Source organism: Ascidiella aspersa, chromosome 4 (genome assembly GCF_963924565.1).
Source record: "Ascidiella aspersa chromosome 4, kaAscAspe10.2, whole genome shotgun sequence".
Taxonomy (NCBI): domain Eukaryota; kingdom Metazoa; phylum Chordata; class Ascidiacea; order Phlebobranchia; family Ascidiidae; genus Ascidiella; species Ascidiella aspersa.
This window is the reverse complement of record NC_139450.1, coordinates 18,999,988-19,222,414: the sequence shown is the minus strand read 5'-3', so window position 1 is coordinate 19,222,414 and position 222,427 is coordinate 18,999,988. Positions and strand designations below refer to the sequence as shown.

General features: G+C 35.8%; 9 protein-coding genes and 1 pseudogene across 16 annotated transcripts; 4 read left to right on the top strand and 6 right to left on the bottom strand.

The window, feature by feature from the left end:
* Nucleotides 1-14,538: 14,538 nt before the first annotated feature.
* Nucleotides 14,539-17,028, bottom strand: LOC146148568 (uncharacterized). Its single transcript, XM_083387432.1, has one exon. The coding sequence runs from the start codon at nt 16,962-16,964 to the stop codon at nt 15,381-15,383; it is 1,584 nt and encodes a 527-aa protein (XP_083243558.1). The 5' UTR covers nt 16,965-17,028; the 3' UTR covers nt 14,539-15,380.
* A 9,846-nt stretch (nt 17,029-26,874) lies between these two features.
* LOC146148567 (signal peptidase complex subunit 1-like) lies at nt 26,875-31,455 on the top strand. The gene is made up of 4 exons (XM_083388597.1): nt 26,875-26,978; nt 28,962-29,021; nt 30,870-30,956; nt 31,248-31,455. Exons 1-4 carry the CDS (start codon nt 26,952-26,954, stop codon nt 31,368-31,370), a joined length of 297 nt encoding a protein of 98 aa, XP_083244723.1. The 5' UTR covers nt 26,875-26,951; the 3' UTR covers nt 31,371-31,455.
* On the bottom strand, nt 30,783-44,610 carry LOC146148564 (actin-related protein 8-like). 2 transcript variants are annotated; one of them, XM_083388595.1, is made up of 12 exons: nt 44,293-44,610; nt 42,861-43,034; nt 42,616-42,798; nt 42,279-42,451; nt 42,107-42,209; nt 41,934-42,049; nt 41,733-41,862; nt 40,199-40,318; nt 37,807-37,950; nt 35,927-36,021; nt 31,702-31,963; nt 30,783-31,639 (listed from the first exon to the last, which is right to left on the bottom strand). In XM_083388595.1, exons 1-12 carry the CDS (start codon nt 44,341-44,343, stop codon nt 31,496-31,498), a joined length of 1,695 nt encoding a protein of 564 aa, XP_083244721.1. In that variant the 5' UTR covers nt 44,344-44,610; the 3' UTR covers nt 30,783-31,495. The 2 variants fall into 2 exon arrangements, with proteins under 2 accessions (XP_083244721.1, XP_083244722.1); XM_083388596.1 differs by lacking the exon at nt 42,861-43,034.
* On the top strand, nt 38,246-39,259 carry LOC146148566 (zinc finger BED domain-containing protein 5-like; annotated as a pseudogene).
* Nucleotides 39,262-40,008, top strand: LOC146148565 (zinc finger BED domain-containing protein 5-like). The gene has a single exon (XM_083388598.1). The coding sequence runs from the start codon at nt 39,370-39,372 to the stop codon at nt 40,006-40,008; it is 639 nt and encodes a 212-aa protein (XP_083244724.1). The 5' UTR covers nt 39,262-39,369.
* Nucleotides 44,611-55,156: 10,546 nt separating the features above from the next.
* On the bottom strand, nt 55,157-73,263 carry LOC146148563 (laminin subunit beta-2-like). Of its 4 annotated transcripts, XM_083388493.1 has the most exons (35): nt 73,149-73,263; nt 72,497-72,638; nt 72,291-72,426; nt 71,811-71,987; nt 71,569-71,732; nt 71,300-71,492; nt 71,179-71,202; nt 70,970-70,996; nt 70,133-70,253; nt 67,589-67,777; nt 67,233-67,412; nt 66,451-66,563; nt 65,386-65,601; nt 65,088-65,240; nt 64,858-65,008; nt 64,583-64,692; nt 63,889-64,078; nt 63,662-63,805; nt 63,345-63,576; nt 63,040-63,203; nt 62,520-62,744; nt 62,126-62,340; nt 61,742-61,838; nt 59,903-60,094; nt 59,572-59,731; nt 59,211-59,395; nt 58,964-59,136; nt 58,349-58,417; nt 57,179-57,364; nt 56,907-57,045; nt 56,574-56,781; nt 56,090-56,231; nt 55,709-55,885; nt 55,442-55,586; nt 55,157-55,353 (listed from the first exon to the last, which is right to left on the bottom strand). In XM_083388493.1, the coding sequence occupies exons 1-35, from the start codon at nt 73,192-73,194 to the stop codon at nt 55,220-55,222; spliced, it is 5,319 nt and encodes a 1,772-aa protein (XP_083244619.1). In that variant the 5' UTR covers nt 73,195-73,263; the 3' UTR covers nt 55,157-55,219. The 4 variants fall into 4 exon arrangements, with proteins under 4 accessions (XP_083244619.1, XP_083244621.1, XP_083244620.1 ...); XM_083388495.1 differs by lacking the exon at nt 70,970-70,996; XM_083388494.1 differs by lacking the exon at nt 71,179-71,202.
* A 351-nt stretch (nt 73,264-73,614) lies between these two features.
* On the bottom strand, nt 73,615-133,570 carry LOC146148562 (multiple epidermal growth factor-like domains protein 8). The gene is made up of 45 exons (XM_083388068.1): nt 133,330-133,570; nt 129,146-129,355; nt 126,220-126,315; nt 125,993-126,088; nt 119,081-119,369; nt 117,271-118,253; nt 114,766-114,863; nt 112,967-113,127; nt 112,100-112,226; nt 110,988-111,108; nt 110,848-110,922; nt 110,571-110,770; nt 108,688-108,834; nt 107,646-107,847; nt 107,454-107,535; nt 106,332-106,467; nt 105,190-105,346; nt 104,909-105,027; nt 103,634-103,871; nt 103,112-103,304; nt 102,882-103,002; nt 100,423-100,613; nt 99,259-99,494; nt 98,150-98,343; nt 97,840-97,961; nt 95,790-96,081; nt 93,001-93,135; nt 92,361-92,500; nt 88,359-88,448; nt 85,920-86,116; nt 85,699-85,835; nt 84,269-84,762; nt 83,908-84,118; nt 81,974-82,103; nt 81,090-81,201; nt 80,816-80,986; nt 80,435-80,677; nt 79,847-80,058; nt 79,703-79,762; nt 78,429-78,489; nt 77,646-77,897; nt 77,416-77,573; nt 76,707-76,916; nt 76,246-76,452; nt 73,615-75,984 (listed from the first exon to the last, which is right to left on the bottom strand). The coding sequence occupies exons 1-45, from the start codon at nt 133,494-133,496 to the stop codon at nt 75,276-75,278; spliced, it is 8,982 nt and encodes a 2,993-aa protein (XP_083244194.1). The 5' UTR covers nt 133,497-133,570; the 3' UTR covers nt 73,615-75,275.
* Nucleotides 133,571-146,168: 12,598 nt separating this feature from the next.
* Nucleotides 146,169-166,808, top strand: LOC146148561 (leucine-rich repeats and immunoglobulin-like domains protein 1). The gene is made up of 20 exons (XM_083386572.1): nt 146,169-146,917; nt 147,230-147,307; nt 152,315-152,386; nt 152,904-152,981; nt 154,523-154,657; nt 155,131-155,301; nt 155,518-155,661; nt 156,169-156,240; nt 158,994-159,065; nt 160,821-160,964; nt 161,942-162,178; nt 162,384-162,547; nt 162,696-162,868; nt 163,084-163,223; nt 163,459-163,633; nt 163,792-164,110; nt 164,290-164,559; nt 164,961-165,107; nt 165,335-165,442; nt 165,541-166,808. The coding sequence occupies exons 1-20, from the start codon at nt 146,625-146,627 to the stop codon at nt 166,185-166,187; spliced, it is 3,639 nt and encodes a 1,212-aa protein (XP_083242698.1). The 5' UTR covers nt 146,169-146,624; the 3' UTR covers nt 166,188-166,808.
* Nucleotides 166,809-184,984: 18,176 nt separating this feature from the next.
* Nucleotides 184,985-199,983, bottom strand: LOC146148560 (podocan-like). 4 transcript variants are annotated; one of them, XM_083386923.1, is made up of 9 exons: nt 198,939-199,983; nt 193,417-193,541; nt 193,035-193,178; nt 192,487-192,629; nt 191,962-192,164; nt 190,814-191,810; nt 189,534-189,780; nt 188,395-188,622; nt 184,985-188,251 (listed from the first exon to the last, which is right to left on the bottom strand). In XM_083386923.1, exons 2-9 carry the CDS (start codon nt 193,531-193,533, stop codon nt 187,400-187,402), a joined length of 2,931 nt encoding a protein of 976 aa, XP_083243049.1. In that variant the 5' UTR covers nt 193,534-193,541; nt 198,939-199,983; the 3' UTR covers nt 184,985-187,399. The 4 variants fall into 4 exon arrangements, with proteins under 4 accessions (XP_083243049.1, XP_083243051.1, XP_083243050.1 ...); XM_083386925.1 differs by having other exon boundaries at nt 199,074-199,121; XM_083386924.1 differs by lacking the exon at nt 198,939-199,983 and adding an exon at nt 195,766-197,578.
* An 8,310-nt stretch (nt 199,984-208,293) lies between these two features.
* Nucleotides 208,294-219,149, bottom strand: LOC146148559 (solute carrier organic anion transporter family member 2A1-like). The gene is made up of 11 exons (XM_083387482.1): nt 217,593-219,149; nt 217,270-217,410; nt 216,471-217,195; nt 215,710-215,923; nt 215,087-215,616; nt 214,489-214,653; nt 212,542-212,737; nt 212,186-212,321; nt 211,179-211,403; nt 210,725-210,877; nt 208,294-209,325 (listed from the first exon to the last, which is right to left on the bottom strand). The coding sequence occupies exons 1-11, from the start codon at nt 217,865-217,867 to the stop codon at nt 209,167-209,169; spliced, it is 2,919 nt and encodes a 972-aa protein (XP_083243608.1). The 5' UTR covers nt 217,868-219,149; the 3' UTR covers nt 208,294-209,166.
* Nucleotides 219,150-222,427: the final 3,278 nt, after the last annotated feature.

The window sequence follows — 222,427 nt, the reverse complement described above, 5'->3', positions numbered from 1 at the left end:
TAAGCAATGTTTGCGCCAATTTCTGGGCTTGGCAAAAGAAAAACAATGGAAAAACATCAACAAAATTGGATATGTTTGGACCAACAACAACAACTGCGAATCACTGAACCATGTTCTAAAAAATAAGGCTGGGTGGAGGCAAAACAAAATACCTGAATTAATTACAATGATTTACGATATAGTCTTATCGCAGTATGTCGATTTAGAGAAAGCCTTGATGAAACTTGGGCCTTTTCATCTTGTCCCTGGCTATGAAAAATTTGGTATGGGAGTTAATGATTGGCTAGCTAAATCCCAGAAGGAGCAGTCGCAGCATTTAAAGAACTTTATGACATTTCGCCACACTCAAAGGGCTAAGCAGCACTCAACGGATAACACCCTTCTCACACAGCAACCTCCATCAACAGCAGTAAAGAAACGAGGCCAAATGGAAGGAATGAGAAGCCAACGAACAAAGAAAATGAAGCAATGAGCTCGACTCAATTGTAAAAAGAATGTAAGTGATTAATGTTTAATTGCAAGTCACCCGTGTATCTCAAATATATTTGTTTGTCCTCGGTTCGAAGTTATAATATTGTGGTTTATTTGGCTTCCGTTTAGTTTAGGTTTTTGTGTCGTTTTTGTAAATTCCTGTTTTTTGTTATGACACTCTTTTGCAACACTTTAAAATACTGGATATTCTGGTAAAGTTTTGTTTTCAATAACTGTTATTTGTCACAGTAATATTGTATATTTTACAGCCTTTACCTTAATGCAGACATTTTGTTAAACCCTGGTACAACGTTAATGTTTTTTTTTCCGGCGCGGTTACATCAGGTGATAAGTTTTAAAATAAACAATGTTCTTTGGCAGTTTGTTTTTTACTCAACACGAGTCCAAATCCGGCCAATAAAATAGGGCCACCATATTTTCAGCATCAAAGAAGAGGACATTTTTTTCCCCAATTTACCTACAACTATTGTGCAGCTATGATAGTATTGAATCAGGTATGACGCAGTCCAACATGGTAAACAAAAATGAATACAATTTTTGTTATGGTTATGAGATTTTGTGCACATAAGTTTGTCTAAAAAGTTCTACAGCGTGCTTTGGGAAATGGTTGATTTACTACAATTTTTTACTTGTGGTTCAGTGTACTGGCTAGCCACGGGCGATTTTCTTAGAAATGGTGGTTAGAGGACCTTTCGAATAGTCTGTTCCATTAGTCCCTAGATCATGTAATGAACATATTCCTAGATTTTAAGGATACTAGCATGTCGACTTTTAAAACCAGAGAGTATCTAATAAGGGATTGTTTACTGAGGACTAGGACTGCGGAGTCAGAGTCGGACTCGGGACTCGAGAAGATCACGTAAAACTAGCCGAGTCCCGAGACCGACGTGCGCAGTACCAAATTGTGAAACTGATATGGCCGCCAACTGTAAATTGTAAAGATGGAATGGCATATGGTGCATATTTTCCAACCATGTATTGTGAGTGGATGGATTGTGGCTACACCCCTATTAGTGAATTGCCGAAAATCCAACGTATTTATTTCCGTAAATTGGCGGAATACAGGCTGTCGAGTAGGGGTCGGGAACTTTTTAGCTAAGTGAGCCATAAAAGTCAAATATTCATATTTTTTTTTCCAGGAGAGCCATATAATACTTTTTACATAGGCTATATATATGGTTGGAAAAAATAGTAAATTGAGCAGGGCCGTTTATTTAGTTCTCATTTAAAGGACAGGACATAATATGCACCTAAAATGAATTAGCTAAGTTTGCCCAACTTTGATTACGGAGTTTCATTGAAAGAATAGCGCCTTTTAAATATAAAGAAATTCGCGCGAAGCGATGAAAATTTGCTAATATGTGTCAATAAAAGGGAAATACAGAGCGGTTGTGGCCGCTTGCAGTTTTACACAAAGCAGTCGTAGCCGCTTGCAGTTTTGTTTAGACTTTAGATCATGTTCAGAAATGATAGCTCAAAGATATATCTGCAAGCAAGATTATTTCATAACGAGCCATATATGGCTCGCGAGGCAACAGGGGACGTGGCGTTATTTTGCACAATGTGCGATCCTTGCGATCCTAGAGATCCGAGCGATCGTAGCGATCCTTGCGATCCTAGCGATCCTTGCGATCCTTGCGATCCTTGCGATCCTTGCGATCCTTGCGATCCTAGCGATCCTAGCGATCCTAGCTATCAATTTTTGTGTAGTAGCGGCCATTAGAAGGCTGCAGCCGGTTATCACGTTTTTACGTTATTCGCGCCTTGTTCTTTCGTCGTTTTTCTTCACTGTATATATACCTCTGCAAGGTTACAAGTTCATATGCCCTGATGAAGATTACCTGGATAGGTTATCGAAACGTCGGTACAGAATAAATAATTGTTGAAGAACCCTCTTTATAATTGCACCCTTAATATTAATTTGTTTTGTAGCATTTATGAGCAGCAGCCTGCCACAACAGTCGATCACAGGCGTGTCACACCTTCAATTGTTTACGTCATAAACGATGTAGTTATTATTACCTTTGTTATATTAATGTAGTTTTACTACTTTTTAGTCATTTTCATTTTGCTCTCTGAATAGAACAGTGTTTCTTAACCTTTTTTTTACTGGGGGGCGCACCTAGAGATATTTTAAAACATTGCGGCGCACCTTGCGAGCGAAGCGAGCGCGAAATTTTAGAGGTGTACCTCTATTTCTCTGAAATTGCTTGCCATTTTTTATTATATAGGTTTATAGTTGCATATCTTTGAAGAGACCCCAAGCCTTGAGACCAAAATAAGAACAACGTCAACTTCGAAATAAAAGACAGTTAGGGAGTAGGCGAAAAAATGAAGAAATCAGAAGACCTAAACGGCCAAGAAAAGGACAATACAACCTTTTATCCAACCCCAAACACCGCCCATAACTAACACCCACTCCCCGAATATTTTTAACCCTAGCCCAATTGCTAACACCACCAACTAACGCCTATAAGCCCAAACAGAGGAAAAAATCCGGGGCCAAAACAGCGGTGCCCAAATGTCGACAGCAAACGGCCAATGCCAAACATGTATCCCCCAATCATCCCATACCCCGTTCGCTACAGTCCTGGGCGTAAATTTGACTTATTCCGATTAATTCGGAGCTTAATTCGACATGTTTAGGTCTTATCTAGACTATTTTAGATCGTATTCTGTCGTGGTCATTGATGCGAATTTGGTGTTATTATCTCGGTGGCTTAGTACTATCGTATTATGGAAATTCTGACTTAGATATTGTTGCTTTGTAGGTATTCTTGTATTTTCTACTTGAAAGTACTGTGGAATCAATGAGCTAAGGCTAATAGAAAAGTAAAAATACATGTTTTATGTATTAAATTATTTTTTTCCTTATGCTCGCGGCGCACCTGGCAGACTTCCATGGCGCACCAGTACGCCGCGGCGCACCGGTTGAGAAACGCTGGAATAGAGTATTGCGCTAAAACTCAGTCAGTTGCTTCTCGAAACGGTTTGCTATCATATTTATTTGTGTTCGATGCGCAGTTCATAACGGCAAAAGCTAAACAACAAAAGTTCAAACTTTTTGAATTTTTATTAGTACTATACCGTGTTTGTGTTGTGGTTGTTAAAGAAAAACGTGACTCGAAAAAAATTGTGCCTCACCATATAGGAACCTCACCGCACGTCACTGCTGACCTATTATAAAAAAACTATCAACGATTACATAATAACCAACCCGGCAAATCACATCCTTATTCCTCATGTTAGGTGGGATGCTCAGCTGTCCTTCGCGGCGTTTCGATTGAATTTAGTGCTAGATTGAAAAAAGAAAACACTGCTCGCCAGAATGAACTGGAGAGAAATATGGAAGTGCTCGAACACGAAATAAGTCGTGCCAACAGTCCTGCTGACCCGAGGCTTGCGGTTGAATTAACACAATATAAATGCAGATTGGATCAACTAGTAGAAAACCAAACGAAGGGTGCAATAATTAGAAGCAGGGTGCCCAAAAAGGGTAAAAAAAAAACATAAAATATTTTCTTAAGTTACAAAAGCATCATGCGGTTAAAAAATCGACCAACCGTCTTAAAAATGGTGACCACGTCTATACAGATCAAAGTACAATTTTAACAAAGTTATCACGTTTTTTTGGAGACCTATACAAAAGAGGCAATACGAAATGCGTCCAATCACAAATCGACCTTAACCTGGCAAACCTGAACCTTCGGAAATTAAACGCTTCCCAGCTAGAAAGGACCGAAGAGCCTATCTATCTCAACCGCCGAAATTAAGTCCGCAATTAACACGATGCCTAAAAATAAATCACCGCGGGTCTCGACGGATTGCCGGTTGAATTTTAGGAAACGGTTTGGCCCGATGTAAAATCTCTGTTTTGCGAAGCTTGGGACTACACTGAGAATATCGGTCAATGTTACATCGTATTTTCCAATAATTACCGATTTCTATGAGACATTGGTGCTGTAACCTTTCTGATACATGTGGTCTTTTTTTTTGCCTGACTGACGTGGTGTAAGTTGTATTGCTGTTTTTTGTGTAAAAGGATGTATTGTTACTCGTAAAATTATTCTTGGTGAGTTGCGTTGTGTGAAATATGGATTTGCAGCCCTGATAATATCTCAATATGTAAAGTAATCTTTGCTAAATTTGCTACGACGACACAAGTAGTCAGTTCGCCCAGCATTATGGCTCTTTTATGTAGTATTTACCAGGGCTTTGGAGCAGGAGCCGGAGCTGGAGCCCGGAGCCCGGAGCTAAGCATTTTCTCTGGAGCCAGAGCCGGAGCCATTGTTATTATTTTTGTGGAGCTGGAGCCGGAGCCGGAGCCATTTTTATTATTTTTGTGGAGCTGGAGCTGGAGCCGGAGCCGGAGCCCTTTTTATTATTTTTGTGGAGCTGGAGCCATTTTTCAATTTGTGGTGCTAAAGCTAAGAAATTATATTTTGTTCCATCTCCAACGTTAGTTAACTAAAAGCAATTTTTAAAACCTGCCATTAAATAAGTGACTGGTGGCACCGGAGCTGGAGCCGGAGTCATTGGGTGTGTGTTTGATGGCTCCAGGGCTGGAGCCGGAGCCAAAGGATATGAGTTTTACTACTCTGGAGCTGGAGCCGGAGCCAAAGGATTGAGTTTTACGACTCCGGAGCTGGAGCCGGAGCCATTTAATAATTGCCTGATGGCTCCGGAGCTGGAGCCGGAGCTAATGCTATTTTACGGTGGCTCCCAAGCCCTGGTATTTACACTGCTCTTGTTTTTCAGTGGCTTTTCTTGTGAACCTTTAAAAGAGTGTAAATCTCGCTCTTTCTTGACTACATTTGGACTCCAGCCATAAGACCTCAATTGGAATAGATTCAAAGTCGGATTTAAAACTAATTAGGAATAAGATCGAAAACCGATTAACGTCAACTTCGGAATAATTCAAACGTTACAACTTCACCAACGCAACTATAGGTCCTATATTTTAATAAAATCTACACTGGAATAACACCCAGAGCGGATTAATATCATCAATGCAAATGACAATAAAACGGAATAGGATATACACCATAAGAAAAAGACCTAAAGCTGTCGTTAAACTATCTAAATATGTTGGATGAACACCCAATTCGTCAGACTACCATCCAAAATTATGGGAATAACACCAAAATACTCCAGAATAAGGTCCAAAACTGTCGGAACATGACCGAAAGCCATCAGAAAAAAACCTAAATTGGTTGGAATAGGACCTATGTAGTCTCAATTGAATCTTATACTGACGGATTATGACCTAAAGCTGTCGGAATAAGGTCTAAAGCTGTCGGAATAAGCCGTTAAGCCGTCAGAATAAGGTATAAAGCTTTCGGAATCCGGTATAAAGCTGTCAGAATAAGGCATAAAGCTGTCGGAAAAAGCCTAAAGCCGTTGGAATAAGGCCTGGAGCTGTTGAAATAAAACCTAAAGCTTTCGGAATAGGACCTAAAGCTTTCGGAATAGGACCTAAAGCTGTCGGAATAGGACCTAAAGCTGTCGGAAAAAGCCGTTAAGCCGTCAGAATAAGGCCTAATGCTGTAGAAATAAACCTAAATTTGTCTGAATAAGGTATACAGCAGTGTTTCCCAACCTTTTTTACACTAGTGCCCCCTTGGGCTCAATATTATTTCATATCGCCCCCTTCATCTTGTTTTACAGTAAAGTATTATATTGATCGTTGTCTAACATCGTAGTGTCTTCACTTTCGTTTCGATAAGCTGTCAGTGATATTTTACGTTGTCTAACATACATTCACTATGGGAACTTATAGATACATTATTTCACCAGGTTATGTCATTACCAGGAAAATTTGAGCTTTCTGCACCAAGAATTTAAATCAGGGGTCGGCAACCTTTTCTAGTCGCCAACCAAACTCAGAAAGGTCTCCGTTTTTTCATCCATACTTCTAATGAAAAGTGTAAAACGCGTTAACCTTAATAGATAATGTAGTGTTTGTTTTTCTTTTTAAGTCCGGGCGCACCTGGCGAGCGAAGCGAGCGCGATTTTTTGGGGGTATACAGGCATTTCTTTTAAATTTCCTGCTAGTTTTTATTATTACATTGCCAAAAAAAATGTTAAAGAATATATGTGTAATATTTTTTAATACGTTTTCCGTTTTTCCGTGAAACAACGGTGTAAACAAACTGGACGTAGAAAGATCATTCGAAAAATTTTTCGACGTACTAAAGGTAAAATAGTCAAAAAGTATTTTAAATGAACTCCATGTCTAGTTGTCAAAGGGGCGCGGCTGGCCGAATCGGGCGGCGACCCCTGCTTTAAATATACAAACATTTTGCCGCGTATAAAACGGTGAAACGCAACAACTTAACATAAGAAAGCCAATTATTACGTAACAATGGTCGGGAAACTACTACAATTCGCAGTACGGAAGTTGCCATAAGGTTAAAAGTTACCTACAATGCTGTTTGTTACTATTTTTATGTGAACCTTTTACAAAATTTTGCCATCAGTACTTTCTTGTAACGTTCCCTTATGTGCGTTCAGCGCCCCCCAAATTAGAAAAAGACCCAAAACGCCCCCTTGTAAGTCGCCAACGCCCACAAGGGGGCGGTACCGCCCACGTTGGGAACCTGATTTAGACCGTATTGCGACTATCAGGTTTTAGTCCAAATTTTGGCACTCTTTAGAAGCCGTGACCCCGGTATATGGACTCCCAACAACTTGTTCCCCTGCTCACATTTTACAAAAAAAACTCACACAACGAGAGAAGTCTCCAAAGTCACAACAAAAACACAATTAATTTTCTTGAAGAAACAATTTAAATATTCTATGCTCGTGGCCGCCTGAAAACTGGTCTAACGTTTACGAATGCATTGTGCACTTACAATAGTGTCCTGCAAACCATGGTTTCTACAAGTTACAACTACATTTTACAGTTATGCACGTCGTTACGAGGTTAAGTGCCATGCTTGTATGCTATAGGTCAGAGGTTCCCAATTTGGGCGGTACCGCCCCCTGTGGGCGTTGGCGAGTTCCAAGGGGGCGTTTTGAGTCTTTTCATGATTTGGGGGGCGCTGAACGCACATAAGGGGGCGTTACATGAAAGTACTTATATCAAAATTTTATAAAAAGTTCACATACAAATAGTAACAAACAGACTGTAGGACGTAGGTAACTTTTAACCTTAAATGGCAACTTCCGTACTGCGAACTTGTAGTAGTTTCCCGACCATTGTTACGTAATAATTGGCTTTCTTATGTAAAGCTGTTGGTTGTTGTTGCGTTTCACCGTTTTATACGCGGCAAAATGTTTGTATATTTAAAGCAGGGGTCGCCAATCTACGGCCCTCTACCCGCCGACTCTTTGACAAACTAGACACGAGTCCATTTTAAATACTTTTTGACTATTTTAACTTATTACGGGCGAAAAATTTTCGCGCTGCGCGAATGATCTTTCTACGTCCAGTTTGTTTACGTTTTGATGCTGTCTTGAGACTAGATCAGCGCTTCTTTACTGTTGGGACGTGGAAGGCAGCAAAGTGTGTCGCGGACAAACGGAAAACGTATTCAAAAATATTAGACATATATTTTTTAACATTTTTTTATTTTTTCGCCAATGTAATAAAAACTAGCAGAAAATTTAAAAGAAATGCCGTTATACCCCAAAAAAATCGCGCTCGCTTCGCTCGCCAGGTGCGCCCGGACTTCAAAACATTAACATTAAAAAACACTATTACACTTTTCATTATTAGCATGGATAAAAAAAATCCGAGGCCCGCCTGATTCACAGTTGTTTTAACATTTTTCTTAGTTAACATTTTGCGCGCCCACAGAGACATTTATGAGTTTGGTTGCGGCCCGCGACTAAAAAAGGATTTAAAGTCTTGGTGCAGAAAGATATGAATTTTTCCTGGTAATGACATAACCTGGTGAAATAATGTATGTATAAATTCCAATAGTGAATGTATGTTAGGCAACCTAAAATATCACTGACAGCTTATCGAAACGAAAGTGAAGACAATATGATGTTAGACAACGATTAATATAATACTTAACTGTAAAGCAAGATGAGGGGGGCGATATGAAATAATACTGAGCCCAAGGGGGCACTAGTGTAAAAAAGGTTGGGAAACACTGCTATAGGTGGTCTTAACAGCATCCTCGCAGCGTTGCAATGTACCAATGTTATCGCGCACTTGATAAAAGTCGCTATTTATAACTCTTTTAGGCGTGAGCTCTACTGCAATAAGAAATTTTTTTTATATGTAGTATTATTAATAATCCCGTACTGTCCGTTTGTCGTTTAGTCTGCATTAAAAGCTACCTTATGCTTAACCCTCGAAGCATGCCTGTGAAGTTAGGTAAATTTGGACTTATTTTATTTAATTTTAGGCTATGTTATAATGATATAATTTTAGCTCACAATCGCCTTGCACACCATGGCACGCTTCTCTCTTTTAAAGATCTATTATCGAAAATATAACAGCTAATACAGCCTTTGCTAATTAGAATAAACTACTTTAGGCGTGTTTTTTGCTTTTAATGAAGATCAAATCACGATGAACATGCTCGACATACTTATAGCCTGTTAATATATCACTTCGAAATCAGGCCTAAACAACACTTTACCTAACCCCAAACGCCACACATAAGTACATCATTAACTCCCTTAATAATTTTAACCTTCAACCTGTTTTCTAACCCCATCTATTACCCAGCAATAATGCAATGTACCTACAGTTTCAGGAGTTATTTTGGCCATTTAGGCCTAATTGTGTTGAATTTAGGAAGTATTCCGGCAGATTTAGGTCTTATTAAGACGGTTTTGATAACAAAATTCTGCTTTGGTATAGTTGCTTTTTAGGTCTTATTGTGTGTTCCCGTAAAGGACCGAAATCACACTTTAACTTAGGCTTGAACATATCTAACTTGATTGCAGTTGCACATGCAAGTTTTTTGAAAATATTTAGTTCATAAAAGTGTGATGTCACCCAAATTTTTAGGCCTCGCGCCAATACAAAAAACATTGATCTGGCGCGGGCCCCTGCCAACGCAGCCTTAAGATATTCTCGACACTACAAAAAATGTTTGCGCAGTAGAAAATTTTCTTAGAGGGAACATTGCTCTACAGCCTGTATTCCGCCAATTTACTTAACTAAATACGATGGATTCAGCAATTTACTCATATGCATGTCATATAATTCATTCACTCACAATACATGGTTGGAAAATATGCACCATATATGCTATTCAGCCTTTACAATTTACAGTTGGTGACCATATCAGTTTTAAAATTTGACACTGCGCTCGTCTGATTCGGGAATTACGTATTTTGACATAGTCCTACTCGAGCCCCGAGTCCGACTCCAATAAAACAAACCGACTTCGTCGAGTCCCGGATCCGACTCAGCCCTGGTCCCTCAGCCCTGGTCCTCAGTAAACAATCCCTTATTAGATGCTCTGGTCTTAAAAGTTGACATGCTATTATTCTTATAATCTAAGACAATGATCACAAAATGATCGAGGGACCAATGGAAAAGACTGTTCCGAAGGTCCTCTAAACACCATTTCTTAGAAAATCACTCTTGGCTAGCCAGTACACTGAACCAAATAAATCAAGCTAACTTTACATGTAGCTAGATATTTCCTCTTTCCACACAAAAAAATGATAGAGTACATATGTCCCCGGCCACCAAGGAACAGGGGCCCTTTCAAATCGCCCTTTCAATTGACTGGGTATGATTCGCAATTTTATTAATTTGGAACATAATGATTGGAGGTTGTAGCAAGACGTAATAAAAATATCAAAGCCCATACAAAAGTAGGTATCATTCTGAAAGTTTCGAATAACTCTTTATTCATTTCCAACATGTATTACAAGTATTATATAACCTTTCTGATTTTTTTCAACTGATGTTGTCCTCTGTTGGATATTTCCAGTTGGTCATTTTGTTATAATCCTCCGCTTTAAATTTAGTGTTTTGGTATATTGAACTGTTTCACACTGTTATCTTTAAATTAATTTTGACCACATATCTTTTATATTATGGACCGCTTTTCCTCGTATCATTAGATCATTGTCAGACCCTTGCCAATATTACAATTCCCCCCGGTACTCTATCCTTCTTTTTATATAAAAAAGGCAAAGTGTGCATGATTTGGCGGACTAACAGTGGAAAGTTCATCTGACTCCAAAAGTTCAATATCTAATAAGACTGTATTAAAATTTTTGTAAGTTATGATTTAAGTCCCTTTTTTACATATTCAAAAAAATATTAGTTCTTGGCCCTAATTGAAAAAAAATCATTACTCAAAATCCTGACGTGATGGACAAAAATGAATGCCAGATTTGAACTCAGCACCCTCAAATTAGTCAAACAAGGTTGGCACCTTGGCTGGAGCAAATTTGCTGTAAAATGTATAATAATATATATTACACTTACAAATAATACTAGTGATCGCAGTTTGAAATTCCAGAGTTTTTTTTTTGCTATATACTGTTTGGGTTTAAGTGCGGGAAAAGGGTGGGTTTAAAAAGGAATTTAGTTGTTGGAATTATTGGGAAAGTAAGTACTGAAGTTGAGGTGCGGTTCGGGGTTAGATAAAAGGCTGTATATAGGCGTCATTTGGCCATTTATTTCTTATTTGGACTGGTCCAGGTCGTATTCCGGCGAATTTAGGTCTTATTCCTAAGGGTTTTGTCATGATTCAGAAAGCTTTAGATCATATTCTGACTGTTTTAGGTTTTATGTCAAAGGATTTTGCTTTTATTCCGACAATATTTGGCCTTATTCCGATGATTTTTCGTTCAATTCCGACGTGTTCAGGTCGTATTCTATCGGGGTTTGGTCTTATTCCTAAGCATTTTGTCATAATTCCGAAAGCTTTAGATCATATTCTGACTGTTTTAGGTTTTATTTCAAAGGATTTTGCTATTATTCCGACAATATTTGGCCTTATTCCGATGATTTTTCGTTCAGTTCCGACGTGTTCAGGTCGTATTCTATCGGGGTTTGTTCTTATCCCTAAGCATTTTGTCATAATTCCGAAAGCTTTACATCTTATTCTGAAAGAATTCGGCCTTATTCTAATGATTTTAGGTTCAATTTCGACATGTTTAGGTCTTATTCAGGCGACATTAGGTCCTGTTCTGATTGGTTTTGGACTTAGTCCTGTGGTTTTAGAGGTTATTCCGTTTTAGAAAGTACTCCGTATGGTTTTGATTTATTCCATCGTAGGTTTTATTGCTAAAAATAAATTATTCCAACGTAGGTTTTAATACTGTTTAACCCTTATGACAAGATTGCTCTTATTGCGCTATAGGTAGATTTTATTCAGGTGTAGAACTTATTCCGCGTTCGGTCAAAAAAAATCGGTATTATACATAAATAGTGCGTTGTACTTATTGAAGTGTCGGTCGTGTTGTGTGTTCCCCTACATTTGCCTTAACTCTTGGTAAGTTTATGCGTGTGACGTCATAATGAGGCCTTGTTTGTTAAATTGCTTGTTTTATTTAGTTAAGGCGTTTGATAAGTAAGTGACGCTGACTGCTTAACATTCTTCCGGTTCCCCAAATAGTTGGTAAGCATAATATTTGAATTCGTACCACGAGTTAATCGTATTTGACACATTGCCTTTTGTGTAGAAACCGTCTCCTTCCTGTACTGTGCCAGCTTCTTTCACTCGTTCTTCATTTCAACAACAAGCTTCAAATTCAAACTGTGTGTGATTGTTTAGTGGCTGAAAGAGACGCGTTTCGCTACAAGAATTTAGCCTCGAATAGCGTTCTGCGCATAGACCGGGGCGCATACAACGAACGTTATAGTCAATTTAGCCATAGAGTCAGTCGCAAGGGGCCGTACTGTGACCTTAATACCGAAACCACAGAAAGACACCTTACTTACTGTACAACCAAATACCGCGTTATTTCGTTACTAAACCCTGATTATAAAATAATGTTCAAAGTTATTAACAGCAGATTTAAAACATATAGGCCTATTGAACTCTTGATTAATGAAGACCAAAATGGTTTTATGAAGGGGAGGTACATAGGCGATAATCTCCGAATCCTCTTTGACATCATGGACTCCTGCATTTTTTATGAATTTGCAGGAGCGGTACTTAGCTTGGACATTTACAAAGCGTTCGATACAATAAGTTGGGATTTTATTTATTCTGCTCTAAACGCGTTTGGGTTTGGAAATAAATTAATAAACTGGATAAAATGTTGCCATTCTCGACCAACTTGCAGAATAAGAAGTAACCATTTTTAATCGAAAGAGATTATAATAGAACGAGGCATCAGACAGCTAGGTGATCCTGTGGCGACGGCACTGCGCGAAGGTGCTTTTCAAGGAATAAAAATTAAACACACCGATTTAAAGTGTCCCTCCTTGCTGATGACACGTTCATATTTCGTAGAGGCGACCAAATTGATTTTGATCGGGTATTTCGTGTCATTAATCTGTTTACTGAAATGTCAGGTTGCGCAGTCAACATGGAAAAATTCCTTGCGTTCTTTGTAGGTCCAAAACGGTTAAGTGAACAAAACCCTATGGAGACAAAGGTCTGGCATGGCCTAGAGACCCTATGGAGACAAAGGCCTGGCATGGCCTATACACGTCATTCCGCTATATGGGTGTAGAAATAAATTCCAATAAGAGATAGAAAACAGTTGTTTTCACTGAACTTCGGTAATTTTATTGGAAAAGTCAATACAATTTTAAACATATGGTCGTCCCGCGGTCTAACTCTCTTGGGTCGTTTATGTATTTTAAAAAGCCTTGTATAATACCAACGTTAATATACAAATGTAGTGTGTTACCAGTTACCTTGCCGGATACTTTTGTTCGCCAAATAAAAACCAAATTATTTCAATTTCTGGGGCTCCAGTTGGGAAAGAGTAAAAAGAAACAAACTGATTGCAAACATTGAACTAGGAGGTTCAAATATGTTAGATGTCGATTCCTATATTTTAGCTTTAAACCTTAAATCGGTAGCAAAATTTTTGGATGTTAACTACACATCCCGTTGAAATATTTTAGAAAGAAATGAGTTATCCATAATGCAGCTAGAGTGCTGGGTTAGAGGCAACCCGGGAATAAACACAAAACAGAGCGAAAAAATTGTCTCCCTGAAAACTATACGAAATATAATATCAAACCTCAGAGCCATAATCCAAATTGTCCATTCAAGTAAAACGCACAGCAGGTCACTGTGGGTGTCAAAAAGCGTCAAATTTAAACGCCAAATATTTTACTTGAAGCTTCTCATCGATGCGGGAATACGACCAAAAGTATGACCAATTGGCAATAAAATACAACTTTAAACTGAATAACGCAGACTTTAAATCCTTCATTAAAATGATTGCTGCCTTACCACCCGAATGGGATCATACCAACGACATTTCGAAAAATAAAGTATGTTTAGTTAACAAATGTAGGCTACAGAACTTTTAATATGTGTCACTCCAAAGGCTCTTTACAATAAAATTAAGCAGTATGCATCGGTTCCCCCGAAAAAGCAACCAAAAAATTGGGAGGGGGACTTAAGCCTTTTCCTTGGCAAAAACTGTATGGTAATGTCTATAATTCAACAATTAAAACCAAGCTACGCTCGTTTCAAATCAAACTTAACCTACGTGCGATAGTAACAAACGAAGCATAACACTCCTTGTTGACGCTCCCTCCTTCTAAGCTTAAATAAAAGTTTACCGAAAAAAATAAAAATGTGTTTTCTGTCGAAATGCCCCGGAAACTATCTCGCACATATTTTATAATTGTCTTCATATTGAAATCTATTGGGAAGAAATAACATCTTGGATTTCTTCAAAACTTTTAATTTCCTTGCAAAACGACCCTGTTACTCTCCTGTTTGGAACTGGTGCACTTCGTCATATACCGTTGCAAGTATGCAAAGACATTACCAACGATGTCTATGTTTGTTTTTATGGTCAAGTCTATAAAACACTCTTGAGTATAAATTCTGGAAATCTCGCAATTCATAAAGTTAAGTGGGCTGGCCTTTCGCCCAACCTGTCACTTCTTGATAGGTGCTATTTTTTATTCTCGTCTGTCTTTCAATTTTGTTAATAAAGAAATATATATATTTTACGATATTGCGGTACGTTTATGTCCTGTAAACATAAAAATGGCTATAAAAGATTCTAATTTTGTTTTGCATTTACTTAATTTAAACAGGTATCCAATAGTTTGGGTGCATGACCAGGTGCCTTCCTCTCCCTGGATCAACCATTGCACAAGAAATAAAAAAAAATAGTAAATAGTTGTTTGGTATAGTGAACATATTGGGCCTCATATCACAAAGAAAAATAAACGTATTCATGCACGAATAGCCTACTAATATAATTTGTATACCCTTACACCTTTTGTAAGTTATATACCTTAGCTTTGATCTGGTATACACACAGTATACTGATTTGAAGAGCCCTGAGCTAGATTGAAAAAGGCACCCAAAAAGCGGTAAAACATACTAGAAAATAGACATGAAAAATATTTGCATATATTTAGTTAAAATTGTAGAAAAAATTGGGAGGCTTTGACTGGAAGCTCAGTCGGGATGCCCAGCACACAGCAAACAGTAGGTACTAAGCCATATATATAATATATATAGGCATCATAAAAAAAAAAAAATGTAAAATACAATTTAAGATGGCAACCTTAAAATATGCATAAAGCTTAACCATTATTTTGTTGATCTTTTTACTTTAGTTAGAGTTTAAAACCAATTCTTCCAAGCATAGCAAGCTAAACATAATTTTCTGTAGACTAGCTGAGAAACCATTTGATTATACCAATTGGTTACCACCAAGGGGTGCCTTGGGCCTCTTTTAGAGAGTACATTATATGGGCAAACATTGAAAAAAATCAGAATAATCAACCATTGAATCACATATTCATGTTATAGGCAAGCCCCGCCAACTGAGGGCATATAATCTCCAACATTTGGCTTTGGAGGAAGAGGAACAAACCCCTCCTCAAATTCATCATTTTGTTCTTCTTCGTCACCACTAAATGGATCAGTTCCTACACCACTTGGAATTGTATTTGTTCTTCTACTGTTGAATACTTTGTTTCCTTTTTTAATGCTTGGCAAAGGCTTAGCTGATGGTATGTGTGTGTTTTTCACAGATCCTGTTCCCATTCCTTGTTGCTGCGTTGGTGATTGTGTAGGCCCTTCTGGGCCATAGCTTATCGAAGCATACTTTAATGTTGCAGCTTGTTTTTGTAGCTGCAATCTTATGTAACTTTCATCTTTTAAAGAATGCAAACTTGACCGGAGTATGGCAAATTTTTTTTCCCATAACTTTTGTGATTTTTCCAGTCTTGCCTTTAAAAGTAAAATTTCATGCTTTTGTTGCTCAACAAGTTTTTCAAATGATTTTGACTCTTCTAAAGCACGATTTTTGCGTTGGGCTTCTTCTTTTTCTTGTGACAACTTTAGCTCAAATTTTTTTCTTTCATCTAAAAGTCGTTTTTGCAATTCAATTTCCATTTCTTCAAGCATTTTAGCACGCTCTCTTGCAGCAGTTGCAGCAGCAGCTTCATTGTCCGCTAATTTTGATGCCATGTCCCTCTCCATGGCAAATTTTTGCTTATCTAGTTCTTTTAAGGCATTCATTTTCTCATCTTCCATTTGACGTTTTGATTCTTCAATTTGTCGTGCAAGTCTCCTGGTTGTGTCTCTTTCTTTTTCAGTTTCAGATTTACTTTCTATGAGTTCTATGCCCAGTTGCCTAATTTTTTCATCTCGAAATTCAATGCAGGTTGAAAGGTCATTTATTTTGTCACTGAGTTTACTAATTTCATTTTGTAATTCTGTATTTTGTTCCTGCATAGCATCTAATTCAGAAGTGTCAATTTTGATTTCGGTTTGTTCTGGTTTAGCATCGAGTTCAGCTTTTAGTTGTTCAATTTGTACTTCCATCATTTGAAATATGGATTGATTTTGGCGTAGTTCATTTTCAAGGCCGGCAATTTTCCTTTTAGTTGACTGGGTACTTGTTGGCGTTAATTTACCAGCTAGCTTAGCCTCATAGTATTTTTTATAATGTGCAGCCATTTTAACGAGTGCATCCTGTAATTGTTGCTTAAAGCTTCTGCGAACCACTGCTACTCTTTCTTCATGGATACTTTGCAAATCTTGAAGTCGATTGTTTAATTTTGAATAAAGATCATATGATTTATTTTGAAGCTTTTCCTCAAATGCAGCTTTTAAAACTTGTTTGCTGAATTGCAAATCTCTTTTCAATGAACCCATATTTTCAACTAGCAACTTTACAGTGTCTGTCATCTGCTTTATGTCTAAAATCTCGGTTTCTTTTGTTTGAGTAAACTGGTCAGAAGTTAAAAATCCAACTTGTAGTTTGTCTGCCAGGGATGGCCGCAGTGACTTCTCATATTCATCTCCGAAAAATTCAGTTGCCAGAAGATCTTCATCTAAATTTAATTCAAATCCTTGTGAAGTGAGTGCTAGCTGTGACATTTTACAGTATCTGTCTTATAGTCCTATGTGCAAAGTTATGTTATAAACTGTGATCTATGATGCTTTCCATCTAAATAGATATACGTTGTAACATGATAGCATTCAGTGAAATAAAATATTTTAAGTAACTAGTTTAATTACATGTTCATGATTGTGGTCTGTACTGTAGGTGTACGGACTGTACTATAGGTGTTAGTAAATTGTATTTTTATTTGAACATTTGACTAAAACAAGTGAGATAAATTGAAGTGTACGAGCGAGTTCTTCACTAACAAATAACTAGACTTATGTTATGTGGTATAAAAATAAAATTAAAAGTTCCTGTAAAATAAATTTTGTTTATGTACAGATCAACTAGGCATGGTTGAGCACTGAAAATATTGTTTTAAAATAATGTGATTTCTATTCAGTACAATTAGCTGACTTTATGTCATTTGGGTTATGACTAAAGGGGGTTATGTGAAAAGAAATATATTTTCAGTCATGTTTTTTTGTCAAATGTAAACTGTGCCTTCCATTTACTACTTACATGTTTATTAATTCACACAAAAAAAGGATTGGCAGAGGTTTTTAAGACTATTTCCAGTGTATCTTCTATGACCTTATTTATTAATAAATTTCGGAACCTTACTTCTCATTTTGAATAATAGAAGTGAAAAATATAATAATAATAATATTTGACCCACCAAAATGCTAACTTGCACTCAAATAATGTTAGCAATAAATCTCCGGAATAAAATGTGGTAGGATTCTAGACCAGGGCCGTGAATTAAAAAGGAAAATAAACTTTAATGTATATTACTTTATTTTGATTGCTCTAAAGTAGGTAAAATAGTCTATGCCCGATGCAGTGTTCCATTTAAACACATTTAAAAAACAGCCAATGATTGCAACTGCTAACGACCACTGCCCGATTGCATTTCAGTGCAATATTTTTTTGGAAATCCTTGACAGACACAAATTATGGTATTTAGTCAGTCCACTCTGCATTTCATGGCACGTCACGATCTCGGGAGTGCAGTGTCGATTTTTGTACACCTGAGATATGCAATCCTACCACATTTCAACCTTTTTACGAAATAGAAGTGTGCAATGTACTAATTTAGGTGTGAACACAAAATTTTTCAATAAATATCGGATGTACACCTGCCACAGAATGCAGATTGCTTGGCCCTGTCAGTGACCACTGATTTTGTGTTTTGTAAGAAATTAATATTTAAACGAGAAGTGAAATTTAAATAGAACTTTTGGCGCTCGTCTAGAATCCTACCACAACAAACATTATTTGGGTTATGGTGCCGGTTAGCGTTTGGGTTTGGGTGAGTCCAGTAATAGTGTTAAACGATATTACTTGACCTACCCACACCCAAACACTAACCGACACCCTAACCCACATATTATGCATTGCTTAATAATCATTTCAACGTTGTGGTAGGATTCTAGACCAGCGCCGAACTTTTTGACTTGGCCTGAAATAAAATAACTCATTTAGTGCAAAAATTAAAATATTTTTTCACACAAAAAAGTAATTTTTTTGTAAACATTAATAAAATCGATCATAAACTGAATTCCAGCATCCCTCTTTATGCTAGACTATTACCATAGTAATTACCATTTTTGGCCACTTGAGGGATAAAGAGTGCCATGTAATGTTTTTTTCCAAAAGTTAAAGCTAAAGTAAGTTTTGTGTTGAGCCGTATAATTTTAGTATCCTGGGTCTATATGAAATGCGAGCAACATTTCATACTGAATTTTTTTTAGTGAGCAAGAATATTTTAGGCTGATTTAGCAGGGACCCTAGGAATAGGCTTGCCATACGTCCCGGTTTAGCCGGGACAGTCCCGGTTTTAAGGCCATGTCCCGGTGTCACGCCCAAGTAACCAATTTGTCCCGGATTTTTCAATTTGAGATTTACAACAAAAAATTAGAAAAGATATAGCCATTTAGCAATTCTTTCTTAAAACTATAAGTAATACTTTTTACTTTTCATTTTTGGTTGGTAAGGCTGTCAAGCAAATTTTTTTAACATAAATTAATTTATTTTTCCAGCGGGTGTTAAGAAATACTTTTCTGGGGGTAAGGTTGCTGGGGCTAGTTTCTTTTTTGTGTGTGGTGAGTAAAAAAAATTTAATTAATATTATCCGGCGGGTGCTGGGAGAAAAGTAACACATTCAGAATGCGGCGGTTTTAATATTATCCGATTTTCAGTTTCAAACGAGATTTCACTTACGTTCGACTGCTTAAAAGGTTTTATGTTTGCGAGTGGTTAATTTAACTTAACTTGCTCATTAGTTACATACTTGTTGCATCGTATAAAAATTGATATATGTCACTGGTTTTCGTTACCGGTACGTAAAATAGGTTTGACGTGCTTAACCGTTGGGTATTTAGTCGTTTCATTTCAAATAAGCACACATTATTTGCAATTTGGTTTCAACAAAATGTATAATGTTAGTTTGCGAACACGAACAATTACATGTTTCACAGTCACGCTGATAAACGCCATCCGATTGAATGCTGCTTCCACACAGATTAAAAATGTGACTCCATTTGTGGGGAAGCATTTAGTTAACCCATTTCAGGCACAATAAGCAAAAAAATAGTCAAGGGACGACCAACATATATATGCTGTAGTAGGCTATAACAATTAACGATTAGAGAAAAATGTTCTATTTAAAAAAAAAAAAAAAAAAAAAAAATTAAATAAAAAAAAATTAAATGTTTACCACTTTACACACTATTTAGCACTCAAGCCAGGATATTACGCTATCCGTAACATGTTAACCTTTTTAAATCATCGACAATAACACGCGGCTCAAGCAAATGACGCGAAGTACAACAATATGTAATAGCTTTAAGAGGCCAGCCTGATGGAATCTTACGTTTTGTTTAACCTACGCTTAAGAATGACTTGGTCCGGGGAATACGAATTTGTTACGGACACAGCGCCTTTGCCAACATGTACGGCCTAATATTGTTGCTGCTTTCACAAAAGCCGCATCCATTAATTGTAGAAAGTATTTACACGACTCATTTTTTTATGTATCCCGTCATTTATACTTTTAACCAAATACAAGCTTTATTTTTGCGCTTCGTGAATCGCCAATTATTTGAGTACAATTTGGCTCAACTTAAATACCACCCGATGAAGAGTAACAAAATGCTTGAAGGCCACGCGTTTTTATTTTAAAATTGTTAGTGGAAATTTATTACGGCCCGCCGAGAACTTCCTGGGTTTAGTTTGGCCCGCGACAAGGAAAAGGTTGCCGACCCCTGACTTAGACAAACCACCCTTAAAAATAGTGCCCTGAAAAATATCCTCTGACAAAATATAAAACAACCGCAACCCCGTTAAGTTTATTAGTTGCATTAAGTTTATTTGCAGTGTTCAATTTGCGTCCCGGATTGACGTTTCTGAAAAATGGCAAGCCTACCTAGGAAGAACAATGTTTTTTGTCGTGTTTTAGATATGAGGGGTCAAAGCGCGATGTCATAAAAGAAATGTTCTCAAGAATTTTTTTGTTTCGGGTTAAACGCGGAAATGTGCAACTGCAATCAAGAGTTTAAATCGTTCAAGGATATGGCAACAAACCGGTTGCGCGAAAAATATCCGCCAATGACTGGCTTGCCATTTTTTAGAAACGTAAATCCGGGACGCATATTGAAAACTGCAAATAAACTTAATGTAACCTAATACAAAATAATTTAATGCAACTAATAAGCTTAACGGGGTTGCGGTTGTTTTGTATTTTGTCGGGGGCTATTTTTCAGGGCCCTATTTTTAAGGGTGGTTTGTCTAAGTAGTTTAAATTGTAACCGAAAGTAGTTTTCTGTATTGTGAAACAAATGAGTCGGGTAAATACTTTCTAAATTAAAGTAGGATGCGGTCCTCGTGAAAACAGTAACAATATTATGCCGTACATGTTGCCAAAGGCGATGTGTCCATAACAAATTCATACTCCCCGGACCAAATCATTCTCAAGCATAGGTCAAACAAAATGTAAGATTCCATGTAGCTTGCCTCTTAAAACTAAATTACCGGTACATATTATGTTGTACTTTGCGTCATTTGCTTGAGCCGCGTGTTATTGCCGATGATTTAAAAAGGTAATTTACCATGTTACTAATTAGTAATGTTACGGATAGCGTAATATCCTGGCTTGAGTGCTAAATAAATAGTGTGTAAAGTGGTATACATTTTAAACTTTTTTCGAAATAAAATATTTTAATTTCTCTAATCGTAATTGTTATACAGCATATATGTTGTTCGGCCCTTGACTTTTTTTGCTCATTGTGCCTGAAATGGGTTTACTAAATGCTTCCCCACAAATAGAGTCACATTTTTTAGCCTGTGTGGAAGCAGCATTTAATCGGATGGCGTGTTATAAAAATACCTAACGGCTAAATACGTTAAACATATTTTACGTAACAAAAACAGTGACGTATATCAATAGGGAACCATTCACTAACGTAAAACCTTAAGTTGTATGGCAGCCATAATTGGCAATTTTGCGAACTCTACCTAAATTTTGCGCGGTAACCCACATCAAGAAGTTTTTAAACATATTAAGTTGGAAACATTAAAACTTATTTATTTTAAAGCAATCAGTATGTGATGACTTTTGTAATGCTGAAAACCCGCGATTTAGCGATCCGGAATTACTAACAATCGTTAAACTTTAGGTTGTAACAGCAATTGTTTAGACTTGCGTAATATTCAAGCAAATAATACCGGCACCAAACTGCGTCATACGTGAAAAAATCCTTAAAAATAAAAATTGCTTAACGGTGACCGGGTTGCGACGGCGCTCGCTTACCTTCCTCAAAAAGATATCTCCCAGCACCCGCTGGATAATATCAATTCAATTTTTTTACTCACTAGACACAAAAAAGAAACTCGCCCTAGCAACCTCAACCCCAGAAAAATATTTCGTAACATCCGGTGGAAAAAAAACTAATTTATGCTAAAAAAAATTGCTTGACAGCCTTACCAACCAAAAGTAAAAAGTATTACTTAGTTTTAAGAAAGAATTGCTAAATTGCTAACTCAAGAGTTTTTACATTTTTTAATTTTTTTTTCTAAATCTCACATTAAAAAATCCGGGACAAATTGGTTAACCGGGCGGGACACCGGGTCATGGCCTTAAAACCGGGGCTAAACCGGGACGTATGGCAAGCCTACCAATGACGCTTCGCCAAATCAAAACAAACCGTATATGGCAGTTGAACGAGTGTTCCACGAAAACTTATTTCGTTGAAGATACCTGAAGCGCTGTTGAAAAATGAAAGTGGATTGATGTGAATTAGACATGTTATAGCTTTGTTATGTTAAAATTAAAAAAAAAACTTAATTCGGAAAGTTGTTTTATTTTGCCTTTCTTTCGCGCCAATATAGGCCTACGTAAAACAAATATTTCGCCGAAATGACAATGGTGAATGTTGATTCTTACCCCCTTTTGTAAGTGATATTATCGTTTTTTGTTCGGTTTTTCATGGTTTAACAAACTGTTTGAAGCGGCGTGCTTTTTAAGTAATTGGTTCACGCGTCTTAATCTAATGCGAAACCAAAATCGAGCGCAATCAAAAACGTTGTTTTTCGTCTTTCGTTTGGTCGACCTTTCGTTATTTGTTTAGGTTGACTGATTTATCAAGTGTGTATTCGACAATTAACAACGCTAAGTCAAACCTTCTTTCTTTTTTTCTCGCTAAAAAACGTCGAGTTATACGCAGTATGTTCCTCGCAGTTCGGTCTCTGCGCTAATTTCCGATGTTGGTGTAACATCGACATTTGTTTAACTGAAGCAGATTCTAAAAATAAGGTATAATGGTGACTGTCGTGCGCGTTTCAAAGTCTCCATTTTTAAGTAATAATGGTTAACGCAAAATTATGCTCTTTAAGCATACTGTAAGATCACGTGTTTAGTGTGCAATTGACACAACTTATTTTCCCTCAACCGCAGCTTGTAATTTAGCTTACTTAGCACACAGCTCGGCGCAGATGTTGTGCTAATCGTGGCATAATAACACCCGGAAAAAACGATCTTCGTTTAGTATTGCAGGTGGTGAAAGACGTGCTTGTAATTTAGCGCTCGTTCTGTTCATGTACCTTGAAAACTGCGCTACTGATAGTCGAATTATATGTGATTCTACCACAATTAGTCACATATATTTCACGGTCTTTGTTTGTTTTTTCGCCCCTAGTTAAAGATTGCACACTGTGATTTCGCAGCTGGCGCCTTACAGGATTGTCGACGACGCATGCGGTCGCTTTGGCTGGACGTATTTGGCTGTTTCTAATTATTTTTTTTATCATGTCTTGCAATCACCATTCTATGACGTCATACTGTCACTGTTTTATGACGTCATCATTCATTAACGTCAAACGAAAAATAGGGGAATTCCCTAAGTTAAAAATTATGGATCCCGCTTGTTTGATTTTCTGGTTACGCCCCTGGTTGGTCCCACCCTGGAAAATTTTCTGCGGGCGCCCCTGATTATGAGTCACAGGTTCGGTTCGGGTTCAAGGATTTTTTCAGACCAGTTCCGGTTTAGCACCGGTTCGACTAAATTTATTTTTCAAAACCGGTTTATAAAGTTCCGGTTAGGATGCAATATGAGATAAAAATGTGGGTCAATAAATGTATAGTTACATGACGTAAACAAGCAGCTCGTTATTGAATTAACTGAAAAATAAAATAAGCAATGTTTTATTTAATAAGTATTTATTTTTTTTCATAAAATTTCGAACATGTCATAACTTGACTCTGTAAAATAGAGGATGTGACGTCATGATGTGGTGAACCGATTTTGGTGACAGGTTCGGGTTCGGTTCTTTTAAATTATTCGGTTAAACTCCGATTCGGCTCCTTACAATCTTACATAAAACGGTTTCGGTTTGAAGTGTCATAAGTAATAATTAGTGGATAATTTGGAATTTATTGTTATTGTGTATTTATCAAATATGTTATTTGTCACTTTTTCACGCCTTTTACCAAACACTCGCTGTCATTCTGAGAACAGAGCATTCGGCTGTTTGACACATGAATAATGTTATATCGTGACACATATTTCCGTAACAGATAAAAGTATTTCACCTGTGTGAACGCGTTATTGTTAAAGTTCCCGGCTGCCAAAAAGGCTCCGGATTATAAATCATTTCCGCTTTTTGGTGTGGCCTTTCCTCTTTTATGCAAACTTTCAACTTATATATGCGAAAGCTTATATCATTATATACAGTCTTGTCCAGTTAATAAACAGAATGGTTGCTGCTGTAAGTCGAGTGATTGTTTTCTGAGCTAAGGCTTAATGCGAAGCAGAAGATGAAAAGTTCAATTTGAATAAGACTTTACCACGAACAAGTGAAGTGAATCATTAAGACTAAATGAGTAATGAGACTTGAATTAGCCCCGCCTGCGTCAAATGATGCCCTCCGAGTGACGAACGAAGCTCAAGAGAAGATGTGCCTTAATCGGTACGGACCACCTACAAACGATCGCCTGAAATCTATTGTGTTTGGCACCTGCAAGAAGCTAGCTGTTGGAAGAATTGAACTCGTCGAAAGATACGTCGCAAGACGCTCCATAGCGTCAGCAAAGCATTTGCTTGGAATTCGAAACACGAAATACAAACAAGCGTTGCCGATAAAGACATCACCACCGTTTGGAATCATGGAAAACGAAACGGAATTATGGATTTCACAATAACTGATTCTGCCTAGTTTATCAGGTGAAAAGCTATTATACTTTTGAAAATATATATATATATATATAATAAGTAAAAATATAGACCGAAAGGTCTGTAAATTGTTTTTATGTGACTTTTATTAGGGAGCCGGAGCCGGAGCTGGAGCCCGGAACCAGGAGCTAAGCATTTTCTCTGGAGCCAGAGCCGGAGCCGGAGCCATTGTTATTATTTTTGTGGAGCTGGAGCCGGAGCCGGAGCCGGAACCCTTTTTATTATTTTTGTGGAGCAGAAGCCATTTTTCAATTTGTGGTGCTAAAGCTAAGAAATTATATTTTGTTCCATCTCCAACGTTAGTTAGCCAAAAGCAATTTTTAAAACTTGTCATTGAATAAGTGACTGGTGGCACCGGAGCTGGAGCCGGAGTCATTGGGTGTGTGTTTGATGGCTCCGGAGCTGGAGCGGGAGCCAAAGGATTGAGTTTTACGACTCCGGAGCTGGAGCCGGAGCTAATGCTATTTTACGGTGGCTCCCCAGCCCTGCTTGGAATTCAATAGTTTGAAATCAACGCGTTAAACTTGTGAATCACGACTTAATTTTGTTGTGCACGAAATAATTTCGTGTTAAATTTCCGAATTCTTTTAAACATTTGGTACGTTTTGGGTTTTTGTCTGTTTTTCTCTCATCACGCAGCCGCGTTTACACACGAGTTTAAATACCTCGTATGAAAAAGCATAATGATTTATCCACACGCGAAACATTAGCTTTCAAATCACAACTTTAGGAACACCCCATTTCCTGCCTTTTGTTGAAAGCAATAGTGAATAAGCAACAACTTCAAAGCGTATTTTCTTGTGATGCGTCGTTAGTTTAAAACTTACATTGAACGAATTGTGCAAACTAAAAAAATGCAAATTTATAAGGAGATGTTGCTCAATGTTAAAGATCAATAGAATTTAATTCTTAACAAATAACTGACCCTCCTTTCTTTTGTCTTCACAGTTTCACGTTTCACCATGTATGACGATAGGACGTGAGCTAGACAAAGAGACAACAACAAAACACCTGTCGTTCGTTGGCTTATCGACAGAAGAATAACATATTGTTGTTGAACGTGTTGCTAAAAGCTACAACTCGTGACTCATTGCCTTGTTCATGTTCATTTCGATCAAATCGTATGAAACACTTTCTAACAAAAGTCAATTGTGTTAAAAAAATAGCAACCTTGCGGGAATATTGCGAAAAACAGCCGTCGTGTTACATTCACGACGGCAATTCCTTTTGTGCTGGAGTGTCTATAGCGTCATAAGTAATAATTAGTGGATAATTTGGAATTTATTGTATTGTGTATTTATCAAATATGTTACGATTTAGGATTTGTCACTTTTTCACGCCTTTTACCAAACACTCGCTGTCATTCTGAGAACATCGCATTCGGCTGTTTCACACATGAATAATGTTATATCGTGACACATATTTCCGTAATAGATAAAAGTATTTCACCTGTGTGAACGCGTTATTGTTAAAGTTCCCGGCTGCCAAAAAGGCTCCGGATTATAAATCATTTCCGCTTTTTGGTGTCGCCTTTCCTCTTTTATGCAAACTTTCAACTTATATATGCGAAAGCTTATATCAATATATCCAGTCTTGACCAGTTAATAAACAGAATGGTTGCTGCTGCAAGGTCGAGTGATTGTTTTCTGAGCTAAGGCTTAATGCGAAGCAGAAGATGAACAATTCAATTTAAATCCAGTATCTACATTGTGTTGTGAGTTTGGTACATCGGGCAAAAGACCATTAAATGATTCTCATTATCAACCACATCCACAGGTTCGCTTACGGTTCGGGAAATTTTGGACCAAAACCGGTTTATAAAGTTCCGGTTCGACTCCCTAAAAAAACACTAAGGGACGCGCGTTTACAAGATTAAACAAATGATTCAATGTGCTTCATAAGAAAGTAAATATTCAAAATGTTACTGATTTTTCAATCGTCTATTTACGTAAACTGCGAAAAATCGATAGTCTAAAAATCGATGTTTACAATTCAATTAACCGGTTAGGTTAAAGTACAAATTTCCGGATATATCCGTTATAACTACTAAAAATTATTATTGTCCGAACCAATCCTTGTAGAAAATAAATACCGTATTAAAGCTATGTTTACATTTATGGTAAACGGTCTTGGAGAAATATGAAAAGTACAAAATAAAATTCATGAAAGCTAATAAAAAAAAACGTTTCTTTTCAGAAGTTCTGCAAGTAAGATAGGTTGCAAAGTACCGAAACAGTTTTTTCTGTCAAAGAAATGTTTAATCACTTTTTAACCCATATGGTGAGTAAAGCCTTTCAATATGTAATAATTGTTGACAGACACTATTGGCTTAAAACAATCAATGACATTTTATTACCGTGGTATTTAAACAGGCTTTAGTGTAATATGCTTGGAGACATTTGTTTACCGAATTGGTTATTAACTTATTTCATTTTCATTGGTTGTCTGTGATTAGTTGGTAATTTTACAAAGCCATAAACACAAGTACAAATTATAAAAGTTGAAACACGGTAAAAATATATTTTAAAGTACTCATTTACTGAATTGCGATTATACGTTTGTATATACGATTATTACAATTTTAAGAAAGATGCGTTCATACAATTTACGTATATAAAACTTTAGGAAAAGGATCACTTAAAATGGGGGCGCTGGTCTAGAATCCTACCACAACGAAACACCATTTGGGTTAAGGTGGGTCAAGTATTATTATTAAACAAAGAATATAATAATACTTGACCCACCCACACCCGAACGCTAACCCGCACCCTAACTCAAATTTTGTGCGTTGATTTTAGAACTGTGGTAGGATTCTAGACCAGCGCCAAAATGGGAAATAAGGACATATTTTTTTGGAAGTGTCTATTTTCCTAAATCGCTCATTTACGCTTGCACCCATGCATGATGTTTAAGTCTGGAAAGTATTGCACATCTTGCGGGCACAGGCGAAAAAATCTGGGTGACCGGGTGTTTCACACAGTTGGATTATGCATTGATTAAGGTTATGGTTGGTGTAATCGTTTGGATGGTGGTAGTAAAAAAAATAAATTCACAAGTTTTGAATAATTTTCATGCATTATTCCAAAATCGATTTAAATTACTTTTTTAGCTATATAAATAGCCTCAGGCAGTGCTTTTTTACCAAATAGCTTTTTAACACTTGCACCTGTAAGTGATTATAGTTTGATTTAAACTATTCAGTGTCCGGATAAATAGCCTTTTCCTATATTCTTTAGTCCATCAAAACCAATCTCAATCAGTGGTCCGTGCATTAAAATGATTTTGATAATCACAAAACAAGAGTTTATAATAATACATTTAAATTTGCAACACAACAGTTTAATTACTTTCAGTTTGTCTTAGTGTCATATCTTGGCCTGTTTAAATGGGCACAAAATTAATATTTTTCAGGGTCTTATTTTCATGGGTGGTTCAATAATTGGGTTAGAGGGTTATTTACCAGGTTATTTTTTTTAATACTATATATTCCACTTTGGTTTATTTGTTTTTGGGTTTTCAATATTTAAAAAATTTATGTACCAACAGTTTTATAATAAATTACCTTTTTGTATTAATTCGCCATAAAACCACCCGATTGTTGGGTTGTTCACCCCTCAAAAATAAACAAGGGATTCGTAATATTATTTTTATGGTTTACTAGTGATTTGGTTTACATCAATAGCATATTGACGAACATTACAAGAGAGATATATTGCTAGATGTTACGCTAGGTAGGTGTAGAGAGCTTCAATTAACTTAACGGCACACTATTTTATAGCAAAAAAATAGAACCCGCTCATAATTTTGAACCACTAAACCCAATTAACATAAATTTTGAAGAAAAAGGCCGAATATGTTAAGTTTTTAAAGTTAAACTTCATGAGTACCAGATTATAAACCGTTAACATCGCATCGCCATGAACGTGAAGAAACATTGTAATTTTTTTTGTATGACCCACCGGTGGGTCGCATCGCTGTAGCTAAATTTTATGCATGACCCACCGGAGGGTCGTATCGCAGCGAACGTGTTAAATCAATGAATTCCGACGATCTTTTATGAAACACTAGTGTCCCCTAGTCTACCAAAAAAACTGCTGTACAGTAACACTTGAAATGTTACAGAAACCAATTTTTTTGAGACCCTCTTTAATGTTGCCACAGACAGAATATTTTAATTGTTAAAGATTGCTACAACTACATACAATTTACTGTTTTATTTTAATGTATTACTAGTAATAGAAAAAATTACATTTATGTTTACAGGACTACTCTGGTCAGAAACATGCTGAACAGATATTTCAGGTTATCATCGTTGTGTTTGCTGTAAGTTTTATAAACATATTTGAATAGCTAAATATAAAGGTTGGTTTCTATTCTTTAAATGACACAACCTCAAAACATATAAGTATAAAAGTTGCATTTGTGTTTAACTTGAATTATGGTGCACATGAAGTTTGTGATTAAAGAAAAACAGTTTGCACTCACCCACAAGTGTCTACCAATCAGCAATCACCCAGACGAAATTACACTCGCTAGAAATATCAGCAGGCCGTCTGCCAATTTCAGTCATACTAATTTTGTTCACTAATTATATAACCTACTTTTCGGTGTGTTGCATTGTTCTTGTATGGCCTATTATGATTGTTTCCCGACTATTACATGTGTAGGACTTTTTTACTATGTGTCATATGCTTCTTTAAGATTTGCGATTAAACACGAAAATTGGCCATTTATTGACATTCAAAGTGATTTATGGTATATGTTTAAATTGAGTCCTTTCAACTATTGTTTGCTTTAAGTAACTTGTCAAACAGCCGAGTGGGTGCTGGTTATCAATTTAATTTAGGATTGGAAAAATCAATGGCAGTCGCGGGAATTAAGAACCACTTTTAACATTCATGTTTCTACAGGTGTGCTAACTTCCCTAATAATTCAACCATAACCCATTTCCCAACAATGACCCCAAAAAAATCACTTGCCAATACAATGGCACCACAACGGCGTTGTCAAACTAAACTTTAACACCGAATCAGCCGATAATCTCATACTCTGTCCCTATAGTTTCAGTTGTTATTTTATCCATTTAAGACCTATTCCGACAGATTTAAGTCTTGATTCAGACGATTAAGTTGTTATTCTGTAGTGGATATTACTGCGTACAGCGTATTTGGTTTTATTATGTCAAATTGGCCTTAATACTATGGTATTATAGATGTTTCTATTATGGGTATTGTTAATTTTTGGGCCTTATTGTCTGTTTCCCTAACCATTAATCACAAAAAAATGTACAGCACGATTTAATGTTAATCAGGCTCCACCGCATATTTGGCTTTCCACGAATGGATTGTTGCTCTACACAAGTGATACTGCAGTTGTTTACTTATCGGTAAAACTTCTTGTTATGTGGCTTGATTACAAATTAGACTGTTCACTTTGGTTTCTTAGGCATAAGGTCAAGTAGATCTTCGTTTCCTGAATTGTGCACCGTTCAGTATTGTATAACTGTAAACCTAAGCTAAATATGAAATATTTGGCCGAACTTAGCACCCCATTTTCAACTAGCACCCTTCACACCTCAAACCCAGCGAATTTGTTCTTTTTGCGTTTTCTTGCAGACCTTTTTGGGACCAAAATAATTTTTATAATTTGCCAGTATTGTAATGAAGCCACTCTTATTAAATGACTTTAGCTTTTTTTTAATTTGGGTTATTTACCCTAAACAATTTGCTTATTGTATATTGCGTTCAAGATATGATAATTTGACAAGTTTACCAATTTTATTAAAAGGACTTTGCTTGATCTATTTGTTTCGTATTTAAAAATGTGAAGGCAAATATATTTGCCTCTTTTTTGCTGAAAATGTGTAAATTTTTCAAAAATAGTGATAAGGTTTTTGAAAGTAAACTTCATTATTATTTTACTTTTATACTTATTTGGGGCAATAACAAACATTTTTTTCTGAATATGTGTTGAATTTGTCCATGGTTAATTGTGAATGAAGGAACAATGGTTGGCACCCATTAAATAAATTGGTTAAATGTTTTGTGTGATAAAACCAAAAGGCATTTTAAGGTTCCCCTAAATTACTAATAAATTGTGTTATATTTAATAGCTTTATCATTTGTCAGGCACACTTATTTTGCTGAGAATTTTAACATGATTTGCTTCTAGATAATTGGATTTGTTGTGGGATTTGTGACACAACAGCTAAGCTACTCCATGTTTGTCCTGGCAATTGGATGCACAGTGGCCGGTTTGGTGAGAAATAGTGAAATACAGATAGCATTTTGGTATGTTAACATAGCTAAGTCATTGACTTGACTTAAGTCACTGTTTCTAAATGACTTTACTTTATTTTTTAGTTAAATTGTTGCTCATAGTTGGACAAGTATCCCAATTTTAATAGTTTAACAGTTTACTTTTATGTCAATAATATGACTTCAAATTGACCTGCTCTCCGAATGGGACTCGACTTGTTATTTTTGCAAAAGACTTGACTTGGACTTAAGTATGACTTGTTTACAACACTGCTAAAGAGTATATTTGCAGATAACCCTTCCACCCTGGCCTTTCTTTAGAAGAGATCCAATCACCTGGCAAGATGTTATAGCCGTGGAGCAGAAGAACATCGCACAGACTTCTAATTCTCAGAGAAGCAGAAAAATAAAATAATTATAATTTTACTTTGTTTGTAAATGTTGAGCAACAGGAGTTTGAAACGTTGCATTGATTGTGCAATACACACTTTCCAGTGATGTTTGATGCGTGGTTTCATAGTCTCGGTAAGCATGACATTTTTACCATATAAAGGGACATTGTTCGCGCAAAGCTTTCAGGCCATGTTGATTCCAGACATCTTTTTTAATCCACAACTCTTGAGACCCATCTAAACAACAAAGTACAGATCCACCTTTCCAAGCAACTGTTGAAGGATCTTGGTCCTAAAAAACGTAATAACATTGACATTCAGGCTATTTATTGCAACATGTCAATTTCATCATACCTTAGCTTTGCAAATAACTTCAACCTTGTCTATTACATTCGTTTTCGACATTTGAAAAAGTTTTTCGTCCAATCTTGTTTTTAAAAATTTAGCAGCTCCATTGAAGTAGGCTAAACCACCACCAACAATGAGAATAGCTTTATACATCCTGCGCTTTAATTCGCCCTCGTACGAATTTGGACAGTTTTCGATGCTCCATAAAATTGCTTGGTCAATTCCAACTAATTCTGAAGGTTTCGGAACAATATTCTCTGTAAAGTCCCTTTAAAAAAAAAAACATAGTTCATCATAGCTTCGAATTAAAAGGTAACCGCGGACCAAACATGCCCGCATAGTTTTTCTACGCTTAATTGTGACCGCCAATTTACGAAATAACCTAAAACAAAAAATTAATCTAATTTAGCACATACACAGGGATTTTACAACATCCTGCATTAGGTAGAACACATAAGATCACCATTATGGCGTCCTTCATGCTATGTATGACGTTAATTTGGATTTAGCCTAGGGCCTAGGCACTTACGAATGACCAGTCCCCAAGCGCAAAGCGTTAATTTGGTAACTTTATGATACAATACAGACGAAGCTATAACAGGGGAACATGACCACCGTTCTGAAATCCGCTAAACTAAACAAACTGCCAATGCACTGCAAAGTGCGTTTGTTAGGTCGCCTATAGATTTACTGTACATTCGAAAAATTCAGCATAACTCTGCTTTTAGTAAAATTACTTACAGGGCAGTAAAACAGATCTCGCAGGTATGGCGTTCATGCAGGGCCGGATTAACCACTAGGCTACTAAGGATATAGCCTTGGGCCCTGTAAAAACTGAGCCCTCAATTTTTTAAGGCTAAATATATTGATACAGATCAAGTACAGTACAGTTTTTACTTAACATGTGACTGATTTGAGTCAATATGTACCTTGTGTGTGAGAAAAGAAATGAATCGTTTCATTTATGCTGCAAACGAGTTAAAACCGTTCTTAACTATCTACGTTGTGTGCTATTACTTTCACACAATGTAACCTAAATAGCAAAAAAATCTATAAACCCACAGTATTAAGACCAACGAAATAATAAAGCCAAATAGGCAAAGATCTAAATCGTCTGAATATGACCTAAATCTGTCGAAATATGTCCTAAGGGACTAAATGGCCAAAATCACGCCTAAAATTGTAGGAAGAGGGTATGGGACAATTGGGGGGTAGCCCGTCTGGCATCAGCCGTTTTGGTGTCCACGATTGGATGCCCTTGTTTGACCGGCACCATTTGGGCGCCGCTGTTTTCGCATTGGATTTTTGGCCCTGTTTGGGGTTAGAAAATGGGTAAGGGTTGAAATTATTAGGGGTCTGAGGTTAGGTAAAGTGTTGTTTAGACTTGATTCTGGCAATTTAAGACTTATTCCGACGGGTTTTAGACTTATTTCAGTTTAGACGGTACTATAGGACTATTATGTAGGCCTATTAGTCCTATTTTGTTCTTATTTCGGTCTTATAGCTGGAGTCTCTTTATGCATAGAGAGTGATGTTGTTAGAGGTTTGAATGTCGATAACATCATTCATAAAGTCGGTTTACACTAGACGCGTCTGGAGTTACCGTAAAACGTTAAAAAAAAACGCTTTCAGTTAGAAGCGAGGAAAATTGCCGTTAACGCTGGCAACGCTAGGGTGTTGCGCCAGATGCTAACGTGAGAAGCAAAACGCGTCTAGTGTGAACCAACCTATACGTTTGCTAGCCGTGCGGTAATACAAGGAAAATGTAATTTTCATTACATGTTTTTATGTTATGTTTGGCCTGGGCGAACTTGGCGCGCCGGATCGGTTTTGGGCAATATCTCCGAAAGTGGTGATGATACAGAGTTGAAATTTCTACACATTCCTTATATTGTTTACATCTTTCCAGCAAACACACTTTTAGCGAAAAAATATTATTCAGCCATATTACTAGTTTTCGAGCTTTCTCGCTATTTTTTTTTTTCGCGGTATAAACTACAAGGCACACTCTTCAAAAAGAGCCATCGCTTGTAGTCAATATCAATCGTGTCATGCTTTAATATGCGATCAAAAATTTCTCAAGTTTAACCTATGACCTTTCGATTTCAAATGCCCCAAATAGCATCTAATATTCACGTTTGAGATCTAAAATTTTCACACAAAGCCTTAAGCTAGCAGTCATTGTATTGCGTGATATTCAAGCAAATACGTAATCCCGGTACGATACAGCGTACAACGTAAGCAAAGTCTCGTTTCAAAATGAAAATTGATTAGTATTAAAACCGCCGCACTTAATGCGATATTTTGCGAACTCTACCTTAAAGTTTGCGCGGTAACATACTTCAAGAAGTTCTTGAACATTAAAGTCTCAAGTTGGAAACATTGAAATTTATTTTTATTCGGGCAATATACTAAATTTGATTTTTATTTCCACGCAGGTGATTGCGTTTAAAAAAGTTTTGCGCGGTTACGTTAAGTGTTTTACGATATGTTGCGCATGCGCCCGTTTGAAAATTATGGCCAAAACTAATGGACTTCCCAGTTGGAAAAAGTAACGTCAAATGGGATTGACATCACAGTTGTACATAAAACAACTTATATTTCAATGTTTCGTTAAATTTTAGGCAAGAATTCACATTGGTTTAAGCAACTACAAAAGCTATTTCCTAAGATCAAATATGATAGCTGGTGAGTTCATAGGCCAACGAAGAAAGATCCTAGGTTGTAGCAAAAATGAAAACAGCTTAGGTGCAGTGATTACTCATTTTCAAAGCTGAAAATTATTTCAGTTTGCTTTCCAATGGGTGAATCGCTGTTAGATGATTTCGCACTTTGAACTATATTAGAGATGCGTTTACAAACAAACTTTTATGTTTAATAATACTTTTTTTTTAACGAAAATTCACATGGGTTGAAAATTGCCGATAACGAGTGTGATTATTTTATGATCTAAAAAAAGAGAAATTTTCGCCTATAAAATTCATTGTAACAAACTGTTCACCTATTAGAAACACGTTGATTTAAACCGGTGTGCCGCGACGTCACCGGAGGTGTTTTACTTTCGATTTTAAGGTTTTTTAACCTTATACAACAATCCAGATGTAACGTTTTTAAGTTTCCTTGATATTTTAATGTTTAAAAAACTATGTTACGTTAAATCGTCCATCGCCAAATTTCAAGTGAGTTTTTTTAACTAGCTCAACTACCGGGAGCATAAATGTAGAGCAATTCAAACTTTACGCCAAAGTGAAAAGGGAGATTAACCATACGCTCGAAACGCAAAAATATCATTGTAAATATAGAATTGGCATTTTGTGATCATTCAAATTAATCTTGGGCGCTGTTCCAAAAAAAAATTAGGAAAAGGTCAAAGCACATTTGTCAGTTCAATTTTATCGAACATGGTATTAAAAGCTCTCAAAGTTTTCTGATTTGCTGTTGCAAGGGGATGCAATTTTCAGTGATTTGGTCGGCCTAAAATGTTTTAGAAAGACCGTAAAACCGCAAAATCAGAAAATAAAAGAATGTAATCCGTCAGATTTTTAATCAAATATCTCTTACTTTTTCTGGTCTGTCTAGGATATTTGCTTATGTTGTGTATTTTCGGATGTGTGCCGCAAGCGAAAACAGGTTGCGACAAAGCATTGTTGTATAATGTGCTGCGTTAGTGCATTAGTATCTTGGCGTCGTTAGTGACTTTGTTTTTAATGTTTTACCAAGGACCAGTGGAACGCAAATCAGTTATTTTTTCGGGGTTATGAAAAACTCCTAAAAATGTTTAGTGAATATTTTTGGCATACAAAGCGACAAAAACTATAAATATTTCTAACCAGATTTAATAATATATTATACCGAAGACAATTCTAAAAAGCTCACTACAGTTTTTGTTAATTATGTAAACAATTTGACCTAACGTGAAAAAAGTAAAAAAAAAAATAATCGCCCTACTCTTTACCGAGTTTCTAGAAAACAAAGCTTCTTTCGATCAAGCTCAAAAAAGATTCTGTTTAAACCGGTTTATGTTTAGTAAAATCATTACGCTCTAAGTAAACCGTTCATTAAGTGGAATCTTGATATTGGGCAGCCGGTTGTGTGTAGCAAACATTTACCAGAGAACGGTTTGGGCTAATCGCTGAAATTGCTTCATGAAAAGACGCAAGCTTATATTGGGACTGCCTGACAATTCAGTATGTTAGAATTGAAAAAATGTATTTCCATCAAATGTTTCTACCTATAAGAAATATCATCATCGAAGTCGTCCGTTGTGACATCAATTGGATTGTCAGTTGAAGCCGCTGCAGCTCTTTCACGCTTCGTTGCCCATGCCTTTAGTATACAATAATTACATGAAAAATGGCCTGGTTTATGGTGTTCAAAAAGGCTCTAAAATCGATTTAAATGTAAGTGATTTTACCTAAAAATATATATTATTCAAAGTATAGATTTGTGTGTTTAGGTTCTATTTATCATTAGCAGCGGTTCTCAAGTTAATTTCAATATTTTTTTGTAAGTTGTATCACGTGATGACAACCACACCAGAATTAATTCATTGTCCACAAATCGCACAATTTATTACGATGAATTCACATTGAACATGTTTGACTTTAACTATTTCACATAATACAGGTTTATGTTCAATTTTTCTACGATTACTTTACTATAAAGACCGAGCCGATTAGATTTTGGATTAAATAAAGTCAAAATTTGTCAATATCATTAAAGTCAAAATCTTGACAGAAAGCACTTGGTGTGGTTAAAGTATTACTGCCCCATATGTGTTGTCTTTGTCGCTAACTAGTTCATAATAATTAGTCAAGTTTACCTAAAGGACTAAAGGTTGTGGCAGGGCACTAAAAGGAATGACAAACATGGGAATGGATAAAATTTTTGTATAGTTTAACAAAAAAAATCACAGTTCAACTAATTTATCTTCATAAAAACAATATATGCGAGTCGGTCTAATGCAGTTGGTAATACAATTATGGACTGTTTAAATCGTTGTATTCGTATTATTATTTCAAAATGTTGTCAAAATTATTTTCATATGAATTTAGGTCAAAAAATAGTGGCCCTATTTAGTTATGTTTGACTTATAATCCATTTGTGAAACTTGCATACCAATGCAAACTAACCTAACATTTGCTCCAAAAAACCCTGGTACTAAACAAAAGGCATAGAGCAGCCTTTCTTAACCTGGGGTAAATTTACTACAGGGGGAAAATTTTCTCGTTTTAGAGGTAAATGATTATTCGATTAAAATATCCACATCAATTGACAAGACAGAAAAAATTGTGCCAGCTGCGGGTATTCGCAGCCTACTTTCCTAGTTCAGATTAACTGCCAATTGAAGCGAGCCTAGAAGCCTATTGATTGTTTATCGTCTAGTATCAGTAACGTTATGCTTTGCTAATTGATACTTTTTGATTTTATTGGCAACATTCTTCTACCTTAGTCACTTCATTGTTAAGTCATTTACTATTTGAATTCATCAGCTATTTCAGCAATCATGGCATAGATTTATAGAAAACTTGTCTGAGAGCAGACAGTATGTTTTACGTTTAATTTTTGTGCAGTTTAGGCCTAAAAAGTCCAGCGATAGCGATTGTTACTTGCATGCTTTTTATAAATGAGCACCATTTTATATTTTGGGGGGAAAATCTGATATTAATTTTTGTAAAAAGGGTAAAAAAAGTTAAATTTAAATCATAAAATCTTTCCATTGTGGTGGTTCCAACATATTAACAATAATGTACATGAAATATGTGTCCAATTGCCTGAAATATGTGTATAAGTTGCCGTTGGTGTTTGATTTTTAGTTATGTTTAGGATTTTTTCTATTCCAATTACATGAAATATGTGTATAAGCCGTGTTTGATTTTTAGTTATGTTTAGGATTTTTTATATTCCAATTACATGTAATATGCAACAATTTAATAAAAAAGTAAAATTACATATCAAGTTACTAAAAATATTTTGACTGTTGTATTTTTGTAACTGTGGAAAGTGTCACATTGTCTATAAATAAACTTGTGAAACTAGTTTTGTTAATGTAGTACTACTTTGTCATAAATAACTTTTTCAGACTAAAATTTTTGTGTTGTTTAAACAAACCTCCTCTTGTTTAGTGCGTGTTGATAGAAGATACGTTTCATCAAATGGATCCTCTGAATCACCAGGGTTTGGTTTTGAAAAATGTATCAGGTTTGTATTATCTTTTCGTCCAAGAACCAAAGGAAATAGCAGAACCATAGGTGCCTATGTAATACATAATATTTTTAAACATATAGTATACATCAGTGGTTCTCAAACTGTGGTACGCGTACCACTAGTGGTACGCGAGAGCTTTTTAAGTGGTACCCGAAGATTTTGGCGTTATTTTATTGTATTTAATCTACAATTTGCCATTCTTTGCAGTAGCTAAAACTAGTATAAATACACAACAATATAACAATAAGTTAACTGTAGAACAAATTCACGTTGGCATTATTGCGTCATAGTTGATCCTAACAAACAAAACTAAGCAACTGAGTAAGCAGGATATATTTTAAGCATGTCAAAACGAAAATATAATCCAGAATACATCAAGTATGGGTTCATTGCAATCGAACATGCAGAAGAGTGTTTGCCACAGTGTGTGGTTTGCATGAAAACCCTTTCTAATGCATGAAAACCCTTTCAAGTTTGTTAAAACGGCACCTTGACTCAAATCATGCAGAAAAAAAGAACCGAGATCAGAGTTATTTTGAGCGACTTGGGGAGAACACGAAAAGACAACGCCTAGACAAGACAGGCCAGTTTCATCAAAAGAAAGTAGGGATAGTAAAATCTTCATATGAAGTGTCTCTTCTGGTAGCTCAGAATATGAAAGCTCATACAATCGCTGAGTCCCTGGTTTTACCAGCAGCAAAAATCCTAGTCAAGAACCTGATCGGAGAAGAGGCAGCGGACAAACTGAACAGCGTGTCCCTTTCTAACGACACTGTAAAACGACGTATTCAAGATATGTCTGTTGACATTGCTGAACAAGTGATTGCTGGAGCAAAAGACTCAAAGTTTGGATTTTCCATTCAACTCGATGAGTCAACAGATGTCTCCAAGTGTAGCCAACTGCTAGTTTATGTCCGCTTTATCCAAAATGACACGGTAAAAACGGAGTTAATGTTGAGTCAGGAGCTGGCTACTACAACAAAAGGGAAATATGTATTCAACGTTTTGGACAATTTTTTCAAGGAGAATGACCTGGATTGGAAAATGTTAGGTGGATGCACGACGGATGGTGCTCCAGCAATGCTTGGAAGAAAGTCAGGATTTCAAGCATATGTGAAAGATGTATCACCAAAAGCTACCTTTGTCCACTGTTTTATCCATAGATTTGCACTTTGCGCCAAAGTGCTTCCTTCTGATTTAATGTCATGCTTGAACAAAATCATTAAGATTGTGAATTTTATAAAAACATCAGCTCTAAATACTCGGCTATTTGCAGGGCTCTGTGAAGATGTCGGTTCTGATCATAAGTGTCTTCTCTTTCACACAGAGGTTCGCTGGCTTTCCCGCGGGAATGTGACAATGAGGGTCTTTGAACTTAGGCATTAATTACTGACCCTTTTCAATGAGAAAAAACACGACTTTAAATATGATTTAGAGAACGAAGAGTTTATCTTAAAGCTGGCCTACATGTCGGACATTTTCCAGGCCCTAAACTTTGTAAATTTTTCGTTCCAAGGACCGAACAGCAATATAACAGTTTTTATTACAAAACTGAAAGCATTTATTTGCAAACTTGATATATGGACTAAAAACGTGGAAAATAAACAGTACGGAATGTTTAAACAGCTTAGCACTCTTTCAGTTCACCCTAGTGACAAATTATCTCAAGAAATTGCTGACCACCTTAAGTTGCTCAAAACGGAATTGGTGCATTATTTTCCAGATTTTGAAAGTTGCACCTACGCTGTCAATCCATTCTGCATCAATCCAGTTGTTCTACCCGTAGGAACAGGAGAACAAGAAGAGATTATTGATATTCAGGTTGACGAAACAGCAAAAGCAAAGCAGAAGGAATGCTCTTCTATAGATTTCTGGTTATCCATGAGTTCCACTTACCCAACATTGGCCCGAAATGCTGTTCCTCAGCTATTAGTTTTCCCCTTGACATGGGAGTGTGAGCAAGGGTTCTCGGCCTTAATGGCCATTAAGTCGAAGAGCCGGAATCGTCTAACTGAGCCTAAACACGATTTTCGATGTGCTGTGACTAATGTTGTGCCCCGGATAGACAAGCTTGTGCAAAAGAAACAGTTGCACCTATCACATTAAAATGTGTTTTCTTGCTGTTAACTCGTATTGCGTTATAGTAATAACGGTAATAACTAATAAATACTGGTACATTTGAGTATAGTAATTTATTCAGGGGCCAGGTGGTACGCAAGGTAGTAGTGAATGAAGAAGTGGTACGCCATCGGAAAAAGTTTGAGAAACACTGGTATACATCAATTCCAAATCTTACCTGAGCTAATTCGTATCCTAATGTAATAGGGTATAACAAAGACAATTCTCCTGGTCGTCTCAAATGAAATTCTTGTAGTTCTGGATGAAGGCGCATCATGTCCAAATGGCAAAATGTTTCCTGAAGATCAGCTCCAAATATTACAAAAAAAGGTAATACTAAACATACAATTAAAGCTGTATATTTTGGACATGTTTTGTGGTAAACAATAGATAAAATCTGAATGTAGATAAAAAATTTTCTATTACGCTAAAGGACTATCAGTTTAGTTAAAAATAAAACTACAAAATTTAAAAATAAATGAAGTAAAATTTCATAAAAAAAAAATGATATTAAAAAAAGCAAGTCTGTACAGTCTACATCAAAACCTGATACTGTGGACACTAAAAAAATGACTCTAAACAAATCAGAGTTATATGTAAAGAAACAAAAGCCAAAGCAGTGAAAAGTAATGAAGAGCAAAATGTAGGTCACTTGTTCTATGGTACATCAAAATAGATACCAATAAAAAAAGCAGTTTCAAAATTAAATGCTATGGCTGCAAAAATTGGATTCTGTTGACAGTTTTAAAAAATAATATATTAATATTATAAAAAACTCGAAAACTGAGCATCCTGGCATAAGTAAGAAACAGCATCTTACATATGTTACTTCAATATTTATGTGACAATGTTTTCTTACATATGTTACTTCAATATTTATGTGACAATGTTCAAACTGTTGCACCTAATATGGCGGTAAAACAAAAATTTAATTACCACTAGATTAGATACACACAACAATCTTTAGTTAAAAATTGCGATTAATCGCAAAATTGAACTAGCGAGTGGCCAATATTTATAAGTGCCTTTGCTGCTTAGGGTGTGGTTTCCAAAGGCATAGTTCTTATTTTATTTAACATCAGTCTTTTTTTAATTACCACAGTATTTTTTTATTTGAACTGTTGAAAATTTGCTTTCTTAGTTTGAATTTTATAAATCCGTCCCAATGATGTCCCTTCTGCAATATAGTGATTTCAAGCTGTAACATTTGCAACAAAAGACAGTATAAATCTGGTAAGTAGCAGGTTTCTTACCCTAAATGTGCCATGCATATCGTTAAACTACAAAACAAACAATCAAACTTTCGCCAATGTCATATATCTTAAAGCAGTTAACTAACTTCTTATAATTAGACCCATTTTTAATTGTAAACAAAAAAATCTCAATTAAAATTTAATATGGGCATGTGGAGACATTTTAGGCTTGGCTTTCACATGCCTTTAGAAACTTGTCCACGACAATCTGATGTAGGTCAACCTTATGGGCTGAAAAAAATCTGCATGCGGCTCATGTTGTACAGGCTATTGATAGGTAAGCATTTTTTACTCATTTAAAAAACTGCCCTGGAATTTTAAAAATTTAGTGCCTATGATCGCAAGTTATAACTTTTATATAGTGCATTGGGCAACAAATAACTAAATAATTTTTACAAATTGCAGTAGAAATATATATATCACAGTTTTTTTAAGCAATGAGCAAGAATAGTTACATACTTTTAATTCTTCTATAAGTAATGCATCCATCCTTTCTTCAGTATTGCAACTCTTATATGGAAAAGAATTGCGATGTAAAAGCCAGGCAAACATTTGTGTAATGTCACAACCACCAATATCAAGACACATTCTAAATGAAACAAAAAAAATTGTTGTTTTAATTTTTAATTAGTTCTTTAATAATTAAATACATAGTATTACCTGGTGGGCTTGTGTGATATACCATCTTCAACACAACAAATTGATGTCTTGTGATGTCCAACGTCCACCACACATGCAGTGGATATTCCACAGCCATATGTAACACATACAGATTCCTATCGAATAACAATACAACTATTTTGCAAGACAATATCTGCAACAATTTTGCTTACCTGATGTACAATTATTGCTGAAAATCCTATGTCTTGTAATAAGAGATTAACTAATTGTTTTATGTGATGATGGATATACAAATCAGGAATCAGCAAGGCACATCTACAGTAAACCGAACAGCTGCATGACATAGAAACTTTGGTAATACACATGGTAATAACGAAAATATACCTATAGTCTTTAAGTTCCGTAACTGTAATACCAAGAAATGTTTCAATGGCCTTTGTCCACAGAGCTTTGATATCAGCAATAACGGCAGTCAATGACTTTTTTTCAATATTTAATTGGCCGTTCACAATCGGAAAAAACAAATCATAATTATCATGCTCATCAATATACAAAGCCTAAAATGAAGGAGAAATAAAACTTCTGTTATGTACAATTTGACAGCGTTTCAGCGTTTAACAACAATATTAAACTTTCTTTGACATCAAAATAATATTCTATTTTTTTTATCATTTGCATTATGTTCTTTTGTACAAAGGAAGTGTTTATTAATTAACCTTACATCATCTCCTATAAGAAACTCCGGTTTGTGAGATGTATCTGTCCATGTCCAACCACATGCTTCTTGAAGTTTTTCAGGTTTTTTTCTACGATTTTCTTTTGATATGGATTGCCAATTTAAATTGATATTGTAATTTGCCTTAAGCTCCTCATTCATTTTATCGAGGTGCTCAACATTTGGAGCCTAAACAACAAGTTATTAGGCAACCTGTAACATTACACAACTTAGAAACAAATATAACGCACAACATCTGTCCTAAGTAGTTTCATTCTAATTGTTCTACAGGAATTGGAACTGCGATGCTTCCAAGCAATAGCATGTGGTATCATCACCGGACGCGGATCACATGCTTTTCCCAAACGTAAATGTGACGATCCAGGGTGCAAAACTATTGTCTTTGCTGCTTGTTGAGTAATATTCTTCATTTAAAAAATATTTAAAAATTATTAGTAAAAAAATAATTTAATTAGGGGCAAAACGGACCCCTCACCTTTCTCATTAATGAAAATTGCCAGCGTCAATATTTGTTTTCTGAACAGTGACTATCGCCGAAAAAACGTTTGTCGACAAAAATCAGACTGATTCGATTTCGCACAAACCAGGGAGGGGAGAAAATGTGTTCGGGGGATATTGATATAAGGATAGCGCAGTAAAATGATGCGTTTATTAGTGAAGTTCAAGTAAAGACGGAGTTACTTTTTTTGCTGAATAATTTGTAGGTAAGGGTGTGTTCATTAATCCAAAACAGATGGCGTTTTTAGTTGAACGATTTTAAAGAAACCAGGTTTTCATGCGACTGATAGTGTTGGGGCAAAACACACCCCCAAGCGGGGCAAATTGGACCCCTCACAAGTTAATCTGTTATTACTAGCCTACTGCACTGTTTGTATTTTTGATTAGCCTTTCAGTAAGACATTTTGGAAATTGAATAAAATTAAATAATAAATCATTATTTTATGTGTTTAGATCAGTTTTGTAGGAAGGCCAAACAATCAGAAATTTTACCAATATATGTTGTAAAAAAGCTCAATTGCTATTTGTTTTAATACTTAGTTGGTATACATTAAGATAAATATAAGGCAGTTTACGTATGGTACGGCCTATATATAACCATGTAACTTATAAAGAGTGACAATGCTACCAGTACTTAGTATAGTGCTATTTTGTATGTTTTGGCTTACTTTAGTAAAATATTTTCAAGCTATAAAGGCGCCATGTATACCATTACTTAAATTATGACGTCACGTTGTGACGTAACTTGTGACAATATCTCTGAAAATTTCTACTCGTCACTTGAACACATATCCTTGATCCGGCATTTCCACACAACAAGGCACATAAATTATATTTTATAAGTGGGGTCCATTTTGCCCCGTTTAAAAATCGACAACAAAAGTTAATTTATTCAGAAGGTATGCTTCTTTCAGTTGTTTTTTTTAGGATAGGAGTAACTCTCAGTAAGACCTTTCAGTTGATACCCTATTCATCAAAAAATATTTTGTGAAACTCGTAATATAGCATTTATCCCTTAAGGGGTCCGTTTTGCCCTGCCTTCCCCTACATAAAACAAATGTGTTAGGGCATATCTTCTTGTAGTCAAAACATTTTATGAGTTACATAAAAGTGTTTAACACATGTTAAAGTTGTGTACAGTTTATTATTATCAGTATTACATACCTCAATATCAATATCTTCATCTTTACAATCATTTGTAGATTCAGTTGACATATTTTATAAATAGCTTAACTTACCACAGGGTTACTTTTAAATATAATTAATTTCACTTTGGTTTGTGGTTATATAATTTGCATGTTCTATAGCTTCCTTAACTTGTTTCTGCAAGCAAAATAGATATGGGCTGAAAATTTCCCGCCTTAACTTATGGCTTAGATGTGAAAGAGGGTAGTTGACAGGGGTTCCTTTTCTTATATTAGCTTGGTAAAGCCTATGCCAAATAATTTTAGAATCATTTTGCAGTCAAAATATTTTATCTATTTATTTATTTTTATTTTTGCCACTTTAAAACAAAAATCCCATTCCCAGAGACAGTAACAAACTTGAACTTGGCTTTTAAAAGCATGAGAAAACTTTCAAGCTTTAACTTATGGTCCAATTTGGGGACACAGTTCATGAACGTCAAACAAATGAAGCTTCCAGCAATGCTTCACTGCGTTCTACAATGGGTGAAACTTTATTACATGGCCTTGCCTCTTTATGTATTAACGACAATAAATTCAAATCTGACGAAGTATTTGGGAAGTGATCGAAACATATATTTAATAAATAGAATTTATGTAGATAATGCATACTTCCATGTTATTAAATTTTGGCCAGCTAACATGTTTAAACAGAAAATATAATCATTTTCTTAAAAAGGTTTAACGCCGTTATAATTTTGCCAATTTTTACTCAGTAAATTTTTACCATGCCTTGGTCCGTACAATTACTGTTAAAACAGACTTTAAATCTGTTGTTTTGAGCAATATGCAAAATACTTTTTTGCACCCATCTTTTAAATCAAAAGTTTCACCAATTTTAACCAAATAAACATAGTGTTTTTAAGATTTATTTTTGTATGATGGCATGTTATGACTAGGGATGCTAAAAGTAGAATATAAGGAGATTCTAGAACTTTAGGGTTTGAATCTAGAATAACGAATCAAGAATATCGAATCCTAGAATATTTTTATTTAATTATTTTACCTCGCTTTTGTGTGGGGGAGGGATTAATCTAATTATAACCTACTGCACCCACAGTCACAGAAATATATCGCAAAACAATTTGATAACATGTGTATATTGTAATAAAAAAATAATCTCCCAAATGTTTAACATTCTTAACAACTGTCATTTGAAGCAGCTATGTAACCTGTATACATGTCCAGGTTGTTGCCAGAATCTAATACTTTGCCCATATAGCGAGTTTTTTTGCAGTTAAAGACATTGCAAACTCTGCACCTGGCATTACAGTTATATGTTAGTCACTTGCCCAATAACGCTTGATTGATATTTAACTATTATTAGAAGGTTTTCGCTAGACGTTAAGTAATTGGTCGCCCTAAAAAAGCAGACACTGCACTCCAAGGCCACATTTAAAGCAAGCGCTATAAATGCATTACTGCATTGACAAGCCTTTATCTAAACTTTCCACTTGCGTATGTACAATTAGGCGCAACCGACAGTAGAAACATTAAATTAAATCCGTTGCAATTACCCAAAATATATGGCCAAATTGGATACAAATTCTATTTGGATTTGAAATTGTACTTTTAACATCCCTAGTTTTGATGTAACTATTTAACGTCATCCCTAAAAATGCATTTATAGCGGTTGGTGTGTAACCTGCCAATACTCTCCGACACCTTGTGAGTCATCCCAAAGAGCCCATTAGTTCCTTTGACCAACGAGGCGTGGTCTATTCAATCCTCTGTGCGGATTGTAATTTGGTGTATATATCGGCGAGACTGGTAGGTCGTTCAAGACTCGTTGAAAAGAACATCAAAGGGACGTGTCAAACAACGACGCAAAGAAGTCTGCACTGTCATATCATGCTGTTTCCAAAAGCCACCAAATTGATTTTGGTGCCGCTTCAATAATAGCCTGAGAGTCAGACTACAGAAAAATATTATTTTTGGAATCTTGGAACATCCATAAGAAGGGTAACACCATAAACATCAAAACAGACGTGATGCATGCTATAAGCACCTGGTGAAGGACTAAACGATATATCTAATTGTTTTCTTATCGTTTCATTGCTCGCATTGTTTTCTTGCTTTTTTCTTTGTGTGTTTTCCGTTTATTGTACAAGCGTTCAGTGTCATTCATCCTGATGAAGGCGGCTTGCACAGGTAGCCGAAACGTTGGTCAAGAATTAAAATTACCAGAGGAGCTGTTTTTTCAATTTGTAAAACATAATCTTTTTGAAAAACTACAAAACTTTTGTGATGTGGAGGTTTTTATCAGCTGTATGTGCCCCTTGATAATATATTTTTGTGTTTTACGACTTACAATATAATTTATATTTACTTACAATTTATTTTTCTGTCTGTTGCACTTGCTTGGGCTATTGCTACTACACTTAACCAGGGCTTCTGAAACTAGGGGTAACGGCCTTAAACTCGTTGCATGACCCCAATTAGGGTGGTAAAAAAAAAATAGAAAAGTATGTTGTAAGTTGTAAACCACAAAAATATAGTATCAAGGGGGAATTTTTTTTACAAAGTGTTAGCTAATGTCAAACTTAATGCAAAACAAAAACCCTTAAACTGCACATTACTTTAATGAATGCATGCCAAAGCAGTCAACGAAAAATGTTATGTTTTAAACAGTGTAAATTTTAATAAATTAAAAGGGGTTGTACACTATAAAGTTTGGGAGCCCTGATGTAAACTCTATATAACTGGTCATCTGACCAGGCCTTCACATGTAACCATGACAATAAAAGGGTGTTAATATTACCAAAGAGTGTGACTGTACAGCATAGTATAAAATGCCCCATTGTTATGTAACAAAGTTCAAAACAAGCCACCCAACTGAAAAAAATTTAAAGGTGGCTCTTACAACAAACTCTTAAAATACATTTGAATACCTCAATGAATTATTTACCTTTTTTCAAATATTATTGTATTCAGTACGAAGACAAAAAAGTATTGGAAAAAAGAACAGTTGTCATACCAATTGTTTGAACCCTTGGAATACCTGATAACAAATGGCAATATGAATGTATGAGTGTGTATAGCTTTTAAACTTATCAGATTAGTTTAGAGTTCTCTGGCTTATGTTTGAGAGCTATTGGTTGAAAAATCATAATGTCATACCCAGGCTATAATTAGGTTACATGTGTCACCTTAAATTGTTTAGTAGTTTTCGTCAGAGCAATTTAAAATTACTTTGCATTAGGTTGAATAACAAGCAATAAAAAGCAATCTCTCGTTAACTTTTTGGTATTTACAGTCTGACAAAGAACAGTAACAGCAATCCTAAATCAATAGACCTGCACCAAAAAAATTGTAAACGTAAAAAAAATTAGAAATCTAAGCTTTATTGGGTTTTTGATGTAAAATAGATCCGAAGATGTTTGTAGTAAAATCACTGCAATAAAAAAGAAGCCACTCTCATGTGCGTGAAATTTACTCCAGGTGAGTGAGATTGACATCCACTAGGCCAGTGGTTCTCAAACTGGGGTCCGCGAGACAATTTTCTGGGACCGCGAATCACCTAACAAAAAATCAAAACGACGCTCCTAAAGAAGAAAACCTCTTGTGCCAAAAAAATTCAGGAAACTTACTTTTCCAAAGCAAGCTGATTAGTTGTTCATTCACGTTATTGTACACTTTGAGTTGAATTGTCCATTGTGACTAGGGATGTTCAAAGTAGAATCCCAAGGTATTCTAGAATAATAGGTTTCGAATCTAGAATAACGAATCCAGAATAGCGAATCCTAGTATATTTTTATTAAATTATTTAACCTCGATTTTGTTTGGGGAAGGGATTAATCTTAATCTACCCTACAAGGTCCACAATCACAGCAATAAATCGCCCAAACAATTTTCTAACATGTGTACAATATAATAAAAAAACTCTCTCATATGTTTAACATTCTTAACAACTGTCATCTGAAGCCGTTCTGTAAACTGGAATATGTCAACTGTCCAGGTTGTGTCCAAAACTTATATTTTTGCCAATAGTGAGAAAATGCAACACTGCACACAGAAGTCTTAAGCAATTCGGTCCTGATTTTGAAAGCATTGTTAAGTCTTATTGCTTCTTTTTTGACTAACATGATCTGTTATGCAGTCAAATGATGCACTGCAAAGAATACAAAGTTATTATTGACATAACGAATTCTTGACAATTACGTTGTGCATAACTGCATAACTTCCCTGAATATTGGCCTAAAGTTGACCTTAAGTAACCCCATAGCGCATTTTGTGGACGGCCAGCACGTTTTGCAACGCTATGTTACTTTTGCAACTTAACGCATTTAGGGAAATTGCGAACTCTAAACCAGACATTACACGTTGATCGCTCCCCCAATAACACTTGATTGACACTTAATTATTAGACGAACGTTATCGCGAGACGCGGTAATTGGTCGCCCGAAAAAACGCTGACACTGCACTACGAGGTTACATTTAAAGCAAGCACTGTAAATTGGTCGCCGCAGCGACAGGCCAACTTACCACACGCGTTTGTGCAATTAAGCGCAATCCGCGGTAAAACATTAAATTATATCGGTTCCAATTACCCGAAATAAATGGCAGAATTGGATTCGAATCCCATCTGGATTCGAATCCAAGGATTCGATATTCTACTTTGAACATCCCTAATTGTGACATCATAGTATTGCATTGTTCTAATGAGAGTTACGTTTATACAGCTTGCTGCGCTGAGCTGTACGGTCACGGTTTTAAAACTGTTCGTGATTGCTTCACACAAAAAAAGTGATTCGTTAGAGTTTAACATAGCCGAGCTGATAACAAAGAAGCAAGTGCAACCGTCCCATTGATACCATTAAAAACAAATGTTATTTTGTGTATATTTTTAAGGGACCGTGAGCATTTAAAAAAATTGCTGAGAGACATTTAAAAAAAAAAAAATTGCTGAGGGACATTTTTTCTAAAAAAGTTTGAGAACCACTGCACTAGGCCAACTGGCGAGTGGCCTTAGCAACATTGGTGTTGTTATCAAACCTACTTGCAATAGGTAAACAAGTCATATCATTAGTTAAGAAGTATGAAAATTCTCACACAGTGTGGCAACATCTTGGCAAGTGGAAATTTTGATTTATTATTAACCCTGAATGCTGTACAATTAATGTTTAATAAATTTTTTACCAAGGCTAGAAGTTTCTAAAGTTTGCTGTTGACTACCGAACACAAGAGTTGAAGCAGATAAATGTTTAATAGATTCAGCTCTACAAATTTTTAAAATAGATCTAGCTCAACAAAATTAATAAAACTGGCTCTACCTATACCTACATAAAATTAATAAAAAATCCTCCAGCTCTGGCTGCTTAATAAAATGTAGCACAAAGTTGCCTATGATCAGGTAAACATTCTTTAGGTTTCACCAAACATTCTGCTAACGAGGTCTTCATCAAGGAAATTTATAAGTTAAAAGTGCCTTAATTGTGAGCTAAGATGTTTATGTTTAATTAATGTAATAAATGCCTCAATTCCTGTTCCCAAAATGGTGAATATTTTGGTGCTAAGCAAAGCCTATTCATGCTTACACGCCTGTATAATTTTACATATGTGATATGCTATTATCCATTTCCCCACAAAAGCACTAAAAATAAATTGTGTAAAAGTACATGACCAAATTGAAAAAAAATGATTTGGACAACTTGCAATATGGGTGGCTTAACATTACTTTTTTAACCGTAACATCGAGGTGGGATGAAAATTCTCGATATTACGCATATTAAATGTTGAATATAAAATATTTTCAACATTGAAATTTTTTAATTTTTTTTTTCTATGGCATTATATGGCTTGTAGAAATGTCTTGATAAAATTTTGTTTACTTACAATTCTAATTGGGCAAGTGACGGGCGAAATTACCGCAATCGCTTATGAATATTAGTATCGGTTATCGTCGATAAAATCGTATGGCCTCAACTATCACCGAGTCATGTGTGACATCGTTGGAAAGGTATGAACTAGAGGGCTACTCGATTTTTTTGGTCTCTTGTTGCGTAAATTGATTTTTGGGTCTATTTTGGTCGGATGTTGGTAGGATGAAAATTCTCAATATTACGCATATTAAATGTTGAATACGAAATATTTTCAACATTAAAATTTTTTAATTTTTTTCTTTCTATGGCATTATATAGTTCATAGAAATGTCTTGATAAAATTTTGTTCACTTTCAATTTGAATTGGGCAAGTGACGGGCGTTTAAAAATTACCGCGATCGCCTATGAATATTAGTAGGTATCGGTTATCGTCGACAAAAGCGTATGGCCTCAACTATCACCTAGTCATGTGTGGCATCGTTGGAAAGGTATGATTAAGCGCTACACGATTTTTTTCTCTTGGTGCGCAAATTGATTTTTCTTAAAAATTATAGCAAATATTAACTTTGAACATTAATATTTTTTCAATTATTAATTTTTTATTTTATTTGTAAATATAGACCATTCTTATCGTTGTGGTAAAATTTTTTTTCAAAAAAATTCAAGTTAAATATGTTTATTTTGCCGTTAAAATTTTGTTGGCGGTCCTGTGTGCTGGCTAGCTTTTGGTGTGTGGGTGGGTTAAATGCTATTATATTCATTATTTAATATTATTGCATAACTCACCCTGACCCGAGCGCTAACCAGCACCCTAACCCAAATGATGTGCATTATGGTAGGATTCTAGGCGAGCGACGGTGAAACATAACATATAATACATATCGGCGCTCTTTCACTATTGTACGTGAAAAGTTATGCAAAAAAATAATAATAATATTACCGCATACCACAACGCATATTATTTGGGTTAGGGTGCGGGTTAGCGTTTGGGTGAGGGTGGGTCAAGTAATATTATGTTTATTATGAATAATAACTTGACCCACCCTCAACCAAACGCTAACCCGCACCCTAACCCAAACAATATGTGTTGTGGTATGCGGCATACAAAGAAATTTTTTTTTTATTAATTTTTACGTACAATAGTGAAAGAGCGCCTACATATCTAAATAAATATAGTTTTAAAAAGTTATATCTAAAACACAGGCCGAGTAAACTCGAAACAGATTTTGTAGTTTAATAATTTTGACTTTCTGGAAAAAATTGAATTCATTGTATTATGATAGCGAATAAATCCTATTTAGTATTTAGCGATCCATAGCTCTATTTTGTAACAAAACATTATCGAAATGAAGTTTTACCATATAATGTGTCTTTAACAATAACACTATTATAAGCATGCCCAGTGGTGCATCCAGAAATCCATTAAAGGGGGGTCCCCCACCGTGGAAAGTACGGCAAGTTTTTTTTCCAACTTTTTAAAGGTGCACCGAAAAAAAATGAAGTGCACCCCAAATATGTAAAACGCTTGTGCGTCCTTATTTATTCCATCAGCATACATTCAATTTATGCAATACAGGGTGAATCGGAAAATTATAAAGTGCACCCGAGGTGCATTTTTTTACTTTTGTTGCACCTGGTGATTTGTAATGACGTCGTTAATATAAAAAAAAAACTAAGAAATCGCCAATAAACGTCTAGCAAAAGCGAAACTTTAGATCCAACCGAACACGTGCGTCGACACTGCCATGTGCCAGCTGCAAAATCCGATAAGTGGGCAATCGTTAACCTATGGCGAATAACTTATCCAAGACCCCAAAATATGTGTGATTGATCTCAGTAATAATGTTTCGACTATCAACAGGGCAGTTTTCCTTAGTTCCTTCCATGTACGGGAGTACGCTAAATTACAAGCACGTTATTCGCCACCTGCAATACTAAACGAAGATCGTTTTTCCCGGGTGGTATTCTGCCACGATTAGCGCACAGCGCCAATCTGTTTGCCAAGTCTGCGCTGGTCTGGACTCTAGAGTCTAGACCAGCGCTTCTCAACTGGTGCGCCGCGGCGCACTGGTGCGCCATGGAAGGCTGCCAGGTGCGCCGCGGGCAAAAGAAAAAATAAATTAATACATAAAACATACATTTTTTACTTTCTTATTAAGCTTAGCTGAATGATTACACAGTACTTATAAGTAGAAAACACAATAAGACCTACAAAGCAACAATATATAAGTCAGATAATCTATAATACCATAGTTTTAAGACCACCGACATAATAGCGCCAAATTCGCAATTATAACCACGACAGAACAAGATCTAAAGTAGTCTAGATAAGACCTAAGCATGGCGAAATAAGTCCAAACAACGTCGAACTCTTGGAAGCTAGTGACTGCAGCATGGAAGAAGCATTCAAGGTAATAAAAAACATGCAGTTTCACGAGGATCCCTGTTCAATTCGAGATTACATCGAGCAACGGTTAGCCAATTCAGATGTGGAAACAATAATGTGCTGTTCAAACTCGAGCATTCCACCAGCCACTTATGCGTTACTGCAAAAAGCTCAGCCAACATCAGCTACAGTTGAACGCTCATTTTCTATGCTGAAAAAGCTACTGAGAAAAGACAGAAATTTCAAGCCTGAAAATGTTAAAAATTACATAATGCTGTATTACAATAAATAAGTTGAAACACTTTTCTGTAGTGATTTCTTTATAGCCGCGTGAAGGGGGTTACACTACTTCATCCCTGTTTAATTTGCTGTTTATTAGAATTTACCATGTGGAGAAAATCGAAGCAAAGTGCCCTTTCAACAAGGACAAAATAACACAAGCTACCTAAATCTATCGCCAAAAAACACAACGCACTTTTTATAATCCATAAAACCCCTTGACTTTTCGACATAATATTACGCTTGGGTCTGAAATCGACGTAATATTATGTTTGGGTACCTGGTATCAATTCAAGGATGAACTGTGGCCTCTACAAACAAGCAATTTCGTTAGGTTAAAATAAAGTTAAAATTTAATAATAATAAAGTTAAATTTTTTTTTTTAGGTTAAAATAATAATGGCCCTAATTATCGCACATTATTTGGGTTAGGGCGCTGGTTAGCGTTTGGGTTTGGTTGGGTCAAGTATTGTTAAACTTAATCTTCTTATGCACATTTGTTAATGCAAATTAGCCTCAAAGTCTAAAAGTCGGACTTTTTGATCCTTTGAATGCACTGATTGTCGTAGACCTCTTTGCTTAGAACTGCACTGATTTCTGACGGATGGGGTGAAAATAACATTAACCAGGGTAAAGTAGAGGCTACCAAAAAGAGGACATATTAAGACAACACATGTAGTTACGTCATAGAAAAACTTAAAATAATGGCAATATGAAAAGTACGAACCACAAACAGACTATAGAATAAAATATAGCTCAGCGCTTCTTAACCGCTGCGCCGCGTCGCACTGGTGCGCAATATAACATATATTTTTTTACTTTCATATTAGGATTAGCACATTGATTTCACAGTACTTTTAAGGGGGACACACAATTAGACCTACAAAGCAACGATATCCAAATCAGAATAATTTATAATAGCCTACCATTGTATTAAGACCACCGACATAATAAAGCTAAATTCGAAGTAATAAACACGGCAGAATACGGTATAAAATCGTCTGTTTTGGAACCGGATTGTCGGACCCTTTTAGGGGTTAGGGAATTAAGCTGGTAATAAAGTTAGGAGTGGGGTTAGATAAAAGGTTGTATATGGCCTCACTTAGGCCATTTAGGACGTATTTCGATTTACAAGTTGTAACGACTATTGGTTTAGTCTTACTGCGTTTTGTTTCAACTTTGATGTTGTATTAAATTCGGTCTTTTTTAATTTAAGGCTGGAGTCCCTTTTAAGATATGTAACTATGAAGCGAATGTATTAAATAATTGCAGGCAATTTAGGAGAAATATAACAGTCTTTTGCCCTCGCCAGGTGCGCCCTGAAGTAAAAAGGTTAGGAAACACTGGTTACACATACGGACAAGGCTTGCACTATTGGATGTTTTGACACTAAATTTAAAAAATCCGGCGTTTTTATAGAGGCTTGATAATAATAATAATACATTATTTGATTATGTGACTTTGTTTATAAACATTGTTTAAATGATTTTATTCTATTTGACTTCAGGTTTTTATAAGAAAATAGCGCGTATAGATGTAATAACTGAAGACACATTAGTTGCACACCAGCTGCTGATTTATTTTGCAACATATATATATACCAGTTTGTTAATAGCACTGTAAGATTAAAGGTCGTATTCACATGCATCACTTGATATGGACCCGGTCGATAGAAGAAAGAAAGTTCAAATAAGCTTGCATTTTTGAAAAGATAAAAAAACGGGAGGTTGAAAGTCAGCAGTGGTCGATCAATTGGAAGGGCTGTTTGTTGAGTTGCCCAATTGAGCTCGTGCATATTTTTATCAACGATGTCCAGTCATACCCAAATTGTACAATAACGGGTCCTTTTCTGGACAACGTGGCACATGCTTTAACAAATCACACTAAAATAAGGAGACAATGCGGCAAATTACTGACACGATTTTTTAACAAAGTGTATTTTATTTTAACTAAAATGGTATTTCAAAGGGTGTTCATGTGACTTCGCATCCGGTAGCAACTTCAGGTAGAGAACAATTGTAAGTTTTAGCGTTGGGCCATATACTTTTTTTAAAGATTACTAATGGAAATCAAACTGTGTCACGTTTTGCTAACTATGAATTATTTGTAGATAGAAATACCTCTTCTGGTGTAAACGAAGTATAAATATGGAGGCGTAGGCCAAAGTTTTAACTATGAAATATTATAAGAATGATGGCGCTTCAGTTTATAGACACATGGCGTCGATATAAAAGTGAGGTGAAAAAAGGAGGCACTCAAAATACTGATGCAATGCTGTAAAAAAGGCGTTTGCTAGGTGCTTCTTTGGAAGCGAGCGTATCTAGGCGAAGCTTTATACAAATGCGGTATACAGATGCGGTATACAGATGCGGTATACAGATGCGGTATACAGATGAAATATTTACATTTGCAAAAACATGTTTAGCAAGTGCGAAGATATTCTTCTTTGACTTGAATCGCGGTATACAGAGCATCAACGCGCCGCAAAAGCTCATCGAGAAGGTTATTCTTTGCAATCAAAGCCGCTTCATAGTTGTTGAACCGATCAGAAATCGCTAAAATTATGGTCGTAAAAACAGTTTGGTCAATGCTAAGTTTACAGGTAACTATTGATGAAATATCCTTAAACTGATATCTACTTACAAGAAAGTGTTGTGAGGTCGCGACCGACTGATGACGCGAGTTCCTCTGCATTTCTTCGCAACGCCTCCAAGCGGTCAGTTTTGTCTTTTTTATCTTTGATTACGTCAGTGGCTTGGGTAATTAATTCAGATTGACCTTGTAAGTGCTATGGAAAAACAAATGGAAACGTAAAAATATTGTATGTAAACAGTAAAATTGTTTGTTTAAAGCAAATGCGCATTGTTAATTTAGCTTTTATGTATTTTATCTTTTAACAGTAATTATTACATTAACAGCATCCTGCGCTTGACTCTGGGCAAGTTGTGCTTCCTGAAGTGCGGTGTCTAGACTCAGTCCGTTATCAGAGATTTGACGTTCTATCTGTTTCAGTTGATTGTCGAAGGCTTTCAGACGATTTGCAATCGACGTCATGCGTTTCTCGATAACAGCTGTTGCGTCTTTGATCTGGCAAAGAAAAGAAAAACGTTATGAAGGATCTCAATTATACCGTTACTACAATAATAGGCAATTTACAAATAAAAGGGGTTTACTAAAATAGATAGTGTTTTGCACACGAATTTTTTTTAAAGGCTAGCAAGGAGTGCTCAGCTATTTAATTGACCTAACCAAAGAATAAGACAAAAACTTTAATATTTTTTGCAGGCTCACCTGTGCAATGTTTTCTTCAGCTTTGTTTATATCTGCAGCAGCTTGGTTTTTGGCCTCTTCCGACAAGTTTGAGGCGTTTTCTGCCTGAGCGAGAGCTGTTACGACAGCGTTCGCGTCACCAGCAACCCCGGATGCCGATGACCTGCAAGAAAACGAGTTTAGGCTTAAGCCAAGGTCGTCCTGGAATAGTTTTAACTGCCAAAAACTAAATGTCGACTGATGGTATGGCTAAATTTTAGCCTATATTTTTACGGATATTTTACTGCAAATTTTGAAATAGTGTTCTTGTTTGCTATTTGCCTATGTAGCCCCTTGTTGTTACGTGACATGTCACTAAGGTTAAAGATTCAGTGATTAAGTGAACTGTTTGAATGGTGTATATAAGCTACTTTAGCAGAAACTATGTGCAGTGTGCACCGATTTTTTCTTATATAAAGTTATATGCGAAAAAATATAGTTAGAATAAATCGAGTAAGCATCCTACTTGGCCTGGTTGGCGTCTGCCAATAGTTTGTTAGCCTTATCCAGATCTGCCTGTGTGATGGCGAGAATGTCATCAACATTTGGCAGACCTTCGGACAAAGTTCTGATATCGGTGGCAAGTTGGTCAACCTCGTCACGAGTGACTGGCAACGATAAAGCAATCACACTACGAGCCATCTCCTCGATATTCTTTGGGTCAGCACGAGTGTCTGTAAAAGTAAAGCAAGCGCCTTATTGGAGGCCTACATGCTGATTGATTTAGTCAGCGACCGACATTTGATGACTTATAAAAATATGTTTATTGATTTTTGGAAATGAATAAAGCAGTGCTCACCTCCAAGAAAATCTCTAATGTCCTGGATAATACTTCTGATCTCTGAATTTTTCTGTCTCACTTCACCTTCTACTTCTTGTGCTCGGGATTTAACTTCTTGGGCAGCGGTCTTCGCTTGTTGTGCGTTGCTTTTCGCGACCTGAATATCAAAACAAAGGTTGCAGTTCGAAGTGAAAGACTGAAACAAAATTAATTTTGGCAATAGACATTCTGTAGTTGGGCTTGGAAGGCATAAATACAATTGTTACGTAATGTCACAGTCTGTACAGAACCTGAACACGAGAATGAAGGTCTCCTGTTTCATCAGCAATTCGGAATAGAATCTCTTGTGTCTTTTGGGCACGGTCCTTGGCGTCTTTGGCGAACTGTGCGGCTCCATTACACCCGATTCCACCACAAGTATCACATAGAGCGCCACCACAAGTCTCATCGCAGCCTTCGGTCGCTTTTCCACAAACCTTTATATTTAAATTTAACAGCGAAAAAAATAAGAAAAACTGAAACTCGTATTTTAACTTTGCAACAATAAAGTTTATAGACTAATCCAGGGGTCGGCAACCCCTGGCACGCGTGCCACTTGTGGCACGCAAGCTGATTTTGCATGATAGTTAACACTTATAGGTTTAACACCTAGGTATCGGCTTAAAAGCATCGAAGTGTATTTTAAAAAAGATACGTAAATTAGATGTCCGATCACAGCAGGGCTGCTGCGGCGGACTCGGAACTCGAGTAAGACCAGGTAAAACTACCCGAGTCCGACGAGTGCGGCATGCGCAGTACCAAATTTCGAAACTGATAAGGTAGCAACCTGTAAATTGTTGCGAAATAGCATATGCTCGTGGCATATTTTCCATGACTATGAGTGGATTGCGGAATATCCACCTTAATTTAGTTACGTAAATTGATGAAATACAGGCTGTAGAGTCGAAGTCGGACTCGAGACGCGATGAACTCTCATATTCGGCCGACGTCGGTTTCGGGTTTGTTTTTAACCAAGTCCGCAGCCCTGATTGCCAGTGCGAAATCAAACATAGAAAAATGTTTGGCACGCGAGTTGTTAATATTTTGACATTATTCATAAACTGGCACACTGCGTACGAAAGGTTGCCAACCCCTGGACTAATCTAATGGTTCTCAAACTTTCTGTTGTTACACCTCCTTTTGTAGTTGTCCTGTGCCTTGGTCTTAAGTCGAAAGGTGTAGGACAGGTTATTGGTTACTAAGTTACTACAAAAGCTGAAATATAATAGTAGAACTTCCCTTAAGAGTTAGGAATTTCTAGTCGTTTCCTTGGACAAATGTTATATACAATGTCTACACATAACCGACAAGGTTTTATGACAACATAGTTATCCATTATTTGCGATACTTCCTAGATACAGGTTGCAGGCGAAATAGAGTTCTCCACACTCTACATAACGAAAATATATATAGCTACTTACATCTTTGTTTAAATCCGATATCATTAGACTTTCAACCTCCGCTGTGCGACTTGCCAAATCGGATTCCACCTGAAATCATTTTATTCAAAAAATAGTAAATTAAAATGTAACAGGAGTCACTTTGAGTGTTCTTGTTTTTATAATTTGCTATATTTTGTATACTGGTGATTATATATATTGTATCTAAACAAATTGAAAATCAGTTATGAGTTTTGTACTGAGTTGAATGCTAATCACTGGTTGTACAACCAAAATCGTTAGCATCCAGGCAGGTTATTTTATTAAAAAATAAAATTTCACTCACTAAAAGCCTGTAAAAGGCTAACCGAATCAGTAAATGAGTTGTTTTTCTAGCCGGCCTTGCTTGCCACATTGATCGACTGATTTGTTATAGTTATTCTATCGTATAGGCTTTCGAGTGTACTATGGTACGAAAGCGGTGATCCTTGATCCCAAAGAGACTTCAGAAGGGCCAGATCACAGTTGTATAGTATACTTTATTAAAAATTGATTTCAACAAAAAGTGTTTTTTAACATATCAATACATAGCTGACAAGTTAATACAGGCATGTTTTGTTTTTAATATTTAAATTTCTCAGAAAAGTGCCAACTTGCCATCGAAAGCTTTTCGCTGAACTCCATTTTCTCGTCATCTAATGTTGCTTGAACGTCAGCTCGAAGCTGTTCTGATTGGTTGACTAAACTGCCAGCTTCGGTAGTAGCAGCTTGCGCGGCTTTCTCAGAGTTGGCCGAATCGCGAGCCGAGTCCTCGACTTGCTTGAAAGCAGCTGTAAGAAATACATGCTGTTATTGGGCTGAATCGCTGCGCGGCTTGTAAGGATTTAACATGTCAACAGCTTACCGACTGGCGACACGCGACTGATGTTCTGCTTTTGCTCTCGAAGATTTGTGAGTTTGTTGCGAACTGTGTCAGCTTGTGCATCAAGCGTAGACATATTGTTGTTCACCATTTCGTCGTCGGCTCTAATCTCAGCCATGCTCCTTTCAAGTTCATCCAAACGCTTTTTTTGATCGGCTGTTTTGTTCCTGTTGTGTTAATTAAAACACAGTTGGAATATGTAGTTTTGCTTTCCAAACAATTATATAGCAGTTATAATTACAACTAGTTCTGAGATACGGTAAAGCATAAACAACAGGATTCGTTTAATGCGAAATATGTAGAGATTTGACTTTCCTTTACATCACAATCAACTCAAACTCACTTGATAAGCTGAACAAGTTCATCGACGTCGCCACTTGACGAGTTACGTGGTTGTTGCTTTTTCAAATCTTCTTCGATTCGGCCGAATTCATCATCGTATGCACCGGTGATTCCTGTTTCACCAATCTGCTTGGCCGTCACAATTGCTCGCTCTGTGCGATCTGTTGCGTATAAAATTATCAAATTGAAATGTATGCTAACAAAAGGAAAGGTTTTAATTCAAAACGTATATGAGCAGTTTAGCACACAAAAAGGTTTAGAGTTGCATCGGTTAAAATGAACTGGTATTTGAACAAGAAAACGTGGTAACATATTTTTTGGACGTAACTCACCTTTTAAATCTCCGATGATACCGTCCCAATTATTGAAGCACTCGCCACACGCCTCACAGTTTGGCACCTGGCCAGTAAATCCGCGCAGGCAGCGATCGCACCTTGAGCCTCCAACTCCTTCCAAGCACTCACACTGACCAGTCACCGGGTTGCATTGACTAGATGTTGACCCATTCAAGTCACACTCGCAAGCTGTAGTGTAATAAATAGGCTGTATAGGCAAACTACCCGAAAGTAGCAAACTAGTGTTACGAATTCATATTGTACTGTAGTGGGTCAGGAGATAGTTTATCTTTCATATCATCTATCGAACAACAGTGGTGAAAATGTTCTAGAATACAAATTAAAGAAAGACAGCACGAACAAACCCAGAACAATCATCCCTGATAATATTTCTAAGCTTTACGTCTGAAATGTGATCTTATGAATAACTATGGATAACTAATAAAATATCTTTAGCGGCTAATACTACAAGGAAGAAAGACGTATTTGTTTTTGTAAATTTGCTTTGACATGCAGATGTTGCCAGCTTAACCATTTGTTTTGGTTTTGAAAATCCTTGCCAAACGTCTGGACTGGAGACGTGTATTATGTATGGATTCTTAAAACTTCTTTAAAAGTGATTTCATTGCCTTTCGATTAACTGTTGTAGCTGAGCAAGTCGCTCGAAATTAAATACCATGCGGTGCAAATGTTACACACATACAGTGTAATTAAATAATTAAATCAGTGTAATTAAATTGGAATATTTTGTTTGCAAGCTGTGGCACCGAAAGGAAAAAACTGTGTATAGCAAATTGACCACGGCGATTCACCTATGTTCATTTCAAAAGATAAAAACACGCACCAGCTGATTAAGCGTTTGATTGGATGATGAGGACCACCGGCCTGCATTCCAAAACTACTGGCCGCCAAAGATCTACGCAAAATTTGGCCGACAATCGTACGCCTAAATTGTGCAGTCAGCAAGTCAAAAGCCGTTGTAGTATTACAATTTTTGTGATAGCGCTACGCCAGACGACGTCAATTTGGGCAAGTATTCAGGCCTAAGATCTTTGGCGAAAAGGGACTGGAATGCAGTCGGAGAGGACCGCATGCAATCTCTCCTAAACTTTTACCCAAGGGAGCCCCTGACGGCCGGGCAGGATGAGAGAGTGTTGTTGTGCTAAGAACTTGACCGTCATAGGTCGAATTCAAGTATGTTGGGTCGGTGAGATCGACAGACACGGCAGACGAAGACGTGGAAGAAAGAACACTCAGTGTTGGCGTTGATTTAGTGAATGATTTGCTTGTTGATTTGACTGTCACCGGAGCACTATCACAACCAGCATCTCCTCTCGCATCGCAAGGAGTCGTGCTTTTTGTGCTCACATGAGAGATCAATGGCGGGGTACTCGTCGAGTGCGGACTACTTGTTAAAGTTGCCACGGAAATCTCAGATGTGGTAATTGTTGAAGTGTCAAGCACAGGGGACGAGGATTCAGTGGTGGTGTCAGTTATTAAGGAAGTTGTTTGGGAACTAACCTCTATGGTTTGGGCTGTTGTTGTGGTGTCTTCTACACCAAGGCACAATATTTAATTTAAGATTCATGTGTAAAAGCAATGAGAATCCATTAAGTGTAGATAAAAATTACAAATTTCTGTCCTCTATCAGTAATGTTGTATAATGTACAGACACGGTGATGTACGAAACAGAATACCAGAAAAATGGAACAGAATACCTGGACAATGAAAATGTGACTTTATTTAACAAAAAGCTGCTTATAAGCGGTGATTGTCGGGCCGCGGAGAAACTAGAAGCACCCACTAAAACAAGCACATGCTGATCCAACCACTTACCGAAGCACTCGATGTTAGGGTTGCCATAGTGACCATCTGCGCAGTCGTTGCATGTTCTTCCACCAAATCCTTCCACGCAATGACATTGTCCAGTAATCTGGAAAAATTAGTGATTACTAATTACGCGCATTACAACGACAGAACAAATTATTCGCAACATAATTCTGGACAAACTAGACAAAAATTAACAAAATAATTTGTGGCCACCTTGCGAACTTTCCGAAAAATAAGTCACGGAACGTCATAAGATGGGTCTAAGAAATCCAAATATTTACCACAAATTTTATTTTAAATGACAAATAAAATTATTATACGCTAGTGGTCTCCCAGAAAATGCTCCGTGGTCAATTGTTCGGAGAAACCCCGCACTAAGCAGTAACATACCTCGTTACAGGAAGGTCCTTCCGAGTTGGCCAAATTGCAATCGCAGGCTTCGCACCCATTTCCACTAGCGAGGTGCCAGTGGTTGGGTTTGCATTGGTCGCAGTTGGTCCCCACGACATTCGACAAGCATAGACATTGACCGGTGGTGACGTCACAACGACATTCATCACCAACGCACTGGGACTGATGGGTTCCCAGTTGGTTGCAAGCACAAACTGAATATTTAATGAAAATGCCGTTGTTTTTCGAGTTTTTGATATCACAATGAGTATTAACGTAAAGTCTCTGCAGATGGACTTTCGAAATTAATAAAGGGGCTGTTATATGACACTTTAAACACAGGGAAAAACAACCAAGAAAATTGCTCGGTGCTTCAGACATTTTATTAGCTTACCTCGACAAGTCTTATCAAAGGCGCTACCATAGAAGAAATCTCGGCACATTTCGCAATGTGGGCCAGCGGTGTCATACAAACATCCGGTACACACGCCAGTGGCGGCGTCGCAGGCGCCTTGATCGAGGGGGTCGATGTTGCCATTGCACTCGCATTCTCGACACAAGCCATTAGACTCGTGAGGATTTCCCCAGTAAGCAGGTGCGCAACGGTCACATCTAGGACCTGACGGAAAAAAAATATTGCAGCTCTACTGTCATTCTAATTTGAACACACAATCAAGACGTTCAGCAAAAAAACTATATTTTATAAACCGGGCAGCAGGTTATAAAATCATGTTTATTACAATGCTATGTTTGGTTATTGTGTGCGGTTAAAAAGGCAAGTGCACTGGCGATAATACTAGAATAGGGTAACACAGGCAGCTTTTCCATGCAACGCAGTTGGGTACGAACACCTAAACGAGTTTTCACATCAGTCTTTTTACTTAAGTGAAATATTAATTTGACAACATATTTACCGGTATAACCAGGGAAGCAGTAACAAGTTACTTGACCGGTGATCTGGTCCTGTCGACACCCGTTTGCGAACTGGCGCGAACTTTCCGGTCCATTTGGGCACATACAAGCTTTGCACTGGTCCACGCTACCCAGCAATGGGTTGCCGTAGTAGCCCGTGATACACCTGGGCCAACACATAAGAATTTTGATAGGCAACAAATCAATAAATACGAAATATAGATAGTATAACGTGGGACCATGCGAAGACTGAGTAAAGTGATACTTTGTAAACAATGCATTGAAAAAAGACCCTCCGATTACTTACACGTCGCAGTGGTCGCCCATGGTGTGATCTCGACATCCATGACACACCCCCGTCTGTTGGTCACATGTGTCAGCATGGCCGTTACAAATGCACCTCGGGCACTCGGGAAAGTTGTAGTGGCCCACCTTGCACATGTCGCATCGGCGTCCTGACACGCCAGGCTGGCAAGGACACAGACCGGTTGTGGCGTCACAGAACTGGTGTTCCGAACCGCGCACATCGCAATCACAAGCTGAATGAAAAATAATTGGATTTAATAGTTTTTCGCTGTTCCATAATATGAAAGGGTTTTAGACAAAAACTCATTTAAGCTCTACCTCTACAGCCAGAGGGTCCGAAGCCATACGTTCCTGGCGCACATTTGTTGCATCTTCGTCCGATGACGTTGGGTTTACATTGACACTGACCACCCCAAGATTCACAAATCGAACTCTCACTGCCTTGTGGGTCGCAATCGCAAGCTAAAACAACGGTGGGATATTAATAACTATCAACAATTACTAGATTTCCATGTATTGTATATCATATCAAGTAATTAACTCACGCTGTGCTCCGTCATGGACTATTGAAGACATTGAGAAGAGAAGTCCAGCGCATTCTTCGTGTGGTTTACGATCGGGAACAAACATCTCGCCATCCTGACATTCCAGCTCAGTAAACTGACGTTCACGTTGGTGACCTTCCACCGAGCCATAGAACATTTCAAGGTTGGAGTAGACCGGAACCACAATCAGCTGTAGAGTTGATATATTGTCGGTTTTTGGCGATTTTATATTTGCCCCTCATGTTTAAATAAATTTAGTAATACTAAATAAAAAATGTTTATACCACTTAATGATGATTTTTGCCTGTAAAGCTTTTCCCCGAAAACAGTGTGGACATTTTAAAGTTTTAGCAGTGTGAAAAAATAAAACAGTGTGGGGCAAATTGTTCCTATATACATATGCATTCAAAACACAAAAAATGTACAGTTGAATTGCACGACCATGCGTCAACCGCGTTTCATTTGTTTAACAGTTTAGAATGGTTTACATTCTGATTCGTATCGCTGACTCCACCTAATCATATACTTGGTGTTGTTGGCTAAGTTTCTAATTACTAAAATAAACTACATTTGACAAAAATGTGGACTGTTGTGTTTTGAAATTATTTTTAAACAACGTTTAACAAATGACATTTGATTAACAAAGTTTATTTCGCAACTTTTTTTGTTTTGTTTTTTATTAAAAAGCACTTACAGAATCAACCAGGATGTCTGGGATATCGCTGCCTGGCGCCCTTTCTCGTTGGTAACGTCGGAAGTCGAGAATAACTCTGTAAGTGTAGTCGCGTTCCAAGCAGATGATTCCTGATTTAAAATAATTAGGGTCAAGCACAATTTCCAAAGTTCTGGAGATGTTATAGTATAAGTAAACCCAGTTGACATCCACCCTTAAAAACAACAAACCACGCCCGTTCGAAAAAGACCCGCTTGTTAGTTCACAATGACTGAGATGTTGTTTGTATCACTTACCGAGACTACTATGCGTTGTGGGAGGCCCAGGAAGAGATGTCATCCAGTGGTCATCATCTGGACGAGTGTTCCCACAGGGACTTGAAGTAGGGATGTTGCCCTGGTTAGGTCGGTCTATCGTGATATCGAGATACTGCCATATGTCGGGTAACTGTAAATAAAGTTTGAAATTTAGCATGAAAAAACTTGTTTTTTATAGGAATCCAAAGAGTTAGTTAAAGAGTACTTACATTGGACTGATAACGCAAGAAAAGGTTATAGTCCATGGAACGAGGTAGGTCCTTGACAGTAAAGATGATCACTCCATCCTCTTGCATCAATACAAATCCGTCTCCAGTCCAAGTCACTGGTGGTGTATGTTCACGCTTATCCTCAAAACCACCCTTAAATATAACCAGATATATACAGCAATTTCATTTAGAGCAGGTGCGTTGTAAAGTTTTAGGGTGACGTGAAATTAATAACAACACAAAAACTCTGTATTTACTTTGCCCGACTAATCACATCTTAGCTTTACTTTTATCATACCCGACTGATTTCGGCATCCTCGGCTTCAAATATGTAATGGTCGAGTCCCGGCAAGAAGTTACCGGAGGTCACCAGATCGCAGCGACGTCGCTCGATGTTGGGTCGGCAGTTACATTGGCCAGTCTCTTGGTTGCAATCGTTGTCGTACGAACCACCAATATCACAGTTGCAATCGTTGCAACCTTGGGGGATCGCACTCATGCCCCACGTTTGTGGCTGATATGTGGAAAATGACAATTGTTATTTATTATACGCATAGCGATAGGTAATATAGAAAAAGCAACGTTGTGTTACTGGAGTTTATATACCTGTCTCGCATAATCGTTCCCCGCAGCTTATGGCCTGCTACACAATTTATTTTTTGTTTTGTTTCAAAAATGTTTTATATTATTTACAAGGCTTCTTTTTAACGACTTACTTTGCATAAGGTATATTTTGTTATTGGGCGAAAAAAAATCTGTATGAAGTAGTAAGAATTGACCTACGCAATTAATGTTTGAAAGTAAACATGAAAACTTTGTTTGCAAGTTAGCATCCATTTTAAAAAATGTAAAAAGACTTCATTGAATTAGTTAAAAAACGCGTAAATGTGCAACCTAACTCGATTTAGGAGAAAAATGTGGGTAGGTTAAAAAAAAATTTGCATACAAGTAGCTAAATATGGAAAAAACCTAGTTTAGGTATGTCTAAAACGTTAGCTTATCTAATACTTTTAAAAGCAAGGCTACTAAACTGTTAAACGCTTGTTTTCTCATGTGCCTTTTTTATAGAAAAGACTTACAGCTGTGTTGTCAAATTACTAACAAAATTTTATGGAAAATTAATCGCGGCCATGATTAAACTACTTGACGGACAGGCCTTGGCCCTTGGGCTGTATTTTGCCCTGGTTTTCTAATGGTAAGCATTTTCAAAATTTAGCAATGTTTTAAAGGGCCATAAACAATCAAGTGTGGGTTTGGTTTGGATTAACATGTGAGTCTAAACCCAGGCGCACAGCAAAATCATCATCATCATTATTCAATAACATAATATGTTTATTATCGATCCAACTCAGGGTCTACTTACCACACACATGTCGCATCTCCGTCCAGTTGTATGTCGCTTGCAGATGCACTGACCAGTGTTGGCGTCACACGTGTTAGCACCAGACAATGTTCCCAATGAATCACAGTCGCAAGCTAAGTGATCAAAAAAGTTGACAATAAAGCAACTGAACAGACTACGGTTGTTCTACATTCTGTCAGGGACGAGTTTATCAGTGGGTATATATACTTTTAAGGTGTAGTAAGCCAGATAGCCCTTATATTTAGAGAATTTTTTAGTGGTTTAATATTTCACTCTGCGTTTGTTGGTGTTTAGGTTGCAAACTACGTATTCTACTAATTTTTTTTTGGTTTGTGCAAGTATAAACAGATGTGGGTGACATATCTAACTTTAGGTGTAAGTTCAGATGTTGTTATTGGGTTTATTTTCAGTTAAGATCGCGTGAGCACTAAGCATGTACCTTTTTATAAATTTATTAATTTTTCTGGCAACCCTTCCAAAAAACAACCTTTCTTTCCGACAATAGTTTTCACTCCTAACCCCAATAACTCGAAAAGTAAAACCTTACTTACTGTACAGTCAAATATTTGAATGTCTTATTCTTGTTTATTTATTTCTTTTTGCCTCCCACACCCCCGCAAAATCTACTTCTGTTAGCCAACACCAGCGAAAAACATTTCCTAATTTTTTAATTTTAGGGTAGACAGCTTAAACGCATTTACCTATCACCACTTGCTATTTTCTGGACAAAATTCAGTCTAAAACAAAAAATAGATAATAACATATTTATAAAGTTGTTATACCTGTGCAACCATCTGGATTGTTCTCATCCAAATTGAAATATCCCGCCTTGCACCGGTCACATCTGGGTCCTTCCACATGAGCCTTACACCTACATTGACCTGCGATCATTCCAAGCGAGCTATCATCTTGGCCATCACAAATGCCGCTGTCAAGAGATCCCGCAACCTCACAATCACACGCTGTACAGTAATCAACAATCCATGTCATGTTTAAAATTGTATTGGATTTTAAAATTGACGTGGCAGCGAAAAAAAGTATGGCATAATAACAGTGTCCAGTGTTTCAATTCCAGAGTCAATCTTAGCACCATCATCTTAGCTTAAAAATAAACTAAACAGGTTTAACCAAGATTTACCTGCACAGACTGTTGGGTCCCGGATGTCTTTTTGTGGGTCCTTGTAGTAGTAAGGGGCACACTGCTCACAATTTCTCCCCACTGTGTTGTGTAGGCAATTTTCACATACTCCTCCAGATACGCGACCAGTGGCTTCATACACCGCAGCATCGAAATGGCATTCAGTTGCATGGTTGTTGCAGTTGCAAGCTGTTTTGATTAAACATTTTATATAGTAAACATTTCTCTCTTTATATAGATATATTTGTCAAGATTTCTCTGCCAGTCCCTCAGTCAGGATGTTCTTGTTGCAAGAAACTCAAGGGTATATTCGCCAAACGTGGGTTTGCAGAGCATTTTTTGACGTCCTGGATTTCTGGCAGGGTGTTAAAACGTAACAGGATCAATTAGTGTACAAATTTCCCTGGTGGTAAATATATGAAAAGATTATGCAGTATGTCGCCAGTAGCACAGTTTGGGAAACTGTGTGCGAAACATATCTGAATAAGTCCCACCTGACAAAGTGTTCGTTCACACCTATATATAAATATATAATATTTCACAAAGTACAACTCGCGTTAATGTAGGTGAAGCTTAGCCCGATAATAAGTTGGTGTTTGAAGGGAAAAATTATTAAAAAAATTACATATACAATTTAAAACTTTTTTTTAATTATTTTTATCTATCTTCTGGTTTTTGGAGTGAGCATGCAGAACTTTAAAGAATACGAGGCCTACGTGAACAACCTAAAAATATCAGTATATCTATTGTTTGCACTGCTCTAGTCTTGGACTTTTTTTATTAGAGTTTGGTTAAAATTTATTTAGAGTTGGTTAAAGTAAATCAGGGGTTCCCAACCTGTGGTACGCGAAGGTTTTTCAGGTGGTACGCGAGTAGCTTTCGTTTTTTTTCACAAAAATCTGGATTAACAACTTTATGTTTAAAAATTCCGAAGCCCATTCATTGTTACGTAAACATCCCTGTTGTTTCGTACCATTACGATCTTCAAAATAAAGGCCATGTCAATGGTCAACAAGGAGCACAGCAGTTGCTTTAAAACGCCCTACAACGCTGTGGGACAGCATCTACTGTTTTATAGCTTAATCTACAAATAGCGTTGAATAATGCTAGTTGTAACTTGTAAGCTAAAAATACATTAAAATATGACAAACAAATTAGTTGCTCTGCAAGAAGTGGTACGCGTGGCAGTACAGAGCGTCCAAGTGGTACGTGAACGTAAAAAGGTTGGGAACCCCTGATGCAAATAAACTCATGTATTAGGGTTCAGCGCAAAAGGCCATTTCTTGATTATGAGAGGAGTAAATTGCCATTATACCTTCGTAACTTTATTGCAGGACTGCGAGTGCGCTTTAGTAAAAAGACAACAACAAATTACGAGAGACAGAGAGCACTGTTTCCACGATAATATGCGAAATTGCAAAATTGGTTTCCCATGAGATGTTGCGTTTTGTTGGCATAGTTAGCATTTTGTACTGGTTTAAAAATGCCCGGAGTACTGTAAAATATATCAAGTAAGCAAAACCATACATAAGCAAACGGCCGGCTTTACTCCCAAGCAGTTACAGAGAGAATAATTCATTTCTTTCAAACCGAAGAGCAACTGGAATATATTCCTTCCTTATATGTGTGATGTGCTCAGCGACAAGTGTAGAGGTGTGCTACAGCTGAGCATTAAGTCAATACAAAACACTGCTTTGTTCATTATATATTGAATATAACAGGACATAGCTTGATGGGCTTTTACATTTTGTTCTCAAAATGGAGGTATTTCGCAAAGTATTGCGTTTATTGCAAAATTTGCGACGAAAATTACTTCACATGCCTGGTCAACGCCAGTAGTAAAACTAGTATAATACTAAAACAAAACACCAGTTCTATACATGAAATACTTTGTAATCAATACCACAACAATGGATTTACAACTGGTGATAAAATAAAACTGGTTATTATTAGTGTGTTAAGTAAGGGATTTAATGCCCTTAGGTGCTTAAAGACATACATAATTGGCGGCTGCATATTTTATAATTATTAGCTGTACATAAAGCTTCTAATTGTTTGAGAATGGACGCAAATGGTTGTATGTCTCACAGAACTTAATAAAATAATTTATATTGGAACACGCCTTTACAGACTGCCCGCCATAGTAGGAAACTTGTTGGGCGTCGCAATTGACTGCCTGACTTCCTTTCAGGAAACCAGACAATTAGTTCTAGCCGAACGCCTGAAGGCCATGGGAAGTATAGGCAGGAAACATCGCTTGCCTTAGGGGCAATTTAGGTAGCCATTGGTTTTACCCAAGGAAATCATTAGGATGTTTATTTCTTAGACATATTTTGGCAAAAATTATGATTGTTAGGATATCCTGATGTTTTTCACACATTTTTAGGCTTCGTTTAATCGGTCATTTAATATTTTGTGGGAACGCAATTATGGCTTATATATGTTAATCAGTTTGGCAAAAGATTTGCAACAATGCTACGACTTGGTATCTGTATCATTTAACCCTGATTTATGTTGAAAACAAACAGTACCACATAAACTTACGTTTGCACTCGTGGGGCATTCCTGATTCTGCAGGTCGCCATGGCTGGTCTTGATAAAACGGTCGACATTGTTCACAATTTAGACCAACAGTGTTATGTTGGCATTGGCATCTTCCATGTACCTGTTTGTTTGCAAGAGCAGCAAGGGTTAACACCACAAAGCATAATGTGAGTCTACTACTCTTAACCATCAATATAAAAGGTTGGAAGGTTGAGTCAGATTGTAAATTTTTTATTCACTGCAAAACACTTTCACGAAAAATGAATTACAACAATCATAGACTAAAAACATTGGTTCACATTTGTAACCATGCATGATTCGTTTATTGTCCAAGGATAAGCAGTTGGTGTTGTGTGTTAGCAAGCAATCAGTGCTTTTTAACTAAATGGATACAACCAAGCATAATATGGGCTACACGAGATTCAAACATTAAACAACTTTCATTCATTGGGCAGCAATATACCTTTCCCTGTTCATTTTTAATTGACAGCATGCACCAGTGGAAACATACCAGGAAACATTAATTAAGGCAATAATTAATTATATCATAGCAGTACTATTGAACCCCAATTATTTCCAGGTAAAATCACCCATGATACTGTGTGATTATGATGCCCATAAAAAAAAAGGTTCCATATGAGTAATAGTAATAACTAAAATTTACAAAAGTAGATGATGAAGTTTGCCTCAAATTTATTGTATAAAAAGCTTAAATTAAATGATTGTTTTGATTCTGCACACACCAACATGATCCAAGTGCCAAACATGCTAATTGACCCAATAATGTCATCATGATTATGGTTCGCAAACAGCTTGCGTTTTGTGACCAGTACTTACTCTATGCTGTCCAGACTCATTTTCATACTGTAAATGGTTGGTCGGTTAAGTTATCGGGAATAGTTAAAACAAAGCATAAGCAAAAGCCATAACAGCATTTTGAAAAATAATACTATGTAATTGCAAGTAAAGCTAGAGAAAGTCTCTCTACAAGTCTATTAGACAATCAACCTTACATTTTTGTAAGTCCACAACTAATATGAGATTACCTCTGTCTGGGCCTTAATAGATGCCTGCATAAATAACATAAAAGGTAACAGAAATGGGTTAAAATACAAACAAAAATTTGCAACAACAATATATTTCCCTGTGTAAAAACTGACAACTTACCATCACATTGGAAATATCATGGTTGTCACCATGGGCAGTTCCGTTGATTGGGGTACATTCTTCAGCATGTCCATAGCAGAAGCAGTTACCACGGACAATGAGTTCATAGAGAGCATAGTAATACTTATTTTTGATATCCCGTCTAGAATCTAGCAGGTCATCTCCAAGGGTATGCAGTTCAGTAAAATTTATTCTTCAGAAAAAAGTTGTTGTAAAAATGTTACTGTGATTTTTGAAATTAAAATTACAAGTATAATAATAAAAATTACCTCAGGTTGGTAATTTTCAAAAGATTTTGGATTCTTGGTGCATAAGGGTCATCAATTGTGATGTAAGGCTCCAATACTCTATATATCACCTCACCCTCAGTGGAAGGCTCAATTTGTGAATATTTTCCCTCACAAATCACATCATCGATTTCCAATGGTGGCCACTGAAAAGTCAATGAAAAAATATTACGGTATTCACCAACATTTAAACAATCAGCTTTAAAAGTTTCAATTTACTATACCTGTGGAATTCCTGGGAAAGATTTATCACAATCATACGCAAAATATCTGTAAATTGCCCATGTTTTCCCAAAGTCCATAGATCTTTCAATTACCATAGCTGCTGGTCTAAAGGTTTTAAATGTCATGATCAAATGTGTAAATTGAAATTCCGCCTCCAGATTTAATTGAATGGAAACCTGTGGCAAACATATACAGTAAAAAGAAACTTACATCAACATGCCAACCAAAACTATGCCAACCAAAACTATTATGGGATCACAGTATTTTACTATCATGTGAAATATCAGCAATTGACAAATTAGGTTTTACTTTATAAATTCTTTCACAATATCACCTAAATAAGAAAAAAATGGCTAGTCTTGCCTCATAATAACGCACTATGTTTGGCACCACTTAGTGAGATGTATTTAAAATATTCAATTTTATACTTAATTTGAGTCTATTTTCATATCTGTGTTCTGTGTTTATATAAAACATACTTCTTGCTTTCCACTTTTTGACTGCCACCAGGTTTCAAGTCTGTCGTTAAATGTGGTTATAACATTTTGAACTGGATGGGCTTCATGAGGATTGGTGGAATCACAATCAAAGCACTTCTGTTCTTGTTTTAGATGACTAAATGAAGATGCCAGGTTTAGAATAAATAGGTTTTTTTGAAAATTCAATTTGGATTAGCATGGATTACCTGACAATACAATACACCTCTCTTCTATCCTCACCACAGGTGGAAGATGCAGAAAGCATCTTCCCACGGCCGACCAGTAAATCTCCAGTGCTTGGAAAGCAACTTCCCCCAGCACATCCTTGTCCATGTGCGATTGGCAAAACTTTAAAGCACCAGAAAATGTTTGAATTAATATTGTCTTAGATTGGAAACTAAATCATCAAATATTAATTTAGATTTTAGTAAACAAGTTTACTTTTATTAAAATAAATATTAAACGTAGCAAGTAAGACAAAAATTGGCGCTCGTCTAGAATCCTACCACAACGAACATTATTTGGGTTAGGGTGCCGGTTAGCGTTTGGGTTTGGGTGAGTCCAGTAATAGTGTTAAACAATATTACTTGACCTACCCACACCCAAACACTAACCGACACCCTAACCCACATATTATGCATTGCTTAATAATCATTTCAACGTTGTGGTAGGATTCTAGACCAGCGCCCAAAAATTATTAGTGCTTCATACAAACGCAACCTGCACCCTTAACCAAATATTGTGCGTTGATTTAATACATGTTTGAACACTGTGGTAGGATTTTAGACCAGTGTTAAAATTATTTTATGGTACAATTTAAACACAATCTTATAAAAAAAATACTTTTTGGATACTTACAGAATGCTACCGCTGCCAAGGCAAGCAACGAGGTCATTTTCTTCATCTTCGAACCACTCCACAAACTCTATAAGCGTAAAAAAAAACTAACAGAAATGACCTGCAAAAAATCAAGTTTCATAGGGTAATATCTAATTCATTTTTTCGGTAAAATTTCAGAAACCTTCTGGCAAAACTATTTTAGTAATAATGCTCCTAACGCAAACCGGCCGCCAGACGTTTTACGTGACTCCCTTTTTCGTTGACAACTACACTGGATTACTTTCAAGTAAATTAGAGCCTTTTTCTTTTGTTCAACACCGAGACAGAACTTCCGCCTTTGGCGCGTTCGCCAAATGTAGGTCAGCACTTTGTAGCAGTCATGGCAATTCTTCGAGTAATTGTCCTTTTGTAAGCATGCTCTACTTTTCTCTTCAGGCAATTAACCATAAAAATCTCCCAAATTCAATCTATCGATTGAGACTTTTCAACAAAATGTATTTTATTAGTTATTTTTTGTTTGAAAAATAAAGTAAAATGAACACGTAACTTTCGTCAAACAAGTTTAACTAATACAATTTTACAAATACGCTTCCAGTTTAGGTGCGGATCTAGGATTTTTGTTGGGGGGGAGAAATGAAAAAAAATCAGAAATGACACCACAAAGTTACGGTAAAACGTTACGTCACAAAGTTATAGCTAAATGTGACGTCATGAGTAATCTTAAAACACCACACAGTTCGTTTATTTTGGAGAGGTGTTTTTTTAATAAAAAAGCTATACTGCAAAATATGCTATCGATTCGCGCAAAAAAAAATGCTATTTTACTTTTTAATTTCTGAAACTTTAATTATCAATGGTGTGACTAGACACAGGCCGCCTTAAAACGAATCCAAATTTATCAAAATTGGGTAAGACATACTGGAAACGTAATTTGAGATTCGCCATAAGAGCGAAAAAAAAATTGCCTTCGGGAAGGTAAGTAAAATAAGCAAAAATACAGTTTGGGTTGGGGGGACATGGATACGTGGGTCCCTGGATCCGCCCCTGTTCCAGCAAATGCCCCAGTATACAATATGACTTGATGTACGTGTTAAGATTACCAATACAACGAAACACACAAGTCATCCATTCACTAATAAAAGATCAGTGATACTAAAAATATATCTGCGGACGGAAAAACAAAATTAATTCTCGTTAAAAAATGGCAACAGTAAGTGCCAAATCACACTACTTATGCAACTTGCGGTTAGTGTAAAAACGCACCAATTCAAAAATCGGAACATGAAATGTAAAATATACAGTATGTGTCAACAAACGTGTACACACAGAATGGCACCGTAAAACGTAATAATGCGATATATGAAATGAGTACATATTATACCTAAGAGTTTTTTCCGCAGATGGAAGACTACACGTATGACAATGTTTATTGCACAAAAGCGATGTGGTGCGGGAAGCTGCAATTTGGTTACTAAGAGAGAGAAAACAGATTCGAAACTAGCAAGGCGGGAGACTACAGCGGGATTGAGGTCGACTATGACAAACAAATAAAGTGGGATGCAACGTTTCGCACCAGGGTGCCAAGTAATACGTGACACGGTTAACAGATTCAAAGAACAACAAGAAAATAGTGATGAGGAATGTCGAGGCGTCTAGGTGGTAAATAATTAAATAAAACGTCCATTGTTAAGACAGAACCGACTTGCTGGAATCAAAAGTGATTTGATACATTAAACTGTTTAATTCTATTTTCCACATTACGCAATTACAGGCATACCAGGTATACATCGGGGTCGGTACTAAAAAATATCTAAGACTTTTTGGAAACTAAAGGGTTTTATATTGTTTATATTTCGTGTGTTGCCTTATAACCCACAGTGCTTTTCGACCCTTGGATCTCCGTTAAATTAGTTAGGTCGCTGACTGCAGTAGTTTACGTGGTTAAATTTATTGAGATTATTTCTGAGTAAGATTTCTCAAAACTTGAGAAAATTGTGGAAGCAATACGAAGATATTGCCTAAATTTTGAATTATTTAGTTTGTTCGTTTCAAGCGCATAAAAAGAGAAAAAAAATGTTTAGTCATGACCTAAAACTGCTAGACAAAACGTATTACTTGAGTGGTAAAACACAACTGTAAGTTAATTTACAAGCGCTTTTGACGGGGTAGGTTGTATTTCGTTCTTGCTGCAATAAATTCAGAAGAACTAGGTAAATTCATGTTCTTTGTTGATGCGATAGCAGAGCCAAGACCGACCGAGCAAGAATTTTGCGCGGTGGGAAACTGCAACAACACAGTAGCAACACCAGCATGCCAATCCTCGGTGGGTTCAAGCGATATCGGACCAACGCCAACTGAGGTCGAGCAGCGCTTTTTACCAAGTCGAAATTTGCTCAGTTTTGATGGCGCCTTAGAGCTGCTTTTGCCAAAGGAAACTCGCGTGGCGGTTTTGCTCGCTGATGATGGTACTGTTGGTTGTTTTACCAGGGCGGGAGTCGAGAGGGATCTTGACATAAGTCTAGGCGAAACAAAACTAGTTTCATCGCTCCCCTCCTCTTGTTGCTGCTGAATACGGGAGTCCACGGACTTGCGAAAGACGCTTTTGCGAATAGAGGATTGCTTAAATGTTGTTGCTGGAGGCAATGCAAGTGGGTTGACCGTATCGGGAGTAAGGCGTCGGTCACCGTCCGACTCGGAAACGACAGTTAGGTATCCGTGTGTCGAGTGGAGAAGTGGCACGCGATGTTCAAGCGAATCAGGCTGGAAATGAACAACAAGGTCTCGTTTTTCCTTCCCCTCACTTAACGACGTCATTCCATCCCAGATACGCATCTGTCCAACGTTGTCAGAATGTCTGTGAAAAATACGATTACATGTGGTATTCTATTGATGGATATTTGTTTTTAGTTTTTTGTGAACTATTGGATTATGGTGCAGAAAAGAACAGACGAGGAATAGATAAATCAAAACAAAAGTTCGATGTTTACTGCCTTAAAATGCTTGACATATATCATAATAATTAACCACAAAGCAACATATTATAGAATAACATAAGTCAAATGTGGTTTAGTGTAACAATAAGATATACAACACGAGCATATTGCGATTCCTTTACCTTCTAACTTCTTCAATAGTAGAAGGAATGCTTGACGCGACTGTTTTCGATATCCCGGATTGCTGACGTAACGGCCTTTCTAAGATGTCGTCACACCTACTTTCGTCATGATCTGATATTGGGTCCCCAAAAGCATTGATTGGACTGTTCGGTGTACCAATATTACCGTCGCTTAACGCTGGTTTAATGACCGACGGTTTCATGTATCTGTTTAAGGCAATGTTTTTATCAGTTTACACTTTAATTAAACATATGTATGTCGGTTTGTTAGAAATACGGTTGTTGTTATAAACCAAACGTCCGACGTACAATGAATGTTAATGTTAACAATCAATATGCAATATAAATATTGAATTTAATCTCAAGAAAAGTCTACGACTTCTATAAATAATACAAGTTTATTAAAAATTGCTTTGAACAGAACAGTTAGATCAATATAAGCAACTACTTAGGATTATAACCTGCTAAGGGGAGATGTTTGCTTAGGAATGATACGTCTGAAACGGTCAACGTTGGTCGATAAATCGAACAAAAGAGGTGTAGACTGCGTCGAGCTGCATATTTCGCCCGACTGACGTAACCTGTCTGTAGCTTTTCGATCGCATACGGTTCGAGACTGTACCACCACAAGGCTGCGGTCTATGTAGACGTAAGTGCTTGCGAACGGACGACTGTAATTATAATTCAGTTTTGTAAATAGGCCATCGGTACTATTAATACTGGATTGACAACACAATAAATGCAAGAAAGTTACATACACCGTACACGTACGTGTAAAACAACTGTGATCTAGCCGTTTTTTATCAACAATAATGGCTTACGTATTATATTAGACCGGAAGACTTCAAAGTTATTTTTAACAGGGGTGCGGAGTCGGCTCGACAAGAGTAGGATCGTTTTTTCTGAAGTCGGACTAGGGACTCGAGTAAGACCACATAAAAACCACCGAGTCCCGAGTCCGACGTGCGCTTTACCAAATTTCGAAACCGATTAGACAGCAAACTGTAAATTGTAAAGGTGGAATAGCATATGGTGGAATATTTTTAACCATGCATTGTGAGTGGATGTATAATTATATGACAGTGCTATGGCCAGAGTCTTGCATCTTGATCGACTGATGCAGTTAATAATCTGTCGAAGGATGAATTACAAATAAAGTAATGCTGGCACCTAGCCATATGCTGAAGTTGCATGTGGTGAGCTATGCGAGCTTGTTGGGTGTCAACCGCTTGCTTGATCTTCCATGCAACGATACAAATGGATAAAAATAGAAAGAAACAGCAGAAGAAGACCGAGAAGAAGACAAACAAGTCGATTCGCGTCTGATCCTAAAACATAACATTAAAAATTAATTAGTAGCGTTTTTTTTACAAAATTGTACTACAAGACAGACAATCCACCTGTCGGAATAACAGCCTTCCCCGGGCTGGACTGCTTGATGTTGCACGACGCACACGATGTCCATCAGTAGTGACATCACGAGGAACCTTAGCCAGAAGAACCACGTAGAACTTGGTGTCATGGAGGTTGTAGCCGGTGTGAGGGGAAGAGATGACGAGGCGATCTCGAACGCCTCGCACCACCAGTGATTCTCCAGGCATCAAGTTGACAAAATTGTTGAACTTTAGAGCTTCTACCGTGCGCAACGTAGGCTGCAAGAGGGTCGCAAGATATCGAGGTAAACTAATTTTTAAAGGCTAAACAATGGCAACTTATGTATTAGCTACAATCACTACACAGAATGACCTCCAGGGCGTTCAATTGCTATTTAAAAATGTCCTAAATTGCGCTAAATTGTAAAACCAAAATAGAACGACCTCCAAAAAAAATTTCTGGATAAGCTTAATTTGTCGTGACACGGATCACAGCGTATAACCAGAACGCTGTGACTGAGCAAAATATAGAAAGTCAGAATTGTTTTTAAAGAAACCCAAAGCAGTAGGAAAAATTCACGTCCCTATAGAGCAAGAGGTAAGTACGGAACAGGAGATTTGCGTACCCAGGAATTATAAAATATTTCCAGAGGGTACTTAATTGAAAATCACCAGTGAAATTTGCAAATTCCCCTGTATAAGCTGCAATTCATGCGTGGGAATAGTATAAAACGCAATAACCTTATGTAATACGGCAGATGTACTAGAAAGGTTGAACGCTTACCATATTATTAGAAAGCAACAACTCACATTAACATATTTAGAAGGTGACGAAGGATTCTCCATAGAAACAGACGGTGAACGCCTTTTTCTGTAAAAACAATAAAATAACAAGAAATCAGTCCAGTCCAGTGCTCCGCAACATTTTTCACTTCCGGCACACTAAATTTGGCGGAACACCTACAAAATATATGACAATTAATAAATAGTTTACCACATAAGCAATAAATCATGGAATTAGATTTATACAATTGGAAATGAGGAGATAACAATGGACAGAAAATACCAATAATTTTACAATGATATTTTATGGGTTGCAAGGGAATAAATCGTCTATCTTTCCGCTTTGGTATACAGTTTGAACACCTTTGCTGCATAGTTGAGACGAGCTAATCACTTGGTAGTTTAGTTGTTGAAAAAACTATTTCAAAATTTGACTGCCTGCGATCGAACTTAACATCGGTTTTAAAAAAGTTTTACACTATTTTATTATACCGTCTTATAAAACCACAATACTACGATTACAGTGAACTGCAAGGTGGTGTAAAATTGATCTGCAACACCTATTTGTGCTGCTAAAACTTTCAATTTGTAATGCGATTCTTGTTTATTGAAATGTTATACTCCAGTTTCGTTAATGCAGTTAATGCAAAGGCATGTCGCGAGTTCTTACTGACATTAGTTCAGTAAGGGCTTTGCAGACCTATTGGCGGCGGACTCGATTTGTTAATATACGTCAACTAACGTTCAAAAACAACGACTTTAGGCAAACAACAACAACCAATTAGCCAAACGCAACAATATAGTTTTCTGAATGTCACGTCAGAAATAATTCTGGACGCAGACTTTTTCGCGCGAGTGTTTCAGAAAATACCTTATCAGTACATTAGGCTGTACGATTATATAATGTAGTTGTTCTGCCGATTTAAAGTCGAATAGGACACTAATTTAAGATATATAAACAAATCTAGGTACTGTTTGTGTGGCCAGGAGAATTCCGATAATGAAGTAATTTAATTTTCAAGAAAAAACAGGTTACAAGCGATTCTTTTGTGCACCCTATAGCATGTAAATAAACGCATAAATTTGTCATTTAAGAATATTTATACAGGCACAGAAATAGAAAGGCTTGTAAAACGTTTAGTAAAAAACAAAAAAAAAACTTGCTTGGAATGAATTTACAAATGGCGTGCCACATATTTAACCAGTGTAATTTCGTACTACCGAATGCTGATTGGTAGATATTCGCACGAGTGGTCCATTTTTCTAAATTCAATATTCGCCCTTCAAAAAATATCCGTTACCTTTCTGATGGAATGAGTTGTTGGTGCTGCACGTAGTGTTCACCACTTGTGCGGTCGATACTGGAGAATAACGAGTATGAAGGTTTAATTTGCACTGGTTAGGCTGTCAACACTTATTCTTCAAAGTTATATACAACAATTTACCTTATGTTAAAAACACTGTAAGTGTCTGAAACATAAACGTCGATTTCTCCCTCAGTTACGTCGATTAAAAGTCTTATATCGACATTTGTGTACTTTGGGTGAAGTGCAAATAGAAGAGATTGACCAACGTCCAGCTGTGGAGGGTGTTCGTAGCTAGGGACACAGCCTGAACGAAGTTTGGGGTCAAAACACATCTCCTGGTGGATGTGAACCTGGTAAATAATTTGTGGTAATAAGGGTTTTCTTTTAAGTCGCATAGTTATGTTTTGCATCCGAAATCAGTATACATTTTCGCTTGAATGTTTACCTAAATCTTTCAATTTAACCGTTGCTGTTTTCTGCTAAAAGTGCCTAAAATTATTAATTAAAATACTTACGTTTACTTATAGGAAAATTACTTAGGTTCAGGAGTGTAGAAATTTACAACTCATAAAACTTCATGAAACGTTATTAAAATCATTTTCAACAAATTTGTTTTAAAAAAAAACAATGCTGAGAAAAGTCCATGTGCTGGATTTACACGGACTCCATTTTAGCACACCACAAATTTCATCTAAGAACATTCTCCGAAACCCAAGGCTGGCTTACCAGGAAAAAGCATTGGCCACCGTCTGTCGGGTCTCCCTTAAAACCTTCAGCACAATCGTCACACTGCTTGGACCAGCAATCATCGTCAACCTGTTGTACTCGGGATCCTTGGGTTGGTGAAAGCGCGCAAGCTTTAGTTCCCGTGATTGTGTTGTTCCAGCAGTTGCACTGGGATCCCGTCACCTTGTCGCAACGATCACCGTGTCCATTGCACTCACACTTGTGGCAAGATTTTTTATTTAGCTGTCAATCAAATGTAATATTAAAGCATACAATACTTTCGTTTTATAAGATAATGTATTATTTACATACTTATACAACAAATAGGTAAAATAATTACATGCGTTAAGTATAACAAAAACGAAGTTAGGTTGTGCTTACCATAAAATAACCATCCTTGCATATTTCACAAAAATCACCCTCGCTGTTGTCGGAGCAGTTGAGACAAATCGTGTTCTCCTTCATAGTTGGACCTGGCTGCTCGGCTTGTGCACTACTAACCATGGGCGCTTTTTTACTTACACACTTGTCTGATCTTCCGTTGCAAATATCCTATAAAATAGAAATGTTAAATTCACCAAATTTTTTCACCTACTATCTGTAACAAATACCAAATGACCATTTTTTTGTCCAGCCAATAGTATAACACTTATACCTGGCAAAGTGTACAGGGGGCTTCACCGCGCCGTCGAGTTGGGTCACCAACGAAACCTTCCTTGCAATACTGACAGCTCTCACCGAACGTGTTATTCAGACAATTCGTGCACCTATCGCAAAAATAAAAAAACTTCCAGTATTATAAGCAATTGCATAAACCTAACCTAAGAGGTCAATTCCTATAGAGGGGTTCCCAACCTTTTTGTTGTCGGGACACCCTTTTTGAGTTTTCAAAAACCTTCGCGACCCACAATTTTGGTGTATCACACAAAAACAGAAAATAACCCGTTTGGCAAATTGTAAACATTTTGGGACAGAGTGTTTTTTAAAGTTTTCAAGAATGTCCGAGTTACGCCAAAAGCATGCACAAGTAACTAAAGTTACGGCAAAAGAAAAATACATTGTGCGCTTATAACGTAACTCGTAAAGTAACTTAAACGAAACAATATGAATTGTTTTCATTCATTTTTTAAGTGATCTTTATAAAAATTTAGAAGATATTTTTAAACAACCTGTTCAGTATGTTTTTATAATATATTGTATTCTCTGAATTGTTCAAGTGGGAAAAATGATGTTAAAGATAATTCAATGGGGTATAAATGATGTTCATAAAGTCATATCGAATGCCGCAAAAAGGGTCTTCGTGGTCGATCGGCCACCGTTTCTAAAGACAAGACTGGAGCTACACTTATAAACAAGGGACCAAGGGTATTGGTGACATCATAACACGAATGGTTCACTGACGCAAATGTTATTAACACAATGGTTAGACTTGTGCGTCTTGCTCGTTTTACGACCCCAGGTTGGGAACCACTACTGTAGAACAATAAATGTATAGCCTACAATGTTATCGGCGTTAATTCGCTTTACGATGTTACTTACACATTTCGCTTTGGTAGTGACAAGCAATCACTTAACCCATTACAGTAACATTCCACTGAACATGAAGGACCAGTGAAGCCAAAATTACATTTACATTTGTTTGGTTCCACACAGTTGCCATGTTCACAATCTAGAAAAAAGGCAAAAATTATAACACTTAAAATCAGTTGCTATATAAATGTTTACTGATTCTTCTGCAAAATTAAAAAAGTATACCGATCTGCGACACCATCAATTTTTTTAACCTTATGTATTTCAGTAAATGAGTCTTTTAAGCGTGACTGAGTACGTCGTGTCTAAACTAGTATCGTATTTATACTTGTAGGTATATGGCAGTGGTGCTTCTACTTACACTGATGCTGTTATGACAACATTTTTTAGTGTATTTCATATGACTAAGGTATAAATTCAGTATGCCATTATATCGGTAATAAACTGCTGGACACTTAAGAGAATGCAGGTGTGGCCAACTGATGTTTGATTGCGATGAAATATATGTATAATTTTTTTGACTCACGATCGAACAGTTTGGTAATAACGTTGCAGGAACAAACGTCACAATGCACCTTTTTTCTGTAAATTTTGTACTGTAAGTAAATTTATATTTCCATTTATTAAACATCGTGAGCGGTAATTTCGAGTTTTGATAAATTGTTTTACGGGGGATGCGGCCCAAAAAGTTTAAGGACCTCAGGTCTGAATTAACCACAATGCTCTTGCTGTTTTCGGTCAAACTCGTCCGTAAATGTGCTAAAAATAGTCCGTAAATGTGCTAAAAATAGTCAAAATAGTTTAAGTATGAAAAGCATTCACGTGAAGCGCTAAAAATTTTCGTCGATTAGGTTTAGTTTTGCCAAAATTCTTATTTGGAGGAAACGTGGCATATTAATAATATAATGAGATAATTCAAGTGAGAACAAGTTGTGATCCATTTTTTCAACCGCTGTATGGTCCCACAAAATCCACCACAAGCGCAAATAATCATATAATGCGTTAACTTGTTGTTAAGAGGTGTTAATGCCGGTACAATAGCCATGCGGAATCTCACGAAGTCTCAATAAATTTCATTAACTAGTTTAATTTAGCAGAATTTTCAGCTTTTCTCCAAACGGTTAGCCTATTATCACATGTTTAATATGTAATAAAAACTTTCATGAATGCAATAACTTGTATTGTTTATATGGTATCAGCTTGTAAAAAATGTGATTTGAATCGGGCCTTTATACTCTTGATTTTTTGTTGTGAGTTAATTGTGCAAAGCACGACAAAATTTAATTGTTAAATAAGAATAAAATAGAGAGTGCCATAGTACGCTCAATGCCGATTATCTGAAAATTTTCTTCACAAATTGTGTAAATCTATTAATAGCCATAAAACGTTCTCGATTTGTTTGCATTTACTTAGTCAAAAAAGCATACATTATTATCGTTTGTTAAGAGTGGCATGGTCTCATGTCCCCCTGGATCGTGCACAACAAGGTGTGCAAAAATTAATTGTAAAGTAAATTTAATTTCGTTATTATATCTGGTCACAAAAACTAAGTTATTTTACATAGCTTAAAAATACAAATGGGTCAGGATAAATCTGTCACAGTTGTGGATTGCACGATACACTGATGCTGACCTACTCTGTACACCGTTCCCAAACCTTTTGTCAGTTGTTACCCTATAGATTTGTATCCGGTATACATACTTGTGTATATACAGATTACCCGGTCGAAGAGAACTGGTTTAGCAAATATAACCCCCGAGTTTTATAAATTACGAGGTCATTCAGCTTACTTGTTCCCGTTATGTTTTGACTTTATTCATGCTAGTTTTATATTTCGTTTTTGATAATATTCTGAGGGATTAGTTGCGTGTTTGAGAAGCTATGAGCCTTATTTCAACCTTATGTTTTATTCATGTAAGTTTAGCTGATATGGCGTCTTTTACCGGGCTCACACAAAGGTTGACATCCTGCTTGCGGATTTGGTCGTCGATATCCGGTCAAGCATGCACACTCATATTTATCCGGGGTATCAACACATTTGCTAAACTCCGGTTTTTCATCCAGACAGTTATGGTGTCCGTTAGCACACTCGTTCTCAGGGGGACAACTCATGTACCACCAAAGTGCATACGAGGAAGAGTTTTCCACAGGGCCCTGAAAAGTTACACACAACGAGTATAGAAAAGAATCATTGTGTAAATTGTGTGAAAGTTCTAATTACCGGGGGACCGGTTAAACGTTATGAAGCATATTGATTATGTTGTTAAAATATTTTAGATTGCAAACTAAACATTTATGTCTTACATGATAGAAACCCCTTGTGCAGGATCCGAGTCCACTACCGTCGTTTAAGCCCCTCCAGCCGCAATTTCGCTGCCTAATGCAGTGGTGGCAGTAGCTGATTTGCTCACAATCTACTAATGGACACGAAGAAACTGGAGGGCGAGCCACGAAACCGCAAGAACCTGCATCCGAGCATCTCAGACGAAACTCAGTTGGTGATAGGCATTTGTTGTAATCGGTGCTCCAATAGCAGCCACTAGCACCTGCCTCACTACCACCTAGTGCAGCGAGACATGTATGGCAACTGGTGTACATTCCACAGGGAGGCGGACAAACAGAACCCTTCTCACTCACAGTGATGGGGATTGGGGGAGAAGGTAATGGTGGTTTATTCGTCTGTGACACCAGGCTACAGGTCCATGTCGAACGATCCGACAAATGTTGCTGGTTCCACGTACAGTTTGATGACGAGCAATGGCATGACAGGCAGTCATACGCCACACATTCAAGGCATTCTTAAAAACATTTTAAACAAACACACATGTTATGTTTCAATATTGAATAGCGAATTAAACTAACGGCAATTTTTGGTGGTTATATTGGGAGGGTGATATGGAGACACCAAAACAGGGTTGAGAGTTCAATAGTTCTAAATTTTAGTTCAATGGTAAGGGACATAATGATCGTAAAAAACAGAAAACAGATCAACAAAAGTTTGCCCAACTGAAATGTATTGCACATATGATATCAATGTAAGAAAAAAAACTTTGTCATTTGGCTAGCAGATCATTAAATTTGGATGTTGTATTTGGAAAATGTACTATTTAAACAAAAAGAGCCTCGAAGTCCATTTAAAACAAGATATAAGATATTAGAAAGGTATTTAATATTACTAACCGAGGTAATAGTACTAACCGAGGTTCTGTTACGAATTGAATAAAAAAAGTGTCATTTATTGATCTACAATGTTAAAATAGAGGAATCAGGTGGCACTGTATAAAGACAAATTGTATTAGATTCTCGACAAGCTTTCGCACAACCGTGCTTCATCAGGTCAAAGTATGAAGCACGGTTGTGCGAAAGCTTGTCGAGAATCTAATACAATTTGTCTTTATACAGTGCCACCTGATTCCTCTATTTAGAATTAGACAAATACGGCCATATACAAATAATGTTAAAATATTGTGACATACTGACATGTAGGTTTGCAAACTAGTCTAATATACAATCACGTGTGGATAATACAAGCAAAAAACTATCGGCGAATATTTGCAAAATCCCATAAGAACATTAAGTTGCTTTTGATAAGATCTTGCGAAGTAAGCTCTGATAATTGTTGAAACAAACGTCATTCTATTGCTTTTTGCATTTAGCGGATCATCACATCACAAACACATTTGCATTTCGTACAACAAAAAATAGCAGTTAAAAATTACAACTTAGATCCTTACGTTGAGACTGACAACCTTCAGTACACGACCGCTTTTTGCTGTTGCACTTCTTTGAAGTAGTAATGCACTTCGCGTCACACCAGTTACAGTAGGCAGAAGTTCGGTGTGGTGAAATTGACAAACATGTGTCGCGATCCCTGCAAAATATCACAAAAGGAATTTTCAAAAGCCTAACTTTGTTTAACATATTACATTGTTACATAAAAAAAATTAGTCCTTACTTAATTTGGGAACAGTTGTAAGGACGCAATCCAGTTGATGGACTAGATAAAGTACAGTGGTGGAAGGGGCTGGCAGTGGCAGAGCATGATTGCGTGTGGATAGCCTCACTTGCTTTCGAGGCTTTGTTGTTCAGCAGGTTGCATAGTGGGTCGTTCTCATCAACTACAAACTTTGGCGCACAAACGACATCGCCGACCTAGCACATAATGTAAATAAAGCAATAAACACACTAAGAGCAATATCATTTTACCACAAATTACTGTCAGACAAAATATTTTTCCAATAAAATGATCTAATTGTTTTCAAACACTTATGGTTTCATTAAACCCTTTCGAGATTAGGTATTGTAAAACATTAGTTAGGAAAGCATTTCAAATTTAAACCAAACTTTCACGTGTTTAGCAAAATGAAATACAAAAACATTACGAGAAGAGCATAATATGCCTTTAAAAGCTTTAGAAAACGAAAAATCTAATGAGTTTTGACCAGCGAAAGGGTTATGAACAGGGATATGCGTACGGATATAATAAGTTACGAAACATTTCTCAAAGTAGATTGGCAATAACCTTCGTCATTTTAACTCAGGACCGAGCACGCATGAGCATTGAGAACAATTTATTCTGACGAAATTACTATGCATTATTTTAAAAGTAAAATACGAAATCGCAAAATCGGTTCGCGAGACCTGTTTTGTTGGTAATAACTAGGGCGATTATTTTTGACTTGTCAAAAAAAGTCAAAATTTAAACGTTAGGACAAAATTTGCCAAAATTATTTCAAGTCAAAATCGATAAAAATGCACATAATTAGTTAACAAACTTAAAAAAAAACTATAGTCAGCTTTTTAAAATTGTCATTCAATTAAAGTTTTGTTCAACAAATTCAGGTTTAAATTTTATTCAACGACGTTTTAATTGCATTATATCTTCATTAGAGAAATATGCAGTATACGCGAGTCGGTAGAGTCACTAACCACTCCGGCCTAGTTAGTCGAATTAGATTCAGTTCGAACTTCGTTTGGACAAATGTATTGACCCGTATTTGCTTTCTTGTTTCGCTTGTGATTTGTAATTATCTCATTTTCTATTTCGATATGGAAAATGAGCTCGGTCTCTGTTAATTTTCTGCAACTATTTTTACCTTGTATTTCAACAGTTTACATAACATTTTTCTAAACTAACCAGCGTCTTGTTTTTTTAGCGTTTTATAGTGGTTTGTCTATTTGAAGTGACAAAATATCAACTGGCATTTTCATGGTTTTGCATAAACCTGAAAAAATAACTAATTTTTGTCCGACCGGAAGTCAGTAAAACATCAAAAACGTGTGGTTGACGACGCCGAGAAACAACAACGTGGTGTTAAAAAATTAATGTATTTTTAATAGGTCAACATTTTTCATTTTTTAGGTCAAAAAATAATCGCCCTAGTAATAACTAATAAATTAGAACGTATTGAAAAAAACGCCCTGGGATTTTAAAAGTTCGGCGCCTATGGTCACAGCAATAAATCGCAAAACAATTTGCTAATGCTAACATGTGTATATTGTAATAAAAAAATCTTCCCAATGTTTAACATTCTTAACAACTGTCATTTGAAGCAGTTGTGTAAACTGTAATACATGTCCAGGTTGTTGCCAAAACCTAATATTTTGTCAAAATAGTGCCCAAATGAATTCTTTTCAGGTCTTCAGTAATTCGGTCCTGTTCTTCAAAACTTTATTGTGTATCCGTATTACTTTTTTGAACTAACGTGATCTGTTATGCAGTAAAATAATGTATTGCAAAGAATATTACGTTACCATTGCCATAACATAACCGATACTTGCCGATTACGCTGTGCATAACCTCGCTGAATATTGGCCTAAGGTTGACATTAAATAACCCTGCAGCGCATTTTGTCCAAAGCCAGCACATGAGGGAATAACACTTGATTGACACTCAATTATTAGGCGAAGGTTACGCGAAAGTAATTGGTCGCCCAAAAAACCGCTGACGCCGCATTGCATGGCCACATTTAAAGCAAGCACTATAAATGTGTAGCGACAGGCTTTTATCTAATGTGCCACAGCGACAGGCTTTTATCTAAACTTGACACGCCGCTAAAACATTAAATTATATCGGTTCCAATTACCCGATATAAACGGCTTAATTAAATACGAATTCAATTTGGGTTCGAATCAAAGGATTCGATGTTCTACTTTAAACACTCCTATTTATGTACACCAACGGTTGTAAAACTGTGAATCGTAAGTGCGTCGTTTTAATTTTCTTAGGGCGCATAATTATTGTGTTTTGTATCTTAACTCCAGTGCGGTAATAAATGCTTTACCAGTGGTATTGCGTCGCAAGCAAACAGTTTAACAACCAAGTATAGCAACGAATAGCAAATAGTGAAAAAAGCAATTATAATCGATTATCCGGTTCGCGTAATTAACTTACTTGTGGGATACACAGCAAGCATCCGGCTCGAAGCATTTCGCACTCGCATTTGTCTGTTGCAGTATGACATGGAGACACTAGGTGAAGAGCCTAACAATAAACACAAAAAATGAGTTTCCAAGATTTTCTTTCCAAATCTTTTTTCACAAGACAAATGTAGTAAATACTACAACGCAAGTTTGTGTTTTTTTCATATACGGTACTCGACAAAGCGTGATAACGATATATTCTATATCACTGCAACCAGTTCCATAACAGCATACTTTATCATCTTTATAGCAACTTATTTTATTTGTTGCCTTACCCGCTATGAGTACAAAGGGGGGACTCAATTACATAAAACAAACATACAAATGATGACGCATTACATATTAACTCGTTTATAAAAACAACCAAAATTGAAGCTATTCTAGAAGACGCTTAAATGGACAAGCTTTTACCTCATAAAGGTGGAATCAAGTTTGGATAAAAACATTTCAAATAAAGGATAACACAAATTGAGTTATCTAAAGCAGGGGTCGGCAACCTTTTTGGCACTGCGGACCGGTTTAAAACTAAAATTTTGTCGCGGACCGGCCCTAAAAACAACAAATGTTCAGGAAAGTAAATTTATTACAACGTTCATTGCGAACTTTATGCTTGTTTTGCCGCAAAGAGATGCTCCCACCTAGGAATTATTAAACTAACGGAAACCCGCGGGCGGCATCCGGCCCGCCAAGCAATTTAATTTAACCCCGAAAAAAATAAAACTTTTAGACCTTAACGTTTTTTTCTTAAACTACACTTGTATACCATTATTACCAATTCTTATACTCTTACCAGCTTGTCAAACTCAGCTTGTCAAACTAAGGATATTTAACGCATTCTTTGAAAAGAAGTCACACTTTTGTATAACATATAATAATGTATGATCCCATTTCCAGGCCCTGAACACTTTTAATAGTTATCCTACGTAATATAAACACGAAAAAATGGCACTATGAAAAAGTAGGAACTACAGACCGACACCTGAAAAGTATAGGATAAACATACGTACATGGCTTGCCAGAATGGCTTTTTTGACAACAAAAATCTTTTTTTAACGTGGTTGATGTCAGAAAAATCGTTAGGCTTTTTTGTCATTTTTATAAAGTCTAAAACTAATTAATATACATACCGGTACGTTTTTTCGAAACCTTTCCTGCCTAAATATCAAAATAATAAATTATTTCATTATGGGACATAGTTTATAAACATTGTTTGCATGAGATTCTATTGCACTTTAAGGTGAGCAAGCTTAAAATTAAAACACGTAATATTTTAGCCCATTTTTCGATATATTGTAAGTACTAGAAGTTAGATTTTGTAATAAAAAAATGCAATATGGATGTTGTGAACGTGCTATGTAACTCATGTGGCCACAACACACTAGTTGTTTTGAACCTCACGAGAGATTGATACTATAAATGAGATTTTTTATCATACCAATCAACCATGGAGTAGTAGGCTATATTGAAACGAAAGTGAATGTGTTTTAAATATAAAAATACAATTAATTATTTTTGACTTTTTATCAGGTTTTTACGTACAGTTCGTGTTTAAACAAAATTTTAATCTAAGAACACTGCTACGGACCGGTAACCAACTCCTCGCGGACCGGTACCGGACCGGCGTTTGCCGACCACTGATCTAAAGACAAGACACTGCTTTAGCTATTTGGGCCAATTTCTTGATGATTTTTGTCGTACGTTTGTGTTCACACTTCTTTAGTGTTTACTTTACCACGCATTAAAAAGTTAATGCTTCAAAAACTATATACGTGACACCTTACTGTATCCAATTATACGCTCATGATTTTTTTAAATGCTGTGTTACATTAGCATGAAGCCGTCAGAATATTATCGCAATAGGAGTTTAGGCCTGTTACCCTTGTTTCATACTTTGGATAAAAACAATAAAAATTGTCCAATTTGGTAGGGTCGCGTGCTTACATTTATTTAGCGTTAGAGTGATAATTTTTAAAATGTACTAAACTTAAATAAATATTTTAGCAAAAACAAATAGGAATAAGTTTTAACGTAAACAATGTGTATACTTATTGTCTCTTTGAAATAGGTTATTGTGTTTACATCCAGGGCTGCGGAGTCGGTTAAAAAAACCCGAGTCCGACTCCGGCCAAAAAAGTAAACCCGAGTCCGACTCCCGAGTCCCGAGTCCGACTCCGGCCAAATGTAAGATTTTGTCGAGTCCAGCTCTGACTCTACAGTGGGCCTACCATATGTCCTCTTTTGGGAGGATTTGTCCTCTTTTCTCAAGAAAACTGAATGGTCCTCCGAGGACGCTCAAAAATGTCCAAATGTCCTCTTTTTTCGCATTTCAAGTTAGTTGCTCATACTTTTTTTTGTGCTAGCTCTAAGTTAATATTTAATTTTTGTAATGATTCCAATGGTTTCGCTGCGTTGTACACCACTCCTACAGCGCTGTACAAACTCTGTTTTTGCCAACTTTAGCATTAAAACAAGCAACACTTTTTTTGCGAATCTTTTCTACTTATATGTTAACTTTTTTTAACACAAAGTCTCTTTGAGTGCCATTGCATGTTTTCATATCATTGAAGGTATAACGGCCCTATTTAAAATTTTGCTAACTTACAGATAAACGATAAAATTCATCCACCGTTCGAACTTTTTTTATCCATGTTTTATTTAATTGGATAACAGGCTAGCAACAGGGGACTCAAACTTTTTCGCGCGAATCGATAATGTTTTTGCAATATTGCTGCTGTTGTTGTGTGTTATCACATCTTTTGAAACACGATAACGCAAAGTTTAATGTTTGCGCTTACATTTTTATTTGAGCTGACATCGCAGCCTTACAACTGTGGAGTGAATGCCCTCACGACACGTTTGTCAAAATCATCTCGTGCACGAGCAATTTATGGTGTGTCCAATGCTAAAATCCTCCTGAATTTACAGTTTAGCGCCAATTAAACCAAATTTTTTTCGCGCTTTGCGCGACCGACGACAAACTTAACTATTTTCAATTTGTCTCAGTGATATTTAATTGAAAATGCCGAAGTGATTTTCGTAGAGAGGGGGGGGGGGGGGCGCAAGGCATGGGAAAATTACCAAGGGGGACACGGCTGAAAAAGATTAAGAACCACTTGTCTATGGCATCAGGTGGTTCTCAGCAGACGCTTTCTTTAAATTTAGACAACAACAAAGCAAAATATAAGCTATACATTATAATGCTGAAAAGGAAAACTCTTTTTACTGATGAGCTACGCCAGAAGTATCCGTGTTTCAGAAAAGGATGTGTTAATTTCGAAGCTGAATGCAATACTTGGATATGGCACGTTTTTCTCAAACGTAACAATTCTACTTTCGTCTTACTTGCAGGCAAGAAAATGTCCTCTTTTATGGTGCTGAAAATATGGTAGCCCTACTCTACAGCCTGTATTTTAACCATTTACGCAATTAAATTAAGGTGGATTTTTTGCAATCCACTCATATTGATGTCATAATTGATCCACCCGCACGCATTACATGGTTTAAAAATATTTTACTATTTGCTATTACACTTTTACAACTTACATTTTGCCGCCTTAACAGTTTTAAAAGTTGATACTGCGCATGCGCACGTCGGACTAGGGACTCGGGTAGTTTTACGTGGTCTTACCCGAGTCCGACTCCGACTCCGCAGCCCTGTTTACATCTGAACCCCAAACAATCTGTGACCCCGTGAATTTCGACAACCTTGATATTGCTTGACGTAGCATCCGCATTTACATACAGTACCTACATGTGTGACTTTCTATTCACTTTTATTTAATGAGTAGACTGTCATTCGTCACAAGAGAATGACTTCATTCTATGTAACAGACAAATGAATTGACTTAAGCAAAATAAAGTCCAGGTTTTTATACACTACAATTTTAAATAAAAAACGCAAGATATATATATTTTTTAATATCTTGTTTTATTTTAGCGAGCGTCGTACACCAAAGAAAAAATTATATTCTACCTCCATTGTGTTGTGTATGACCCCATTCCGGATCCCACCGAAAACGTAGATTACCGGTTTAGGAGACTGTTCGGGTAAGGTGACTGCCGATGCAGTCAATCCGTAAGCGAGATCTGCTGACTGCAGGATGATGCTACGCCCTGAATTATTTTTTATGTCGAATTCTTAAGTCACTTTAACAAAAATGCAGACTAACCACTATACGTATAACTAGCTACAATAATGTACGGCTATAGCAGCACATTGCGACATAACTTAGTAGCAACAGCTTTGTTAAGCCGGTTTAGTTTTGCAGTGAGTAAAACAGCAATTTATATTAAAACTTTATCGTACATGAGGTACTTGCCGCGAAGGCCTTCCCAAATGCACATTTGATACAATAAAAAGCCGAGACCAGCCATGCTAAGAAACACGGGAAGTTGTAGGTTTCAGATATACTGAAAGTAGTAAGGACTTCCCGACCTTGCTACAACCGGTGTCCAAAACAGGACGATAATTCAGGGTTAGGATAAAAAGAATCCGAACACAGCCGTCCATGTGTTTACTCACTGCGTAATGTTTATACAAATATACAACTTTATACGTACGTAGTGCAACTGTCAGCACTAAATTTAAACTTCAAATCTGAACAAAAACATACCTTTTCCTCTATTTTGATTTTTCGATGGTGTCATATTTGTCCACACATGACAGTCATAACGAAACAGCCATACATCAGTGCCAATGACGCCATGTGTGGTTAGACCTCCAATCAATACAAAGCCGCGGATGCTACCTACAGGGGACACAAGTAAATGGCATAGGGTAAAATAAGGCAATATAAAGCAACATACACACAACAAAACTATAAAAATAAATTGAAAAGAATCAAAGTTCAACAAAAAGTTTAGATCGTGTCCGCGATCGTAAATCCTAACAGTAATCCGGCCCTTTATAAAAAAAGGTTCGGTGATCCCTGCTCTAGGGGTTACGTAAGTAGATCTAAATCTTGTAACTTACTTACTATATGTTTTATTTTTTAATTGAGTTATCTCTTATAATAAAAGGCAGATTTAAAGTAAATTTTAAACCTTGGTGTTCTATGAAATCGATGTTATTTAGGTTTTTGTAACGCTTGAATAATGGATTATTTGCTGAAATTAAAATCAAGACAGGGCGTTCTAAAATTATTTGCCAAATGATGTATTTTTTTTGTTTATTTTGCATTGCTTGCAAACACCTTTTATGAGTGTTTTTACAGTTTAAAAGTGGTTGTTTTATACGAAAAATGGCTTTTTACGATGTTTTTATAAACTTTACATACTGCTGAAGCTGGCTTAAAACAATTTTATCCAGACTTAATTGGTCTGACAAAAGAAGCTTCTTCAAGTGTACATTGCAGACGACATCCATCTTGCTCGATGTTGGGCACCTGGCAGCCGAAAAACAAAACTAGAAAAGCAATTTTGCTAAGTAATACAATGACAACTTTGCAATTCTGCATAGTCAACACGTGCAATGTACGAGTGACATGAGCTGTCCAGACATCTTCTTGGAAATGATCACTTTTAGTTTCTGGCATGTTTCCTTGTTAAATCCAAATATTGCCATTTCTTCTTCAAAACTTTAAACACCCCAATCTTTGGACCAATGAATTTCCCAAAAATCGTTTTACGAAGATGAGAAAGAAACACTTCAAGAATGTGATGTCGACTTTTTTTTTTTTTTTTTTTTTTGCTACAAACAATATTCAATATCCCCAGTCATCAAGCATATTTTTAATCGACATGGCTTGATTTAAGCCTGAAATCCTGATCCATTTTCCAACTTCGTATAGTACCCAGCCATTTTACTGCACCATCATGACTGGATAATATGGCAATGTGTTCTGTTGCTTGAAAGTTGTTACCTTCTGTTAGCGGTTTTTCATCCCAGTGTACGTGAAGAATTCTGATTTTAACGTAATTTTAAAGTCTTCCTTGATTTTTTCGAATTCAGTTGAGTGAATAACTTGCGGTAATTCTAATGTGGTGCTGGTACGCAGAACACAATAACATCGCCAAGGCATTCTCTAATCAAAGCAGCAAGAACACCATTTAATACATTACTTAAGATCTTATGGCGATCAGCAGCTGCTATGACTTGTGAGAGTTAAGTTATCTGCCTTGGCGAAGAAAACAGTTTGTGGTTTTGCTCCGATATAAGAAGTACTTGCCCAACCTTCTCTGCTCACAGAGCTTATACTGGCCATTATCACTGCTACTTAGAAAATCAAGTCCAGGCAAGTCTCCACAGAATTTAATTTTTCCATTTTCACCAGTTTGCTATACCTTTCCACTTCTTTAGCTCTTCTTTATTGTAGAAGGCGTTTTTCCGGTCCTTTATCTTTGCATCTTTCACGAAAGCATAGTCTTTGTTAAGGTTTTCTTTAATATTGACTTTTAAAATATCAAAAAGGTGTCCAGATCAGCGTCAATCTGTTCTTTATTCATACTACCGTGTTTGGTTGGAGGTTTACTAGCCGGTGCTTAAAATTTCCTGTGCTCGTTGCACAGTTCGTTCAGTTTTAGTTTGAATGTTTCCTTGATCTGAAAACAGGTATGTCCAGGTGTGGATCCCTCAAAGATCATTTTCCACAGGAATTCAACCTCACTGCATGTAGTAGCCACAGCATCATGTCTTTATTTTTTTTTTGAATTTTTAAATAGAAAAGAAACCTTTGAAAAACACCTCCCCCCTTTATTGATAAAAATAATTTTTAACTGAGAGAATGATATATCTCTGGGCTTTCCAATTAAACATACTTCCACGTTTTGAACATATGGAATGCATGGCAGCAGCAAAACAAACTTGCAGAATTACACTTCTGTAATTGTGCGATAAGAAACAAACTCTAGCTATAACTTTTCACAAATATCTGTTCTAAAAAATATATAAAAGAGAAAATCAAAAGATTAGTTGACTGCAGCTTATCAGTTACACACAAGGCTTCAAGTCCAACACAATGTTATACTGCACAGCACATGTTATGCAAGTGCCACTCAAAATGATCTGTGATATCATAACTCAAAAAACAGTGCATTTAGTAATCATTCAATTGTGACAATTACTTCGCCATTACTGCATAAAACAACGTATTAACTGTGGCTAAAATGTGACATTTATGCCTTTTTTGTGCCATGACAACTCACTTTTAAACCGTAAAACGGTTTGTTTATAGCCATCCCATTGCAAGCAATGGAAAAAAGTTCATAAATTGTTTTTTCAGGGGGAGGATAATTTTTTTTCCAATAATGTAAGCAAAATCTAAATTTCCAAATTGACGTAGCAAGGTGAATACTGAACCAAACGTGATTAGATTTAGAACAACCCTAATATACATAACAAAACTATAAAAACTGACAAAGAACTACAATCATACAATCTACATTAAATGCTGTAAACTCATACCGTCATCATATGGTGACGCGCTGTGCAGGTAGCGGGCAGAAGGGGACAGTGGATTAAGGATGCCTTGTGCATCTAACACTTTGGCCCAACGCCTGTGTATAATGCTGTATGTATATGTGGTATGTGAAGGTGATAGACCAAGCGGATTAATGCCTGGTTGCAGTCCACCGTAAACATATAGAAGATCAGTTTGAACATCATATACAGAACTGTGACCAAATGAACCGTAAAACGGTAAACCTTTGCTCATCAACGACGTCCAACGATTGTTAGTTACGTTATACACCCACACCTAAAATAAATAATATTAAGGTAGTTTAAAAGGGTTCATGGTAGAGGTAGATTAACTATAATATTTTCCTAAAATATAAAAAATATAAATATTAATCATGTTTAAAACTTCGGAACAGTTTAGTATAACATTGAAATATTTAGCAAAGCTCGTAATTCAGGCCAGACACTTTTGTTAAAATATAAATATATATTTCGCCAATGAAAGCATCGCCAGTATATCTCAAATAACAACGTAACAGTAAACACTAGTCTGATAACACAGTAGCAAAGGATCAACGAAGCACCAAAAAATGGTGTCAGTTGACCCTGAAGAAGGAATTCAGGTTACAAAAGAAAATAGCAAATATCAACGATAAGAAAGATGATTAAAGCAAAAAATCATAAGGTTGGCAATGCAAACTATGTTTGGCGAAAAATGAAACAATAAACAAGGGCAAAAGGCAAAGGTGAATCCGAAGCGAGCCACTCGCAATCACATTGTTTGCAAACAATGTCACGTGTGTACATACACAATTATACATAAAACACAGGTTAGTTTCAAGTAGCATATTCGCTTAAAAGTGGTTGTTTCATTCAACGTTTGACACCAATAAAGCTTCATATTTTAATATTTTCAGGAATGTTATCCATAATACCTGCATACTTCAGTGTTTGCTGACCACGTGTTGTTAACATTTTGGGTAAGTAATATTGCCCTTTTGCAAGGCGTCTGGTGTTGTATGCGTGTATGTCAGATGTAGCAATAAAAGAGGTTTGGAAAATATCTGGTAACAACTTTGAAATAAATAAATACATAAACTTGGCCAATTCAACGTAATAATGTTTATCAGATAACTTCAATATTTGGGTTTTGCTATAGAGTGGATTCATGGAGCTACGAAATGGACTATTTGTGATGAGTTTTACTCCTCTATTAAGTCTACTTTGCATAATAACTAAAGGATGAAGGGTAGTTTTGTTAACACAGCCCCATGTAAAAATATCATATAAAAGATTTGTATAAAGTATAAACCAATGCACAATAAACTGTTTTGAGTGTTGCAACTGGACAAAGTGACGCAGTCTTGCGAGAACCCCAGCAACTTTAATACTTTTTTTGGAAACTTGCTGGATGTGAGGATACCATGACAACTTTTTGTCAATTGTAACTCCCAGGTATTTTATTGTTTCTGCTCGTTCTATTTTAACTTTGTAGATAAGTATTTGGAATTTAGTTTTGGTTTTGGCCTTAGAAAATATTATGAACTTTTTTTTTTTAGTTTAATGATAAATAATTTATTAGTTCACATTCCTTTATCTATTTTAACCATTTTTGCATTTAAAGATTCTTTTAAGGTGGAAATATTATTGTGTGTCATCCACAGAAGTGTGTCGTCAGCAAAATATAAATTCTTTAAAAGTTTTGTGAATATCCATGTATTGTGAATTACGTATTGAAATTTTACTGATTGATTGTAAGTAGTTTTCTAAGTAAAACTTTGTGTAATTTCTTTGTAAGAAGAATTAAAAAATATAGCTAAGTAGAAAGAAATACATAAAACAATCAAAATTAATCGTTACAAATGATTTTTAATGTTTTATTAATTTCTTTTTACGTTAATTTTATTGGTTCTTGCTAAACTTTTCTGTTGTGACTGATGACAAATTGAAATCGAGGTCGACATTTATCTTGCAAGGGTCAAAGTGATTTCTAAAATTACACATTCAGCGCAACAATAGAACATCAATAGTATAGTGCATAATTAGGTTTACTTACTTTTCGATTCAATTCATTTTTAAAAGAGTAGCCACCAACAAGAAGCAACAGGTCTTTGCAAGCTGTCAGAGTGTGGCCCGCCAATGCAGGAGGATGATTGCTCGTCGAAAAAGTCTCCAAACCTTTAAACGATAAGGTAATATTAGTAAGGATAAGGAAAATACGGAAATGAGGTGTTTTTAATGAAGTAAATTGTCAACACGGTGTAAAACATTTTAATGATGTCTATTTCAATAAATATTAGAAACTTTACTGTGTATGTTCATTTTATTGTACAACTCGATTCAACAGAAATACAAAGTGTTCCTACTTGTCAGTTTCTTCGGGCTACCGAGATTGGTTTTGTCGAATATCCAAAGTTCGTCGGAAGTTCCCAAATTTTTGGTGAAACCACCAAACACGAACATTGACGTGTCGTTGTGGCTCGTCGCCGCATGAAAATATCTCGGCGCGGGTGCAGCGATATACGTAAACTTTAACCAAATCCCTCCAGAAACGTCATAGCTGATTAATTCCATAAAAATATTTTTTAGGATTTGAAATCAACTGATGTAAACTTTCGTTTACATAAATGTAATTCACCTTTACAACGAATTGGGATATATATTGCAATAATAAAAGTTTGGTGGCGTTTTTTGTGACATTTATTAGCGAAATTTGAGTAGTGAGCTTTAGTAAGCAATATTTGAAAAGTAATGTACAGCGTCGAAGTTGTTCGATTACCAAGTCAACTACAAAGTTATTGATTTGTTTTCAAATCTTACAGCAACCTCGCAATGCACATCGATTTCGTTGTTTTGTAAAATAGCATAAGCGGGCAAAATACATATCGTAAAAACACTGCTTTAAAAAAATTGTCTAGTAAATAAATGAGAACCATTTACTGTATTCTGATGTGAGTTAGGGGAGAATATGGGCGGGAACACAAGGATCATGTCCTTTGTTTTAAAAACTTTATCTGAATAATTGTAATTTTTTCATTGATTAGCTAACAAGAATTTATAACAGTGCTTGAGAGCAATAACTATAGCGCCTATAGGTTATACTAACTTGAATTTAATAAATGCATTTTCGTACTTCGCAACAATGTTTTATGCTTTGGTGTGTATGGCCATTGCGTCAAGAGTGCGTCAAGACTATAGAAAAATTACATTTTTTTATAATAACTCGAAAAGTCCTAGTTTAAAAGAATGCTCTAAGTTTTTAGTTAAATATCCAAGTCAAAACATCGCGGGGCCATAGCTCTTAAAATTGGAAGCTTTGTGTTTATGCAAACGTTATCGAATAATCAGAGCAGGTTTCTTCTGGTTACTTGTTTTATTGTACGTTATTACGCGATTTTGTGACATATTTAAAAACATATTGCCTTTCAAACAATTCAATTTTCGCCAAACAATAATACAAATATAGTCTACCTACCTAAATAAATCGTTGGTAGGTCCGATGGCTTCGTAGCCTCCAAACAACCATAGCTTGCTACCAACCGTGACCATAGAACTGCCATATAGCGGAGGTGGCGTGTTAAGCAACGACTGGCCAGATAGCTGGTGCAGAGTGGGGTGCCACTCACGTTGCCAGTAACTGGCTTGCAATATTTTGTTTACCGCGATCTCGCAGTTAACACCAGCAAAGTTTGCCGAGCATTGGCACAGGCCCTAAAGTTAAAACGATAAGTATGACAGTGTATTAGATCTCTTTACTATAAATACACACTGTAACAAATACACATAGGTCACAAATATGAGTTGGGTAAAACTGGGTTTAGATCGAGAAATGTACGTTCTAGCAGGGTATGTCTCGAATGATTTAATTCTGCGTTGAGATTTTGACAACTTATTTAAACATTAATACCCACGTCCTGCTGCAGGTTCCAATAGTATACTGGAATGATTACTACATGTGCTACCAAATCTTCCGGTGTTATCTAGGATATGTACGCTACTTACTGCAATTTGGCGGAAAAGAGGCGTATAACACATCAAGCAAAAGCTGTGCAAAACAGCACTTACAAAATCATCGGTTTTTGTGCATCCCGAGTTGTTTTATTTTAGTAGGTTTTTTATTAACATTAGGTTCCCAACGTTACGAGTAGTGTGAGAGTCGCCAGGAACGTGACAAACGCATAGTACCGTTAGAAATATATCACCAAACATCGTATGGAAAGACTCTCAATGCAGGACAAAATCAATGACCTGTGTTTATATCAAACATTTGTTTGTTCGCAATTCGCGGTAATTAGCAAACCTACGAATTTCCCAATTTTTTTAATTTTTAAAACCCTATATATATTGCCCATTGAGAACCACTTCTTTAGCGCGACTTTACGAGCTTTCAAATGTTGCTAAAGTTAAAGTGCCAAGACAGAAAACCACTTCAAAATTTAACTTAAGTTTACTGAACGTGGTAATACTTCAAGAATGCGCACAATTCGTACACACTAAATCACAAAAAATACTTGTTTTAGTGCATTTGTCGTAGTTCAATGTTTTTTTACGTTTTTCGAATCTTGTATTAATTGATTTGAGTTTCGCCGTCCACCGTCTTAAACCTTTCGAAATCTAACAATATACACTTGTCACTTACATTTATGCAAGCGCCTCGATGGGAACAGTTTCTGGGGCAATCGAAATTCATCGGTGAGGCACAACTTTCAGCTGAACCGTTTGTGCTTGTATCGCCATCATATTTCGAAGGAGGAATGCTAATGTAGGTGGCATTAAAGCCAAGCGACTGATCGTCAGTTATTGATGTCTCGTACACAACTGTAAGGTAACCTGCAAATGAGACAGACGTTTATCATTGGAGTAGTAGAAATACAAACAAAACAACAAAATTGTACGACGTACGTGAAAGTTTAAAAAGTGAAACACACATATTACATATATAGTTATCTAATATATAAGGCGGAGGAGGCGCAAGCAAGCACTACAAGGAACTAGCGAACGAAACACAATTTGAAACAAGTTTTCCAATCGATTAGAAGGTTGTTAATTAGCTTCACTTTGTATGCCTGGTTCCCTTCAATGGGCTTCCCTTGAGAGATAAGTGGTTGTGAAACGTGCTTAGCTAAGCGTAGCGCCTGATTGCTTCTTACCACTTGATTAATCAGGCAACATTTTAAATTGTTGTTGGCCAAACGACGCTTTTGCAAGATAGGTAAAAAGCCTGGCCATGCGGCTAATTTAAAATAAGTAGAAAGAAGCATTAAGCCAGTAAGAGGTAAAAAATCAAACTTGCAACAGAAGGTATTTTTTTTCGATTCATGACGAGGAACGTGCCAGGAACTACCCCGAAAAAATATTATGTCTATAACGTCACAATGACGTCCTCCATATTTTTTAACGGCTACAAAAGTCAAAATGCTGATAAACACTCAAGACTGATCTCATATAAACGAATATAATAAGGGTAACAAAATGGACAATTTGACCAAATTAACAAAAGTTGCTATAAATTGGGTATAATTTAAAATTTATCATAAAAATTTATCAGTGGTCACATATGTTCACTTAAATCTACAAGCATAAAACATTAACCTGTAACTTGATGATACAGTGTCATTATGACATCACAGTTTGAACTATGTAAAATTAGGGAAAAAATACCAAAAACTACTGCTTATATTCAATATTAAAAGTACCATTACGGCAACATCCCAATACAATATTATCAGTCGGTGCCACTGCAAGAAAGTTAAATGATTTTTTCTAATAACAACAATGCCTACCCAATGCAATAGCGTGCTGCAAACCAAGCTTTCTTCTACACCAGCGTTTCTCAACCGGTGTGCCGCGGCGCACTGGTGCGCCATGGAAGGCTGCTAGGTGCGCCGCGAACGAAAGGAAAAAACATGTCGAAATAAGTCCAAAATTAATCGGAATACGACTTTAATGTACAAAATAACGTTTTTAGTCTCAAAGGCTGGAAGTCCCTTTAAAGATATGCAACTATAAAACCCACTAAAATAAAAAAAGCAGACAATTTAAGAGAAATATCGGTACACCTCAAAAATTTCGCGCTTGCTTCGCTCGCAAGGTGCGCCGCCAACGTTTTCATACGTCTCTAGGTGCGCCCCCAAGTAAAAAAGGCCATGTAAATCATGGTTTTAGATTCCCAAACTTGGTATTAAAGAGCGTAGCACATGTCTTACTTAAATATATCGAAAGATGTGGCGTTTTTCGTAAACTTATTTTAGGCTTATCGGAAAATTTGCTGTCCAGTCAGTTTCTTCTGTTTTTGCTATCCTCCGACTTCCAATAAGGTTCAAATAAGTTGTAAAAAAACAACGGACAAGACATGTGCATTTAAATCAGGGTTGGACAACCTACGACCCCCCGTGTAAATTACCCGGACGTCCACTAATTTCACAAACTTGGCACGATGAAGCCATCATATTGTTTGACTATTTCAACAACGTATTTTTTTGCGGTTTGCTATTAGTTATTGTATAGCTAACATTTTTGCATTTTAGGAAATTCTTTTCAGCCTAAAGGCGCCGTGCATACCGTACAACCATCCACAAAAAAGTTTCGAGAACTTAGTCTGTCATATCATAAATTCTGTGCGTTTTTTAAAATATGAATATAACATCGAGCGCTAGTGGCCCTATTTTAATTACACCATAAACTATTCTAACGATTAAATTTATCCTGTTTCCCTGAAGTATTTTTGTTACAACTTATTGTTGTTAGTTTGAAACGCCCTGCGGACTTTTACACCCAACAAACGAACGCTTCGTCGTCTTCTTCTTGAATGTCAGACCCATTTTCAGTTGCACGAATATCATATGTGCGCCCCTGCTTAACCGTTTGTAACACAAAATGCTTCTAAACAACACGTTTTACAAAGAAAACTGTTAGTTAAATCGATTACCACAAAACCTACAAATTGTCTCGTTTGAAACACACATTGACAAAAAACTATATATATTTCGAATTGCTGGTTTCTTCAAGAAAATTGCAAAGATTTTTTTTCTATTTTAGTTTCTGTAGTTCAAAAACTAACTGCAAGGATCTGAGCAAACGTGTCATCAGACTCATCACCTGAACTTGCAAATAGCTCCACAGATTCTTCCCAACCACCGGTGCCACATAATGCAGCCAACTGTGTTGCAGATGAAATATCGTCACTCGGAATCCCGTCGTACACGAAAACATGATTATTCTGACACAAAATACTAAAGTTAGATAAATTGCATCAAACTTTATGTCATTTCTACTAATTTGTTTTACACGTAATTTATTGTGTAAGATTGGTACGTTAGTATACTTACAGAACAATCGACATTAATGTTGTCTGGTCTGATGGTCAACTTAATGGTATGACGGTGCGTGGGTGCTGTTACCAACCAAAAGCAATATATAATGCCATTACCAGAAATTCGCCAAGCCCCAAAAGCTCCAGAATCTTGCCATTTAGGCAACACGACGCGGCCATCGCACGACCGGTAGCACTTCCCGCCGCTTCTGCAAGCAAGGGTGAGTCGCAGGAATAAAATATAAAAAAAATACAAGCGAACAAAAGCCATTGCAAAAAAACAAAAGCCTTCCATCAAAATACAATAATTACTCACACATTAAAATCAATACTCATACAATACATAGTACTTCAGATAATTTTATTCATCAATAAAACACTGTCATAGATCAGTGCCATGCAGTGGTTCCCAATCTGGAGTCAATGACTCCTACGGGGTCCTATGCGGAAGCGGCATCTAATCGACTTGCGTGGTATAAAAGTTTGCTAGCCAATGGTTTAAAAAAGATTGTAACAATTTAAAAAAATATGTATTTACCTTGCATCTCCGTAAAATCCAGGCTGGCAGCTCTGACAAAACATGCCAGTGGTATTGTGGAGGCAAGAACAATATCCTGATTTTACATCACAGATGCCAACTGACGTGTCGCCATGTCCATTGCATGAACATGGATGGCAAGTTGTTCTGTTGCCAGGTAAAGCCACATTGTAAAAGCCACCCTGGCATGTATCACAATACTTGCCTTGGGTATTGTTGTGGCATCGATCACAAACACCTAAAATTAACAAACTTAGATATTGATAGTTAAAACACAGATTAAAGGCCCAAAGTTTAACACCGGTTAAAACCAGCTCGAGTTGCTGTTAAAATCTATTTATTTGCTCAAGTTATTATTTAATAATACAAGTTAATGTTTTATCCTGTAACTTCTCGATTATTATCGAGACGCTAACCTACACGTCTAAACTAAAAAACGCACTGGCAAAATGCACAATAGGGAAACTTTTTGTACTTCACAATTGGTAAACATTTGTACATTCAGTAGTGTAATAAACCAACGAGGTGGTCACTAGGTGCAGTAGGAACCGGGTATTTACTAAATTAAACACCTGATTTGTTGTGCAATGTTTCTTGAGAGAAAAATAATGCCGTGTACATTACATAATAAAAAAACAACATAATTTTTCCGATAAAGTTGACAAGTTCAACACACCCTCTGTTAAAATTAAAAATTTAACGTGTTACAAGATGGCTCTATTAAAACAATTTTATCTCCCATAATTCAAGAATCAGCTTAGCATAGCGGAGTATCAATTTGCATGCTGTCTTGCTGTTATATGGTATATTTTTGTGCCTTATTATAAGGGTTTTGAGCAGTTAAAAAGTCGGAACTAAAACCAATATAGTTCTAGAACCAAAATAGTGATGTTAGTTTAGTCCATGTTTATTTGTGTGGGCGCGAGATTTTTCCTAAAAAACATGAACTAGGTTATATCACGTAATTCCATTTACCCAAAATGTATTAAACGAACAATTCACGTAAGGCCAAAATTCGAAGAAAACATTAAAAATATTTTTGTGACTGAAATTTTGTTCCGCCGAGTACTGATTTGAAGACACCTGTCGACTGGCGAGTGAAAATTTGAATTCAATTATTACCCGGATTGTTTTTTATGCAACATGACATCGATCAAACTGGTGATAACATTGTGCAAACGTTAAATATAACATTTTATTTGTACGGAATCCTAAAACCACAACGACTTCTGCTTTAAAAAAGTATGCAGCAAACAGCTATAGCAGGCGACTCACCAATGCCAGTAATGCATGTACTGTGAAAGTTGCACTGGCAATCTACGTTGCAAGCTACTTCACTATCTTGGTCAGATGTCCACCCAAGATTGCAAATACATCTGTAGTCTGGTTTTCCGCTGCACATACCATAATAGAGAAATTACAACTTTATAAAAATCAGTGAATATGCACATAGGACGTCACTATGTGGAAGTAGGTAAAAGTTAAAATGTTATGTGGCTACAATTGAATCAATTTTTTTTTTGAAAATAGTTTAGACAACTAACAGCTATGATTACCTGCAGATTCCGTTTAGGCACTTTTGGCGGCACACCTGGTGGCAGTTGACCCCATCTCCACTAAAGCCTTCATTACAAGTGCACAAGAAAGAATCATTTGTGTTTGTGCAAGTTGCATTGTTACTGCAATTATGCAGAGCTCTTCCAACAGGCCATTCTAAAAGAATAAATGTAAAGATTCGAAAGTAATTTCCAACTGAAAAATCATATTTAGTTAAGCATAGGGGTAACCAAACTCTTTACACAATGGACCAGATAACTAACAGAATTGTGTGTACAGGCCACCTACCCATTATTTATTTTGTTTAGTGCAATACATTGAGCTAACTGCAATATTTTATACCTGTTATGTATACACATTTTTGCTGACAGTTCAGTGCCTAAATCCCTAACAATGAGCCCAAACAAACTCCACAAGGTATCAGTAGGTCGAAGTACTTTTAGTTAACGATATTTTATTATAATTTTGTTTCTTTTACCCTTTATATTGTTTTTACAACATGAAATCTCACGATACTTTTTGGTTCAGATATAAAGTTAGGCATAGTAAATAAAATTACAGCACTGGCTAGGCTACATAGTTGTTAACTATTGCAGATACGCACGGCTGAACGCTTATTTTTAAGATTTGTGCTTATTTTTGAGTGCAGTGTCTTAGAAAATACTAATGCGCTTAAATAAGAATGGCCAAGCCAAACAAGTCAAATAAATCAACATCATCTTAAGGAAGACATTTTCATACATACTAGTACTATCATCATAAGTTAGATTTGCTGAATACCATGCATTTAATGTTTACTTATAGGGTGAAACAAAATTCTAACTCTGGGAAAATGCATCAATTGACACCTTCAGTTGTGGAATAGGTAGATATACTGTCACTGTTTAATATTCTATCCAAGACTGCAGCCCATTTTTGTACATTGACAATGTATATAGGAAAATAGATAAATAAAACACAACATAGGCACCGCACTATTATTTTTCATATTAAGAATAAAACAAATCTTTCTAGGAATTTTAAGGCTTGAAGGTTAGATAACTTTCAAAATTAAGAGTTATAAAGATTGTAGTTCAGGAACTTTTATTGGAAAGTAATAAATATATCTTAATGTTAAAAACATTCACATAAGAAAACTTACCTAAATTGCATTCGTCATAATCCGGACACTTGTTATAGTTCCACTGCCAGGGTGATGTAAGGGACTTCTTATCCAGCTCAGTGACACATTGATCAGGATTTTGTGGTGTTTTAAACCTCCCATGTAAGCACTTGCCCTAAATAAAAAGATCAAAATCACACAATATTTGCTCAGTTAATTTAAAATCATAAAACAATAATATTAGTAAACTGGGTTGGCCAGCCTTACCAAAATCAGTCAGCCTACAAAGGATTTTTCCAAAAGTTAAGCAGGCTGTTCAGATTTTTGAAAAGCAAAGCTAGCCTATAATAATTATTAGAAAGAACATTTTGTACTTTTTGTCTTAGTGTTGAAAAGCGAAGTTTCCAAAAGTAAAAAATAATGGCCAATTCTTGTTAAAATTTACACATTAAAGACCAAAATTATTCCAAATCAAATTGTTTACAAAATGCCTAAACATCATTACAAATTTAACAAAAGCTATAATAAACTTGTTAAAATTGTTGTTTAGTTTAAAATTTAATCAAAATTTAGTTTTGAATTACATCAAACACAATTTTAACTGTATTATATTTACATTAGAGCAATATACAATATATGTTCAACGCATTAGATTCATAGAACTTCGATTTTGCTTTAATTAGATAGTTGTGAATCTCAGATTTAGACAAATGTATTGAACAGTTTTTGCTGTGTAGTTTTCGGTGGTAATTTGCATTTTATATTTACATAACATGATGGTTCTTTGTTAATTTTTTGTAATTCTTTTTGCCTTGTATTTCAACTAAACTGTTAATTCAACAATTTCCAAAATAATCCGCATCTTGTTTTTGTTCGACATTCTTAAAGTTTTTGTCCTTTTGATATGCCAAAAATATCAACTAAGCATTTTCAAGAGATTTGCATTTTAAACTGGCAAAAGTAATTGATTAGAGTTCCACCGGTCGTCAGTAAAAGACCAAAAACAAGTGACTGGCGACACCAATGATCAAGTACCTTCATAAAAAGAAAAGCTAATAAAAAACAATCACACTTCACAGACTCTAGTAGAACCCCCTTTGAAAAAAACACCCCTAAAGTTCCCTTGGCCTGAACAACCTAAATACTTCAAACTCACATTACCTGCAGTGCATTGGATGAATTGCTACACCAACCACACTGAAAACTTTTCAGACACAGCTTGCAACTTTTTATCTCAGAGCAGCTGAAATAAGGCAAAAAATATTAATTTAACAAAGTACTACCTAGGAAGAAAGTACACAGTCGATGCAAAGTAAATCATAAGTTATGATATTATATTTCGAAATAACCTACTTGACACACTTTAGTTTATCTGTTACAGGCAAAGCACACTGGCCAAAAACATTGTAGGGAATCTGTTGGGACAATCCAAAACACCTCTGAGCCTGAACACACCACAAGCATTGCTCATCACCAAACCCGGTTAGACATTCACTGCAAGAACTCCGTAATGAGCAATGAACAGGACAATCTTGTTGGGTTTGGATGGCCACACCTGTTACACAACACGTTAATTTACAAAGTCTAAGAAAAGTTTATTACTATATAGTCAGACAAACCAAAATTGGACAACAACTATGATTTAGCCTTTGGCAGACTAAGAATCAGTCAATTAATGATGGGCAGGCTAAGAAATAACTAGCCTGTGGTGATATTGAATTCACAATGTACAACCAAACTGGGATCACCGAGTCTAAATGTTTCTGGTGCACTATTGATATTACTACACTTGAGTAATTGTTTGTTCCCTGGAAAAATAAAATGGAATTTGGGTAAACGATGCACCAAGCTGTAATGTAGCCTGATAATGAATTTCAAAGCCAAAAAGGTAGAGTACATTGAAATCATCTTGATTAAAACGTTTTGATACAAACTTGTTTCATCTTCAGTTAATGTGACTGAAAAGTAAATTAAAGCATTAATTATAAAAAGGTGAGACGCAAATGTTATCATTCTGAGTTTTAATCGTCGGAGTGTTAATTAGCATCTTCAGGTGTTGAACGGGTTTAGCGGTGTTACTAAGGTGTCAACGTTCAATTAGGGGCTACAGTCTTGGATAAATAGCGACTCAAGTAGCCGCAATCTCCACACAGTTATGGTTTGAATGCTGCAGAAGATATCTGCAAACTGCAAGTTTCGGCTTTGAAATTCATTATCAAAATTGAATTTCACTATGACTTTAAGAATATAATTGAAAACCACAATCTCCCCTTGATAGCAAATCCCACCCATATCTAGTTTTCAACAGTAAAAGTTGATTTACACAAATATCTATTATGACTTTAGTATTAAAACTATATTGTTCTGCAAAAGTCTAACAGTAAGCAAGTATAACCTGGAACAATTCTTTTTCCAACACACCTCCGACCATTCCATTCACATGAACCTGTTTTTACACAAGGAATGCAGGAGATGTAATCTGAACATGCAGAGCATGAACTTGGTTCCAAGGAAACACCACCGAAAACAGTGTTTAAGGAATCTAAGTAGTTATAAACAAAACATGTAACTGTTGTAGACAGGCTGGGTAAAATGTATGCACAAAAATATTGAAAATTTCCCTGCTGTAGGCTGGGTAAAATGTATGCACAAAAATATTAAAAACTTTCCAAAACATTAAAATCACTTTTGCCCTATATGCTGTCATTAGTGCAACACCATTACTAATTTTATCTGAAATAAAATTTATATTTTATACTGCTTTATGTTATGCGCTGCCAAACTGTGCAATTGCGTTATCTCACATGATAGACATGGGCATTTTGACGCATTTCAGTTTTATTGATTCTACATGATGTTATAAAAGGTTTATGTTCTATATGCTTGAACATTTCATTAATTACTGTGTCATATTTTGCAAGCTTTATTGGTTGTTTATCAGTAACAAAAGTAATTTTATTAAGATTCAATGTCAAAAGGATTTAAATATAATGAAATATTAAGACTTTTACAAAAGGAAATGATTTAATTTTTGAATACCACTCAGGGCTGCTAAAATATTGTTAAGGGGCACAATGAGCTTTGGATCCCCAATTGAGAATCACAACATATATTTTTTAATTTCACCACACCAAAGTTCATAGTATAAACCAGTGGTCGGCAAACTGTGGGCTGCGTCCCAAATGTGGGCCACAGAGCCATTTTTAGTGGGCCGCAATTTACTTTTGAATAGTTTAGTGTTATCATGTAGTTCTGGGTTGTGTGATAGCCCTACATTTGTTGCACTGAAAAATTGGTGTGGCTAAGAATTTTTATATTGTCTATGCGTGGTTCAGGCCCGTTTGCCAAATGTGGCCATGAGAGTGCCTGTCAAAACTAGATATATTTTGCAAACTTTAACTATATGTAAACGCAATTTCTTTTGCGCCTTGCTTGTATCTTCTTCGTTTTATAGTATGTTTTACATTATGGCATGTCAGCGTTTTCCAGCATCAAGGCACCTTGTAACATTTCACCTTTTCTGTGAACTTAGACACATTAATCCAAACCAAGATTAACGTAGTGCATTTCTTCTTGTTACGTGCGAACGTTTTACGTGATTGCGGGTGGTGGAGATGATGTAATGTCAATGTTTTATGCTTTAAGTACACGTCTAAGGTAAGCGGTACGCCAACTAAAATCAAACCATGTTTCTTAAATTACTTTGAAATCTATTCAGCCAAAAAGCGATATTCTATAATTTCTTTCGTCGTGTGACTCATTTTTGTATCCTTTAATGTGCCATATGTCTTGCATATACTTTTAATTGAAGTTTTGCTATTTTAAAACTAATTAAACTGAATTTTAGCTTCATATTTGCGCATGAGTTTGTTTGAGAAAAACAATAGTTTCTAATTCTAATACCTCCAACTTAAAACTTATATTCTGACACTGTTTTCTAAGTGGTTTTTATGTAGTGGGCCTTCAATAGATCCAAAAAGAGTACTTTGGGCCGCTACGAAAAGTTTGCAGACCACTGGTTTACAATCCGCTCTCAAAAATCTTAGAGTTTATGGTTTAATACAGGAAACATTTAGAAGTCTAAATATGCTGCAAAACATATTTTGCTGTTATTTCACCGTACCACTGTTTTTTGCCATATTCATTTATTACTTTTTGGAAACAAAGTTTTTTGTAAATAAATCTATGCTTACTGTATATAATATTGAAGCAAAGAAGCAAAAAACAAAACAAAATTATGTCAAAAAAACTGTTATATTATATGAAAACTTATCCAACCTTGCTTCAGACAGTGCAAATTTTTTTGATCGGCAAAATAATTCTTAGGTAAACAAATAGAAAGACTTGAACACCAGGCACAAGACAAATCAGCAACACATGCCAAACAGGACGTATAAAAATTACAATCATTTGCAGTTATGGGTGAGTGGTATGGTTCCAAAAATTCATAGTTAATTGATTGAAACATGTCGGAGTTTCTAAAAAAATAAAAATAAAACAACAACAGTTTAATTGAAAAACTTTATAAACTTAGAAACAAGCAAATGAAAAATACCTTTGGGTTTTCCAGGATACTGTAAATTTTCCACCTTTCTTACTGGAAAACTTAAATGTAATTTTGTAATATAACCTAAAAATAAAACATAGGGAAAACATAATTAAAGGCAAAAAAATATACATTAACACTTTACTTACTTCTTATTTGTCGATGTCAAAATCACTTTTTTTGTATTATCACCTGAAATATTTCCAACGGTTATATGCAATGTGATATTAGATGGTGAACTATCAGAGCTTAAGTACAAATCTCCAACACCTAAAATAAATATTGATATAAATAATGACAAAAAAGTTATTACCAAAATCTTCCACTTACCATTCTTGCAATTATCACGTTGTAAATACCAAAAACTAGGATCTAGGTAAATATTTTTATGTTCCCCCGTAATAGTGCTTAAGGTGACAAGCTGTCACATTTCTATTTTTAAAAATAAACTTCTCACTACTTTTTCTGATTTAGGAATTTAAGAAGCGCGAAGGTTTCCCCCAAACCCATTTGAACTCCAGTTACTGATTTAACAATTTAATTTTAAAACTTACTGTACCGATTTGGGAATAAAATATTGCTTTCAAAGTAACTCTATTGTTCTGTTGATTGTTCTTCATTTATAAAAGAGTGCGAGTCATCTAAAAGATGTCAGGGGACCGCCACATACAATTTTTAGAAAAGGTTGAGAACCACTGCTCTAAATGTTTTAACCCTACTACCACCTAAAAAATTATTGGTATAAACCAGCTGCATAACATACAGTGATCATGAGTGTTGTTATGACATTGAATGACTGCAGTTAAACTGTATTCAAATCACTTGAAGTCTTTGGGGCAAAAAGACTTGGGACTTAAAATTGGATCGTTTGACTTTTTTAATATAATTCTAAAACAAAACAGTATAAATCTCATGGTCAACACAAGTAAAACTGTTTTTAGTGTTTTTTTTTAACGGCACATTTAATATACATAACATGAGCCGGACATAAAATAAATTCAAAGAAGTTTGGAAAAACATAGAGAAGACTTTGCCAGAACCAACACTTTTTTGTTAAATTTACTGATTTCGAAGTCATTCCCGATCACTTCAGTCACTATTTTATTATGTTATACCAGTCAATACTTTAGGTTGTCATTTTTCATTACTGTCAGACACAAAATAGGGAAATTCTTTAAATTGCAAATTCTAACCAACAAATTTCTGGATTTTTGGATACGTCCCTGATTTGAGTCATAAACTATGACTATGAAATTCTCACCTCCTATAACTGTAAACTGCAATCTTGAAATTGATTTAAGGATATGAAGAAAACCTTGAACTTTTATTGATGATGGATATTCCACATGATCTTTTTTAAATTCCAGTCTCCCCTGAAAAAAGTTCACCTAAAAGCAGCAAATTATGGTAAATATAAACTGCAATAAGTATTGCACCAGAGAAACGAAGGAAGATGATATGCTTCGCACAAATCTGTGAATCATCTTGTCCTACCAATTTCTAATTTATACCTCTACAACTTCGAACAAGATCAATGCATTATATGTTTTTTTTCTTGGTGCAAACTTATTCAATGTTAGTTGTTAAACTATGCAGCCGTTGGAGTAAATGGCTTACAACTAGCTGAGCAAAACATCTCAATAAATAAATAATATGTCATGTCTCATTCAAATAAAAAGTTTGACAATTTAAACCTAATGAACACAATTTTTTAGTGCTTTGCACTCACTGCCTCTAAGTGAATATTTAAATTTGAACATTTGGCCACGATTTTGACCGAAAACAGCAAATTTCTTAAGGTTCTATAAATATTTTTTTTAAATCCTTGATCCTCAACAGAAGAGGCTTGGGTCACGAGATTTACCATGTTTAATGTTTTTCTAAATTTTTAGTCGCTTAGAAAAAAGGTTGGGAAACACTGGACTACAGCACATGTTTAACTAATGAACAAAGTATTGTGTAACACCTTGTTTACAATAATGTAAAGAACCCATCGGCTAAATGTGGCTTTTTGGCAGTCATTTTAAGTAAACTGAATCAACATGTTGCAACTAGAATAATTAAATTCATTAAATAATTTAGATATTTTTACATTGTTTAAATTGCACATGAAATTGAAAATAAATACCTCGTCAGGAGAAACTGAAGCATCACTAGCATAAAATGTCTCCACATTAAATCCAGGTGGTATATTGTTTTTTAAACACAATGATGTGTTGTTGATCATTACATTATTGGAAACACCCCACCATGGCATACCACTTTCAGTGACACCATATTGACAAAGGCCTAGAAAAATACAAATTAATATGTCAAACAGACAAGGAAAATCTACAATTTTATTGAATTTAAACCAGTTATCCTTTGTTGTGGTGAAGGTCATTATTAATGCATACAATGTTAAAATCTATTTCTAAGTGATATAAAACTCATTTTGAATCAACTTTTTTATTTTGCAGGTCAAAAAATGCAATTAGTTCAGCCATAAAAGAAATCAATTTGCCTTTAAACCTGAAAGAGTTATCGAGACTACACAATTGCAACACTCAGCCTGGCTGCCATCATCTAAATCAGTGGTTCTCAACCTGGGGTCCACAAAGAGGTTTTAAAACACTAAAATTGCCGAGTTATGCTCTTAATTGGCAATAAAATGAAAATGAAGCCTCCTGTTCCAACGCATATGCACCAAAACGAGTTTCAGCTAAAGAGATAGCTGAAAAACATCTTCTGCACAGCTATGAGCTAAAAGGTGAATGTTGGAAATATTAAAGGAAATAAAATAGTTGTGACATGGCTCATGGGGGCACCATACATCCATTGTTCTGTCACAGTTTCTGATGCTCATATTTAGTGGGTTTTATTTGGGAAAACTAAGACCAATAAATAAAACGAAGTGCTAGTTTTTCTGTACGCAACCAATAGGCTCTGCTGTTTCTTTAGTTTAATTGTATAGGTAATTTAATTTCGGCTATACATGGAGGTTACATTGCTGCCAGGTACTGTATATTAATATTTGCAGTTTGATTCCAGGCGGAGTTATAAACCTAACTGTGTTTTGTGCCTTGTATTAGCACCAACTGCCATAAAACTGAGCTATGTAAAGAGACAATAAGAAACAAATAACTCTAGTTTTTAATGCACTCATGCAGTACACTCAAAGGTAAAAGTAAGAAGAGTTTTTACAGTGGAAACTTTGCACCATTTCCACAGATAAAAGCAATTCTTGATAACATGAACGTCACGGGTACAACAATATACTTTAGGTGACAAGATGTCACAGATCTATTTTTAAAACATAAATTTGTTATTACTTTTCTGATTTACAGGAATAAAAAAGGCCCCTCCTTAAAACAAGGTTGGACTACAATTAGCGATTTAAGGTCAATTTGGTTTAAAAACTTCCTGTAGTGATTTTGGGAATAAATTATTGCTTTCAAAGTAAATCTATTGTTCTCTTAATTGTTCTTTATTTTATAATGGACTGCGAGTCATTTAAAAAGGTGTCAGGGGACCACCACATTTTAAGTTTTAACAAATCAATGTTCGGCAACATACAAAGCCTACTTCATTACATCTAGTGATCATAAGTGTTGTTATGACATTGAATGACCTCAGTTCAACTGTATTCAAATCACTTGCAGTCTTTGGGGCAAAAATACTTGACTTGAGTCCTTCTCACAAGTGGCTGTTAACTAGGTAATGATAACCAACTTGTCTTGAACAGCATCTTATACTTACAAAATCTTAATAAGTTTAGGTTTCAACCAGTCCATTCATTTTTTTTTACAATTTGTTAAATTGTATATAAGATTTTTTTAAACCTGGTGATGCAATATAGAACATGACAAAAACAATTCAAATAACAAGCCTTATGAAGAGTGCAAAAAATAGCTTATTACAAATATACATAGAACATAAATTGTTTACTTGCTGATGCAGGTTCTTCAAGTGGGTGGCATTTAGCATCTGCCACACACCACCCACAATCACGGGCATCCCAAGAGTATGAAGAATTCATAACAAATCTACAATATAATAAAGGAAAAAAATTACAATTCGACAAATAATGTATTTGTTGAAGAAACTTAGTCATGTTTACTTACAATCATTTGTAATGATCACAAGGTGATTTATATTTAACTATGTTTTTCATGTGGTAACACTGTGTTAAAACATATCATATCTCAGAGCAGGGATGGCGAACCACTGACCCGCAAGTCATGAAGTGGCCCACCACAGATATTAAATAAACACTTGTCTTACTAGATTAGAAATACAGAAATGTTATCCACCATTTTCAGGAATCGATAAATGTAAAAAAACATTTCTCTGTTAAATAGCAATAAATAAATCAGACCTACCCAATCTGTTGGTTGTGCAAAAGTGTTTTAGGAGTGACGAGTAGGCCTACATTAATTGCACTTCAACGCTTGCAGAAAAGCAGACAACTAAAAGCATTTCGTTTATCGCTGTAAAATGTAAAGGGTGGCGATCCTTCAAGGGAAATTAAGAGCTTGCAGACTGAAAATTCTGAGGACCCTGGTTAAACCATGCTGAAAAGCTTTCTGGTGAACTCCTGAAATCCCATATAAAATTCTAATGCATTTGCTAACTATTTAGGTTCTTAATATTCATGGGATTCCAAATTTGGAAACTGTCCAAAAACCTTGAACTACCAACCCAGACAAAATAACACTTAAAACGACCTAAGGTCGTGTTTGTGACTCGCGCAATGAAAAATTTCGTCATCCCTATCTTAGAGTGTTAACAAACATTTTTTTAATACATCTAAATATATATTTACAACACATGTGTTTACATCTATATACATCAGAGTTGGTTAATTATATGACATTAGTTGAATTACATATTCAATTAAAATTACTATGTTTATAGTAATTAAGTTTAAAAAAATAATATACAAATAGAATTACTCAGTCTCAAAAAGAAGGAATTACAACTAGATGGGGTGTTCAGTTGTGGTATATTTTGCCAGAGGGTTATAGTGGGTGCCACTATTGCCAGTTAGGTATTGTGTTGTGTTACCAGGAAAGTAATTGTGTGGTGATATATATTGCACCAAAGCGCATTGTGTAGTTAAACTATATTCTTTCAAAAGGTGTTATTCGTCAGGGTGCATTTACCTCCATTGTTTCCTCTAATTTTTTACCACATGTATAGGTGTCAAGTCACTGGCAGATTACGTAGCTAGATTTCAGCCATCCCTTTAAATAAACGATCAACATGACACATTACTTTCTTCTGCTGTAACAAAAATCTTGCAAATTCTACAAAATTTACCGGATGTAAAAAATATAGTTATTGTAAACAATACTATATTTATTAACTCAAAAAAATAATAAAATATCAAAGTCTGTCTGTTTGAAATGACCATTCCTTGTAGGCTTTCTTCAATAGGACCTCATTTTGTTCTTTCATTTATTTATCTGTTTATTTGAATTTAGCTTCAATACAATAATTTGGGAACTGTTTAATTCCCACATAGCTACACAATAACTATTTTTGTCACTTTTTTCTAATTCGCACCTGACCTAAATCGGCACTTTATTTATTCACACAAATCTTTAAAAAATTATTTTGGTACTCTGTTCTTGATAGCTGAATGTAATTAGTTTTGATCCTCGCAAAGCTTGAAAATACAAACTTTTAATTCACATTTGGTTCAAACAAAACTAATATTGACACATTATTTATCCGAACGTACATCAAAATAAATTAATCTGCACAGTTTTTATTTACTTAAAGCTCTTATAATACAACTTGGGCACTTATTTATTCTTGAGAAGCTCAAATAAATTTATTTTGAAACTTTTTTATTCTTATGCAGTTGGATAATTAGGTACTGAACATATTATATTTAAATATCCTTATTTAAATAATTTCTAATAACATACTCTTTACTAAAGGATGTTCATTTTTAAAATATATAATTGTGTATCAATTCAAGTTGTTTCTAACGTAAAGGAATGTGTATCAACGTAATTATTCAGGACATTTGCAATTAAAACTTAAACTTGTCACTCGTAAACCAAATACATAAGCCAACTTCATCCAAAATACAGTTCCAAATGTACAAGTAAGACATAGCTCATGATTTGACAGTCATATTTATCAAACTTATTCCTATTACTTTATTACTCTAATAGAAAATTAGTTTGTGGACTAAAAGTTTAAGAACAATGCACTATGGTTAGGAGGGAATGACCTCATAACCCCTTGATAAGCACCTGATATTCATTCAAAAATACCACCACCAAATCGATATATATTTCTAAAATTTATAGCTGTGTTTGTCATAACTTGTAGGGACACATAAAATTAGTATTGTAAATATCTCCAAATAGAATTACATGAATAACAGCAATTAATTACATTTAGCTTAATTACAGATTGTAATTTACTAAAAAATACCTTTTTATTGTACTGCATATTGGACATCCACCCAATTTTTCACAAACCCCATTGCATGGTGATATCTTCAATTTACTACAAGTTTTGTTTTCGTTTTCCTTACTTACACAAAGATACTTTTCCATGCACCAAGCACAACGATTGTCTTGAAGACAAGTCACTTCCTCTGTATACAAACGGCACACTACTGCAGGAGATAATGATATGGCAAAAGTTGGCAGTTTGTATACAAACAATTGATTAGAGATAGCTCCGTTATATCCACCATGAACAAACAAAAGATTTTGACCACTAGAAGCTGAGGCATGCAAAAATCGCCCACTCGGTGCAACAGGTGCCAAGGGTTGAATCCATTGGTGGCATCGTAAATTATATAAAAATAACTGGTCATTATGACATGACTCATCTTCATTGTGTTTGTGAGTGTTTCCACCATAAATAATCATATAGTGACCAGCAATGTTACCTGTGTGAAAAGCCCTTGGCGAAGGAGCATTTGAAACAAACAAAGTGTACCAATAATTGTGTGTTATGCTATAAACATACAAGTGGTTAGAACGAGGTGAGAGACGAATTCCTTGAAATCCACCAAAAACAACTAGACTTTGAGAGAGTTTATCATACACCATACTGTGACCTGCTAATCTTAACTTTGATCTTCTAACTCCAGATATACCATAATTGATCAACTGCCAAATCTTTGTTTTCCAACTGTAGCGAAACAAATCAGATGAGAAGGCATCTCCAAGAGATGTTTCTGTTGTTCCACCAAATATATACAAATAAGTTTCAGACAAAATTTCAACAACAGAAGAAGAATGCTGACAAACAGGTGGAGGGAGAAAAAAATGGCTATTTTTTAAATTTGACCATCGATGTTCAGATATATTGTATATCCATAGTTCATTACTATATTTTCCGAGATTGATTTTACCTCCAAAAAGAACAAGATAATCATGTAAATTGTATCCGATATGATCCAACTGAAAATATTCAAAGAAAATCAATTATTTTTCTGAAACAAATTAACATAAAAAATAGTTTGAAACAGTAAAATGACTATTAAAGCTTTTTCCAAACAAGCTTTTTATAAAATTCATCCAAATAGCAGTAATAACTGGTAGGTAAAACCATAAAAATCATATTAATTTATTACACATAAAAACAAAATAAAATAAAATTTAATTAGTTATGTGGGGTCCATTGTTGAATATTTTATTTTTGAAGTATACTTTTTGTTGAATATATTGTATCACTATTGAATTAAGTCCAAAGAATTGGGTATCCCGGTGAAATACTTGGTAAAGAGAATTACTGGAGTCAGCAAAGCAGTTCATCCAGCACTCATAAATGAAATCTTATGTGAGCCAGTGGTTCTCAAACTTTTTAAGAATCGGCATATTTGAACCCTTGTAAATTAACTGCTAGGCCAGCAGTATAATACAAAAACAAATATATAGCAAAGCTTAAATTATTATTAATTATTAGAAGCACTTGCTAATACAATTTGTGTTTGAGGTATTGAAAAAAAATGTTTTTCTTTTGCATTTCCAGAACTACCCCAGTTTGAAAACCACTGTGATGTACGGCCTTGGGTTTTGTACACTTCTAAATAAATACAGAATGCCCTAGGCAAATTGCAAACATCTATTTATTAAAAAATACATACAAGGTATTATGCCTATTAACAAATCTAAAAAAATCTGGTTGGGATTGTGCACAAAAAGTTCCATCTTACAAGGAGGTCACCATTAGCTTTGTTCACTTGCTAATCATCAATGATTACAATCACAATGATTTACAAGCTTACAGTGTGAAAACATCTTGGTGGTGGTTTGTGCCCGACTTGCACAAGTGACCACCGGTTGCTTGTAAAATTGTATGTGAGTAAATCATCGCAATTAGCCGTCAAATTGTAACCACCAAACATCCATAAATGGGGTGTAACAAATACTGCTGCATGGCCAGCGAGGTGAGTTGTCACTTGGTCATCTGAATAGTTGTGAACAATGCTCCATGTGTTGACACTGTTTAAACCTTTATCATTCACTCCACAAGTTGCTCCAATGTATCCATTTTTACACTTGCATCTTTTGTCACTGCTAAAATATTTTAGTTAAAGCAAAAAATCATTTGGTAAGTACAAGGTAACAAGAATTGCAAAATATTAAAGACCTAGCATATTTATTGAAATAGGAAATAATTGCAAACTACCACCATAAAAGACACAATAAATACTGTTCAATACATTTGTTGACATCAGAGATACACAACTATCTGAAGCAAAAACAAAGTTAGAGCTGAGCTTGATGCTATAAACCAGGCCTGCATGGTTAATTCTGCTGTTTATTTCAAATTAGCTGGTATAGGATAACTTTTGTTAAGCACATGTTTTCTAGCGAAATGATTCTTAGTGCCATTTTTCTCAATAAATACCAGGCACATTGCGTGACCATTTCAAAGGAAGTGTCACATGATTAGCAACCTAAATCACCTAAGGGGTTTTGGGGTGTTGTACGAACACCCCCAATCGGGTAGGGGCGTAGGACATGAATTTTACGTTTCCTGCATTATAGACGCGGAAAACGGCGATTATTATGTTTAAAACTGTCTGTTCGTCGCTAGAAAATGCAACACCTCGTTGACGCATTCAAGTCACCTGATTTCAACTGCACGCGAAACGCTATGGAATTGCAGTTTCAGAATGGCCTCTGGGATGTATCAATCACAAACTGTTGCACTTCGTTGTCAGCAAAATTAACGATGCTTAGCAAGAAACTTAGTAATATTTGTAGTTGGATTTTGCCGATTGTATAAAGTGTGCAATGACTCTGTCTGTTACAACAGCCACGTCCGAGCGCTCTTTTTTCGAGATTGAAGCTAATAAAAACATGCTATGGAGCGACCTGCGGTGAAGAGCACTTAACCGTCTTAATGCAAATGAATGTACACCAGGCTATAAAATACTCTCCGTCGATGATGTTATACATGAGTTAATAACAAAAAAATCGAGAAGAATAAATTAATTTTGTTTTAAATGCCTATTGTGGTAGCTTACACACCTGTTTTCTCTACAGAGTTAGGAAGTCTGTTCATTTCAGCAATCAAATATCTTTCGTTATCAGGCCTGTTTGCGATGCTAAATGCAACAACAATACTAAGCGGTGATTAGGAGGTGGCGACAATAATCACCAACATGTTTTCCATGCCAGGTGCAATGTTTATGATGTAACATCGCAGCAATCACGGTTTTAGTTTTGTGATGATTGTTTACTTAGATTTCAAAGGGCGCTTTGCTCCTGGTCATGTTCGAAGCAGTTATCATAAATAAGACTCTTTTGCCCCATTTGAAAAAAATGTCCACATTCTAATTGACTTGTAAACAATCAAAGATGTTTATTGCTAAAATTGCAACTATAGGCTAATGAGGTTTATTATTTAAATTTGTCGTTATTAACTTTTGGGTAAACAATATTAAGTTTAAATGGGTAACCCAGTTGTTGACGCCTTTGGAAAAGTTTGTTAAACATGCAATGCAACAGCGATAGGACATTTACTTTTTGTTATTTTAGAAGTTGTTTGTATTACAAAATTATAATCAGTTACTGCAGTGTTGGGTGACAATATGTTTAAAGGAGAGTATCATTGGATACTAATATTTGTCAGTATCTAATGCTACGATTTCTCACATTATAGCCTATATACTTGTGTAACTACAGCAGATATACAATTAACAGTTAGTCCTTTGTAAGCGGGTCATTGTAGTATCTTACCTTTTAGCGGTAAAAAAGCCAAACCCTTAAAAATGTATGTACAGTAAATATTTTACTATAGTTACTTTTGATACGAATTAAACCCATTAACGACGCAAAAAATTGAAACTATCCACACAGGTGCTGCGGCGCACAGTTGGACTACCTCTTGTTTGGGTAACTTTGCGAATAAATAGTTTGGTTGTAAATTTACAACTAATTTATCTTTTTTTTTGACCAGTAACTAGTGTTAAGCAAAATGTGGCATTTTCTTTCTGACGTTATGTCTTTTTTGCATTTACTTGACGGCAGTGTTCCCGCTAAGCGCATTTGTTTTTGCGCATTTGCGCAAAATTATGGGCACTTGCGCACTTTTTATCACGGAAGTGCGCAAGCAAAAAAATAAAATAAAAGTTGTTTTTTTACTTAAATTTGACCTCCAGTCGTCTTTTGAAGCCCACATTATCACTATTTTGCAAAGATTATTACATATAATACCTTATGTACCCCATTTTTGCTTCACGAAAGTTTCGAAAAAGTGCCCAAATTAGTTTTATTTGGTCTACGTACGACCAAAAAAGTGACCAAATTAGGTTTATCTGAGCTACGTATGGAACAAAAAAGTGCCCAAATTAGTTTTGTTTGAGCTATGTACGATCAAAAAAGTGCCCAAATTAGTTTTATTTTAGCTACGTACGACCAAAAAAAGTGCCCAAATTAGTAATTTTTGACCTATGTACGGAACAAAAAGTGCTCCAATTAGTTTTATTTAAGCTACATAGGGAACAAAAAGTGCCCCAATTAGTTTTGTTCGAGCTACGTACGGCAACAAAGTGCCCAAATTTATTTTATCCGAGCTACGTACGGAACAAAAAAGTGCTCAATTCAGTTTTTATTTAAGTTACATACGACCAAAAAAGTGCCTAAATTAGTTTTGTTCGAGCTACGTACAGACAAAAAGTGCCTAAATTAGTTTTATTTGGTCTACGTACAAACTAAAAAGTGTTCAAATTAGTTTTATTTAAGCTACGTACGGACAAAAAAATGCCCAAATTAGTTTATTCGACTACGTACGGAACAAAAAAGAACCCCAATTAGTTTTATTTTAGCTACGTACAACCAAAAAGTGCCCAAATTAGTATTTTTTGAGCTACGTACGGAACAAAAAGTGCTCCAATTAGTTTTATTTGAGCTACATAAGGAAAAAGTGCCCAAATTTATTTTATTTGAGCTATGTACGGACAAAAAGGTGCCCTAATTAGTTTATTCGAGCAACGTACGACCAAAAAAGTGCCCAAATTAGTTTTATTCGAGCTGCGTACAGAACAAAAAGTGCCCAAATTTTCTACGTACGACCAAAAAAGTGCCCAAATTAGTTCTACTCGAGCTACGTACTCACACCCAAATAGAGCGCCGGCAAATTATCAGGGCGTCACAAGTTCTGCTTTAAATATTTTGTGCAGTAATTTTAATTGTTTCATGTTACGCCTGGTGTGATTTCTGCCTATATTCGGTGTCTTATGCTTTACTTTGAAAGTACACGCATGTGTAGTTTCAGCCGATCTGTCAAAAATTAGTGCAGTTTTATGCAAAAAGGTCTACGACAATTAGGCATCCAAAGGCAGGAGAGTCTGACTTTTAGACCTTGAGGTAGCGGCAATTTGCACTAATTGGATCTTTAGGTAAACTTCCGGCAGATATAAATAAAAAATATTGGCTGAAAACTCACAAAAAACTATGAGATAGATTTAATAATACTTGACCCACCCGAACCCAAACGATAACCAGTTCCCTAACTCAAATAATGTGCGTTAATTTAATAATTATTTAAACGTTGGGAAAAAGCCCAAACTCGGGTGGGCATAAGATAATTTCTAGTCCAGGTTATATAGGATTGTTACGTTGCACATTGATGTATTCCGACCGTAAGTGTTTATATTATTACTAAATCAATGCACATTATTTGGGTTAGGGTGCTCGTTAGTAGGGATGCTCAAAGTAGAATATCGAATCCTTGGATTCGAATCCAGATGGGATTCGAATCCAATTCTGCCGTTTATTTCGGGTAATTGGAACCGATATAATTTAATGTTTTACCGCCGATTGTTGCGCCTAATTGCACAAACGCGTGTGGTAAGTTGGCCTGTCGCTGCGGCGACCAATTTACAGAGCTTGCTTTAAATGTAACCTGGTATAGTGCAGTGTCAGCGTTTTTTCGGGCGACCAATTACCGCGTCTCGCGATAACGTTCGTCTAATAATTAAGTGTCAATCAAGCGTTATTGGGCGAGCGATTAACGTGTAATGTCTGGTGTGGAGTTCGCAATTTCCCTAAATGCGTTAAGTTGCAAAAGTAACATAGCGTTGCAAAACGTGCTGGCCGTCCATAAAATGCGCTATGGGGTTACTTAAGGTCAACTTTAGGCCAATATTCAGGGAAGTTATGCACAACGTAATTGTGAAGAATTCGTTATGTCAATAATAACTTTGTATTCTTTGCAGTACATCATTTGACTGCATAACAGATCATGTTAGTCAATAAAAGAAGCAATAAGACTTAACAATGCTTTCAAAATCAGGACCGAATTGCTTAAGACTTCTGTGTGCAGTGTTGCATTTTCTCACTATTGGCAAAAATATAAAGTTTTAGACACAACCTGGACAGTTGACATATTACAGTTTACAGAACGGCTTCAGATGACAGTTGTTAAGAATGTTAAACATATGAGAGAGTTTTTTTATTATAATATACACATGTTAGAAAATTGTTTGGGCGATTTATTGCTGTGATTGTGGGCCCTGTAGGGTAGATTAAGATTAATCCCTTCCCCAAACAAAATCGAGGTTAAATAATTTAATAAAAATATACTAGGATTCGCTATTCTGGATTCGTTATTCTAGATTCGAAACCTATTATTCTAGAATACCTTGGGATTCTACTTTGAACATCCCTACTCGTTAGCGTTTGGGTTCGGCTGGCAGGTATTATTAAATTTAATCTTCTTAAGCAAATTTGTTAAGTCAAATTAGTACATTGTCCCAAGACTTCAAAGTCTAAAAGTCAGACTTTTGAATGCCCTAATTGCCGTATACCTTTGTTTAGAACTGCACTAATTCCTGACGGATCGGGTGGTAGTTTAGTAACTGTAAAATTTGGTTTGTGGTTTTGTCATTGGCAAGTTTTTGAACTACTAATTTTGATTAGTTCTTGGTGTCACTAATAGGCTCACTTAACTCAATTTTAAATATTTTACGACGGATTTGGGCTTAGTTTGTCTAAACAAGGTAGTGCAGTTGACTGGAATCTAAGTTTTGCATAGGTTCTCAGTAACTGGAATTTTTTTGCGATACGCGCAAATCTTTCATTTTACAACTTCATTTTATTTCTAATTTGGAGATATTTTTAGCTCAAGGTATCTGTGTTTTGCACTGTATGTTTTGTGTTATAGGAAAGTATTGCTTTATATAAAAACATCTCGTCATAATAGCTTTAAACTTTTTTAAACACAATTATTTCAATTACCTGCGATATGCTTTTATTTGCAAAAAAGAATGTTACGGTTTTTTAATGCTTAAAAGGTTAGGACTTTCCAAAGATAAAACTTTTAGGCTCATTTTATGGGTAAAACAGTGTACAATGCAAATTACAATATACCCCGAAAAAGCAAAGTTGCGTGTTGTGTCAACTAAAGGATTAGGTTAAATTTATGTCAATATGAACAGGAAATAGGTGAAGGCCAAATTTGTTTCTAATTTAAGTTATCACTTTAAAAAAAATGCTCAACCCGTTTAAAAGTTAAAAATGCTTACTGCTAAAACCGCTAAGCGAAATCGCGTCTCAAGCGAGCGCAATTCTCCTAATAAACAGACTCATTTTGACGTCTGGGAGAAATTAATTAAGATTATTGCGACGCCTCTCGTGCTCTCCCACGCATAATGCTCCTCTCCAATGCAACAAAAGCATCCGTCCAACAAACAAGCAAAAAATAATTACAGATTATATTTAAGAACTAAACGGAAGTTCCGAACGAACTTGTTATTAAGGACTTGCAAGTTCTGTAAATTAAATTGGCAATATCAACAGAATGAAAATAGTGAAGACCAAAAAAAAAAGGTCTCCCACGTATCCAATTTGGGCACTTTTTGTTGAAAATTTTGGGCACTTTGCGCACTTATTTTCAGCTTGTGCGCAAAATTTTGGGCACCTGCGCACATGGTAAACAATTAGCGGGAACACTGCTTGACGGTGTGCTAAATTTTGAATGTTCTTCACATTATGAAAGAAAACTAACTCTACAGCAAATGTATACTGTTTAATCTACACCAGTGGTTCTCAAACTGGGGCCTGGGTCCTTTTGGGGTCTGCAAGACAATTTTCTGGGACCGCGAAACACCTAACCAAAAATCAACACAACGCTTCTGAAGATGAAAATGTTTGTAAAATAAAATTTTCAGGCAACTTACTTTTTAACCAAGCTTAACAAACACAATAATAAAAACTATGCCGTACATAGATCTAATTGTGGGGGAAAAAGAAAGCCAAACCCACTAGTGGTACATGCAACACAGGTTGAGAACCACTGTTATAAAGAGAATATTAAAACATACTTTTGGGGCTTTTATTTGCCTATGTGTATCCTAAGCTTTTTTAAGATTTAATTTTGGAGGTAAGATGAGCCTACACCATTGCAATTTGGCTACATCAAGCATTTTTCTTTTAATATCTTGAGTCACAATATAGTCTGTGTAACAGTTTATAAATTTATGAGCAAACCTAATTGCTGCATATTACTCTTCTATGTTTATATTATGTGCTTTAAAAGCTGTAATTCCTGTACTTTAAATGGATAAATCAAAGTTGTGAAAAAATGGTTATCTTCATCAATACAATTTGTTTTAAAACAGAACCACGTCATAATCACCTCAATAAAAAGTCACCTCGATAATAATTTAAAACGGGTTTTCACAAACCTGTCTAAGCAATCTCCATGGTCCAATCCAGTGCAATCATCTGGGCAAGCAGGAAAACTGCAATCATTTCCAAACCACATTGGATTACAGTCGCATCTACAAAAAAAAGCAAAAGTAGCAAACATAACCGAGTATTTTACAAAATAGTGTGTTACAATATATATGGGGGTATTTTACCAATTAGGTTGTTACAATATATTTGGATATAAGGAAATAAAGAAACTTACACATTTTCATAACATTCACCATGATGAGAACAATTGTTTGGGCAATTAAAAATGTTAAACCTTGCATTAAATCCACTTCGCTCATAGTCACTGTCACTTAAAAATAAAAAATAAATTTTTAAATTTTATAAATATATTGTTAAAATTTGAAACTAAAAACACCAACACATTACTTATCCAGATCTAGTTAATAAAAATTTTTAACCATACTTTCCAAACCACAAGACCTTAAGGCAGGTTTCTTGAACTGGCACACAAGCTAAAATGACCATGCTTTGCATGCTTAAACTTGCTGTTAGGCATCAACACTTCACTGTTGTACATTGCTATAAGTAGCTAACTATTGAATACTTTCACCATAACCAGAATTTACCTGCAAGTGCTAATTAATGTGCTTCAAACAATTAGAAAACTATGAATGATAAGAATTATGTAACGTTTTATAAGTAAGGTTTAAATATATTACAGTCATATAAATGATGATGATACAAGTGTAATTTGAAGCGTTTGTTGTTTACCTCGCACTTTCTTGTTTAACATGTATTATTTTTGTTTTGATACTATTTTCTTCCCTTGGCAGTCATAGTGTCTAATCGCAGGAATTGCGCTTTTACATTGCTTGTGACATTACTGGTAGCAAGTACAATTACTGTAGTGAATTTCAGCTATACTGTGCACAGGCTAATTTTAATAAACAATTTTTTTAAAAAGAATAACAGATTATTATTTGAGAGGTATTAAAAACAGAAGTAGTTTGCGAAAGGCAACAAGTTGTTTTATAGAATCCACAAGTTAGGTGAATTTTCATAAATCAATAAAAAAAACAAGATGCTCTGTTGAACGGCAAGCAAGCAAGCAGTAAATATATAGGTGGTGTGTTGTTTACTCTAAAACAGGGGTCGGCAACCTACGGCCCGGATCCGGCCCGCCGATGTAATTCTTCCGGCCCGCCGCCTCTTTGACAAATTAGACACGGGTCTATTTAACATACTTTTTGACTATTTTAACTGCGTAACTGCGAAAAATTTTCGCGCGAAGCGCAAATGTTTATTATACTCCGGTTTGTTTACGTTTTCGATGCAGCCTTTTCAACTAGATCAGCGATTCTTTACCGTTGCGCCGCGGAAGGCTGCCAAGTGCGTAGTGTAGAATGGGAAAAAGTATTAAAAAATATTGGATATATATTTTTTATTTTTTACTTTCGGCAATGTAATAAAAACTTTAATTTAGAAGAAATACCGGTATAACAAAAAAATAAAAGCGCTTGTTTCGCTCGCCAGGTGCGTCTTGACTTGAAACAGTTAACAAACACTGAGCTTATATTAACTTTAAATGTTTTTGCGTTCCCTCAAAGTAATTTTATTACACTTTTCATTCGCTTTGCGTCAACACTTAAACACGTTTTTAAGTGCAAAAAATATCCCAGGCCCGCCTGATTCACAGTTGTTCTAACATTTTCATAACACAATTCTTATAGTTATCATTTTGTTCGGCCCGCAGAGACCTTTTTAAGTTTGGTTTGGCCCGCAGCTAGAAAAAGGTTGCCGACCCCTGCTCTAAAATATAGTGAGGTTTAAAAAATACAAGGTCTTCAGCGGAGCCAATTAGAGCACTTTTACTTTAATAATTTGGGCAATTTGCACACTGATTTTCAGGTGTTGCGCAAAATTTTGGGCAACTGCGCACATGGTAAAATGGGAACACTGCATGGGGTAGATTTGACAACTGCTTCAGTAGCTTAATATAAATCTGTGTAACCACGCCAAAACAAATAATATGCAGCAGGTTACTTTTATGATAGGTATACAACTTGCTTATTGGATAAGCCTAAATAACATAGACGATAAGAGAGATATTCCAAGTATTACCTTGTTGTTCAGTATACACAGCAGAAAGTCCTTATTTGCAATAAAACTTGGAGAAATTTCATATTTATCTAAAACAATGAAGGCCATATGCTTGTAATGCTAAGTAGCCATTTGAGTTACCATCCTACTAGGTATTACAATGCAATGTCATGCTCAATGTAACAGGACCGAATGTGTGTTATGCATAGGTGGTAATTTTGATATACATATTGGGTCATATGCAAGAGTAAAACCTATGTCACTATATTAAATTGAAAAGAAGGTTGTGTATGTGTAATGCTTTGGTTGTTGTTTCCATATATTTATCACTGAGCACCAGTGGTGTATCCAGGGGGGCTATGGGTGTTTTTTATCGTTAAAAACGTCGAGTTAGGCACAGCGCATGTTCCTCGCTGTTCGCACTAATATCTAATGTTGGTGTTACAACAGCATTTTTTCAACTGAAGCAGATTCACTTAAGAGGTGGTTAACTGTGACTTTCAAAGTTTCCTTTTTTATGTAATGATTGTTCTCGCAAAATTATTCCCTATAAGCATATCCTAAGACAAGTGTTTAGTGTGTAATTGACACAATTTATTTTCCTTCAACTGCAGCTTGTATTTTAGCTGGTTCGGCACACTGCTCGGCTCAGATGTTGCGCTAATCGTGACATAATAACATCCCAGAAAACTAATATTCAGTTAGTATTGCACATGACGAGAGACGTGCTTGCAATTTAGTGTTTAGTTTTTCGCCTGAAGTTAACGATTTCCCACTAAGAGGTTTTTCGACGCACGTGTTCGCTTTGCTTTGTAAAGTTCGCTTTGCTGGAGGTTAATTGGCTGTGTCTGATTATTTCTATAGATGTAATTACAAATCACTATTTTATGATGTCATACCCGTCATTAGTTTATGACGTCATTAACAATAAACGGAAAATATGGGAATTCCCTAAGTTAAAAATTTGGGATCCCCCCTTTACGATTTTCTGGATTTGCCCCTGCTGAGCACTTCAAGCAATTATGGCAAGTCAAACATCAAAAACAAGAAGAAGAAGAATATAAATGAAACATACATACCTAAAAAAATTAATGAGCATAAAACCAGATGAAGCGACTACAACTGGAGTAGAGGAATTTCCACTAAAGGTTCCAAGCAACTTTCCATTTGATGAATGTCCATCAATAATGGTAATATAGTCATAAAGACATTCAGTTTCTTTAAATTCAAATGTCAGGGATATATAGGGAAGTTGCTTTGGATTGGGACTTTCAATGAGCCATTCACAGCTGCACAATGCAAAAAGTGTTAAGTAAAAATATCAAAGTTTAGAGATTATTTTATTTGTTAAAGCATTAAGCATAATTTTTTTTTAAATGTCAACATTAAACTGTTTTGTTTTTAAGTAACCTCAAATTTATAATCAATAACAAAAAACAGACTTGTTTTACGTGGTCACTAACACATTAAACACCTAAACCAAGTAATTGCCATAAGCCAAATCTTAGAGTTTGTATTATCATTTAAGTTATTTTACGAATTGATAAATAGGGTTTTGGATTACGCGTTCCAGCTTTAGTTTGCCAAACATTTTCTTCAGTTACATAATATCATTTTTGATGATTCACTGTTTCCGTATTATTGTGTGGTTAAAGTAATTTCATCGATTTAATTGCAAAATTCCTGAGTTTTCGTGCGTCCGTGCACCTCGTTTCAAACTTGACATTTGACCAATAATCTCTTAATCTATAAACAGTCCGTCTTGTGGGCTGTGGTAATCAAGGTCTGCATAACAAGCCACCTATTTCACTGGCGCCCTACAGCCGCCGCAAATTGGCCTTTTGTATGGCCGCCGTAATCTTAAAAGGGTGCCTAGCCATGTTTACAAAGTTCCGTCAGGTCTAGAATGGCTAAATATGACGTGCAACTTTCTCGTTTTTTATGCGGTGTCTCAGCGGTATTTTTACTTAGTCTGTAAGACCAGTGCTCTTCAACCGGTGTACATGGTGCACCAAAATATGCATGGGGTGCACCAGTAGGAAAAGGTATACAAGGGTGCTTCACAAACTTTTAATGAACCATTAATGTTACATCATATTTGCCAGTAATTACCGATTTATGTGCGACAAAGGTGCTGTTATCGTTGTGAACTAACTTTCTGAGACATGCTGTCTTTCTGTTTCCCCTGACTGTTGTGGTGCAAGTTGTATTCCTGTTTTTTGTGTGAAGTTTGAATGCTGTAAAATAGTACTCACAAGCAGCCTTCAGTTATAATCAAACTCTCACTGACAGTGTGTAAAACTTCGGCAGCTCTGCTCGGTTTAATTGACATAATGATATTGATATGCATAATAACTTTTCATATCGCTTTTTATTTCAGTTTACCTTTAAAGTAAACAGGGTGCATGACAATTCGTGGTAGGGCGTAACACTTCACAACCACATAGAAGAATGTAAGCTACAGCATTGCAGATGTCAACAAAATTATATTGCTTTTTTTGTCATACACTCATGTATAATCTTATATACAGAATAGACAAAATGCTGATGAACATTTATTAGTGTCAAGCCGCAGATAACTTGTAGCAACCACTGTCATAGCAAATTCACAGACGAAACAGTAAATTAAGTTACTCTGATCAGTTAATGCAAGTTTGGGAAAAAACTGCATTCACCATGGTCCAAACATTCCAGGAATCTTGCTGGTAAATGAGGCACTTTGACAGAGTGAGCATGCTAATGACAGTTACGGCCACAACAAACTCAAAACTTATTGTCTACTTTTTTAGCAAAACTGCCTTGGATAGGTTGTCTCAGCTGCCCAATTTGCTGAGAACACCTAGCCCCGGAAAAAGCTCCTCTCGACAGTATGACTGCATCATGTAGTCTTCGGTATGGAATTTCAAAGTCAGTTGGAGACCCAAATCTAGCTATTGTTATAGAGGCGACATTAAGATTGCTCATTCGTTTTGTGTTTTTTTATTATTCATGGTTACTTCCTTGCAATTCTGATCACAGTGTTAAAATAGGATGTTACTTTTCTTAATTTTTGTTTCTTTCTTACCAAGAAGTAAAATTTCTGGAAAACTCTTTCTTAAACTGATGAGCTTTAAAAATAAGCGCTGTCCTCTAGAATAGTGGTTCTCAACCGCCAGTCAGCGGACCGGTTCCGGTTAAATTTTACTAGTCCGTAAGCTAAAAAGGTTGAGAACCACTGCACTAGAACAAAAGTGTTATCGCACTAATATTTAACTTCTTTTGAATAAACGCTGTGCAAGTGATTTCAATGTAATTTACTATAGTATAGTCAAGTGGAGTTAAATAAAAACGATTTTAGGTAAGTTGTCTGCGTAACTTTTGTTTTTAGCAACAGATGTGTAATTTTTCATTCTAATTGAGCTGATGTGTCTACCTTTCCAATCACCAAATTAGTTTTATTCAAGCTAGGTATGAACAAAAAGTGACCAAATGAGTTATTTTAGGAGCTATGTACGGACAAAATCACATTGTAACATGTTATAAATCGCATTATTAGGAAAACACTTGTAAAGCCAAAATGAAAACTTTAAAAATCATAAAGTTAGTTTTGGGAAAGACAAGTTCAAACAAAATTCAACAAGTCTCTTTGTCGAACGACCCTATAAGCAGACTTATTTCTCCTTGGTGTGGTGATCCTTAAAGGTGTATTAACACAACCTTAATCATCAGTTATTTTTCCTGAAATATATTCAAACCTCAAAAAAATGGAATGCAATACTTATTGTTAGAGAGTTTCTAAGCGCTCAGAGAACATAAATAAGCAACTTCAGGTTTGAACAGGTACATTATTTTCGATACTGTGTCAAAGTACAATTCACGGCAACAGTCTTCGATAAATATCAATGTAGCCACAATCTAAAAATGCCTGAAACCTCTCCAAGCACTTCAGGTTTGCAAAAATCCACCTTATGGAAAAACCCACCTTACATCATGTTTAACAAAACACACAGTTCTGTTCTACAAACCTAGCTTAGATGAGGAACTTATCCCTTGCCTGCTGAATCGAAATCTCATGGCAGCAGTCAAAACAAATTTTCATTGTGATTTAAAGGCATTGGTTGTTCTCCGTAATGACTTTACTAATTAAGATGTATTAGGTAGCTTCATGGTAAATAGAATAGCAAAATGTCATACCGTTAAAACAATGGGATTTCCCATGCTTAAACAAAAACTGCAAGCAGTGGCGTATCTAAGGGTGGGTTTTGTACTCTCTTTTTGTAAGTCTTATTTTTGTTATTTGTTTGTTTTTGTCAGGGTTCAACTCACTGTCTAAAGTGGCAAGGCTTTTTAATGTAATTGGGTCATGCCAGTTAAGCTAATGCAAAATGCTTTCTTTCGTCTCTTGTTTGCACCTCAGTCGACCGTAGATGCAAGATTTTTTTCTCCTTTCTCTCTTTATTCCGGTTTGCTGATCGGTTAGTGTAAACACATAATTAATTGCAGTTAATTGCATGGACTATTCGCTATCTGTGCTAATATTTAGGGTTGGTGTAACACTGGCATCTTTAACTGATAGCAGATTCTCTCTGTTTTGATTTTAGCTAACTTGGCAAACAGCTACAGCGCAGATGTTGCAACAAGCGTGGCATAATAAGATCATGGAAACATATCTTTGTTTTTTATGGCAGGTGGCGAAAGGTGTGCTTGTAATTTAGCTTAGTCCCGTGCATGGAACTTACAAAACTATGCAGCTAATAGTGAAATTGTACAAGTATCAAAATCTTTTAAACTAAAGCTACGGATTGCACACTAAGCGGTTCTACAGCCGGCACCAAGCAGAAGTGTCGACGCGGCATGTGACGCTTTGCAGGTAATGGTTACCTTTCGCTGGTTGTCACACATTTATTTCTTATACGCGACTGTGGAAACCAGAGGTGCACTTTTTTGATCTTTTTGCAGCCGGCCGGCTTTTTCGGCCGTACAACCGCCAGATCTCTCTAGATCAGCCCAGGCTGGCTGATTAGGTTTTTTTCCTATTTAACATTATTGCTATCAGTATTTTCTGATGTCATACCCATTACTATTCTATGACATCTTAATCATAAATTGCAGGTAAAAAATGGGGAATTCCTTTCAAGATTTCTGAATATGCCCCTGGCTGCAAGACATTGAAATACAACTAAGTTATCGCATTGGAAAATTTTATTTATGTACTTTAGCAATTGAAGGCTATTACCATAGTTATCAATATATTACCATATAAACATTAGTATGCTATATATACCTTAAATTTGATTTGTAGTCTCCAAAACCATCACCAATCCACCCACTCATAGCATTTTGAAACACAGTTCTTTCATTAGAGCAGCCACGAACATTCCATTTAAGGAAATAAATAATACATAGTAAGACTTCAAATGAACTTAAATTCATGAGAAGTCTTATGTTCATAGTAAAAAGAATCTGTTTATTTTAAAACCTTTATCCACAGGGTAGCAAAAAATCATTTTTTACATTTACAGTCTGTATCTACAATAGGTGAAAAAATACAACTGTAATGTTGTTGATAACTAACTGAAGTCATACATGCTAATGTTGTTTTTATGTTGTAAATATTTATCATATCAAAAAAATCAAACTTTCCAAATGAAAAAACATAACAATACATAAAAATTCTGTACATTAATGCTTTACAACTTGTTCTGTTTTAATCATGTCAGCTAGAAAAGTGTGATCAATTTGTTTAACCCAGCAACTAATTAATTATTTGGAATAAAATAGCATAAAAATTTTAGTTTGCAACCCATATCTCAGTTTCATAGCTCATACAAAGGTAGCGCGGATTTAAAATCGCACATATCAGTTCTGACAAAAAATATGTAAATAAAAAAGAGGAAATCTAAGTCTAGTTCAGCCAGAATGTGCCATGGGTCTCATCACACCATCGAAAATGAAAATTTGGGCAACTTAAACTATATACAGAGGATTTTTTTTCAGCAGATTGGAGACTTTAGATTTTTCGTGGGGGAGACGATTTTGCAGTTTGAAATTGCGAAGCTGTAATAACATTTCCGCCCAAATTTGCGCAGCTGTAATAGCGTTATTTGTAAAATTTGCACGGCTGAAAGTGGAGTACTACACTAAACCATTAGCGCAACGAAAGTTTTGCATGTTTGACAACACATTTTACGTAGATTTACATGAGATGCGCCACTGTGACCACGGCCAAGCGAGAACTGGCCTTACTTTCCAACCTGGGGTTAGCTGGATGTCTTTATTACAACACCATCGAATTGTAGAATTATGTAAGTGAGATCAGAGTCTTTATTCTTGTGTAATAAAACACTATATAGCATATACAGCTCGAAAGTTTACATTGCTGCAATGCTATTACACACAGAACACGGAAGGTGGGTTAACCTGTTTCTTGCAATTGGTCTTCTATAGTTATATAATAATCAATCAAAATAGTTAGATTTTACATAAATAAAAATAACTAACTTATTTGTTAGTTTTAGTATACAGACAATACATTCTAAAAAGGGTGCATTGGCCTGCCTAATTTAACGGTTGTATGTTTAGCACCCTGTACAAAATAACAATTTTTCACCCAAGAGTTATGTCATAAAACAAAAAAATAACCTTTCAAAACCTCATATGCGCGGACCTCTTTTATAAACTAGACACAAGGCCAGCATGCTTCATATTTTTTAGATACTACAAAAATGCAAAAAAATCGGACTTTAAAGTAGATATGTGTTTTGAGGAAGTCTTCTCAGGCGAAAGATGACCCAATACATCACTTCTACTTAACCAAACAAACGCTTTTCGCGCTTCGCTACCGTTTTCTGATTACATTGGACCAGTGGTCGGCAAACTTTTTTTGTCGCGGCCCAAAGTACTCTTTTTAGAGCTACTGAAGGCCTACTACGTAAAACCCACTACGAAAACAGTGGCGGATTCCGAATATTTGTTTTAAGGTGAAGTATTACACGTCGCCTTGGTGCCCAAAACACTACTATATCAATATGCAAAACATACTATAAAACGAAGAATATACGCGCGAAGCACGAACATTTTTTCAATTAGGCCTACATACAGTTTAAGTTGGTGAAAAATATATTTTGACAGGCTCCAAGAACCACATTTCGCACGTGGGCTTCTCCAAGCTGAGCTAATTTAAAAATTCTATGCCACACCAACTTTTAAAATAAAGTGCAATGAATGTACGGCTGTCACGCGGCCCATCACTACATTATAACACTACGCTCAAAAGCAACTCGCGACCAACTAAAAATGGCTCTGCGGCCCACAGTTTGCCGACCACTGCATTAGACCAATGATACTATACATATATTTCCGTCCTTTATTAGCGTTATTGTATTAAATTGCCAAAAGCCAGATGCTTATGTTTTGAAATTAGTCGAAAATTATTACGGCCTGCCGTGAACTTAGCTGAGTTTGGTTCAGCCCACGACTACGAAAAGTTGCCGTGGGCCTGGTCTATAGTTCTAAACTTTAAAGACATTCAGAAAGACCGCGAACAAAATACATAGCACCTAGACATAATCTAGGGCAGTGCTTGTCAACCGGGTGTATCGTACACCCCGGGGTGTACCACTTTGATGGGTGTACAGGGGTGTACCAGATAACGCATGACAATAGGTCGATGACTAGCTATCTGATAGCAGTTACGTTACTTTGCCACCTCTCACTGACCATTGTGAGGTAATATTCCTATTATATTATATTATCGTGCGACCAGTTTTACCTGTAGTAATTTGTCGTTTTGACATGACTTTGTGGCTATTCGACATAAACGACATAAACGATGGTAAAGTAACTAATAAGCATCTGCAGTTTTTGCTGTACACGATTGGGGTTTGCCAGCACAAAATAGTAACTTAAGGATATCTGAATTAAAAGTTTGTGACACACTAGAGCAGACCTGGGAAACATACGGCCTGCGGGCCGGATCCGGCCCGTCAATTAAGCAGTTTAATCCGGCCCGCGGCTTATTTTCCTTAAAATACATAGGCTAAGCGAAAACAAGGACGAGTTTCTACATGTTTGGTTGTATCGTAAACACTCTTTCCGGAAACGCAAATATTGTCATGACCCCACCAAATTCGATTTTTAGTCTGTTTTAAATACTAAAACGGAAATTGTTTTCGCGCTTCGAGCGAATCTCTTCTGTCTTTCTCGTATATTTTCGGCAACTTTACAGACAAATAGCGTCCTCTGCTGTAGCACTCTCTTTAACGAAAGTTGAACAAACTTAGCCTAAATACTTATTTTTAGCGCATCGAAAACTATTCCGTCTTTAAAATATGAGCGAAATACCAAACGTTTTCTAAACTCTGAAAATATATTTTGTTAACCTAATTTAGTTAATGCGATGTTGTGTGTTTCTCACGATTTATATCGTATTGGAATATGCCGGTGTACCGCAAGTAACACATCGGTAACTTCTTACCGCAAGTAACACATCGGTAACAATATTGTAAGTTTTTTTGTGTGCAATTTCTTCGTATAATAACTTGATAAACACCAATATATCAACCAATGTACTATTTTTGTCTCTTCTAAATACTTCACGTCACCCTCTAAAAACATCTAAATTAAACTTTGCATTTTAAAACAAACATAGTCGAAATTTTTTCGCACTTCGCGCGACGTCTTGTGGCCTTTTGTAAATTCGACATAAATTGCACATTTCGCTTAACTCCCAACGTAATCTAACAAATTCTTTAGCTTTCTGACGTCATATTGCGTGCGAAAGACTTTCTGACGTCATATTGCGTGTATTTTAGATCCATTTTTCACCCGGCCCGTCAAAACATTTTAAGTTTCTCATGCGGCCCGCGGCTAAAAATAATTGCCCACCCCTGGACTAGAGCAAAATAAGGTTGCGACGATACCCTGAAGCAATTTCAAAAGCCTGCAACTTTTTTGGTTCCACGGGCCACATTTGAAAGAGTAACTTGGGCTACTTAACCAGTGAACTTATTAAACTACGATCATATTTGGAAATGCAGAGTTTAAACATTTAAAAACTATACTTAATTTTCGCCCGATCAGCAGGGGCGCCCGCAGAAAATTTTCCAGGGGGGGGCAATCAGGGGCGTAACCAGAAAATCAAAAAGGGGAGCCTGAATTTTCAACGTAGGGAATCCCTCTATTTTTTGTCGTCTGACGGTAATGAATAATGACGTCATAAAACAGTGACAGTAAGACGTCATGGAATGGTGATTGCAAGACGTGATAAAAAAAACTCAGAAACAGCCAAATACGTCCAGCAAAAGCGAGCACGTGCGTCGTCGACAATCCTGTCAGGCGCCAGCTGCGAAACCACAGTGTGCAATCGATAACTTCAGGCAAAAAAACAAACCAAGACCGTAAAATATGTGTGATTAATTGTGGTAGAATCATACATAATTCGACTATCAGCAGCGCAGTTTTCAAGTTCCATGAACGGAACTAGCGCTAAATTACAAACACGCCTTTCACCACCTGCAATACTAAACGAAGATCGTTTTTACCGTGTGTTATTATGCCAGGATTAGCGCAACATCTGCGCCGAGCTGTGTGCCAAGTCAGCTAAATTACAAGCTGCGATTGAGGGGGAATAAGTTGTGTCCATTGCACACTTAACACGTGGTCTTAGAGCAGGGGCGGGCAAGTACTGTTATAGCCTACCTGTTTTGTCGCTTAATGGCGGCTAATGTTGTACTCTTTAAACACGGCAACACTTTCATTGCACAGCAAACATACTGCTTTCTTGCCAATTTGAGTGAATAAGTACTTCGGCATCCAATCCTTGTTTAAATTTTGAACATTGCATAACTTGACTCTGTAAAATACAAGTTGTGACGTCATGCAGGAGCGAACCGCTTTTATTTACAGGTTCGGGTTCGGTTAAGGTTCAGGTACTCTCAAATTATTCGGTTCAGTTCCGGTTCGGCTCCTTAAAATCTTATAAAAACCGGTTCAGGTTCGGAAAAAATTGACCCAAAATCGGTTCATAAAGGTCCGGTTCGGTTTCGGTTCGACTCCCTGCTTTGAAACGCGCACGACAGTCACCATTACACCTCCTTTTAAGAATCTGCTTCAGTTAAACAAATATCGACGTTTTGTCGAGCGTATAACTCGACGTTTTTTAGCGAGAAAAAAAGAAAGAAGGTTTAGCGTTGTCAATTGTCGAATACACACTTGCTAATCAGTCAACCTAAACCAGCGGTTCTCAACCATAGTGGGCCATGGCTCACTGGTGGGCAGGACCGGATTAAGGTTTTCATGGACCTGGGGCTGTATGGTAGTCAGGGGCCTATGGGTCTATATTCGTTCTGCTTACTGTTTCAGCCACAATTAATATAAAATAACAGTGCTTTATTATCAAACAGATTCAATTAACATGTTTTCTAGCTTTTGATAAAGCATAGCTATGGAAAAGCTGTGTATTTTTTTCCAAAATCTCGTTTTTTTTAATTGGAGCTATAGTGAATGCAACCTATTCTGAACCGAATATACAAACGCATTTGGTTCTTTACTCTTTTAAGGACTAACGTTTGCCTGAACAATTGGTAATTAATAGACCAAGATGCATCCTTAATACAACAGATGCATTAGAAAACGCATACATTAACTCATTTTCGCTAACAAATCTAAATGTTTGAGCTTATTTGCTACTTTCGACGTTAAAATGGTGTTCTTTTAGCAGTGAAGAAAAATGAATCATCTCATCAGGAAGTGATTTTTCCAGATCCTCTGGATAAAATACTGAAACAAATTTTCAGCACTCTCTTTATTATTACGGTTAGACCAGACTTGGTATCTAGTTCCGCCAAAAACGAAAAAAGCAAATACGAATCTTCTTTAAATCTGTTTGGTGGGTCAGGTTATGTGTTTTCACATTTCTCCTCGCTTACCAATCGCACTTTTTCTCTTTTCTAAATTCTTGCTTTTCATAACCACTTTTGTATTTTCTCATATATTAGTCTTATAAGTAATTTAGCATGAAACATGAAGATTAGTCCAACCGTAATACTTAAATCACATTCTAACATGTTTTTGTAACACTACTCTGCATAACAAATTCTTTGAACGTGACCTACTAAGGCTGGTTACCTTAAGACATGTTCGCACACCACCGCAATTATTATTCGAAACAAACACGATTTTTAGGTATTGTAACAATCTGGCTGAGCTAAACATAAGTTAAAGTAGCTCATTGTGGTTTGTTATAGGATTGTTTTCGCATAGTAACTTAATATGTGAAGTAACAAACACGCATAGACGTCACAAGTTCACGGGTCTGACGGCCTCAAAATAGACAAGATGTGGTAAAATCTCTAGAATATAACGTTTTATACAAAAGATAACTTCGGCTGGTCAAATTAAGTTGTTAGCAGTGGGCCTGGACTCCAGCCATAAGACCGAGATAAGAACAACACTAACAGAAACACAATTCGGATTAAGGCCAACATAGGACTAATACCTAAAGGTGCTAGTACCGTCTAAATCGGAATAAGTCCCAAATCCGTCGGAATAAGACCTTAAAATTCAGAATCAGGCCTAAACAACACTTTACCTAACCCCAAAACCCACCCCTAAGTAGGCTGCATCACTAACTCCCCTAATAATTTCAACCCTAACCCTACCCATTACCCACCAATAGCCCCAAACAGGACCAAAAATCCGGTACCAAAACAGAGGCGCCCTGACGGTGCCGGTCAGACTAGGGCGTCCAAACGTAGTCACCAAATCACCAAAACGGCCGATGCCAGACCGATGGCCCCCGATCGTCCCATACCCTCTCCACACAGATTCGGGCGTTATTTTGGCTATTTAGGCCTCTTATTCCGATGAATTTAGGCCTTATTCCGATTAATTTAGGACTTATTCCGATTAATTTAGGACCTATTCCGGTAAATTTAGGCCATATCCTGATGAATTTAGGACTTATTCCGATGAATTTAGGCCTTATTCCGATGAATTTAGGATTTATTCCGATGAATTTGGGCCTTAGCTTATTCCGATGATTTTAGGCCTTATTCCGATGAACTTAGGACCTATTCCGATAAATTTAGGCCATATTTCCGTTGAATTTAAGCCTGAATTTTTTTTTTTAGGTATTGTTGCTTTTTAGGTCTTTTGTGTGTTCCCGCGGGCCTATTTTTTGGTGGGCCTGGGGCTGCAGCCCCCTCAACCCCCTCCTTAATCCGCCCCTGCTGGTGGGCCATAAGAATATTTGAGGTGGTTCACAGACCAATTTAAAAAGCTAGACTTTGTTTCATTTGTGTCATTATATTTAATTTTACAGGAATAATGGAATTAAAAAGGAATGTAAATTTATTGTTTAGCCGCAAGTTTCTCACTAATGCACGGTTGAATAAATAATCTGTTTTGAAATATGTTCTGCTGTTTGTTTTAAACCTATTTTAAAGCTTTTTCTTTCATAAAAATTATATTGGGCCACACAATTTTTTTGCAACTTAAATGGGCCACGAAAGAAAAAAGGTTGAGAACCACTGACCTAAACAAATAACAAAAGAGAAAAACTATCCAGCGTTTACGGTCGACCAAACTAAACACGAAAAACGGCGTTTTGCGCTCGATTTTGGTTTCGCATTAGATTAATAAGACGCGTGACCCAATTACTTAAAAAGCACGCCGCTTCGAACAGTTTGTTAAACCAGACAAAAACGAACAAAAAACGAGCGCCCATGCCGATCAGTGAACTTAGTGCAGTTCTAAAAAAGGTCTACGGCAATTAGGGCATCCAGCAAAGGATCAAAAAAGTCTGACTTTTTTTAGACTTTGAGATCGATCTTAAACAATGCTCTAATTTGACTTAACAAAATCTGCTTAAGAAGATGAAGTTTAATAATACTTGACCCACCCGAACCCAAACGATAACCAGCACCCTAACTCAAATATTGTGCGTTGATTTAATAATTATATAAACGCTTTAGGTCCCAATACATTAATGTGTGACATCTTCTGCCCCAGAGTTTGAGCTTTTTCCCCAGCGTTCTAATAAATGTTAGCGTTTGAGTTCAGGTAGGTCGAGTATTACTACTTCTATCTCACATTTTTTTTAATCTTTTGTGAACTTTCAGCGAATACTTACAATTTATCTATGCCGGGAGTTTTCCTAAAGGTCTAATTTGTGCATTGCTACGACCTCCAGGTCAAAAAGTCAGACTTTTCTGCCCTAATTGTCGTAGACCTTTATGCTTAGAACTGCACCAATTTCTAACAGATTGGACGGAATTTTTGGTATCGCTTCTCAACATTCCTTAATGCCGAAATCTCAGTGAAAAAGCGATTTCCATCCTTGTCACATGCCCACGACATATCTTTGCGAGCAAAGATTTTTTGCTCTTGTTGAAATTAAAACCAAAAAAGAAATTTTATCAAGGATGTTTATATCTGCTTATGATAGGAGCACTTGAAACAAAGCTACTGCCTCGGTTCGCACAACTGACTGAACAAATTCAACATCAGCAACGCTTGAATTTAATGACTGATGACATTTTGTATTTGTATAAAGATATGCTACGGATATCCTTATTCCAATTAGGATTACTACAGATTCGGTGTATTGCCTGGACTGGGGTGTATAAGTTTTACGTAAAAAGGGTACACGTAAAAAGGGTGTACCATTCCGAAAAAGGTTGACTAGCACTGATCTAGGGAACACACAATAAGACCTAAAAATCAACAATACCTAAAGCAGAAAAATCAACAAAACCATAGTATTAAAGACCAACGACATAATACAGCCAATTACTCATTAATGCCCTGTACAGCATAAGATTATAATCGTCTGAATAAGACCCAAATCTGTCGAAATAGGGCCTAAATTCATCGAAATAAGTCCTAAATTCAATGGAATAAGACCTAAATTCATCGGAACAAGTCCTAAAAAGATTACGTTTTTTTACAATACAGCCCTAAAATTAAAAGACAAAGAAATATTCTAAATTTTTTTGCCTTAAATTCGAAGAACTGAAAGCTCGGTGGAAGAAAGCAACTGAGATTAAATTTATAATTTTTGTACGGAGCCGTCTTTTATGGGGCCACAAGCATATAGGTATAGGCCTACATTATGTTAATTTAGCCACCTGAACCAGAATTTGATGTTTTAATTATGACATGAAATTGCTTTCTTCTGACGTTTCGAACGCTTTTTTGTTTTAGTTCATAGATTTTTGTCTAAAATTAAGGTATTGTTTCAAATTAAAAACAAACTGGCTAATTATAATTGGAAAAGAACTACTATAAAGGCGACTTTTACAAACTTTTACGTTATCCTTATAATTCTTCTATTTTGAGAAACAAAAACACATAAGAGTTCAGTTAAAGTTATTAGACCTGGGTTTACTTAGTCTTAAACAAATATAATATTGGCCTTGCTTATCCTCCGATTATTTTAAGTTGTTCCAGTAAACGTAATTAATAATTACCCATAATTAATCATCACTCATAATTAGTTATGTTATGACTAATCATTTACACCAAAGTGTAGCCTTTGGGCCTGAAGAAAACACATTTTTCCAAATTTTTTTTTTAAGTTAGGCTTTGGTTCTTCGTGCAAATCTTGTTTTGCTTTTTAAGATGTTTTAGTATGCTTTTATTTAGGCAAATGTATTTCATCCCATTTTTCGCGTGTGTTGTGTCTTTCATTACTTTCCAAGGTAAAAGTTTCTATTTTTAACTATCTGTTAAGCATTTTTTGCTTTGTTTGATCAAATTCTTTGACGCATTTGACACAATTTAGCTGAATATACTTAGTCTTGATTTTAAGTAGCCTACACACGTAGGATAAAGTTTCTTCATGTTTTTTGTTTTACGACGTCAGTTTATGACGTAATTTTTAACATAATATCTACAACTTTTCATGCCAACTCCAATTTAAATATCCCGAATGATTTTAATTTGATTTTTCCGGTTACGAAAAAGCCGCGTCCAACGTCAGAAAAACCCCTAAGGGCCTAACCCATTTCAAATATAAATTGCTTACTGTTAAAACTGCGACAATAAACGCGACATTTGCGAATTTGGGGGTGGTATAAGTTATTACCGCAATTATATGCGTGTCTGTAAAAAATCAAATTCAATTCTTTGTCTTGTGAGATTAAATTACTCTTTGTATAAACAGTTTTTTGTACAATGCAAAAAAAGTATGTAACCGGTAGCCAAAAGCAATATTGTTGTTGTTTCTGTAATGGTGAAAACATTCATCGATCTAGAGTTACTAACAATCGTAGTTGTAACAGCAGTTGCGTGATATTCTAGCAAATACGTAGGCTAAGTTTTGTATATGCATTAATTACATTTTGTGCGTTCCTTTTTTATACGGTACACAAATAAATATTAAAAATTATTAAAATTCCCGTTGCAGGGTGCGTCGCAAGACAAACAAACTTTTACAAAAATACGTTTTAGAACCATTGCTATACGAACTATGATTTCTGCTAAATTAATTTAGTTTATGCAACTTTTGGCACTTTTCTCGAATCTGTAGCCTACCGTTATGCTTATTCATCTTAATAAACAATTTTCCAATCGAAATAAATGCAAATAAGGTTCTTTTGGCATTTCATGCGAACATTTTACCAGTTATGGCCGTCACAACATGTTTGGCAAAAAAACATCTTGATGAAAACCCTTACGGTCACCTGGAGCATTGTGACCTTTAATATTTGTGGCCGATGCGTCAAGTATTTTTCATCATGTAAAATAATTTTTTTTGAAAATTTTTCGCACTTCAGCCTTACAAATAAATTGCTATTGTTTACGCAATGCTTCGCACAAGAACAACAGGTTTCCTGAGAAATCAGAAACGGTTACGTTATGATAGTGTTCGGCAACCATTTTGGCGAGGCCCAAAATATTCTTTCAAGAGGTATTAAAGCCCCACTAGGTATAATATTTTTAGGTATTTTTTAGTTTTACTTTTTTTGCTGAAAATTTTTGATTTTTTGATCAAAAGATAATTATAAGATATGGCAACCCGGCCTAGCCTAAACAAGCTGTTCAAATGAGACAATCTGCTATCTCGCGTTTTAATTACCGTATGCCGCTACGGGAGTTCACTTGCGATAATTGGTCCACAGGACCCGATTTTTTGGCTTATTACATTCCGTCGCTTTAATACATCTTCTAGCAATACCGGTACTGCAACAGTTAATAAGATCCAAAATGTATCTCATAAAGTTTTGAACTTTTAGGTGAAAAAGCGGGAAGCGTAATCTTACATGTTGAAAACTAGAAACATGTTGAAAAAATAGATTAGCCAGGTAAAAGTTTTGACATAGGCCAAATCTGACACTAAATTGTAATAGTTTTAGATTGGAACACCGACTCTGACAGAATTTTTTTCTAAAGAAGGCGTACCTTTTTGGTGTTTGGATGATGGTTGCCTTGGCATTTAGCAACAAAAAACCGTCAATCTTGTTTGTAGCTGATTTTAACAGCGAAAACCCGAAAGACAAAAAAAGGAATAAAACTTGGTCGTGTGTGACGTAATAGAGAATGGCAATTGGGCGAACGAGATAAAGATGTGACAACACAAGTCCAGGCTATACTTTGGATCATTGGTGTGACGTTTTACTTTTTGTAAATACAAGTATACCAATTTTCTACGCATTTTATTCAAAACGATCCGCCCCTGATGAGTGACTGGGTACCGGTAGTGGGTGTCATAGAATATCTAGAAAAATTGTAAATTTACAGTCCCTGGGTCACGTGATACACCTAAGACCTACGGAATTGTGATAAGCGTATCTCAGAAAGAAGGAGAATGTTTGGCGATCTAGTTAGTCGTATTACTATTATTGTTTTCAAATATTTGTATCTGATGGATAAAAACTATGCAGCTTTGTTGAAATAAAATCACCTAGCAATCAAGGAAAGCTTGTTTGCATGCTTTTAAAAGAAAGCTTTAATTTGTTGTGTTGGATGCATTTTTGGGCGCTAGACTAAAATCCTACCACATTTTCGTCTGGGGGTTTATGTTGCTAACAATTATTTGGCTTAGGATTCAAGTTACGTTTGGATAAGTCGAAGTATTTTTACTAAATTTATTTTCCCATATTTATTTCTTGCAATTTTAATTTGGACCTTCCAATTTCAATTTGGGCAACTCATTTTGTTACTGTAAAAAAAGTGGAAGGATTCTAAACCAGGGCCAACTGTAACGCCCTCTTATTGACCACCACTGGGGAATGTATAGCAAGTGCACCCGCGAGTTATTTTAATTTTCTGTCGTCCACCTGAAAGATCTCATCGAGATGTGCCATACTTTCCAGACTGGATTGACCATTGTCATTTATTTATATTATATTTTATTAGTAAAAGTTATAGATAATTCCAGCGAGCGATTTGGTCAAATAGCTAGCAAAGTAATTTCAATCAATTTCCGAAAATATCATTGAAATTATGCACAACTTGGAAAATTAAATGTAATATTACCACCACCCAAGCCCAAACGCTAGCCCCAACCCGAACCCAGTAAATAATCACGTATTGGTGCAAGTGTTAAAAGCGATTTGGTCAAATAGCCACTTCCTTAATTTAATTACTTTATTTTTCCAATATTTTTATGATCTCTAATCTGTATTTTTTATTTTTTAATGTAGGTAATTTAACCAAAACTGTGTCAATGTAGGTTTAACATAATTTTTAAGGGTGAAATAATACATTGTTTTATTTAATAATTAACCATCTTAAATGCTTGTTGATGTCAAACCTAATTTGTTGTGTTAACGCAGTTGCTACAAATGCACTCATTAAGAGGTATTTTTCCCTTTGCAATAAATTTTATTTTTTAGCAAGGCAGTTTTAAACCAACTAAGATAGCACTTATTCGATTATAGAGGTAGATGGCTAGATATATCCCAGTGACCAATTTTGGGTTTGTTTATCTTAATTGGGATAATATCCCTGTACTATGAAGACAAATTTCAGAATAGGGAGTCAGATTTGAAAAGTGTTTATGTAAATATCTTAGAAATTATCCTGAATAATATATTCCGTTAGATAACAGATTGTCATTAAAAAAAAAAACATTAAAAATCGCCATTGTATTTAACTTTTTATGCAATGTTATTAAAAACGTAGTTATGTACACTGTTAACCTGATTTGTATATAAATATCTGTTTTAACAAAGCAAATATCCAAGTAGAAAATTTATGTTCTCTAATTGTTAAACATATTACAGTGTATATTAAAGTTTTCTACATTAGGCATATATATACCTATTTTGTATAATATACCTATTTTTTATAAACTGTACCTATCATTCAAATTTCCAAGATTTACCAAGTACCCAAAGTGAACTACAGGTTGCAACAAGTAAAAATATTTTTACTTATGTTTAGGTATATTTAAAACTCATCTAATCTTTGATACCATGATATTGAAATATTTTTGTTTTTAAGTGTTTTTAACTGGTGTTATGTTTAAGACGATGTAGGTAATTTATTGCATCTGAAAGAACTTCACCCACACTAAGGTTGCAAGAAACGATCGCAGCTACAGAGCAAAATATAAATGACAATGCTTAAAGCATGAATGAATCTAATTGTTCAACCTACAACAAACTCCTAAATCCTGTTTTTCGCATAATGCCTCTGGACCGGAGAAAAGCTAACAATTGCAGCAAAAAATTTCAGTCTTTATTTTGTTGGACAATGCTATTTTTGATTTTTTGGAGCCTTCCCTGTTGTCTCAAGGCACAAACTTTATTGGACAACAATTGTCCAAGCCAGTGTACATGTTCCTTTACCAAAAAACTTGTAAATTGTAGCAATAGAAGTCTCAAAAGGATTCCACAACCTATTCCGTCTTGGGTGTCTTTTTTGTGAGTAATAGTCACAATAATATATTTCTGTAAATAAATCTGTTTTTCGCACTTTAATTTTTTTTAAATAGGTAGTTGACATTCCATATCAATGAAGTGAAGTAATACAGGAAGTAATCTATTTAATTATCTGCCTGGCTAGAGTGGTATTTAAACCAATTAGTGCCTATGATATTACATACATTTTTTAAACATTTTATTTTAACGAAAAACTCTTTGTAAATTTACTTTAAAACATTTTATCTATATATTCCATTTGAATTTAACAACTAATTAAACCTATAGAACCTTAACGTAGTACTCTTTCTTCAGAACATTTCGCAATAATAAAATAGATGGATCACAGATTAATGGGTACATCTTCAACAACCTAACAAATCTTCAAGAATTGTAAGTATTTTAAAGGTATATAATTTACTAGTTGAGGTGGAAGCAAGTTGTTTTTTGTAAATTTAAGCCATGTAATTGAAGAGTACAGAGACATTCAATGGGGGTATCAAGAATATCAGAAAGCAAAAAAACAAATCAATCTTGTAGTTGCAGCCAGGGCTGGGGAGCCACCGTAAAATAGCATTAGCTCCGGCTCCAGCTCCGGAGCCATCAGGCAATTATTAAATGGCTCCGGCTCCAGCTCCGGAGTCATAAAACTCAATCCTTTGGCTCCGGCTCCGGCTCCAGCTCCGGAGTAGTAAAACTCATATCCTTTGGCTCCGGCTCCAGCTCCGGAGCCATCAAACACACACCCAATGACTCCGGCTCCAGCTCCAGTGCCACCAGTCACTTATTCAATGGCAAGTTTTAAAAATTGATTTTGGCTATCTAACGTTGGAGATGGAACAAAATATAATTTCTTAGCTTTAGCACCACAAATTGAAAAATGGCTCCAGCTCCACAAAAATAATAACAATGGCTCCGGCTCCGGCTTCAGCTCCACAAAAATAATAAAAATGGCTCCGGCTCCGGCTCCAGCTCCACAAAAATAATAACAATGGCTCCGGCTCCGGCTCTGGCTCCAAAGAAAATGCTTAGCTCCGGGCTCCAGCTCCGGCTCCCCAGCCCTGGTTGCAGCAATGTGTTTACTGAAGCATATTTTAATATCAATGAAGACTGTTTAAGTAGTTAAGCAATTTGTTTTTTGTTCAATACCTACTTACATTGTAAAATAAATGCATCGTTATCGCTTTACTTTTCATCACCTGGTTCAACAAATTTTATTTCTATTATTTGGTGGGGGTGCAGTGGGTTTTACAAATTATGAAAGGGGAAAATACATATAGATTAAATCTGTTCTCTTCAGTTTGTGTCGGTCAAGATGAATTCCAGTGGTTCAGGTCTGATTGTATTAACCTGCTTTCTTTGCATTACTAGAAAATCTTTTTTATTTACTGATTTTTATAACCCTTAGTAATACTTATTAAACATGATGTTCGGTGAAATAAAAATATATATAACTATAAAATAATTTCCTTTAAATTCATTAAATTAATTTATGCATTTACATTTTTTATAAATTTAAAGTTATCTTGAAAATATTTACATTACTCAGTTATTCACAGTTGTTTAATCCTTAAAGTTAATTTCAACTTTGTTATTGCACAATAAAAAGACATTTTTTTATAGCAAATAACTCAGTTGCTCAGGACGAAATATAACAAACTTTTGAGAAAAAGTGGTTTTATTACCCCTAAAATACACTAATGCTCAATATACGGATGTGAATAGTTTAATTATTGTCAGTAGTATTTAAATGACCACAAAAAACAATTTCAAGATGTTTTTAGAATCAAATAGTAGAGACCAAACAACCAATTTTGGGTGCATGTTTGTTTTGCCCATAGAACATAGAGGAAACAACACTAGCAAAATGTTAAGGCAATTAAACCTCACAATGATCCACAATCTTCACTGTCGGTTAGATCTATAAACATCATCACAATTTTAACATTGATTAATATGAAAGATATTCATATTTTAAAATACATTGTCATTAAGGTGGTTTAAAACGTTTCTTGTTTAATTTACATATAATAGTAATATCCTTATCAAGCTATAATAATATCATGTTGCCATATTAATAATTGTGTGGTACTTGATCACTAGTTACAATGTGGTGAAAAAAAATTGTTGCTTGAATAATTTGTACCCTCATATTATTTATTTATTATTTGTGTGCCATGATATTTGTTTTGAGTTGAAGTAAAAAAGTTTTTCATTGTTAGTATAGGATTAGCTAAGTTATATTTAAAAACATTAATTAAAGTGGATTCAATATTTCACTGCTTTGAAAGTTTTTAAAGGTGGAATTTTCGTTGATCAGTCTAAGTGTCTCGTTCCACGTATCGCTGTCTTGTGGCTTCAATGCCTAATGACAATAAAGGCCAAGCGCTTTTACGCCTCGTTGCGCCTTTTCGAGTATCTGTCATAGGCTGTTGCATTTCATCTGACCCGAGACTTTGCATGCTTCTAAACGCTGTTTTTTGTGGCTTATAGATGTCGATTAAAGACTCTTGTCAGCTGCCTGCCACTTCAATCGACTTTGATTGTAACACCTGTGTTGTATTGCCAAAACAGTACTCCTGTCTAGTTACAGTGACAAAAGTTACTATATGCACGAACTATAGTATTGTACTTTGTTATAACATCGTACTTTAGTGTATTTAATACCTAAAATTGAACGTTCGTTGGTTTTAGCTTTTGTACAATTATTCAGAACAGGCCTTTTCGATCTTTAATTTTTATTATTATCGTGAAATTTGGTCACTAGAGTCGGGAAAAACAGTCGGTGACTTTATTTTCTCGTGATTCCCGCAGTTGTGGTGCCAGCTCACCGCAGGGTGCCTTTCATTCATCGCAACATGAGGTCTCAATTATTGAGAATTATTGGTCCTTCGCTTAGCGAAACTTCCATGGGTTTTCTGAAGTTAGCATAGCTGTTAGGGTTGTTTTTGGATTGTGGCAAACAACTGAATGGCCATACTTAAAGCGCGCACATCATTATTGGCCCACTCCCACTTTTCTAGATATATTTTAGTATGTTTTGTCGTATTTTGTAACTTAACTTTTTAAATGGCCATATAAACCGCCCATACATTAAAGTGCATTTTTTGCTACAAGCTTTGAATTTGTATTGATGACAGTCGGACAGCCTTAAACAAGACCAGATAACCTGTTCCACCCCTCATTAACTTCCATGATTGATTCGCAAGGGCTCTTAGAATAGGAAGAAAACTTAGGTGGCGTGAAATTGCAAAAACTCGTTTGTAACGCAAACCTTGCCCTCGGCGGCACAAATATTACGCCATAAATCATAATGACACACAATCAATTGCTAACGCTAGGGAAAGGCCTACATTAAAACCAACCCATTGGCTTCACTGCTCAATCAACAGTCTGAAAAGCGAATTTTTAATTATTTTTTCCCCTCAAAAAATTAATTGCCCCATCGCGTTTATATTTATGAATTCCCGACGGGAATCCCATTTTTCTAGAGCTTGAGTTTACTATACATAGAACAACCGCGGTTACACAGCTGTGTTACGTCTGCTCGCTAAACTACAGCAAACAAAGGAACTAGTTCAATATCCCGCTGTAACTATTTTATTACTACGCTTAAGTACCTAGTATATGCTCATAATTGTTTCACTTGCGGTATTAATGGGAACAGAAAACTGCCACTTAGTACTAAAATAAATAGGATAAGGTAATAACAAAATGTGGAAAACGTTATATACACAAAGTTATTTGAAACGTATAGTAACTAACTTTATTAATAAGCACAACATTTTCTGGATATTTATTTGCTTTACTGGAGATTTGTTTTAGTTGGGTATGTCATCATTGTTAAAGCCAGACCAATGATCGTCGCGTTGTGAAGAGATAAATTTAATTCAGCGATGATATTTATTGCCATTCGCTCTTTTAACCCTTAAACGCCCATTACAAAAGTGATGACTATGCTTAATAACATTAGAAACACCCTGTATTGTACATCATAAGAACCTTTATTTAAAATTGATTGTGCAATGCAAAAGTTGCATAAAACATCGTTATATAAGTTGGGGTATTACTGTCACATCGTTTTTAATGTTTGGTTGAATGGAAGGCGGGATTCGGTGGTAGGAGTGAAGAAACCTGAAAAGTTTAAGAATCACTGCCCTGAATGTATATACGGCCAGTATATTGTGACTATTACCCCCTTAAATTCCATATAAAGATCCATTTGAATCCACCTTTTCGGTTGTTAGTTTTCTTCCCAGGGACGAGTTAGTTTGTTTTCTTGGAAGCCAGCCCCTGATCGCACACTTGTCCTTCAAGTGACACCCTTAAGTACGCCACTTGCTGGTACTCGTACTCACATTTGGAGTATGTGTTGAGTGCTGGTTGCCAGCTTTACATTGACCGAATTTGTTCAACCCGCTGTGTGTTATCCTTTGATTATGGCGTTTCCTTGAAAAAAGTTGCATTTCACCATTGGAATATGTAGTTGTCGTGTTCGTAGCAAATAACATTCGGTCGTATTATCTCACCAAGAAGTAATTAAATATTATAATAATCTTTTGGAATTGCCAAGTAGAGTTATGTTTGATTACATGTTTTTGTTTAAATGATGAGTTTAGTAGGTTTGACATTACCGCATCACTATTTGTCTGAATTACATTACCGCATCACTATTTGTCCGCTTGTCATTTAATAACCGCTGAAAAGTCGTTTCCACTCGTATAGCAAATTTCACTTTACATTTTGCCAAATGAAACTTAACCTCAAAAAGTATTTTTGATGAGAAACCTTTTTCAGTGAATTATTGGATGTCATAAAAGTCTGCACCGTCGTTCTGTGTTAACATTCGCTTTTCTTAATCATGTGTTATGCTTTTCGTGATAAAGATTGGTTGAAATGAGAGCTTGTCGTAGTGGTAACTATTCAGCCTTGTGCTTTTGTGCGCGCTTCTCAATGCGCCTAGCACCTTTTGCTTTGTCGTGAAAGCTAATCCCTTCGCTGTAGTGGAACAAAGGCAGTAGTTCGTGTTTTGCCCACCGTTTCACACCCTGTGCCTCGCCGACATCAATTACACTGTACCACCCTATTTAAAATTGACAGTTTGCGCCTAGTTTTCTCTGGCAATTGTAAAGTTTCTCTGGCAATTGTAAAAAAAAATCTATCTTCTTGTTATTGGTCTTAGAAGCATAAAAATAAAATAAATTTAAATTCAGTTGAAAGTTACCTTCGACTGTGCTACTTTACCCTAAATAATTTTACTTTTTTACTCAACCTTTCCAAGCACAAAAAGTTAATTGTAATAGGTAATATAGCAAAACATAATGGCAAAAATAAGTTTATTTATTAGCAGTGTAACATAACCCTTCACCAAACTGACTAATTTTTTCAATTGTTTTGCAGGATATTTAGTGACAACCACCTGACGACACTTATGAACCTGAATATTCACAACTTACCCAAACTTCGAATTTTGTAAGTTTTTATTTAGGGGTTGTCAATAATTACGTCTTGGGGTAACATCAATGGTGGCTAACCATTACCCTAATGAAAAACAATATTAAATCCATCATATTTAGTAAGTTTTTTTTGTCCCTGTGTATTTTACAAATGATTTAAAAATTAATTTAAAAAAGCAAGAAAGAAATGTGTGTATTCCTTGGAGCGAGGGGAATATTCGTGTTTGACACATAAACGAGCGTGGTGGTGGAACGATAAGCGAAGTGGTTCACACACTAGTGAAATTTATGCTTTGCCGATGACAGGTCTTACCCCGACAGCAAATAATGTTTGACGGTGCGCGTCACTAGGGACAATTAGAAAACAAATTGCCCGGCAAACACGTGCAACACTTACTTCGTCAGTAGTGCCGCCTCGCTATTGACTATGCTTAGCAGCAAACAAGTGAGTGAGCGACTTCGACCGGTTGTTCGCCTCATCTACACTTAATTTTATTAGGCTTATCACAATGACTACTTCATTGTATTTACAGGCGATTCGACCGCTGTTCGCTTCACCAAGTGCCCAACATAAGCGCAAACATCGCCAGCAATGTCACGACGCTTACATTGTGAGTGTCTTACTTTGGCATTCTTTTTTCAAATATCAGACGTGATTTAAAAAGTTATAGTGTCTAGTCTAGCTTTGATTTATTTTTGTATAATTATAAACAATACCTTGGCTTTATATAGAAATTAAAACTCTAAAACTTTTATTTATTTGCCGGTTATTATGAAACCTGAAAGCCTGATTATTTTTTACTCAACGTTTTGTCTGAAATCATACCATATTTATATTTTAGTTACGTGTTACAAACTTCAATTGAGGTAACTTCTGTCTGAACTCTGATCGTTTAAAATTTAAATACTTTATTTTGCGTCCCGCGTTGTGCCTCTCTTTCTCGCTCGCTCTTTTATCTCTTTCTTTCTCTCTCGCTCTCCACATTGTCTTCAAACGACTGTAATCATCTACGCGATTGAAGGTTTTGGCAAGGCATCATCACTTACTTATGTCCGAGAAAATAGAATAAGATTTCAAATAATGGAAGTAGCTTGTCTTGCATTGGTAGTAAAATAAGGGTGCTGCCCGTAAAAGTACAGATAAGCATCAACTATTTTTCGACAACTATACACTATAGTTGATATAAGGCAATGCTTTGGAGTTTATATATAAAAAGTTCATGTTCAACTCGCTAAATTGGTTATTTTCTCGATCGTGTCTAGTCTTTTTGTAACAGTAAAATATTTTAACCAATGTCAGAGGCTGATTAGTTTTTTTTTATGTATTTCGTTCAAATCGAAAAATTGCTATTACCGCCTCTGATCTTCAAGTTGCTTTTACTCCGAATAACTTTTTCGCAATAAACATTCCAGTTGTAGTTTCAGCCCACGATTCCGCGACAAGGCTGCTACATCTCTGAAAAGTTATTGGCGTCAGTCGACGTGTCTGACACCTTCGCGTCTGATTTTTTGTCTCCTCAAGTAGTACCAGCTCTTTATCGCGTGAACCAAATTTATCGTTATATCGAGATTTTAGGACTTTTGAACGCCGCATTTCTAATATTTAATTCAACACGCCTTTTTTAATTGTCGCTTTAATGGAGTTCCCCATTTTGTTTGCATTTTTTTTAAATGTGTGTCGTTTTGTTTCTTTCCTTCCACGAGTACACCTGTTCCCAGAAGTCTATGGGCTGTGGCATACAAAAGACTTGCCGTTCCATACAGACATGAATAAAACGATTTCTTATGTTCTAGTACTCAAGCCGCGTTACATGTTTCGTTCGCACGCAAAATCTACAGCTGGACGTTCGCATTTTATTTTTCACTAAATCACTTATCACATCACGTTAAAAGCAATTTTATAAAAAAAAAAAAAAAACATTTTTGCTTTTGTTTCTTTAGTCTTTCTATAGGTGTTTTGTTTTTCGTTTTTAATGCACGCGATTTTTGTTATACTGATTTTTGAAACTTTTTTTTCTTTATTAATGAAAGGTACCTTAGAAAATATTTTGTCAAAAGATAGGAGGGATTTAGGAACTTATTTGTTTATTTTCGAATATTATTGACCGAGTGTTTATTTTGTGTCTAAAGAAGCTGTGAATATTTTTTTCAGATCTCACAATTCCATTCAAGAGTTGGGCAGGCGTCTTAAGCGATGGCCGTCACTCAAAATTCTTGATCTCAGCTTTAACAAATTGCGTTACATCAAAAACGGCACTTTTATACAGCAGAAGAGCCTCATAGAATTGTAAGTAAATTATTTTGCAATAGATGTCATGAAGTTATCGACTTTCTTTTTTCACATTTATGAGCCTAAGAATGCAGGTAAATTAATTTTTCTTATTGATTGTTAACAGACATGTAGCGTTAGTAAAGTGATTTTTAGTATTGGCATATAACTGCAACTTCAACTAGAGATTTCCCAAAAAAAATTGCATCGGATCCTATTCCCCATGTCTATAGTGGTATTATCGGCTATCGTCCGATACTCGAAGAGATCCCATACCGAATTGAAAGTGGAGTTATGGACCCCTGAAATAATTACCATTGTACTAAGTAATTAGATTAATTTTGATTTTTGACCATAGTAATGACGTTATTTGGTAACGGATCGGATTGCGGTACTTTTTGTCCAAAATATCAACTATTCATTCAGAATATATTATTTTTATTCAGCTTAACCGTTTCTTGACTTAAGATTATACTCTTGTGTGTGTGTAGATACCTTCATAAAAACAGGATTAGTCGCATCGATTCTTGTGCGTTCGACGGCCTCAACGAATCCTTACTTACACTTTCCCTCAGCCGGAACAGGATCCGAGTACCTCCACGTTTATCTTCTTCCTCAATCCTCGAACCTTGTGCAGCACTTCGCAGCAACATAGAATTTCTGTACGTTATATTTTTTGACTGCAAATAAATCAGTTTCACTGATAATAAAAAATAACTTATTGAAATATTCAAATCCAATGCAACGCGATAGCACCATAGGTTTTAGTATTAGCCAAATATGTGTTATTCTAAATGTCCACAGTGTATTTTGACATCATTTTTTATTAATGGTAAATTTTGTTCTTGAGTAATATAATGGCTAAACCGTTTTTATAGGGATTTGAGTCGGAACCACATAACACAGATTACCAGTTTGGTGTTCAACGGTATGTGCGGGTTAAAAACGTTGCTTCTCAATGACAACCGTATCTCAACACTCAACGATGGCTCCTTCTATAGTCTGCGGGCGCTTGTCACTCTGTAAGAGTCATAATTCAAGACTTAGATTAACGTAAAACATAGTCGTTAATCAGTTTATTTGTTACAAAATAACATACATTTGTTTCACAATTATTCGGATTTTCGTTGTCCAATTTTTTAATCCTTTATATATGAATGCAGCATTTCCCAGTTGCGTAAATGCCCTCGGAATGCTGGTTTTGTGTTTTAATAGACTATTACCACCTGGAAAACAGCTATATTTTACTATTGTTGTAGTAAATTTCATATTGGTATGTTTATAAAAAGGTATCCAAAAGTTTGAATAAATTTCACTCGCTATCTGCAGTTTATTAGTCGTGGTTGTCAGATTCGTGTATCGAGGTAAAACCGGGTATTGTTGTGAGATAAACCTGCTAATGTATTCGTTATTGCTGTATATTAATGTGTTTAACCAATCACAACACTTATTTCGTGTGCCCTATATCACTGCCACTGCTTCAAATAATGGATAATACAACTTAAACATGCAATATTTTATTAATTTAGGAACCTGGACAATAATATCATTCGTGAAGTTTCAAACCCGTGGCTTTTTGATTTGGAATCACTTGAGAAACTGTAAGTTTTTTATTCTTTTGTTTAACAATTTAAAACTATCGTTAGAGTTGTGTTGTTTGGTACATGGTAGTTAAAAGGCTAAATACTTGAATAACGACTGAACATTCCTCTTCATAATAATGAATGGCTGATATATTAATTCACTTTGACCAGAGAAGATTACTAACATTCGATCACCAAACTGCGCCGTGATATATGAAATAAACATAAAACGAAGTTAGGCTAAATAATCATGAATTTGCTGATACATTGGCTTTAAACAAAACGCATTTTTAAATTAACAAATATATCAATATAATAATTAAAATCAAAGCAAGTCTTCCTATTTCCACACGCCTTATTTTTTGCACTCGCTGTTTAGAAATGTCCTTCGACGATCTATAGCGCTAAACTAGTTGGCTACATGATGTTTAGTTGTCAAGCGAAATCAATGCGAGTGATTCGCCCCAATTATAAGTAGCACGTCTGCTAACCTTTTGTCAGACGAGCCGCCTGCTTAAGATTGTCTTCACTAAGCATATTCGCAACTACGCGCTCGACCTAATTAGACGGCAGCTGACATGCATTTATTGCACTCGTATTTGTACGCAGTGCTCGCATCTAAATCATATTTAAACGAATGGCTCCAAATGAACTTTAAAGATGGCTTGTTTGTGGTGAGCTGATATTCACTGCAAACATAAATATTAAACCTAGCTTATGTATCACAGTATTTGTTTTATTGTGTTAACAATCTATTGCTACAACATTGCTGTAGGATCTATATTTTTTGCTTGAATTTTTTGTTATAGCAGTCATGATGTTCAATTTTAAGTCGAAAAACTTGCTTGTTTTGAAAAGTTCTTATTTAATGTGTCAGTGGTCTCCAACCTATGGGGGTCGCCTAAAGCTTTTATTGGGTCTCCATCATCACTCACCAATTCCTGCAGTTTTAGTGATTTATTGCGCTTGTGGTTTTAACGAACGCCATAAGTATATCAAATACGTTAAAACATATTGAAAAAGACTTCAGTGTAATTTAAACCTAAATAATCAATGGTTTGTGTTAATTAGTTCAAGTATTACTTATCTGAAAACAAACTGGGGTCGCATGTAAATGCTGATTTCAGTTAAATTAAATTGGGGTCGGGTAATAAAAAGGTTGAGGATTACTGCTTTTAATTCTATTTGCAACCTCGTTTCAATTACCTAAAAGAGCACTCCTTTTTGTGTTTACTTTTGTAATGAATGAAATAATTCGCAAATCCAGAAAAACGTTTTGGAATATAGCGCACCTGTTAATACACACTAAAAAGAAAAGTAAATAACATTGCCTCTTTGTTACGCATAGCGAAATGTGTCGCTAAATTTTATAATCTCTTTCGTATCTGACCTAACAATTTCACATTTAACTATACAATGCTGCTGGATGATGCCTTAAAATGATTTGGGTCGCAAAAAAGTTTATGTTATGCCCAATGAAGCCAAATATTCAAACGAAAACCTTGTTTAACCTTTTCCTACATACCAGTTTTCAATGAAATAAAATTATTGGTTAATTTAAGTATACGAACTTTTATTCGGGTTAACGCACAGAACAAAACCTTTTGATTGTTGGTGGAGCGCGAAATTGGCCTTCCTAAAAGAACTTATTGCATATCTTATTTCGTACTGTCACTTTTTTCATATTATCACTACTTCCACTGGTAAATAGTATTGTTAAGTTTATAGGAACAGCTATCTGAAACTATCACTGTGGTGCTATTAATAGCAACATTTCACCATTGTGCCAGCTGTAAGACAGTTATTTGAGTGCTCATTCAACTGTGTCTTTTAGCCAGGTAGTCGCTCGTTGCGCATAAACATTTTATGACAAGTATTTAATAAAAATTCGCTAAAGTTATGCCAATCAGACCACAGTGCGAATAGAAAATATCAGATTTCTTAGGATTATCACTAGATCTGTAATTTTTCACATTGCCCAAAGACAACTAAGATTGGGCATTTTGTAAGTAAGTTAATCCGACCCCGATACTTGTTGTACGCTTTTGGTTGAAAAATATCTTGATCTAAAGATGTCAATCAAGCACAATAAGCTTCACCAAACTAAATGTTCGCCCCGATTATCTGTGGTGGAGCCAATCAATGGCTTTTTATTAAAAGTTACCAACACCTACAACACTTTCTGATATGCGTTGCATATTACGCAGATTATTCTTACTTTAGGGGCCAAAGCCCAAAATTAACATAAACAAGTGCCTGGTAGCCAAAAATTAACCTTACCGCCAGGTAGGACTTGACCAATATAAAACTGAGCTTTTATTGGTAACCTCATCAATCACCCACTTTTGTCCTCATTGACTGCCTTCAATATTCACGAGAAAGCGTCAGGTCATGTTATCGCGCACCTGCTCGCAGCATTCTTTCCACTGTTCAACCTTGTCGGCTGTTTTTTCGTGATTCAACCAGAACAGAAGTAGGCAACCTGTATAATCAGCTGAACCGATCTACAAATTTAAACGATTTCAAACCCACAACTGATTTGAGTTTACGTTAAAACTCACAAGATGTTTTTACCTTTTGGTAAATACTTCCTATATCTCATATACCTATACCTTTATATATTTGCTTACAACAAAACATGTATTCAGCTTTATTCAAGACGTTTAGTAAGTTGTTTATTTACTGCATTTTATTTTTAACAGGGCCGTTGCTACGTTGTTGATTCGCATATTTTAGGTGTGACTCCAACATGTCTATTTTTGTTTTTTTAGTTCTCTTACTAACAACAATGTAAGCATAATATCACCTGAAAGTTGGAAGTTTTGCAAAGAACCAAAACACATGTAAGTGTTGTTTGTGTCTATCACTATTGACTAGAAATGCCCTTATTTGGGATATATTTATTAAACTGTGTAATAAATTATTAAGGTATTTAAACATACACCGTTTTGTTGTTTTGTTCTGAATCATGGTGCAGATTTTCGTTCATCCTTTAAGAAAAGTAGTTACTTCTGTAAACCGATATGCTTAAAAGAATCCTTTAAAAAATACGATTGCCTTTTTTTGTTGTAAATATTAGTAAGTTGACGACACTTTGTTATTTGATATTTTTTAAACAAATTTCCCAAAATATATCAAAGTAAATTTGTTTCCGTCAAAATACGGAAGCTAAGGGAAACAGTTTAATTGGATCATGCTGCGGCTCTTCATCACTATTGCATGTTACGTGGTAACATGTCCGATTGTCCGTGTAAATTGCTAGCCTGTTATGCCATGATTATAAAAAAGAAATGTGGCAAATGGCAATTGACATGTAGCCAAAAGTCATTTTACGGATAGCTTTTTTTAACTTTTGCCTAAATGTTGCACTACGTGGCGCTACACGTTCAGTAAGTAGAAATTTTATAGCGCGAAGTATATTTTTTGCATTTCGCGGTGATTGGAAAGCATATAGCCTAAACAGCAGAGGTGCTGGTCGTCTTCTGACTGCCTGCCGCTGAATGCGCTGATTGTGTCCAAAATTGGTTAACGATTTGCTTTTCCACAATTAGAGTAACACTCTAGGATACGGTATTTAATCGACTGACGTTCTATAAGGTAATGCGATTATCTGCGTAATTTGTCAAATTAAATCAAATTAAATTCTTTGAAACTAAATTCTTATACAATTTTGCATTTTATTTAAACAGTGTAAAATACAAAATTAATATATAACCTAGTAATAATATCAAAGCCTATACAGAAGTAGGTTTTCAACATCGATGTTGAAAATGAATAAAAATATATTTAAAACGTTCAAAATGATACCTACTATATAGGTTTTGATATTCTTACTACGGTCTAACTACAACCTCCAACCATTATGCTCCCAAAATATATAACCTAAAAAGCCATGTTGTGTGCTGTGTCTGAAATGAATCGACTTAAAGGCTAGCCTAAATTTACGCCTTTATAAACAGGGAAGACACGAGCCTACGCAGTCTAAGTTCATCACAGGCTAACCAAACTGTGGCCTCTTAATGGCCAATACGTGTTGTACCATACTTGTGTAAGTTTTCTGTTCAAAGCCGCGTGTTATAGCCGATGGTCTAGACAAGATTGTGGCAATTTAACATGCAACCAAATTTAAACTTTAAGTGTTGTTTCTCAAATGACTCGACTAAATACTCGGCTATAGTACACAGCACTTGGCAAAGCATGTCATATTTCTGGTACTTAGGAAAAACTTTAGTTTTAGAACCAAATTTTAATTTACAGCTGAGTGCCATGAACTAAACTGGCAGAAATTTATGGCGGACTGGCAGTTATGAACCTCTTGGTAGTGCTTCAATGTTTTGGTTCCTATGAGGAATCCAATTAACAGCTCTTCTCAAATTGAAACAAATGAATTGCCTTGACAAATTATCATTTATTAATACAATGCTATGAATTGCCTTGGACGAAACATCATTTAACAAAACAATTTGATGTATCAAAAATTATTTGAACATTTGTTTTAGTTTTGTTTAAAAATAACCTTTCATTTTCAATTACCAATTTTTATTTATCTTTTCAAATTATCGTAGCAGAAGCTCAATACCAAATATTTTTCTTTCTAGGAACTTGAGTTACAACAATCTTTCTGTCATTTCCAAAGGATTGTTTCAATATCTCAGCAAGCTTCAGGTGCTTGACTTAAGCAACAATCGCATTGAAGTAATGGAAAATGACGCTTTTGTGGACCTTCCGAATCTACTAGTACTGTAAGTGTAATTATGATGACAGCGTTCTGCTCAAATTAAATAGTTTATGTTTAAAACTGATATAACTTTACTTCAGTTTCGTTCGAGAACAGCACGCTGCCTAATATTATTTAAATTAAACATAAAAAAATGCGTTTGGATCGGCACTGATACCACCGTAGTATCGGACAAGTACCTACCACTCAGCATCGACTCTGATGCGATGTTGTATAGCATCCATACTGGCGCCGCAAGTAAAATAAAGACAGCTTATGCAGCCGTCAATAGCTAAAAGGTTGTGCACCTCTAGTTTTGTTAAAATACAGGGTAAAAAATGGCAAAAAATTAACACCGACCTAGGATTTACAATATTAAATAGACCTAATAAGTTAAAATATATTGTTTAAATGTTGTCGGATGCAATTTCAAACTAAGTTTACATTCAAAATTTGGATACATGTTGGTTCAGGCCGAATTATTTTTTTCTCCAGTCAATTTTTTGTGACAATATTTTTCCGGTCTTTCTCCCGGAAAGAATGTTACGATTTACAAAAAAATCCATCTGTTTTGCTCCAGCCGCAGTTGTTAAGCGGCATTTTTCTAAATGGCAGTGTGCATGTCGAGTGAAAAATAACTGTATGTCAATGTTTCTGAATACGCGAATGATACCTTGTGCTGTTTTATATGCGAACGGTTTTGTTTTGCCATAAAAATAAAATTACTGGTGATTCAATTGCAGTGCAAATCGAAATAAATGTTTTGTTTATGATGGGATGGTTTATCCACCTGTGCTCATTCGTAACCAATTTTAGAACGATTTTATTGATTTTGTTCTTTTGCAAACCTCTTTTAAGTCTTTAAAGAAAGTACATCTGTGAGGTATGAGTGGTTAAGCAAAGTCGACGTGTATCATTGTTTTACTTTACCTTTTAATTTCAGGCTTTCCGATTGACAGCTGTGTGTCGCTCTACCCTATTTTTATTGAGTTGCTTTTTCAGAAATCTTTCACGCAATCACATCTCCAGTAGTGTGGAGGACATTGACGGTGCCTTCCACGGTCTCTCTTCACTACAAACACTTATTCTTCACGACAATAAGATACGATCCCTTTCGTCCGAAGTTCTTGGAGGAGCTCATAACATTCGACTGCTCGACTTACGTCGTAACAACCTGACTTCAGTGGAAAACAGCACTTTTGCAGCAAGCAAGAATCTCAGTAATCTTTTTCTTGACAGGTAAGAGAGCCTAAAACGTTTTGGACCATTTTTGTTACCTTTCAAAGTCCGTTCGTTGAGAGCTTATAGACTTCTAAAAAGTTAAGAACCACTGCACTAACATATTGAACGTACAAAATGCTAAATTGACTCTTTTGTGTTTTGCTATATTAACATTTTTACGTTTTATTCATCCCAAAACTGTAGAAACATACTTTTACCGCAGCACGTCATTTTTGTGCGATTGTCAGTTGTCTTGGTTCACATCTTGGATCCGCGATGAAACTTCCCAGGGTAATCTCTCGTTCATCGGAAATCCTGTCTGTTTTCACCCTTCTCCAATGAAGGGTCGTAGTATTCTCGAAGTTGATCCATACGAACTTGAATGTGGTAAGCGTAGTTTGAATCGAAAACTTTTTGCAGTTTTGTATAACACTCTTTGGCAGTTAATTTCGGCTTGGTGATTCAAGAGGACCCTTACATGATTGAACCTTTCTTACTTTTAGACAAACGAAAGTTTAATCATATGTTACTTTAGGCGACAAACCAGACCCGGCGTTGTTGCAGCAACCATCTTACCTATCATCATACCGCGGCGAAAATGTCACACTTGAGTGTAGCGCAAGTGCGACTCTGACTGGAGGTCACTCAGACGAGGAGCTGTCAAAGGTCGACATGACTGTGGTTTGGAAGCGAGGACCTGTTGACGAAGTAAGCAGCAAATACCAAACTGATATCAGCATTTGAAAACCTAAATTCGATTTAATAAAATCCCAGGGTTTAACTTGACATATTCATATTCTGGATTATAACATGTTTTATTGTTGCTGCTCACTTACTCACCTGGGCTTTTTAGACGAAGCTGGGGAAACAAGCGCTCATTGGTGCAAAGCATATATGACTTAATACTCTTTTTTTCATGTCAGTCTACAAAACCGAATTCCGTCATTTCTGAGTCAAAATCAATTCGCATACGCAACCAGCATAGAAGAGATAGCGGACACATATTTTTCACCAGTCTTCTTCTTCTTTATGGAGTGACTTACAGCGATGAGCAGATGTACAGGTGATTACTGATCAGTGATTAGACTAGTGGCATTTATATTTTTTTCACACGGAATCACCAAACATTGTTTTGTGTTATAAACTTTATACGATGTTTCGAGTAGTAATTTCGTAATTACAATAAACGACGTAAAACGAAAAAAAGAATAATCTGTGATTAACCAAAATCTCACATATGTTTTAACCAGTTAAAAAGATTATCTTACTAACTGTTAACTGTTATATATGCACGGCAGCTGTGTTATCAGCAATAAGTTCGGCCACGCGGAGTCAATGCCAGCTAGACTAAGGGTGTTTGACCTCCCAAAAATCACCAAGAAGCCTCAGGATCGTGTTGTCCAGGAAGGAGATTACGTAATCTTTGATTGTCGAGCTATGGGTCATCCTCTTCCAGACATCTCTTGGGAGAAGGTGAGATTTGTCGATCGGTTGCAATTGTACTGTAATTCATCAACTTCAACTTTGGACAGTTTAAAAGTTGAAATATAAAAGGTTGTTGATTTCTTTCTTTAACGAATTACATTCTAATTTAATAATTTATGTTCTTCTTACTTTGTTTACAATTGTAGGATGGGGGGAGAACAATGCATGCCGCCAAAGAAGAGCGTGTCGTCCACAGACACGGTGCGCCCTCTGTCGGCATAAGCGGTGGCGAGCAGACGGACGAGGATGGCGAATCTGGTAACGTTAGTGTCAAGGACTTTTTGTTGGAAAGAGGAGGCGGCTTGTCATCGGAGGTTGCCACTGGAAAGCAGCCCAAAGTGCGTAATGTGATCGAGGTTCCCCTTCACATAACCGGCGTGAAAGCGCGTGATGCAGGAGTGTACAGTTGCATTGCCAACAGTGAAGTAGGCCGACGCAGAGCTGATGCCACCTTGACTGTAATGTGTAAGTAGGAAATTGATGTGTAAGTAGGTCGTATCAATGTAGAATACTGAATATCAGCTCGGGGTGTCACAGGAATGTAGCAGCATACGACATAGATACAAAATTCTTTGTTTTTATAATGATTTATTAACTACTCATAGTTGTGGAAGCGTAAAACTAACCAGTAATTTTCCCCACAGACGCGCCAGTAGTGGAGCCCATGAGCAAGCAGATACGAGCCGCTGTCGGTTCGAATGTTGTGTTGAAGTGCATGTCACACGCTCACCCTACACCCGTAATCTCGTGGTTTAAGGACGATGGGCCACTGAACACTACCGAACGTCACTTTTTTGCTGGCCGCAAGCAGCTTTTAGTTGTTTCAGACGTGAGGGAGGCCGACAAGGGTTCATACGCCTGCGCGGTCAGCAACAACATGGGCACCAGACGCAGCGAAACTAACCTCGTACTAGGTAAGCACAACAAGCGAACGTTAACATTAATACGTAAGTAAAATATCAATTGTACAGGATGTCAACTGATTATTTTTTATAGAATCGAATAAAGTGGATGTACTCCGACTAGTATGGTTTATTATTCAACCAATTTAAAATATTTTTGCTTAGCTCTTGAAACTTTTCCGGCGTCGCCTAGCAGAAGGCAGGCCCCAGTTTACTAATCATTGCTTTAGATATTCTTTTCAGCTTGCGGAACAAAAAAAAATTAAATAATTTTGCTGCACAATTTCTACAACAAAAATTGCTGTAAAAAAGTCCGCGTCACATTTTTCGAGAACCACTCGTTGGCAGTCCTAGAATGATGGGTTAACGAAACACAAAATCATTCAACGTTCTAATACGGATGTGGTGTTCAGGTTCAGACGATGGTTGGGATCTACTAGGACCTAAGGGAATCGTGATATTGTCCATTTTCACTTGCATTATTCTTACTTCGCTCGTCTGGCTCATTGTTCTTTGCTACTCACGTAAACACTCAGAGGAAGCGCTCAGCACACAGACAGGTAAGCAACGGAGATATATTTCTGCTTGATTTAAAAGTTGCTAACAGTTTAAGCGAAAATAAAGCACACTTTTAGGCAAACAATTAAATTTTTATTTTTATTAAAATGATAGAAAATAATAATTGCCACTGATTGCTTTAAGGTAAGTTATTATTTTTTTATTTTTAATTGAGTACACTTCTACTTTCTGTGCAATCTTAAACATTAACCAGCTTTCGATCGGGCAGAGCGCACTATTTTCGACGACCAAGCTGAAGCGATTCCATTTGATTCATCGTCACGTGATTCCCTGGATCGCAACACCAACCGGTCTTGTATGTTAGTGCGCAGAGCAGGTTGGTATCAATTAATTGTTAAATTTACGATTCTTTCGCCACTAAATGTAACGTTTTCTTACTAAACTTATTATAATTGTTATTTAAATTTTCACTAGATGGCAACGTTAGCGGACATTTTGATCAATTTCCACCCGACCTTCTTCCTACAACCACCTTTCGGCAAGCGATGCACAGCTCTACGCGACAAGCTATTCCCCACTTACACAAACAAACCTTTCGCAGACAACCAGGCATGTGCCACGGCACACCTAATGACACCGTGTACATTCGAACCCCGCTACACAGACCACCCCTACGCGCGCATTCCACTTCTCATATGAACCACATGTCAGTGGATTGCGGCAGCGTTGCTGTTCAGCCGCCTTACAGCAGCATGCATTGCCTGCCGCATGACTCGGAGCTAAACGAGCTGCGAAGTCAAAAAACTTTTGCAACGAAGAAGAAACGTCGCCGACGCCGCCAAGCGGTTCAACCTGACGAGGAAAATGAAAAGTTTTCCAAGCGTAGCGTGTCGTCATCGAGCGATTCAGAAAGCTGCCGCGAGGGACAGAGTCTTATGGGCGATCGAACTAGTAATGGTGTTGTGTGGAAAAAACGAACGCGCAACGAACCGCAGCAACTCCCCCCGTGCAGGTCGCGGAGCAACGCGTCATCACAATCCACTGTTTTATTAAACGAGCGTAACACAAAGCATCCTTATGGCATGGCTGGCAGCCCACATATGAAAACTAACGGAACGTAGTTGGTAACTAACAGCATTTCTCAAGCTTGGTTTTACTGTGAGATTTTATATTTTTTATGGTTATTTCAACGTCGTTACGCGATATCATGCGTAAAAATTTGCGACCACTACCTCTGCTTATACAGTCAAATCCTACTACATTTTATTTAATATAGGTTCGACTTAGGGATGTTGACACTTGACGTTTAATTCCGATAGCCAATACTTTGGACAAAAAGTATTAAAACATTTGGATGTATTTTTTCCGGCTATTAAACCAACATTTGGCACAAGACGTTCAGGTTCCCAACAGTTTTTAACTTTCTATTTTTTTCATTTTTCTTTAAAGGTAGAATCGCTGCTTTGGATTGCAAATCATGGCTTAAATTCATATACTAAATTGTTGTCGGCAATGACACCACTCTAATATAGGACAAGTGCAGATACTATCACTTGACCTTGCGTGTGGGCTACAACCCGATATTGTCAAACATCCCTAGTTAGAATATTCCCCAGATATTACAAAACACATTCACGTCAGATCTACCACCAAATCTAACGTTTTTCCTGCAACATTTCGTTAGACAGTTCGCTCCTTGCTTTTGCACATCATTTATAGAATACGCCTTGTTTCGACAGGTAGGTTTGTGATATGATTGTCGATTTTTTGACGCTTCTATCTATTTTGTTTAAAGTACTCGTTTTCTTTGCATCACTCGCGCAGTTTCTGCGCTTTTTCACACGTGACAATACATTTTTTCGTCGCTTTTTGTGTAACTGTTGACTTCAAAAAAGTTTAGGCTATTGTAAAATTTTGCTTTATTTCTGCAAATTACCACCAATTTCGCGGAATCGAATTTTAAGACATTCGGACATCACATGAAATAATAAGCAGGATCGATCCATAAAATAAACACTCTGCTCTGTGATGACGTAGTAATTTACAACTTGTATTTTTTATTTGAATATTTTAACAAAGGGCGCTTATAAACCTACCTGAATCCATTAGGTCAAAATTAAACAAACTGCTTTAAAATTTAACCTGCATATATTGTCAAATTGCAGAATCGACTTAAGCTTTTCACTACACGAGTCACGCGTAACAGACACGCTATAATCACTTGGAGCCCTACAAATGCAAGCTTAGTTATTCGAGCGACATTCCAATTTACGTACCGAGTCCGACGTGCGCATGCGCAGTACCAAATTTCGAAACTGTTAATTGTGAAGGTGGATAGAATATGGTAGAATGTTTTTTTACCATGTATTGTGGGTGGATGAAATTATATGACACCGCCTAGAGGTGGATTGCAAGTATTTACCTTGTTTTGTTATGTAAATGGATTTAAAACGGACTGTGTAGTTGGAGCCGGACTCGGGACGATATCGACACATTTGACCGAAGTCAGACTCGGGTTATTTTTAACCGATTGGGCAGCCCTGTTTACAAGACACATGCTAGAAGTTACCATGCTGAAGGCTACAATGTATTCCTCAGTACAGTAGTATGCAATTAAAATTGCGCCTTTAAAGAAGTTATCATAAACTTGTTCTCACCGAGCTTGTTCGCAAAGGTGTAAGTGAAATCTAAATTAATATTAACAGAAGTCGAAAAAGTATTCAAAAATAATATGGCTTTTGTCAAAGTAATTTGGACAAAAACAAGTTTGTGTGGACCATAGCACGTATGGCTGCACAGCAATCCTCACAAATCGCGCGAAGCAAAAAAATAAACACAGCCCGTATATCTTGTATAAATTTAGGTTATATTTAAATATGTGCCACTTGAAAATACTGTGGTATAGATTATTGCTCCGCAGCCTTGCCCAACCCACAGGGTTTATAATTCTCCGCGACACACCGAAAAAATATACCCAAAACGACGATAAATAATGGGCTAATGTCCAATGCAGTCGATGTAGGATAGACTGTATGTGGTTATATGCGCAACATTTTTACGTATTAAATTCCCTTATCGTCTAATTTTAAACTTTCAAAGTTCTAAAACAATCCGCTCAAAGTTGCCTCGGTTACCCCGAAATGTTAGGGCTTCTAAAATTAGCTTAAGAAAAAAAGTTGGCATTAGGAAAATGAAACTCACGAGAACATTTGTAGTCCGTCGTACTTTAATGTTCCAATAGTCTTCTGGAACAGGGGTCGGCAACCTTTTTGGCCCTGCGGACCGGTTTGAAACTAAACATTTTCCGCGGACCGGCTTTAAAAAACAACAAATGTTCAGCCAAGGTAATTTATTACAACCCTTTTTTCAAGGAACCAATTAAAATGCATACGTTTGTTTCTAAAACTTTCCTGCATGAACATCAAAATAATAAATCATTTTGCAATGCATCTCATATTGTCACAGCACACTGATTTGTTTTGAACCTTACCAGCGCTTAATACTATTTGAGATTTTTTATCATATCCATCAACCATGGAGTATGTTAAAACAAAAGTTAATGTGTATTGAATAGAAAACTACATTTAGTTAATTGTTTTTGACTTACTTTTTAGTTTTTTCGGCATTTTACGCACGGTTTGGGTTTAAATCAAAATTTTAATCTGGCAACCCTGCTACGGACCGGTAACGAATCCTCGCGGACTTTCGACTCAATTAATCGCAGTCGCTCTTGTGCTATATAGTGTCACGCTACTGCTGGATTAAAAACTACAGTTAATAAATGCATACCTTACTTGCGAGACGCGTTTTACTACGCTGTAATTAAGGTATTTCATTAAAAGCGAACTATGCTAAATTATTGGAATTTACAATAAATCTATAAGCGACCTGACAGTATGCCCTTTGAAATGCTACGACAGTTTGTTTCTCACCAGTTGAAATATGCCGTACACAAGATAAAATTGTGCCACAACAATCAAGATAAAAAATTACAGTACAAACCGAGGCGGATAATAAAAAACAAAAATGCCTATTATTTTACATTGCAGTTGCAGGGGTTTCAAGCCTGTGAATATTATATCCGGGGTTTCGCGTCTGTACAAATGTTAAAAAAGAAACTTTGTTGTATTGTTTAGACGCGCAAATGGCCTGGAAGTTGAGTTTGTTTAAAAGTTATTTCAGAATTACGACTTTTTGCGATTGAACGTACCATAGCTTTAAAAAAGAGTAAAATAAGTTTGTCAGAATTATTGCATAAAATCAAAATTCCCAACTATAGTTTATATAGTTTATTTGAAAAAAGCGCACGTAAAAAGTATTTTTACACCGCGGCACACCAGTGTAAAATAGTTTTTTTTATATTCTGGTTAAAGAATTGCAAACTTTACGTCACTATTTTCATACTTTGGTTAAAGAATTCGGTATAAGATAATAACGGAATGAATGTTGAATGAAGTTTTTCACCTCGTCATTATTACAAAGGTTCCAGAATTAGTAAAAAAATATTTTTAGAAATAAAATTAAGACAAACTATAGGCACAACTCAAAAATATGCACTAATATTACAAATAAGCACGGAATGGTAACCCTGCAATTTCTGCATATAGGCCTAATACTAGACCTTTTTTTACAGCTTCAACACTGGAACCAACCCTAAAACTCTCAAAATGTCCTCTGAGTTACACCATTTTACCATGTCACAATGACGCATCCATTCTTTATCGACTACAATTGAACGCTTATGTTGGCTGATCTGGGATATTTTTCGGGACCACAAACTTGACATCAATAAGGTAGGTCATACCCAGGGGAGGATACACCATTTAACCTTTAGAGCGAAATATTTACGAAAGTCCGGTAGCTACATGGAAAGTGTAAAAAAATTGCCTTGACTTAACATGGCAAAACTTTTAATTTAGGGGAAGTAATAGTAATATTTAAGATGTTGCTAAACACAAACCTAAAAAAGTTCATGGAACTCGCATGGAGCGCAAAACACTTAAGAGTGCGTTTTAAGTTAGAGAAATTGTTGGGATATACTTATATTACAATTAAAGACCACATTGCGATGACCGGAAAAATTGCTTAAATTGAAACAGTTTGGCTGATTTTTACTGCTTGCACTATGGTAGGGCCAAATCGTTAGCCAATGGATATTTAGAAAAGTGGAGAAAAAAACTATCGCGACAAATTTTAGAAATTTATGTGTAAAATAAGCTGGAAAGCTTTCATTTTAGACTTTAGATCAGTGCTCCGCAAATTTTTCGCTTGTGGAACACTAACAGAGGTGACAAAATTTGGAGACAACCCACAAAATATATGCCATTTTAACATAACACATGAGCTTTCGAAGGAGCTCATAACTAAATGACCGTTTTATGATGAAATGCACCGAAGTATAGCAAAAACCAGACGAATTAAGGGAAGGTTGCCCATCATGGGACACGTTTTTCAAATGATTGTAGTTCTCAATTATAACAATAATTTTGAATAATATCATGCCTACTTGATACCTTTGCCCTTTACGCTTAAAAATCACTTATAACTTTGCCTCTAGTGTTCTAACTTTTTTATAAAATCGTCTTAGAAAAATCTTTGTTGTGTCCCGTCTTTAGAAACCAGAGTTTCATATGATGGGACAGTGTGATTCGCAAGATGGGACAGGAAGAATCCGTTGTTTTAAATTGACCAATTTGTACCACAAGCATTAAAAACAACTTCTTTAACTCCACCTGCTACACTTACATAAGTTTAAAACTAGCCTGTTTAGAACAATTCACAGAATCTTAGAACGAATTTGCTGTAAGCGAAAATTAATATTTTTAAATTAACAGGACAAGTGCGTGGCAAAAAAAACTGTCTTGGAACTTTAGTTTTGTTGTGTCTATATTTTTACATTGAATACATTATACAAATATTCTGCATGTGTTTATAGCTCTCAACGCACACGACCTATGCCAAATCTTGTAAGCAAATAATTTTGTTTTAATTCGAATAGGTATGGTTTTTGTTAAGTGAAGTTTTACCTGCATTTGTAATATTTCTTACAACCATGTTGATACGATGATCCATTTTAACAAGGGCATTTCTTAACGTATTTTATGGATAAGGAAACCGTATAAAATGTTTTACGACATACATCATTAACTTTCGAACTATAACAAAATATTCATTCGAATTAAGTATATTAGCAGAACTGACGATGCTTTTTGCGTAACTATAGTATTCTGCTTTTGTTGAATAAAGTTGTTTTTGGATCTCTTTTGCAACCTTTGTGGTTTTGCTTGAATCTTACAATATGGAGAAGAGATCAACAACTAGCAATGTTGGAGCAGGCTTAGATCCCAAAATTAACAAAAATAGTAATAATATTATTATTATTTCATCAATATAACAAAATATTAGCTACTTCGAAAGGAGTAATGGCAAGTCCATTTTTTTGTCACAATAACCCAAAATGTAGGTTGCAACAATAGTTCCTCACTTGGGAACGGCCTGTCCCATCTTATGCACTCCACATCACCATATACAGAAGATATACTGGCTGCTTATAGGTACAAGATAATATGAAAAACTTACCCGTATAAGTAAGTCTGGTAAATAAGCCATATATTAAAAAATAAATTTTATACAACTTCAACAAATATGAAATAACTCAAATATAAAAATAATAAAACCAGGAAGAAAACACCCCTATTTTCTTTAGATTGATATGTTGTAAAAACGCCGTCAGCCTACTGCAATGTTTTTGTGTTAAAATAATGGCTACCATTGGGTGCTTCTAAAAATAATTAAGAATTGGGGCTACCTAATGGCACGTTGATATAATCCCCAAGTCCCGACTCAGGCAACGTCCCATCTAGGGCCACCTTCCCCTACATTCTTCATCCTTCAGTTTTATGGTTTTACAGTCCTTCCGAAATATCAAGCTGCTTTAAGTACTACGAAAATTGTACTTCCTTACGACAGCGTATCACATGAGATTGGGGGCTTTTAAATAGCGTTCGGAAAATGAAACCTGATAATTTAATTTGCACTTTTTTCGTTTTTTTAGGAAAACAAGCCAAGATTAACATAGGCCTACCATATATCCTCTTTTAGGAGGATTTGTCCTCTTGTCTCAAGAAAAGTAAATGGTCCTCCGAGGACCTCCAAAAAATGCCGAAATGTCCTCTTATTTCGCATTTCGTGTTAGTTGCTTATACTTTCAACAAGACTTTCAGGTGAAACGTATTTGTTTCCAAAAATTACTGTAGCCATGAAACATGCCAAATTGTTGGCTTAAAAAAGGTTTTAAACAACAAGTTGCCTACCAACAAGTTGCCTACCAACAAGTTGCCTACCAACAAGTTGCCTACCAACAAGTTGCCTACCAGCCCTAACTTCTTGATTGTTATTACAAACATTGCGCTAGAAAAATGGCAACAGAACCTCACATGTAAAACGGCCCATTAATAAAGCAAAGGTGTCAGTTTTGTAGGCCTAGCCTACTATCAGTGTCACTATATGTCCAGCAAATTTTTTAGCATTCCAGAACCGAAGAAATGTTTAGTTAACTGTTAAAGATCGCGCAATTTTACTTAAGCATTATGGCCCATAATGCAAATGTTGAACGTATTTTTTCTTTGATGAAGCAACAATGGTGCAAAGAAAGAGACAGCCTATTAGTTGGATCAGTTTCGAGCATTTTGACGGTTGTATTAATTTCAATGATATTTCGTGTAAACAATTTTACGATCTCGTTAAAAAGGATCATTCCTTATTGGAAAAAGTTAAGGGAACCGCGAAGTATTCATGGGCTGAATATTACGTGTAAACAATTTCACGATCTTGTTAAAAATGATCATTTCTTATTGGAAAAAGTTAAGGAACCGCGAAGTATTCATGGGCTATATCGGAAAAAATAAATTTTACTACGAAAAAATATTTTTGGGTGCTGAAAATATGGTAGCCCTAGATTAATATATATAGTGCGAACCGAGGCGATAAAAAGGATAAAGAAATGCCAATCATTCTACAAAGGTATTTCTCAGGTAATAAGCGCCGTATGGGTTGTCTTTCCTTTCCGCTTTGACACATTAGTTTTAAAACACTGTTGTATAGTTTAGACACCCTTAGCAGTTAAAAATATATTTACAAATGTAAAAAATATGTTAAATACAAATATGCTGTTGGCGATCAACGTTACATGGGTTTGAAAAAGTTTATTTAAGTAAAGTTCTTAATGTCGATTTTTGCCATGGTTAAAATGTCTTTCTTGGTGTAGGTTACATTTTTCGTGTTTATTTTACTAGTTATAAAATGTACCTTATTGGACAAAGTAACTCTTTCGGAAATACGGAAAAAATTTTCACCCTAAAATATACAATTTAAAGTCTTCACTTGACAGTAGCCACGTGTAGAGTAGAACCCTTTGAAAACAATATATGGCACATGGTGTCAAGTAAAACGTTATTATGACGTAAATTTAGGTTACTACAATATTTGATTGTGTGAAAACATTACAGCAAGCTCATATTATGTTATCAACCAGTGTTGTAATGACTAAAGTCAATGACTTGACTTAAGTGCACTGTTTTCAAATGACTTGACTTGACTTAAGTCATTTGGGTAAAATGACTTGACTTGACTTAAGTCATTTGGGTAAAATTATTTGACTTGACTTAAGTCTTTTGGAGAAATAACTTGACTTAAGACTATTGGACAAATAACTTGACTTAAGTCTTTTGGACAAATGACTTGGGTTGATATTAGGCGTTTTCATTGGATTTTTTTAAATTGAGCTATTTACTAAAAATTTTTTTTGCCTAATGTTACATTTTGCTTATTTTTTGTTCAGTTATGTACGAGTTAAAAATTTTAATAGTTTAACGTTTTATTTTTATGGCAAGGACATGACTTGAAATTGACAATTGCTTTATTTATGACTTGCCTGGCACTTGACTTGAGCAAATGGTGACTTACTGGACTGGGACTAGACTTGTCATTTATTCAAAAAGACTTGACTTGGACTTAAGTTTTCATGAAAGGACTTGTTTACAACACTATTATCAACATTGTAAAAGTAGAATACTTTTTTAACAAAACAATGAAACCCTTTTGAAATCATGAAAGCTTTTAGAGATAAAATTATAATGTTGTAGGAAAAATGTTATACGGACGTAAATGTGTAGACTGTAGACTACCAGAAACGTACTCACAACGTTGTGCTTGCTTTAAAATTTTATTAAAAATCAAAGTTTAGAAAAGAAACGAAACAGTGGAACCCGAGGTATTATTCGTGCTTGGATGGCATAATAGGTGGTATCCTAAGTAAACTAAAAAAGTATTAGTCTCGCCCAACGAATCTTTATCAATGGCATATTCAATCGGATTCATTCAAGTAGGGGGTAGCCTACTGCTGTGCAAGATGAGGAAAAGTCGCTGCTGGATACTGGCATCTCGATGTTTCTAAAGTAACTTTGTGTTCTAATGAAAATAAAATAACGAATTTTAGAAATATATTTCTGTTTAATATACATTTTTATATGACTACGATTTATTTGCTTAAGTCAGGGATGCATAACCTTGTAGCTGTGACAGCCCTAGTGATAGTCTTTATTTTTCTTACGGCCGCCAGTAGAATATTTTTGACGTCATAACGTGGCGTCATAAACCAATTAATTCTAAAAATACATGAAGTTCTCTAACGACCTCGTGCGAAACAATACAACTGAAAAAAGTACAATCGCGTAAAGCGTAAAAAATGCGTTTATTGGGTTTAAATTGGCAAAACTTTCAATTCAAATGGAATGGACTTGGCACATAAAAAAATCCCATATTGTTAAAAAATACCAGCATGTCTGTCTTAATTTAACAGAAAATTGAATTATATTTTTTTAGTAACGCGGCGCACAATATTACAATTACATGCTGTAACAAATAGTGCAAATGGACTAAAACACAATAAAGACAAACGGAAAAAAAATTTGTACCACTTTCAAAATTCCTATTTTGGCATTAAGTAAACCCAAGTTTGTCTTAACGTACGCCGCCAACACTTTCTTTTATTTTCCTAAACATGTAATAGTCAACAGGCCGCAGGTTGTGCACCCCTGGCTTAAGTAATAAATTGTTTAAATAATAAACGCAATAGTAAAAGCTTGCAAATATTTGATTACATTGGAAATGCGTACAACATTTCACACAAAAACAGTGCGCACAAAAACAACTTAAGGAATATATTTTGGTGGAATGTTCTCTTTTTCAACCGCAAATAGTTGATTTTTACTAGGGAGTCGAACCGGAACCGAACCGGAACTCTATGAACCGGTTTTGGGTCAATTTTTTCCGAACCGTAACCGAACCTGAACCGTTTTTTATAGAATTTTAAAGGAGCCGAACCGGAACTGAACCGAATAATTTGAAAGTATCTGAACCTTAACCGAACCCGAACCTATAAACAAAAGCGGTTTGCTCCAGCATGACGTCACAACTTCTATTTTAGAGAGTCAAGTTACGCCATGTTCGAAATTTTATGAAAAAAATATGAATATTGAATGAAAAAATTGTTGATTGTTTATTTTTTAGATATTTAAATAATGAGTTGCTGTTTTTTTTAATAAGTCACGTAACTTAGTTTAAATGACTTCCAATTCAAAGATTATTCTCTACATTTATCGACCCACATTTTGAGATTTAACGCAAATTATATTGTATCTGAACCGGAACTTTATAAACCGGTTTTGAAATAACGATGGTTGAACCGGAACTGAACCGGAACTTTTAAATTCCTCTGAACCGAAACCGGAACTGAACCGGATTCCGAAAAAATCCTTGAATCCGAACCGAACCTGAACCGGAAAAGTCAAACGGTTCGACTCCCTGATTTTTACTCGTTTCGCATAAAAATAAAAAAAATAGTTTTAAAACACTTTAAACAAAAAGTTGTTCATACAAATAATGATGGTTTTATATAGACCTAAACTAAACTGCACATGGAACGTAATGTCGATTACAATTTACCAAAACTTTTTTTTTTATTACAATCCATATTTTAAAACATTTTACTTTTTTATAAATTTAATAAAGTAAATCTTGATAGTTTGAAAAAAAAAACGTTAAATTATAAGGTCAATGGGAGATAAATTATAAAAAATGATGAATACAAAATGCAGTTTTAAGCCATTTCATCTGATAAATACACAAAAAAATATCCAGGTGTTTTTAAACGCATATATTTTGTCCTATAAAGAAAGTGCCACACAATTAACACATTTTTTTAGGTTTAAGCCTTTTAGGTTGCTTGGTTACAAACGTAAGCTGTTAAGCAGTCCTGTAAATCTGCCTAAATTTTAGTTAAAATCTATAATAGATAGTGCAACACAAAATTGCTTTTGATGTGTATTATTAATATTTAAACCAGGGTGTCGAACCGTTTGACTTTTCCGGTTCAGGTTCGGTTCGGGTTCAAGAATTTTTTCGGAAACCGGTTCAGTTCCGGTTTCGGTTCGGAGGAATTTAAAAGTTCCGGTTCAGCTCCGGTTCGACCATCGTTATTTCAAAACCGGTTCATAAAGTTCCGGTTCAGATACAATATAATTTGCTTTAAATCTCAAAATGTGGGTCGATAAATGTAAAGAATAATGTTTGAATTGTAAGTCATTTAATCTAAGTTACGTGACGTATTAAAAAACAGCAACTCATTATTGAAATATCTAAAAAATAAAAATCAACGATTTTTCCATTCAATATTCATAATTTTTTCATAAAATTTCGAACATTGCGTAACTTGACTCTGTAAAATAGAAGTTGTGACGTCATGCAGGAGTGAACCGCTTTTGTTTCGGCTCCTTAAAATCTTATAAAAAACGGTTCAGGTTCGGTTACGGTTCGGATAAAATTGACCCAAAACCGGTTCATAAAGTTCCGGTTCGGTTCCGGTTCGACTCCCTGATTTAAACTGCATGTAAATATAATATTCAAAAATCCTAATGTTTACTTGTGGGTAAAAGTTAAACAAATGTGGCATACATCACGCTTACATTTAAAAATATTTGAAATGAAGTAATTTGTTATAGTCTGTGAAGGCATCCCATGATTTCTATCCTGGTGACATTTTATGCCTGTTACTAAAATGGGAGCTTGAATCCCCAAATAAAAGAAAGTAAATGCTGTAGGGTACTGTGTGGGTAAATATTTCAAAGGTGCAAAATTCTGAAAAAGGCAATGAACATGTATCTTATAATAGTGGTTTGGGCACAACTCAATATAAGAATAAAGTCTTAAAAGTTTTAAAAATAACTTTGTTGCCCATATAAAATAAACAAAAATCCCACAGGTTATGTAATAAATTTATTAAGTATGCTATTTAGCTAAAATTAAAAAACATACAACGTTACCTTGATTAGCAGCCGACTTAATTAGGAACAACTAGTCTTAAAATTCCACAGAATAGTCTCTATTTAAAGAAACTTTTTGCCGATATATCCATTGTCAAAATCCCAGATATGCAAACTTTCCACAGATATAATAAAGCTTGTTTCAAACGTTAGATATAGTTGCAACATTTTCATAAATATCACAAAATTCATCATATTCAATAAACACTGCACCATTTTTACCTATAGAAAAAAGGTAAAACGTTATCTAAACGTGATTTTATTTTATAAATTTATAAGTTACATATAGACATTTAAGTAACGGTATTTTATTCACAATTCAGAGGTTTAAATAAGTCTGTTGACAGGGTACGGATTTTAAACGTTATTTACGATTAAAACAAAGCCATATTCATATAAAGTTACTTATTAAGGTTTACATAACGTTTTTTTATATTAACGTCTAATCAAATTCGGCTTTGCAATTTATTATCAAGCTACATTACAGATCCGTGCATAGTGTACCAAACGTCTAATCACATACGTTAAATGGGGTCTTTATTCAAACCTATAGTGTGTTTTACGTTTTTTTAACGATATATAAAATAAAAATAAAAACTACTGTTTATGTGTTGCTTTATAGCGTTGACATAACGTAATTAAATTCTCATCGTTAACGTATGATTAAATACCTTTAAAATGTACAACTTTTAAACGTTATGCAAAAAAATCTTTAAAAAATTGCATTTTAATGTTGCCTATGAAAGTAACACTAACGTCAAAAAAACGCAACGTTAACTTCCTAATAAATGCTCAGGACTTACGATTTTTAAACGCTTGTTTTAACGTTACATAAACGTTTGTAGTTTTCGGTTATTTAAAAACTTCATTTTTACGTTTTAATAACGTTTAAACATTAGTTTTAGCTTGGTAAGCAGAACAACGTTCGGGAAAAACCAAGATATAACATTTACTCTGTTGTGTTTCGACGTATTACCACTTTACAACCAATTGGTAACGTTGTAAAATGGTTGTATAACGTTTTGTGTTTGCTGGGATACGAGCGAAGCGCGAAAAAATTTGCGTTTACATATAATTAAAGTTGGCCAAAATTATAGTTCGACAGGCTCTCAGGACCACATTTGGCAGGTGGGTCTGAGCCACGCTGAGACAATATAAAAACTCTTAGCCACACGAACTTTTAAAATAAAGTGCAATGAACGTACTAAGCTATTCAAAAGTAACTTGTGGCCCTCTAAAAAGGACTCTGCGGACCACATTCGGGCCGCGGTCCCGGTTTGCCGACCACTGCGCTACAACCTACAAGGCCATTATACTTGAGCTTCGGTCATTCATTAAAATCATTAGTATGTGACGTCATAAACACGATTGGATCACTAAGACCATGTCATTAACACAATCGTTGGACTGGCGGCTGTTCTTGCTCATACTAAATCATTAATTAATCTTGCTTTTTTTCTTGTTAATTTTTTGTCAACGAATAGTACACGGTGACCCCCTGACAATCTCTTGCCAACCCCAGACTTTTAACCACTGTTTGAGTAACTTATAGGATTCGCGAAACTTACTCGGGCAATGCTGCTTTTAAATGAAACAACTGAAATCTTGAGGCTCTTTAATATGACTCTTATGTTGCCAAGGAAAGATTCACCAATTGCCGACCAAATATTTGAGACTATTTGAATTTTTTTGGCAGTAGGCTAGTGTAATGTTTGTTTCTAATATTTAGGCGTTGTTAGACGGATCAGTTGGTATTTCAACGCATAGGTCTCGCGACCACGTCCCTTGTCATTTATCGTAATTCCGTCGTAACGGCCAGCATGACTTAACGCAGCGGCAAGGCATACAATACATACGATAATTAAAGTTGGAGAAAGAGGATCAGTTTCCTGGCGTACGCCGCGTTTCCCTTTTTTCGATTGGAAGAAAAATGTTATTATTAGGCCCGCAAAAGTCAGTCAAAAATTTTAAGGATCTCGTCTGTCCACGAATCAAAGAAAAAAGTTGTTTTTAGCACCTAGGGCAGTGGTCTCCAACCTTTTTGATAAACGACCCCAATTTTAATAAAATGAAATGAGATTTTATATTGCGACCCCATTTTGTTTAAATTATGCATAACTTCTAGAGAGCATTGGCTAAGTTTTACAGTAGTTAACATATGAATTTGTATTTAACACACGAGAGAACACATAAATTTCAATTTGTTTCAACAATAAATTACATTCAGTATGATGGCAGCATAGCATAACGGCATAACCACATGTAATGCTCTACTTCCAAGCGAGTACGATGTTTCGTTTTTAATATTAAGCTCATTGCACTGAATTTCGCTTCACAAAGCCATGTGGTTAAAAAGGAATGAGTAGGCTTAGTTCAATACCATATTTAAGCAGAGTCGGTTACGTTGATATTGTATCGTAGTCCAAAAGTAAATATTTGCTAAAACCTTGTTTTTTTACTTTAAACGAATTACACAAAAAGAGTTTTGCTGCATTTGCTGTCATAATTGGGAATACAAAGCCTAATTGTTATATCTGCAAACAACGTTTGTTACGTTTAATAACAAATTTTACTTTTTGAAAAACTAACCCTTTTATAATGCATTGAAAGTATGTCCCAATAGTACAATTTGCGAAAGTTCGATATTCGCTGGGCTAACTCAAAGAAATCTAGTTTTTGTTAAATGTCACCTTAGCCGATTTAGCGTTTTCCCGAACTTAAAAAGCAATTTAATGTAGAATATGCACTCAATTACGTTTAATTGTGTGGCGTCATAAAGAAAACAAAATAAATAATTCGAACTAATCAGCAGGAATATGGTGAGTTATGGCGACCCCACAAAAATTTCAGGCGACCCCACTTGGGGTCGCGACCCACAGGTTGGAGACCACTGACCTAGGGGACTGTTTTAAGAAGTCTATAGGTCAAAATAAAGTCAAAATTTTCAATAAAGTCAAAACTTGTCAAATTATGGCTTTTGACAAAGTTTTTGTGTTGGAAATATGTCACAATGCCCACTTGGATCAGCAGTAACTTTTATCGCAAATTGTCGATTGTTTATTCATTGTTAGGTATTTAAATAATTCTTATCAAAGACTTTATCTTCATAAACCGGGTTTTTTTTCAAAGATCAACAGTTTGGATTTTAGGAATAGCTTACTGACATTCTGTAATACAAAAATACCTAAGCAAGCTTTTCTGTAGTGATTTCTTTAAAGCCAGAGAAAATCGAGGCAAAGTTCTCCTTTTTACAAGGACAAAATAACACAAGCTACCTAAATATATCGCCAAACGCACTTTTTATAATCCATAAAACACCTTGACTTTTCAAAAAAATATTACGTTTGGGTCTGTAACTGGTATCAATACACGGAATAACTGTGGCCAAAAAAATGTGTTTTAGGTCAAAATAAAAATGGCCCTATAGTTATTATTACGCAAGACGTATTTAAAAAAGCAACAAAATTCGATTAGTTTAACGAACTGATTGCAAAACCCGAAAGCAGCTAAGGCTGCATACATGACGGTTTAGTTTATCATGCCAAAAGCCTTTTAACTTGAAAATGGTCTTTATTTGCTTAAGACAGTTAAGTTACTACATCTTCTGACTAGAAATCCGAGCCTACCCACAGTCACAATATACCGCCAAGCTGTAATATAGATGTGTTTTATATTTGTCCAAAATACGAAATAAAACTCTGCTGGAAACCTGTCAAACCAAGTGGATGTTTTTAACCATGTTGCAGGAGACCACTAAAATATCCGCTTTTTTTGTTAATGCTTGTAGTAGACTATTTTAAAACACCCTAACTTTATTTTTGAATAATCTAGTTTTTTATCTTTTTTAAGCGATTGTGCTTTTGTTTAATAGGTTTTTGTTTTGTTGATTTTTATTGCTTGTAAAGCAGGCCATATATTGGTCAGTTATTGTTTGATTGTTAACCAAAATTTGATTGATACCTTTCTTTTCACAGTGTTTTTTTTTCACGTTTAAAAATTGTTTTTTATTTTTCTCCCCCTCATCTACCCATTGAACCCTGCTTTAAGTTTTGACGCTTTTAGTTAAAATTTAAAAATTTAGATTTTTTTTGTTAAGAGGGCCTATTTCTGCCTCGGAATTATTTAAAATAGCGTGTTGTGTCTTCAAGAGTTTAAAATATAAAACAAAATATGACATTATTTTCTGAGCATTAAATCATTTTAATCTGTAAATACACTAACATAAATAAATATACGAACAACGGACGAAACACTTGTGTCACTTCCAAAATACAACAAAAATATGTATAATGCATCTAATAGACCAATTTCATGAAAACAATGTTGAGTCTGCAAAATTTCTGTTTATTCAAAGCATTGATTTTAAAACGGAAAATAATTGCTCCTCAGATGCTGTAATAGGCTGGAATTTTAACAATTTTGCACAGAATGTGGGAGACAAAAAAAATATAAGTAAATCTGTTAGGCTCTGAATTCAAAAAGTGGCTCTTTAAGATATCATCTCTAACTAACTATAGAAGGTATAACTCTTATCTGAATGACTGACATGGACTGACTTACACACGACTTTAGAATATTCAAAGACCGTATAGTGTGTTGCACACAATGTGTTAATTAAGATAATGTTACAATGCAAATGGACATAACGCGCTTATACTTATTAGGTTACAGAAAATAAGAAAATGTTGTTTACAATGCTTGGAAGTAAACATAAAAACTCTCGCAGCCTCCCTCATCCACAAATTATCAAATTTCAATGTCTACACTTATCCGCCTGACCTACATCTACGAGAATTTAATATTTTCGTTGTTCTTCTACTATATTATCAGTTTAAACACTTTCTGTTCCACCGAAAAATCAGGTGACTTGTGCACATTGCACAACGTGCGACAAAATGTGCACGTCCAAATGTGCTGGGCACTTTTGGTCAGAATAAGCACATGGTAAAAAACAAAATTGGTGCACATTTCAGTGTGCACTTTGTGCAAAAAGCTTGCATCCCCGTCTCTGCTGCGAGTTGCTGAATTAGTTCCAACCCCTAATGCAGCGTTTCTCAACCGGTGCGCCGCGGAATGTTGCCAGGTGCGCCGCGAGAAAATCGGAAAAAATGTTACAAAAATTCTGTATTATTTTAGAATTTGCGACTAAAAGTGGATTCCAGCAATAAGACCAAAATTAGAATAACATCAACATCGGAATAAAACACAGTTCGGAATAAGATCGAAAAAGGACCAATAGATAACATAACCAAACCCCTATCGGACCAACAGTCCAGTTTCAAAACAGCGTCCGCAAACACCGCCGTTTAAAAAAACATGGCCCTTATAAGGCGGTGGCGGCGCCTAATCGTTTTATATCCATTTCCTGCGGATGAGGATGTTATCTAGGTCACTTGGATCTTATACCGAAAATGTATTGGGTTTTATTATGGCGTTGGTCAATTCTGGAATTCAAAGTTAAAAATTTAAATGACATATATCCAGTTATAAATTTAAATGACATATTTGAATAGTTTAAAATTGTCAATGCAGAATCAAATTGAAAACACTCATCCACAGATAAAATTAAAGCTTTTTCAAAAAAATAGGGATTTGGAGAAGGAAAGTTAAATTAGGGTATTTGGAGATGATTCTTTAATCAAAGATGACCATTCAGATTTATCTTTTTTAATAAAGGACTATGTTTGTAAATAAACTCTAGTCGCTATTTTCTGTGAATAAACACTGAGCAATATGACTGGATTCGTAGCCCCTATTGAAGTTCCAATGGTTGATGTTGGCTTTTCGCTAACAAAGAAAGAGGAACTATTGCAACATGTATCTAGCGGGGCTTTCGCCATAAGACCGCAATTAAAACAACATCAACTTCGGTATAAAAAACAGTTCGGAATAAGACCAAAATAGGACTAATACCTAATACTCGTAATAACGTTTAAATCAAAATAAGACCTAAATTCGTCCGAATAGGGCCTAAATTGCAAGAATAAGGCCTTTAAAACCTTTTACTTAACCCCAAACTCCACCCATAACTTCAACACTAATTCCCCTAATAATTTGAAGCATAGACCAAATTTTTATTCTACCCATTACTCGCGCCTAACCCCAAACAGAGGCAACCAATGCAGTGCCAAAACAGCGGGCCCTAACGGCATTTTAAACTAGGGCACCCAAACGTCGACACCAAAACGGCCGATGCCAAGAAGATGTTCCTTAACCGTCCCAGGCCACACCCTGCTTTTACTGTTTTGGGCGTTATTTTGTCCATTTAGGTCTTATTCCGTTAAATTTGGGACTTATTCCGAGTTAGATGTTGTTGCTTTCAGGCCTTATTCTGTGTTTCCATCGAACTAACTAACATACCGTGTGTTTTTATAATTTACAACATAAAAGGCCTATTTTAATTTTTTTTCTTTTTATTTAGGCCTGTCTTATTAAGCACATCGTATTTTAAAGCAGGGCTCGGAGTCAGATTTGGGACTCTACGTACCGTAGTCGATTTGTTTTGCTAAAGTCGGACTGCCTGAGTCCCGAGTCCCGAGTCCGACGTGCGCAGTAACAATTTTAAAACTAATAATGCCGCCAACTGCAAATTGAAAAGGCGGAATAGCATATGATGGATATTTTCCAGCAATGGTTTGTGGGTGGATGAGATATATGACACCCCTATGAGGGGATAGTTGAAAATCCACTTTAATTTAGTTGCGTACATGGGTGAAATAAAGGCTGTAGAGTGGCAGCCGGACTCAGAATTTGACGAAATTGCACATTTGGTCCGAGTCGAACTCGAGAGTTGGAGTCGGGTTATTTTAAACCGACTCCGTAGGCTTCTTTATAGATAATAAAATTAGGAGCCTGATGTGATAACAACTGCCAGCAAAAAACAAAATATCCAAACAAAGTTAGCAGTCGACTCGCTCGTCAGGTGCGCCGCCGCGTTTTGAAAGGTTTACGAGTGCGCCCTAGGGTGAAAAAGGTTGAGAAACACTGCCCTAGTGTCACTATATTATGATCGGGCATTATAGCCTACCGACAACTAAGTCTAGGCTACAGTTTTAACGTTTTAAAGAAGAGTTCCACCAATCACAAAAAAATCTACGAGCGAGAACTTTTTAACGGTTGTCAATTTGTGCCAAACGATATCCGTAAGACGTAATGAGAATATCAAAACCCATACAGAAGTAGGTATCATTTTGAACGTTTCGAATAACTCTTTATTCATTTTCAACATCATGTCTGTAAGATTGTAACTTAATAAATTGCACCAGGCTTTCGCGTGCTTTTCGATAGCGATGTTTTTTACTTCTGTTTTGGTTACTAACCTACTAAATTGATGTTCCCATAATTATCAGGATTGGAAAAGCTAAGGCAAATAAGTTGGCGATAAACTTTGGGTCGTACTTAATCGGTGCGTAGACATTAACCATTACTGCTGGCATTTATTGTTAATTTTAGTATTAGGTATGGACCTTTCTTGGTTTGAAATAATTTTTATCCAAATTAATTTTTTTTACCAAAGAATCAAGTAGACACTATTTCTCGATAGCAGCATTTATGCAAGGCGAAGCAATAAATAATACTCGCAAAGAGGGAAAAATAACGTTTGCAACCTCGAATATCAAACGCACATCCAACGTAATTTTAGAAAACAAAAACAAACAACAATCCCCAGTATTTATCAACCACGATAATCGTGCAGTATAAAAATAGAAAAACGAGGCGAATAAACTGACTTTAAATAGTAGTAGCCTTGGTAGTTAGAACCAAAGCTTTAATCAAAAGAGCGTATTGTGGTACATCAGTCGTACCACCAATTTGTCCTTATACATGTCGTACTGCACTTACAAAGACATACACAGTATTTTAAAAGTTGGCAAATTGAAGGAAACGTCTTTAATTGTAAACTATATAGGGGAGACTAGGAGACCACGTGCGTCGAATACATTCAACAAGGCGTTTCCGATATAATGGGCGTTGACATAATTTAGATCAGTGGTTCCCAACTTTTTTGTCCTTCCCAACTTTTTTGACACTTTTTCATTTTTTTTTAAAAACCTACGCGACCCCACATTTCTTTAAACTCAGTTAATTATAGTATTAATAGTGCTCACAATTGTATGAAGATTGTGTTAAAATTTCGAAAAAATGTCCTGATTTATGTCAAAGGTATAAACATTTAACTAAATATAACTCTCTAAGCCTCAATTTGCGTGAAGAATAATGCAATGCGCGCTTATGACGTAACTATCAAAAATTGCCTTTCACAATAACATATAAGTGAGGAAAAATATTGTTACATCGAATTTATTGTGTGTGAATTAGAGAGCTTTATCTAGTATCATAAAACGGGTTTAGAGCAGGGAGTCGAACCGTTTGACCTTTCCCGTTCAGGTTCGGTTCGGGTTCAAGGATTTTTTCGGAATCCGGTTCAGTTCCGGTTTCGGTTCGGAGTAATTTAAAAGTTCCGGTTCAGCTCCGGTTCGAACATCGTTATTTCAAAACCGGTTCATAAAGTTCCGGTTCAGATACAATATAATTTGCGTTAAATCTCAAAATGTGGGTCGATAAATGTAGAGAATAATCTTTGAATTGTAAGTCATTTAATCTAAGTTCCGTGACTTATTAAAAAAACAGCAACTCAATATTGAAATATTTAAAAAATAAAAAATGAACGATTTTTTTATTCAATATTCATATTTTTTTCATAAAATTTCGAACATTGCGTAACTGACTCGGTAAAATATAAGTTGTGACGTGATGCTGTAGCGAACCGCTTTTGTTTACAGGTTCAGGTACTTTCAAATTATTGGGTTCAGTTCCGGTTCGGCTCCTTAAAATCGTATAAAAACCGGTTCAGGTTCGGTTACGGTTCGGAAAAAATTGACCCAAAACCGGTTCATAAAGTTCCGGTTCGGTTCCGGTTCGACTCCCTGGTTTAGAGGTTGAAAAAATGGCACTGTTTATTTTGTTTTAAAAAAGTCTAATTGGCTAAAGTTATTTGCACTTTTTTTCTTTTATTGATTGAAAAATGCGTAATTTTTACGTCACAAACACGATTTAGTTCACTAATTCAAATGTCATAAATAGAATTGTTAATGCCTTTGGTGACTTTTCTCTTTCTACTGCTAAATTTTTAGTTTATTTTGGTTTATTTATTTTTCTTTGCGATCCCCCAGGGCCCAGATAATGCTGTTGCGACCCATTTTCACTAAGCAGGTCAAGTGTGTTTAAACAATTGAAAAAGGCAGTGCAACAACAAAGCACATTCTTTACCTTTACGTGCAATGGTTTAATTACGTTCCGATATTAAATGTTTGAAGGTGGAGCTGGCAGAGACTTAAATTTTGAGAAATTAAATTAGTATTTTGTGCAGTAGGTTATATGACTGGCATTTTATTTAATGTGGTCAAGAAAAAGTGGCCTATACCCGGCAAAGTGTTAGGAATTTTAAGATATTTGGTATAGTTCCAGGACATATATAAATGGTTGGACCATATCAAATAAACAAAAAAGTAATGCAGAACATGGATCAATGTAACGGATCAAGTTGGCTGTTTGGCAATTGTCGAAATGTGTTTTACGGCACAAGTCATTTGTCCTTATATTATTCGGAGCATGTTAGAACTTTCCTCGATGAAATGTAAATTAGAACAGTTGATTGCCCCAGATGGGTTGTTTGGCAAACATGTCTGATTTATTTAAAGGAACAATAATCCTATACTATTTGTTGGCGGAGAATTGATGTTTTTTGTAAAGCAAAATTTGTATACGCATGCATTTTAACACAAAAGTTTGAAACATAGAGAAAATCTCTACAAGTCGTCCGCGGACTCCCCTATGCTAAATAGTCGAGCACAGTGGCAAAAAACAATACTGAGAATGAGCAAAAAAACTCCGATTAAATATGTAATGTTATTTTCATAACTTGTGCGCAGTTGTCGGTGCCGCGTGTGTTATTACAGTTCGACTGGCGCCTCTGTCTCTGTCGGAGTGGCAAGTGGAGTTGTGCTCATTAGATCACGACCCTCATCATTTGAGAACACCCGTCGACGAGAGCGGATGAATCGACCTTTGCCCATTAGGCGCCCAGCTAACCATTCGCAACAGAGTCTTGGGGATTGTATCTCAGATTCAGAGTTTTCGTTTACAGAGGAAAGTGACGAGTGTTGTGATGGTGCCCTTCGACGACAATAGCAAGCAGTTACAATAGAGACAGTTATAGCTATGGCTGTTATTAGACCGAGAACAATTTCAACCACCAGCGTACTAGTAGACAATGGCTTCGGTGGAGTGGGTGTGCCGCAGTCCAGTTGGCTAACTGTCTGAACCAACATCTCTGCATACAACGATGGCGGAGTCTCGCATAAATACCCCCTAGCTCCAACTACATCCACTAGTTGATGATCAAGTTGAAACTTAATCCATTCCACCATGGGAAACATTTCGCAATCGCAACGAAAGTTGTTACCTTTTAAATCCAGCGATGAAAGTGTTTTTGATGTATTAAAGGCGGTCGGTGATACGGTAGAAAGTTCGTTGTACGACAAATCTACCTGTTCAATATTCGGAAGGTATTTGTCAATCGTAGAGGTGACCTGATCAATGCTGTTTCTTGAGAGTAACAAGACTTTGAGAGAAGGCATAAATACGTCAATAAAACCTTGTACGTTACAGCCAACCAACTTAAGCACTTCCAACCGCCGGGCATTGTCAATGGATGAAAAATTTCTTATCGATAAGTTCTCGTTGTAACTGAGACTAAGCCACTGTAGTTGTGGAATACCACCTATTGCACGACGGCTTACACTCTGAAAACGATGAGCAATGTTACCATATTTTAGCATACATAAAGCTTGACATCTGAAATTTTCTTACGAATAAGTAATAAAGGCATCACCATTACATTTCACGGGGATGCCATGTACTAATTTATGATCACAGTATTGCTTACCGCTATCATGTTTTCAGAAGCATCCAAGTTGACTAGTTTTGGAGCGTGTAACATGGGAAACTCAGTCATGTTGTTGTGACAGAAGTCGACTGTAATTAAGGAAGGTAGACTCTGTTCGTGAATGTCAATGAGGCGGTTTTTAGAAACATCGAGATGACGAAGCTGGTTTGAATAGCGGAACATTCCCTCGAATAGAATCTCTAGCTGGTTGCCACCCAGTCGAAGTTCCTGTTAAGATGTTAAAGCTTTTTTTCAATGCACTACCAAAACTTCTCGGATTAGCTATAGTAAATGTACCCGGAATAAAAACGCTACGGAAGCAATTTACGAAAAAATTGATAATAGAGTCGGTAGAAATAGAAAACGCCTTTTGAGACGTATCCTATTTTAGTGCAATAAACTTTAGCTTTGTTAACATGGGCTACTTGAGTATGGGATCATAGCGTGACACAGTAATTCGTTCCAGCCGTACCCCATTATAAAAAAACATTTAAAGGCATTAGACGCATGCACTGATCTAACTAGAGCTTAACTGAAACATTTAAATTGTTTTAAGCTGAAACCGAGTCAAACCAGGTTCTAAAAAAACGTTGTACCAGAAACTATCCTAAAATTGAATCTTCAAACGGGTCGAATCTCTATGCTAAATAGCTAAACAATATTGGTATTTACAATCTTTTAAAAGTAGGTGTCTGCGTTTTTTTTGTTTGTAACTTTTTCCAAACAAGTGGTGTATACTGTAGTCACACTTTATAAAATACTACTTCCTGACTCGGGCACACTCGGGTTTTCGGGTATTCTATACTCATTGGTAGATTCCAAACTACCATGAAGTGTAAAGCCAAATCATTACAGAATATGATGTTTACATTTTGCGGTGTGCATGCTATTGTTTATTGTCACAGTCTATTAGTGAAAAGACAAATTAGTTAATTAATTGGTTGTAGGCTATAATTTGCTAAAAAGTCTTAAGTTAAGTCAAGTCATTTGAAAACAATGAGTTAAGTTTATCATAGACTTAAGTCATTCAATACAACATTATTAAAAAAACGAATTAGTTAATTATTTCGTTGTATGAGGACATATCTATTTTCACGGGTTTGGTATGATCTCATCTAAGTTACTTTATAACCACCTACCTCGATATTTCGTAGATCGTGAAAAGCATTTGGTGCAACGGTGACCAGCATGTTTGTGGAAAGATCCAAAAACTTTACGTTAAACAAACCTCGTAAGGTTTGTTCACTAATTTCCTGCAGCTTGTTTCCTTGTAAATATAAGGACTCCAGTTTTGAGTGGGAAATAAACGCTTTAACGTAAGCAGATATTGATATTGCGTTGTTGGACAAGTCGGCAATCAAAAGAGACGAGTTGTGATTGTTCTTCCTGTTAAAAAAGCAATTGATCTACACTGTGAAACACTTTTTTACTAAAATTACCCGGAAATGAAGGGGTGCAACTATAATCAGGCTGATTTGTCGGCATGCTAGCCCATTTTTTAGTGCGAAAGCACTAATACAATAATAATTTGTTCTGTTCTGAAAACCGATTTAAACCGGTTTCAATTTATTAGCTATATTTTAAGGTGCAAAATGTTTAAAGGTGCAAAAAGTTTTCAGATAATTAGTCATATTTTTACGTGTGGACTTATTATCCGTATAACTTCGATTTCGTCCTTACCACAAGTGACAAGTATACCACTGTTTGCCCACAATTATTAGTTGTAATTGAGTAGGCACAGTATAGCACTCTGCGGAACAGGCTTCGTTTGATCAAAAAGGTTTGTGTCAAGAATAGCTCTTTGAAATATTTAAAGTGAAAGACCCTCAAAAACAGTCTCGCAAACTCTTAACCTTGTCTTGCTAAGATGGTGCTTAAAGTATTTGTTTCTACGTAAGAGTGTAAGTTGGCCTTTTATTCACTACCTAAAAAATGGCAAACCAAGTTGATGCGAAACAAGCTGAGAGTTGCACTTTTCAAAAATGAAACCTGAGATAGTGAAAACAAAGTGCATAATATTTAGGATTTATTGATCATAAATAAATTCTGAATATCTTCCTTTGTGTGGCTGGCATCACTTGATAACGTAAACCACAGTAGTCGTTTCAAAATGCGAAAAATGTCTATTTTTTGATCGACATTTGCTTAATATGTATAGTTAAAACGGCCTGACATGCCAACAAACCACATCCCATGCTGCGGGCGTAGCCTGTGGGATCTCAATGTTATTTATGACAAATACAATACACTGTTATTAGATTAAACACATAATTGTGTAAGTACGTAAAAAGATAAATATTGTTAAGTTATTTTTAACGTTACCAAACGAATTGTTTTAATCTCAGGATCTTGCTAGAGCCCATGGTTTAAAAACGTATTTGTTATTCTGTGACAAAAATTATATTAGGAAAATGCATACCCAATCCGCAGTGTTAAGTCATTCAGCTCTTGCAGGTCGTTGTCAGTCAAATTTAAAACGCGAAGGTTGGAAAGGGTGAGCAGCGATTCATTTTCCATTTGACGTACGTTTCCATGACTCAGATCCAGCGAAACTAATTTAGTGAGGTTACGTAGGAAGTTAGCTGTCACAAGTTTCATCCTCGTCCTTGTCATATTCACGACTTGCACAGATATAGGTAGTTCAGGGATTTTCTCTAAAGGGTTTTTTGACAAAGAAACTGAACGCAGATTGACTAAGCGACTAAAAGCTCCATCTGCAATGGTGTTTAAACGACTTGACGATAGGTCTAGGTTTTCCATACTGTTTAAATTAGCCAACGAGTGAACGGTTAACCTACGAATTGACGTGTAACCTGCGTCGATGCTCACTAGTGATGGCGGAAACAAAGGTCGGGTTGTTTGAAATTGGGTCGGAATCTTCATATTATGATTGTGCGATACATCGAGATGTAAAAGGTAGTGATTATACCATTGGTACGTTGGCGTGTCAGGTTGACCTACGCCATCTAATGCAAAATCAATAGTCTGATTTAAACTTCGAACAGATCTTTTCCGTAATATAACTGTATCATCTCCGTCAAGAGGGGGCTCAGGGTGGTGTTTTAACAAGTTTAAACTTTGGTTGTAGTTTTTGTCTTTCATTCTCGGCGAAACCTTATGACCGAAATCAGGTAGTGCGCTTAGATACGTAGATTGCAGTAGCAAGGTGCTAAGGTTTCCCAATCGTACAAAACTGTTAGGAGGAAGTTGGCGACAAAAACAACGAGACAAATCCAGATATTCCAGATTTGAAAGCACGTCAAATGTTCCCTGTTCAAACTGGACAGCCCCTGATGCAAGGTTGTCGCTCATAACAAGTCTTTTGAGGTTATAAAGGCTGTTAAAATCAGCTCTAGTAAATTTCCGAATAGCTGTAAAGGCAATGTTTAGGCTGTTCATGGATGAAGGAAAAGACGCTGCAATACAAATAGGAAACTGAAATCTTTTAAATACAGAATGTTAATTTTGACTAATGGCAAAAACATTTTTCTAACCACATATATTCAATATTCGATTTAAACAACTAAAATAGTTTTTTTATCGAATGAAATCAAATAAATCGGTTACCTGCAGGCATTGTAGAAATAAACGAGTTTCGTGACACGTCGAGTTCCTTTAAACTTGTCATTTCTGCCATAGCAGCGGGAAAGAAACGAAGACGATTATACGAGAGAGATAAAAACTCCAAACTGTGTGATATACGTTTCAGCTCCTTTAACGGAATTTTCACCAAAAAGTTTCTTGATAGATCTAAGCGTCTAAGATGAGACCTTTAAAACACACGTCGATTGTAGAATGTTACAACACAAGGTGTTTCACAAGCAGTGCTATAGATCAAATAGAGAGTGAAAGGAATTTTTAGGTTGGTAAAAGTTATTTTTCTTTTAATGATTTTCTTTAATAAAACGCAACAAACTTTAATACTAAATTTAGATAACAAATCAAAAAAAAATTAGATAAATATATCATTATTTAGATAATACATCATCAACAAAAATCTGGAAAGATCTTTAGTGTTTTCGTTCTGTCCCACCATCACTTAATGGCATTGCTACTCTGCATGTGTTGAGTGATGACTATATACAAACTTACCTTCCCAAACCAATGAAAGCCTCTTTTTCTATGATGTTGATTTTATTTCCTACCAGTCTTACATCTTCAAGTAAAGTGTAGCGCATAAAAGCGTCCCGTTTAACAAATGACAATTTGTTGAAGTTCATAATCAAAATATTTACCTAAATAAGCAAATAACGTTAATAAAAAACTTAGTTATTGTAATGACTCAACTTAAGGCACTGTTTTCAAATGACTTAAAATTGGGTCATTTAGGCAAATTAATTAAGTGTTTTAAGTACGAAAAAAAATAATTTTCTTCAACTTTTAGACTTTAAATAAATGCTTGCTATTTTTTGTTGATAGTTTTTATTACGCGAAGTTTTGCTTCGAATTGAATGAATTTAATAATTTTATTAGTTAGCATTTATTTGTTATGTATATGACTTGACTTGGGATTTACTTGGGTAACCAATGAATTTACGACTTGACTTAAACTTATGTGGTTTGGATTTGCCTTTGTTTACAAAACATTTTAAAGGATTATTTGTAAAAAAACAAAGTCGTAAAGTGTTACTTTACCGTACCTGGTGTTCCTCTGGTTGGGGGATGGATGAATAATTTAACGCCGTGCAATTTGCAGTGATTTTTTGATTTGCCTCCATAACGCAAAAACATTTGTCGAGGCAGTTGTAGCTGCATTCGATGCCATTCACAACGAGGGTAAGAAACTGAATCAGAAGTTGTGCAGATGGCGGTTTCAGTAATGTAAGCTTAGCATCGATCGCAGTTCAAAATACCGTAGTAACGAGGTTCGATTTTCGGTAATTGAATACGTAGAACAACGATTAAAGTAAATTAGTAAAACGCGACACAAAAATGCTTTTGGGTTACGAATTTTGATATAAAACATTATATCGCTACAAATATTTGTAAGCCTTAAATTGCTTATTTAGGAAAACCACTTACCATTCCAAAAAGAAATATGTAACTCATGTCGTTAAGTGATCTTCTGGTTTTGTGATAAACTTTTATGCAGTTCACATAGACTTCCAAACAGTTCAGTCGTTTGAATTGGCATACCATAGATTTACCTGAAACAACATGGTATAGGACTAGGTTACATAGTCAAATTTACTAGGTCAGGGGTGGCCAACCAGTCAGACAACAAGAGCCGCATTCCTTACTTGGTTAACCGCAAAGAGCCAAATCCACACATCGAAAGAATATCACTCTTATTGCTCACTTTCACAAAGCGCCCGCATGAAACGTGAAAAAGGTTGCCTATATTCGGTTAACTAGACAAATATTTAATTTAGATGAGACTCGGCGCATTCGTTGAACATTGAAAAAAAAATGCACATTTATCGATATAATGTCATTTATCAGGATAATTTAAACAAATAACCTGAAAATCATTGACTCACAGCTTTATGGCTGTTTTGCGAAGTGCAAAAATCATACTTTTTGAGTTTATCATGTTTTAAAAGTGTTACTAACAAAACATGGCCGTAAGGGAGTCTGAACCGGCAAATAAAAATAACTTTGCCTAACCAAATCGACACCTTCCAAGATATCATAAGTGCAACATGAACGCAAGAGCCGCAAAAAACTTGGTCAAGAACCGCATGCGGCTCGCGAGCCGCGTTTTGGCCACCCCACCCCTGTACTAGGTTATATAGGTAAATAAGCAAAATAAGAGAATGAGTGTCATAAGTTAACATTTAACCATAAACTGTAAACACATAACCTTGTTCCATGTTTTTTGTAGCCCCATGCGTACTTTGGTACGACTTAATGGTAGTTTTCAACTGAACAAATGCATATTTCACGCCACGCGCCAATTTGTTACGTCTTTCAAATATGAATATTACAATGAGAATTTAAAAACCTACTTATATTATATATCGCATTTTTAGTTACACAATTTCCATGCGATCATTGGCCGGTCGCATGGAATCAAACTCTCTCAAAAAGCTAGGCGTTGATGCAGACTTCACGCTTTGCGCGAATCTCATATTGTTTCCTAATCACTAGGGCGATTATTTTTTGACCTAAAAAAATAAAATTTTGACAAGTTTTGACCTAAAAATTATTTATTTTGACAAATTGTTGACCCATTAGAAATACATTGATTTAAATAACCTATTGTTTTTTGTAGTGCATAAGTGTCTTGGCGTCGGTAACCACACGTTTTAGATGTTTTACTGACTACCGGTTAAACACAATTCAGGTATTTTTTCGAGTTTACGCAAAACTCTTAGAAATGTGGTTAATATTTTTGTCGTTTCAAAAAGACAACTACTATCAAAAAAATAAAAACAATACGATGTTTATTTAAGAAAAATTTTGTAAAAACAGTTAAAATACAAGGTAAAAATAGCAAAAATCATAGAAACACGCTTATATAAAGCAAAAACGAAGTTGGAGTAAACTTGCGGTCTGGGTGGTTAATTCTGTCGGCTCGCATATAGCGTATATTGCTCTAATTGAGATATAATACAGTTTAAATGTTATTTAATATAAATCAAAACTATTTTTAATGATTTTTTGATAAAACGTTAATAAAACGTGAACGGCATAGTTCGTTTAATTTTGTAAACGATTTATCCGCATTTTAGAAGTAATTTTAACAAATTTTGACCTAACGTGCAATTTTGACTTTTTGAAATTTTGACAAAATTTTGACTTGGTTAACAAGTCAAAAAATAATCGCCCTATTGAACCTTTCCAACCTAAAGGTTGAAAAAAATAAAAAAAACACACTAAATACTTTTTAGCGATTGACGCGAAGTTTTTTGCGTCCATAGAGCTATTGGGTAAATGGCTGACAATTTGGTTGTCAAAGTCACCTCGATATAGGCTTAATTTGTCACGTAATCTTTTAAGTTTACTCTATAAAATAAAAGCAATTTAAACCTATAAAACGGATTATTTTAACTCTTGGAACTTCTTACATGTATTTAGACCCGATTCATTTGTACATTTTGCTCGAGTTCGACCGAAAACATCAAGTTTCGTAAGTCTTACAATCTGCGTTTTAAGGTATGAAAGCTGGGGCGTGCGTGTTTAGTGATATCAATTTTAGCCTTATTTAACAGTTTACATAATATTTTCAAAATGTTTATTGTACAGTTGAACACACACCAATTTGTCGAACAAATTCACCTGTTGAGTGCGTTGAATCCTTTTTTAACACTATAATGTTTAAGGTTATACCCAACACGAAAAATCGATATACAACAGGTCATTAAAAAATAACTTCGTGGTAAAGTGTAATCCTAAGGTTTATTGCAAACTTTAGTACATGCTCTCCACCTGTGCTACTTGGTTTGTACGCTTTGAGTTGTGTCAAATCTGTTTTTGCTTCACGTGTTTGTTTTAAAACGACTGAACGCAGGCACGTTTAAAAGTTTTCGAAATAAATCTAAAAAGATAGACGTTCTAAAAACACGTTTTAATATTTTGACACACATTAGATAATGTGACTAAGTTACTGCTCATCCTATTATTAAACACTTCTTTTACGCCATTTTCAAATAGTTGTTATAAAATTAGCGATATTAGATTAACTTTAATTAAAAGAAAACCAAAAGAGGCGTGGGGAATAAATAGTATTGTTCGCACGATCAGGGTAATTGATTAAAAAAACAATCACTATTTAACAATTCCTCTAAACGGGGCTTTTTGTAGTACTTTAGAATGTTGTATAAACAACTTCCTTATACACGTCACTATGACCTGGAATGTATCGAGACAAAAAAGACAATTGAGGTTGTTTCTGAGGTTACATCTAGCTGTCTGTGAAATCGTCAGGAATCCAGACAATATACCACATTTGGAATAAAACGAAAAAACTTAAACCAAATATTTTTTATCTCATTTAGATAAATTTATAATTAATTATCTCGACCGAAACGATTTTGGTGCCTTTAGTGGTGGGCCGTTTTGACCTGTCCAATTATACCTTTTGAAAAATATTCTATCGAATTTTAGGTATTGAGTCAGAGAATGACGAAAACTAATCGTATTTGAAACTTGCAAACACCGACCAACCAGAAACAATTACGGTGCATAATTCCTATGCTTTAATTTAAATACATTAAAACGCCAAATCAACTTATTTTATTTATATGTTATTTTATGGGTGTACGATGAAAATGGCTGTTGAAAACAGGACAAACATGGCAAAAAAACAACTTTTTTTAGCGGTACGGCGTACCTGCAACAATTATTTTATGGCGACGTAGTTTGGCTTACTTCCACCACTGGCTCGAACAACTAACTTTGCTCAGCTATAGATTTATTGTAAATGTTGTACACTAACAATACTGAGTAGGATACATTGACGCTAATTCGTACTAGCGGATTCGTTAAATAATTTAGCTATTATCTGCAAAAATTAGAAAAAATATGTCTGGACCGACAATATACATAGGCTACTAAAATACTAAAGTACGACACGAACATAAGAGCCGTGAAAAACTCGCGAGTTGAGGTAGGCCACCCATTCTTGATCGTAGCCTATAGCGGTGGTAAGCAAACAATTGATTGGAAGCGACCAAAAAATGTCAAAGCAACTGATTAAAGTATTTAATCCAATACCTTTATAATTGACACACGTAGGGGATTTGCAACCGGGTAACTGTCTTAGTAATTATGCTAGACTACATTTCGTAGCAACTGACTACATTTCGTAGCAACTGCCTAATATTTAATAAAGCCTAAATACTTCCTCAGTGCCACAAGCAATGCTCATAGCTGTTACGTTTAACATCCATAACCCTAAACGTTGTATTTCGCTGTCAGATATTAATATGGGTGATTCAGTTTATGCGGACACCTCGTGCTTTTCAACGTTACATGAATCACAGGCGATAGCTTTTGAAAGGTGCAGGCACCAGGGTTTAGCCATTTCCGTTTCTGCTTTCAAAGAGTCGCAGAGGAAATGGTAAGACTATACTATGATACTGACCAGAGTAGTTTGCTACTAACCCTCCAGTAACACACAAATAGAGGATAGATTTCTATGCTATATGCATTAAATTAAACAATAGCTTAAAGATAAAATGAACCTAAAACAAAAAAGAAACTTTTTTACTTTCTAACTGACTTTTATCCTAGTTTGCGAGCCATTATTTACCCAGCCTCTTTTGAAGTATAAGGCAGCCCGCAGCCAAACAAAACTCCTTGTCTACAAAACCACATCGCCTCGCTGCTTAACGAATACTTTAACAGTGGAGTCTTTCGTTAAACTTATAGTGCTTGCGCGTTTTTTGTTTACTGTACTCTTTAACTCAGTGATTCTCAACCTTTTTTAGAGCCAGAGCCGCATTTCAAACCTAATGTTTGCAAGGAGCCGCATAAAAAACAACAGTGCATATAATTAAAAAATATTAAGAAAGCAACAAGAAAACATCAAATACATTACGCTAGCCTAGGCTAACTAATTGACACTGTTTGCCATAGCTTGTCGATCAGGACTAAATATATTGTGACGTAACAAACCACAAAATTATTTTAAAGAGCCGGATGGAAGTACCCGGTAACATTAGTACTTCGTACTCGGAATCCTCGCTGATACAATTAATTAATTCTTGATTTCTCTTACTTACTTTGTTGCAATTCTGCTACTTCTAACTAATTTTTCACTCGGTTAGAGAGCCGCAAAATGTACAGTTGAGAGCCGCGGTTGAGAATCACTGCTTTAACTGTTTATCGAAAGTGCAGTAATCACAATGGAATGAATCAAAGCGTTGCTGTCTATGGGGACCTTTTATAGGCAATCCAAAATTAAACCTTAACACTTTGGGTCGCTATAGGTCTCATCTCCGTTTGCAACACTATATCAAACCTAACATCAAAGTTCAATGCCAGGCCAGGCGTTATTGCCTACACGTGTGAGCGCCGGTATAAAATTGACAATAAGATAAAAGCCTTCGAAAAAGATGTGATTTGACCTAATTTAGTCAGTGTTTAGAAATGCTCTAGCTATAGTTACTATAAACGAAAGTTGCTCTAAAATTACTAAGTTTGCGAGAATTTATTTTTTTGCAAATGTTATGCGAAAAGGCATACCTAAAAATTTTCGGTGCAATAAACCCAACATGCAGAATGTACTAGCCTACGATCAATTGAAATTTTCTACTCTTAACACAGTTTTGAGTATGGCTGTACAGCTGCACGCAATCAATAGAACGGTGGCGGGCATACGTTGGTCGTAACACAGCATAAAATAAACTTTTATTCGGGATCTTTACTATAGCAATAGATGAATAAGCAAAGAAACCTTTTTATTGCCTCATCAAAAGACACTTTAAATTAAGTTAGGTGATTATCGAACCACGTATATTTAAATAATTAAACAAATTCGGATATTAACTAAAATTAATTTAATTTTAATAAATTCCTTCTCATACAGTACAATAAAATTTAGTTTTAAATGGGATACTTGAGGTAAATTTGCATTGACAAAACAAAATATGTCTAACCTCTAACAAGCGTACTTGTCTGGTTCTGAACAATTAGCAGTCTACACAAAATGTCACGTTTATACTTAACCTTTCATCACAACCAAGACGTCCGGGAAGTCAATAACCTATTATCAACCACTGCGTTTCAATTACCTGTGCTGCAACAGTATAAGCATGTACCACTCAGACAGGATTCTCATAGAACAGGTAGCCAGCGATGCGTAACTAAGCACGACAGACCCGTTTATGGATATACCAAAAGTGGTCGCCGAAACGGTTTCTGACAAGAGAGCTGGAAACCCTACAATTATGCCACAACGCGCCAACATTTAGACCGAGAGAAACACGTGCTGTACGATACAATATGTTAAAGTAGTCCGGCATGTCAAAAAATCGCATGTGTTTTGCACATCTATGGTATGTTACGCTATAGATGACGAACCAAAGTTTAAAGTAGTTAGGCATTGCGTAAAATATCTGGATAACACGTTTGTTGTGCGATGTAAACCAACTTTGTTATAAAACATGGAAATTAAGGACTTAAAACATGATTTCATCGGCCAGCTCATAGCATAAAGCTCCTGACAACTTGCCGTTATAAACAGCATCGCGAAAAGCAAGCGTTGTATGTAAAAAGCGGAATTATTTGACAAAACAAGACGCAACCCTTTCATAATTTCTCAATCGCATTAAAACAACATAAACTGTCAGCAACATCGCAGACTACATAAACCGGTCGTTGTACAACCTTTACATAACTTACATAAAACCCAAGTACTAAATATCAACCAGTCGTACACTACGTCGAATGGTTATGGGACAAGGCACTACAGTTTCAGCAAACGCCAATTAAGTAAACTAGAAGTAGCCACTTAAGCATCATTCCTGTTGCTGCAGTTTGAAACTTAAAAACGTTACTCCATATGTCCAACAACGGTGAAAGCTTCAAGCTGAGATTTCTCTACATGTTAAAGAGTTTGTTTTGCTTTTGCTTTAAATCGAGTGGCTGTTGACCAATTTTAACCGCTAATGCTTTCAAAAGTCCTTTAATTTTTAGACATACTGTGTCTTTCCTTTTTCTAGCCTGGGCTTTATTGCTAAGACGTGACTTTAGCGATATAGAAACTGTTCATTTTTTCTTGTTAATCAAAGAATAAGCAGATATGCGTTCCATAGGGGCATTTTTACGTATGGCGTTCATCAGGCTCTACCCACTAAGTACACAGTTACATTACTTCGACTGCATTGCAGGCCCAGATAGGCTGCTAGTATTCACCACTGCCATTCATGCGTAGCTACACTGACTTGCGGATGTGTGCTGCGTTGCGTAAGGTAGGAATTACAATACACTATTCGTAGAGCAGGAAAATAGTGAAATGCAACATAAATATTGCGGATTGGATCCACTGCGTTAGCTTTATTTGAAGTATTGAAGCAAACCTAACTTTCCTTTTCTACATAGCTCATGCCGCTGTTTATTGTCTCATTGACCACTGTTTTTTGCCTTGACATGCTTGACAACACGGTGGGAATACAGACAGCACATTTTAGTTAACCTAGTGCCTTTTTTAGCTTGCACTTAGATAACTTATCCGCCGACCCAGCTTGTTGGCCCACATCGCTATTTTGAAATGTTTGAATTTGTCGATTTAAGCCAGGTTTTTTGTTGTTGTTGGGAGCACGACGGTAAGCAATTGTGGTTTCTGAACCAACTAATATTACCTCAAACGAACTAACTAAAAACCTATTAAAACATAAAAAATATGTTATTGAATGATCGAGAAGTAAACTAGTGTTACGTCAAACGTAAACAGTGTAATTATATTTTATATCAGCCTTTTCATGGCAATTGATTAATTTTATATAATTAAAAATCTTTCTTTAAATAGGCAAAATCAATAAAAATCATTGAAAATATAGCTAGGCCATTTCTATTCCGAAGTGGTAGGCCTAATTGTTTTTAGTTTTACTACTATTAAGTGCTAAGTTGACATTTAATTAGTCCTGGTTACAAAACAGAAATTGCACATACATAATCATGTGAAAGTCAAATGAGTGCGCCATGGAAGGCTGCGTCGAAGGCTAAAGAAAACAGTATGAAAACTATATTTTTTATTGTGCTTCCTAATTTATCTTTCGGTTTAGCTCGTTGATACCACAGTTTTCATTTATACCACAGTAAATATGCAGCCATGATACCTATGTAAAAACATTTTAAGCAATTTGTTACAAAAACGCACTGGATTCGCTCGCTTGGTGGGTCAACACTTTTTTGAGGTCTACAGGTGCACCCTGACGTAAAAAAGATAAAAAAAAATAAACCTAAATTCATGGGCGAATATTTGTAATAAAATGGCGTCACAAAGTTACGCCTAAACGTAACTAAAAATACTTTGAATAAACGTGCTGTCTTGGTCGAACTCATTCGCAAACGTCAACTGAAATCGAGTCTAAATTTATTGGAGCATAAACATTTTCGTTTATTTAGTTTAAATTGGGAACACAATACAGAAGGGAAGGTGAAGTATTTGCCAAACAACAAAATCACCAATACCTTGAAATTACCTTATTTAATAAAAAAAGTTATTGTAAGGTCGATTAATTCCAAACATAGCTGATGGATGCACAAAAACACGTTAAAATTGTCACGAAACTCACGACTTTTGGACTAGAACGATTATAAAAATATCTACATAAAGAGTTGAACAGTGTTTTCCAACTTTTTTGTATCTTTCACTCAAATAACAAATTGTTATATCGCCCCTAAGTGTTACATCACAGCCTGATTACATTGACTGCCTTTCCGCCAGAGATCTAGGGCGTGGAATGCTTAATCAAAATCACGCTAGTGTCATTTGTCGTGTAATATTGCTGGCAAATGAATTTACCAATTTTTTTTCGTTTTTTGGCGTATACTTTGGCCTTTTTGGCGTAGGATTTCAGCCGAAAAAAAGTTTGGAGTAAATCTTTGGCGGCCACAAATTTTTATTAAATGCAGTCAGGCATCACAGGATATTTAAATTGGAGTTGGTATGAAAAGTTTTTAATATAATGTTGAAAATCACGTCATAAATGGACATCGTAAAGCAAATAACATAAACAAACTTAACGTAAGTAGTCTACTTAAAATCAAGACCAAGTATATTCAGCTAAATTGTGTCAAATGCGACAAAACAAATTTGACCTAACGTTTTGACCTATTGAAAGCAAAACATGATTTGCAAGACGAACCAAAGTCTAACTTAAAATAGAGTGGCAAAATGTGTTTTCTTCAGACCCAAAGGCTAGACTTTAGTATTAATTATAAGTCATAATTATCAGTGATGATTATGGATTTTTAAATACATTTACTGGAACAAGTTAAAATAATCGGAGGATAAGCAATGCTCATATTTCTTAAAATAACCCAAGTCATATACCTTTAAATGAACTTTTAGTTGTTTTTGTTACTTAAAATAGAAGAATTGTGAGAATAAGTTAATTAAAAGTTTATCAAGTTCCCTTTGTATTTGTTGTTTTCTAACTAATTAGACAGTTTGATAGATCACTTCATTTCAGACAATAATCTATGAACTAAAACGGAAAAAGCGTCGTCTGAAATTTAGAAAAAGCGCCAGAAACGTCACAAGCAACTTTAAGTCGTAATGAAAGCATCAAATTCGAGTTTAAGTGGCTAATATATAACTTAATGTACCGGTATGCTGGTGGTCCCATGAAAGACGGCTTCGTGCAAACATTATAAATTTAATACAATGTAATTACTTAATGAAAAAACAATAGCAGAGTTACCTCATAATTTTAATCCAAATTTACATACTGTAATAATAATAATCAAAAAAGCTCCTCTGGTAATTATTATTCGTTTCGGCAACATTCAAATCGCCTCGTCAGGGTGAATGGCACCAATCGCTCGTAGTTGGCGACAATATATGGAAAAACACAAAGAAGGATCGCGAGCAACATACTGATAAGATTGAATGTTACATAAAGGCCGAAACTACTTTTTGCTATTCAGTTGTAATATTTAGCACACCATACCATTGTCATAATATATAGCACACCATAACAAAATTGTCGACTGGTGTATAGGCCTATGCGTGGTTCACATCGGTGCTGTTGGGTGGTGGAAGCCTTCCAGTCGCCCTTTTGATGTTCCATCGCTTCACGGGCTTGCTCTTGACCGGGGCCACAAGGTTACCTGCAGTAATCAACGATGGGCGATGCTGATGACCAAATTTCGCCAGCACTCATCGTTCTGAAAGTGACAAACCACTGGCTGTCGCCGCAAATGCCAGGTCCGGGTTGGTGCCAGTGTTCCAGAGGGCAGAGTGGAAGCTATCCTAGTCCTTACTTCATAAAACAACGCATTGTTTAAATCCATTATTTCTAATAATTGCGCTTAAAAAAATTGGTTTGCGTTTAGAGTTTTACAATATGTCGCGCGCGCGCCCGTGAAGAGGCGAGCGCACTTTGACGTCGCCCGGTCCTTTTGTTAGCGACGATGACGTTGCTCTGTCTGCCTTAAAATCGCATGCCAGCGACAGACCGGGCGAACACATGGTATCGTCCGCCATCCGGCGGACAACTTTCTCATTTATACTGTATTTATATATTTGCAATCTCGTTCGAGACTGCAACTTAATGCGATTACTTAGTGTGCATGTGTGTTTGCCTTCCACTGATTGTCGTACTGTCCAATGAACGTCTTGCTCGAGAACGTGAAGTCAATTCTTATCCTTAGCCCAGGGGTGAGAAATTATTTTTAGCCGCAGGCCGCATGAGAAACTTAAAATGTTGTGGTGGGCCAGGTCAAAAATAGGATCTAAAATACAGGCATTATGACGTCCTACTAAAACAAATAAGCTGACGAATTTATTATTGCGTTTGGAGTTGTGCAATTTAAGTCGAATTTAAAAAATGACACAAGAGATCGCAAAGTGCGAAAAAATTGCCACTGCTTTTGTTTGAAAATGCAAACTTTAATTTAGATTTAGAGGGGTACGTGGAGCATTGAGCACAGACAAAAAAATATGCATTGCTTGATATATTGGCATTTATCCAGTTGTGGGGCGCGTTGACCCCAAAGTTAAGATTAACATACGCAAAAATTGCGTACAAAAATGCGTACAATGTACTCCTTTTTAAAGCTTTAAGATACCAATGTCTTACTTGCGGTACAACGGCCATATTGTAAAGACGATATTAATCGGGAGAAACACACAACATGTCATTAACTAAATTCGGTTGACAAAATGTGAATCGCTATATTTCAGAGTTTAGAAAACGTTTCATATTTTAAAGACGGAATATATTCGACGCCCAAAAAATATATAAATATTGGGTTAAATTTGTTAAACTTTTGTTGGAGAGAGTGCCACAGTGCAGAGGACGCTATTTGTCTGTAAAGTTGCCAAATAATCGCGTGAAACTTACAAGAAAAAAGAAGTGCGAATACGCTTAAAGTGCGAAAACAAATTCCGTTTTAGTATTTATAACAGGCTAAAAATCGAATTTGTCGGGGTCTGGACTAGATCCGTCAACTTGCCCTTGTTTTCGCTTAGCCTATGTATTTTAAGAAAAATAAGCCGCGGGCCGGATTCCAATTCGAAACTTACTAAAACTTTTTGAAAAAGCTTTTAAAAAAAACTATAATCAATGTGTGCACTAGCTATCGATAGACATGAGAAGTAAAGGAAAAACCTGAAAATAGTCCTTCATAAAACGTTGAATTAAGCCAGGGTTGTTAAACATTTTTTCACCTCGGACCCCTATTTCGCGTGGACTACACACAGTGAAATTTTTGAAAATGACGTCAAAAATTTACGTTTGAAAAAATTGATTACTTCCTAAATTTGTTTTAGAAAATTGATTACTTCTTAAATATATATAGCCTACACACAACTATTTCAATTTGGCCTTCATGGGACCCCTAACGGGTCAATGAACCTCAGTTTAAGAACACCTGATTTAAACAGATGAAATTCATGAATGCCTTAAAACAGTGGTCGGCAAACGCCGGTCCTACCGGTCCGCGAGGAGTTGGGGGTCCCATGAAGGCCAAATTGAAATAGTTGTGTGTAGGTTATATATATTTAAGAAGTAATCAATTACCGGTCCGCGAGGAGTTGGTTACCGGTCCGCAGCAGGGTTGTCAGATTAAAATTTTGTTTATGAACTGTACGTAAAAACGTGACAAAAAGTCAAAAATAATTAAATGTATTTTTATATTTAAAACACATTTACCTTCGTTTCAATATAGCCTACTACTTCATGGTTGATTGGTATGATAAAAAAATCACAATTATATAGTACCAATCTCTCGTGAGGTTCAAAACAACTAGTGTGTTGTGGCCATATAAGTTACATAGCACGTTCACTACATCCATATTGCCGATTTTTATTACAAAATCTAACTTCTAGTATACTTACAACATATCGAAAAATGGGCTAAAGCAGGGGTGGGCAAACTTTTTGGCTCGAGAGCCGCATTCAAAATCTCAATTTGTTCGAGGGCCGCACCAGAGTATAATTGAGATTATAATATTAGCCAAGTATAAAATCTAAAATTGTAAAACCACTGAATCAGTAATTGCTGTTGATAGCTGTTCTTAACATTTACCGCAATCGAGTCTATGCGACGAACAATTGTTCACCGAGACATGCTTCTATTTTCGACTTAACTTCAGGACACAAGACGCTGACAGCATTAACCATACAATCTTTAGTAATTCCGTTTCTGCAAAGAGCTTGATGTGCTTTGCAATTTTATTGGCTTATATAAAACGTGCCTTTATAAAGACGAACTTTTGGTAAACATCATTTGCTGTTGTCTCAAACATTATGGGTGAGTTTTACCAAACCACACATATATTGAACGAATCCACACAGCACACGCACAAAACAGTTTTAAACTAAGAACATCACTCATAAATTAACAACTTGCTAAACAACTAGCTGCTAATCTAAGATAACACTTGTAATGCGACAGGCCGAACTTAGAAATTTCCATTGTGACATAATAGGCTGTTTAGCAATCTAAAGCCTGATGCGCACCTGTATCGTAGGGCAGCTACGACACTGCGGGCGAGAAATTGAAAATTGTTTTACTTGACCGCGAAGCCGGCAGGGCTGTAATGAATGTAATTAAACTATTTAGGCAATTTTATTATTATTTTTTTTTAATTGCCGTAGTTTGCCCTCCTCTGGGCTAAAGTATATCATGTGTTTTAATTTAAGCGTGCTCACCTTAAAGTGCAATAGAATTTCATGCAAACAATGTTTATAAACTATGTCCCATAATGAAATAATTCATTATTTTGATATTTAGGCAGGAAAGGTTTTGAAAAAACGTATATTAATTGATTTTAGACTCCTAAAAAATAGTGATTTTTGTTGTCAAAAAAGCAATTCTGGCAAGCCTTGTACGTATGTCTATCCTATGCTTTTCAGGTGTCGGTCTGTGGTTCGTACTTTTTCATATTCCATTAATTATTTTTCGTTTTTATATTACGTAGGCTAACTAGTTGAAGTGTAGGGCCTGGTCAGAAATGGAATCATACATTATTATAATTATGTTATATAAAAGTGTGACTTCTTTTGAAAGAATGCGTTAGATATCCTTATTTTGACAAGCTGGGAATTTTTAATAATGGTATACAAGTGTAATTTAAGAAAAAACGTTAAGGCCTAAAAGTTTTATTGAAACGAGCCGTCAGCTGGGTTAAGTAAAATTGTTTGGCTTGTCCGATGCCGCCCGCGGGTTTCAATAAATTCAATAATTCCTAGATGGGAGCATCTCTTTGCGGCAAAACAAGCACAAAGTTCGCAATGAAAGTTGTAATACAATTCCTTTCCCAAACATTTGTTGTTTTTAAGGCCGGTCCGCGACAAAATTTTAGTTTTAAACCGGTCCGCAGTGCCAAAAGGGTTTCCGACCCCTGCCTTAAAAGGTAATATCTCCACTAATGGTTTTTATTTGCAGTTTGCACCGTAGTTCACTTTTGGTTTAATGTTTTCGCTCGTTTGACCCGATGGTAGACGTATTTAGTATCGCTCAGTTTGTCGTTAAGAATCGATGCGTTGATCGCGGAATTTCCCAAACATGTAGGCTTAGTGCAAATGAGCAATTTATTCAGCACCTGCGATGGACTCAAGGCAGACTTTGGCAGCTAGATAAATCTATAGTTGGCCGAGTCTGGCTCAAGGGTGTGGGCTAAAAAGGTTTACAGAACACGGTAAATAAAAAAGTTCGGAAACCACTGTCCTAAACAAAGAACAACATATTCAGCTATTTTGATGTTTTTTATATATTAATATTAGCAGCGACTCTATCATATCTCATATATGGACTGCACAACAGTTTATTTAAGGTCAGGAGTGTTTTTTTACTTTTGACATAATATTAATAGTTTGTCACACACTCATAATTTTTTTTTTGTCAGTTTAATTTATGATAAAGTTTCATAAACCGAATCAGCGATAACATGCAACCGCCAACTAGGACTATTGGTTGCACTGCATAATTAATAAAGCAATTTAAACGTTAGATTACCTAAAGGTCGCGTGCTGATGCATTTAGCAAAGTAAACACCTAAGACTAATTATAACATTTATTTTGATATAAAATTTTGAAGGATTACGCCTATTGTATATTAAATAAATTAACATGAGGTTTCTTGATTCATACATTATAATACTAATGATAAAGGATCATATATTTGAATACTTGTTTTAAAAGGTTTACGTGAAAGAGTAGCAATTTTCAGTTGTGTTAAAAGCCTAAAAAGTGGACACTGTGCGGGAGCGGGGTAAAGGTGGTCTGGTAAAAATAATGTATTTTATCGGGGCGATCGCGCACATACTCTTAATCAGGGAGGGGTTTACGTTTGCGTAGCAGTCTTTTAGCTTACTGTCAGGGGCCGATCCAGGATAAAGGGGTCATGGCCCCCAAACTATATTTTTTATTGTGTTTTAGTCCATTGGGAGTAATTTAGCCCAGAGGTGCCGTGCGTAACATCGCATTTTCTAATAAACTTCTACACAGCGTACAAAATTCTTTTTTATCGCCTGTCATGAAAGCTAGGCTATTTGTCGCGTATAACGTTTGTATTTTAATTACATCTTTTCGCCATGCTGACTCGGACTCTTAAAATGAACTTTCTGTCAAATTCTCTTTTTTAGGCGAAAATTAAAACCATCGCCACTAACATCGAGCCATGCGTGAATCTTTTTTGTGTGCTCAATGCGCTACGTTTCCTTCATGTTAAAAGTTCAACAAAAAAGTTTTTTTTGCAAATAATATTGTGGCCCAATAAGATTTTCAGTCATGACTCTGTTGCTATGAAAACAAAGAAATCGCTAATCTAATTGCGAACGAGGTAATATAGGATTATACTTCGACAAAATGAACCCAAATACTAAGAAAACACGCTTTCATTTGTAATAACATTCGGAAGGATGATGTTAAAATTGCTGTAACGGGCGACATATAAATTTGGGAACCCACTGATGTTCATAAACGTTGATCGATAAGGTTTGGCGATACTATAAAAACGCGTTCTGTGTTTCCTTTTTGAAAAAAAATTATTTCACGTATTCTCCGTAAATTTTTTAAAACATATAAAAAGCATTGCAGTCACGTGTTTATTTTAAAAAGGGATGCTGTGTGATAGAGAAAACATTAAAAAAAGTAATGTCTATGTATCGAACAATTGATAAAATAATAATATTTTTTGGTGTTTATATTACAATCTATGACTGCCAGTGATTTTTTATTTTTCATCCATATGGTAAGATCCAAAAGGAACCACAAAGGTTAAAAAAGATCAAAAACAACTTTATTTAAAACACAGAATACTGCAGTTACGCTAAAAAGGGCATTATCAGTTTTGATTAAAAATTGTTTAATAGAATTCATCAAAATTCTGTGTTTTAAATAAAGTTGTTTTTTTTAGATCTTTTTAAACCTTTGTGGCTCTTTTTGGATGTATATCGAACAAGCTTGAACAATTGCATTGAAAATTGGAAACAGGCGAAAAAAAAAGTTTATTTGCGCATATACTTAAAACCCCGGGTTCTTGTAAGATAAGACGCACAATTGTGTCTTTTTTTAATGACTAATGTTGAAAAGCGGTTAGGGTTTATAAAAACAGTGTAAAATTTAGATAACACGGTAAAAGAATTAAGTAAAAACTTTAGCTCGACGACAACTTATTAAATCAAGCGCAAGGTTGCTGAGTGTTTAAGGTCACACATGGTCACATCGACTTCCAGGTTGCAACTTGCCACGTTCCTTATCGCGCCTTGTCACTAGGAAAAGTGCAAGGCCATAGAAGCAAGAGCTGAGTAGAAGTTGTAGGCTCGTACATCCGAAAAATGCCTGCCGTAGTAATCGTTTGTCGTAGAGCTGAATGAAATAATAACAAATAAAAAAACTTGTAGGCCTAGTACAAAATTATGTTTTTGGTCAAACGTAATGATCACTATACGACAGCAGATTGAATAGGTTACAATATTGGCAACAATACGTGTATTTATATACTGTACAAAACAGAACAAAATATGAACAAATTCGTAACAAACTTATTAATGGTAAATAAATATTTATAAAGCACACATTTTCTGTTCCGTTACTAAAAGGTAAATATGCCGAAATGCCTCTTAAAACTGAAAACTACTCACAGTACAAGACAAACTCTGGACTCCTATGCGTAACAGGCTAAGCCATTTTTACGGCCTTTATTAATGCCCCTTGAACTGGCCCTGAATAGTAAAATGGGTCTTATAAATGCCTGCAACTCAAGAAAGTGTCGGCAATAAATTATTTAAATCGAAATTATGACCGCAAAGCCAATTTTTTTAAATTTGTAAAAAAATATGTCAAATGGTAGTTGCTATGTTTATCAAAGAAAGTTATTTTATATGTATATTTGCATCGGTCTAAAACACCTATTTGCTATGTAAATACACCACTAATTGAACGATTTTACTGTAAAATATTTAATGGATAACTTTCTCGATCACTTTTAAGTCGAACAAAAATTCCCTTTAAATTTAATTAACATCAACATGAAAAAAAACAGGTGTTTACATTAATTTGTATTCGTTTTTTAGAGACTGATGATGCCGTTTAATGGTGAAAATAACGTCCCAAATAGACGTTAAAAGCGACATGCTTTATTTTCAAACGTTTCAGCAATTTCTAATGCCATCATCAGTGATATATCTCACATGATATATCACTGATGATGGCATTAGAAATTGCCGAAACGTTTAAAAATAAAGCATGTCGTTTTTAACGTCTATTTGGGCCGTTATTTCACCATTAAACTTATGAACAGATCCGTATATAGTGTTCTGATGATGCCGTGATTGGCGAAATATATTTCTCTTTTATAAACTAGAACCTATAGTGACTGATTTTAACTGAGACAAGAAAGTCTATACTGTTTTGCAACCATTCGAAGTCATTGTCGTCATTAACGTGCATTAGGACGAGGAGATATCTTCATTTTTACATATTAAGTTTGCTTATACAATTAAGCAGTCTATTTAGGTTAGATTTTTATTAAAACACGCTTAAATTGATTTTATTGTATTTCTTATAAAGTAATTTATCTTTTAGACTCATGTTTTAATCAAGATATAAATGATGCTTGGAGAACAAATTTATCTGCATGCATCTTTGATCAACGATCTAAACAAGCGCAAGAGTTGTTAATAAATAATAGTGAATATATATTTTACACTAGCAATAATATTTAGATTGGTATTTGGGGCCTTATTTCTAGTAAACGAGTACTCGCCTCACAATGATGACGACCTGTCGGAGTAAACTTGTTTTGGCAGCTGTCGATCCACAGCAAACATGAAATATCGATTGCTGACCCAACGTATACCGGAGCTGGGATCCAAGCCAACACGCGAGTGAATACAAAAACAATACCAATCGCAAAAGCCTGCACACAGTTGGAAAAATGTTTACGTAAAAAACGTTATTTAATTTAACTTTAGGCCAAAATCCAAGCTACCTTAAAATAGACAATGTTTATTTACAAAACATATATGTATATATATGGGCTATGTATTTGAGTGGATTAAATCAAAAGCTGAATATAGTGAAAACTGAATTTACCAGATAGCAATACATCGATATATATATATATATATCATGAATGGGATAAAATATGGTAATTGCGGGCACAATTAATAGCACTAGGTAAAAGTAATATATTAATAAGAAATTCAATAAGACTCAACCTTGTCAGAGGGAGGTACGACCCTTAAGATAGTGAGTGTGGATGGAGTAGAGGACATTCCAGCTGTCATGCTGGCAATCCCCATCACAACAACGAACACAGTGAGCCCGTCGCTGCAAGATAGCTTTGGACACGCCCCAGCGTGCACTTCGCCATTCAAACTTCCGTTTGGGAGAATTCCATTTGTCAACCCTTGGCTAACTAAACAGCGACATTCCGAGAATGTCTAGACATACATTAAATCCGTAAAAGGCTAAATAAATTAAAAAAAACATTGATTAAAATGTTTTATACTTTGGCGAGTATATTAAAAGAATTATAACAGCGCAACATGCTAGGCAACGATAGTCGAGGATTACGTAAAATTGGCTATCCGAATTCGTTTACACAACAATTACCCTTTAACTCATCGGTTATGGGACTTCACAAATGCCTGTTAGTTGTCAAACAAATTAACCTTTAGTGTCAAAGTTTTACGCAGGTTTAATGAAATGCATTCACATAAAATATGATACAATGTTATTTTTACTATGAGATTACGCTGAAAATCGTACACAAATTTTTAATGATCCATTTAATTGTTGTTTTGCCTCTAAAGCGCGTAGAAAAAGTAAAGGACCGCCATTAAAATCCCTATTTTGAAAAATACTCTACGGAAGACTTCACTATATAAAATCAGGAAAACACTACCCGATGACCTAAGGACCAATTTTTCTGAAGTCGCTCTTGCCAAACCACAAACTGTTTTTCTGTCTACAAGAACAATATTTATTGATCGCATGGTTTCATATTTTGATGTGTTGAATTATATGTTAGTTGTATAAATACGGCTATTGACAAAAATTAATTGTATGTATTTCCTCACGGCAGATTGGCAAATTGTAAACAAAAAGTAGCCAAGAACCATAATGAAACGGTAGTTTAATCAAAGCAATATTTTTTATTTTAACTGAGTTTTTTTAATCCTGGTAAGCTTATATTAAAAAATCACATCGGATAGCAACTTACCTGTATTCCATTCTCCACATTCATTTTAGTACAACCAGCGTGACAAGGTGATCGAAAGGTAATATTTAAAGTCGATAGACACACCGGAGCATAGGTGTCTTCACAGCGACATGATTTTATACAAGGCGATGACGAGCTGAAAACAAAACCAAAATAATATATTACTATAGAATAAAAACGCAGTTTTAGCGGCAAGTTATCTCACGCATCTAAAAGAGAATCTTTAAAGCTATAGTTTTACCGGTTAAAGGATAAAGATCGTGTTTATTAGCCACTTCTACAAACATATGACGCTTTCTACAAACATATGAAACAAATATATTACGACAAAAAGTGTTTAAACTTTTGAACTCTACCTCAACGATGAGTCGCCTATTCCAACAATATTATCCCTCTCGCAGCCCCAGAAGAGGAGAAATGCAACCGCGATTAAAGTCATGAAGAGAGATGCCAGGACAACGTTAAGCGTTCTTTTGACGGTCAAGTTACGGTTGCGAATTATCCATCCTCCCAGCAGGTTCCCGACAACAGCCATTGGCAAATTGACGCATCCTTATAAGACGAATAGGAAAATTAAAAACGTTAAAATACAAAACAGATCAAAGTACGACTACAAATTAAATTCTAATTCTGTAATAATATTCTATTCCTAACAAAGTCTATGCCAAATTGTTGTCAACGCTTTTGGATATTTTTTGCACTACACGAATATATTCGACTTACATACTCTAAGTCTAATGTAAAGTAAGGAAAAATATTACAAACAATTGCTTATTTACATTTGGTCCGTGAACGACGCTACGACCAGCCGAAGCATAATATGACACGATGTTTCAAAGTTAGATGTGTAACGAGTTATTGCGCTATTTTCACAGTCGTGCTAATAATAAGAAAACATTCAACTCAAGTCATTAGTCACTAACAGCATTTGAGAAGGTTTAATATTGATTGTTTGCAGGCAACTCTATGTTAAAGATTCCTGATAAACTTTCAGTCAGTTTGTATTATTGGCATAACGAGAAACGTCAGTAGTTATCAGTGAGTGCCGGCTGCAGCATAAGGCTGGTGATTAGCTCAAAGTGGCAAGTGTGACAAACGAGACCTGGTCAGAATCCCCGACGTTCAGGCTCTTGCAGATAATCGGGCGATTTAAAACAGCGCTGTAAGTCTGCATTTCCGCTTGACGGGATACTTTAACAACTTTATGAACTTGAGTGCAGTAAAATAGTCAAACAACCAATGCGTGACAAAACTGTCAGCAACTACCTAAAAATGAAGAAACTAATAGACAAATTAGGCGTTGTGTTATTGGCTGATATAAAAAACAATCCGAAAACATGAAGTGTCGTGATATTACGTATAAGTCGTAATAACTTTACTGCGGATTTTACAGAAACGAGAATCAAATCAACTTAAAACAGGACATCCTTAAAAATGTAAAGAATAAAAGGTAAATTAAAGATGTGAACATTTAGGGAAACGTAATAAAAAGTAAAACTATACGTTCATACAATTTCCTGTTTAATCGCATATTTCAAAAGTATAAGGTTGGAGTGATCACATTCCACGACAAACATAGGTTTGCAGGTTGTTTTGTAATGACGAAAAAACGAAAAGGATTACGAATAACAAAATACGTCATGCGTTTTTAGGTATATTTTTAGTTCACAAGCTGGCTTGGTCATTATAGTTCTTAAATATAGTAGCATACGGACCGCCTATATACTTAAAAACAACCATTAACTAGATCCAGGGGTCGCATTTTTTGGTGAACGTTTAAACCTTGATATTAAAAAAAAAAAACATTTGATGTAGTTAAACAAAAACATCTGTAGTTTCTTAGTACGAAATAACGAGATGGCTGTTATCTGTTTTCTGTATAGCTAAAAGATTGTTGGTCATTATGTCTCCTTTTTTGTCTGCGAACCTACTTTCCGCAACCATTTTTAAATTATGATAATATAGTATTTACATAATGCCTATACCAGTGTATTAGGGACGATTGTCAAGGTATGATATTGTTGTTTTTTATAGAAAGTGTGCCGGTAATATTTTTGGTTGTTCTTGCCGCAAGCCAAACAAGTCTAAAAATAATTGTAATTGCCGATTTATGTTTGCCTACGTAATCTATAGTCGAATACGACCAAAGAAAACTCCCCCTTGGCATGGCGCGAGTGGATGATAATATTTGAGAGAGAAATAACATTTTCATGCTATGCACTTTATTGTAGTGCAATTTCCTTCCATCCTAAAGGTTTTCTCAGATAGTTAACAACAAAACTCATTTAAGGAATAAGGTTTACCATTCAAAAGGTTGGCGTGCGATGCAGATAGATTAAACTGTGTTTCCATGTATTTCGATACGAATGTGATTGAGGATGCAAGAAAGCTGGTAAGGCTGACGAAACCCAAAGTAATGCTGATGAACACCGGATCTTGCAATAATCCCTTAAGGGTAAATGCAAAATCTGCAAAAAACAAAAAAGTAATACAAGGATTGTTCACTAACGTACGTAATACAAGGAATGGTTCTTTAAGCTACATAACACAATCGCGACCTTTCAGCTTGCTGGCAACTTATATCCTCAAGCGCGATATTGTCTCGATTAAGATCGGCTTACGCGGCGATGATAACACAACAAACAGCCACCAAAGTTGCCCAACTGCTTTCGGTACATTTTAGTGTAGGTGTGCCTCCCCGACATATTATCTTATATTAGATGACTAGGGTTTTACTAGTTTTATTAATACAGCATAATAAATAGTCTTTAAAGCCCTAATAGGGTATTACAGTAATTTAAAATTGACCTACACGCATTCATATCAATTACACATTATGTGCCAAAATTAAGGCCGGAAAAGTGATTCATGATTCACTCAGCGGACGTCTTGTTCACCAACCTTTCATAGAAGCATTGCTTGGCGAATTGCGCAAAGTGCTGTTCAAAACTTTCTTGTCAAAAACGCAATCGCCGGGATGGAGACTGAAAGCTCGAGTGGCGCGCCTTAAGTGAGCAGCGTGAATTGCGGGGGTGGATGCAGAACGACAAAATCTACCGTAATGCATACGCTTTGTTCCATTAAATGTCGAAGACACGTCATCCACACAGTAGCACATCGATCGGGAACCATTCGTATGGATGGTTTCCGAATCAATTGGAAACAATTGACGAGTATTTGGCTCGAAATCCATACTTTTCGACGTTACATCGTTCGAATCTTGGCGTAAGCCAAGGGTCATTTCAACAATAGCATCATCGCGCGTGACCAAATCTACGTGTTGTTCAGTATTATCACATTCAGTATAGTGATCTTTACAATCACCAGGCACTGCTTTTCTATCTTCGTTCTCGTCATCGGACAGGCAAGCTTTAACACGCGAAAAGCAAACCGCTTTCTTGTTCACGTTTTCCTCCTCTTTGTCAATTACCCTGAATCGAAATAAATTATAGTTACCCTGCTTATAAAATAAATTTTGTACGGTTTACGGTGTAAAAAAGCTCAAGAGAGGTGGCTTAACTTACCGAGGAAAAGCGAAAAATGGAATGGTTGCGACGATTAGCAAGCATCCCGTGATGAGATAACCCATCCACCATGCTCCAACCCATAGTGAATCTTGAGGATTAATTGAAATGTTGGTAGTGTCCACCCAACCGCTGTCTACCCATATGTTTGCGGTAAGTGAACCAAGGATGAACCCGAATGCAGGGCCCAGAAGAGAAAGGGCAGAAATTACACCTGATACATATAACACTAATAAATAAACTTCCTAAAATAAGGTTTATCTTGACTTTTAAGCATAGAGTTTACTATATGTACGAATTGCCTTTTATTGTCATATTTTTTTAGAGGGTGTTAGTAGACCGAGTTCAACTAAAGCAGGAATAAATGAATCAAGTGTACAAACTTTCGGTCTATGGTTAGTTGTTTCCCTTGTTATTCAGACGTCTCACCTTTTATTGATTGTTGTAATCAATTAAAATTAATATTATTTTATAAGGTTTCTATTTGTAAAGTCTGCCAAATATCTAAAAAAAGTCAAAAATAGTGTCGATGATTTGCAACTTGCTCCACATGAATTATTTTTTACGTAATTATAATAACGTATAGGTAACGTAATAAATTAGCAACATCGGAAATTACTTGTAGCCTATCGCCCACTCTTAAGACCTATTAACATTGGCTTCATTATAAATATGATGACCACTGACCAGGTATGCTACATATGATAGGTATAAAAAAACTTACGAGGTATAAAAAAACTTACGAGGTAATAGAAACTCACCAATGTAAACAGCTGAGTTGCTGCCGGAGGCAAAATCGTCGATAAACGACATTCCAAGTGGATGTAAAGGGGAATGTCCTATACCCTTTAAAACACTACCCGCTGCGATAAATACGTATAAAAATGAATCATCTTCATTATTTTTCTGTTTTGACAGTTTTTCCATGCGATGGGACTGAATAAACTCCCATTGTATGCTTGGCATTGTCAGGGGTTTGCATAGCTGGTGGCGTACGCTGCCATTGAAAGCCATAAGAATTGAATTCTGGTAAGTGGAGTTATTTTTGTCATCCGCCACATAATTTATGTGATAATTTTCTTTGGTATTCTCAGCAGCTAAAAGGCGACTAAGTGCGGCAGGCTGGGGACTAGGTGATTTGTTTTGAACAACGTTGACGACTTCTCCATTTGGCTGCCGTTGAAACAAATCATTCACAAATACATGTTGGTCGGTTTTCGTTCTACCAGGTGTTGAAAGAAATAGACTATCGTTATTACGTTCTACATATTGTAGGTTTAATAGTTGTAGGTAAAAGCCATCATTGTCCGTGAGTTGCCTGTTTCCGATAGTTGATGTAAAGTTGAAAATGTTTTTTGACTTTGTAGATGGGTACCTAACGTGTTGGAGCAATTCTGTATTATATCTTTCTCCGAGAAACTGTGGCAAACACGAAATAAGACTTGATAGGGCCATTACCATCGAGCCGACTGCAATTGCACGAGGTCTAAATAAAAGTAAATAGGTATGAAGGTTGAATGTTTCGGATATCGTCCAACAAAGCATGTTTAGTCTACTTACCTATGCCACTTGGATCCAAAATAACTAACAAATAATATGACACTTAAGTTTCCAATTGGAAAGCAACTTTGCAAAACGCCTATAGAGAAAGTGTTAAGGCGATATCGACGCTCAATGGAAGTTAAAGCACTTTTTCCATATCTGTGTAGATACAAACATAAGTGGTATTTTAAATAATGTTAAGTTTAAATTAGTACTATTTGAAATTAACGCACAGTTTGAAACGTTATGTTCGTCAAGCTGATTTCATGACTTAGACATGAAGAAAATAATATTTTAGATGGTAAAAATCATTTACTTAATCGCCGACTAGAATCACTTACCCACTTCCCATCACTTGAACCAATTGCAACAATGACAAACAAAAAACGAAACTTTGAACGTGCGTGAACAAATTCGACGTTGTCTTATCAGACTGAAGTCCTGGTGTTGTTTTCTCTTGTGAATTGCTTTTTGGTGTGCTAAAGTCCGACTGAGTGTAAATGGTTCGCTCATTAGTCCTTCCACTTTCCTTAAACACTTCAGTGATTTGCTTGTTTGACTTTATTCGTAAGCAGCGATGCTCATCGTGGCTGTTTTCCTCTGCGGTTTTCGACATCTAAACTTACCTTGGCCTTGCAGTGATCTGTATCGCTTACAAACATGTAAGAGCAAGTGTGCAATATTGCCTGCTTTTGTCAAAACTAACTGGTCAAATAAGTAAAAAGAACATCATAAATTATGCATAATCAGTTTGTGCGTTGGTGAGTAACAGTTCAGGGCCAAACGAAATTCCGTAATATTGTAATTATAAACATGGCCTGTCCCCTCTAGTTTAACCACAAATAATTTAGGTTGTTTACAGCTTGCAATTCTTTTTTAAAGTTGGAGAGACAAACATTAATATCTCGACCACCAGGAAGTTTTTTAATCTTTAATTTATTGAAGTATAATAAAGAAATGCACCACTTAGCAGATCAGCTTTTTTTGTGAGTTGTTGCAGTGCTTAAATAGTTTGACGTTAATACCCCCCGGGTTTTATTCAACAAGGGCGAAGAGACATAAAGGGAATTTAAAACTGGTTACTGCGAGAAAGAATATTGCAAAAAAGTCATTCCACTCTTACTCCTTACAAAGCATATTATACAGTTTATTTGCAGAGCATTTCATAACTGAACAAAACTGCTTGGAACATTAAGGCTAATTAGCCATTTGTCACACTTGTTTTGTCCAACATATCTTTACTTTTACAAACTGGAAAAAATGTTTTAACTGTTGCTATATATAAATTTTAGTTTAAATAAAACAATTCTTGATTATTTTTCCTAAAACGACCTGGCTAGAAATATTTACCACTCAAATAATATCTGTATATTAATGAGCTGACGTTTAAAACTGTCATTTTCATAAAAACGTAATTGCTTTTAAATAAACTGGTTTAGTGCAAACAACTAGATTTGTTTTAGCTATTTTAAAACGACAAGAATTTCGTTACTGTCAGAAAAGCACATGCTTTTCAGCCTGTAAAAACATCTACAAGTTGTTCCGACCAAAGAGTATTATTAATTCAAAATAGAAAACTAGATTTATCGAATTGTCCAAGTGTTTCAATGACGAACATAAATTTATAGCAACTTTGGTGGAGACTTTAAAAAGCTTGCCGGTTTTTGTTAAATCAATACTTACACGACTTTTTACTTTCTCGATTGTTATTCAGATAATCGTCGCATTATGCAACTTCGCGTTTAGGATCTATTTCTATATAGCGCACCTATTTAAATGCATCTGTGTTCAAACCACTAGTCTACGTCCCAATCTTCAAACGAATATAAAGCCCCAACATGCGCTCACAGAATGAAAAGCTACAAACACTTCTGACGCATACGAATTTCTCAAACTGGATCGCCGCCAAACGCAGCAGCAGTAGCAGCGAATACAGCGCCACTTGACAAACCGGCCGCCATTCTAACTAGTACAACCGTCACCCTCTGGGCCTTTAAAACGACTGGTTTAGAACGGTAACAACCATGAAAACAATCTCAGTAAAGCTATCAATAACAAGTAGCTTTTCTCCCGTTACTTGCATTTGGTGGATTTAAATATTGTCTAGTTGTATTGCTAATAATTCAGTAAGTTTAACAAAGTCAAGACCTTAAGAATTAAAACAATAGCAAATCATTTTTTGGTTATTTACCGAACAGGTTATAGGAGGTACCGGTACCGCAAATATTTTACTAATATCGTGTTTGGACGTTATGATACCATCAGTGTGCCGCGGTATGTTGCATTTTTTATCCCTTTTTATACAATCCGCTAAAAGTCTCTTCAGTAAAGTAATTTACCATAGCTGCCCAACCTGTGGATTGCAAAGTCCACTGAAATAAATTGCTTTTACGCGGGGGCGAGCTTCACTCCAATATTGAACTTTTTATAATGATTTTATTGTTGGTTTCATTTTGCGTTTGTTGTTATTTTACTTTTATGCTGTCCTATGCTTTAGAATTAGATCAAAATTACACATGTGCAGATAAGTACCGGTATAACTGGACATTCCAAGAAAAAAAAATAATAAAAAAAAAAAAATAAAAAAATAACAAAAATAATTTTGCGATTTGCGAAATTTCAGGCTACTATATGTGTTTATAGTTTCTTGTTTTTTGGACAATAATTGCTACATATTACGACCGATTTGAGCTGTGTTTCACAACTCACCACAAACTGTGTTTTTGCCAATTTTAACACCAAATCTGCGGAACAATTTTGCGCTTCGCGCGAGTCTTTATACATCACAAATTGGGGAAAACCCAGTTTTTTTTGCCCGAATTTGTAATGCTATTTGCAGTATATAGCCTTTGCATTGTGTGCCATCACACCTTTTGAACCAGCATGATTAACACAATGTTAAATTTTTGCGCTTCGGGTGGCATTTTGACGTGGGTTCTGTTGTGCAGCCTTACAACTGTGGATTCAATACCCTCACAACATGTTTGTCAAAATCAGCTTGATGAAAACCAATATAAGTATGGAGCACGAGCAATTTTTCGTATGTCCCCCAGATCAAAGTTTAGCCAATTCAAATCAACTAAACGCAATTTTTATGCGCCTCGCGCTATTAAGAGCTAACTTTTGTTTGTTTATGTTGTCGACGAGATATGTAATTGAAAAATACCGATTTTCTTTTAGTATGATACGTAGGTATGTGATATCTGATGGGGGCGCAAGGTGCAGGACAATTACCAAAGGGGGGCGCGGTAGAAAAAGGGTTAGCCGCTGCGTTAGAGCTTTGTGGTTCAGAATCGGTTCGGTATTCGATTTTTTTTATTTGTAGCAAATTTTAAAAGTTCGGTTTTCAACAGGTTCGACTAAAGTTGTTTTAAAACCGGTTTGTAAAATTTTAGTTTGTGTTCAATACTTACACCAAACCGATAACAGTTTGCCTATTAACATAGAGTTTATTATAATTTGTTGTCAACTATCTGGGTATCTGTGATCAAGCACTTATTTGGGCATCATTGGACTTACCACCTGTAGTACAGCCTTTACTGTAATATATTGTCTCTCATTAGTTTCTATAATATCTCATATTTATTATTTAGTTATTCAGTATAATAAAACACTAATGTAGACTATCCTGGGTAGTTTGTAGGCCGAGTATTATTTAAGCAAACCTTGTATAAATCATTTTGCAAACAGCCCTCCTGAAAATGTTATACCTACCTTAATTTAATAAACTTGAAGTCGTGGTGTCATGTTGAAGTTAACAGCTTATTTAATAAACCTACAGGTTTAGGTAAAGTTCAGATTATTTTAGACCACTTCCGGTTCGTCTGCTTGAAGTGTTGACTATCTAGTGATTTCAACGTAGGCCTATGTCAACCTAAAGTGACCTCGCAAGGGGAACACACAAAAAGACCTACAAAGCAGTATTACCTGAAGCACAAAATATCTATAAAACCATGTTATTAAGACCAACGACATAACAAAGCCAAATACGCAGTAGCCTATTACAGTGGCGTTTCCAGGGGGGGAATTAAAAAAAAATTGGGGTCACGCGTCTTAAGTTAATGCGAAACCAAAATCAAACGCAAAACGCCGTTTTACGTCTTTTGTTTGGTCGACCGTAAACGCTAGATAGTTTTTCTCTTTTGCCTTTCGTTATTCGTTCGGGTTGGCTGATCAGCAAGTGTGTGTTCGACAATTAATAATATGTATCAAGCGGTTTCCGCTTTTTTCTCTTTGAAAACGTCGAGTTAGAAGCTGCTGATGTTTCTCGCTGTTTGTTGTCTGCGTTAATATCAGATGTTGGACTTGTTGGTGTAAGAATGGGGTCGGCAACCTACTGTAATTCATCGGGCCCGTCGCCTCTTTGACAAACTATATACGAGTTCGTTTCAAATACATTTTGACTATTTTAACTACGTAAGTGCGAAAAATTTTCGCGCTTCGTGCGAATGATTATACTACGTCCGGTTTGTTAACGTTTTGATGCTGTATTTTGAATTAGATCAGCACTTCTTTACCATTGCGCCGTGGAAAGCTGCCAAGTGCGTCGCGGATAAACCAAAAACGTATGGATTCTGGTTCCTATAAAACCAGCTAGCACGTAGTTAGGAAGTGCAAGTTTGGTAGATGTGGACCAATGGGTTTCCTGGAGTTGATCGAGGCTTTGTTTTGCTTGATAATGTTAAGCTTGCTTGATGAAACACCTACATTTAACTGTATAATGTTAGACCCACCAGCACTATCACAAGAAAAAAAGTATTCGTGACCGCGGTGGGTTCGAGTCATGCCGTTCTGTGGAAGATTCCTTATGACACTGAACTGGGTGTCCTTGCCAATACATTTGCTTGGCACCAAAACAAATTGCACATGGCGCTTCATTGTGATTGCATAGATACAAAATTGATCATTTTTTATGTATTTGGATAAAAACAAACATGTAACATGTGTAATTGAACACACCCTGTCCATTGTATAATTAACTTCGGCGGATTCACAGGGGAGGGGGCACGAGAATAAAATTGTCGCAGGCTAACGGCGCGGATGAGCGCTTTATCGTATCCTAGAAAAAATGTTTTGGCAACTTAAAATAGCAACACCTCTTCGAACAAAAACTAGCAAATAAACGCACTTTGTGGTGATATCTTTGTGACGTCGTGACGTATCACCATATTATTAC

Coding starts and splice junctions, on each gene's coding strand:
- LOC146148568 (XM_083387432.1), bottom strand. CDS start 16,964: ATGTCACAGCTAGCACTCACTTCACAAGGATTTGAATTAAATTTAGAT.
- LOC146148567 (XM_083388597.1), top strand. CDS start 26,952: ATGTTTAATCACTTTTTAACCCATATG. Junction 29,022..30,869: donor TTATCATCGTTGTGTTTGCT/GTAAGTTTTATA, acceptor ATTTGCTTCTAG/ATAATTGGATTTGTTGTGGG. Junction 30,957..31,247: donor GATGCACAGTGGCCGGTTTG/GTGAGAAATAGT, acceptor GTATATTTGCAG/ATAACCCTTCCACCCTGGCC.
- LOC146148565 (XM_083388598.1), top strand. CDS start 39,370: ATGTCGGACATTTTCCAGGCCCTAAACTTTGTAAATTTTTCGTTCCAA.
- LOC146148564 (XM_083388595.1), bottom strand. CDS start 44,343: ATGTCAACTGAATCTACAAATGATTGTAAAGATGAAGATATTGATATT. Junction 40,319..41,732: donor TACTTATAGAAGAATTAAAA/GTATGTAACTAT, acceptor GCTGATCTTCAG/GAAACATTTTGCCATTTGGA. Junction 31,640..31,701: donor AAGTTATTTGCAAAGCTAAG/GTATGATGAAAT, acceptor TACGTTTTTTAG/GACCAAGATCCTTCAACAGT.
- LOC146148563 (XM_083388493.1), bottom strand. CDS start 73,194: ATGAAGAAAATGACCTCGTTGCTTGCCTTGGCAGCGGTAGCATTCT. Junction 71,733..71,810: donor CTTTCCCAGGAATTCCACAG/GTATAGTAAATT, acceptor TTGACTTTTCAG/TGGCCACCATTGGAAATCGA. Junction 66,564..67,232: donor CAATCCAGATGGTTGCACAG/GTATAACAACTT, acceptor TTGATCACTTAG/CTTGCGACTGTGATTCATTG.
- LOC146148562 (XM_083388068.1), bottom strand. CDS start 133,496: ATGAACATAAGACTTCTCATGAATTTAAGTTCATTTGAAGTCTTACTA. Junction 100,614..102,881: donor GGAGCTATTTGCAAGTTCAG/GTGATGAGTCTG, acceptor TCTCATTTGCAG/GTTACCTTACAGTTGTGTAC. Junction 80,059..80,434: donor GTGGCCAATGCTTTTTCCTG/GTAAGCCAGCCT, acceptor ATTATTTACCAG/GTTCACATCCACCAGGAGAT.
- LOC146148561 (XM_083386572.1), top strand. CDS start 146,625: ATGAATGAATCTAATTGTTCAACCTACAACAAACTCCTAAATCCTGTT. Junction 152,387..152,903: donor TTACCCAAACTTCGAATTTT/GTAAGTTTTTAT, acceptor TTGTATTTACAG/GCGATTCGACCGCTGTTCGC. Junction 159,066..160,820: donor TGCAAAGAACCAAAACACAT/GTAAGTGTTGTT, acceptor TTTTCTTTCTAG/GAACTTGAGTTACAACAATC.
- LOC146148560 (XM_083386923.1), bottom strand. CDS start 193,533: ATGGTATGCCAATTCAAACGACTGAACTGTTTGGAAGTCTATGTGAAC. Junction 192,165..192,486: donor GCTTTCATTGGTTTGGGAAG/GTAAGTTTGTAT, acceptor TGTGTTTTAAAG/GTCTCATCTTAGACGCTTAG. Junction 188,252..188,394: donor CTTCTGAAAACATGATAGCG/GTAAGCAATACT, acceptor CATCGTTTTCAG/AGTGTAAGCCGTCGTGCAAT.
- LOC146148559 (XM_083387482.1), bottom strand. CDS start 217,867: ATGTCGAAAACCGCAGAGGAAAACAGCCACGATGAGCATCGCTGCTTA. Junction 217,196..217,269: donor TTTGGATCCAAGTGGCATAG/GTAAGTAGACTA, acceptor ACTTTTATTTAG/ACCTCGTGCAATTGCAGTCG. Junction 215,924..216,470: donor CAACTCAGCTGTTTACATTG/GTGAGTTTCTAT, acceptor TATATGTATCAG/GTGTAATTTCTGCCCTTTCT.